At 37.2% G+C, this 235,147-nt stretch overlaps 3 protein-coding genes and 1 long non-coding RNA gene across 18 annotated transcripts in view; 3 read left to right on the forward strand and 1 right to left on the reverse strand.

The window, feature by feature from the left end:
- Positions 1–47,736, forward strand: part of LOC110835654 (uncharacterized) — a 49,150-nt gene extending 1,414 nt beyond the window's left edge. For 2 of the 8 annotated variants that reach the window (XM_022076104.2, XM_022076105.2), the window contains exons 2-5: positions 1,251–1,934; positions 2,900–2,995; positions 3,948–4,065; positions 42,629–44,952. In XM_022076104.2, the coding sequence (XP_021931796.1) occupies positions 1,269–1,934; positions 2,900–2,995; positions 3,948–4,065; positions 42,629–43,086 (1,338 nt within the window). In that variant the 5' untranslated portion in view covers positions 1,251–1,268 and the 3' untranslated portion in view covers positions 43,087–44,952. The other 6 variants (XM_022076106.2, XM_022076113.2, XM_022076108.2 and 3 more) reach the window with 6 other exon arrangements.
- Positions 27,449–35,772, forward strand: LOC147872213 (uncharacterized). The gene is made up of 2 exons (XM_087358597.1): positions 27,449–27,586; positions 30,831–35,772. Exons 1-2 carry the CDS (start codon positions 27,562–27,564, stop codon positions 31,112–31,114), a joined length of 309 nt encoding a protein of 102 aa, XP_087214723.1. The 5' UTR covers positions 27,449–27,561; the 3' UTR covers positions 31,115–35,772.
- A 14,243-nt stretch (positions 47,737–61,979) lies between the features above and the next one.
- On the forward strand, positions 61,980–232,114 carry LOC110833771 (ankyrin repeat and SOCS box protein 16). Of its 8 annotated transcripts, XM_087358592.1 has the most exons (7): positions 61,980–62,139; positions 64,550–64,673; positions 225,488–225,757; positions 228,556–228,877; positions 229,971–230,214; positions 230,383–230,621; positions 231,494–232,114. In XM_087358592.1, exons 2-7 carry the CDS (start codon positions 64,597–64,599, stop codon positions 231,806–231,808), a joined length of 1,467 nt encoding a protein of 488 aa, XP_087214718.1. In that variant the 5' UTR covers positions 61,980–62,139; positions 64,550–64,596; the 3' UTR covers positions 231,809–232,114. The 8 variants fall into 8 exon arrangements, with proteins under 8 accessions (XP_087214718.1, XP_087214713.1, XP_087214715.1 ...); XM_022072245.2 differs by lacking the exons at positions 61,980–62,139; positions 64,550–64,673 and adding an exon at positions 214,562–214,719; XM_087358594.1 differs by lacking the exons at positions 61,980–62,139; positions 64,550–64,673 and adding an exon at positions 215,562–215,884.
- LOC147872214 (uncharacterized) lies at positions 212,138–213,655 on the reverse strand. Its single transcript, XR_015537832.1, has 2 exons — positions 213,238–213,655; positions 212,138–212,830 (listed from the first exon to the last, which is right to left on the reverse strand). It is a non-coding gene; the product is annotated as an uncharacterized LOC147872214 (long non-coding RNA).
- Positions 232,115–235,147: the final 3,033 nt, after the last annotated feature.

Below are 235,147 nucleotides of genomic sequence, written 5' to 3' on the forward strand. Positions count from 1 at the left end.
CTGTCTGCCCGTCTGCTTGTAAAAGGTGTAGTACTGATGAACAGGTTTCATGAAGTGTTATGTCTGAGAATTATACTAAATGTTGACATTCTAATTTTGGTTAAAATAGAGCAGCAGTAATGGGCACTTACATGATCTAAAAATGTTTTTGAGTGCAGAATTGACTAGGGAATCCTCCATGATGATGTCATATAGTCAGATAGGTGCCATTGTCCATAGACAGCTCTGATGTCATTGGCATTATTCACAAATGTAGAAGGTCAGGTTGATGCAAATAATTGAATATGCTTGAAGTATGTTTATTAGCAAATAATGTACCAAATGAATGAAATGGATCACTGTGCATACAAATTCCACACATTTAATGTAGAACTACATAGAATAACTGTCCTGGAGCTGATGTTGGTTCTGTGAGTAGTAGTGTAGATGTACTTCTTCTTCTTCTTCTTCATCATAACTACCACGACCATGACAATGATTGTGATGATGAAGTACATTCAGGATGAATGCTTGGGATATTCCTGTTTTCCTTGAATGTGAGCTTCTCAAAGATTCTCGTTTCTCAGCAATAATTATGGCATCTTCAGTGGCTGGCATTTGTGCACTGTGTATTATCTGCATTATACACATGCAGGAGGTGTAAGACTTATGTTTCCTAAAGATGCTCTAGTTGTCTAAACACATTAGTGACTGGATGTCACCAAGGATAACGTTGTGTATATTACCATGGTACATTTATATCTTGGATGTCACAGACACCCAGATTTAGGAGGATGTTGCCGTATTTATTCCGTGTGTATTACATGAACCTTTGGTCACAGCTATGCTGTATTGTACTCTGTGTGTCTAAATATTACTGGGTAGTACATGTTGCTGTGTTTGATGGTGACATGTATTTTTGAAACTAAACATCACATGACATTTATTGTTAAATTTATGCCACACGTTTGTGTACAAGGAGAGCTTGTGTGCAAATTTTTGTTCATCCTGTCTTATTATGTAATGAATCGATTTATTGTAAGATTTGAGGTTTTCACAGCGATGAGTATGACGATTTCTGTCTTCTGGGTTGTTGCGCTTTGTAGTCTGGTTGATGTTTACCAATGTTTCGGAGGTCATACTGCCTCTGTCATCAGGGTGATTCATCATCGCAACAACCCAGAAGACAGAAATCTTCAATTGATTTATTGTTTGAAGAACCTATTGCTCTGAATGTTATCAGGGAAGATGATTGTGTGTGTTTGTTTCAGGTATAACTGAAAAGAAAGATGCTAGCGTCATCACAGCAATTTTGTGTCAAGTGGAACAGTTACAGCTCAAATCTACAAAATGTGTTTCCACGTCTTTTAACCAGTGAACATTTTGTGGACATAACACTGGCTTGTGAGGGTCAGATGATTAAGTGTCATAAAGTTGTATTATCAGCATGCAGCACATATTTCGAGAATCTCCTCATTCATAACCCGTGTCAGCATCCCATTATCTTTATGAAAGACATGAAACATCGGGAAGTTCAGGCTCTTGTGGATTTCATGTACAAGGGGGAAGTGAATGTAAGTCAGGAGGAGTTGAACTCTTTGCTCAGAGCTGCAGAAGCATTACAGATTCGTGGATTGTGTGGTTCAGACCATTCAAATGTAGGAAATCAGCAGAACTCACCAAGGCAGCAGGTGGGTGAGAACAGGCTGCCAGCTGTTTCATTACCTCATGATACTGTATTATCAGGCAGAGAATCCCCGCCCTTCAAACGAAGAAGAACCGTGGCAGAAGAACAGGAGCAGACATCTAAAGTTGCACCATCCCAAAACAACAGAGCTTCCATAGGTTCTTCTTCTTCCTTGATGGAAGTTAATAATTTGCCAGTCGCTGCGACACCGTCCAGCCATAACACTTTTTTGGAGACTGACTCTTATTCTGACCATGTAGAGAATAAGGTAAGTACTTCATTAGTTTTCTTCTACCGAAAGGTGTGAAAATGTTGCACAGAACTCCATAATTATTGTAGTCTTTGGTTTTGATTTTGTTTGACCTGTTTATTCATATGGAAAAGTTCTATGTTCCTTCTGCTCTTGATCATTTAAAAATTTTGTGGGATACATTCAGTCTTTTGCACCATAATACCTGGGAATATCTTTCAGATAGTTGTAAGAAGATAAAAATTATTATGTTTATATACTTTTCTTATCTTAACCTTTCTCTTCTCTTTGACATGCTTAATATTACTGTAGGCCTGGGCGTCATATGCTAATGACTGGTGTACTCAGAATGTTTTTTTTTATTCCAAGCAAGAATAATATATCATTATGAATATCTGTTTTCATGCATTGATTGCAAGACTATCTTGAAGCATTCAGCAGATGTTTTTAGCCCTGTGTTACAATCATCTCTGTCTTGAAGTAAATTATATTTATGAGAACATATTAGAACACCTTAATTTTCACACCCTAAGCAGTAGGAGGCACCACTTAAATGTGCTCTTTTTTGTTACAAATTCTATGCTTCCTTACTTGAAACTGTTGACATTCACACTGATTGGATAGGAGGCTGGGTGGATGCAGAGGCTAGAGGAAAAGTCCTCTGCCCCTATTGGGAATCGAATCCCGGTCATCCAGTCCGTAGTCAGTCACTATACTGACAGAGCAACCTGGGTCAATGAATGAATATTAACAATTTTAACAACAACCATGAAAATAATGTCACATATTATAATACCCAAGAATTTTATGTTATTTTAATGTGTTGAATGTGTTTGGTAATTCATAATGTGAAGCTTTCGCAGCGGCTGCCATTAATAAATTCTACTCTGGCCATCAGCAGTGTCAGATGATTAAAACTGCATAGTTTCACTATTTGCATTCAAAATATGCAATCTATGATTTTGTCTATTTTTTTATTGCAGAAGGTAATAAAACAAGAACTGGATATGGAAAATTGTTACATTGAAGGGGAAGTAGAGGCAGATGGCCCAGATGAGGACTACGGCTTCGAACATCAGGTGAGTGTTCCAGTAAGAAATTTATTTATTCCATTTTGTGGTTAATCAGAATCTGGATTCGGAGAGTGGAAATGAGTGTCAGTAAATATGAATATTTACAGCGTGTATTGTCCATCCACGAATAATTAAACATAAATAATTTAGACTGATTTTTGAAAGTATGTACACATTATAATCCATAATATATTTTAAGTTTATCCTCCAGCTGACACTGCAATTGAGCACTTCCAAAGTACAAGTCATATGCATCCTGCTTGATCAAAATAATTGAAACCTCCTTCTGACATTATGATCAAGGAGAAAAGTAGCACCAAACATGTCAGAAAATATATATTTTCTTTGATTTTACTTACTGCTTACAAGAGGGAGTTGTCCCTGTTCAACATCATACTGAGGAAATGAGCTCTGTCTTTCATTAGTGGAGGTGTGGGCAAAGTACAAAGTAGCATGATAACAGAACAGAAAATTTTGTCAGGCTAGTATATATTCCAGTTCTAAAATAGTGTGCTAAATTATTCATTCAGCCCTATTATGCAATGTAGTATGTTTCTATGTAGCCAAAACCCTGTGTTTTTGATTAGGTTTTATGTTCCCCCATCTACCACTAGTTTTACGAAGACTGCAACCAACTAGCGAGACCTCAGCTCATCTTGGCGTTGTTGGGTACCATACCATGAAGGTGTAACGTTTCTTAATTTCATTATAAATGGGAATGGGAAATAATTGGGGAAAGAACCACTGGTGCCTTTTGGTTATGTTCGCTGAGTTCCAGTTCCATTGTTATTTTGGTGGTGGGTGAAAGTGTCCCAATATCTCTGCCGAGAATCACCGTCTGGTCGTTTTACTGACTGAAATAACAGTACTCATAATGAGCATTTAGATTTTATTGTTAGAAGGAGTAGTACTAAGTAGCATGGTGCAGTAATTAATTTAATTCTGTCTCACATTTCAGGATGATTCTGACAGCAATAATCGTGAAGATGTTCTTCCTGCACCATCATTGGATCAACCTGGGCCCTCTGGATTGATGTCAGGTCAGGGAATTGCAGCCTTGGACAAAGCTACTTCAGGTAATGTGCATTCTTTGTTTATGTTTTGTGAAAGGGTAATTTCCATCAGTTACTGTGAGGAGCGTGAGAGAGTAAAGTTTTTGTTATGCACATGGTAAAAATACAAACTGTGTGTTTCTTAGAGAAGTAGGATGAGAGAGAGTGGATTTATCTATGTCAGGGTAGGGACCAGTTGCTCACTTAAACTTCAGGGCATTGGCGTACAAGCCAATGTTTTTTATCGTGAGTTTGTAAGATGTAGATTGGAAAACTTGTCTTCTATAAATATTTAGAACGAATGATCATGTGTGGTGCATGTTGTCTGACAATATGACATGTCAAATTAGGAACCTCTCTCCTTTGTTTATGTGGAGTTATTTTTAATGTATTATATTATTTACCATTTTTACAACTTATGTGGGGGTGAGAAAATAAATAAGATTGAGGAGAGATAAGCCACATGATCGCACCAGATTTTGTCAACAGCAGTGATGATGATGATGATACTAGTGATGACCATTACAATGATGTGATAAACTGACAAAGTGTTTTGATTGAAAAGAGCATCCTGTTATGTAATGTTCTGTGAGGGGTTCAGTATTATTTTGTTTTGACTCTCTGTTAAGACATTTTATAAAGGGGGATTTCGTTGCTGGGTTTTCGCAGTAATCTCTAGTTTGAGTACAGTGTTTGCCTCTCAGTTAGCTCTCACTTGCAAGTGACAACATGTTTATTTCAGTGAGCTTAGTGCAGTTCATCTTTCACAGAATTGTAGTGAATATATTTAACATTTTACTAGCGACAATGTCTCCAGTGTTATTTACATTTCTAATTCATCTGTAAAATTGTTCTGCAAATTTAATTTTACTTAGTAGAAGAATTTCTGGAGGTCCCAGGGATTGCATTATGCCCACAGTCATTTGGGAATATGTGGTCTAACTGATTTGATGTATTTATTTAGAGTTCACATTTCTTTCACCAATTTAGTCTTGGAAAGTGTCTTGTGTAAAATACGATTACAGATCACATACTACTTGTAGTTTTATTCTGATGACAGACAGTCACAGAGATGTGTTTTTTATATGAGCAGATTGGTGTGAAAGGATTATGTTGGGGCAAAAATGGAATCTTTCAAGGAATGAACTGATTTTGTACAGATATTGAGATAGCTGTAGGTGAATTAAATTGGGAAGTTTTCATAAAAGTTATCTCATATTCAGAATTTTGCATTTCATCTCTTGGCAATACATGATCAATTATAAATATAGTTGGTTGTTCTCAGTTTCATGAAAGTTATGTTCTGGTGCTTTGCAGAAAATTTTATGGGTGGATTTAATGAACCATTGTCTACATGGAGGTTGTTATATCATTTTTGTTGATTACTTTCAAACTAGACAAGCAGTCATCAGTATTTTTAAATACAGTTTATCATTTAACTGGTCCATTAGTATGGGTTATATGTTGAATACTGTTCAGTTTTGAGCATATTAGGGTTTGTGTAGATGGCTTTCTTCAGGGTTGTACTGCCATATAGTCTGGTAGAAGTTCACCAACATTTCAGAGGTCCTTGCTGCCTGTATCATCAGGATGATGAGTAAGCTGTATGCACGTGGAATCACTTGTGATATAGGAACCGGTCAGTCATGGCAGAACCATAACTGGACCAGTGGGAAGTTGGGTCAAGATTGGACGAGGGCCAGTAGAATGGGGGGGGGGGGGGGGGGAAGGGGTGCATGCCACAGCCTAGTCAGAAGGAGGGGGGAATGTCATGCAAGAGTGCAAGAGAATGAGGTTAAAGGAGGCGGCCCTTATGAGGGCCCCTCGGGGACCAGTAGGTGGATCGCCAGACATAAGGAAGTGCATTTAGATGTAATGAGGAGAGCAAGGAAGAAAATATACAGAGAGAAAATGTACATGACATAAGAAGTTGAAGAGAGGAATAAGAGGAATTTTTGTGTTTCTGAAAATTTGATTGTTATTTTGTTTTGAAATTGTAATAGCTGTTACATGATAAGGAATGTTAAAAACAAAGATTTTTATCAACTTCTATTATATATCACTGAGAAATCTCCAGTTGCATACGTCATTCCGAGGAACCGATTTTGCACTCGCGACTCACGTTCAGTGCATCAGACACATGCAGATGTTTAGTTACTGGTAACAGTGATATGCTTCTGTCCCTTGAAAGTGCCATACTTTCTTAGAGTTCAAATTCATTATAGCTATGTATGTTTTTCTTCTACATTTATTGGCTCTAACAATATTTTTTGTTCCTTTAAAATGCTTCTACTATCTGAATACCTATAGCTCCTCAATGTAACTGGTCCTGTGGCTTGCTGGAAAAACTGGAGAGTTTCATGACAATTTTTCCAATCTTCTTGACACAACATCCAGTCACACATCTTGATCTTATAATGCACTAAATATCATCGAAGGCCATCATACCAGAACTAACTTTACAAAGAACATGATAATGCACAAACTGGACAAATTTTAGCAACAGCTGTCGTGCTGCTGACACAGTAAGGTTACTACAACAATATAACATAACCTCTGATGTGCTCATAATGTTGACGGCAGAGCAAGTTTGCCAGTCTCATTGCTTGTTGAATATCTGTCTTGTGCCATACAATGTTCAAGACTGTTCTTGTTCTTTAAAAAGTTTTCTGTAAGTTTTTTGATTAGATCTCATGATTGACATTATTTTCTTGTAAAAGAATAACTTTGACTGTCTTACAAGTTTAGTTGATCAGAGTGACGTTAAAAGTTTTCAAGAATATGGCTGCATACAGAATGCTGCCTCACAAACATTTGTTTTTTTATGGATAACAGGAGTGTGTGTGTTTATAATCCATACACGTGCATGCAATTTTGTTTGATGATTGTAGGTGCACTCATTTTGTTTTCAGTGAAGCAGGTAGGTTGCCTTTTCTTTACGTAGAGATAATGTAGTTTGTGTTTGTTAGCGAGAGGAGTCGGCTCCCAGATCGTGACTTCTGTACCAAAAGGTTGTAAATATTCTCATACCAGTTCCTCTCCTTGCAGCCAGCATGAATAACTCATAATTAAAATATCATGCACATTGATTATTAGTTAGCATTGTCAGACTGGAGTATGAGGTTGTTGGGAATAAAATTCTTATTAAGCTGTAGGTTACCAACCTAATGGATGTCATCCAAAATGTGGATTCTTTCATGTACCTGAGTGAGATGGTCGGAAGCTAGAATGTTGCAAAACCACATCTGGCAGCATGGGCCACAATCATCATCATAAAAGATGGTGGTTGCGTCTGACAATAAAGTGATTTGTTGAATGAACGATTAGTATGTGACTGCAGTAAAAAATTTGAGGCTCAGTAAAAGACAGCATCACAGGTCTTATTGTATATCATATTCAGCTGTATTTCTTTCTTACTGCAAATATATTACAGTAAATGAAATTTATTATAATTTATTTGTTTGCTGTATTGGCACCCGCTTGTACTTCTAGGTGATATCCATTAAACTATTACACATATTCAATTTTTAATGTTTCTTACTTCATAAAGTAGTAGTTTTCCATTTATATCTGATTACAATTCATGTGTGATGAAAAGATAGGAGTTGGAACTTCACTTGCTGGAAAACTTCCCGGAAATGAATTGTAATTTACCCGATTGTGTATGCCACTCTTTAATACAAAAATAGCCCAATATTTTCAAAACAGTTTTAGGCCTTATAGTATGTGAAGGAGATTGATTACCGTGCTGTGTGGTTTTTATGATTATTTGTAGAGGCTGAAAATTGATATTTCTTCATTTCTGTTTTCCGTCTCGTGCTGAACTCTAGAGGGAAAAACAGTTGCCGAAGTCTGTAAGAGCATCATAGCAAGTGTATTGTTTAGAGAGCTGATAAAAGGTGGTTCATGTTTGCTTTCTGTCTTATTAAACATTTGAGATTCAAGATATCAGTAATAGATCATTTTTAGTGAGCGATGGTTTTATAGGTTGGAAGGAACTTAATATTACAATTTTTTTTTATTTTACAGAAGTGCTGTAATTTTGTGACAGAAATACTAAAATTGCTAAGGTAAATGGACACATTTCCTGTTGAGGAGTATGTAATTGTTTTCATTGTATTTTGTCGTAGTGGAAGGTAGATTCTATGACCTTATTCTTTCTGGTTCTCGACAGTTTATTATCTGTTTGCTGTAGTATACAGTATTACTTAATGTTGGCAAGCAGTGAAGAATTATGAGTTATTTTATGCAATGCTAATAGCAAGTTTTCCTTCATCTTCCCTTTCCTCTCAATTGCCTAGCTGAATAGCCACCCTAATCCAGATTGATTGTGTGTTTACCTGCTTTTTAAAAGCGTATGTTTGGAAAGTCAAATAATATGGATAAAGTCTTCTTCCATGTCTCACCTAATTACTCCTATGAAATTTACCACTGTTGCAAAAGATTGACTCACTGAACTGAGGGAAAAAGTTTACTGGAAGTCATGACTGGTGTGCAGATTCCCCGCGCTGGCAACGTGGAAATTACCCTTTCTTGTGTAATGTGTGTTGTTTTTGAGTGGGGTGTGTCTTGCCAGGGTGGCTACCAAACAGGAAACTCCACTAGTATCCTTACTATGATGTTATATGTAATGTAATTTTCATGGAATTGGCATTCTGTTTAAAAATGATGGAACACTGAACATAGAATCCATTATTGTTAGCCCTCAAGCTGTTGTGTTGTAAATTCTAGCAATACTGAAATTGAGCTACTTCATGCATTCAGATTGAATTTTATAGCTGTGCTCAGAATCTACTAACTTAAATGTTCGCGGTATTTTGATACCAAACCCAGTTTTATATGTACATCGTCAGTAATGTCGCGTGTCATCATAGTAAAGAGGTTTGGTTGGCTGGTGCTGAAGATGATATATTAAGAGGAAATGAAGAGAACAGAGACCCCAGCTGAAGCCCATTATCATGTAAGTTACTTGCATGCACATTGTGTGTGATTTAAATTAGGTGAAGTGTGTGTAATTGCTCTGACTCAATTTCCCATCAGTTCTAGTCTCTTTTTTTTCCCCAATATGTTTAAACAAGCATCTCTAGATGGAGTAGTACTAGACATAAGTTTTTGAATGAAATTGATATGGTTTTCAGTATGTTGTAATGTTGTTCCTTTTTCTGTATGTAATTTGGGCCAAACCCATGAGACCATACTCTGCCTGTCTGTTCACAAAAGATTGGAAATCTGTATATAGAACTTATTGTTTTGTGTATGTTGCACTTGTTGAGGAAGAGCTCTGTACAAGATACGCAAGGTACATACTGAAAACTTCTTTCTGTCCCCTATATTTTCATGCAGTGAAGTGTAACTGCAATTTGTCATAGTGGTAATGAAGTCAGAGGCAGTTGTAGAAACATATGAATAACTGTTTGGACAAATTTTTTTAAAAGAACATTTTTAAAATTCGAATGAAATAAATTTTCATATGTTCGGACATTCATTGCTCTGGCATGTGTACCAAAATGTACGGGAGTAACCAAGATATCGTGATAGCATCTGATCTTATGCTGTTATGTGGAAAAAAGTGAGCAGTTCTGCATTCAAAGTGTTGGTATAAGTACTGTAGTACAAGTAACTCTTTTACATGCGCGCGTGTATGTGTAATGATAAGGATAATTTCTGTTGTTAATGAAATTAATTGTCCCGCGCCATAGCCGCGCGGTCTGAGGCACCATGCTTCGGACCGGCGATACGGAATGCACGCTGGTTCGAGTCTCAGGAGAGAAGAAATTTTCTCATGAGCTTTCGACTAGTGTATGGGACCGGTGCCAAACCCAGCATCGTGAGGAAATTGGGAAGCTACAATGAGTAAGGAAAGCTAGCAATGGCTGGGGGTTCGTCGTGCTGACCACACGTCACCCTATATCTGGTTTGATGATCGTTCATCTCTGCTTAGGCATGTGAACGTGAGGCCAGCAGTCAAACTAGTCTTCTTTGGCTCTCTGGAGGTGTTATGCCACGGATTGAATTTGGAATGAATGCCTTTAGTTAATTTATCATTCAAGACTTCACACTTGCATATTACGTTGTTGTTGTTATTATTATTATCCCATCTCTTCACCACTATATAGGGTATGTACTTCCATGTACCCGAGACAGACCTTGTCCCTAAGGCACATAGGGCAGCAGCTATTTCCGGGATCCATATTGTTTTTAACAAGTGCCACGTGTATTATAAAATAAGCCACTCTTGATTTTCTTGTGAGTCTTGGGCTTGTTGGCTGTGCGTGTCCATGGTTGGCCTGCGTTGAGTCGCCTCGTTGCCGTAACCAACCTCAGCCCTTGGAGTACCTAGGCGACCTGTACTCCAGATCTTTGTCTTTCCATTCTTCGGTAGTAGCTGCACGGTTGTCCACACTTTGAACTAAGGGATTATTTATCGAGGTTTACTCCTCTAGATCCGCCGTGTTCTGTTATATAACAGGGTCACCTCTCGTCGGATGTGGCTCTTCACCACGCACAGACGGTCTTGAGCAAGGAGAGGCTCTTGGATGCCTAGCATCTGTAATGCGCTTCACTTACTCCTGGGTGGGTGAGGGCCAGTGTCCAGCATAGTCAGACTATGGTGGTGAAAGGTACTACCTCTCCCCATTATTATTATTATTATTATCATCATTATCCCATCTCTTCACCACTTTATGGGATATGTACTTCCATGTACCCGAGACAGACCTTGTCCCTAAGGTACATAGGGCAGCAGCTATTTTCGGGATACATATTGATTTTAGCAAGTGCCACGTGTATTATATAATTTTATTTTATGAAAGCGTCTTTCGGATGATGTATTATTATTATTATTATTATTATTATTATTTTATATTCTCTGTATTGTTACCTTCTATATTTATTATTGTGTTCTTGTGCTGTATCTGTAATTGGCCTTCTGGCTGTTGATACAGCACATTAACAATAAAGAGTTGCATTATTATTATTATGTTATTCTCATTCTTCTTGGAATCGCCTGTGTTGACAGGTGCACAGACATTTTAATGTCAAGTGCAGGTGCGTCTAGTCAGTGTCGTTCATAAAATGGCGTGTTATATGGCAGGAGTCCATAAATACAGATTTCTGGATCTTGTCAAATGAGCCATTTCAAGGTCCTTTGTTTGCTTTGTAACGCTATCTGGGATGACAAGTGTGGCTGAGAGAATGATGGGCCTTATAGTCACTCACTTCAGTTTTCATAATTGTTTAAGTTCTTCAGTCAGTTCTGTATACTCCCTTATTTTTTGTGAGTATACAGCGTGTAAATTGCGGTTGAGTGGTATTGAGATGCCAAAGATTGTGGCCTCTCTTATCTTTCAGGACAATGTCTGGGTGGTCTGCCGTGATTGTTTGTCCGTTAACCTCGCGGCCCCAGTATAGTTTATGGCTCCTGTTTCTGAAGACTTGTTTGGGCTCGCATTTGTAGTGCAGAAGATTTTGAGCCTCAAGATTTGCGATTTTTGTAAGTTCCATACGTATGTTCTTTGCTACATTATTATGCTTAGTTGTATACTCTCTGCTAGCCATGGCATTACATCCACGAAGAATATGCTCGATAGTGTCACCGGGATTGCCACACTTTCTGCCATCTGTCATCTATATTAGGTTCTTTTATTATGTGTTTCACATAGGGATGACCTGTCCTGGATAGCTAACATAAATCCAGTTGTCTCAGCTAAGAGAGAACCTTGCAGAAGATGGGTGTCTTCTGGGTTGTTGTGTCATAGTCTGGTGGAAGTTTACTGACGTTTCAGAGGTCATTGCTGGCACCTCTGAAACGTCGGTAAACGTTTAGCAGACTACATGGCGCAACAACCCAGAAGACAGCCGTCTCGAGACTCACCACCGTGAAAACCTCGTATCCTACAACCATGGAGAAGCCATAGGTTTGAAGCATGTTTATCGGCAGTGTTTAAGCTAAGCTGGTGTACGTGTGCTCCGTGGAGTTCATTTCCATGTTTCAGTTTGGGACTTAATTGAGCCTATGATAAAGCTGTTATTGAGGTGAAGTACTGAATCAATGTCAGCTTTGCATGTGGCTTCAAACATAGGGTGCTGTTGGGATTTCATATAGAAGTAGTGACTTAGGTTTTTTCCTGTTAGTGACATAATCAGGACCAGACTACACAGCGCAACAACCCAGAAGACAGAAATCTTCATAATCAGGACTCACTTAGAACACCTAGGCCTCATTCAGTTTGAGGAAGATTGATATGTTGAATAGCTAGTTTTGAATGGGGAATTTGATATTTAGTCATTTGTCCCCTTATGAGTCTATCAAGCCTTTCTGAGCCTGTCTGAGGCCATTTTATGGCCCCTGTTGAGTAAGTTAAAATGGATATGGCAAATGTATTGATGGCTTTAATTTTATATTTGGTCTTCAGGAGAGATTTAAGTATAACATTCAGACATTCTTTGAGCTTGTAGTTTCTACTTGAATTTAACATGCGGCTTAATGGGTTTAGACAGATGCAAAACCATATCACGCTTTGTGAATCTCATTGGAAGATACCCCTTCATACTAATGGGCCTCGACTTTGGTGTTTGAGTCGTATGCCTTATTTGCAGAACGGTCATCCACTGTGTAATTAAGGAGAGCAATGCTCTTAGTGTCACCATTATAAATCCTCGAGATGTCAGGAAGGTAGGGGTGTGGAACAGAGTCAAATGCCTTTTTGTAGTCTATATGCCATTTTAAGATTCCTTTGGTTTTTGATACCTAGTTTTACACAGATCTCATCTATGATGACTTGTTCTTTACATCCTTTTGAGTTACAATAGCACCCCTTATGCCCTGATGCAGTAGGTGGATCTAGATCTTCTCGGTTAAGATTAATTTTAATATCTTATGTTAGGGAGGCACGTGGTTGGTCTAAACTTTGAGGTATCAGGGGTTTTGGGGTCTTTGGGTAGGACAAACGTTATGCCTCGTGTGAGGAATTTTGTCGTGGTTGATGGTTTTTCAAGAGGCGTATTGAAGGATCTGGCCAAGGAGGCATTTATTTTTTGAGCCAGAAGTTACAGATCTTTTCCAGGCCACAAGCTTTCCAGTTGCGTATCTTTCTCGTTGCATTGGTGCAATGAGAATGCTAGTCATACTTGGTATTTCGGTTGACTTCTGTTGTTCGTTTCGTGTCCATACCGACTCCTCATGATGATCTTTGGGTTCAACCAATATTCTGTGGTGACTTCTATTGGAGGTGCATCTTCATTAGTTTTTTATCTGGAGTCCTGTAGAAATTTATCTGGTCCCAATAAGATTCTGCATTTTGGTTCTTGCAATGCTGTGCATTTCTCGTACCTTCGTATTATTTTAGAGTACACGTCTAATTTTTGTGTGTGCCTGTCTATAATTTTGGTCTGTCTATTGTCTTCCAGTTGGTTATCTGTACTGGGTATGTTATATGTTCAACTTTTCTTATCAGTTTAATTGAGCATTTAGTATTGGATATTTTATCTTGTGTAAGCTAACCAATTTTTCTACGTAGGTCATTGATAATTTTTTTCAAGTCTCATCTTCCACGGCGGTTTGTTAGTTTTTGATTTTTTTTCCAGCTACATTTTGAGGAAAGTTTTAAGGTGTGTACTTCTGATGCAATTACTGCTGCACAACAGACCATTAGGTGGAGAGACTCGATATCATTGCAGGTATCAATATGACTTGGTATATTGTTATTGTTCACCATTTTACAGGTATTTACTTCTATGCACCTGAGACAAACCTTTCCCCTGATGTACATAGTGCAGCAGTAATTCAAAAAGTGATTCATGCTCGTTATAACATTGTATGACGGAGAAGATCTATATTGTTGGTTGTAGAAGAGACATTAAATTGGTGCCATGCATTGCCTAGCGTGAGTTCACGCTAATGTGTGTGGACAGCGTTGTGTCACCTGAGAATATACTTGGTTGACTTCGAAAGAGTGATAGAATTATTTAAATAAATAAGGTAATAGAAATTTTTCTTACAAGATATGCCATATATTGTGCACATTTTGTTTCGTATATACCTTAGACACATTGTACAGGTTCAGCTTTCATGGATGATCTGTTTGCAATGTTGGAAGTTTATTGAGCATTTTGGAGAAATTTCAGTTGTCATTTTCAGGGTGAATGTATATTGGTTGGACACTTTTAGAAGCTTTATATAGGGCAAGCAGAATGCTATGAATTCTGATTGGCAGAGCAAAAGAGTGAGCTGCTTTCAAGTTGGTGATAAGCACATGATTGAGGAGAAGAGGCGATGAAAAGTTTTTTTAATGGGCACGTGGCGATAGTTTTTTATGTATATTTTATGTATATACTGAAACTAGCTTTGTCTGTGGATTTCTGTGTGCTTAAAATGTTCTATCTATTAATTAATAAGGTGTAGTGTCTGTCAACATTATATTGATAACTTCATTAATCATTGCTTCAGTTTAAAGTTGGCATTGAACCAAAATTAGACCCTGTGCACACGAGCGGTTTTCCTGCCGCATTGATGGAACGCACTGTTTCAGTACGAAGCGACCGCACGTGCGGTAGTTTTACCGCTGCGGGTTTTTTTGCCGCGACAGGATTCATTTTCGATGCGGTGCGGTGGCCGCACAGCGGCCGACGGTGGTACCTGCGTGCGCGCACGAGCGTCGAAGCAGCCGCACGGCGACCAATGAATAGGAGGAAAGGCCACTGTACAGTTCGACCATATCGGAGTACATTGACAAAAACTAAAGAGAAATTGTGGATAGAAGTCTGTGAAGTATCTGAATAATTTCTTTGGATACATGCGCAGGTCCTCAAATAACTTGTGAAATTAGACTTTCAACAATCTTTGACTTAACAAGTGGAGGGAACCAAAAATTATTCCTACGCTTTGCCCTTACTCTTAGCAAAAAGCGCATACAGGACAGTCTCAACAAAATCCATGCCTCGACTTATCAGCCTAGAGCACACGCCAACTGTCTCCACAAAACCCAGCTCCCAACTGAAGAGAAAACGAAGACAATGCGTTTATTTCACCGTCCGTGCGCACAGACAACAAGAATTTGCGGTTGCGGTAGTTTTACCGCTGCGGCAGGTAAACCGCTCGTGCGCATTAGCCGCTAAAGTAGTTGCGAAGACGCTGACAAACACAGTTGTTTTAATGAACTTCAGAACCTTTGACAGCTTCTACTGGAAACTGTTGTGGCATTCTGTACATTTGTATCAAGTTATCTTTGGTGTGCATAGGTTAGTTTTCATTAGGTTTGATTTGTTAGACTTAAAATGTATCGAAGTAATAGAGGGAACTTCAAATAGCTGAGGTAACTGAGTTACTGGTAGTGGCTTGTAATTTGGGATAATTAGGGGCTTTTTAAGTAAGTTGTAAAAATGGTACACTTAGGGGAGTTTAGGTTTGGTGTTGGTTGTGTTGCATTGTGCTAGGAGTTCTTGTCTTAAGTTGGGTTGTCGATGAATTTACCATCTACTACATGTACCAGTCTCTTTCATTCATTGAGTAAACAACTCCAGGTAACTTTGATTCATTGTCACTGTGGAGTCAGGTATATGGTTTTAAATTTTTGGTTGCTAAGACCACATTTATTTATGTAGACTCAGGTGTGTACTTCCACACTCCAACTTTTTTATTGACAGCAGTCCTTTACCATATGCAGAGGATGTTAGGCTTTCAGGATTGACACTCACTTGGCATGGGAACCACACGTAAACCAACTGTGGACTGTCAGTGATCATCCAACATTTTATATGTTTTTGTTGGTGTCTCCTGGGGAACAGGCAGATTGGCAGTGCTATCTGTCTATGTCTGCTTTTTATGCCTGTGGATTCAAGCACATTTTATCTGTAATTAATCATATCCACATCTGCGTAGCATGTCTCTGTACAGGGGTCTTCAGAACAAGCACAATTGAAAGTTTTTATGCAGAATCAGGGAGACCTGCACTTGCAAACACATTTTTCTTTGTAATTATGTAGCAGACCTGAGCATTCTCAACACTTTTCGTACAGAGAAGTACACCAGCCCTGTCTCCAGGGAGGTTTGCACTTAATTCCAAGGCTGGCCGTCCTGCAGGCGTTGGATACAAGGAGGTCTTGCGTAACTCCATATTATCTCCAGCCAGCTTCCATTCCAAAGCCTCCACTATATCGCCTTGGGCCATAGTTTAACCCACTGTGACACTCGCATATGTTCTTCCAGATACATGTAGCCTTTGTACGGAGATGTGCACAAACTGTCAACATCGCACAGTTGTTTTCACAGATGGGTCTGTAAATTTCTGTGTTTATTTTAAATGGAAAGGCTTTTAAATTTAAAGTGACCTCATTCAGTTCAGCTTTCACTACTGAACTCTTTGTGTTGTGTAAAGCTCCTGAGGCTGTGGGTTGTAACCTCCCACATGGAAGTTTGACCTTTAGACATGATGTTATCTTCCTGCTTTAATTAATTTTTATTTTGATGGTGAATTATATATTATTATATTAATTGTCTTCCTTGTGATTTTCTTAAACCATACAAGCTATTTAGGTTTGTAGATATTGTCTTGATCATTGGTGCAGTTCTTACTGACACATGGTCACATTTATTGTGTTGATGATGAATTCAGGACAAAACACAAGTGTAAGAAATTTAAATATGATGAAAGACTCCCAGGCTACAAGCTGCGTCAGGTGGCTAAAAGGTGAATAATCCATATCTTCTGCCAATGTTTCGAGAACAGTCTCTGTTCTCGTCCTTAAGGCTGCTAGGTAACCAGTCCGTTCCTTTGTTGCTCACTAGCTAATGGGAACTGGTGGAGGACGGCAGGTAGTGATGATGTTGCTAGTAGCCTGTCCGTTGCTTTATTTCGCGCTGGCAAATGAGAACTGGCAGTTGAGGTCACGTGCTCGCACTGGCTGGCTTGGCCTTCTGGGCAGACAGCAGTTTTGTCACAGGATACCAAGCCCGGCTCAGAGTGCCACCAAGGCAACATAACATACAAGTGTAATAACACTTCATCATTGCACATTATATGGTATATATTTTACAGCATATTTGCTTATTAGGAAATTTATAGAAGAATACACAATGCTGGACCCCATATCCAGCATCCTACAATCTTAGAAGGACCTAAAGCATATATATTTTGTCCCAGTGATTTTTATGGGACATTTTGCAATGTTTCCCATGTTTAAAACTGGCGCTTTGCAGTTTCAATCATCAACATGTGCAAGTGGTTTCTTACTGCTACTGGAGGGCAGCTTGCATGTTTAGTCAGTGCTTAGGAAATTCTGCAGGATTTGCCAGTTCATTTTTCAGTAGTTACTGGTTTTATATTCAAAAATGTCTAAAAGGACAACACTGAGTTCTGAGGATTACAGGAATCTGAAAAGGAAGCAGGTGTCACTTAGTATAAAACAGAAAACCAAGTTATTGATGAAGATCCAAAATGCAGAAAATCCTAAAATCTGAAAAGCTTTAATAGGATTTAAGGTTTTCACGGTGGTAATTATGAAGATGGGTGTCTTTTGGGTGGTAGAGCCATGGTAAACTTCTACCATACACCACTACAACCCAGAAGACAGCCATCTTTGAAAAGCTTTAGTTTCCAGGCTTTCTGGATAAGGGGTTGTGTACTGTACATACGTTTCAGCATCAGTTCTTAAATGTGACCACCAGCTGTTTTCATGAATACTTAAAAAAATCCAGACAGCTATTTTTATCCAGTTCTGTTCCAATGTTTGGTCTTATTTCTCATGGTTACTCTAATTATTCAATAGCTGATATTTACCATTCCTACATTATACAGTATAGGAGACAGGATAGCTCAGTATAGTGACCAGCTATGGTCCAGACTGGGGTTCGATCCTTGACGGGGGAAGAGGATTTTTCTTCTAACCTCTGCATCCATACCGGCTCTGGGGCCCACCCAGCCTCCTATCCAGTGGGTACCAGGGTCCTTCCCCAGGGGTAAAGTGCGGCCGGGGCATGATACTGACCACTCACCCCCATCTAGTGCCGAGGTCAAGAAAAAGTGGGAGCTATACTTCCGCTCCCCCAAGCGCCTGCATAGGCGTGTAATGGGACAGCATTATTCAATATATAGCAAGATTCATGTTTTTTGACCAGAGAAGAAACAATGAAGATTTAGTGCTCATCATTGAATCTTTAGAAGAGAAACTGTATCAATTTTGAAATAACTGTTTTTTTATGTCCACTGTACAATCTTTCATACCTTGAAATTGTATCCAGCAGGATGGAATATAGCATATGCAAGTTTTTTATTTATAGGTACGGTCATGGTAAGTCTTTTGCCTCTGTAGGACTCATAGAAGTTGTTCCTTTTCCCTTTACTAAACTGTCGTTTGTTTTCTAAATATTGTGTCTGAAATTCAGAATGAAGCAGTACCCTTAGGAACCCAAGTAACGGTGCTGGAGTGGAACCTGAAGATACATTTTCTTTTCAACTTATGTAACTAGGTCTGCATTGTAGAATACATTTCAGATTACCCTTTAAATTGTTTAGGTTGGTTATGTTCATTCAGAAAAGAGGAAGACAAGCTTACATACTTCTGGATTGGTCACTCTTGCTTGAAACATCGGCATTTGTTGCGTGATGAAAGAATAAGAAATCAAAACTTTCTCATTGTCTTGTAATTGTTTTGTAAATTAAAATCTTGCTGTTATAATTACAGAGTGAAAATTAATAAACTCAATGAGGAAAGAAATTCCCATTTGCTAGTTTGTTTCGTGGATGTCTATGACTTTGGTTGCCACTCTGGAAAATTCTGTATTGCTGCCATAATATGTAATACAATTAATTTTAATGCAGGGGCAAGATGCCAAGTAGCAACAGACTTGTCGGTGACAGTGGTGGGTGAGACTAAAAGAAAACATGGATGGCCAAGGAAGAAGGATGTACCGACAGTTTGGTCAACTCAGCCAGTGTCTCAGAGTTCTGCAGTGACTGTTATTGAGGAATACGTTCCTACTTCCTTGACCTCACAGCAGGCCTCCATTCTTAATGCTGCTTCTCTGAATTTCAACCACCCTCAGTCTTCTGCACAATACAGTTTAATGGGAATGCCTCCATTTGGCTTATTTAGTGCTTGCCCTAATGTTTGTGTGAAGAGACGGCTCGTAACACCTGAACAAAAACAGAGGCAGCTGGAACTGGCGTGGGCCAGGAAAAAGAGGTTCTGAGAAAGGCTGGAGGAGAAGGCAGTATTACAGCAGAGATCTGTGGAAGAACTAAAAGGAAGGAGGATGGATCACAGTAATTAGACACTGTGTATACTATGTCTGAATATAGAACTTTATATAAGAAGAAACTGACTTTATTTGTGACATACTAGTTCTACAGATTTTGGAAAAATCAATTATGATCAATATCACCAAATTCTGTACAACTTTGTATGCAAAAAGTGAAGTCCCTTTACAGTTAGCATATGTGTTTTGAGTGTTCTGTGAATTAGCTACACTTATTTCTCGATAACAGTGTGTTGCATAGAAACAGCTGCTATGTAATTTTTCCCCAAGTTTGGACTGTTGTAACTCTGAAAATATTAGTTGCATGGACATGGTCTTCTAAAATTGTAGATCTATAAAAGTAACTGTGGGACCTTATTGCTCTTGGGAGCCAATTTGATGGTGTTTTCAAGTCAAAACTTACCACTAAATTTTGTGGTTTTTATAAACTAACCAAAAATTGAGATAGAGTTTTTAGGTCAAGGTGGATTTACTTGGACTACAACAATTGGTTCTTCCCTGGATATATGTTAGACACTCCATTAATCACCATCCTGGTTAATTTGGTAAAACTGTTTTCTTCTGTGCCATATGCTGTTCTTAGCTGTGGTTCTGCACTCTACACTTCTCCCTTGTCGTTTCAACACTTGTTGCCTACTCCTTCAGGGGGATGATCCGATCAGCAACCTGTCCTTTACAGAAAGAACTTTGGTCTGCTCAGAGCTGCAGTGCTATCTTTTATACCACTCACAACTGTTTCAGTGTGACATATACCATTCTGTATTCCACCAGAACAAAGGAGATTGTGCTTCAGTGACTGAAACACTGTAAGCACACCTCTCCCCCCTTCATGCTGCGTCATTTCAGTTAGCTATGTGAAACTAGGGTGGGAGCTGGGATATCATGTTCACTTGGGATTGGACTAATCTGGTTCTGGATAAGGACTGGCACTGAGCTCTTGTGAAGACTGGACTGAGCCTTTGGATTTCATAAAAGTTTGTGAATTTCCTGACTAGTTGAATAACTGTCAGTTTCTCAAGGGGGACTCTGCTCTGTGGAGTCAGTGTGAACTGGAAATTTTAACTTTTAGAGGTCCGGCATTGTCTTTTAAGACATATCACTGATATCCATAGTTGACCCATCATAGACTTTAAGACGTGGCGAACAAAGCATCGTGTAACATGGCTGTGTGATTGTCATATTGTCAATGTTCTCTAGGAGGATGACTACGTAACCTACGTAAACGTTCTTGTCAAAAGAGCCCCTATCCGTTCTTTTATAAATATTTTTACAGCTTACATTTCCAAGTGGTAAATAGTATTTTTGGCTATACTCTGCGACTATCAAATAAACATTGAGCACAATGCTGTAAAGTGTTTTAATAACTTGATCTGAAAGGGCACATCTGAAGTACTGATTTCATGTTTCATGTTATTTATTGGCATGCTAATGTGTTGCTCTGATTTAGTGGCTTATTTCACCATACCTTTTTCATTAGTGTGTGTGGTCTACAGTTATGGTCAGATGTCTGTTGTGTATTTGCATTAGTTTTATCATTTACTTAAAATTTATTATCAATAAATAAATAGCAGGGCACGTGAAATGTCACTGTTTGAGTGAATGTATTATGAGGACTTACCTATAACAAGAGTTAGGAGAGAAGCTTGTAGATGAGGAGCCAACTATTTGGAAAATGTTTTTTTCTTATTCAGAAGATGAATTACCATAATAGTTTATGGATGACAGCATGTGGGGAGCAGTCGTAGTTCTAGAAAGGTACAAGGTTTTATAAGACCCACTGTTGGGTTGGCTCATAATGCAATACCTGATATCAGGGATCATCATTTTCATCAATATCATGATCATCATTCCACTGAATACTCCAAACTCTTCCTAGCACAGTTTCTTGTCACTATATTATTGGAGGAATCAAATCTGTACTGCCATCAATTTTACGTCCTGAAAGCAACTAGCAGCCTGCAAGTGCAGTACATCGCAAGTAAAGAGATTCTCAAAAGAGGGCACTAGAAGAGCTGGTGATGCATGAGGAACAGTACTAGACATATGTCTCGTGTAAAGGAATTATTCATGGCATATTTGTTCTTATTTCAATATTATGCTGATATTGCAACATCCCTCTGCCCCTCCACACCATCTACAGTGAAAAGTGGAAATAGGATTGTCTGCGGAAGCTGAGAAGTGTATGTACATAAATTCACTATGCTTCAAGGTGTACTGCTATTATTGACCTCTTGCAACAGGAAAATTGCTTATTGTGATACTTTTTGGAATAACAGGAGGAATGTCCCAGCATTTTGGTTCTAGGGCCCTGGGAAGAACATATTGGATATTGTAAATAAAGATATTAGAAATATCACAACAGTGTGCTGTAAAGACAAAAGAGACAGGTACAGCTGTACCTGAGGGGAATTCTTGGCACAAATAATGCTTTGAAGCCTCAGAACTGCAAACTACAACACACACGAGCTATGTTGATACAAGTGACAGGATGGGCAAGAGGTCTGGCGTATGTCATAGAACTTCAAGTGAACAAAAATCTTTTATTTAATTGTCATAAATTATTTTATAATACAGAAGCAGTATGAAGTGAAATGACCCACTTGTAATTTAAGAAACAATTTCTTTGTTACTTTTTCCTCGTAGGAGAAGTGCAAAGGGATTACAACAAGGCAGAAGAAAGATGAAGCCCAGAATCATCTCAGTTGTCTTGTCTGGAGTTAAAGTGTGCAAAACATTAAGCAATGAGAGTATATACTGTTGTGAGGCCCCTGATGCTGGACTGTGTATTTCCATGTGCTGCAAACTGTACTAAGCGAAACTTACCCTCGTTTGGTACACTGTGTTATGGGGGAGAAAGTTTGGTTGAACCTCTTCATGTAGGTATAGCAGAAACAAAGAATTCTACAGTTGTTTAGTTCTTTGTTTGAGGGAAAAGAAATGTTTATATGATGCGTTCATATTTTAAAATAAATACGTTAATAATATTACAACATTTTTCAAAATATGAATGTGATGGTAGAAGAAAATGTAAGTACTTGTGATATTCCTTCCAGTTAGAAGTAATCTTGTGGAGTGACATTGAGGAATGGTTCCAAGTGGTAAAGTAAATTCTTCTGAACAATGTGTAATGTATTTCATTACCATATGTGAGTTTTTAAGGAAGATTCATTGTTTTTTTAAAAAAAAATTGCACAGTGTAGCGTAACAGTGGAATTTAAATTGGGCTAGTAGGGGATATGGGGATCTAAAAGCATGGTACTTCAAAGGTTAAAGTATTTTAAGTGCATTAATCTTAACAAACTCCATAGAGCAGAATTTTTCTAACTGATTCTTAAAGAAAGTTGTATATGTAATTACTGCTAGGCATTTGTTGCTTTATGCTTACATTTTGCAGAACATTTACTGACTATAACATTTGAAATTTCACTGTACGTGCCAGTGAAGTTGCAAATATGAACCTATTAATGACACCCTGTCTGTATCTGTCCACATGCAAGAACTCGAGATCTCCTAAAATTATTTTCATTATATTTTACATTGGGGAGATTTGCATTTTGGTTAAAATGGGACAACAATAATGAACACTTTACATGACAGCCTGCATTGTAGAATGAAACACATTTGGTGCCGAATTTGATTTTCCCATGGCATATATTTTCTGAGGTAATTAAACAAAAGTGAATTTAAGCCTTGTCATATCATAACTCATATTTTAGATTGGCAGTCCCATCTTTTTTTTTTGCCATTTGTAAGAGAGTGTTTGCAGTTAGCATTCACATATTGAAAATCTAGAGGTATCAAGAGAGTGAATGACCCAGAATGGGTGTGCTGTGTGCATATTTCCTGACTCATTTAAAAGTAAATTGGTTGCCTTTTTTCAAGTTGTTGCTCTGATAAGTTCTTGTCATGCAAGTAGATTAATTCATTCTGGTAAGCTCTTCCTGCTTATCAGTATTGCTGTAGAATGGTTAGCTGAATGACAGAAGAATGGCAAGTTCTTCCCAGTCCTTGTTTAGGATTACAGGGATGGTTTCTTCATCAGTGGGTGTATGAATGTACTATCATGGTGAACCTAACTCTTCTGTCTTTCTGCATTCCTTGTTGTGCACCCCCTGAAGCTGTGGAGAGTGGGCTGCCACTTGATGTGCATTCGGCACTGAACTACGCCTACTTGTCGATGCGGCCACCTCACAAGCAGTACTCACCCAAAGCTCTCAACCAAGCTGTGGAAGATTTCCAAACTGGGAAATTCAACTCGATAAGAGCTTGTGCTCGGCACCACGGTGTTCCAATGACGACACTGCATTACAGAGTTAAACTTAAGCTAAGACATAGTGAGGTAAGATAGACTTTGTGCCTTTTGCTTTTTGTTGGCTTCAGAATCCTCATTAAGTTACTTTTACGTTAACCCTATCAATAGCAAGTCTTGTGACCATTTAGAACTCTAATGGACTGTTCGTAGGATTTCTTCTTAATACCCCATTAATGGGCAGCTGTTTTCCCATCAGCTGACTGAATTACTGACAGCAATATTACAAACATAATTAACATTGTGATGGAACTTGGTGTTAGTGGAATGCCATTAGAGATCACCTTTCCTCAGTACTTCCTCAACTCCCATTCAGTCATTCCAGCATGACTACTATGAAAATTTGTGAGTTGGGAACAGCACTAAGGATTTTAAGATTTTGAAGTTTTGTGGAATGTTGTGGATCTGGAAAAGAAAACTTTTCTTAAAGAAATGAAAAACAAAAATATGGCAAGCATGTAAAATACTTTGACTTTATGTTGATGACTGTTGAAGCACTGTAGCTTCACGTGTGAAATTTATGAGATGATGTCATATCTGATACTAATATTAAATCATTTGCAATCGTATCAGTCGTGTACTTTCAATATTTGTTAATTGAATATGCTACCTACCTCAGATTGTTGTTTCACACCATCATGAAAACCTCTAGTCTTATTATCTTCCTACATCTTGTAATTATGCTATGTCATGACAGCCAAGCATATGGAAGAGTATTTTGTGTGTATTGCCTCTTAAGGAGGACAGTTTTTGCTGCAGTGAATTACTGAAATGTTGCATGTAATCTTGACGTCTTTCATTATGGGCTGTTTTTTGTTGTGTGATTATAGTGTTGTCTGTAGTGGAAAAAAAGTTCCTCTGTAATTTTATTGCTGATGTATCTATCCTGCTTAAACTTTGGATGTCCAAGTGAAGTTCCTTCATTTGACGTGGAGGCTGGTCATATGCCTAAAAAACCCATTAAAATGATATTACGTTCTTAAAATTTTGCATCTTTGCTCGCATAAATAATCATAATTGTAATGTAAAGAAGAGCCGCATGGACAAATGCTAAAAAATTGTTAATCACTGGAATTTGCCAACTGTTTGCTTACACATGATTTCTGGTTTCGGACTTTTCTCTCGATTTTTGTTGCACATAATGCCTATGTTAAGTACACATATGTGCAGACTGAATTCTTATTGCTTCATGCAGATATTTAATATACGGTGGAGTCCCACTTGTCTGACCTTCAGTTATCTGACTTTCCGTTTTATATGACGAGCCATTTCGGAATGCTCCATTCTATCAACAGCAAACTCAGCATGTAGCAGATTGAATCACACTATTACACCATGCACCTTCTGCAGTTTATGTACTGAGTTGCTTTAGCGTGCTTTTGTTACTGGCTTCAATTAAAATTGTGTTTTAGTTTGTTGACAGAACTAACTAATTTCCCATAAAGTTGTGTTTTTTTTATTAACATATCAAGTGAAAGGAGAAAGAATGAAGAAAATGTGAATAATAATGACTTACAAGAATGCATCAGTCAAGATGAACAACTGATTGGTAATGACAAAGTAGATTTTATGAATCATGCTGGCAGCGATGATTTAGAAGATGATAATGAAGGACCAGAGAAAGCTGGTAGAATGGGTGATAGTGAGGGATTGAATTCTATCGAGACCAGAATTGCTTATGCTGAACAACAAAAGGAGTTAACCACTATAGACAGACTATTGTTCAGATAGTGGTGTGTTATTGCCTCAGAGAAAAGGAAGGGGGCTCAGAATCAAATTCCCTGTACTAATTTCTTTGAACAATAAAACTTTCTCATTTACCTATTGACATTATGTTGAATACTACTTTTGTTTGTAAGATTATTTATTTGTCACCATATTGTATTTTCACCATCATTTAATAATACGAGGCTGGTCTACAAAGTAAGTTTCCCTGGGGCCGTTTACAGAAACAAAACACAATTTCATGGAAATATTTATTGCAACAGATACAGCAAGTGTCCAGCTATTTTTCAACATATTCGCCACCGGAATTGAGACATTTGTCACACCGTGGGACCAACTTTTGAATACCTGTGTCGTAGAAGTCTGCCGCCTGGGATTGGAACCACTGTGTGACAACCATCTCCGCCTCTCTGTCATTCTCAAAACGCTGACGCTGACCGGACAGGAATTTCTTGAGGTGTAGGGAAAGATGGAAATCACTGGGAGCGAGGTCCGGGCTGTAGGGTGAATGATTAAACACCTCCCAGCTGAACTCCTGCAGGAGACTTGCTGTCCGTCGAGCCGTGTGCGGCCTAGCATTATCGTGCAGGAAGACAATACCGGCACTAAGCATCCCGCGCCGCTTGTTCTGAATGGCCCGTCGCTGAAAATTGTCTGCACCAGCGACGCACCATCTGCTTGCTCATAACGTTAGACCCATAGATCCGGCACAGCTGACGATGAATTTCGATCGGCGCTATGCTCTGTGCATTCAAAAACTTTATCACTGACCGCACTTTACAGTCGGCGGGAGCTGGAATAGGAACCTCCATCTTCAACAGCTGCAACGATGCTTAGTGCCGGTATTGTCTTCCTGCACGATAACGCTAGGCCGCACACGGCTCGACGGACAGCAAGTCTCCTGCAGGAGTTCAGCTGGGAGGTGTTTAATCATCCACCCTACAGCCCGGACCTCGCTCCCAGTGATTTCCATCTTTTCCTACACCTCAAGAAATTCCTGTCCGGTCAGCGTCAGCGTTTTGAGAATGACAGAGAGGCGGAGATGGTTGTCACACAGTGGTTCCAATCCCAGGCGGCAGACTTCTACGACACAGGTATTCAAAAGTTGGTCCCACGGTGTGACAAATGTCTCAATTCCGGTGGCGAATATGTTGAAAAATAGCTGGACACTTGCTGTATCTGTTGCAATAAATATTTCCATGAAATTGTGTTTTGTTTCTGTAAACGGCCCCAGGGAAACTTACTTTTGGGACGCGCCTCGTATTTTTAAATTGAGTTGATATTTACCATTTGCCTTTTTCATTAGTCTTCCATATTAATCCAACATGTTCAGTTATCCAACTGTCCTCCGGTCCAGTTTAGGTGGGATAATTGGTACACTGCTGTATGTTACCTCGAGTGTTCAGTAAATCCAGAATGCAGGTTTTGTGGCTGGTGAGTAACTCACATAATAGTCCATATGTCTGTCTGTTGCAGAGCCCAGTGGGTGTAGCTACAGGATGAGAAAATGGTAGCCATTCATCCAGAACACCAGCTTCTCAGGAAATTCTTGACATATTCAGGAATAATAATATGATAACTTTATTTAAGTGTATTTCAGTCATGGAAAGGGATCCTATCCAAAATAGTATGAAATAAGTTTTAAAATGTAAGGACATTTCAGTACAAGATTCCTTGTCTTTGCATTTAGAATGATTTCTATGGTAGTGGCCTATTGTGGAGTGGCAATCTAAATATATATTTGATGTTGGATATAATCTGATGTCTATTTTCAATAGAATTCGTTCATGTAATAATATGAAGTAAAAGAGTAGGTGTTCTTTGCCTTTATATTTAAGTTTATCGTAGCTTGAATTTAAATATAGTTTCTTTTATTCATTTCTTTCTAGTGTGTGTGTGTGAGAACACACACACACACACACACAGGGTAAGCACAAAATAATTTTACACTTTCAAAATGATACAGAAAATGAATGCATCATATTTCAAACTTCACACCCACACTAGTCAGTAGAAAAACTCAGTTTTGTTTCAGATAACCCCAGTTATTGTTGTATTTGTTGTTGTGCACCTCCACTAGATGCTACTGATTTTTAAAATGGCTGCCCAGTAATGGAAACATTGGAGTGTTCTGCAGTTAATGAAGAAAGAGTGTGTAACAGCTGTGCAACATGCATTTTGAGCAAAATTTCACATGGAATCACCCAGCCGAGTATTCATAGTATGTTGAAGAATGCATCCAGTTATTCTGATATTTGGTAATTCATTGTCATGATCTGCCTTTCCAGTGTATAATTTGAACAATACTGAAAGAATTATAATCTGAAAATACTTTTTAGCCCCAGCCATTTTTTGCAATATCAGCTGTGCTTTCATTTAAATGGAATAATTTGTTCATCTGCACAAATTTTCAGATCAGTTGGAATAGATTTTGAATTCTTATGAAGTTAATTCAGAAATGGTCTGCTGTTGTTGTGGCATTCATGTGTCTGTCAATATGTTGCAGTCCATATATGGCAATATAAAGCAAAGAGCCTAATGAACTGCTCAGTTTTACTGATCTGTCTGAATCGGTTTACATCAAACTTAAATTTTATTATTCAGGAATGTTTGTAATCATTATTTGTGCACCATTTTTATGAAGTAATCCGTTGGTGGTTCAGGATGTTAACATACTTTGTGGCAGCTCCCTGTTCAATGGATCAGTAGGTGTGGTTCTTCATCGATGAACTAGATTCCACTTAAGATTAGCTCTAGCTCCCTTAGCAACAGTTTGCACTTGTGGGTTATCTTCATTGGTTGTATCTTTGCCCCTGTCCTGAACATTATCTTGTTCACCTGAGAAGATAAATCTGCCTGATGACCCTTTCTTAACCTCAGTATTGGCCACAGTCTAGATGCCACTGTCTTTAGCATCACTTGAGTGTGATTATTCTGGAATGATGATGTTTTGTCTGGGCTTCTGGGCGTTTTCCTGTTCATCATTACTGTTAGAGGCCAGTTCATAATCTTCAGATTTAGAGAATGATGTGTTATTTACGGGGAAGCCAAGGCCCTACGAAAGGGCTGTAGTGCCACAGAGTAGTAGTAGTAGCAGCGTCATTTACGTTTACATTTGTAGATTTCTTCTTCTTTTTACATAAATATTCTGACAACCCACATTTTGAGAGGCGGAACAAACACAAATTAATACAGTGCTCTGTTAGTATTGATAACATGTCAACCATGCATATTATATAGTACACCAGCGTGACATGAAAGTTATGTACTTTGTTTTTTGATTTTACATAATACTGAATGAAAGAAAACAGTGCAGACTCATTAAGAATCACACTTTTGCAGCATGCATGGTACTTATTATACTTCTGATGCTACCTACAGATGCTCAGTTGCAAAAAGACTGTAACAGAGCTTGCTGTCTGAACATATAACTGGTAAACGTGCCAATCTTCCACACTACCTTCTGGATGGAGCAGTGGTAGAAAGAGAACCTGACCCTCATGTTGTAACACCAATGACAATGGTGTAGAATAGAAGTAAAGTGTTTGTGGGATGTAAATATTGGTTGTTATCACAAAGTTACAGTGGGATGTAGAGGGTTAAGTACTTACTAGCCTTTCAGTTGGTATATCCATCATCATTGTGCTCTTTGACATCATCATCAGCTTCCAAGATTTAACTTTTACACTTGTTCCAATTTCAGAACTTAACAGTCCATCAGATTCTTATTGGTTTATACAAGTATAGGCTTTCGTAAGATTTGAGGTTTTCACAGCGGTGAGTATGAAGATTTCTGTCTACTGGGTTGTTGCGCTGTGTAGCCTACGTTTCAGAGGCAGTATGACCTCTGAAACGTTGGTTGACATCGACCAGACTACACAGCGCAACAACCCAGAAGACAGAAATCTTCATAGGCTTTCTTGTTTCTATATTTTGGAATGTGGTGATCAACCAGATTCCAGTGGTATTGTAACAGTTTAATAAACAATTATAATAACAATTTTGGATTTAAGAATCCTGTCTAGGTACATTTGATAGGATCCTTAACATAACTGAAGTATGTGGATTTAGTTTGCAACAAACATTTTGTCACAATTTTCCATAGACTTTATTTAATTTCCTTGGGCCTCTTTTTTAGACAGTCCTATGTGTGTGCTCGTGCGTGCGTGTGTGTATATATATCTTTTTGGTATTGTATTTGTGAATTGAATCTGAATTGTATTTTTTATATTTGTAAATCAGAGCAATGTGATGTTGGTTATGTATAGCAGAACTTGACATCTCTACTCATAATGTGCCGTAAATTGTGTTTAGTGTTTGAATTGTAACGATATGGTTAATTGAAGAAATACAGACATACAGTAATGAAGTTAATTAGGAGTTTATGTTTACATAGCTATATGGGTATGGATGGCATCCTTCTGTAATGTTGCACCATGTAGTCTGTTGGCTCTTGTGGCTGCAGCCTTTCAGACAAAATTGCAACAGCAAGTTGATCCATCATGCTCTCTGCCCTCTTCAGAAAGTCAGACTGCCTAGTGAGGTTTGATCTTCAGTGCCCTTCTAATCCTTTGTTGAAACCACCTTCAGTCGTATAAGCAGAATGCTAACATGACGTTGAAATAGTAAGGCACCTTTCCAAGGAAAATCACCAGTTTCCTTCAGCCTGTTAATTATGTTCATAGCATCCTCTGTTAAGTATGGGAAAGTTTACATTGGACAGACTGGCTGCTTCATTGAAACCAGGTTGATGGATCTCCATCACCATTTGATGCTGTACCATTTAAATAAGTCAGCAAAGCTTGTGATTATTACTGTGGTCTGTTGCATACAATTTTTCTGGGATAATACTGTATAGACGCAATCAGTCTTTACCTCTTGAATGGTTTGATCAGATATCTAGTATTTTATTGTCATGGTTCTTAATACAGTACTATTATATTGTGTGTGCCCTCTTTTGTTTGTTCTTGGTCAGTAATTATACACCAAGAGTTGTTGGAGACTGTAATTTGTATATGTTACAGTTCAGTGGTTTCCAATCTTTTCAAGATCACAGGCTGGCAAAATCTGTTTGAAAAGGTTGACAGACCAGGAAATTAAATTTCGTATTCATTGGGATTGATGGTTATAAATTGTGAACAAAAGTCAGTTACTGGCAAAGTGTGTTGTATAAATATAATTGTATTTAATGTTTAAAATGCATTTATGAGTTTATTTTTAATGAACTTGAGATTTATGCTGAATCAATACATTTCCAATTTATTTCGCGTTCATGCACAACTCACCGAGTATGGAAGGATATGAAGAACTCCAGTGAACAAACTGCAATACAGCCATAGGTTTTATATGTGGCATACTGCATGTTGTTAATGTAGGTGATGAGGATACAGGTGAGTGGGCTGGAAATACCTTACTCGTCCATTTTCCAGTAACCACAAGTTATTGACCTCTCTGTCAGATTAATTTCTCTCATACATCGCTGACAATTGCATCATGTTGCAGGTATGGGACTGTCAGCACTGGTGCACTCAAATGTCTTCGATCAGTTCGGAATTCGAACGACACGTTCGTATTCAAGGTCAAGCCTCTTGCAGGCTCTTATGGATGTGAAAAAAGGAGAGAGTATCTACAGCTCTGCTAAGGTACACGGAATCCCTCGCAAGACTCTCCGGAACTGGATGGTACGGTGGAATATTAAAAGCTCATACCCAATGCCAAAACAACTAAAAGTTTGCCCAACCAATCAGAAAGGGGCAAAGAGAACAAAGCCACTAGTGATGCTGTGAAATTTTACTTTGGTACAGTGAAATGAAGATGCTGAAAATTTATGAACAAGCTGCAGTGAAGGTAATGGCTGCCTGATGCACGTGTGAAAGTTCAGTGTCCTGCCTCTTGTGTTGTCCAACTTAAATTTTTGTTTGTATTTTCCTTCAGTTGTGTCATATTCAGAACTTGCGATGAAGGCAGTTCGTGTCTGCTGCATGCTTTGTGTGTGTGTGTGGATTGGTGCTAACTGTTCCAGTGATTGTATTGTAAGTAATATAAGTATACATTTTAAATTCTCCAATTACATTTAATCTTATTAAACTTTTTAAATTTATTTTTGCTTGACATAAATATTAATTTTTTCAGCAATATGTACACAAATTTTGTCATAAACTAAATATAAATCTGTAGTAGATTTTGCATTACACTTCCCCTTTAGAACCAGCATCATGTTTTCCTTTAGTTTCCAACACAGCCTGTTTTACCAGAAATGTATAAGTTTTCATCATCCATAGCACTTCCACTTGATTTTCATTGTACCTTTTTAACATTTTGTTATTTTTCTTATCATATTTGTCTCGGGAACATTGCCCAAAGACAATTTATTCTTCACTCTTAGAAATAATCTCACTAAATTCTGTTTCTCGTCACTCAGTTCACTCATATCACATAGAGTAACAGCACATTTGCTTGTGACCAGCATATTTTCTAGAAACAAAAATTTACTACCACAAAAAATAAGACCCATTTTTCAACAATGACGTGCTCCGGTGACAGATCTTTGACTGAGGAGTGTTTTCCAAGAACCCAAAAAATAAACTTATTGCATGCATGCAGGCTGCTACCTGCCTAATGCAGATAATACTCCACAGTTGTACATCTGCAAAGCATGTAGTCAAAAACAGTTATTTAAATGTGCAATTTGTTTGGTAGAACCAAGTTGAAAAAGTCAGACCAAATGGCAGGAGCTCGTTGATATTGCCATCAGAATTTTGTGCCTCCAGTAGACTTCATAACTAGGCAGAGATAAATAATCTACCTCATGCTATTATGAAGATGACTGTGTGGTGGGATAGGATGCCTATTCTGTGGCTCAGTTGTTTTGCATTATATGAATTCTTATCCATTTTTGTGGCACAGAAAATAGTTTGCACGATCATTTCTGTGTACCCGCTCAGAAATTAGTTGTGGGCTTGCTCCGATATTCTGTTTTAACTCGTTTGTGGAAATAAGGAATTACACATTCAGAAATTTTGTTCATTAGGAACTGTGTACAAATTGGGGAAACGTAGGTAGGAAATGAGAATGTAATACTGTAAATGTAGTATGACCCAAAATAAAGTATTCCAAGATTGTTTTGTCAGGGGTGTGTTTTTACATTTACATTTTTGCATGGCAGCAGATGCAGCTGCACAGAGCCATATATTCTTCTGTCAAGATCACATGATTTGGCTGTGTTGTGTGCTCATTGTCTTAAACATCAGTTCTGAGAGTCTCTGTGTGAAGGATGATTTACGTGGGACTGGATGCTGAAATGGATGTGGTGTAGTTTCAGAATAAATTGCTGAGCTGTTTGAGCTTCAAGGTTATTATTCATAACATTTAAATACATTTTATATTTCAGAATAGATTTATTACTTTCTTATAAATTGTTGTTTCGTAAGACTACAAAAACTTGTTTTTATTAACTTTGTCACATACGAAATATTTATTTTCATTGCTATTTATCTTTATGAGAAGATGATAAGGAGGCACCCCAACATAAATAAAATGAACATAGCACTATTCAGAGAAATACAATACTTTCATAATTCTCATACATTTACTTAAAAATTGGGATTGAAAACTTGAGAAGTGTATCAGTCCTCTTAGCAGCATGAAAACCATCTCCTCAGTCTTATCAATTTTACCATATGCAACCATATTTTCATATCTTTCAATGCAGGTAGTACAGTGTTATTAAATTATCAGCACTGAAAGTGTGTACTAACATCAGCTTTAAACAATGTCAGATAATTGAAAATTCATTCATTAGATTGATTGTACACATTGACAGTTGCTGGTATGTACAAATTGCCATTGTGAAGGGCAGTAATTTAATTTTAGCAACTGGTATTATAGATACATAGCTCTGAAAAAGTCTTTTATACCTCCATTGAGTTTCAGTTGGCTCAGCAAAAATATTGTTTCTTTGATGTCAGTTGCCATATTTTATCTCCATTTATACAAAGTTTGTTGTATTTTTGTTCTCTGTCATATAAGTCATATCTTCAAGGGTGTTCACATTTGTTATATAAAAATAGTTTGTGTAATGCATCTTGTGTTGAATGGAGCTAATACTCTAATATTGCCATCATGAAAGCCACCTTTTTGCCATATTAGAATCATTGATGACAAGAATTTAAGAATTAGGCATCATGGTGTCCTTCAGTAGTGTAACTTTCATTCTAAAAAAAAGTAAAGCGTTCCCTCTACATGCCATGTAGGTTCTTGGGGGGGGGGGGGGGGAGTTGGTACAGCTCCTATTCATTCTTAACCTCAGCACTAGATAGGGTTGTGGTCAGCATCACACCTGAGCTGCACTTTACCCCCAAGAAAGGACCCTGGTACCCAGGAGACTGGGTGAGCTCCAGAGCTGGTCTGCATGCAGAGGCTAGAGGAATAATCCTCTGCCCCTGTCGGTTATAGAACCCTACACCAGCTCCTACTTCTGTTTTAAGAAAACTGAAAATTTACCATTTTTTGAATGGATGCCCACACAATAAATACACAGCATGTGTTCTTTTTGTCACACTTAGTTTGTATAATTTGCCACAACTCTTTTATGTCATGCAATTGCCTTGTTTGATTAATTGTAGAATCATTGAATTGTGGTGACTTTACAGAAGCATAAAATAATTGTAAAACTCGGTTACTCATTGAATAGTGTGAATGAATAATAATCAGATATATTTACTGAGTAGCGTGGCTTTTAGAGGTTCAATATTTTTCTATCATAGTAAGGTGATCACTTCTTAAGAAACTGGTCACTGAAATCACTCAGGCGAAGGTGTGGACATCACACCTTGATGGTGTGACCAAAAATTCTCTTTGCCCATCTTTGTTTAGAGCCTCTCGATTGTTGCAACTTCCGCGAGACATCGTCTTGACCATTCGGGAATCAGCATTACAGGTGTTCAGGCGTTTTTCTACAGGTGGTAGTCTTGCACCCCAGGGCCCCTGGGCAGCCACTGTGTGTCATACATGTGAACTTGCAGTTCCTTTCATACTGAGCAGCTTTCCTACTGCAATGACAGTCGTTTGGAGGGTGAAACTAATCTGTCTTACAATTATTGAAAACCTAGTCAGGTGGGCAAAGAATTCAACACTTCGTGAATTCTGCTTCACAGTCGTAGGAAGAGCCAACATTGATGGGTCGAAAAGTTACGTCGCTATGAACGTTTAGCCACCACAAGCTAATTATCTCTGTGGACACTTTTGACACCTCTTGCTGGAAACTCTGCAAGCCAAGAGCATCAATAGGCCTTCATGTACTGGACATGCAGATAAAGCTCTGCATGATGAAGGAACACTGTAAAGCCTATCCGAGCAAATGGAAAAGGGTGAAAGTAATGGTATTTCACTTGTGACGTGTGGGCTCTGTGATCCATGCGCCTCCCTCTCGTCCTACATCTTGGATGGTTCCTTTCATTGCCATGCTAGAGACAATCGGCATGATCTTTCCCTGCCAGTTCAGCCAAACCCATTCCCCTAGCAGTGGTTTTGCTATGATGCACAGAGGGCAATGGGAATCTTGTTAATTCATTCACGTGTATCGCCAATTAGATGACTATGTATTTGGCTGGTTAAAATTGACCCATAACTGAAATCTGCTAAATTAAGTGTCCTGTATCCGTGTTATGGAGAAACCATTTTTGATATGATGTGATCAGTCATGTGAGACTACAGTTGTGTCAGTGAAGAGCCTTTGACTTTGATTACAGAAATGCATAAAATTTAATTGTGTTTCATGTTTACATTCAAATTAGTTACATTAATTTTGTAATGTCTTGTGTTTTGGCTCTTTTAACTCATATTATCATGTCTAGTATCTCATGTTGTGGAAGAATTGTCAGTATGTTTCAATACATTTGAAATACACCAAAGATACCTGTATGTTACATCTCTTGAACATGAATATGAATTCTTGTTCTATGGTTTTGAAGCTGGAGTTCAATGTACAACTACAGCTTTTAGTGATGAACTGCATCAAATATTGGAAATTAGTCATTATTTGAGCCATCTTTACCCCGAAAGTGGCAACTGCAATGTTTTCTGAAACATTGGATAATTTTCAACATTTTATGTGGCTCATCCCTGAAAGCTGAATTTGTGTGTGTATATATAATATATGAACTATTTGCAATAGAAATCCATGTTTTAAGCATCTGCCAGACTGGATTAGGGCACTACTAATAGAACCTGCTTTATCAGCTCAAGTTAATACACGCCCATAACCCACTACTACAGACTTGTGTATCGTAGGCTGAAGATTGACGGTGATAGTGTTAAATATTTTGTGATGCAGTGATAATTTTTTCACTAATACTTATATGTTAGCCATAAGTAAAGCTGTGTAACTGTGATAAAAATATGATGTAATGTACTGTTGTTATCAATAAAAATTGGAGCATATTGATTGTGTTGTTTTATGTGCTGCTGCAGCCTGTTATATCATTATAATGAAAAGTTACATTAAAATGTCACTGAGGTGTGGGGACTTCAGTGGAGAACTTGTTGCTATTTCTTGCATTATTAATTTTGTTTTTAGCTTACCATGATGCAATAGCTGTCTGATATTGTATTAATACAGGGCGATTCTAAAAGGACTTTACAACTTTGAAAGTGTATAGAAATTTATTCAGAAGGCCTACAGAATCGGTTGAGGTGTCATTTTGTAGCAAAACAAATCAAGTTTTACCTCAAACAGTCATTTTGGTTCGATGTGATTGCCATTGGTGATACGGCAGACGTCCCACCTGAAATCAATTTCTTGCCAAACACGATCCAGCATATCCGGTGTCACTTATTCAACTGCGGTGGTGATTCGAACTTTGAGCTCAGTGAGATTGGCAGTTAAGGGTGGAACAAATACACGATCTTTAATGAAACCCCATAAGAAAAAATCGAGGTGTCAAATCTGGAGAACGAGATCTAAACAAAATTCTTGTGCCAAGAGTAAATTGTAGGTCTACTGGGAGGATCCTTGCCATATTGAGTGCGAAAATTCCGTTGAACCATTGTCACAGTTTGCAGCAATGAATTGCTGGTGGAGAGAGGATGGCCTTGAAAATAGAGCGTGTATAGTGATGCAGTGATCAAGCATCTGCGTTGTTCGTTGGTGCTCCCATGCTGGACACATTTTCTGTTTTGCTCAGAATGCTGAAATGTGGTTGCAGGTTTACAGATGCATTGGAGTGGGGCTATGCCTTTTCAAAGGAACTGCAATGAAGTGGACAGAGTTCGGTGTTCACAATGTGGCAGTTGGGTTTTTATTTCTCCTTCCCCTGTTGCTCAGAAGCAAAGTTTGGAAGACAGGAGAAATAACAAGTTTATTTTCCAGAAAGCTTTTTTTCTTATTCTGTAAGCTATTAGAAACTGAAGACATTAAAATAAGAGAGTTGAGGGCAGAAGTATTCTTTGTGCTACATGTGTAAGATACAGTGAAATGAGGGAAGGGAACTTTCAAGAAGTTTAGTTCATGAGCTGGATAATTAAAGAATGATGTGAAGTGGTCTGACATTGAAACTGCTGCAGAATTTGTGAAGATTAATATAGGAGAGTCTCCAATTAATACTGATCGGTTACTTGACGAAGTATGTTGGGAAGGGAGATTCATCGCCCAACAAGCTGGCAATTGGGAGAAAGACTATCGGCGTGAAGAGAAGTGTGTCAGAGTGTTTAAACATTTCAATCAACAGAATATTCCTTTCCAGTCTTTTGAAAGTTGCTGAGTTTACCGCTAACACTAGGACCTCTAGAACGTCTTTCACTAGTGAACTTGTTAGAAATGGAATGGATGAGAGCACAGTTTGAGCCTTATTCTACTTCAAACTGAACTTTGGTTTTACACCCTAAGAAATTTTGTGACAAAATAAATGTCAACAAAAGCAGGGGCATGTCATGCATGGAAGCAAGGGAAGCGTTGATTTCATAGTTTCGTTAATCTTCATAAGAGTTCGTCACAACCGAAGTATCTATAGGAAGCAATTCTGACTGTTGTCTGCACTCCTTGGCATGTAGTGCGGAAGCAAAAGAATGTGTTCTTTCAATGGTGTTGTAAAAATTAACTGTTTATGTGTGATTTCAGTTCTTGTTGGGTGTTGTAACATTAAGTTTTATTAAAACATTGTACATGCATATTTATATGGTGCAGGATTATATTTATGATCATATTTTGAAGAATGTTAAACTCCAGAAAGTAAATGATCTACGTGCAAGGGAAGCATTTCCAATCTTGTGGTACAAGTGGCAGGGGATCGTTTACTGACTTGAAAACTGCAAGTGATTATAATTTTTCAGGACAGTTTGATATTTGGTGTAGCTTGTAATTTTCCATTTATATTAATTTCATGTAGTGCAACGGTGATATATACATTCGTACACACAAACCACCTAACACACTGAAAAATTATATACTCATCATCCCAAAACATGTAGATTATGCCATACAAAGGTGTGTGTATGTGTGTGTGAGAGATAATTAATTCACAATCTGAGTAACATCTATTTTTTGTAATATCAGTCAAGGGTAGGGTTACCATATATTTTTGTGTTACAAATCGGGACACTCTCTTTCTCACATGAGAAGGAAGATCCGACATAGTGCAATACATGTTCAAGTCTCATGTCAGTCCATCCTCTTTCTTATGTGTAAAAGTGACTGTGTGTATGTTTGTGTGTATCCACATAAGTTAGTCATAATACCTTTAGTGTATGAAAGGTGTGGAATGCTCTACATAACAAGGACATTGCTTACAGCACACATGTTCTTATGTGATTCAACACCATTAGCATTTGCCACCAAGTCTTACTGGTGTACTGGTATTTCTCTGCTGAGTTAGTATTTACATAGCTCAAATCTAAAAGTTTTATATTATTTACATAATCCATATCCTGTCCATGTTGTATTTTAATACTAAATACTACCCAGACAGGATGTATTTAAAATTTTATGGTCATTGCTGTTTAGGCTACGTGAAATAAGCAGGTATTGTGAACAGTTTATATATTTGCTCTTGCAGTGTTCTCCAACTGGCCACCCAGGGTGCGACCATATCGTCAGTATACAAATGACAGCCTGTGGGCTGCACTGATGGCAGTCAAGTGTGGTGGTAGTGTGTATCGTGCATCCAAGGAACATGGCATCCCCCGCAAGACTCTGCGCAACTGGATGACGCGCTGGAATATAAAGAGCAAGTATGCAGCTCCAATCAGGAAAGGAGATTAATGTCAGAGAGTGCCTTGCTGACACTGACGCTGAACTGTTTGGAGATGAAAGAGTGATAACTTTGTGTTTACAAAGGATGTGAGAAACCATTGCAGTATTTCCTGTGGTTGTCTGGAGACTGTTAGGCCACCTTCAATGAGGATGGATGGAATTAATGTTGGCCTCATTTCATATATAGTAGTTCTTTTCTTGTATTATAACACACACCTGGTGTCAGTGATAGATTACATGATGATTGTGAATGAAGAAGTGGATTCATTCAGTTAATTCTCGATCTCCCACGTCTTCAGGATAGAGGTGATTCTACCTTCAAGTTTGAGGTAAGAGGGTTCCTGGTTGGTGGTTTGTTCCAGTTGCAAGACTGCACAGCATCAAAACTCAGAAGACCACTATCTTCTGTTTACAATATCATTGCTGACTACAGTTTGAATGCAGAACCTTAGCATTCCGGTATTCTGAGAGTAAGCTAGAGAAATAAACAATGAAAGAAAACGATAAATGTGTTCATTTTATTTATTATTACTTTCTGTCTTTATATTCTGTTTCCTTGGTTTTACCTTTCCTGTACATCATCCCCTACCACTTGTCCTAGCTTTTCTCTTCCTTCCTTGATATTCTTTTTCTTCATCTGTGATAGTACTTGGACTCGTGTGGCTGGAAGGCTCACGTGTATTTTTGAAAAATGTTCCAGAATGTAACACAAAATAAAATGTGTTTATTATTGTTGCTGCTCAATAACTTTTTCATGATCTGATCATGTTTTCATATTTCATGGAAATATACAATTTGTTGGTGATTCAGAGAGCTGAAAAACTTTCATTGGCTGGAAACCAAGTTGATCTGGTGGTTTTATCCAGTAACTGTTACAAGACTTGGAAATTTGATAATAGTTCATTATTAAACGATTTATTTTAATCTAATTAGCTATTGACTGCGTTATCAGCATAAATAAGAGTGCTGTAGATATAGTAGCAAGTTACCTAAGTGTTTTAAAATAGTACCATGACCAAAGTGAGAGAGAATGTTTAGTGTGAAATCTGTCAGTTTAAAACAATGTTACAATCTTTGTCAAGTTACATGATCTGAAGTCTACCTGGCACATGACAAGGTTGTTATTAATAACGTTTCATTTACAGTTTGTGTGCTAGTGTCTGACTACAGTTTGATCTTAGAACTCTGTTTACCTTAAGCTTTTAATTGAATATACTCATATGTATGGTATTTCATGAACATCAGTTAAATATTTGAGGTCGTAGAACAGCGAAGATGTCACTGTTGGTCTTCAGGATTGTAATGTGTTGTGGACTTAAGGTAGATATCAACGTTTTTGAAGGGTCGTACTGCCTCCATCTTCAGGGCTATAGGTCCACATGTCATAATAACCCAGAAGACCAACATCAGTGTCAATTTAAGATATAGAATAAATTACGAAAAAGCTCTGAAAGTTATGATGTTTATTGAACTGGATGAAGCTTCTTCTGAAGATTGTATTGTCAACTGTTGGAGGAATTTAATTGATGGCTGTGAATAGTCACAGTTTAGTTGCTCCCTTAGGATAGGCATTTTAAATCTTCCTAAGTGTAAGACATGTAATGAGTCTACATGTTCAGTTGTATTAGATTTTTCCAAATTGTGTGTTCATTGAGCAGATCAGCATTAGTAGAATATTATTTGTGGAGTCATTGTATTCATTTTATAGTTATGTGTATTAGAATTTGTATAACAAATTTTCAAGTATAAAGTTTTGTTATGAAGAAAATGTAAGTCCTTTGATGAGGAAAAGTGAATGCATCCTGTCACAACCAATCCAGATGTGCCTTCCCAGTTTGGTTTTAGGTTAAATTCAGTTTTTTTCATTGTCAATGCTGTTTTAAGGTATGTTAATAGGAGTGATGTCTGTTTGAGGTAGATGTAAGTACAATAATTCTTGAATGTAAGCTGTCATACCGTAGCGCCGGACTTTTTAAATACTTTTTGGCTATATGAGCTGAGTACTGTTGCAAACTGTTTTAAAATTGTGATTGTTATCTACATTCTGACAGGAGACATGTAGCTGAAACAACTGTTTATTTTGTGCCAAATAGACATGATATTTTGGACAGATAATTTTACAAAATACAGGTCATTACCTTTTGCAGCCTCTAGGTTGGAAATTAGTGCTATGATGTATGTGAATGTTAAATTTTCTAAATGTGAATCTGAATTCTGTAATGTGAAGTGTACCTCTGGTTTTGTATGAAATTTGTGAACTGTGTGCATCACTTTAGACTGGAATAAAATATATCTTGTCTTGAATTCTTGTATTGCATGTTATGCTGTGTATGGTATCCATATTTTTCTTTCAACCTTCCCTTTTCTTGTGGTGTAATGGGTAGGGTGCATCATGTCAAACCTCTTATGCTTTGATCTTCACATAATGCACAAACAAGGCTCTATAAATCAAGTCACTTTATAAACATTGCATCTGATGTCAGGGAAGTGATATCAAGTATCAGAAGGCCATGTCATGTTGGTATAAGTATTGCAGAAAAACTATACTGCTAAGTTGTAGATTATGTAGAAATTTATTTCAAATGTCATGTTGTTTTATTTGTCAGCAATGAAATATAACCATTGCAGTTGAGTTGACTTTAAACCCCATTAATAAATCATGTAATTTGTTTTTATTCTACTTATATTAATCTTCTCTTTCTTATAATTCATGTTTTGTGTGCCGTGATATTATTCTAGCAAGTGTTTTAAAATTTTGGTTTGTGGTACTGAAGATGCAGTATAAGAGCTGCTTGATTTGATGCAGTCACATCAGTTCAAAAAGTGTGATTTGTAAACATGCTGTTTGTGTAACATGGTTTACCTAGTGAAGTACAGCCACAAGAAATGATCATTTATATCTTGTGTTTGTTATTTTGCAGCAGCCAGAATTGGTTAATGCTTTGTTCATTTGAGCAACATTGGTGTACTGAAGCTTACATAATACCACAGCTGAAATAAGTTTCAGATTGAGAGTTCATTGGAAAGTAAAATTTGAATTGATATGTTCAAGACCACAAGCGGATGAAACAAGGCATGGATAAACTCATGTGACACGAGCTTGCACTTGGAATAAATATGTTACTTTTTTATGTATCAACAACTTACGAATTTTCTTAAATAATCTTAATAATACTCACTGGTCAGCTATTATATTTTTATCTTGTTGCTTCAGTTAATCAAGAACAGACTGAAATACTGAGGTTGATATGACTTCTCTTGTTTTATCTAGCTGTTCTTCTAGACTTGAGTGTTCATTTATCTTTGTGTCTTGGCTGTCACATCAGTGTTAATCCTTGTAATTTTAAAGTAACTCCAAGGTATGGGGTCTTCTTTGAGCAGCAAGAACATTCTATTTGATTTCTGTATTTGCATTTTAAAATGTCCAAGTTTACCCTGTTCCAGGATTTGCCTGTGGGTAGCTGTATCATTTTAAATGCATCACACAACAAATTTAGTAAATTATTATAGATTGTTTTAATTCTAATTTTTCTGATTTGGAAAAATTAACTTACATACTCTTTTGAGATGCTTAAATAAGTCAGTAGACTTATTTTAAAATTGCTACATTTCATCCTGTTTTTTCTGTATGGTATGCTAACATAAGTATGGCTGTTGAACACAAATTTAAAAGAATACGAAGTCACATGTTTACTCATCGCTATACAAGTCATGCTTGATCCTTGCAGAAACTGTGTAAGGTATCACATGTGACAGGTGATAATACCTTAATGTGAGCTGTGACTTGCAATCCCATATACTTCCTTCTTCACTGCCCACAACTTTTCAGTCATCTCTGCACTTTATATGGCACTTAAAATTATTCATTACACCCCTAATTCTCAAAGCCTTATGTAGTTACCTTGATTAGTACAAATACAGTTCACACATAAAGGACTATGAAAATTATGTTAACATAGAGATTAGATTTTGTTTTAAGTGTTAAAATTTGAAATATATTTCATCTATGTAGAATTATAATTTTGTAGTAACATGTACTTATCATTTCTTGCAGTTCTGGAAATCTCAGACTCAATGGGAGTGTCCCTGCCTGCTGCTTACTGTAAGTCCAATAGGTTCACTGAACTTGAGGAGGTTCTCATCTCTTCAGTTCCTGATAAGTGTGAAGAATTACAACCAGTGTACTCAAAATTGGTCAAGAAAGGTAGACCGTTTCAGGGATCACGTAACCGACCTCAAAGGACAGAGGAATTGTTGCAGTCGGCAGCTGAGCAGGTAGTGGCTGGTGCTTCACTTCGTCATGTTGGAAATGCTTACAACATTCCCCGAACCACATTGCACTATTACATGGTGCGAAATGGTATAACATCTGAGCGGGCTTTGAAACGTCGGATATTGAGACTGGAGAGGGAGATGACTTCTCAAGTTGCGTCTCAGTTTAGGTTAGGTTTAAATATGGGCATTCCTATTGCAGGTAAAAACAGTTACAGCTCTGTCAGTGAAGAGAAGTAATTCCACAAGATCAGAACATGCTTCTGGATGTAATCAGGGCAAGGAAAATGAAGAATAGTAAGATGATGGTTGTAACAGAAACTTTAATTTTACAAGCTAATATACATTCATTCGACAGGAATTCCTGTGTCCACATCTCACCCGCTTCTAGTGCCATAGTTAAGAATGCGTGGAGCTATACCTTATCTCTCTCAGTTTGTTTCAATGAAAGCACAAAGGTATGGCGTTTTATACATAGAATTGCATGTAAATTGAGGGGCTGAGTAAAAAGAAAGTACAAATTACACTCCTTAAAATTGTAGGAAATGTATTTGAATCTAGAGTTTAGAACAAAAGTGCAGAATGCATCTGACTTAAGCAAAGTGATATTTATTGTTTGTAACAGTTTTTTTTAGTACTTCTATGTTAACAGGTGACCCAAATATGGCATGAATGGTACTTCCATTCTTTTGAATTCATTATGTTTTATTCCTTGCATAATTCTTATATTTTCTGTATGCACAAATATTGTGGATGATACTTTATGTGGATTATAGTGCCTTGCATGAGCAATGGCTGGTATACTTCAGAAAAGAATTAATGTGAACTATGGCTGACTGTTTTTGTAGTTTTGGTAATGGTGTTCTCTGTTTGCATCTTCCTATGTCAATCCAAATTTCACTTTCTAGCCACTGTAGTGACAAGGCTACAACCTGGTTAACCAGGGTTAAATCCTTGGCAGGAGCAAGAGATTCTTCTCTCTGCTGAAGCATCCAGACTGATTCTATGGCCCACCCAGCCTCCTATCCAATGCAGGGGCTCTTTCCCTGGAAGTAAGGAGATGCAGCAAGAAGCTGACCACTCACCTCTATAGTATGAAGGTCGAAAATGAGAGGAGTTATACCTCCACTCCCCCTATTTCTTCATGGCATGATGCTTAATAAATGCCAGGGAGAATTTTACCTTTTACTTTCACCTGCTGTTGATTGTTTAGTCTTTTTTTGTGTTGTGTGTATGCACTTATTATTCATAGAAAATCTTGTGAAGTAAATTGGAAGATGAAGTAGAGATTTCAATGTATAAGAGTAAATAATGTATCTATTCTGTACTAAAATTGATGGACACAGGATGTGTTCATTGTATGTTGTTCAATAGGAAACTTTAATAACATGCATTGGTTACATAATTAATTTGCTATGTTCAGTTCCTGGACAGCTATGGAGAATATCCATTGCAAACAAGACTAGTTGTGGCTTTTGTGGTATTTAATTAGTTGTGTTTGTGTTATGGTTTTAACAATGTAAATATTTTATAAATGAAGAAAATGTATGTGTACACTTATATATCACCAGCCTTAACTGTGTCATGAAGGCATTTTAAGACAGTTGTCAGTGTATACAAATTACCAATTTGTTCTTTTCATTGTTATGTGAAAGTTGATGATTTGGGACTAACAAATATGTGTAAATGTATAAAGTACTTTGGCATTGTCCTGGGGGTCCACACTGTAATCAGATGTTTGTCATTTTTTGTGGCACATGATGGATTCTTAGTGGACTGCATTCTGGTGGTGTGTTACTTTCTGTAAGCACTATTAGAGGAGCAGAAATAATTGTTTAATCTATGTAGAAGACAGATTCTGAAATATACTGTGATGTGTTCTGTATTATTTAAAGTAATGCCTTAACCCTATTGTTAAAGTTATTTTGTAATGAGTAGAATACATCTACTGGATTGCAAAATAAAAAACATTCCACAATAATTTCTAGAAAGTATTTATAAGGGAAAGAAAATTTTCCTTGCAGTTTGTTTAACATGTCTTTACATATGTGATCTGCCTGTAGCAAACTCAGTGTATGAAATAAATGATATTCAGTCTGTTCTAAATTTGTTTTATATATATTTCCACCCTTATGTAGTGGTTAGCATCATTGCTGGGAAAGTGACTATTTTGGCTTGGAATTTGCTGATCAGTGCCTTAAAAGTAGACTATGACTACTTTGGCACACCCTTCAGGCTTCCCTAATCCTAATTTTTCTTTTGACACCACATAACCATTATATTTTAAAAGTGTCATTAAATGCAGATTAAACCAACCAACTGGTGTAAGATATTTTGGTGTGACTAAGCCTCTTCTACTCATGTGTAGTCTGCCATAAATTAATACTTCTAGCTTTCTGTTGACTTCCATCCTTGCAACAAGATAAGTGCGTGTGAAAATTATTTTCAAAAACTTGGTAGAACCCACAGATTCAACACCATTAATACCAAAGTCTGTCATTGGATGTGATTCTGAAGATGTGACCAGATGTCTTGCAAGCGGTTCCCTGGCCACACTGGATTAAATACAGTCAGGTAAAGATTTGAGGTGCAGCACATTCCCCTGTTCACCACTGCCCCCATGCTGACAGCTTGCAAGATATTTGGTGACATCTATAAGTAGGTTACATCCAACTTCCATCCTCAGCCTGTGTCCCTAACATCTACATTTATATTTAGACTATTTGCTTTGTTGTCTGTAGGAAATGTTTTGAAGTATTGTGATATTTATCTTCTCCTCCATCAAGTTAGACCATCAGCATAAACAAATACTTCACTTAGGCCTATGAAATGAAAATGAATTAGATAAATTATTACATATACAAGCTCTCTTAGACACATCTGGCATAGATAGTCCAGGTAATCTAAGGGATATATTGAATATTTTGAATTCATTTAAAATATTGCACAGTGTTTCTGTCCTAACTAAATTAAAAGTTCTTTATAAATTCTATAAAACTTGCACTTGTAAAATTTATCGTGTGCTTGAAGAGCCCCAAGTCATGTAGGATTTGAGGTTTTCACAGTGGTGAGTCTGAAGACTGCTATCCTCTGGGTTATTGAATCATGTAGTCTGGTAGATTGAAATCATGATAGACTCAGCAGAATTCATTTAATTTACTTTGAAAATAAAATTAATCTGAATAGCATTTTGGCAGGATTGCTTTATATGCAAAGAGAATGCTATAAGAAATATTAACTGACTTACAAGTATGCATGTAATTAATTATCCATTTTACAGAAGGTACCATTTAAAATGCAACCCAGCAACAATCACATATTGTGGTAGAAAAAATGAAAGCAGAAGCAGGTCCATCCCCAAGTATTAGATTCTCCCAATCTCCCCCAAGATACTTTGTGGTCATGCTAGATGTGCCAAAGCTGTGGAGGTGCAAACATGGTGTAAGGACACACTTTATTGTATTAGAAACAAGATAGTGTATTTTCTATATACATAGATTGATGTGCATCTATTTGTTTTCATATTTACAGGATCAGTTCCATGCATAATGACTCCTAATCCACAAATGTTGTTTTTGAAGCTCTGTTGCATGATATTTTAACGAAAGTGTGTAATGCAAACTGAATATTTCATAATTTTTAATTGAAAGACATTTATCAATCTGAGTACTGTGATTCTATTTCAGATATGAATGCTGCAATGGCTCTACAAAATGTTGTGTGTGTACTGTCACCCTCTGACAAGGGTAAGGTGCCCATATCTTCATGGAAAGATGGCAACGCTGCTCCCACCAGAATCCGCAGGTCAGAAGCAGAATTGACAAAAGCAGCAGAATGTGTCCAGAAGGGCATGACTTTCCAAAATGTGTCTGACATCTTCAACATACCAATATCAACAATCCGGTTCTACATGGCAAGGCGAGGTATTCTTCCCCAGCGACGTCGAGGTCGTACTGCGAGCACACAGCAGAAAAATTCAGGCTATAATCAGTTCTTGATGATGCATTACAAGCTGGAAGACATCAATAAGAAACAGTCCACACAGTGAACTGGTCAGTACAGTTCAAATACCCCAAATGATGCAAGCTAACATAACTTCTTAAGACGGTTGCTCCTTAGACATTTGTTTACTAGAAAAAGGTAGTTTCACAGAGATCCTTTATTAACAATTAACATGCCCCATATAAGGTTTAAAATCATTTCATCATTAGAGACCGTTTTACAGTTGAGATGGAAATTATTTGTTTAGGACTCTTGTAATGGGATAGTATTTTAAAGCACAAAAATGACTTGTAAGTGAGGGAAATCATAACTTTCATAGTGAAGTAAAGCTTATGTTACAGTTTTTACACTTGAAGGTAGGAGACATATTAAGAGCTACACCTTGCCCCTTACATCCTGTCAGAGACTGGAAATTTGTATCTTCTTTGAACTGTTATTATACACTTATTCAAATTATACTTTGAGAATTTTGTTGTGTTAAAAATCGTCATAGGGGAGAATCTAAGTTAGATGAACCAATTTCATAAAGAACAGAGCCACACACAGTCCTAAGACTCAGGGTAACAAGCAACCTTCCACTAATAGCCTAGAGGTGAATCAAGTGCCATTAATTATTCTGTATTATGTGACAGGTCAACCAAAGAATGAACCTCACTGATCACACAACAAGCCTTTTTTAAGTTACTTTTAACCAAAGAATGAGTCCTGGAGTAGCAAGGTACATACTTACCTCTTGTATTATTTTCTCTCGGCCATATTCTTGTATTATGACATGACTGATTATTATCTATAGTATTCATATTAATTGTATTATTAATATAATGGTAATTTGTAGTTTGAGTAGTAATAAAATTGTGGAGCTTTGTATTGCCTGCTATGTGATACTTATCAGTAGACATTCATTTGAGCAGAAACTGCATTCAACCCTTTCACTGCATTTTAGGGCAGCCATTCCCAGGTTTTTTATACCATGGAACAGTTATAAAATCATTTAGAGCAATTAATTGCATTAATATTTTTAACACTCTTGTCAGGCAGGACAACATGCATTCTGAGTTATCTGTCTTGACTTATTCTTTCCAGATTTTGTGATTATTGAAAGATGGAATTGACAGATTGAGTGGTTTTACAGAATTGGTGACTTCCAGCACATCAGACAGTTCAGATTTAAATTTAAACTAAAAGTAACCTAACTTAACACAACCTAATTCTTTGTAGTACCATTTCTTCTGCACCAGATGTAATGGTTAAACCATCATAACTTCATTCCAGGGCAGTCCATATGGGATTTGTTTAATTTGGGGGACAGACGGCTGAAGTTCCACTATAACAATAAAAAACGAAAACATTTATATGTGAATTCTTTGGAACAGGAAAACTGGCTGCAGTGATGGAATTGCTATATCTTGTTCTTTGTTCAGCATTTTGGTATCTTCACTAAGAAAGTCAAATACTGAAGTTTAGGACTGTGAAATCTGTTTTAAAACACTGGATTATGGAAAATTATGGACTTATAACATATTAAGACAAGAATGTTGTCATGAAATGAGGCGTCATCCATTTTCTATAGAAAGAAGGCTGTGGGAATAATGTGAGGTGGTGGGGAGGAGCTGTGGGAAGGTAAAGGTAGATGGGGAGACCTGATTGTTGTATGACCCACTTAAAGTGGGAACTTCAGAGAAACATTAAGATGATTTTGATATATATTTGGCATACTAGTTTTCTGTGCTGTTGTTTTGTCTCATGCTAAAAATTGAAGCATACAAACTTTCGTACACCACTAAAGTTTAAATTTTATTTTTTGCATAAATGTTATGAAATGATCACTCAGTTGGTTAGGTTGTATCTATTCATCACCATGTTTCATCTCTAAAATTAATGAACAGATTTCAATTAAATTTGGTATTGGAGATCAACACTGAATTCACAGTTACATAAACCACCTGCCTTTTTACACTAATAAAATTCTCTCAGGTTGTCAGTCTTGTCATATGATTAAAACTTTCCAATGTATCAGGGACCATGTCTGTCCCCATCATCATCTGACATCAGACACCCTGATGATGGGGACAGAATGGTCCCTGGAATGTTGGCCATTTAATCATTTGACACAGTTGATAGCCCAAGAGGATTTTATTAATTCAGTTTGCCGTGAAAGTTTCTACATTGTTTACTTGATCTACAAACAGATGCAGTTTGATCCTCACAGAACCATCCTCTGTGTTGATGCTTGTATATTTGGTTGACGCAGAACTACATCTTGAGTCACTGCAACATTATAGTTAAGACTGCATTGTCAAGCAGTCTGGTTTTAGCCTATCAGTTCAGGATATCCACTACTTTACATGAAGTTAAAATCAAACATAATTTTTTAAAATGGTTTGACATACAACAAATTGGTACATAACATAAAATAGAAAACATATCTCATTAAGGTCATTAAGATGCACAACTTTTTTTTTTTTAATTTTTGTGTATATTTCGTTAAACATAAGGAAAAATAATTTATTGTGCAACACTATGCACTTTAGTGTATCTGTAATATGACATAGGTGTAACACTAGGTTTGTGACTACATTAAATGAACATGAAAACCAGTAACTCAAGATGCAGAATCATGAAGAATGGATTTTGAAAATGTGTGTCTTGGAACTCATATTTAAAGGAAACTTATAGCGATTTTTCACTCTCTAAGGGGAAAGTATTCTGCCGAATGAAGGTGTCATATCCCATACCTGGAGTGGAAAAGGTTAAATTTACAAATAGTTCTTGAAAATTATGTCAAAATTGAATAGTATTATCAGTATCTAATTAATTGCTGTTTTAGTGTTTATTTGATTTAATAGTTATTTATAAGTAACAAAAGTGTGATTAAAGCATAGTTATTGTTCAATAAAATGTAATGTAGACCATTGTGGTCCAATAATTGGGAATTGCTGCTCTTGAGAGATTTGTGTTATAAGTGTGATGTGTTGTGAATCATTACTATTGACAATTTTGTCATCATTCTAAAACACATTTTGTGCACCTTTATGCACATTATTTAATATAAGTAGTGAAATTAACCATCTGTCATGTGCTAAACTGTTCTTTATTAGAATTGCTTCCTTGTTAGTATATTTACATCCATCTGATGTTGATTTTGTAGTAACCAAAACTTGCTGTGAAACTAATAAACAGAGTGTGTTAGATGGTTAATTTCCTTATAAAAATGAAATCAAGTAATGACATAGTATTAATCAGTTTGAGATTGAGGTTATGTTGTATAAACTGTGCTGGAACATGCTTGGTATATTCAGGAATTTGAAGAAATTACTCTATCTATAGGTAGCTTAACCCAGTAAGAAAGTACTCCAGTAATGCTAATTTTAGTCAGATACTGAAATATAGCAATCTGTGTTTGATTGGTTTTTATCAGCAGAATGTGGAATTCTGTGGGACAGGCATCCAGTGTTTGGTGACCCAATGTGATACATGTTGTATTACTTATGGTGACTGTATGACTAGGCCATATAGATGTTCACTAATCAGGCTTGGGCAGGTTCTGTTGAATCTCCCTTGCAATAACCAAATTCAGCAAGCTATCAGCAGTGTGGCTAGACAGTCCTTTTCAGGTAATGTTTCCTGTTGTGCTAACAGAGTTTTAATGACTCCTTTGCTGTTACAGATTTTTAATTTTGATAAACATAATTCAAATTCCAGTTTGACTTAGCAACTGTTGTGATCTCCATAAACCTCGCAGAAAGTGCTTGTTTTTATGCAAAGGAATAAATGATTTTAAATGTTAAACCACTAAATGAAGTGATAAAAGATCAATCAATGAAACATTTGAGATGTATATGGGACTGAAAATGGAAGGACACTCTTGAAAATATTGCAAGCAAGACAGCAACGAAAACTTAATAGGATCCTGATAAACCTGGGAACGGGATATTCAGAACATTCTGATAAGAAAGAATTAGGATGGATCAAGTCTAAAATCCAAGCCTACTGTCAGAAAAAGTGAAGAGCTCTGTATAGAACCTTTACACTGTTGAGGGTTGACTATGTAAGGAAAACAGTGGCATTGAAGTTCCTTCTTTCCATGCAGAATTACATATTAATTATGTACAAACAATAGTCAAAATGTCCACTTATCTTTTATGCTTTACATCTGCTAAATATGCTGTTGCATCAAAAAATATATGGGAAAAACATTTAATCTTAGGAAAGTTATGCAGAAGCTGTCATAGACTACAGGGACCCAAAATAAGGGGGACTGATTGGTAGCCCTTATAAAACATGTCACTAGGAGTAGTCAGACCACTAGCATCCAAAGTAGTAGAATAGCACTTCTGTACAAATTGCATGATCATAGGGTAAATATACAAAGGTACTAACCAACACAGAGGTGCAGTATGTATTTGGTGTTTGTGTTGCTTTGATGTCCATTGCTCCTGCTGGTAAATACATTTCCTGTGTATAATCATAGACTGTTTGCATTGTTACCTGCGCACAAATGAGTGGTTATTGCAGGAATGAAAGAATCCATTCCTACTGTAGAAATTTGTTTCAGGAAATGAATTTCCACATGAACATGTGACAACTGAATAATAGTTGTGCCACTTAAATGATGCTTCTGTTACTTACATACTGTATATGCCTTACTAGGAGGTGGTAAGCATCTTGGATTTATATTTACACAGTTGGGTTCTGAGCCCATCATATAGATAATAACCTAATCTTGTAAGGTTATTTGATGGAATATATTTACATTTATCATTTTTATATTGACATTTAAAAATCTAGGCTTCATTGTTTGACAATGAACATTTTGCAGGATAATGTAAAACAAATTTAATTTCAGTCATTGCTGTAATATCCCAAAATTTGGTGTTCTGTCATGGTCTAGTTCAGTACACAGCTTAAACGTAGCCAAGGAATCCTGGGACCTGATTCCCAAAATTTATCAACCCCAGTCTGGAAAAAGTGTTTTGGTGTGTGTGTGTGATAGAGACATGATTTAATGTAAATAAATCAATCAAATTCAATGTCAGATCTATTTTTCTTTCACACTACAGGTATCTTTTTGATCTGACTGAAAATCTTGTGTTGTTCAAACATTGATAGGAGTGACATAAACCACATGGCTATTAATGTTTCATTTATGATAATCATATAAGTAGAATATCATTTGGGTTGTAAAAGCAGCTAATTGATGTCAGAATTGAGGTTTTCATGGCAGTGAAAATGTTGATATTTGTCTTCTGGTTGTGGTGCCATGCTGACTTGTAGGTGGATACCAGAGTTTTGGTGGAACGTGATGCTTCCATCCTCAGCTTTGAAGATGGAGGAAATGTGTTGATCTGAAATGTTGATATCTATCTATAATTAATAATACTTATATTAATAGAGCTATTTCTTGCACTTTAAATTAGATCTTTGATCTACAATTTCATCAGATTCCATAATCCAGTCTCCACCAGGACATCTTTCATTCTTATTGCAAGAATTGGCATAGCCCCTTCTCCCCTCTTTCTTCATATTAGGGTGAAAAATTTATTTTGATGGAAGTGTTTTCTTTCAGTATAGATTCGTAGATTCATCAAACATAGAATTTTTCTGTATTATTTTTGCTTTGAATTTTTATGCATGTTTTTCTGGTGATAAAATATACTATATTAGAAGTGAAAGTAACTCTATGCGGAGATAATAAAGTAGCTGTAAATTCTAGCACTCTAAGAAAAATGTATTTAATGATTTTAATTTTACTGTGTGACTTGTTATTCTAATATATAAACAAGCAACTTGTATAATAGTTTATAAGCCTATATAAAACATAATGCATTGAAGGTCTGATTTTTGTCAATTCTACATTTTATTTTTTGTTTCATTTATTATGTTCTGCATGGTAGGTATTGTGTATTCAGGTTTTTAAAAACATTGTATGTTTCCATTTTTTATGTAAACTTTTACTTTCTTATAGGAAGTAGTGAATGAATGAATGAATTAATTAACTAGTGAGCAATGAGAAATTATAAAAGTCACCATTCACTTGTTCATTTTTATTTATTATATGCTGTTATTAATTTCCTCTTATTGATCATGGCTTCTACTTCTGTAAATCACATTTTCATGCTTTTCTTAAAATGTTAATTTATTTTGACATAGTGTGACATGTTTTGACCCTTCACTTTCTTCGAATATTATACATCTAGCCATACTGACTTCCTTATTAATGCCTTTAAATTTTTTAAATTCAATTTCTTCCATTTATCCATTTCAGTATTTATAATTGTTATTATTTTCATATTGGGTTTCTCCAGTATTTATTTGTTGAAGTGTAATGAACTTACATTAGGTATACTGTACAACTCATTTATTTATGTATGAACTTTGCATTACCAGAACACTCACTAGTGAACCTTAAATCATAAGATAATAGTAGCTATTCAACTTTTCTTTTAGGCTTTTGTGGTAACATTATATTAAACAAATTTGCTATCTGTCTATATGGTTACACCATTTTACAAATTGATAACATGGTATAACCGTAAAGATAGTAAAAATATGTATTCAGTAGCCATTCATTCTTGCAGTAAATATAGAAAATGTCTTATTGCTTTATATATTATTTTTATATCTGTAAACTGACTTCATGATGCAGAATTCTTTTTAAGAAGCTAATAGTTGTGCAGCTAGTCAAGAAATTCCACGCCTGTTATGCAACCCAAAAGTTCATTACAGTGTTTGCAAGAGCATGCCACCAGTCCTTGGTCTGAACCACATGAATCCAATCTACACCTGTTTTCTGAGTGGTCTCTTTTCTTCATGTTATCCATCCAAAACTTTGTACATATTTCTCATCTCCCACCATTTGCTGTATGCCTCACCCATCTTATTTTCCTTTATTTGATTATACTAATAATATGTAGTGAAGAGTACAAATTAAGATTATCTCCAGCTTCCCACCACATTCCTCTTAGGTCCAGATATTTTACTCAGCACCCTGTCTTCAAATACCCTCAATCTCTGCTCCTCACTTTATGTCAGAGATCAAGTTTCACAACTTTTAGTATTTAATGCTATAGAAGTTCACCAGGGACTTATTAAAACTCTTGTATGTAGAAAATGAATATAGTAAATTTAGGCATAATGAAATAATAAAACACGCAGCCAGTCACAGAACTCGTAGGAAATTATGGAGCTGACTGGAAAAGATTTCTTTGAATGCCCCATTTCAAATTTCTCCATTGCCAGCTGGATAGACTAGGATCTTTAGGAAAACCATACAAACACTGGCATGAGACTGTAACAGGCCACTGTGCCTGTAATGGAAGGCAGATTATGATGGTGACAATGTGACAATTTACTGTTTATGTACACACATTGTATCCATTTTTGCCAAATAATTTTATATTTGGGCTTCCAGGGAAAAATTAAATCACGCAAAATCTTTATAGGTTGATGGTAATGATTCAGGTATAGGCAAAAGACATTATTTGAAGGGTCCCTCACATTATAGGTACCCCAAAGGCAGGGTGTTTTTTTTTTCCTTAGCCTGTTACCAGGCTATAGATATAATAACTGAGTGCCCTTATTAGTAGAATTATATTGCTTTTGTAACTATGTGTCCTTATTTTAAAAATGGGCGAAAAAAGGTGGGGAAGATTAAGACAGGCATTGATTTTGTCAGTAACAAAGGAGGTTGTTTGATTAATTGCTGTACTGACTTATTGATTGATAGATCCAGTTTTGATTGCTCATTTCATGTAATGTTGAATGAAATAAGAAATCCTCAGTCGGGATAGTATCTTTGCTGGCCATGATTCCAAAACATGAGCCACATGTGTGACCTCTTTGTCAGTTTAGTAGGCAATGTAGAAATTCATAGTTTGTGTGCAAGTGCCAAACTGGAAGAAATAAGACAAAAGTAAACTCTTCAAAACTATCCTTCACATAACCTTATTTTCATATTTATTACAGTAATTTTGTACACACCTGTTCTTGTTACTAAAAATTATATATTTTCTGCTTTAAATGGCAACTGATTAATCTAAACATTATATACAAGGAAACATAATACTTCACATTACGAAATAGTTTCCATGTTTAACACACAGGTTATGTGCAGTCAGCTGGTCAAGCGTTGCACTAGCATATCACTAAACTATTAACCCTGATCTAAAGTCTGGCCAGCAGCCCTGTAATACAAGGTTTTGTATCTCGTGTTCCAATATGGTAGAGATTAAGGGTGGTTCCTTTCCTGGAAATTTATTGTCATCGCTCTGTAAAGCAAATTAATATAAATATAGTCACTGTTGATATGTGTGTGTGAAAGAAAAACTGATACCAATATTAACATATTTTAAATTAGTGTAAATATTAACAATAGTTTTTCTTGTTTTCTCAGTCTGTAAATCAGAGGTAAGCAATAGCAAGCTAAGGTTATAAGGGTTGGAATTTGGCAAAGATGACTTAAATGTTGAAAGTTAAATAAAGAGGAACTCACACATGTAGACATAAAATGAAGCTAATTGAACATCTAGCTTAAGCCTTTTCTATTTTATGTGTTACATATTTATCATAAAATTTTTGTAATAAATGCATATCAAATTTAAATATTTGCCACAGGTATAAATAAATTTCAAAACTATTATATATTGAAGTACTTTGAGTTTGTCTATGAAATAACTTTCATATTTTGAAAAGAACAAAAGTCAAGTCAGGTGAAGATTTTACCCCCTTTCAAAATAGCAGAAGTGGCCTATGGCATTTGGTAAATATGAGTCTTATTTATGTACTGCTATTGCAAGCCATTATTAACTATGTTTCTACATTCTGCAAATGTTAAACTCAAAATGTTTAATGTAAACTATTTATGTGACTGATGAAATTGGATGATGGCTTTATTCTGACAGACTTAATCCAGTATTCTTTTAAAATGTTTATTGAATAAAGAAAAATTATAGAGAACACAAAGTAAAAGAATAGTAGAGACATGACTGTGAACATCCTCTCAATTTTTGAGACAAAAGAAGTCATGAAAATAGAATGATCTCAAGAGTTTGTTGCTTTACAGTATTGTATAATATAGTTAAATGCTCCATGCTACTTGTAACATACTAGAATATAGCATGTAAAGGGCATTACCTTGACTGGTCTGAAAATGTTAGCAGTGTTATAAATGTCCTCACATGCTCCATGCAGTTCCAAATTTATATCTTGGATTAATGTGACATTTTCACTGCTTTAGCCTTCACAAAAAATGTTTTAATATACCTCACATGGAGTACTTGCTCATCTCTGCTGTGGGTAACTCCAGTATTATAAAAGTAAAATTAAGTAGATGTAGTGTGGTAACAAGATGCTTAAGTAGGACAGAGGACCTCTGTTGGAAGACTGATGAAGTAAGTTGTGAGGTGATAAAGATTGTTAAAAACATGTTCTTCAGTCAAAAAATAATATTGTATTTATCCAAACACCATGCATACTTTTCCTTCTTTTCTGCATTAGGCATCATGTCCAGTTCCAATTCTGTGCAAACCTACACAGTCAGATATTTTCTGGTCTTTTAATTTGTGGGTGTACAGATATAATTGTAATTTAAATAGCATTTTTAAAATGCTAATTCCAAAACTATTAATCTCTTAGACATTTTCATGCGCTGTAACACAGAAATATGGACATACATCTGGGCACCCGAATATCTTTAACAGGCAATTCCAGTGATGAAGTTCCTCTGGGTTATGACACCATGTACACTCACTCACAAACAGATCTCAACACTTCAGACAAACATACTTTCTCCATCTTCAGCCCTGAATGTGGAGACATTATGTTTTTTCTGAAATGTTTGTATCTACCTGCGAGTCTATATGGTGTCACGGCCCAGAACATCATCATCTTCGCTGCTGTGAGAACCTCAAATTTTGTAGGTGATTTCAGTGTTTGACCAGTTCAGGCCAGTGCACACTATACTGTGGCTGCTGTGATTGGCACCTTGCATATTTTTATTCTAAGACATACTAAACATTTTCAGTTTACATTCTACGGGTAGATCTGTACTTTTGGCTCATGCAGTGAAACTGTGAACTGGAAGAAAATAATCATATGAGCTATCAATCCTTTCATATATTAGCCTTTATAACAATACGTCCTGGCCATGTGTTGCACTAGCATTCCACTAAACTGTTAACTGTAGTTAAAGTCTGGCTGGTATCCCCTTGGTATGTGGGCTAGTGAAACAGTGTACTCAAGCTATAGTCACTGAGTATCATTTAACATTAATGCCTGTTCTAGAGATAGTATTGTGAACATACATAATTTTTTGTGTACCATCACAACCGGGAAGGATCAGCTTTGTATTTGTGCCTAATTTTTTCTTTTTGCCTCTCTAAATAGCAGTGATAAATGAATATGAACAGCCAGTCAGTTTATTTATGATATGACACACTGAAGACACCTAGATCTTCTGTTGGATTATATGTTACATTGAAAGTTTTAAGAGTCTTTTTATTAGTGTCACAGAACAGTTTGACTCAGCAGACATAGCCTAAAAACTTTGATCCTCGACAGTTGCCATATAAATGTTGTACTTGTATACTCTGTTTCTTCAAAATGTTGATAGCTAAGTAAGACTATACATGGCATCAAACTGTAGGAGACCATCATCCTCACTACTGTGGGAACCTCAAATCTGGCTGTCCTCATACTTACCCATACCTGCAATATGCAAGTACTAATATTGTCCTAAAAAATGTTTGTAAGTTGTGGACCAGACATACAGTTCAAATTACTAGATGTTCATGGTGTCTGGAGTAAAAGGTAAATATTTGTTGACATCTATCTGATACCTCATAATGGTCATGTTTCAATACATCTTGTCTTCCAGACAGAAATTGTATAACATAGTATTGATATCTTACACATTTATATTGGTAGTATGCTAATAGTCTTGTAGGGAATATGATAATCACAACATACAGCATTTTACTTTAATTAGTTTTAATTTTTGTCATTAAAGGATTGCAAATGAATTTTTCCTGTATAAAAACAATGTTTGCTCTGTGGGGGAGAAAATATGATTTAAAAGAGCATCTTTAAAATTGCTGTTTTTCTTCAGTTCTTTTAAGAAAAAAAAAATGCTTATGAAGAAATAAATGCAGTTTATCTTCCAAAACATTGTAACCAGAATAAAAATGTTGTTGATATTTCATAATATGAAAATGGCTCTCATTTTGACCTTGAAAGTGTACTAGTAATATTCATTTGGTTATTAGAAGCTGAATACTTATATCCAGGGCCAAAAAGTTCCAGTGCAGAGACAAGTCATCTCTAAATATAAGAAGCAGGAAGAAGGATAAAACTGAGCATCAGATATCCAAATCATATAGAACAATATAGATGTCATAATGTAATTTTTTAATGATCTTATGCCTGTGTTTAATGAATACAGGTTGTCCCAAAAAATTGTACATAGCGGCATCTTTGGTGGCCACATGTTAATCAGTTGCTCACCGCCGTCAACTGTGCCACGAAGCTAACGGTGGTTATGTTGAAGACCTACACTAGATTTGCTAATTAACTAAGTGTCAGTGCTGACATATGTAATGGTTTAGTTTATTAGAATGTCTTTATTTAATTCTTGGAATGTGTGTATAATCTTTTTGGGACATTTTGTATATGACAAGTCCCAATATCTAAACTATACTGAGGCTGCAGAAAGAGGTCCTATGGGCATTACAGCACTTGAGGCTTCTCCAAGTCTGCCTAGTATTGTATTACCTCTCAGCCACCACTAGCTTATGTCACCCAGCACTTATTCCTTGCAAAGGTTATCACTACCAGCATTCCTGCAAATTAAATGGGTAGACAGCTGGAGGGTATAAGCGTAACAACTGAAGGTAGATGTGGAGTGGTATCAATCCACAGGGCTTATTTCTGCCACCTCAGAAGAATGATGCTGTTTTTCTTTGTAGAGACTGCTAGGATGCTACTTGGTTAAACTGAAGTAGCATATTCTCTATTGTCACATAAATTCTTATTTGGAACCAAATATTGCTCACTTAGTATAGTGACTAGTCTGTGGGCTGGGCAACTGGGGTTCTGCTCTCAGGAGTGGCAGACATGTTCAGACCAACTCTGGAGCCCACCCAGCATCCTACCTAGTGAGGACTGGGGCACTTTCCTTGGGGAGTAAAGTTGTTGCGACGTGAAGCTGACCACTTATTTCCTTCTAGTGTTCAGGTTAAGAATGTATACCACTACACTTACACAAATCTTCATAGCATGTTGCTTAATTAAGGTGGAGAGACAATTTTACTTTACAAAATTATAGTGTATATATGACACAAATTGAGGCTAAGAGATGAAATTCAAGGCATTTAAGGATATTGATTTAGCGCAATCAGTATTGCAGATATCTGCAATCATTCCCCTTTGTTTATATATTTGGTTATTTTACAACACTATGCCACTTGCTGATGCTGCTTGTTTTCTTGTGGTCTCAGTTGCAAATTTCAGCCCAAAGACTAGCTATCCTGACAGATTTTCATCATGGCCTTCATGCAGATGCTTGGATAACAGTTTAAAACAGGCCATGACCACTTCCTTTCACATCCTTCTCACTTCATAATTCATAGTCAATATAGAGTTATCTCATTTAACATTTCATGCCCTCAGCAACTATTAAATTAACTGAATAACCAAACAGTAAAATGTTAACTAGAGTTTAGAAACAAATAAGGAGTGATTAAGGTTATGAAGTGGAATGATGAATTCTATAGGAAGTAATCAGCCATAGTGATTTACACACTTGTGTAGATGTTGCTTATGTAAAGAACACCATGTGCAGTGTTCACCATAAACAGGCCAGCAGTGTTATGTAGTGCTGTGCTTGTTTTAAATGTGATAGTGCCATGTGTAACTAGAATAATCTATTGTAGTTTATTTTATTAAATATGTATACACCACAATAAAAACCAAAATAGACAGTTTAAAAAGGAACAAATCAGGTAAAATCAGTACTGACAATTTTTGTTACATGACAGATATACGGGAGAGTATTCCTTACAATTATGCAAAATGTAGTTTTGTACCAGTTGGACAGTCGAGGTGCATAAAACATATGAAATAGTTATAATCTTATTTTTTTCTAATCTGTCAATTTCTTTCTAGCATCATTTTCCTTTCTCCCCATTCCTTAGATGTAAGAAGAAATATAATGTCACATTCTGTCCAGAATCAACTTTATGGTACATAGTCATTCTTAGATAATTTGTGTTTTGCTGCTTAAGAAATTTCCGGTACTTGTGGGTTATTGGGACACGTCGATTCAAAAATAGGTTAGGTTAGGTTAATGTGTGTGGATAAATGACATATACTTGATGTCATTTATCCACACACATTAACCTAACCTAACCTATTTTTAAATTGATGTGTCCCGATAACCCACAAGTACCAAATTTCTTTTGTTGTTGAATCTGAAAGTTTGTTGCCGTAATCACAAAATGTTATTCTACAAAACTGTATAAAGAATGAAGACGTGAGTAAAATATACTTTAACTTTATCATTATCGAAGCACCTGAAATAAAACCCACAGAGCTCATAATGTCAGCATCATCTACCACGTACGCATTTCACTTCTCCCCCATACGTACATTTCCTATCCATATCTCTCTCTTTGATTGTATCACTCTGATAATATTTGGTGAAGAGTGCAAATCGTAATGTTCTCCAATACACCATTTGATCCAATTTCTTGTTACTTCCTCCCTTTTAAGACCAAATATTCTCAGCACCCATTATAGACTGTCGCTGGTACTGCCATCTTCATATCATACAGATCTCCTGTGTTTCTCCAAACTACTTTCTGGTAATACTATGTGAGCTTATGGATGGTCATTTGTTTCAGCATGCCATAATTTTTTCTACCCACTGATAGACCTTATATATTCGATTTACCTATAGCACATCAAAGAGTTGTTCCCAACCTTCCCACAAGACTGATAACATTTCTCCTTCTCATTTCTACAGTAGGACCACATGGCCTAATTTAAATCAGTTTCAGCATCACCTCTGACAGCAAAATATGCTGAATTTGTCAGAACACTGCCACAAAGAAACTGATGTCTCCAGTTCCCTTGCTCCACATGAGTTATATCATGATTCATGTCACATTCTGAAGTATGCATGGCCTTCCATCCACAACCAAACTTGGGTGTTGTTGCCAAACACATTCACTAGTATATATCTGATTATACAATCAACACCACAGGATAACATATGACTATGCATAAGCCATCACAGCTCTCAGATATTTACAGACAAAGGTGCCACTTTATCTAGTCAGGTCAGCAGTGGTTGTTCTAACTTTACTCCTACCACCCTCCCATATTTTAGAGACCATGTCAGAAATATCCTGCTGAAGATACTTCACAAGGCCATGGAGTTATTTCTCTGACTTGGTGGACATTTTCACAACCAAAGCAAACTTTTCTAATGCACTATATGTAGCCTTTCCCAAATTGTGTAAATGCCTGAAAAATTCGTTGATTGATATCATACAGAGGGTATGAGGATACTTCTGCCATTCTATTCATTCTATTCTTGCATTTCACAGTCTATTACACACAAACATCTCAAAGACATTTTATGGGCAAACATGTTGACCAGATACACTTCCAGTGATTTGTTATTGCATACAAGTTAGTTGTGAAAATGTTTACAATAATACATGCACACTGATTTTTCTTCATTATTAAATCACTATAAAATCCTATGTGAAGCATCTGTTGCCTAATAGTTCTGCCAGTGTCTGATCCACTGCCATGGACAGGCTGAGACCAAGCAGTTCACATATTGGAAAACTGTCAATCATGTGCCTTTATTCATATTCTTAATATCTTCCTTGAAACCGAAAACACTAGAGAAATACTAGTAACCTTCAGCACTCAACTCAACTTACCGCTTTAAACATTAAACGATATATCGAAAGAATCGTTATAATTCAATTCGTGGAAAATCCGTGGTTACTCGTAGTGGGAAGAAGTAAGGTGTTGTTGATGCACTAGACCATCACTAACCAGTTTACGAATGAATGAACACGAGCACGGATAACCGGATTTTTATTATGTTCGATATTGGAGTATTCAGTGCTACAATTTAAAAGTGTAACAGTCGTTCTATAGAAAGGAATAGAATTTATTAGGATATTTTAATTTTACGTTAACTGTCAATAAGTATTTTCATTTTTTAATTCGGAGTGTAACCTACGTGTGATACAGGAAGAAGGAAGTTCATTATAATTGGTAATCAAACGTATCCAAGTACCATATGCCTTCTTCTCACAGTTATTGTATTATTTTTCTTACAGGGGGATTTGTGTTCTTAGTATTATTAACTTAATTACAACATTTAGACGGCATGTAAACTTAGGAAAGCACTGATCTTAAGAGCCCAAAACATGCCATATACGTTTCCTTATCACCATAAAATCTTATAGTTTGGGCAGTGCATTATAGAAATACTCACACTTGTAACCAATTCCAACAGTTTGTAATTAATAACAGATTGTTGGTTTCATAGGCCAAACTTGCGCTTACAAATAAAGTTCTCATTTGAAATCATCAGAGTTCTGTGTAACTACTTTTTCAACCTGAGGTCCATATTTTGTAACACATCTTATAAAGACATCTTCAACAGTTGTTTGTACATGCTGGAATGAAATTCAGCATTGTTAAAGTGCTGTTTTAATGATTTATTAGCTTTGGTTCCAACATTCACTTTGCCAATTTTTTATGATTTCTTTAAATCTTTAGTGTAGTTTTCCTTTCCTTTTAAAAGGGTTATGCTCTCTTATTGTTGCTTGTAATCTGTAATCATATTCTTATGTTAGCTAGAGCTGATAAATTCTTTGCATCATTCACCAAGTTTTGTGTTCATGTCACTGCAATTATCTTATTATTTAACAGGATATGTACAGGCTTTACCATTTAAAATGCAATCTGACAACAATAATATGTAACAAAAAATAAATCACTCTCCCCTAGCATACCCCATGACTCTCATGCCAAGGTTACCCTAGTTGCTAGGTCACTGCTTGAACCAGACGCACAAAATGTTATGGTCGTACAAATTTCAAGCATTGCATCAGCTGCAACAGTAGGGTGCAATGAAATAATTCATGTATAGAAGTTATAGTTGTGTTTTAAGTGGAACACTCCATTCAGTTAAATTGTTAATGATGTAGAATAGAAGAGTTTATCATAAATGAAATGTAAACATTTTCTATGTATGAAAAATAGTTCTGTGAACTTAGAGATTCAATAGACTTAGCTGGAATAAGGTTAGACTGAATTATCTTACTTCTGGAGAGAGTAATTGGATTCATAGAATAGAATAGAATTTATTTACATTCCATAGAACCTTCATAGGCCTAAGCCAAGAATGTAGAACAGGTCATAGCACAAATACATGTTTCTAGTACAAATATAAATACATTGTTATAACAGCTATTGACAGATTTTTGGAACTACAGTATTACAGCAAAATAATTATGATGCATCATCATAATTACTTATATGTATTTATAAATTCTTCTACTGAGTTGAAGGAGTGAGATAAGAGATACTCTTTTAACGCTGGCATAAACATTTTTATATTGTTTAAACTTTTTATAGTAGGTGGAAGATTATTGAATAACTTAATTCCAGTATAGTAAACTCCTTTTTGATATTTACTAAGGTTAGAAATCGGCACATGAAGGTTGTATTTGTACCTTGTTCTTATATTGTGGATAATTGTATTTGTTTGAAATTTGTTGAGCAAGAATTCATTGGGTAGTGGAAGAATATTAAACTTCTAAAATAATTTCCTACAAGAGTCACTCCTTTTAGTGCTTACCATTATTCTAATGATCCTCTTTTGAATGTACAATACTTTTTTGCTGTCCGTTGAATTTTCCCAGAAAATTATTCAATATGACATTATGGAATGGAAGTAAGCAAAATAAACTAATTTTAAAGTTTCTGTTTTCGTGAGTGCTGCAACTGTCCTAGCAAAACATGCCAAGCTTAGTTTAGGGATAATGTATTCAATATGTGTTTTCCAGTTTAATTTGTTGTCAATTTGTGGATAGAACTAAATGTATTATATCAGTTCAAAGGTGTAGTTCAGATTAAGTGTAGATTATTTATAACAGTAATGTCTTATCAATAAAGAATTTTATAAATGGTTTCTACAGAATGATACTTCTGTTGTCTCTGGCAGTTTGGCAAGATTTAGCTAACAGAACAGCTGAAGAAGTTGACTGAAGGTTCATTGTGCTCAAGAGTATTTCTGTTCATCTCAGTATAACAAGTCATTTAAAATTACTTTTTTATTTGTATATCATCTTCCTAAAATGTTTTTCACCTCCTGTGAATCATTGATCTGTATGTGTGTACTAAACTGTACAGTAATTTTAGATTCAATTCTAAAGGGTTTTGATGACGGTAGTTTACACTTAAACTTATTTGTTGTCAGGACTTTTTCCATCGTCTGTTTTTAAAATTAACGACGTTTCGGAGGCTGGATCTGTCTCCGTGTTCAGGTGAGAGGTACCTACTCTGTTGGGTCCCTTAGAAAGAGCTAGTCTCTGTCACAGACGATGGAAAAAGTCCTGACAACAAATAATTTTAAGAGTAATTTTAGAGTCAGTTATTTTTGGTATAATTTTAGGAATCACTCTCCTGGAACAGAATTGCAGAGACAGGTGATGGCTAATCATGAAGATCTTCTTTCACAAGCAACATGGGTTGAAAAATTTGATGTACTACTTGCAGTTATGCAGACAGATGTCCAGGTAATAAATTAATTTAGAAAACATATTCAATGAGTGGTCCTACTTTCTCCATCGTATCAGTTCTATTAGAGAAATGTCAGTCAATCTTGTGTATTGTCAACAAAGCACAAGAGTAGATGTGGATTCAGCAGTAGTTGCTTGTGGTTGTAGGGAGGAAAGAGGGTTCTACACCTGCTGTTGATTTGTTCCTTACCTAAGAATATTATGTAGTATGCAGTATTTACCATTTATTAATAAATTAAAAGTCATTATAAATAAATTAATTACAGATGGCAGTATGTATTAACTTATGTACTATACCTGCATAAGCTACAGCAGATGTAGTAAGTGTTGCGTTTTAATAAGTCTGCTAGTAACAAAATCCTCCTTCACGTCTGTGAAAGATCTCTTGTCTGTTTTTGTTCCTTGCCGATAATAGATACTACATAATATTAATTTTTTGCAGCATTTGCATGGAAAGTATCACAGTAAGATTCATGTATGTGTATTGAACTATAACACATGCAGTAAATAGAATGTGTTTTAAGTTGCAAGGGTAAATGTTATTTTCCACTTTCCTAGAAAAATTAGAGCAAAAGAAAATGATCTCTATAATGTTGTTAATGTGATGGTATGTACATTGAAGTATCAGGCTGTGAAGGAATGATGTTCATGATAATTGCAACATAGTTTGGCTTAGGTTAGGTTTGTATTAGGTTGTGTGAGATAGTTGGGTCAAAGTTTGGAAATTGAAAATTTAGAAATTAAACAATTTCAAAAATTTAAAAAAATATTGGTCAACATTAAGGATTTTAAAAAATAAATTCCAAAATGGGCATTGTCTGTAACAATTAAAAATATTAGAAAATCTTCAAAATTAAAAATCGAATATATCAAGAAATATTGTAGAATTTTAAAAGTTTCGAAAATTTGCTAAAGGAGCTCATGAAGTTAACATTTTCAACATTAAAATACAGACATCCTACACATCTCGTAAAGAAGAGTTAGGTTCCGTTGGGTTGGGGTAGGTTGTGTTAGGATAAAACACCAACCAACCAACCAACCAACGAAAAAGCCTACTAAGGGCGGAGTCCTGCGCAATCGTAAGACATCGTCCCTTCCTAGGTAACACCATTCCTGCGTACGAAACGCATTGCTGGAAATGGTGAACAGAGCCTTAAAATTGAAACGGGAATTTTGCTTTCGCTAATGGGGTTCCGTCGTGGCGGGAGCCTCGACCATTAAAATTAGGGTCTGTTGCTGCTGCGGATGGGAGGTTATCCTGTCAGGCAACTTGTCCAAGGCATTTGGTTGGTTGGTTCTCTGGGGTTTGAACCCAGAGTGGAAGGGGCCGCTTCGGCTGAAGGCCTCCGCGGCTTGGGTGGGATAAAGCACAGGTCCATGACTAAATACTATCGGATTCTCACTATCAGCCATCCCATTGATTGCACGAATTTAAGAACTAATGTACGGGACGTAATCGGATGCCCTTGCTTTGATTCGGCGTTATTTCCGGTAAAGAGCGTCAGTGTGTAAACTCTGCATGTCCATGAGTAGCTACGTAAACTTTTCGATACATGTATTACCAACGCGCCATCTCTTGATTCGTAATAGAAGTGTCTTACTACCAACGCCATCTGTACGTCGAATTGCATTCATACTAACCACTGAACGTTATTTATGGCATTTCTCAGTTCAAAGCCTCTCACATAGGTTACTACATCGACAAAAGCACCTAACAGCATACACTTACATAGTATTTGAGCCAGTCGTAACAGCTTCTTTTACATGTGAAGATTTCGATGCGCGAGTCATTACGTACGGAAGTGCTACGACTTTCGATGACCACATAAAATATCTGTATATTTGGCGACAAAATTTCTTCGAATTTTGTTGTCTCGTGATGCATATCGACACATCGCTCAGGAATTATTGACAAACGTGTGTGTGCCTTATTACGTTATGATAAGGTGATAGTCCACTCTTTTGCAAGTCTTCCTCCTCGCGAATTTGTTGTGATCCTGTGGATTTATTACAAGAGTAATGATATAATCGGGTATGAAGTTCATAAGCTTACTCGTGGCATGACGTCCAACCAAAATTTCAATGATATCCGACCATCCATTTTAAAATAATGATGAAATACCTCCGCAGGACGCCATTTTTTGTGATTGGAGAATACGGCGTTTTGGTTGAGTTGGGTTAGGTTAGGTTAGTGGGGCATCTGCGCAGAAAGTGTTGCGCAGTGACGTCGCTTCTTAGACCAGCTATGGGCCCCGTGTATGTGTTATCGACTGCGGAAAATTAAAACAACCAAATATTTGAATAACCTCATAATAGAGATTATGTAGTCCGCCAGTACCTTTCATAGGTTATTTGTTATAAGGATTTTACACGGGGTTACCTATTGACCTCTTAAGGGAACTTATTGTGATTATTATTTGCGTACAATTAAAATAATCTTTTATCTGAATCCTTCACATTTTAAAATTAATGTATTGCCAACATCACATGTAATTTTACTTGTAGGGACGTAAGTATTTTGCACTGGTTTCCTGTTGACGTCGTGAGCGACCCTGTAACTTTAGACGCAGACATTTTGGTAGGTATGCAGACTTCTGTTGTCGACACAGGAAAAAATCATCAATTTATTTATATGCTTTTATTACACACTTCATCCAGAAATTACAGCCATCACTTTACTCGTCATGGAAAATATAAATATATGCATATTATTTAGGTTTACACGCTCAAAGCTGCCGTGTTTCAAGGATTGCTTGATTTTTGAGATTTATGTGTCGCTGATGGAAACATACGACTCCATGTTGATTACGTCACTGAAAACGTCCTACTACACTCAAAATAACTGTTGGATGCACACGGTAGTGTCCGATGTAATGCATCATATTAGCGTTTCCGAAGATCTGTGTTCTTTTAGCACTTCAAGTGTCTTTAATACGGTCCTGCTAAATCGTATAGTTCGAAACGAATATCAGTAGCAACTTTCACTCATGAACTGAAAACCGCTCTGCTCCGTGAGAAAATCAATACTGGCAGACGATGACGTGCGGCCCCTCGACATTGATATGCTGGCATTCAAGACGTGATGCGCGCGGCTATATAGGTGTCGTTGCAATCGAGGTTCGGAAACTATGGTTCTGTGCTCAATCCGTTAGGTTGCGCAGTGTTTGTGTTCTGCATGTCCTTGGGTATCTACGTAGAAGATTGTTCGATATCTGAAGTTGTGTCTCCTCGCCGTCTCGTTGTTCTGGATCGGGATGTCGTTTTACGTACGTCGTGTTCCACGCTTGCCAACTGTCGTAAATCTGACAAATTTCGAATTTCAGGTAGGGCATTAAATTGTTGAAGGGACCTAAAATTAACCAGTTAAGTGTATTTTGGGCATGCGAATTTAGATGTGATTTATTCTATGCGCCAAACATCACGTGCGAGTGTGCCGCGCTCTTGCTTTGCAGAACTCGCTCTCTGACTTATCACCTTAAATATTGTTTTGGTGTAATTATGTAAATTTGTGCGTCTCGTTTGGTATATCTGCACATGGGGACACTAGCAAGTAATTATGGTCAAACGTGTGTTTGCATAAATAAAGTACTCTTCAAGTGGTCGTGGCCGATTTAACGGTGATCCACCTCGCGACTTTGGTGTCTCTGTGACGCTTCACTATAATATTTATGACATAATGGAATATGAATTTTATTAAATTAGACGTGGCATGACGTCCATTCAAAGTTTCAGGAATTTCTGACCATCCCTTCAGTATTCGTGAAAATGATGCGCAGGATTCCGATTTCTGCTGACTCAGCATACCCCGTCCTGGTGTTTTTAGGTTAGGTTAGGTTGGTGGGTATATGCGCAGAAGGAGCTTCACAGTGGCGTCACGGAAGTTGTCTCAGAGTGTTCACCGTGTGATCGTGGTTATTTTTTGCGTAAATTTAGAATACTATTTTATCTGAATTCTTGAAACTTCGAAATGAATGTAGTGCTATCTTCACATGTAATTGTACTTGTTATAGGGCCATAAGTAATTTGCACTGGTTACTTGTTGACGTCGTGAGCGACCCTGTCACTTTAGACGCAGACATGTTGGTTGGTATGCAGACTTCTGTTCTCGACACAGAAAAAAATCATTAATTTATTTATATGCTTTTATTACACACTTCATCCAGAAATTACAGCCATCGCTTTACTCGTTTTGAAAATATAAACATATGCATATTATTTAGGTTTATATGCTCATAGCTGCCGTGTTTCAAGGAAGGCTTCATTTTTAGATTTATGTGTCACTAATGGAAACATACGAATCCATGTTGATTACGTCACTGGAAACGTCCTATTACACTCAAAATCACTTTTGGATGCACACGGTAGTTTCCTATGTAATGCATCATATTAGCGTTTCCGAAGATCTGTGTTCTTTGAGCACCTCCAGTGTCTTTAATAAATGACGTACTATCATTCACGTATGTTTATTCCGGTTCTTTCGTTACATGATACTTATTTATAGTGAGTTAGATTGGGTCATCGTTAAGCATGAATCCGCTACGTATTTGCGTCAACATCTACACTGCATCAATTTTGCAAGAAACAATTCTTGTGGAAATATTATGTAGTTTTAGACGTGTTATGATGCATATAAGCACTATTTGTGTTATATGGGGATTGTGTGAGCGCGTAATATCGTTACTGGTAAGTGGTCGTGGCCGACTTAGCGCATCCTCCACCTCACGACTTTGATGCCTTCGTGCGAATTCATAAAAAGCGATAGCACATAATAGAGTATGAATGTCACTTACTTACCTGTGGCATGACGTCCATACAAAATTTCAATAATTTCTGAGCATCCATTCGCTTTTTCGAAAATTCTTGCGCAGGAAGCCATTTTGCACTGATCGAGATTTCCCCGTTTCGGTTGGTTTGGGTTAGGTTAGGTTAGGTTAGTGGGGCACCTGCGCAGACGTTGTTGCGCAGTGCAGTCAAATGACGTGTGCATGTGAGGGCACCTTGAGCTCGTTATGGTCAGTTGTAAATTATTAAACACCCAAAATTTCGATTCCGTCACTTTAAAAAGAATATTATATTTTGGGCTTCACTTTCATATCTAATTTAAACTTTTTACAAGGTTATTATTTTGGACACATACATTCAGTAATTGCGAGTACACCAATCACTTATCACTTAATTATGATGTTACTGAATATTTCATTGTGGAAGTATATATGTTGTCACACGAAGTATAATTTATTAAAATATTTATTTAATTTTATATTACACTACATATAATTACTACAGTGACTGCATTCATCGTTATAAAGAATGAATGTTCACAAATTACATAGGTCCATCTTCTGCAAGTAAGCGATTTCTGTATATAATTTACGTGTTACTAAGTCGTACAAACGTCTTTACTGAGCACACATGGCATGCAAATATCTTTTCACTGAAATCGTATGTCTCAATGTGACGAACCGCACATATTCTTGCATGTTATGTTGGATTGGTGTTTCACTTGTTTGTATTCTCACACGTCACGGAGAAGACATCCTTACACTGAGATTCACTGTAGGTAGCACCCGTTAATATCTGATTGGACGGTGGCAATTAATCTTGTTAATGGTCCCGAAGAACTGTATTTCTAGAGCACAAAGTTACGTTGATACTGACCGAACGAAATCAAATAATTTTAATCGTAGTTTAATGGGGACTATTCAATCTGGACCAGCCGACTGTTCCAAGACAGAACCAATACTGACTGACTTATGATTGGTCCTCGATGCCATTCGAAAGTATTGATTTCTTTCCATTGAGGTCATCACAGATGGCACGTCTTATCTTTGGTTCCGTATTTTTCCGGTAGACTGCCTCTTTGTGTTTGTACGTCGTGTCCTCAGGTAAATGTGAGGTAATATTTTCGATATATTTTGTTTACATTTGACATAGGACACCAGTATATTACCACAAGTTTGACGTGCTCCCCGAATTCCGCGAACACCAAGCATTGCAAATAATGTGCAAGTGATTTATGTTCAATTTTTTTTGTTATGCGAATTATATTAATAAATGACGTTCTAACATTCACGTATGTTTATTCAGACTGTTTAGTTACATGATACTTATTTATGGTGAGTTAGATTGGGTCATCGTTACGCATGAACCTGCTACGTATTTGCGTCAACATTTACACTGTATCAATTTTGCAAGAAACAATTCTTGTGGAAACATTATGTAGTTTTAGACGTGTTATGATGTATTACACGCATATAAGCACTATTTGTGTTATATGGGGATTGTGTGAGCGCGTAATATCGTTATTGGTAAGTGGTCGTGGCCGACTTTGCGCATCCTCCACCTCACGACTTTGATGCCTCCGTGCGAATTTATAAAAAGCGATAGCACATAATAGAGTATGAATATCACTAACTTACCTGTGGCATGACGTCCATACAAAATTTCAATAATTTCTGAGCATCCATTCGCTTTTTCGAAAATTCTTGCGCAGGAAGCCATTTTGCACTGATCGAGATTTCCCCGTTTCGGTTGGTTTGGGTTAGGTTAGGTTAGGTTAGTGGGGCACCTGCGCAGACGTTGTTGCGCAGTGCAGTCAAATGACGTGCGCATGTGAGGGCACCTTGAGCTCGTTATGGTCAGTTGTAAATTATTAAACACCCAAAATTTCGATTCCGTCACTTTAAAAAGAATATTATATTTTGGGCTTCACTTTCATATCTAATTTAAACTTTTTACAAGGTTATTATTTTGGACACATACATTCAGTAATTGCGAGTACACCAATCACTTATCACTTAATTATGATGTTACTGAATATTTCATTGTGGAAGTATATATGTTGTCACACGAAGTATAATTTATTAAAATATTTATTTAATTTTATATTACACTACATATAATTACTACAGTGACTGCATTCATCGTTATAAAGAATGAATGTTCACAAATTACATAGGTCCATCTTCTGCAAGTAAGCGATTTCTGTATATAATTTACGTGTTACTAAGTCGTACAAACGTCTTTACTGAGCACACATGGCATGCAAATATCTTTTCACTTAAGTCGTATGTCTCAATGTGACGAACCGCACATATTCTTGCATGTTATGTTGGATTGGTGTTTCACTTGTTTGTATTCTCACACGTCACGGAGAAGACATCCTTACACTGAGATTCACTGTAGGTAGCACCCGTTAATATCTGATTGGACGGTGGCAATTAATCTTGTTAATGGTCCCGAAGAACTGTATTTCTAGAGCACAAAGTTACGTTGGTACTGACCGAACGAAATCAAATAATTTCAATCGTAGTTTAATGGGGACTATTCAATCTGGACCAGCCGACTGTTCCAAGACAGAACCAATACTGACTGACTTATGATTGGTCCTCGATGCCATTCGAAAGTATTGATTTCTTTCCATTGAGGTCATCACAGATGGCACGTCTTAGCTTTGGTTCCGTATTTTTCCGGTAGACTGCCTCTTTGTGTTTGTACGTCGTGTCCTCAGGTAAATGTGAGGTAATATTTTCGATATATTTTGTTTACATTTGACATAGGACACCAGTATATTACCACAAGTTTGACGTGCTCCCCGAATTCCGCGATCACCAAGCATTGCAAATAATGTGCAAGTGATTTATGTTCAATTTTTTTTGTTATGCGAATTATATTAATAAATGACGTTCTAACATTCACGTATGTTTATTCAGACTGTTTAGTTACATGATACTTATTTATGGTGAGTTAGATTGGGTCATCGTTACGCATGAACCTGCTACGTATTTGCGTCAACATTTACACTGTATCAATTTTGCAAGAAACAATTCTTGTGGAAACATTATGTAGTTTTAGACGTGTTATGATGTATTACACGCATATAAGCACTATTTGTGTTATATGGGGATTGTGTGAGCGCGTAATATCGTTATTGGTAAGTGGTCGTGGCCGACTTTGCGCATCCTCCACCTCACGACTTTGATGCCTCCGTGCGAATTTATAAAAAGCGATAGCACATAATAGAGTATGAATATCACTAACTTACCTGTGGCATGACGTCCATACAAAATTTCAATAATTTCTGAGCATCCATTCGCTTTTTCGAAAATTCTTGCGCAGGAAGCCATTTTGCACTGATCGAGATTTCCCCGTTTCGGTTGGTTTGGGTTAGGTTAGGTTAGGTTAGTGGGGCACCTGCGCAGACGTTGTTGCGCAGTGCAGTCAAATGACGTGCGCATGTGAGGGCACCTTGAGCTCGTTATGGTCAGTTGTAAATTATTAAACACCCAAAATTTCGATTCCGTCACTTTAAAAAGAATATTATATTTTGGGCTTCACTTTCATATCTAATTTAAACTTTTTACAAGGTTATTATTTTGGACACATACATTCAGTAATTGCGAGTACACCAATCACTTATCACTTAATTATGATGTTACTGAATATTTCATTGTGGAAGTATATATGTTGTCACACGAAGTATAATTTATTAAAATATTTATTTAATTTTATATTACACTACATATAATTACTACAGTGACTGCATTCATCGTTATAAAGAATGAATGTTCACAAATTACATAGGTCCATCTTCTGCAAGTAAGCGATTTCTGTATATAATTTACGTGTTACTAAGTCGTACAAACGTCTTTACTGAGCACACATGGCATGCAAATATCTTTTCACTGAAGTCGTATGTCTCAATGTGACGAACCGCACATATTCTTGCATGTTATGTTGGATTGGTGTTTCACTTGTTTGTATTCTCACACGTCACGGAGAAGACATCCTTACACAGAGATTCACTGTAGGTAGCACCCGTTAATATCTGATTGGACGGTGGCAATTAATCTTGTTAATGGTCCCGAAGAACTGTATTTCTAGAGCACAAAGTTACGTTGATACTGACCGAACGAAATCAAATAATTTTAATCGTAGTTTAATGGGGACTATTCAATCTGGACCAGCCGACTGTTCCAAGACAGAACCAATACTGACTGACTTATGATTGGTCCTCGATGCCATTCGAAAGTATTGATTTCTTTCCATTGAGGTCATCACAGATGGCACGTCTTATCTTTGGTTCCGTATTTTTCCGGTAGACTGCCTCTTTGTGTTTGTACGTCGTGTCCTCAGGTAAATGTGAGGTAATATTTTCGATATATTTTGTTTACATTTGACATAGGACACCAGTATATTACCACAAGTTTGACGTGCTCCCCGAATTCCGCGAACACCAAGCATTGCAAATAATGTGCAAGTGATTTATGTTCAATTTTTTTTGTTATGCGAATTATATTAATAAATGACGTTCTAACATTCACGTATGTTTATTCAGACTGTTTAGTTACATGATACTTATTTATGGTGAGTTAGATTGGGTCATCGTTACGCATGAACCTGCTACGTATTTGCGTCAACATTTACACTGTATCAATTTTGCAAGAAACAATTCTTGTGGAAACATTATGTAGTTTTAGACGTGTTATGATGTATTACACGCATATAAGCACTATTTGTGTTATATGGGGATTGTGTGAGCGCGTAATATCGTTATTGGTAAGTGGTCGTGGCCGACTTTGCGCATCCTCCACCTCACGACTTTGATGCCTCCGTGCGAATTTATAAAAAGCGATAGCACATAATAGAGTATGAATATCACTAACTTACCTGTGGCATGACGTCCATACAAAATTTCAATAATTTCTGAGCATCCATTCGCTTTTTCGAAAATTCTTGCGCAGGAAGCCATTTTGCACTGATCGAGATTTCCCCGTTTCGGTTGGTTTGGGTTAGGTTAGGTTAGGTTAGTGGGGCACCTGCGCAGACGTTGTTGCGCAGTGCAGTCAAATGACGTGCGCATGTGAGGGCACCTTGAGCTCGTTATGGTCAGTTGTAAATTATTAAACACCCAAAATTTCGATTCCGTCACTTTAAAAAGAATATTATATTTTGGGCTTCACTTTCATATCTAATTTAAACTTTTTACAAGGTTATTATTTTGGACACATACATTCAGTAATTGCGAGTACACCAATCACTTATCACTTAATTATGATGTTACTGAATATTTCATTGTGGAAGTATATATGTTGTCACACGAAGTATAATTTATTAAAATATTTATTTAATTTTATATTACACTACATATAATTACTACAGTGACTGCATTCATCGTTATAAAGAATGAATGTTCACAAATTACATAGGTCCATCTTCTGCAAGTAAGCGATTTCTGTATATAATTTACGTGTTACTAAGTCGTACAAACGTCTTTACTGAGCACACATGGCATGCAAATATCTTTTCACTGAAGTCGTATGTCTCAATGTGACGAACCGCACATATTCTTGCATGTTATGTTGGATTGGTGTTTCACTTGTTTGTATTCTCACACGTCACGGAGAAGACATCCTTACACTGAGATTCACTGTAGGTAGCACCCGTTAATATCTGATTGGACGGTGGCAATTAATCTTGTTGGTGGCAATTAATCTTGTTAATGGTCCCGAAGAACTGTATTTCTAGAGCACAAAGTTACGTTGGTACTGACCGAACGAAATCAAATAATTTCAATCGTAGTTTAATGGGGACTATTCAATCTGGACCAGCCGACTGTTCCAAGACAGAACCAATACTGACTGACTTATGATTGGTCCTCGATGCCATTCGAAAGTATTGATTTCTTTCCATTGAGGTCATCACAGATGGCACGTCTTAGCTTTGGTTCCGTATTTTTCCGGTAGACTGCCTCTTTGTGTTTGTACGTCGTGTCCTCAGGTAAATGTGAGGTAATATTTTCGATATATTTTGTTTACATTTGACATAGGACACCAGTATATTACCACAAGTTTGACGTGCTCCCCGAATTCCGCGAACACCAAGCATTGCAAATAATGTGCAAGTGATTTATGTTCAATTTTTTTTGTTATGCGAATTATATTAATAAATGACGTTCTAACATTCACGTATGTTTATTCAGACTGTTTAGTTACATGATACTTATTTATGGTGAGTTAGATTGGGTCATCGTTACGCATGAACCTGCTACGTATTTGCGTCAACATTTACACTGTTATCAATTTTGCAAGAAACAATTCTTGTGGAAACATTATGTAGTTTTAGACGTGTTATGATGTATTACACGCATATAAGCACTATTTGTGTTATATGGGGATTGTGTGAGCGCGTAATATCGTTATTGGTAAGTGGTCGTGGCCGACTTTGCGCATCCTCCACCTCACGAATTTTATGCCTCCGTGCGAATTTATAAAAAGCGATAGCACATAATAGAGTATGAATATCACTAACTTACCTGTGGCATGACGTCCATACAAAATTTCAATAATTTCTGAGCATCCATTCGCTTTTTCGAAAATTCTTGCGCAGGAAGCCATTTTGCACTGATCGAGATTTCCCCGTTTCGGTTGGTTTGGGTTAGGTTAGGTTAGGTTAGTGGGGCACCTGCGCAGACGTTGTTGCGCAGTGCAGTCAAATGACGTGCGCATGTGAGGGCACCTTGAGCTCGTTATGGTCAGTTGTAAATTATTAAACACCCAAAATTTCGATTCCGTCACTTTAAAAAGAATATTATATTTTGGGCTTCACTTTCATATCTAATTTAAACTTTTTACAAGGTTATTATTTTGGACACATACATTCAGTAATTGCGAGTACACCAATCACTTATCACTTAATTATGATGTTACTGAATATTTCATTGTGGAAGTATATATGTTGTCACACGAAGTATAATTTATTAAAATATTTATTTAATTTTATATTACACTACATATAATTACTACAGTGACTGCATTCATCGTTATAAAGAATGAATGTTCACAAATTACATAGGTCCATCTTCTGCAAGTAAGCGATTTCTGTATATAATTTACGTGTTACTAAGTCGTACAAACGTCTTTACTGAGCACACATGGCATGCAAATATCTTTTCACTGAAGTCGTATGTCTCAATGTGAGGAACCGCACATATTCTTGCATGTTATGTTGGATTGGTGTTTCACTTGTTTGTATTCTCACACGTCACGGAGAAGACATCCTTACACTGAGATTCACTGTAGGTAGCACCCGTTAATATCTGATTGGACGGTGGCAATTAATCTTGTTAATGGTCCCGAAGAACTGTATTTCTAGAGCACAAAGTTACGTTGGTACTGACCGAACGAAATCAAATAATTTCAATCGTAGTTTAATGGGGACTATTCAATCTGGACCAGCCGACTGTTCCAAGACAGAACCAATACTGACTGACTTATGATTGGTCCTCGATGCCATTCGAAAGTATTGATTTCTTTCCATTGAGGTCATCACAGATGGCACGTCTTTTCTTTGGTTCCGTATTTTTCCGGTAGACTGCCTCTTTGTGTTTGTACGTCGTGTCCTCAGGTAAATGAGAGGTAATATTTTCGATATATTTTGTTTACATTTGACATAGGACACCAGTATATTACCACAAGTTTGACGTGCTCCCCGAATTCCGCGATCACCAAGCATTGCAAATAATGTGCAAGTGATTTATGTTCAATTTTTTTTGTTATGCGAATTATATTAATAAATGACGTTCTAACATTCACGTATGTTTATTCAGACTGTTTAGTTACATGATACTTATTTATGGTGAGTTAGATTGGGTCATCGTTACGCATGAACCTGCTACGTATTTGCGTCAACATTTACACTGTATCAATTTTGCAAGAAACAATTCTTGTGGAAACATTATGTAGTTTTAGACGTGTTATGATGTATTACACGCATATAAGCACTATTTGTGTTATATGGGGATTGTGTGAGCGCGTAATATCGTTATTGGTAAGTGGTCGTGGCCGACTTTGCGCATCCTCCACCTCACGACTTTGATGCCTCCGTGCGAATTTATAAAAAGCGATAGCACATAATAGAGTATGAATATCACTAACTTACCTGTGGCATGACGTCCATACAAAATTTCAATAATTTCTGAGCATCCATTCGCTTTTACGAAAATTCTTGCGCAGGAAGCCATTTTGCACTGATCGAGATTTCCCCGTTTCGGTTGGTTTGGGTTAGGTTAGGTTAGGTTAGTGGGGCACCTGCGCAGACGTTGTTGCGCAGTGCAGTCAAATGACGTGCGCATGTGAGGGCACCTTGAGCTCGTTATGGTCAGTTGTAAATTATTAAACACCCAAAATTTCGATTCCGTCACTTTAAAAAGAATATTATATTTTGGGCTTCACTTTCATATCTAATTTAAACTTTTTACAAGGTTATTATTTTGGACACATACATTCAGTAATTGCGAGTACACCAATCACTTATCACTTAATTATGATGTTACTGAATATTTCATTGTGGAAGTATATATGTTGTCACACGAAGTATAATTTATTAAAATATTTATTTAATTTTATATTACACTACATATAATTACTACAGTGACTGCATTCATCGTTATAAAGAATGAATGTTCACAAATTACATAGGTCCATCTTCTGCAAGTAAGCGATTTCTGTATATAATTTACGTGTTACTAAGTCGTACAAACGTCTTTACTGAGCACACATGGCATGCAAATATCTTTTCACTTAAGTCGTATGTCTCAATGTGACGAACCGCACATATTCTTGCATGTTATGTTGGATTGGTGTTTCACTTGTTTGTATTCTCACACGTCACGGAGAAGACATCCTTACACTGAGATTCACTGTAGGTAGCACCCGTTAATATCTGATTGGACGGTGGCAATTAATCTTGTTAATGGTCCCGAAGAACTGTATTTCTAGAGCACAAAGTTACGTTGGTACTGACCGAACGAAATCAAATAATTTCAATCGTAGTTTAATGGGGACTATTCAATCTGGACCAGCCGACTGTTCCAAGACAGAACCAATACTGACTGACTTATGATTGGTCCTCGATGCCATTCGAAAGTATTGATTTCTTTCCATTGAGGTCATCACAGATGGCACGTCTTATCTTTGGTTCCGTATTTTTCCGGTAGACTGCCTCTTTGTGTTTGTACGTCGTGTCCTCAGGTAAATGAGAGGTAATATTTTGGATATATTTTGTTTACATTTGACATAGGACACCAGTATATTACCACAAGTTTGACGTGCTCCCCGAATTCCGCGAACACCAAGCATTGCAAATAATGTGCAAGTGATTTATGTTCATTTTTTTTTGTTATGCGAATTATATTAATAAATGACGTTCTAACATTCACGTATGTTTATTCAGACTGTTTAGTTACATGATACTTATTTATGGTGAGTTAGATTGGGTCATCGTTACGCATGAACCTGCTACGTATTTGCGTCAACATTTACACTGTATCAATTTTGCAAGAAACAATTCTTGTGGAAACATTATGTAGTTTTAGACGTGTTATGATGTACTACACGCATATAAGCACTATTTGTGTTATATGGGGATTGTGTGAGCGCGTAATATCGTTATTGGTAAGTGGTCGTGGCCGACTTTGCGCATCCTCCACCTCACGACTTTGATGCCTCCGTGCGAATTTATAAAAAGCGATAGCACATAATAGAGTATGAATATCACTAACTTACCTGTGGCATGACGTCCATACAAAATTTCAATAATTTCTGAGCATCCATTCGCTTTTTCGAAAATTCGTGCGCAGGAAGCCATTTTGCACTGATCGAGATTTCCCCGTTTCGGTTGGTTTGGGTTAGGTTAGGTTAGGTTAGTGGGGCACCTGCGCAGACGTTGTTGCGCAGTGCAGTCAAATGACGTGCGCATGTGAGGGCACCTTGAGCTCGTTATGGTCAGTTGTAAATTATTAAACACCCAAAATTTCGATTCCGTCACTTTAAAAAGAATATTATATTTTGGGCTTCACTTTCATATCTAATTTAAACTTTTTACAAGGTTATTATTTTGGACACATACATTCAGTAATTGCGAGTACACCAATCACTTATCACTTAATTATGATGTTACTGAATATTTCATTGTGGAAGTATATATGTTGTCACACGAAGTATAATTTATTAAAATATTTATTTAATTTTATATTACACTACATATAATTACTACAGTGACTGCATTCATCGTTATAAAGAATGAATGTTCACAAATTACATAGGTCCATCTTCTGCAAGTAAGCGATTTCTGTATATAATTTACGTGTTACTAAGTCGTACAAACGTCTTTACTGAGCACACATGGCATGCAAATATCTTTTCACTGAAGTCGTATGTCTCAATGTGAGGAACCGCACATATTCTTGCATGTTATGTTGGATTGGTGTTTCACTTGTTTGTATTCTCACACGTCACGGAGAAGACATCCTTACACTGAGATTCACTGTAGGTAGCACCCGTTAATATCTGATTGGACGGTGGCAATTAATCTTGTTAATGGTCCCGAAGAACTGTATTTCTAGAGCACAAAGTTACGTTGGTACTGACCGAACGAAATCAAATAATTTCAATCGTAGTTTAATGGGGACTATTCAATCTGGACCAGCCGACTGTTCCAAGACAGAACCAATACTGACTGACTTATGATTGGTCCTCGATGCCATTCGAAAGTATTGATTTCTTTCCATTGAGGTCATCACAGATGGCACGTCTTATCTTTGGTTCCGTATTTTTCCGGTAGACTGCCTCTTTGTGTTTGTACGTCGTGTCCTCAGGTAAATGTGAGGTAATATTTTCGATATATTTTGTTTACATTTGACATAGGACACCAGTATATTACCACAAGTTTGACGTGCTCCCCGAATTCCGCGAACACCAAGCATTGCAAATAATGTGCAAGTGATTTATGTTCAATTTTTTTTGTTATGCGAATTATGTTAATAAATGACGTTCTAACATTCACGTATGTTTATTCAGACTGTTTAGTTACATGATACTTATTTATGGTGAGTTAGATTGGGTCATCGTTACGCATGAACCTGCTACGTATTTGCGTCAACATTTACACTGTATCAATTTTGCAAGAAACAATTCTTGTGGAAACATTATGTAGTTTTAGACGTGTTATGATGTATTACACGCATATAAGCACTATTTGTGTTATATGGGGATTGTGTGAGCGCGTAATATCGTTATTGGTAAGTGGTCGTGGCCGACTTTGCGCATCCTCCACCTCACGACTTTGATGCCTCCGTGCGAATTTATAAAAAGCGATAGCACATAATAGAGTATGAATATCACTAACTTACCTGTGGCATGACGTCCATACAAAATTTCAATAATTTCTGAGCATCCATTCGCTTTTTCGAAAATTCTTGCGCAGGAAGCCATTTTGCACTGATCGAGATTTCCCCGTTTCGGTTGGTTTGGGTTAGGTTAGGTTAGGTTAGTGGGGCACCTGCGCAGACGTTGTTGCGCAGTGCAGTCAAATGACGTGCGCATGTGAGGGCACCTTGAGCTCGTTATGGTCAGTTGTAAATTATTAAACACCCAAAATTTCGATTCCGTCACTTTAAAAAGAATATTATATTTTGGGCTTCACTTTCATATCTAATTTAAACTTTTTACAAGGTTATTATTTTTGACACATACATTCAGTAATTGCGAGTACACCAATCACTTATCACTTAATTATGATGTTACTGAATATTTCATTGTGGAAGTATATATGTTGTCACACGAAGTATAATTTATTAAAATATTTATTTAATTTTATATTACACTACATATAATTACTACAGTGACTGCATTCATCGTTATAAAGAATGAATGTTCACAAATTACATAGGTCCATCTTCTGCAAGTAAGCGATTTCTGTATATAATTTACGTGTTACTAAGTCGTACAAACGTCTTTACTGAGCACACATGGCATGCAAATATCTTTTCACTGAAGTCGTATGTCTCAATGTGAGGAACCGCACATATTCTTGCATGTTATGTTGGATAGGTGTTTCACTTGTTTGTATTCTCACACGTCACGGAGAAGACATCCTTACACTGAGATTCACTGTAGGTAGCACCCGTTAATATCTGATTGGACGGTGGCAATTAATCTTGTTAATGGTCCCGAAGAACTGTATTTCTAGAGCACAAAGTTACGTTGATACTGACCGAACGAAATCAAATAATTTCAATCGTAGTTTAATGGGGACTATTCAATCTGGACCAGCCGACTGTTCCAAGACAGAACCAATACTGACTGACTTATGATTGGTCCTCGATGCCATTCGAAAGTATTGATTTCTTTCCATTGAGGTCATCACAGATGGCACGTCTTATCTTTGGTTCCGTATTTTTCCGGTAGACTGCCTCTTTGTGTTTGTACGTCGTGTCCTCAGGTAAATGTGAGGTAATATTTTCGATATATTTTGTTTACATTTGACATAGGACACCAGTATATTACCACAAGTTTGACGTGCTCCCCGAATTCCGCGAACACCAAGCATTGCAAATAATGTGCAAGTGATTTATGTTCAATTTTTTTTGTTATGCGAATTATATTAATAAATGACGTTCTAACATTCACGTATGTTTATTCAGACTGTTTAGTTACATGATACTTATTTATGGTGAGTTAGATTGGGTCATCGTTACGCATGAACCTGCTACGTATTTGCGTCAACATTTACACTGTATCAATTTTGCAAGAAACAATTCTTGTGGAAACATTATGTAGTTTTAGACGTGTTATGATGTATTACACGCATATAAGCACTATTTGTGTTATATGGGGATTGTGTGAGCGCGTAATATCGTTATTGGTAAGTGGTCGTGGCCGACTTTGCGCATCCTCCACCTCACGACTTTGATGCCTCCGTGCGAATTTATAAAAAGCGATAGCACATAATAGAGTATGAATATCACTAACTTACCTGTGGCATGACGTCCATACAAAATTTCAATAATTTCTGAGCATCCATTCGCTTTTTCGAAAATTCTTGCGCAGGAAGCCATTTTGCACTGATCGAGATTTCCCCGTTTCGGTTGGTTTGGGTTAGGTTAGGTTAGGTTAGTGGGGCACCTGCGCAGACGTTGTTGCGCAGTGCAGTCAAATGACGTGCGCATGTGAGGGCACCTTGAGCTCGTTATGGTCAGTTGTAAATTATTAAACACCCAAAATTTCGATTCCGTCACTTTAAAAAGAATATTATATTTTGGGCTTCACTTTCATATCTAATTTAAACTTTTTACAAGGTTATTATTTTGGACACATACATTCAGTAATTGCGAGTACACCAATCACTTATCACTTAATTATGATGTTACTGAATATTTCATTGTGGAAGTATATATGTTGTCACACGAAGTATAATTTATTAAAATATTTATTTAATTTTATATTACACTACATATAATTACTACAGTGACTGCATTCATCGTTATAAAGAATGAATGTTCACAAATTACATAGGTCCATCTTCTGCAAGTAAGCGATTTCTGTATATAATTTACGTGTTACTAAGTCGTACAAACGTCTTTACTGAGCACACATGGCATGCAAATATCTTTTCACTGAAGTCGTATGTCTCAATGTGACGAACCGCACATATTCTTGCATGTTATGTTGGATTGGTGTTTCACTTGTTTGTATTCTCACACGTCACGGAGAAGACATCCTTACACTGAGATTCACTGTAGGTAGCACCCGTTAATATCTGATTGGACGGTGGCAATTAATCTTGTTAATGGTCCCGAAGAACTGTATTTCTAGAGCACAAAGTTACGTTGGTACTGACCGAACGAAATCAAATAATTTCAATCGTAGTTTAATGGGGACTATTCAAAATGGACCAGCCGACTGTTCCAAGACAGAACCAATACTGACTGACTTATGATTGGTCCTCGATGCCATTCGAAAGTATTGATTTCTTTCCATTGAGGTCATCACAGATGGCACGTCTTATCTTTGGTTCCGTATTTTTCCGGTAGACTGCCTCTTTGTGTTTGTACGTCGTGTCCTCAGGTAAATGTGAGGTAATATTTTCGATATATTTTGTTTACATTTGACATAGGACACCAGTATATTACCACAAGTTTGACGTGCTCCCCGAATTCCGCGAACACCAAGCATTGCAAATAATGTGCAAGTGATTTATGTTCAATTTTTTTTGTTATGCGAATTATATTAATAAATGACGTTCTAACATTCACGTATGTTTATTCAGACTGTTTAGTTACATGATACTTATTTATGGTGAGTTAGATTGGGTCATCGTTACGCATGAACCTGCTACGTATTTGCGTCAACATTTACACTGTATCAATTTTGCAAGAAACAATTCTTGTGGAAACATTATGTAGTTTTAGACGTGTTATGATGTATTACACGCATATAAGCACTATTTGTGTTATATGGGGATTGTGTGAGCGCGTAATATCGTTATTGGTAAGTGGTCGTGGCCGACTTTGCGCATCCTCCACCTCACGACTTTGATGCCTCCGTGCGAATTTATAAAAAGCGATAGCACATAATAGAGTATGAATATCACTAACTTACCTGTGGCATGACGTCCATACAAAATTTCAATAATTTCTGAGCATCCATTCGCTTTTTCGAAAATTCTTGCGCAGGAAGCCATTTTGCACTGATCGAGATTTCCCCGTTTCGGTTGGTTTGGGTTAGGTTAGGTTAGGTTAGTGGGGCACCTGCGCAGACGTTGTTGCGCAGTGCAGTCAAATGACGTGCGCATGTGAGGGCACCTTGAGCTCGTTATGGTCAGTTGTAAATTATTAAACACCCAAAATTTCGATTCCGTCACTTTAAAAAGAATATTATATTTTGGGCTTCACTTTCATATCTAATTTAAACTTTTTACAAGGTTATTATTTTGGACACATACATTCAGTAATTGCGAGTACACCAATCACTTATCACTTAATTATGATGTTACTGAATATTTCATTGTGGAAGTATATATGTTGTCACACGAAGTATAATTTATTAAAATATTTATTTAATTTTATATTACACTACATATAATTACTACAGTGACTGCATTCATCGTTATAAAGAATGAATGTTCACAAATTACATAGGTCCATCTTCTGCAAGTAAGCGATTTCTGTATATAATTTACGTGTTACTAAGTCGTACAAACGTCTTTACTGAGCACACATGGCATGCAAATATCTTTTCACTGAAGTCGTATGTCTCAATGTGAGGAACCGCACATATTCTTGCATGTTATGTTGGATTGGTGTTTCACTTGTTTGTATTCTCACACGTCACGGAGAAGACATCCTTACACTGAGATTCACTGTAGGTAGCACCCGTTAATATCTGATTGGACGGTGGCAATTAATCTTGTTAATGGTCCCGAAGAACTGTATTTCTAGAGCACAAAGTTACGTTGGTACTGACCGAACGAAATCAAATAATTTCAATCGTAGTTTAATGGGGACTATTCAATCTGGACCAGCCGACTGTTCCAAGACAGAACCAATACTGACTGACTTATGATTGGTCCTCGATGCCATTCGAAAGTATTGATTTCTTTCCATTGAGGTCATCACAGATGGCACGTCTTATCTTTGGTTCCGTATTTTTCCGGTAGACTGCCTCTTTGTGTTTGTACGTCGTGTCCTCAGGTAAATGTGAGGTAATATTTTCGATATATTTTGTTTACATTTGACATAGGACACCAGTATATTACCACAAGTTTGACGTGCTCCCCGAATTCCGCGAACACCAAGCATTGCAAATAATGTGCAAGTGATTTATGTTCAATTTTTTTTGTTATGCGAATTATGTTAATAAATGACGTTCTAACATTCACGTATGTTTATTCAGACTGTTTAGTTACATGATACTTATTTATGGTGAGTTAGATTGGGTCATCGTTACGCATGAACCTGCTACGTATTTGCGTCAACATTTACACTGTATCAATTTTGCAAGAAACAATTCTTGTGGAAACATTATGTAGTTTTAGACGTGTTATGATGTATTACACGCATATAAGCACTATTTGTGTTATATGGGGATTGTGTGAGTGCGTAATATCGTTATTGGTAAGTGGTCGTGGCCGACTTTGCGCATCCTCCACCTCACGACTTTGATGCCTCCGTGCGAATTTATAAAAAGCGATAGCACATAATAGAGTATGAATATCACTAACTTACCTGTGGCATGACGTCCATACAAAATTTCAATAATTTCTGAGCATCCATTCGCTTTTTCGAAAATTCTTGCGCAGGAAGCCATTTTGCACTGATCGAGATTTCCCCGTTTCGGTTGGTTTGGGTTAGGTTAGGTTAGGTTAGTGGGGCACCTGCGCAGACGTTGTTGCGCAGTGCAGTCAAATGACGTGCGCATGTGAGGGCACCTTGAGCTCGTTATGGTCAGTTGTAAATTATTAAACACCCAAAATTTCGATTCCGTCACTTTAAAAAGAATATTATATTTTGGGCTTCACTTTCATATCTAATTTAAACTTTTTACAAGGTTATTATTTTGGACACATACATTCAGTAATTGCGAGTACACCAATCACTTATCACTTAATTATGATGTTACTGAATATTTCATTGTGGAAGTATATATGTTGTCACACGAAGTATAATTTATTAAAATATTTATTTAATTTTATATTACACTACATATAATTACTACAGTGACTGCATTCATCGTTATAAAGAATGAATGTTCACAAATTACATAGGTCCATCTTCTGCAAGTAAGCGATTTCTGTATATAATTTACGTGTTACTAAGTCGTACAAACGTCTTTACTGAGCACACATGGCATGCAAATATCTTTTCACTGAAGTCGTATGTCTCAATGTGAGGAACCGCACATATTCTTGCATGTTATGTTGGATTGGTGTTTCACTTGTTTGTATTCTAACACGTCACGGAGAAGACATCCTTACACTGAGATTCACTGTAGGTAGCACCCGTTAATATCTGATTGGACGGTGGCAATTAATCTTGTTAATGGTCCCGAAGAACTGTATTTCTAGAGCACAAAGTTACGTTGGTACTGACCGAACGAAATCAAATAATTTCAATCGTAGTTTAATGGGGACTATTCAATCTGGACCAGCCGACTGTTCCAAGACAGAACCAATACTGACTGACTTATGATTGGTCCTCGATGCCATTCGAAAGTATTGATTTCTTTCCATTGAGGTCATCACAGATGGCACGTCTTATCTTTGGTTCCGTATTTTTCCGGTAGACTGCCTCTTTGTGTTTGTACGTCGTGTCCTCAGGTAAATGTGAGGTAATATTTTCGATATATTTTGTTTACATTTGACATAGGACACCAGTATATTACCACAAGTTTGACGTGCTCCCCGAATTCCGCGAACACCAAGCATTGCAAATAATGTGCAAGTGATTTATGTTCAATTTTTTTTGTTATGCGAATTATGTTAATAAATGACGTTCTAACATTCACGTATGTTTATTCAGACTGTTTAGTTACATGATACTTATTTATGGTGAGTTAGATTGGGTCATCGTTACGCATGAACCTGCTACGTATTTGCGTCAACATTTACACTGTATCAATTTTGCAAGAAACAATTCTTGTGGAAACATTATGTAGTTTTAGACGTGTTATGATGTATTACACGCATATAAGCACTATTTGTGTTATATGGGGATTGTGTGAGCGCGTAATATCGTTATTGGTAAGTGGTCGTGGCCGACTTTGCGCATCCTCCACCTCACGACTTTGATGCCTCCGTGCGAATTTATAAAAAGCGATAGCACATAATAGAGTATGAATATCACTAACTTACCTGTGGCATGACGTCCATACAAAATTTCAATAATTTCTGAGCATCCATTCGCTTTTTCGAAAATTCTTGCGCAGGAAGCCATTTTGCACTGATCGAGATTTCCCCGTTTCGGTTGGTTTGGGTTAGGTTAGGTTAGGTTAGTGGGGCACCTGCGCAGACGTTGTTGCGCAGTGCAGTCAAATGACGTGCGCATGTGAGGGCACCTTGAGCTCGTTATGGTCAGTTGTAAATTATTAAACACCCAAAATTTCGATTCCGTCACTTTAAAAAGAATATTATATTTTGGGCTTCACTTTCATATCTAATTTAAACTTTTTACAAGGTTATTATTTTGGACACATACATTCAGTAATTGCGAGTACACCAATCACTTATCACTTAATTATGATGTTACTGAATATTTCATTGTGGAAGTATATATGTTGTCACACGAAGTATAATTTATTAAAATATTTATTTAATTTTATATTACACTACATATAATTACTACAGTGACTGCATTCATCGTTATAAAGAATGAATGTTCACAAATTACATAGGTCCATCTTCTGCAAGTAAGCGATTTCTGTATATAATTTACGTGTTACTAAGTCGTACAAACGTCTTTACTGAGCACACATGGCATGCAAATATCTTTTCACTGAAGTCGTATGTCTCAATGTGACGAACCGCACATATTCTTGCATGTTATGTTGGATTGGTGTTTCACTTGTTTGTATTCTCACACGTCACGGAGAAGACATCCTTACACTGAGATTCACTGTAGGTAGCACCCGTTAATATCTGATTGGACGGTGGCAATTAATCTTGTTAATGGTCCCGAAGAACTGTATTTCTAGAGCACAAAGTTACGTTGGTACTGACCGAACGAAATCAAATAATTTCAATCGTAGTTTAATGGGGACTGTTCAAAATGGACCAGCCGACTGTTCCAAGACAGAACCAATACTGACTGACTTATGATTGGTCCTCGATGCCATTCGAAAGTATTGATTTCTTTCCATTGAGGTCATCACAGATGGCACGTCTTATCTTTGGTTCCGTATTTTTCCGGTAGACTGCCTCTTTGTGTTTGTACGTCGTGTCCTCAGGTAAATGTGAGGTAATATTTTCGATATATTTTGTTTACATTTGACATAGGACACCAGTATATTACCACAAGTTTGACGTGCTCCCCGAATTCCGCGAACACCAAGCATTGCAAATAATGTGCAAGTGATTTATGTTCAATTTTTTTTGTTATGCGAATTATATTAATAAATGACGTTCTAACATTCACGTATGTTTATTCAGACTGTTTAGTTACATGATACTTATTTATGGTGAGTTAGATTGGGTCATCGTTACGCATGAACCTGCTACGTATTTGCGTCAACATTTACACTGTATCAATTTTGCAAGAAACAATTCTTGTGGAAACATTATGTAGTTTTAGACGTGTTATGATGTATTACACGCATATAAGCACTATTTGTGTTATATGGGGATTGTGTGAGCGCGTAATATCGTTATTGGTAAGTGGTCGTGGCCGACTTTGCGCATCCTCCACCTCACGACTTTGATGCCTCCGTGCGAATTTATAAAAAGCGATAGCACATAATAGAGTATGAATATCACTAACTTACCTGTGGCATGACGTCCATACAAAATTTCAATAATTTCTGAGCATCCATTCGCTTTTTCGAAAATTCTTGCGCAGGAAGCCATTTTGCACTGATCGAGATTTCCCCGTTTCGGTTGGTTTGGGTTAGGTTAGGTTAGGTTAGTGGGGCACCTGCGCAGACGTTGTTGCGCAGTGCAGTCAAATGACGTGCGCATGTGAGGGCACCTTGAGCTCGTTATGGTCAGTTGTAAATTATTAAACACCCAAAATTTCGATTCCGTCACTTTAAAAAGAATATTATATTTTGGGCTTCACTTTCATATCTAATTTAAACTTTTTACAAGGTTATTATTTTGGACACATACATTCAGTAATTGCGAGTACACCAATCACTTATCACTTAATTATGATGTTACTGAATATTTCATTGTGGAAGTATATATGTTGTCACACGAAGTATAATTTATTAAAATATTTATTTAATTTTATATTACACTACATATAATTACTACAGTGACTGCATTCATCGTTATAGAGAATGAATGTTCACAAATTACATAGGTCCATCTTCTGCAAGTAAGCGATTTCTGTATATAATTTACGTGTTACTAAGTCGTACAAACGTCTTTACTGAGCACACATGGCATGCAAATATCTTTTCACTGAAGTCGTATGTCTCAATGTGACGAACCGCACATATATTCTTGCATGTTATGTTGGATTGGTGTTTCACTTGTTTGTATTCTCACACGTCACGGAGAAGACATCCTTACACTGAGATTCACTGTAGGTAGCACCCGTTAATATCTGATTGGACGGTGGCAATTAATCTTGTTAATGGTCCCGAAGAACTGTATTTCTAGAGCACAAAGTTACGTTGATACTGACCGAACGAAATCAAATAATTTCAATCGTAGTTTAATGGGGACTATTCAATCTGGACCAGCCGACTGTTCCAAGACAGAACCAATACTGACTGACTTATGATTGGTCCTCGATGCCATTCGAAAGTATTGATTTCTTTCCATTGAGGTCATCACAGATGGCACGTCTTATCTTTGGTTCCGTATTTTTCCGGTAGACTGCCTCTTTGTGTTTGTACGTCGTGTCCTCAGGTAAATGTGAGGTAATATTTTCGATATATTTTGTTTACATTTGACATAGGACACCAGTATATTACCACAAGTTTGACGTGCTCCCCGAATTCCGCGAACACCAAGCATTGCAAATAATGTGCAAGTGATTTATGTTCAATTTTTTTTGTTATGCGAATTATATTAATAAATGACGTTCTAACATTCACGTATGTTTATTCAGACTGTTTAGTTACATGATACTTATTTATGGTGAGTTAGATTGGGTCATCGTTACGCATGAACCTGCTACGTATTTGCGTCAACATTTACACTGTATCAATTTTGCAAGAAACAATTCTTGTGGAAACATTATGTAGTTTTAGACGTGTTATGATGTATTACACGCATATAAGCACTATTTGTGTTATATGGGGATTGTGTGAGCGCGTAATATCGTTATTGGTAAGTGGTCGTGGCCGACTTTGCGCATCCTCCACCTCACGACTTTGATGCCTCCGTGCGAATTTATAAAAAGCGATAGCACATAATAGAGTATGAATATCACTAACTTACCTGTGGCATGACGTCCATACAAAATTTCAATAATTTCTGAGCATCCATTCGCTTTTTCGAAAATTCTTGCGCAGGAAGCCATTTTGCACTGATCGAGATTTCCCCGTTTCGGTTGGTTTGGGTTAGGTTAGGTTAGGTTAGTGGGGCACCTGCGCAGACGTTGTTGCGCAGTGCAGTCAAATGACGTGCGCATGTGAGGGCACCTTGAGCTCGTTATGGTCAGTTGTAAATTATTAAACACCCAAAATTTCGATTCCGTCACTTTAAAAAGAATATTATATTTTGGGCTTCACTTTCATATCTAATTTAAACTTTTTACAAGGTTATTATTTTGGACACATACATTCAGTAATTGCGAGTACACCAATCACTTATCACTTAATTATGATGTTACTGAATATTTCATTGTGGAAGTATATATGTTGTCACACGAAGTATAATTTATTAAAATATTTATTTAATTTTATATTACACTACATATAATTACTACAGTGACTGCATTCATCGTTATAGAGAATGAATGTTCACAAATTACATAGGTCCATCTTCTGCAAGTAAGCGATTTCTGTATATAATTTACGTGTTACTAAGTCGTACAAACGTCTTTACTGAGCACACATGGCATGCAAATATCTTTTCACTGAAGTCGTATGTCTCAATGTGACGAACCGCACATATTCTTGCATGTTATGTTGGATTGGTGTTTCACTTGTTTGTATTCTCACACGTCACGGAGAAGACATCCTTACACTGAGATTCACTGTAGGTAGCACCCGTTAATATCTGATTGGACGGTGGCAATTAATCTTGTTAATGGTCCCGAAGAACTGTATTTCTAGAGCACAAAGTTACGTTGATACTGACCGAACGAAATCAAATAATTTCAATCGTAGTTTAATGGGGACTATTCAATCTGGACCAGCCGACTGTTCCAAGACAGAACCAATACTGACTGACTTATGATTGGTCCTCGATGCCATTCGAAAGTATTGATTTCTTTCCATTGAGGTCATCACAGATGGCACGTCTTATCTTTGGTTCCGTATTTTTCCGGTAGACTGCCTCTTTGTGTTTGTACGTCGTGTCCTCAGGTAAATGTGAGGTAATATTTTCGATATATTTTGTTTACATTTGACATAGGACACCAGTATATTACCACAAGTTTGACGTGCTCCCCGAATTCCGCGAACACCAAGCATTGCAAATAATGTGCAAGTGATTTATGTTCAATTTTTTTTGTTATGCGAATTATATTAATAAATGACGTTCTAACATTCACGTATGTTTATTCAGACTGTTTAGTTACATGATACTTATTTATGGTGAGTTAGATTGGGTCATCGTTACGCATGAACCTGCTACGTATTTGCGTCAACATTTACACTGTATCAATTTTGCAAGAAACAATTCTTGTGGAAACATTATGTAGTTTTAGACGTGTTATGATGTATTACACGCATATAAGCACTATTTGTGTTATATGGGGATTGTGTGAGCGCGTAATATCGTTATTGGTAAGTGGTCGTGGCCGACTTTGCGCATCCTCCACCTCACGACTTTGATGCCTCCGTGCGAATTTATAAAAAGCGATAGCACATAATAGAGTATGAATATCACTAACTTACCTGTGGCATGACGTCCATACAAAATTTCAATAATTTCTGAGCATCCATTCGCTTTTTCGAAAATTCTTGCGCAGGAAGCCATTTTGCACTGATCGAGATTTCCCCGTTTCGGTTGGTTTGGGTTAGGTTAGGTTAGGTTAGTGGGGCACCTGCGCAGACGTTGTTGCGCAGTGCAGTCAAATGACGTGCGCATGTGAGGGCACCTTGAGCTCGTTATGGTCAGTTGTAAATTATTAAACACCCAAAATTTCGATTCCGTCACTTTAAAAAGAATATTATATTTTGGGCTTCACTTTCATATCTAATTTAAACTTTTTACAAGGTTATTATTTTGGACACATACATTCAGTAATTGCGAGTACACCAATCACTTATCACTTAATTATGATGTTACTGAATATTTCATTGTGGAAGTATATATGTTGTCACACGAAGTATAATTTATTAAAATATTTATTTAATTTTATATTACACTACATATAATTACTACAGTGACTGCATTCATCGTTATAAAGAATGAATGTTCACAAATTACATAGGTCCATCTTCTGCAAGTAAGCGATTTCTGTATATAATTTACGTGTTACTAAGTCGTACAAACGTCTTTACTGAGCACACATGGCATGCAAATATCTTTTCACTGAAGTCGTATGTCTCAATGTGACGAACCGCACATATTCTTGCATGTTATGTTGGATTGGTGTTTCACTTGTTTGTATTCTCACACGTCACGGAGAAGACATCCTTACACTGAGATTCACTGTAGGTAGCACCCGTTAATATCTGATTGGACGGTGGCAATTAATCTTGTTAATGGTCCCGAAGAACTGTATTTCTAGAGCACAAAGTTACGTTGATACTGACCGAACGAAATCAAATAATTTCAATCGTAGTTTAATGGGGACTATTCAATCTGGACCAGCCGACTGTTCCAAGACAGAACCAATACTGACTGACTTATGATTGGTCCTCGATGCCATTCGAAAGTATTGATTTCTTTCCATTGAGGTCATCACAGATGGCACGTCTTATCTTTGGTTCCGTATTTTTCCGGTAGACTGCCTCTTTGTGTTTGTACGTCGTGTCCTCAGGTAAATGTGAGGTAATATTTTCGATATATTTTGTTTACATTTGACATAGGACACCAGTATATTACCACAAGTTTGACGTGCTCCCCGAATTCCGCGAACACCAAGCATTGCAAATAATGTGCAAGTGATTTATGTTCAATTTTTTTTGTTATGCGAATTATATTAATAAATGACGTTCTAACATTCACGTATGTTTATTCAGACTGTTTAGTTACATGATACTTATTTATGGTGAGTTAGATTGGGTCATCGTTACGCATGAACCTGCTACGTATTTGCGTCAACATTTACACTGTATCAATTTTGCAAGAAACAATTCTTGTGGAAACATTATGTAGTTTTAGACGTGTTATGATGTATTACACGCATATAAGCACTATTTGTGTTATATGGGGATTGTGTGAGCGCGTAATATCGTTATTGGTAAGTGGTCGTGGCCGACTTTGCGCATCCTCCACCTCACGACTTTGATGCCTCCGTGCGAATTTATAAAAAGCGATAGCACATAATAGAGTATGAATATCACTAACTTACCTGTGGCATGACGTCCATACAAAATTTCAATAATTTCTGAGCATCCATTCGCTTTTTCGAAAATTCTTGCGCAGGAAGCCATTTTGCACTGATCGAGATTTCCCCGTTTCGGTTGGTTTGGGTTAGGTTAGGTTAGGTTAGTGGGGCACCTGCGCAGACGTTGTTGCGCAGTGCAGTCAAATGACGTGCGCATGTGAGGGCACCTTGAGCTCGTTATGGTCAGTTGTAAATTATTAAACACCCAAAATTTCGATTCCGTCACTTTAAAAAGAATATTATATTTTGGGCTTCACTTTCATATCTAATTTAAACTTTTTACAAGGTTATTATTTTGGACACATACATTCAGTAATTGCGAGTACACCAATCACTTATCACTTAATTATGATGTTACTGAATATTTCATTGTGGAAGTATATATGTTGTCACACGAAGTATAATTTATTAAAATATTTATTTAATTTTATATTACACTACATATAATTACTACAGTGACTGCATTCATCGTTATAAAGAATGAATGTTCACAAATTACATAGGTCCATCTTCTGCAAGTAAGCGATTTCTGTATATAATTTACGTGTTACTAAGTCGTACAAACGTCTTTACTGAGCACACATGGCATGCAAATATCTTTTCACTGAAGTCGTATGTCTCAATGTGACGAACCGCACATATTCTTGCATGTTATGTTGGATTGGTGTTTCACTTGTTTGTATTCTCACACGTCACGGAGAAGACATCCTTACACTGAGATTCACTGTAGGTAGCACCCGTTAATATCTGATTGGACGGTGGCAATTAATCTTGTTAATGGTCCCGAAGAACTGTATTTCTAGAGCACAAAGTTACGTTGGTACTGACCGAACGAAATCAAATAATTTCAATCGTAGTTTAATGGGGACTATTCAATCTGGACCAGCCGACTGTTCCAAGACAGAACCAATACTGATTGACTTATGATTGGTCCTCGATGCCATTCGAAAGTATTGATTTATTTCCATTGAGGTCATCACAGATGGCACGTCTTATCTTTGGTTCCGTATTTTTCCGGTAGACTGCCTCTTTGTGTTTGTACGTCGTGTCCTCAGGTAAATGTGAGGTAATATTTTCGATATATTTTGTTTACATTTGACATAGGACACCAGTATATTACCACAAGTTTGACGTGCTCCCCGAATTCCGCGAACACCAAGCATTGCAAATAATGTGCAAGTGATTTATGTTCAATTTTTTTTTATGCGAATTATATTAATAAATGACGTTCTAACATTCACGTATGTTTATTCAGACTGTTTAGTTACATGATACTTATTTATGGTGAGTTAGATTGGGTCATCGTTACGCATGAACCTGCTACGTATTTGCGTCAACATTTACACTGTATCAATTTTGCAAGAAACAATTCTTGTGGAAACATTATGTAGTTTTAGACGTGTTATGATGTATTACACGCATATAAGCACTATTTGTGTTATATGGGGATTGTGTGAGCGCGTAATATCGTTATTGGTAAGTGGTCGTGGCCGACTTTGCGAATCCTCCACCTCACGACTTTGATGCCTCCGTGCGAATTTATAAAAAGCGATTGCACATAATAGAGTATGAATATCACTAACTTACCTGTGGCATGACGTCCATACAAAATTTCAATAATTTCTGAGCATCCATTCGCTTTTTCGAAAATTCTTGCGCAGGAAGCCATTTTGCACTGATCGAGATTTCCCCGTTTCGGTTGGTTTGGGTTAGGTTAGGTTAGGTTAGTGGGGCACCTGCGCAGACGTTGTTGCGCAGTGCAGTCAAATGACGTGCGCATGTGAGGGCACCTTGAGCTCGTTATGGTCAGTTGTAAATTATTAAACACCCAAAATTTCGATTCCGTCACTTTAAAAAGAATATTATATTTTGGGCTTCACTTTCATATCTAATTTAAACTTTTTACAAGGTTATTATTTTGGACACATACATTCAGTAATTGCGAGTACACCAATCACTTATCACTTAATTATGATGTTACTGAATATTTCATTGTGGAAGTATATATGTTGTCACACGAAGTATAATTTATTAAAATATTTATTTAATTTTATATTACACTACATATAATTACTACAGTGACTGCATTCATCGTTATAAAGAATGAATGTTCACAAATTACATAGGTCCATCTTCTGCAAGTAAGCGATTTCTGTATATAATTTACGTGTTACTAAGTCGTACAAACGTCTTTACTGAGCACACATGGCATGCAAATATCTTTTCACTGAAGTCGTATGTCTCAATGTGACGAACCGCACATATTCTTGCATGTTATGTTGGATTGGTGTTTCACTTGTTTGTATTCTCACACGTCACGGAGAAGACATCCTTACACTGAGATTCACTGTAGGTAGCACCCGTTAATATCTGATTGGACGGTGGCAATTAATCTTGTTAATGGTCCCGAAGAACTGTATTTCTAGAGCACAAAGTTACGTTGATACTGACCGAACGAAATCAAATAATTTCAATCGCAGTTTAATGGGGACTATTCAATCTGGACCAGCCGACTGTTCCAAGACAGAACCAATACTGACTGACTTATGATTGGTCCTCGATGCCATTCGAAAGTATTGATTTCTTTCCATTGAGGTCATCACAGATGGCACGTCTTATCTTTGGTTCCGTATTTTTCCTGTAGACTGCCTCTTTGTGTTTGTACGTCGTGTCCTCAGGTAAATGTGAGGTAATATTTTCGATATATTTTGTTTACATTTGACATAGGACACCAGTATATTACCACAAGTTTGACGTGCTCCCCGAATTCCGCGAACACCAAGCATTGCAAATAATGTGCAAGTGATTTATGTTCAATTTTTTTTGTTATGCGAATTATATTAATAAATGACGTTCTAACATTCACGTACGTTTATTCAGACTGTTTAGTTACATGATACTTATTTATGGTGAGTTAGATTGGGTCATCGTTACGCATGAACCTGCTACGTATTTGCGTCAACATTTACACTGTATCAATTTTGCAAGAAACAATTCTTGTGGAAACATTATGTAGTTTTAGACGTGTTATGTTGTATTACACGCATATAAGCACTATTTGTGTTATATGGGGATTGTGTGAGCGCGTAATATCGTTATTGGTAAGTGGTCGTGGCCGACTTTGCGCATCCTCCACCTCACGACTTTGATGCCTCCGTGCGAATTTATAAAAAGCTATAGCACATAATAGAGTATGAATATCACTAACTTACCTGTGGCATGACGTCCATACAAAATTTCAATAATTTCTGAGCATCCATTCGGTTTTTCGAAATTTCTTGCGCAGGAAGCCATTTTGCACTGATCGAGATTTCCCCGTTTCGGTTGGTTTGGGTTAGGTTAGGTTAGGTTAGTGGGGCACCTGCGCAGACGTTGTTGCGCAGTGCAGTCAAATGACGTGAGCATGTGAGGGCACCTTGAGCTCGTTATGGTCAGTTGTAAATTATTAAACACCCAAAATTTCGATTCCGTCACTTTAAAAAGAATATTATATTTTGGGCTTCACTTTCATATCTAATTTAAACTTTTTACAAGGTTATTATTTTGGACACATACATTCAGTAATTGCGAGTACACCAATCACTTATCACTTAATTATGATGTTACTGAATATTTCATTGTGGAAGTATATATGTTGTCACACGAAGTATAATTTATTAAAATATTTATTTAATTTTATATTACACTACATATAATTACTACAGTGACTGCATTCATCGTTATAAAGAATGAATGTTCACAAATTACATAGGTCCATCTTCTGCAAGTAAGCGATTTCTGTATATAATTTACGTGTTACTAAGTCGTACAAACGTCTTTACTGAGCACACATGGCATGCAAATATCTTTTCACTGAAGTCGTATGTCTCAATGTGACGAACCGCACATATTCTTGCATGTTATGTTGGATTGGTGTTTCACTTGTTTGTATTCTCACACGTCACGGAGAAGACATCCTTACACTGAGATTCACTGTAGGTAGCACCCGTTAATATCTGATTGGACGGTGGCAATTAATCTTGTTAATGGTCCCGAAGAACTGTATTTCTAGAGCACAAAGTTACGTTGATACTGACCGAACGAAATCAAATAATTTCAATCGTAGTTTAATGGGGACTATTCAATCTGGACCAGCCGACTGTTCCAAGACAGAACCAATACTGACTGACTTATGATTGGTCCTCGATGCCATTCGAAAGTATTGATTTCTTTCCATTGAGGTCATCACAGATGGCACGTCTTATCTTTGGTTCCGTATTTTTCCGGTAGACTGCCTCTTTGTGTTTGTACGTCGTGTCCTCAGGTAAATGTGAGGTAATATTTTCGATATATTTTGTTTACATTTGACATAGGACACCAGTATATTACCACAAGTTTGACGTGCTCCCCGAATTCCGCGAACACCAAGCATTGCAAATAATGTGCAAGTGATTTATGTTCAATTTTTTTTGTTATGCGAATTATATTAATAAATGACGTTCAAACATTCACGTATGTTTATTCAGACTGTTTAGTTACATGATACTTATTTATGGTGAGTTAGATTGGGTCATCGTTACGCATGAACCTGCTACGTATTTGCGTCAACATTTACACTGTATCAATTTTGCAAGAAACAATTCTTGTGGAAACATTATGTAGTTTTAGACGTGTTATGATGTATTACACGCATATAAGCACTATTTGTGTTATATGGGGATTGTGTGAGCGCGTAATATCGTTATTGGTAAGTGGTCGTGGCCGACTTTGCGCATCCTCCACCTCACGACTTTGATGCCTCCGTGCGAATTTATAAAAAGCGATAGCACATAATAGAGTATGAATATCACTAACTTACCTGTGGCATGACGTCCATACAAAATTTCAATAATTTCTGAGCATCCATTCGCTTTTTCGAAAATTCTTGCGCAGGAAGCCATTTTGCACTGATCGAGATTTCCCCGTTTCGGTTGGTTTGGGTTAGGTTAGGTTAGGTTAGTGGGGCACCTGCGCAGACGTTGTTGCGCAGTGCAGTCAAATGACGTGCGCGTGTGAGGGCACCTTGAGCTCGTTATGGTCAGTTGTAAATTATTAAACACCCAAAATTTCGATTCCGTCACTTTAAAAAGAATATTATATTTTGGGCTTCACTTTCATATCTAATTTAAACTTTTTACAAGGTTATTATTTTGGACACATACATTCAGTAATTGCGAGTACACCAATCACTTATCACTTAATTATGATGTTACTGAATATTTCATTGTGGAAGTATATATGTTGTCACACGAAGTATAATTTATTAAAATATTTATTTAATTTTATATTACACTACATATAATTACTACAGTGACTGCATTCATCGTTATAAAGAATGAATGTTCACAAATTACATAGGTCCATCTTCTGCAAGTAAGCGATTTCTGTATATAATTTACGTGTTACTAAGTCGTGCAAACGTCTTTACTGAGCACACATGGCATGCAAATATCTTTTCACTGAAGTCGTATGTCTCAATGTGAGGAACCGCACATATTCTTGCATGTTATGTTGGATTGGTGTTTCACTTGTTTGTATTCTCACACGTCACGGAGAAGACATCCTTACACTGAGATTCACTGTAGGTAGCACCCGTTAATATCTGATTGGACGGTGGCAATTAATCTTGTTAATGGTCCCGAAGAACTGTATTTCTAGAGCACAAAGTTACGTTGATACTGACCGAACGAAATCAAATAATTTCAATCGTAGTTTAATGGGGACTATTCAATCTGGACCAGCCGACTGTTCCAAGACAGAACCAATACTGACTGACTTATGATTGGTCCTCGATGCCATTCGAAAGTATTGATTTCTTTCCATTGAGGTCATCACAGATGGCACGTCTTATCTTTGGTTCCGTATTTTTCCGGTAGACTGCCTCTTTGTGTTTGTACGTCGTGTCCTCAGGTAAATGTGAGGTAATATTTTCGATATATTTTGTTTACATTTGACATAGGACACCAGTATATTACCACAAGTTTGACGTGCTCCCCGAATTCCGCGAACACCAAGCATTGCAAATAATGTGCAAGTGATTTATGTTCAATTTTTTTTGTTATGCGAATTATATTAATAAATGACGTTCTAACATTCACGTATGTTTATTCAGACTGTTTAGTTACATGATACTTATTTATGGTGAGTTAGATTGGGTCATCGTTACGCATGAACCTGCTACGTATTTGCGTCAACATTTACACCGTATCAATTTTGCAAGAAACAATTCTTGTGGAAACATTATGTAGTTTTAGACGTGTTATGATGTATTACACGCATATAAGCACTATTTGTGTTATATGGGGATTGTGTGATCGCGTAATATCGTTATTGGTAAGTGGTCGTGGCCGACTTTGCGCATCCTCCACCTCACGACTTTGATGCCTCCGTGCGAATTTATAAAAAGCGATAGCACATAATAGAGTATGAATATCACTAACTTACCTGTGGCATGACGTCCATACAAAATTTCAATAATTTCTGAGCATCCATTCGCTTTTTCGAAAATTCTTGCGCAGGAAGCCATTTTGCACTGATCGAGATTTCCCCGTTTCGGTTGGTTTGGGTTAGGTTAGGTTAGGTTAGTGGGGCACCTGCGCAGACGTTGTTGCGCAGTGCAGTCAAATGACGTGCGCATGTGAGGGCACCTTGAGCTCGTTATGGTCAGTTGTAAATTATTAAACACCCAAAATTTCGATTCCGTCACTTTAAAAAGAATATTATATTTTGGGCTTCACTTTCATATCTAATTTAAACTTTTTACAAGGTTATTATTTTGGACACATACATTCAGTAATTGCGAGTACACCAATCACTTATCACTTAATTATGATGTTACTGAATATTTCATTGTGGAAGTATATATGTTGTCACACGAAGTATAATTTATTGAAATATTTATTTAATTTTATATTACACTACATATAATTACTACAGTGACTGCATTCATCGTTATAAAGAATGAATGTTCACAAATTACATAGGTCCATCTTCTGCAAGTAAGCGATTTCTGTATATAATTTACGTGTTACTAAGTCGTACAAACGTCTTTACTGAGCACACATGGCATGCAAATATCTTTTCACTGAAGTCGTATGTCTCAATGTGACGAACCGCACATATTCTTGCATGTTATGTTGGATTGGTGTTTTACTTGTTTGTATTCTCACACGTCACGGAGAAGACATCCTTACACTGAGATTCACTGTAGGTAGCACCCGTTAATATCTGATTGGACGGTGGCAATTAATCTTGTTAATGGTCCCGAAGAACTGTATTTCTAGAGCACAAAGTTACGTTGATACTGACCGAACGAAATCAAATAATTTCAATCGTAGTTTAATGGGGACTATTCAATCTGGACCAGCCGACTGTTCCAAGACAGAACCAATACTGACTGACTTATGATTGGTCCTCGATGCCATTCGAAAGTATTGATTTCTTTCCATTGAGGTCATCACAGATGGCACGTCTTATCTTTGGTTCCGTATTTTTCCGGTAGACTGCCTCTTTGTGTTTGTACGTCGTGTCCTCAGGTAAATGTGAGGTAATATTTTCGATATATTTTGTTTACATTTGACATAGGACACCAGTATATTACCACAAGTTTGACGTGCTCCCCGAATTCCGCGAACACCAAGCATTGCAAATAATGTGCAAGTGATTTATGTTCAATTTTTTTTGTTATGCGAATTATATTAATAAATGACGTTCTAACATTCACGTATGTTTATTCAGACTGTTTAGTTACATGATACTTATTTATGGTGAGTTAGATTGGGTCATCGTTACGCATGAACCTGCTACGTATTTGCGTCAACATTTACACTGTATCAATTTTGCAAGAAACAATTCTTGTGGAAACATTATGTAGTTTTAGACGTGTTATGATGTATTACACGCATATAAGCACTATTTGTGTTATATGGGGATTGTGTGAGCGCGTAATATCGTTATTGGTAAGTGGTCGTGGCCGACTTTGCGCATCCTCCACCTCACGACTTTGATGCCTCCGTGCGAATTTATAAAAAGCGATAGCACATAATAGTGTATGAATATCACTAACTTACCTGTGGCATGACGTCCATACAAAATTTCAATAATTTCTGAGCATCCATTCGCTTTTTCGAAAATTCTTGCGCAGGAAGCCATTTTGCACTGATCGAGATTTCCCCGTTTCGGTTGGTTTGGGTTAGGTTAGGTTAGGTTAGTGGGGCACCTGCGCAGACGTTGTTGCGCAGTGCAGTCAAATGACGTGCGCATGTGAGGGCACCTTGAGCTCGTTATGGTCAGTTGTAAATTATTAAACACCCAAAATTTCGATTCCGTCACTTTAAAAAGAATATTATATTTTGGGCTTCACTTTCATATCTAATTTAAACTTTTTACAAGGTTATTATTTTGGACACATACATTCAGTAATTGTGAGTACACCAATCACTTATCACTTAATTATGATGTTACTGAATATTTCATTGTGGAAGTATATATGTTGTCACACGAAGTATAATTTATTAAAATATTTATTTAATTTTATATTACACTACATATAATTACTACAGTGACTGCATTCATCGTTATAAAGAATGAATGTTCACAAATTACATAGGTCCATCTTCTGCGAGTAAGCGATTTCTGTATATAATTTACGTGTTACTAAGTCGTACAAACGTCTTTACTGAGCACACATGGCATGCAAATATCTTTTCACTGAAGTCGTATGTCTCAATGTGACGAACCGCACATATTCTTGCATGTTATGTTGGATTGGTGTTTCACTTGTTTGTATTCTCACACGTCACGGAGAAGACATCCTTACACTGAGATTCACTGTAGGTAGCACCCGTTAATATCTGATTGGACGGTGGCAATTAATCTTGTTAATGGTCCCGAAGAACTGTATTTCTAGAGCACAAAGTTACGTTGATACTGACCGAACGAAATCAAATAATTTCAATCGTAGTTTAATGGGGACTATTCAATCTGGACCAGCCGACTGTTCCAAGACAGAACCAATACTGACTGACTTATGATTGGTCCTCGATGCCATTCGAAAGTATTGATTTCTTTCCATTGAGGTCATCACAGATGGCACGTCTTATCTTTGGTTCCGTATTTTTCCGGTAGACTGCCTCTTTGTGTTTGTACGTCGTGTCCTCAGGTAAATGTGAGGTAATATTTTCGTTATATTTTGTTTACATTTGACATAGGACACCAGTATATTACCACAAGTTTGACGTGCTCCCCGAATTCCGCGAACACCAAGCATTGCAAATAATGTGCAAGTGATTTATGTTCAATTTTTTTTGTTATGCTAATTATATTAATAAATGACGTTCTAACATTCACGTATGTTTATTCAGACTGTTTAGTTACATGATACTTATTTATGGTGAGTTAGATTGGGTCATCGGTACGCATGAACCTGCTACGTATTTGCGTCAACATTTACACTGTATCAATTTTGCAAGAAACAATTCTTGTGGAAACATTATGTAGTTTTGGATGTGTTATGATGTATTACACGCATATAAGCACTATTTGTGTTATATGGGGATTGTGTGAGCGCGTAATATCGTTATTGGTAAGTGGTCGTGGCCGACTTTGCGCATCCTCCACCTCACGACTTTGATGCCTCCGTGCGAATTTATAAAAAGCGATAGCACATAATAGAGTATGAATATCACTAACTTACCTGTGGCATGACGTCCATACAAAATTTCAATAATTTCTGAGCATCCATTCGCTTTTTCGAAAATTCTTGCGCAGGAAGCCATTTTGCACTGATCGAGATTTCCCCGTTTCGGTTGGTTTGGGTTAGGTTAGGTTAGGTTAGTGGGGCACCTGCGCAGACGTTGTTGCGCAGTGCAGTCAAATGACGTGCGCGTGTGAGGGCACCTTGAGCTCGTTATGGTCAGTTGTAAATTATTAAACACCCAAAATTTCGATTCCGTCACTTTAAAAAGAATATTATATTTTGGGCTTCACTGTCATATCTAATTTAAACTTTTTACAAGGTTATTATTTTGGATACATACATTCAGTAATTGCGAGTACACCAATCACTTATCACTTAATTATGATGTTACTGAATATTTCATTGTGGAAGTATATATGTTGTCACACGAAGTATAATTTATTAAAATATTTATTTAATTTTATATTACACTACATATAATTACTACAGTGACTGCATTCATCGTTATAAAGAATGAATGTTCACAAATTACATAGGTCCATCTTCTGCAAGTAAGCGATTTCTGTATATAATTTACGTGTTACTAAGTCGTACAAACGTCTTTACTGAGCACACATGGCATGCAAATATCTTTTCACTGAAGTCGTATGTCTCAATGTGAGGAACCGCACATATTCTTGCATGTTATGTTGGATTGGTGTTTCACTTGTTTGTATTCTCACACGTCACGGAGAAGACATCCTTACACTGAGATTCACTGTAGGTAGCACCCGTTAATATCTGATTGGACGGTGGCAATTAATCTTGTTAATGGTCCCGAAGAACTGTATTTCTAGAGCACAAAGTTACGTTGATACTGACCGAACGAAATCAAATAATTTCAATCGTAGTTTAATGGGGACTATTCAATCTGGACCAGCCGACTGTTCCAAGACAGAACCAATACTGACTGACTTATGATTGGTCCTCGATGCCATTCGAAATTATTGATTTCTTTCCATTGAGGTCATCACAGATGGCACGTCTTATCTTTGGTTCCGTATTTTTCCGGTAGACTGCCTCTTTGTGTTTGTACGTCGTGTCCTCAGGTAAATGTGAGGTAATATTTTCGATATATTTTGTTTACATTTGACATAGGACACCAGTATATTACCACAAGTTTGACGTGCTCCCCGAATTCCGCGAACACCAAGCATTGCAAATAATGTGCAAGTGATTTATGTTCAATTTTTTTTGTTATGCGAATTATATTAATAAATGACGTTCTAACATTCACGTATGTTTATTCAGACTGTTTAGTTACATGATACTTATTTATGGTGAGTTAGATTGGGTCATCGTTACGCATGAACCTGCTACGTATTTGCGTCAACATTTACACTGTATCAATTTTGCAAGAAACAATTCTTGTGGAAACATTATGTAGTTTTAGACGTGTTATGATGTATTACACGCATATAAGCACTATTTGTGTTATATGGGGATTGTGTGAGCGCGTAATATCGTTATTGGTAAGTGGTCGTGGCCGACTTTGCGCATCCTCCACCTCACGACTTTGATGCCTCCGTGCGAATTTATAAAAAGCGATAGCACATAATAGAGTATGAATATCACTAACTTACCTGTGGCATGACGTCCATACAAAATTTCAATAATTTCTGAGCATCCATTCGCTTTTTCGAAAATTCTTGCGCAGGAAGCCATTTTGCACTGATCGAGATTTCCCCGTTTCGGTTGGTTTGGGTTAGGTTAGGTTAGGTTAGTGGGGCACCTCCGCAGACGTTGTTGCGCAGTGCAGTCAAATGACGTGCGCGTGTGAGGGCACCTTGAGCTCGTTATGGTCAGTTGTAAATTATTAAACACCCAAAATTTCGATTCCGTCACTTTAAAAAGAATATTATATTTTGGGCTTCACTTTCATATCTAATTTAAACTTTTTACAAGGTTATTATTTTGGACACATACATTCAGTAATTGCGAGTACACCAATCACTTATCACTTAATTATGATGTTACTGAATATTTCATTGTGGAAGTATATATGTTGTCACACGAAGTATAATTTATTAAAATATTTATTTAATTTTATATTACACTACATATAATTACTACAGTGACTGCATTCATCGTTATAAAGAATGAATGTTCACAAATTACATAGGTCCATCTTCTGCAAGTAAGCGATTTCTGTATATAATTTACGTGTTACTAAGTCGTACAAACGTCTTTACTGAGCACACATGGCATGCAAATATCTTTTCACTGAAGTCGTATGTCTCAATGTGACGAACCGCACATATTCTTGCATGTTATGTTGGATTGGTGTTTCACTTGTTTGTATTCTCACACGTCACGGAGAAGACATCCTTACACTGAGATTCACTGTAGGTAGCACCCGTTAATATCTGATTGGACGGTGGCAATTAATCTTGTTAATGGTCCCGAAGACCTGTATTTCTAGAGCACAAAGTTACGTTGATACTGACCGAACGAAATCAAATAATTTCAATCGTAGTTTAATGGGGACTATTCAATCTGGACCAGCCGACTGTTCCAAGACAGAACCAATACTGACTGACTTATGATTGGTCCTCGATGCCATTCGAAAGTATTGATTTCTTTCCATTGAGGTCATCACAGATGGCACGTCTTATCTTTGGTTCCGTATTTTTCCGGTAGACTGCCTCTTTGTGTTTGTACGTCGTGTCCTCAGGTAAATGTGAGGTAATATTTTCGATATATTTTGTTTACATTTGACATAGGACACCAGTATATTACCACAAGTTTGACGTGCTCCCCGAATTCCGCAAACACCAAGTATTGCAAATAATGTGCAAGTGATTTATGTTCAATTTTTTTTGTTATGCGAATTATATTAATAAATGACGTTCTAACATTCACGTATGTTTATTCAGACTGTTTAGTTACATGATACTTATTTATGGTGAGTTAGATTGGGTCATCGTTACGCATGAACCTGCTACGTATTTGCGTCAACATTTACACTGTATCAATTTTGCAAGAAACAATTCTTGTGGAAACATTATGTAGTTTTAGACGTGTTATGATGTATTACACGCATATAAGCACTATTTGTGTTATATGGGGATTGTGTGAGCGCGTTATATCGTTATTGGTAAGTGGTCGTGGCCGACTTTGCGCATCCTCCACCTCACGACTTTGATGCCTCCGTGCGAATTTATATAAAGCGATAGCACATAATAGAGTATGAATATCACTAACTTACCTGTGGCATGACGTCCATACAAAATTTCAATAATTTCTGAGCATCCATTCGCTTTTTCGAAAATTCTTGCGCAGGAAGCCATTTTGCACTGATCGAGATTACCCCGTTTCGGTTGGTTTGGGTTAGGTTAGGTTAGGTTAGTGGGGCACCTGCGCAGACGTTGTTGCGCAGTGCAGTCAAATGACGTGCGCATGTGAGGGCACCTTGAGTTCGTTATGGTCAGTTGTAAATTATTAAACACCCAAAATTTCGATTCCGTCACTTTAAAAAGAATATTATATTTTGGGCTTCACTTTCATATCTAATTTAAACGTTTTACAAGGTTATTATTTTGGACACATACATTCAGTAATTGCGAGTACACCAATCACTTATCACTTAATTATGATGTTACTGAATATTTCATTGTGGAAGTATATATGTTGTCACACGAAGTATAATTTATTAAAGTATTTATTTAATTTTATATTACACTACATATAATTACTACAGTGACTGCATTCATCGTTATAAAGAATGAATGTTCACAAATTACATAGGTCCATCTTCTGCAAGTAAGCGATTTCTGTATATAATTTACGTGTTACTAAGTCGTACAAACGTCTTTACTGAGCACACATGGCATGCAAATATCTTTTCACTGAAGTCGTATGTCTCAATGTGACGAACCGCACATATTCTTGCATGTTATGTTGGATTGGTGTTTCACTTGTTTGTATTCTCACACGTCACGGAGAAGACATCCTTACACTGAGATTCACTGTAGGTAGCACCCGTTAATATCTGATTGGACGGTGGCAATTAATCTTGTTAATGGTCCCGAAGACCTGTATTTCTAGAGCACAAAGTTACGTTGATACTGACCGAACGAAATCAAATAATTTCAATCGTAGTTTAATGGGGACTATTCAATCTGGACCAGCCGACTGTTCCAAGACAGAACCAATACTGACTGACTTATGATTGGTCCTCGATGCCATTCGAAAGTATTGATTTCTTTCCATTGAGGTCATCACAGATGGCACGTCTTATCTTTGGTTCCGTATTTTTCCGGTAGACTGCCTCTTTGTGTTTGTACGTCGTGTCCTCAGGTAAATGTGAGGTAATATTTTCGATATATTTTGTTTACATTTGACATAGGACACCAGTATATTACCACAAGTTTGACGTGCTCCCCGAATTCCGCAAACACCAAGCATTGCAAATAATGTGCAAGTGATTTATGTTCAATTTTTTTTGTTATGCGAATTATATTAATAAATGACGTTCTAACATTCACGTATGTTTATTCAGACTGTTTAGTTACATGATACTTATTTATGGTGAGTTAGATTGGGTCATCGTTACGCATGAACCTGCTACGTATTTGCGTCAACATTTACACTGTATCAATTTTGCAAGAAACAATTCTTGTGGAAACATTATGTAGTTTTAGACGTGTTATGATGTATTACACGCATATAAGCACTATTTGTGTTATATGGGGATTGTGTGAGCGCGTAATATCGTTATTGGTAAGTGGTCGTGGCCGACTTTGCGCATCCTCCACCTCACGACTTTGATGCCTCCGTGCGAATTTATAAAAAGCGATAGCACATAATAGAGTATGAATATCACTAACTTACCTGTGGCATGACGTCCATACAAAATTTCAATAATTTCTGAGCATCTATTCGCTTTTTCGAAAATTCTTGCGCAGGAAGCCATTTTGCACTGATCGAGATTTCCCCGTTTCGGTTGGTTTGGGTTAGGTTAGGTTAGGTTAGTGGGGCACCTGCGCAGACGTTGTTGCGCAGTGCAGTCAAATGACGTGCGCATGTGAGGGCACCTTGAGCTCGTTATGGTCAGTTGTAAATTATTAAACACCCAAAATTTCGATTCCGTCACTTTAAAAAGAATATTATATTTTGGGCTTCACTTTCATATCTAATTTAAACTTTTTACAAGGTTATTATTTTGGACACATACATTCAGTAATTGCGAGTACACCAATCACTTATCACTTAATTATGATGTTACTGAATATTTCATTGTGGAAGTATATATGTTGTCACACGAAGTATAATTTATTAAAATATTTATTTAATTTTATATTACACTACATATAATTACTACAGTGACTGCATTCATCGTTATAAAGAATGAATGTTCACAAATTACATAGGTCCATCTTCTGCAAGTAAGCGATTTCTGTATATAATTTACGTGTTACTAAGTCGTACAAACGTCTTTACTGAGCACACATGGCATGCAAATATCTTTTCACTGAAGTCGTATGTCTCAATGTGACGAACCGCACATATTCTTGCATGTTATGTTGGATTGGTGTTTCACTTGTTTGTATTCTCACACGTCACGGAGAAGACATCCTTACACTGAGATTCACTGTAGGTAGCACCCGTTAATATCTGATTGGACGGTGGCAATTAATCTTGTTAATGGTCCCGAAGAACTGTATTTCTAGAGCACAAAGTTACGTTGATACTGACCGAACGAAATCAAATAATTTCAATCGTAGTTTAATGGGGACTATTCAATCTGGACCAGCCGACTGTTCCAAGACAGAACCAATACTGACTGACTTATGATTGGTCCTCGATGCCATTCGAAAGTATTGATTTCTTTCCATTGAGGTCATCACAGATGGCACGTCTTATCTTTGGTTCCATATTTTTCCGGTAGACTGCCTCTTTGTGTTTGTACGTCGTGTCCTCAGGTAAATGTGAGGTAATATTTTCGATATATTTTGTTTACATTTGACATAGGACACCAGTATATTACCACAAGTTTGACGTGCTCCCCGAATTCCGCTAACACCAAGCATTGCAAATAATGTGCAAGTGATTTATGTTCAATTTTTTTTGTTATGCGAATTATATTAATAAATGACGTTCTAACATTCACGTATGTTTATTCAGACTGTTTAGTTACATGATACTTATTTATGGTGAGTTAGATTGGGTCATCGTTACGCATGAACCTGCTACGTATTTGCGTCAACATTTACACTGTATCAATTTTGCAAGAAACAATTCTTGTGGAAACATTATGTAGTTTTAGACGTGTTATGATGTATTACACGCATATAAGCACTATTTGTGTTATATGGGGATTGTGTGAGCGCGTAATATCGTTATTGGTAAGTGGTCGTGGCCGACTTTGCGCATCCTCCACCTCACGACTTTGATGCCTCCGTGCGAATTTATAAAAAGCGATAGCACATAATAGAGTATGAATTACACTAACTTACCTGTGGCATGACGTCCATACAAAATTTCAATAATTTCTGAGCATCCATTCGCTTTTTCGAAAATTCGTGCACAGGAAGCCATTTTGCACTGATCGAGATTTCCCCGTTTCGGTTGGTTTGGGTTAGGTTAGGTTAGGTTAGTGGGGCACCTGCGCAGACGTTGTTGCGCAGTGCAGTCAAATGACGTGCGCATGTGAGGGCACCTTGAGCTCGTTATGGTCTGTTGTAAATTATTAAACACCCAAAAATCCGATTCCGTCACTTTAAAAAGATTATTATATTTTGGGCTTCACTTTCATACCTAATTTAAACTTTTTACAAGGTTATTATTTTGGACACATACATTCAGTAATTGGAAGTACGCCAATCACTTATCACTTAATTATGATGTTACTGAATATTTCATTGTGGAAGTATATATGTTGTCACACGAAGTATAATTTATTAAAATATTTATTTAATTTTATATTACACTACATATAATTACTACAGTGACTGCATTCATCGTTATAAAGAATGAATGTTCACAAATTACATAGGTCCAGCTTCTGCAAGTAAGCGATTTCTATATATAATTTATGTGTTACTAAGTCGTACAAACGTCTTTACTGAGCACACATGGCATGCAAATATCCTTTCACTGAAGTCGTATGTCTCAATGTGACGAACCGCACATATTCTTGCATGTTATGTTGGATTGGTGTTTCACTTGTTTGTATTCTCACACGTCACGGAGAAGACATCCTTACACTGAGATTCACTGTAGGTAGCACCCGTTAATATCTGATTGAACGGTGGCAATTAATCTTGTTAATGGTCCCGAAGAACTGTATTTCCTGAGCACAAAGTTACGTTGATACTAACCGAACGAAATCAAATAATTCCAACCGTAGTTTAATGGGGACTATTCAATCTGGACCAGCCGACTGTTCCAAGACAGAATCAATACTGACTGACTTTTGATTGTTCCTCGATGCCATTCGAAAATATTGATTTCTTTCCATTGAGGTCATCACAGATGGCACGTCTTATCTTTGGTTCCGTATTTTTCCGGTAGACTGCCTCTTTGTGTTTGTACGTCGTGTCCTCAGGTAAATGTGAGGCAATATTTTCGATATATTTTGTTTACATTTGACTTAGGACACCAATATATTACCACAAGTTTGACGTGCGCCCCGAATTTCGCGAACACCAAGCATTGCAAATAATGTGCCAGTGATTTATGTTCAGTTTTTTTTGTTAGGCGAATTATATTAATAAATGACGTTCTATCATTCACGTTGGTTTATTCAGATTGTTTCGTTACATGATACTTATTTATAGTTTGTTAGATTGGGTCATCGTTACGCATGAACCTGCTACGTATTTGCGTCAACATTTACGCTGCATCAATTTTGCAAGAAACAATTCTTGTGGAAAAACTATGTAGTTTTAGACGTGTTATGATGTATTACACGCATATAAGCACTATTTGTGTTATATGGGGATTGTGTGAGAGCGTAATATCGTTATTGGTAAGTGGTCGTGGCCGACTTTGCGCATCTTCCACCTCACGACTTTGATGCCTCCGTGCGAATTTATAAAAAGCGATAGCACATAATAGAGTATGAATATCACTAACTTACCTGTGGCATGACGTCCATACAAAATTTCAATAATTTCTGAGCATCCATTCGCTTTTTCGAAAATTCGTGCGCAGGAAGCCATTTTGCACTGATCGAGATTTCCCCGTTTCGGTTGGTTTGGGTTAGGTTAGGTTAGGTTAGTGGGGCACCTGCGCAGACGTTGTTGCGCAGTGCAGTCAAATGACGTGCGCATGTGAGGGCACCTTGAGCTCGTTATGGTCAGTTGTAAATTATTAAACACCCAAAAATCCGATTTCGTCACTTTAAAAAGAATATTATATTTTGGGCTTCACTTTCATACCTAATTTAAACTTTTTACAAGGTTATTATTTTGGACACATACATTCAGTAATTGCAAGTACGCCAATCACTTATTACTTAATTATGATGTTACTGAATATTTCATTGTGGAAGTATATATGTTGTCACACGAAGTAGAATTTATTAAAATATTTATTTAATTTTATATTACACTACATATAATTACTACAGTGACTGCATTCATTGTTATAAAAAATGAATGTTCACAAATTACATAGGTCCAGCTTCTGCAAGTAAGCGATTTCTATATATAATTTACGTGTTACTAAGTCGTACAAACGTCTTTACTGAGCACACATGGCATGCAAATATCATTTCACTGAAGTCGTATGTCTCAATGTGACGAACCGCACATATTCTTGCATGTTATGTTGGATTGGTGTTTCACTTGTTTGTATTCTCACACTTCACGGAGAAGACATCCTTACACTGAGATTCACTGTAGGTAGCACCCGTTAATATCTGATTGAACGGTGGCAATTAATCTTGTTAATGGTCCTGGAGAACTGTATTTCTAGGGCACAAAGTTACGTTGATACTGACCGAACAAAATCAAATAATTCCAGCCGTAGTTTAATGGGGACTATTCAATCTGGACCAGCCGACTGTTCCAAGACAGAACCAATACTGACTGACTTCTGATTGGTCCTCGATGTCATTCGAAAGTATTGATTTCTTTCCATTGAGGTCATCACAGATGGCACGTCTTATCTTTGGTTCCGTATTTTTCCGGTAGACTGCCTCTTTGTGTTTGTACGTCGTGTCCTCAGGTAAATGGAGGCAATATTTTCGATATATTTTGTTTACATTTGAAATAGGACACCAATATATTACCACAAGTTTGACGTGCTCCCCGAATTCCGCGAACACCAAGCATTGCAAATAATGTGCCAGTGATTTATGTTCAATTTTTTTTTATTAGGCGAATTATATTAATAAATGACGTTCTATCATTCACGTATGTTTATTGAGACTGTTTCGTTACATGATACTTATTTATAGTGAGTTATATTGGGTCATCGTTACGCATGAACCTGCTACGTATTTGCGTCAACATTTACACTGCATCAATTTTGCAAGAAACAATTCTTGTGGAAAAATTATGTAGTTTTAGACGTGTTATGATGTATTACACGCATATAAGCACTATTTGTGTTATATGGGGATTGTGTGAGCGCGTAATATCGTTATTGGTAAGTGGTCGTGGCCGACTTTGCGCATCCTCCACCTCACGACTTTGATGCCTCCGTGCGAATTTATAAAAAGCGATAGCACATAATAGAGTATGAATATCACTAACTTACCTGTGGCATGACATCTATACAAAATTTCAATAATTTCTGAGCATCCATTCCCTTTTTCGAAAATTCGTGCGCAGGAAGCCATTTTGCACTGATCGAGATTTCCCCGTTTCGGTTGGTTTGGGTTAGGTTAGGTTAGGTTAGTGGGGCACCTGCGCAGACGTTGTTGCGCAGTGCAGTCAAATGACGTGCGCATGTGAGGGCACCTTGAGCTCGTTATGGTCAGTTGTAAATTATTAAACACCCAAAAATCCGATTCCGTCACTTTAAAAAGAATATTATATTTTGGGCTTCACTTTCATACCTAATTTAAACTTTTTACAAGGTTATTATTTTGGACACATACATTCAGTAATTGCAAGTACGCCAATCACTTATCACTTAATTATGATGTTACTGAATATTTCATTGTGGAAGTATATATGTTGTCACACGAAGTAGAATTTATTAAAATATTTATTTAATTTTATATTACACTACATATAATTACTACAGTGACTGCATTCATCGTTATAAAGAATGAATGTTCACAAATTACATAGGTCCATCTTCTGCAAGTAAGCGATTTCTGTATATAATGTACGTGTTACTAACTCGTACAGACGTCTTTACTGAGCACACATGGCATGCAAATATCCTTTCACTGAAGTCGTATGTCTCAATGTGACGAACCGCACATATTCTTGCATGTTATGTTGGATTGGTGTTTCACTTGTTTGTATTTTCACACGTCACGGAGAAGACATCCTTACACTGAGATTCACTGTAGGTAGCACCCGTTAATATCTGATTGAACGGTGGCAATTAATCTTTTTAATGGTCCCGAAGAACTGTATTTCCTGAGCACAAAGTTACGTTGATACTAACGAAACGAAATCAAATAATTCCAACCGTAGTTTAATGGGGACTATTCAATCTGGACCAGCCGACTGTTCCAAGACAGAACCAATACTGACTGACTTATGATTGGTCCCAGATGCCATTCGAAAGTATTGATTTCTTTCCATTGAGGTCATCACCGATGGCACGTCTTATCTTTGGTTCCGTATTTTTCCGGTAGACTGCCTCTTTGTGTTTGTACGTCGTGTCCTCAGGCAAATGTGAGGCAATATTTTCGATATATTTTGTTTACATTTGACATAGGACACCAATATATTACCACAAGTTTGACGTGCTCTCCGAATTTCGCGAACACCAAGCATTGCAAATAATGTGCCAGTGATTTATGTTCAATTTTTTTTTGTTAGGCGAATTATATTAATAAATGACGTTCTATCATTCACGTATGTTTATTCAGACTGTTTCGTTACATGATACTTATCTATAGTGAGTTATATTGGGTCATCGTTACGCATGAACCTGCTACGTATTTGCGTCAACATTTACACTGCATCAATTTTGCAAGAAAGAATTCTTGTAGAAACATTATGTAGTTTTAGACGTGTTATGATGTATTACACGCATATAAGCACTATTTTTGTTAAATGTTGATTGTTGTGAGCGCGTAATATCGTTATTGGTAAGTGGTCGTGGCCGACTTTGCGCATCCTCCACCTCACGACTTTGATGCCTCCGTGCGAATTTATAAAAAGCGATAGCACATAATAGAGTATGAATATCACTAACTTACCTATGGCATGACGTCCATACAAAATTTCAATAATTTCTGAGCATCCATTCGCTTTTTCGAAAATTCGTGCGCAGGAAGCCATTTTGCACTGATCGAGATTTCCCCGTTTCGGTTGGTTTGGGTTAGGTTAGGTTAGGTTAGTGGGGCACCTGCGCAGACGTTGTTGCGCAGTGCAGTCAAATGACGTGCGCATGTGAGGGCACCTTGAGCTCGTTATGGTCAGTTGTAAATTATTAAACACCCAAAAATCCGATTCCGTCACTTTAAAAAGAATATTATATTTTGGGCTTCACTTTCATACCTAATTTAAACTTTTTACAAGGTTATTATTTTGGACACATACATTCAGTAATTGCAAGTACGCCAATCACTTATCACTTAATTATGTGTTACTGAATATTTCATTGTGGAAGTATATATGTTGTCACACGAAGTAGAATTTATTAAAATATTTATTTAATTTTATATTACACTACATATAATTACTACAGTGACCCCATTCATCGTTATAACGACTGAATGTTCACAAATTACATAGGTCCAGCTTCTGCAAGTAAGCGATTTCTATATATAATTTACGTGTTACTAAGTCGTACAAACGTCTTTACTGAGCACACATGGCATGCAAATATCTTTCACTGAAGTCGTATGTCTCAATGTGACGAACCGCACATATTCTTGCATGTTATGTTGGATTGGTGTTTCATTTGTTTGTATTCTCACACGTCACGGAGAAGACATCCTTACACTGAGATTCACTGTAGGTAGCACCCGTTAATATCTGATTGAACGGTGGCAATTAATCTTGTTAATGGTCCCGGAGAACTGTATTTCTAGGGTACAAAGTTACGTTGATACTGACCGAACGAAATCAAATAATTCCAACCGTAGTTTAATGGGGACTATTCAATCTGGACCAGCCGACTGTTCCAAGACAGAACCAATACTGACTGACTTCTGATTGGTCCTCGATGCCATTCGAAAGTATTGATTTCTCTCCATTGAGGTCATCACAGATGGCACGTCTTATCTTTGGTTCCGTATTTTTCCGGTAGACTGCCTCTATGTGTTTGTACGTCGTGTCCTCAGGTAAATGTGAGGCAATATTTTTGATATATTTTGTTTACATTTGACATAGGACACCAATATATTACCACAAGTTTGACGTGCTCTCCGAATTCCGCGAACACCAAGCATTGCAAATAATGTGCCAGTGATTTATGTTCAATTTTTTTTGTTAGGCGAATTATATTAATAAATGACGTTCTATCATTCACGTATATTTATTCAGACTGTTTCGTTACATGATACTTATTTATAGTGAGTTATATTGGGTCATCGTTACGCATGAACCTGCTACGTATTTGCGTCAACATTTACACTGCATCAATTTTGCAAGAAACAATTCTTATGGAAATATGTAGTTATAGACGTGTTATGATGTATTACACGCATATAAGCACTATTTGTGTTATATGGGGATTGTGTGAGCGTGTAATATCGTTATTGGTAAGTGGTTGTGGCCGACTTTGCGCATCCTCCACCTCACGACTTTGATGCCTCCGTGCGAATTTATAAAAATCGATAGCACATAATAGAGTATGAATATCACTAACTTTCCTGTGGCATGACGTCCATACAAAATTTCAATAATTTCTGAGCATCCATTCGCTTTTTCGAAAATTCGTGTGCAGGAAGCCATTTTGCACTGATCGAGATTTCCCCGTTTCGGTTGGTTTGGGTTAGGTTAGGTTAGTGGGGCACCTGCGCAGACGTTGTTGCGCAGTGCAGTCAAATGACGTGCGCATGTGAGGGCACCTTGAGCTCGTTATGGTCAGTTGTAAATTATTAAACACCCAAAAATCCGATTCCGTCACTTTAAAAAGAATATTATATTTTGGGCTTCACTTTCATACCTAATTTAAACTTTTTACAAGGTTATTATTTTGGACACATACATTCAGTAATTGCAAGTACGCCAATCACTTATCACTTAATTATGATGTTACTGAATATTTCATTGTGGAAGTATATATGTTGTCACACGAAGTAGAATTTATTAAAATATTTATTTAATTTTATATTACACTACATATAATTACTACAGTGACTGCATTCATCGTTATAAAGAATGAATGTTCACAAATTACATAGGTCCATCTTCTGCAAGTAAGCGATTTCTGTATATAATTTACGTGTTACTAACTCGTACAGACGTCTTTACTGTGCACACATGGCATGCAAATATCCTTTCACTGAAGTCGTATGTCTCAATGTGACGAACCGCACATATTCTTGCATGTTATGTTGGATTGGTGTTTCACTTGTTTGTATTCTCACAGGTCACGGAGAAGACATCCTTACACTGAGATTCACTGTAGGTAGCACCCGTTAATATCTGATTGAACGGTGGCAATTAATCTTTTTAATGGTCCCGAAGAACTGTAATTCCTGAGCACAAAGTTACGTTGATACTAACCGAACGAAATCAAATAATTCCAACCGTAGTTTAATGGGGACTATTCAATCTGGACCAGCCGACTGTTCCAAGACAGAACCAATACTGACTGACTTATGATTGGTCCCAGATGCCATTCGAAAGTATTGATTTCTTTCCATTGAAGTCATTACAGATGGCACGTCTTATCTTTGGTTCCGTATTTTTCCGGTAGACTGCCTTTGTGTTTGTACGTCGTGTCCTCAGGTAAATGTGAGGCAATATTTTCGATATATTTTGTTTACATTTGACATAGGACACCAATATATTACCACAAGTTTGACGTGCGCCCCGAATTTCGCGAACACCAAGCATTGCAAATAATGTGCCAGTGATTTATGTTCAGTTTTTTTTGTTAGGCGAATTATATTAATAAATGACGTTCTATCATTCACGTTGGTTTATTCATATTGTTTCGTTACATGATACTTATTAATAGTGAGTTAGATTGGGTCATCGTTACACATGAACCTGCTACGTATTTGCGTCAACATTTACGCTGCATCAATTTTGCAAGATACAATTCTTGTGGAAATACTATGTAGTTTTAGACGTGTTATGATGTATTACATGCATATAAGCACTATTTGTGTTATATGGGGATTGTGTGAGCGCGTAATATCGTTATTGGTAAGTGGTCGTGGCCGACTTTGCGCATCCTCCACCTCACGACTTTGATGCCTCCGTGCGAATTTATAAAAAGCGATAGCACATAATAGAGTATGAATATCACTAACTTACCTGTGGCATGACGTCCATACAAAATTTCAATAATTTCTGAGCATCCATTCGCTTTTTCGAAAATTCGTGCGCAGGAATCCATTTTGCACTGATCGAGATTTCCCCGTTTCGGTTGGTTTGGGTTAGGTTAGGTTAGGTTAGTGGGGCACCTGCGCAGACGTTGTTGCGCAGTGCAGTCAAATGACGTGCGCATGTGAGGGCACCTTGAGCTCGTTATGGTCAGTTGTAAATTATTAAACACCCAAAAATCCGATTCCGTCACTTTAAAAAGAATATTATATTTTGGGCTTCACTTTCATACCTAATTTAAACTTTTTACAAGGTTATTATTTTGGACACATACATTCAGTAATTGCAAGTACGCCAATCACTTATCACTTAATTATGATGTTACTGAATATTTCATTGTGGAAGTATATATGTTGTCACACGAAGTAGAATGTATTAAAATATTTATTTAATTTTATATTACACTACATATAATTACTACAGTGACTGCAGTCATCGTTATAAAGAATGAATGTTCACAAATTGCATAGGTCCATCTTCTGCAAGTAAGCGATTTCTGTATATAATTTACGTGTTACTAACTCGTACAGACGTCTTTACTGTGCACACATGGCATGCAAATATCCTTTCACTGAAGTCGTATGTCTCAATGTGGCGAACCGCACATATTCTTGCATGTTATGTTGGATTGGTTTTTCACTTGTTTATATTTTCACACGTCACGGAGAAGACATCCTTACACTGAGATTCACTGTAGGTAGCACCCGTTAATATCTGATTGAACGGTGGCAATTAATCTTTTTAATGGTCCCGAAGAACTGTATTTCCTGAGCACAAAGTTACGTTGATACTAACGAAACGAAATCAAATAATTCCAACCGTAGTTTAATGGGGACTATTCAATCTGGACCAGCCGACTGTTCCAAGACAGAACCAATACTGACTGACTTATGATTGGTCCCAGATGCCATTCGAAAGTATTGATTTCTTTCCATTGAGGTCATCACAGATGGCACGTCTTATCTTTGGTTCCGTATTTTTCCGGTAGAATGCCTCTTTGTGTTTGTACGTCGTGTCCTCAGGTAAATGTGAGGCAATATTTTCGATATATTTTGTTTACATTTGACATAGGACACCAATATATTACCACAAGTTTGGCGTGCGCCCCGAATTTCGCGAACACCAAGCATTGCAAATAATGTGCCAGTGATTTATGTTCAGTTTTTTTTGTTAGGCGAATTATATTAATAAATGACGTTCTATCATTCACGTTGGTTTATTCAGATTGTTTCGTTACATGATACTTATTTATAGTGAGTTAGATTGGGTCATCGTTACGCATGAACCTGCTACGTATTTGCGTCAACATTTACGCTGCATCAATTTTGCAAGAAACAATTCTTGTGGAAAAACTATGTAGTTTTAGACGTGTTATGATGTATTACACGCATATAAGCACTATTTGTATTATATGGGGATTGTGTGAGCGCGTAATATCGTTATTGGTAAGTGGTCGTGGCCGACTTTGCGCATCTTCCACCTCACGACTTTGATGCCTCCGTGCGAATTTATAAAAAGCGATAGCACATAATAGAGTATGAATATCACTAACGTACCTGTGGCATGACGTCCATACAAAATTTCAATAATTTCTGAGCATCCATTCGCTTTTTCGAAAATTCGTGCGCAGGATGCCATTTTGCACTGATCGAGATTTCCCCGTTTCGGTTGGTTTGGGTTAGGTTAGGTTAGGTTAGTGGGGCACCTGCGCAGACGTTGTTGCGCAGTGCAGTCAAATGACGTGCGCATGTGAGGGCACCTTGAGCTCGTTATGGTCAGTTGTAAATTATTAAACACCCAAAAATCCGATTCCGTCACTTTAAAAAGAATATTATATTTTGGGCTTCACTTTCATACCTAATTTAAACTTTTTACAAGGTTATTATTTTGGACACATACATTCAGTAATTGCAAGTACGCCAATCACTTATCACTTAATTATGATGTTACTGAATATTTCATTGTGGAAGTATATATGTTGTCACACGAAGTAGAATTTATTAAAATATTTATTTAATTTTATATTACACTACATATAATTACTACAGTGACTGCATTCATCGTTATATAGAATGAATGTTCACAAATTACATAGGTCCATCTTCTGCAAGTAAGCGATTTCTGTATATAATTTACGTGTTACTAACTCGTACAGACGTCTTTACTGTGCACACATGGCATGCAAATATCCTTTCACTGAAGTCGTATGTCTCAATGTGACGAACCGCACATATTCTTGCATGTTATGTTGGATTGGTGTTTCACTTGTTTGTATTTTCACACGTCACGGAGAAGACATCCTTACACTGAGATTCACTGTAGGTAGCACCCGTTAATATCTGATTGAACGGTGGCAATTAATCTTTTTAATGGTCCCGAAGAACTGTATTTCCTGAGCACAAAGTTACGTTGATACTAACCAAACGAAATCAAATAATTCCAACCGTAGTTTAATGGGGACTATTCAATCTGGACCAGCCGACTGTTCCAAGACAGAACCAATACTGACTGACTTATGATTGGTCCCAGATGCCATTCGAAAGTATTGATTTCTTTCCATTGAGGTCATCACAGATGGCACGTCTTATCTTTGGTTCCGTATTTTTCCGGTAGACTGCCTCTTTGTGTTTGTACGTCGTGTCCTCAGGTAAATGTGAGGCAATATTTTCGATATATTTTGTTTACATTTGACATAGGACACCAATATATTACCACAAGTTTGACGTGCGCCCCGAATTTCGCGAACACCAAGCATTGCAAATAATGTGCCAGTGATTTATGTTCAGTTTTTTTTGTTAGGCGAATTATATTAATAAATGACGTTCTATCATTCACGTTGGTTTATTCAGATTGTTTCGTTACATGATACTTATTTATAGTGAGTTATATTGGGTCATCGTTACGCATGAACCTGCTACGTATTTGCGTCAACATTTACGCTGCATCAATTTTGCAAGAAACAATTCTTGTGGAAAAACTATGTAGTTTTAGACGTGTTATGATGTATTACACGCATATAAGCACTATTTGTATTATATGGGGATTGTGTGAGCGCGTAATATCGTTATTGGTAAGTGGTCGTGGCCGACTTTGCGCATCCTCCACCTCACGACTTTGATGCCTCCGTGCGAATTTATAAAAAGCGATAGCACATAATAGAGTATGAATATCACTAACGTACCTGTGGCATGACGTCCATACAAAATTTCAATAATTTCTGAGCATCCATTCGCTTTTTCGAAAATTCGTGCGCAGGATGCCATTTTGCACTGATCGAGATTTCCCTGTTTCGGTTGGTTTGGGTTAGGTTAGGTTAGGTTAGTGGGGCACCTGCGCAGACGTTGTTGCGCATTGCAGTCAAATGACGTGCGCATGTGAGGGCACCTTGAGCTCGTTATGGTCAGTTGTAAATTATTAAACACCCAAAAATCCGATTCCGTCACTTTAAAAAGAATATTATATTTTGGGCTTCACTTTCATACCTAATTTAAACTTTTTACAAGGTTATTATTTTGGACACATACATTCAGTAATTGCAAGTACGCCAATCACTTATTACTTAATTATGATGTTACTGAATATTTCATTGTGGAAGTATATATGTTGTCACACGAAGTAGAATTTATTAAAATATTTATTTAATTTTATATTACACTACATATAATTACTACAGTGACTGCATTCATCGTTATAAAGAATGAATGTTCACAAATTACATAGGTCCAGCTTCTGCAAGTAAGCGATTTCTATATATAATTTACGTGTTACTAAGTCGTACAAACGTCTTTACTGAGCACACATGGCATGCAAATATCATTTCACTGAAGTCGTATGTCTCAATGTGACGAACCGCACGTATTCTTGCATGTTATGTTGGATTGGTGTTTCACTTGTTTGTATTCTCACACTTCACGGAGAAGACATACTTACACTGAGATTCACTGTAGGTAGCACCCGTTAATATCTGATTGAACGGTGGCAATTAATCTTGTTAATGGTCCTGGAGAACTGTATTTCTAGGGCACAAAGTTACGTTGATACTGACCGAACGAAATCAAATTATTCCAACCGTAGTTTAATGGGGACTATTCAATCTGGACCAGCCGACTGTTCCAAGACAGAACCAATACTGACTGAATTCTGATTGTTCCTCGATGCCATTCGAAAGTATTGATTTCTTTCCATTGAGGTAATCACAGATGGCACGTCTTATATTTGGTTCCGTATTTTTCCGGTAGACTGCCTCTTTGTGTTTGTAAGTCGTGTCCTCAGGTAAATGGAGGCAATATTTTCGATATATTTTGTTTACATTTGACATAAGACACCAATATATTACCACAAGTTTGACGTGCTCCCTGATTTCTGCAAACACCAAGCATTGCAAATAATGTGCCAGTGATTTATGTTCAATTTTTTTTGTTAGGCGAATTATATTAATAAATGACGTTCTATCATTCACGTATGTTTATTGAGACTGTTTCGTTACATGATACTTATTTATAGTGAGTTATATTGGGTCATCGTTACGCATGAACCTGCTACGTATTTGCGTCAACATTTACAGTGCATCAATTTTGCAAGAAAGAATTCTTGTAGAAACATTATGTAGTTTTAGACGTGTTATGATGTATTACACGCATATAAGCACTATTTGTGTTATATGGTGATTGTTGTGAGCGCGTAATATCGTTATTGGTAAGTGGTCGTGGCCGACTTTGCGCATCCTCCACCTCACGACTTTGATGCCTCCGTGCGAATTTATAAAAAACGATAGCACATAATAGAGTATGAATATCACTAACTTACCTGTGGCATGACGTCCATACAAAATTTCAATAATTTCTGAGCATCCATTCGCTTTTTCGAAAATTCGTGCGCAGGAAGCCATTTTGCACTGATCGAGATTTCCCCGTTTCGGTTGGTTTGGGTTAGGTTAGGTTAGGTTAGTGGGGCACCTGCGCAGACGTTGTTGCGCAGTGCAGTCAAATGACGTGCGCATGTGAGGGCACCTTGAGCTCGTTATGGTCAGTTGTAAATTATTAAACACCCAAAAATCCGATTCCGTCACTTTAAAAAGAATATTATATTTTGGGCTTCACTTTCATACCTAATTTAAACTTTTTACAAGGTTATTATTTTGGACACATACATTCAGTAATTGCAAGTACGCCAATCACTTATCACTTAATTATGATGTTACTGAATATTTCATTGTGGAAGTATATATGTTGTCACACGAAGTAGAATTTATTAAAATATTTATTTAATTTTATATTACACTACATATAATTACTACAGTGACTGCATTCATCGTTATAAAGAATGAATGTTCACAAATTACATAGGTCCATCTTCTGCAAGTAAGCGATTTCTGTATATAATGTACGTGTTACTAACTCGTACAGACGTCTTTACTGAGCACACATGGCATGCAAATATCCTTTCACTGAAGTCGTATGTCTCAATGTGACGAACCGCACATATTCTTGCATGTTATGTTGGATTGGTGTTTCACTTGTTTGTATTTTCACACGTCACGGAGAAGACATCCTTACACTGAGATTCACTGTAGGTAGCACCCGTTAATATCTGATTGAACGGTGGCAATTAATCTTTTTAATGGTCCCGAAGAACTGTATTTCCTGAGCACAAAGTTACGTTGATACTAACCAAACGAAATCAAATAATTCCAACCGTAGTTTAATGGGGACTATTCAATCTGGACCAGCCGACTGTTCCAAGACAGAACCAATACTGACTGACTTATGATTGGTCCCAGATGCCATTCGAAAGTATTGATTTCTTTCCATTGAGGTCATCACAGATGGCACGTCTTATCTTTGGTTCCGTATTTTTCCGGTAGACTGCCTCTTTGTGTTTGTACGTCGTGTCCTCAGGTAAATGTGAGGCAATATTTTCGATATATTTTGTTTACATTTGACATAGGACACCAATATATTACCACAAGTTTGACGTGCGCCCCGAATTTCGCGAACACCAAGCATTGCAAATAATGTGCCAGTGATTTATGTTCAGTTTTTTTTGTTAGGCGAATTATATTAATAAATGACGTTCTATCATTCACGTTGGTTTATTCAGATTGTTTCGTTACATGATACTTATTTATAGTGAGTTAGATTGGGTCATCGTTACGCATGAACCTGCTACGTATTTGCGTCAACATTTACGCTGCATCAATTTTGCAAGAAACAATTCTTGTGGAAAAACTATGTAGTTTTAGACGTGTTATGATGTATTACACGCATATAAGCACTATTTGTATTATATGGGGATTGTGTGAGCGCGTAATATCGTTATTGGTAAGTGGTCGTGGCCGACTTTGCGCATCCTCCACCTCACGACTTTGATGCCTCCGTGCGAATTTATAAAAAGCGATAGCACATAATAGAGTATGAATATCACTAACGTACCTGTGGCATGACGTCCATACAAAATTTCAATAATTTCTGAGCATCCATTCGCTTTTTCGAAAATTCGTGTGCAGGATGCCATTTTGCACTGATCGAGATTCCCCGTTTCGGTTGGTTTGGGTTAGGTTAGGTTAGGTTAGTGGGGCACCTGCGCAGACGTTGTTGCGCATTGCAGTCAAATGACGTGCGCATGTGAGGGCACCTTGAGCTCGTTATGGTCAGTTGTAAATTATTAAACACCCAAAAATCCGATTCCGTCACTTTAAAAAGAATATTATATTTTGGGCTTCACTTTCATACCTAATTTAAACTTTTTACAAGGTTATTATTTTGGACACATACATTCAGTAATTGCAAGTACGCCAATCACTTATTACTTAATTATGATGTTACTGAATATTTCATTGTGGAAGTATATATGTTGTCACACGAAGTAGAATTTATTAAAATATTTATTTAATTTTATATTACACTACATATAATTACTACAGTGACTGCATTCATCGTTATAAAGAATGAATGTTCACAAATTACATAGGTCCAGCTTCTGCAAGTAAGCGATTTCTATATATAATTTACGTGTTACTAAGTCGTACAAACGTCTTTACTGAGCACACATGGCATGCAAATATCATTTCACTGAAGTCGTATGTCTCAATGTGACGAACCGCACCTATTCTTGCATGTTATGTTGGATTGGTGTTTCACTTGTTTGTATTCTCACACTTCACGGAGAAGACATCCTTACACTGAGATTCACTGTAGGTAGCACCCGTTAATATCTGATTGAACGGTGGCAATTAATCTTGTTAATGGTCCTGGAGAACTGTATTTCTAGGGCACAAAGTTACGTTGATACTGACCGAACGAAATCAAATAATTCCAACCGTAGTTTAATGGGGACTATTCAATCTGGACCAGCCGACTGTTCCAAGACAGAACCAATACTGACTGAATTCTGATTGTTCCTCGATGCCATTCGAAAGTATTGATTTCTTTCCATTGAGGTCATCACAGATGGCACGTCTTATATTTGGTTCCGTATTTTTCCGGTAGACTGCCTCTTTGTGTTTGTACGTCGTGTCCTCAGGTAAATGGAGGCAATATTTTCGATATATTTTGTTTACATTTGACATAAGACACCAATATATTACCACAAGTTTGACGTGCTCCCTGATTTCTGCGAACACCAAGCATTGCAAATAATGTGCCAGTGATTTATGTTCAATTTTTTTTGTTAGGCGAATTATATTAATAAATGACGTTCTATCATTCACGTATGTTTATTGAGACTGTTTCGTTACATGATACTTATTTATAGTGAGTTATATTGGGTCATCGTTACGCATGAACCTGCTACGTATTTGCGTCAACATTTACACTGTATCAATTTTGCAAGAAAGAATTCTTGTAGAAACATTATGTAGTTTTAGACGTGTTATGATGTATTACACGCATATAAGCACTATTTGTGTTATATGGTGATTGTTGTGAGCGCGTAATATCGTTATTGGTAAGTGGTCGTGGCCGACTTTGCGCATCCTCCACCTCACGACTTTGATGCCTCCGTGCGAATTTATAAAAAACGATAGCACATAATAGAGTATGAATATCACTAACTTACCTGTGGCATGACGTCCATACAAAATTTCAATAATATCTGAGCATCCATTCGCTTTTTCGAAAATTCGTGCGCAGGAAGCCATTTTGCACTGATTGAGATTTCCCCGTTTCGGTTGGTTTGGGTTAGGTTAGGTTAGGTTAGTGGGGCACCTGCGCAGACGTTGTTGCGCAGTGCAGTCAAATGACGTGCGCATGTGAGGGCACCTTGAGCTCGTTATGGTCAGTTGTAAATTATTAAACACCCAAAAATCCGATTCCGTCACTTTAAAAAGAATATTATATTTTGGGCTTCACTTTCATACCTAATTTAAACTTTTTACAATGTTATTATTCTGGACACATACATTCAGTAATTGCAAGTACGCCAATCACTTATCACTTAAATATGATGTTACTGAATATTTCATTGTGGAAGTATGTATGTTGTCACACGAAGTAGAATTTATTAAAATATTTATTTAATTTTATATTACACTACATATAATTACTACAGTGACTGCATTCATCGTTATAAAGAATGAATGTTCACAAATTACATATGTCCATCTTCTGCAAGTAAGCGATTTCTGTATATAATTTACGTGTTACTATGTCGTACAAACGTCTTTACTGAGCACACATGGCATGCAAATATCTTTTCACTGAAGTCGTATGTCTCAATGTGACGAACCGCACATATTCTTGCATGTTATGTTGGATTGGTGTTTCACTTGTTTGTATTCTCACACGTCACGGAGAAGACATCCTTACACTGAGATTCACTGTAGGTAGCACCCGTTAATATCTGATTGAACGGTGGCAATTAATCTTGTTAATGGTCCCGGTGAACTGTATTTCTAGGGCACAAAGTTACGTTGATACTGACCGAACGAAATCAAATAATTCCAACCGTAGTTTAATGGCGACTGTTCGTTATGGACCAGCCGACTGTTCCAAGACAGAACCAATACTGACTGACTTCTGATTCGTCCTCGATGCCATTCGAAAGTATTGATTTCTTTCCATTGAGGTCTTCACAGATGGCACGTCTTATCTTTGGTTCCGTATATTTCCGGTAGACTGCCTCTTTGTGTTTGTACGTCGTGTCCTCAGGTAAATGGAGGCAATATTTTCGATATATTTTGTTTACATTTGACATAGGACACCAATATATTACCACAAGTTTGACGTGCGCCCCGAATTTCGCGAACACCAAGCATTGCAAATAATGTGCCAGTGATTTATGTTCAGTTTTTTTTGTTAGGCGAATTATATTAATAAATGACGTTCTATCATTCACGTTGGTTTATTCAGATTGTTTCGTTACATGATACTTATTTATAGTGAGTTAGATTGGGTCATCGTTACGCATGAACCTGCTACGTATTTGCGTCAACATTTACGCTGCATCAATTTTGCAAGAAACAATTCTTGTGGAAAAACTATGTAGTTTTAGACGTGTTATGATGTATTACACGCATATAAGCACTATTTGTATTATATGGGGATTGTGTGAGCGCGTAATATCGTTATTGGTAAGTGGTCGTGGCCGACTTTGCGCATCCTCCACCTCACGACTTTGATGCCTCCGTGCGAATTTATAAAAAGCGATAGCACATAATAGAGTATGAATATCACTAACGTACCTGTGGCATGACGTCCATACAAAATTTCAATAATTTCTGAGCATCCATTCGCTTTTTCGAAAATTCGTGTGCAGGATGCCATTTTGCACTGATCGAGATTCCCCGTTTCGGTTGGTTTGGGTTAGGTTAGGTTAGGTTAGTGGGGCACCTGCGCAGACGTTGTTGCGCATTGCAGTCAAATGACGTGCGCATGTGAGGGCACCTTGAGCTCGTTATGGTCAGTTGTAAATTATTAAACACCCAAAAATCCGATTCCGTCACTTTAAAAAGAATATTATATTTTGGGCTTCACTTTCATACCTAATTTAAACTTTTTACAAGGTTATTATTTTGGACACATACATTCAGTAATTGCAAGTACGCCAATCACTTATTACTTAATTATGATGTTACTGAATATTTCATTGTGGAAGTATATATGTTGTCACACGAAGTAGAATTTATTAAAATATTTATTTAATTTTATATTACACTACATATAATTACTACAGTGACTGCATTCATCGTTATAAAGAATGAATGTTCACAAATTACATAGGTCCAGCTTCTGCAAGTAAGCGATTTCTATATATAATTTACGTGTTACTAAGTCGTACAAACGTCTTTACTGAGCACACATGGCATGCAAATATCATTTCACTGAAGTCGTATGTCTCAATGTGACGAACCGCACCTATTCTTGCATGTTATGTTGGATTGGTGTTTCACTTGTTTGTATTCTCACACTTCACGGAGAAGACATCCTTACACTGAGATTCACTGTAGGTAGCACCCGTTAATATCTGATTGAACGGTGGCAATTAATCTTGTTAATGGTCCTGGAGAACTGTATTTCTAGGGCACAAAGTTACGTTGATACTGACCGAACGAAATCAAATAATTCCAACCGTAGTTTAATGGGGACTATTCAATCTGGACCAGCCGACTGTTCCAAGACAGAACCAATACTGACTGAATTCTGATTGTTCCTCGATGCCATTCGAAAGTATTGATTTCTTTCCATTGAGGTCATCACAGATGGCACGTCTTATATTTGGTTCCGTATTTTTCCGGTAGACTGCCTCTTTGTGTTTGTACGTCGTGTCCTCAGGTAAATGGAGGCAATATTTTCGATATATTTTGTTTACATTTGACATAAGACACCAATATATTACCACAAGTTTGACGTGCTCCCTGATTTCTGCGAACACCAAGCATTGCAAATAATGTGCCAGTGATTTATGTTCAATTTTTTTTGTTAGGCGAATTATATTAATAAATGACGTTCTATCATTCACGTATGTTTATTGAGACTGTTTCGTTACATGATACTTATTTATAGTGAGTTATATTGGGTCATCGTTACGCATGAACCTGCTACGTATTTGCGTCAACATTTACACTGTATCAATTTTGCAAGAAAGAATTCTTGTAGAAACATTATGTAGTTTTAGACGTGTTATGATGTATTACACGCATATAAGCACTATTTGTGTTATATGGTGATTGTTGTGAGCGCGTAATATCGTTATTGGTAAGTGGTCGTGGCCGACTTTGCGCATCCTCCACCTCACGACTTTGATGCCTCCGTGCGAATTTATAAAAAACGATAGCACATAATAGAGTATGAATATCACTAACTTACCTGTGGCATGACGTCCATACAAAATTTCAATAATATCTGAGCATCCATTCGCTTTTTCGAAAATTCGTGCGCAGGAAGCCATTTTGCACTGATTGAGATTTCCCCGTTTCGGTTGGTTTGGGTTAGGTTAGGTTAGGTTAGTGGGGCACCTGCGCAGACGTTGTTGCGCAGTGCAGTCAAATGACGTGCGCATGTGAGGGCACCTTGAGCTCGTTATGGTCAGTTGTAAATTATTAAACACCCAAAAATCCGATTCCGTCACTTTAAAAAGAATATTATATTTTGGGCTTCACTTTCATACCTAATTTAAACTTTTTACAATGTTATTATTCTGGACACATACATTCAGTAATTGCAAGTACGCCAATCACTTATCACTTAAATATGATGTTACTGAATATTTCATTGTGGAAGTATGTATGTTGTCACACGAAGTAGAATTTATTAAAATATTTATTTAATTTTATATTACACTACATATAATTACTACAGTGACTGCATTCATCGTTATAAAGAATGAATGTTCACAAATTACATATGTCCATCTTCTGCAAGTAAGCGATTTCTGTATATAATTTACGTGTTACTATGTCGTACAAACGTCTTTACTGAGCACACATGGCATGCAAATATCTTTTCACTGAAGTCGTATGTCTCAATGTGACGAACCGCACATATTCTTGCATGTTATGTTGGATTGGTGTTTCACTTGTTTGTATTCTCACACGTCACGGAGAAGACATCCTTACACTGAGATTCACTGTAGGTAGCACCCGTTAATATCTGATTGAACGGTGGCAATTAATCTTGTTAATGGTCCCGGTGAACTGTATTTCTAGGGCACAAAGTTACGTTGATACTGACCGAACGAAATCAAATAATTCCAACCGTAGTTTAATGGCGACTGTTCGTTATGGACCAGCCGACTGTTCCAAGACAGAACCAATACTGACTGACTTCTGATTCGTCCTCGATGCCATTCGAAAGTATTGATTTCTTTCCATTGAGGTCTTCACAGATGGCACGTCTTATCTTTGGTTCCGTATATTTCCGGTAGACTGCCTCTTTGTGTTTGTACGTCGTGTCCTCAGGTAAATGGAGGCAATATTTTCGATATATTTTGTTTACATTTGACATAGGACACCAATATATTACCACAAGTTTGACGTGCTCCCCGAATTCCGCGAACACCAAGCATTGCAAATAATGTGCCAGTGATTTATGTTCAATTTTTTTTTGTTAGGCGAATTATATCAATAAATGACGTTCTATCATTCACGTATATTTATTCAGACTGTTTCGTTACATGATACTTATTTATAGTGAGTTATATTGGGTCATCGTTACGCATGAACCTGCTACGTATTTGCGTCAACATTTACACTCCATCAATTTTGCAAGAAACAATTCTTGTGGAAACATTATTTATTATTATTATTATTTTTTTATTATTTATTTGACTGCAAATGGGTTTTTACCCGGTGGCAGTGGTCCTACAATAAGACACAACAAAACATAAGACAACAAAAACAATAAGAAACAACAGAACAATGAGACAGAACAAAACAATAAGACACAAAAAACATAAGACAACAAAAATAATAACAACAGAACAATGAAACAGAACAAAACAATAACACAAAAAACATAAGACAACACAAACAATAACAATAAGAAACAACAGAACAATGAGACACAACAAAAGAGTAAGACAAAAAGACAAGACACAACAAAATAATGAGACACAAAAAACATAAGGCACAACAAGAACAATAAGACACAACAAAGCAATGAGACACAACAATACAGTAAGACAAAAAGACATGACGCAACAAATACAATGAGACACACAAAACATAAGGCACAACAAGAACAATAAGACACAACAAAACAACACACCACACTCAAAATAAAACAACTCATAATATTACAAAACCGTATAACCTAAAGTACATAACTTAAAAATTAATACCAACTAGACATAAGACAGTAACAGTAATGAATCACACGTTTCATCAGGACCTTCTCTTCACTTCACTACACTTATGAAGCCTTCCCATCCTCACCCCAATTTACCCCGCTTCACTGCACCCACCCATCTATTCCCTTTACTTCACCTCATTTATCACTTTCCTAACCTTCTTCCTAAACGTACTTGGTTTACAGGAGAGAGTCCCTAAAACCTCTAGCTGGTTCCAGAGTTGGATGGTCCTATTTACAAAGGAATATTTTCCGATATCTGTTCTTTGTTTTCTGCTCCTAACTTTCCGAATATGATCGACTCTGCTCAGGTAGTATGGCCTTTGCAATCTGTCACCTATAGCTTTCCATGCCCGATCTCCCGTGTACGCCTTGAAGAGAGCACATATTCGTGCTATCTTTCTACGCTGTGCCAGGGTTTCCCAGTTCGAATCGCTCCTGTGATATGCAAATTTACATGCTTTCCTTTGCACCCGTTCTAACGCATTTATCTGCCCCTCCCTGTAAGGATCCCAGCACGCCGCCCCATATTCCAGAATCGGACGCACTAGTGATGTGTAGGCTAGACTCTTAGTGTTACTATTCCCCTTTTTGAGAACACGCATTGTAAAATGAAGTGCCTTCCAGGCTTTTTTCACCGTATAATTTACTTGATCAGCCCAGCTTAAATCGCTGCTTAAGATAGTTTATGTAGTTTTAGACGTGTTATGATGTATTACACGCATATAAGCACTATTTGTGTTATATGGGGATTGTGTGAGCGCGTAATATCGTTATTGGTAAGTGGTCGTGGCCAACTTTGCGCAACCTCCACCTCACGACTTTGATGCCTCCGTGCGAATTTATAAAAAGCGATAGCACATAATAGAGTATGAATATCACTAACTTACCTGTGGCATGACGTCCATACAAAATTTCAATAATTTCTGAGCATCCATTCGCTTTTTCGAAAATTCGTGCGCAGGAAGCCATTTTGCACTGATCGAGATTTCCCCGTTTTGGTTGGTTTGGGTTAGGTTAGGTTAGGTTAGTGGGGCACCTGCGCAGACGTTGTTGCGCAGTGCAGTCAAATGACGTGCGCATGTGAGGGCACCTTGAGCTCGTTATGGTCAGTTGTAAATTATTAAACACCCAAAAATCCGATTCCGTCACTTTAAAAAGAATATTACATTTTGGGCTTCACTTTCATAACTAATTTAAACTTTTTACAAGGTTATTATATTGGACACATACATTCAGTAATTGCAAGTACGCCAATCACTTATTACTTAATTATGATGTTACTGAATATTTCATTGTGGAAGTATATATGTTGTCACACGAAGTATAATTTATTAAAATATTTATTTAATTTTATATTACACTACATATAATTACTACAGTGACTGCATTCATCGTTATAAAGAATGAATGTTCACGAATTACATAGGTCCAGCTTCTGCAAGTAAGCGATTTCTATATATATAATATACGTGTTACTAAGTCGTACAAACGTTTTTACTGAGCACACATGGCATGCAAATATCCTTTCACTGAAGTCGTATGTCTCAATGTGACGAACCTCACATATTCTTGCATGTTATGTTGGATTGGTGTTTCACTTGTTTGTATTCTCACACGTCACGGAGAAGATATCCTTACACTGAGATTCACTGTAGGTAGCACCCGTTAATATCTGATTGAACGTTGGCAATTAATCTTGTTAATGGTCCCGAAGAACTGTATTTCCTTAGCACAAAGTTACGTTGATACTAACCGAACGAAATCAAATAATTTCAACCGTAGTTTAATGGGGACTATTCAATCTGGACCAGCCGACTGTTCCAAGACAGAACCAATACTGACTGACTTCTGATTGTTCCTCGATGCCATTCGAAAGTATTGATTTCTTTCCATTGAGGTCATCACAGATGGCACGTCTTATCTTTGGTTCCGTATTTTTCCGGTAGACTGCCTCTTTATGTTTGTACGTCGTGTCCTCAGGTAAATGGAGGCAATATTTTCGATATATTTTGTTTACATTTGACATAGGACACCAATATATTACCACAAGTTTGACGTGCTCCCCGAATTCCGCGAACACCAAGCATTGCAAATAATGTGCCAGTGATTTATGTTCAATTTTTTTTGTTAGGCGAATTATATTAATAAATGACGTTCTATCATTCACGTATGTTTATTGAGACTGTTTCGTTACATGATACTTATTTATAGTGAGTTATATTGGGTCATCGTTACGCATGAACCTGCTACGTATTTGCGCCAACATTTACACTGCATCAATTTTGCAAGAAACAATTCTTGTGGAAAAATTATGTAGTTTTAGACGTGTTATGATGTATTACACGCATATAAGCACTATTTGTGTTATATGGTGATTGTTGTGAGCGCGTAATATCGTTATTGGTAAGTGGTCGTGGCCGACTTTGCGCATCCTCCACCTCACGACTTTGATGCCTCCGTGCGAATTTATAAAAAGCGATAGCACATAATAGAGTATGAATATCACTAACTTACCTGTGGCATGACGTCCATACAAAATTTCAATAATTTCTGAGCATCCATTCGCTTTTTCGAAAATTCGTGCGCAGGAAGCCATTTTGCACTGATCGAGATTTCCCCGTTTCGGTTGGTTTGGGTTAGGTTAGGTTAGGTTAGTGGGGCACCTGCGCAGACGTTGTTGCGCAGTGCAGTCAAATGACGTGCGCATGTGAGGGCACCTTGAGCTCGTTATGGTCAGTTGTAAATTATTAAACACCCAAAAATCCGATTCCGTCACTTTAAAAAGAATATTATATTTTGGGCTTCACTTTCATACCTAATTTAAACTTTTTACAAGGTTATTATTTTGGACACATACATTCAGTAATTGCAAGTACGCCAATCACTTTTCACTTAATTATGATGTTACTGAATATTTCATTGTGGAAGTATATATGTTGTCACACGAAGTATAATTTATTAAAATATTTATTTAATTTTATATTACACTACATATAATTACTACAGTGACTGCATTCATCGTTATAAAGAATGAATGTTCACAAATTACATAGGTCCAGCTTCTGCAAGTAAGCGATTTCTATATATAATTTACGTGTTACTAAATCGTACAAACGTCTTTACTGAGCACACATGGCATGCAAATATCCTTTCACTGAAGTCGTATGTCTCAATGTGACGAACCGCACATATTCTTGCATGTTATGTTGGATTGGTATTTCACTTGTTTGTATTCTCACACGTCACGGAGAAGACATCCTTACACTGAGATTCACTGTAGGTAGCACCCGTTAATATCTGATTGAACGGTGGCAATTAATCTTGTTAATGGTCCCGGTGAACTGTATTTCTAGGGCACAAAGTTACGTTGATACTGACCGAACGAAATCAAATAATTCCAACCGTAGTTTAATGGCGACTGTTCGTTATGGACCAGCCGACTGTTCCAAGACAGAACCAATACTGACTGACTTCTGATTCGTCCTCGATGCCATTCGAAAGTATTGATTTCTTTCCATTGAGGTCTTCACAGATGGCACGTCTTATCTTTGGTTCCGTATATTTCCGGTAGACTGCCTCTTTGTGTTTGTACGTCGTGTCCTCAGGTAAATGGAGGCAATATTTTCGATATATTTTGTTTACATTTGAAATAGGACACCAATATATTACCACAAGTTTGACGTGCTCCCCGAATTCCGCGAACACCAAGCATTGCAAATAATGTGCCAGTGATTTATGTTCAATTTTTTTTGTTAGGCGAATTATATCAATAAATGACGTTCTATCATTCACGTATATTTATTCAGACTGTTTCGTTACATGATACTTATTTATAGTGAGTTATATTGGGTCATCGTTACGCATGAACCTGCTACGTATTTGCGTCAACATTTACACTCCATCAATTTTGCAAGAAACAATTCTTTTGGAAACATTATGTAGTTTTAGACGTGTTATGATGTATTACACGCATATAAGCACTATTTGTGTTATATGGGGATTGTGTGAGCGCGTAATATCGTTATTGGTAAGTGGTCGTGGCCGACTTTGCGCATCCTCCACCTCACGACTTTGATGCCTCCGTGCGAATTTATAAAAAGCGATAGCACATAATAGAGTATGAATATCACTGACTTACCTGTGGCATGACGTCCATACAAAATTTCAATAATTTCTGAGCATCCATTCGCTTTTTCGAAAATTCGTGCGCAGGAAGCCATTTTGCACTGATCGAGATTTCCCCGTTTCGGTTGGTTTGGGTTAGGTTAGGTTAGGTTAGTGGGGCACCTGCGCAGACGTTGTTGCGCAGTGCAGTCAAATGACGTGCGCATGTGAGGGCACCTTGAGCTCGTTATGGTCAGTTGTAAATTATTAAACACCCAAAAATCCGATTCCGTCACTTTAAAAAGAATATTATATTTTGGGCTTCACTTTCATACCTAATTTAAACTTTTTACAAGGTTATTATTTTGGACACATACATTCAGTAATTGCAAGTACGCCAATCACTTATCACTTAATTATGATGTTACTGAATATTTCATTGTGGAAGTATATATGTTGTCACACGAAGTATAATTTATTAAAATATTTATTTAATTTTATATTACACTACATATAATTACTACAGTGACTGCATTCATCGTTATAAAGAATGAATGTTCACAAATTACATAGGTCCAGCTTCTGCAAGTAAGCGATTTCTATATATAATTTACGTGTTACTAAGTCGTACAAACGTCTTTACTGAGCACACATGGCATGCAAATATCCTTTCACTGAAGTCGTATGTCTCAATGTGACGAACCGCACATATTCTTGCATGTTATGTTGGATTGGTGTTTCACTTGTTTGTATTCTCACACGTCACGGAGAAGATATCCTTACACTGAGATTCACTGTAGGTAGCACCCGTTAATATCTGATTGAACGGTGGCAATTAATCTTGTTAATGGTCCCGAAGAACTGTATTTCCTGAGCACAAAGTTACGTTGATACTAACCGAACGAAATCAAATAATTTCAACCGTAGTTTAATGGGGACTATTCAATCTGGACCAGCCGACTGTTCCAAGACAGAACCAATACTGACTGACTTCTGATTGTTCCTCGATGCCATTCGAAAGTATTGATTTCTTTCCATTGAGGTCATCACATATGGCACGTCTTATCTTTGGTTCCGAATTTTTCCGGTAGACTCCCTCTTTATGTTTGTACGTCGTGTCCTCAGGTAAATGGAGGCAATATTTTCGATATATTTTGTTTACATTTGACATAGGACACCAATATATTACCACAAGTTTGACGTGCTCCCCGAATTCCGCGAACACCAAGCATTGCAAATAATGTGCCAGTGATTTATGTTCAATTTTTTTTGTTAGGCGAATTATATTAATAAATGACGTTCTATCATTTACGTATGTTTATTGAGACTGTTTCGTTACATGATACTTATTTATAGTGAGTTATATTGGGTCATCGTTACGCATGAACCTGCTACGTATTTGCGTCAACATTTAAACTGCATCAATTTTGCAAGAAACAATTCTTGTGGAAACATTATGTAGTTTTAGACGTGTTATGATGTATTACACGCATATAAGCACTATTTGTGTTATATGGGGATTGTGTGAGCGCGTAATATCGTTATTGGTAAGTGGTTGTGGCCGACTTTGCGCATCCTCCACCTCACGACTTTGATGCCTCCGTGCGAATTTATAAAAAGCGATAGCACATAATAGAGTATGAATATCACTGACTTACCTGTGGCATGACGTCCATACAAAATTTCAATAATTTCTGAACATCCATTCGCTTTTTCGAAAATTCGTGCGCAGGAAGCCATTTTGCACTGATCGAGATTTCCACGTTTCGGTTGGTTTGGGTTAGGTTAGGTTAGGTTAGTGGGGCACCTGCGCAGACGTTGTTGCGCAGTGCAGTCAAATGACGTGCGCATGTGAGGGCACCTTGATCTCGTTATGGTCAGTTGTAAATTATTAAACACCCAAAAATCCGATTCCGTCACTTTAAAAAGAATATTATATTTTGGGCTTCACTTTCATACCTAATTTAAACTTTTTACAAGGTTATTATTTTGGACACATACATTCAGTAATTGCAAGTACGCCAATCACTTATCACTTAATTATGATGTTACTGAATATTTCATTGTGGAAGTATATATGTTGTCACACGAAGTATAATTTATTAAAATATTTATTTAATTTTATATTACACTACATATAATTACTACAGTGACTGCATTCATCGTTATAAAGAATGAATGTTCACAAATTACATAGGTCCAGCTTCTGCAAGTAAGCGATTTCTATATATAATTTACGTGTTACTAAGTCGTACAAACGTCTTTACTGAGCACACATGGCATGCAAATATCCTTTCACTGAAGTCGTATGTCTCAATGTGGCGAACCGCACATATTCTTGCATGTTAGGTTGGATTGGTGTTTCACTTGTTTGTATTCTCACACGTCACGGAGAAGATATCCTTACACTGAGATTCACTGTAGGTAGCACCCGTTAATATCTGATTGAACGGTGGCAATTAATCTTGTTAATGGTCCCGAAGAACTGTATTTCCTGAGCACAAAGTTACGTTGATACTAACCGAACGAAATCAAATAATTTCAACCGTAGTTTAATGGGGACTATTCAATCTGGACCAGCCGACTGTTCCAAGACAGAACCAATACTGACTGACTTCTGATTGTTCCTCGATGCCATTCGAAAGTATTGATTTCTTTCCATTGAGGTCATCACAGATGGCACGTCTTATCTTTGGTTCCGTGTTTTTCCGGTAGACTCCCTCTTTATGTTTGTACGTCGTGTCCTCAGGTAAATGGAGGCAATATTTTCGATATATTTTGTTTACATTTGACATAGGACACCAATATATTACCACAAGTTTGACGTGCTCCCCGAATTCCGCGAACACCAAGCATTGCAAATAATGTGCCAGTGATTTATGTTCAATTTTTTTTGTTAGGCGAATTATATTAATAAATGACGTTCTATCATTTACGTATGTTTATTGAGACTGTTTCGTTACATGATACTTATTTATAGTGAGTTATATTGGGTCATCGTTACGCATGAACCTGCTACGTATTTGCGTCAACATTTAAACTGCATCAATTTTGCAAGAAACAATTCTTGTGGAAACATTATGTAGTTTTAGACGTGTTATGATGTATTACACGCATATAAGCACTATTTGTGTTATATGGGGATTGTGTGAGCGCGTAATATCGTTATTGGTAAGTGGTTGTGGCCGACTTTGCGCATCCTCCACCTCACGACTTTGATGCCTCCGTGCGAATTTATAAAAAGCGATAGCACATAATAGAGTATGAATATCACTGACTTACCTGTGGCATGACGTCCATACAAAATTTCAATAATTTCTGAGCATCCATTCGCTTTTTCGAAAATTCGTGCGCAGGAAGCCATTTTGCACTGATCGAGATTTCCCCGTTTCGGTTGGTTTGGGTTAGGTTAGGTTAGGTTAGTGGGGCACCTGCGCAGACGTTGTTGCGCAGTGCAGTCAAATGACGTGCGCATGTGAGGGCACCTTGAGCTCGTTATGGTCAGTTGTAAATTATTAAACACCCAAAAATCCGATTCCGTCACTTTAAAAAGAATATTATATTTTGGGCTTCACTTTCATACCTAATTTAAACTTTTTACAAGGTTATTATTTTGGACACATACATTCAGTAATTGCAAGTACGCCAATCACTTTTCACTTAATTATGATGTTACTGAATATTTCATTGTGGAAGTATATATGTTGTCACACGAAGTATAATTTATTAAAATATTTATTTAATTTTATATTACACTACATATAATTACTACAGTGACTGCATTCATCGTTATAAAGAATGAATGTTCACAAATTACATAGGTCCAGCTTCTGCAAGTAAGCGATTTCTATATATAATTTACGTGTTACTAAATCGTACAAACGTCTTTACTGAGCACACATGGCATGCAAATATCCTTTCACTGAAGTCGTATGTCTCAATGTGACGAACCGCACATATTCTTGCATGTTATGTTGGATTGGTATTTCACTTGTTTGTATTCTCACACGTCACGGAGAAGACATCCTTACACTGAGATTCACTGTAGGTAGCACCCGTTAATATCTGATTGAACGGTGGCAATTAATCTTGTTAATGGTCCCGGTGAACTGTATTTCTAGGGCACAAAGTTACGTTGATACTGACCGAACGAAATCAAATAATTCCAACCGTAGTTTAATGGCGACTGTTCGTTATCGACCAGCCGACTGTTCCAAGACAGAACCAATACTGACTGACTTCTGATTCGTCCTCGATGCCATTCGAAAGTATTGATTTCTTTCCATTGAGGTCTTCACAGATGGCACGTCTTATCTTTGGTTCCGTATATTTCCGGTAGACTGCCTCTTTGTGTTTGTACGTCGTGTCCTCAGGTAAATGGAGGCAATATTTTCGATATATTTTGTTTACATTTGAAATAGGACACCAATATATTACCACAAGTTTGACGTGCTCCCCGAATTCCGCGAACACCAAGCATTGCAAATAATGTGCCAGTGATTTATGTTCAATTTTTTTTGTTAGGCGAATTATATCAATAAATGACGTTCTATCATTCACGTATATTTATTCAGACTGTTTCGTTACATGATACTTATTTATAGTGAGTTATATTGGGTCATCGTTACGCATGAACCTGCTACGTATTTGCGTCAACATTTACACTCCATCAATTTTGCAAGAAACAATTCTTTTGGAAACATTATGTAGTTTTAGACGTGTTATGATGTATTACACGCATATAAGCACTATTTGTGTTATATGGGGATTGTGTGAGCGCGTAATATCGTTATTGGTAAGTGGTCGTGGCCGACTTTGCGCATCCTCCACCTCACGACTTTGATGCCTCCGTGCGAATTTATAAAAAGCGATAGCACATAATAGAGTATGAATATCACTGACTTACCTGTGGCATGACGTCCATACAAAATTTCAATAATTTCTGAGCATCCATTCGCTTTTTCGAAAATTCGTGCGCAGGAAGCCATTTTGCACTGATCGAGATTTCCCCGTTTCGGTTGGTTTGGGTTAGGTTAGGTTAGGTTAGTGGGGCACCTGCGCAGACGTTGTTGCGCAGTGCAGTCAAATGACGTGCGCATGTGAGGGCACCTTGAGCTCGTTATGGTCAGTTGTAAATTATTAAACACCCAAAAATCCGATTCCGTCACTTTAAAAAGAATATTATATTTTGGGCTTCACTTTCATACCTAATTTAAACTTTTTACAAGGTTATTATTTTGGACACATACATTCAGTAATTGCAAGTACGCCAATCACTTATCACTTAATTATGATGTTACTGAATATTTCATTGTGGAAGTATATATGTTGTCACACGAAGTATAATTTATTAAAATATTTATTTAATTTTATATTACACTACATATAATTACTACAGTGACTGCATTCATCGTTATAAAGAATGAATGTTCACAAATTACATAGGTCCAGCTTCTGCAAGTAAGCGATTTCTATATATAATTTACGTGTTACTAAGTCGTACAAACGTCTTTACTGAGCACACATGGCATGCAAATATCCTTTCACTGAAGTCGTATGTCTCAATGTGACGAACCGCACATATTCTTGCATGTTATGTTGGATTGGTGTTTCACTTGTTTGTATTCTCACACGTCACGGAGAAGATATCCTTACACTGAGATTCACTGTAGGTAGCACCCGTTAATATCTGATTGAACGGTGGCAATTAATCTTGTTAATGGTCCCGAAGAACTGTATTTCCTGAGCACAAAGTTACGTTGATACTAACCGAACGAAATCAAATAATTTCAACCGTAGTTTAATGGGGACTATTCAATCTGGACCAGCCGACTGTTCCAAGACAGAACCAATACTGACTGACTTCTGATTGTTCCTCGATGCCATTCGAAAGTATTGATTTCTTTCCATTGAGGTCATCACATATGGCACGTCTTATCTTTGGTTCCGAATTTTTCCGGTAGACTCCCTCTTTATGTTTGTACGTCGTGTCCTCAGGTAAATGGAGGCAATATTTTCGATATATTTTGTTTACATTTGACATAGGACACCAATATATTACCACAAGTTTGACGTGCTCCCCGAATTCCGCGAACACCAAGCATTGCAAATAATGTGCCAGTGATTTATGTTCAATTTTTTTTGTTAGGCGAATTATATTAATAAATGACGTTCTATCATTTACGTATGTTTATTGAGACTGTTTCGTTACATGATACTTATTTATAGTGAGTTATATTGGGTCATCGTTACGCATGAACCTGCTACGTATTTGCGTCAACATTTAAACTGCATCAATTTTGCAAGAAACAATTCTTGTGGAAACATTATGTAGTTTTAGACGTGTTATGATGTATTACACGCATATAAGCACTATTTGTGTTATATGGGGATTGTGTGAGCGCGTAATATCGTTATTGGTAAGTGGTTGTGGCCGACTTTGCGCATCCTCCACCTCACGACTTTGATGCCTCCGTGCGAATTTATAAAAAGCGATAGCACATAATAGAGTATGAATATCACTGACTTACCTGTGGCATGACGTCCATACAAAATTTCAATAATTTCTGAACATCCATTCGCTTTTTCGAAAATTCGTGCGCAGGAAGCCATTTTGCACTGATCGAGATTTCCACGTTTCGGTTGGTTTGGGTTAGGTTAGGTTAGGTTAGTGGGGCACCTGCGCAGACGTTGTTGCGCAGTGCAGTCAAATGACGTGCGCATGTGAGGGCACCTTGATCTCGTTATGGTCAGTTGTAAATTATTAAACACCCAAAAATCCGATTCCGTCACTTTAAAAAGAATATTATATTTTGGGCTTCACTTTCATACCTAATTTAAACTTTTTACAAGGTTATTATTTTGGACACATACATTCAGTAATTGCAAGTACGCCAATCACTTATCACTTAATTATGATGTTACTGAATATTTCATTGTGGAAGTATATATGTTGTCACACGAAGTATAATTTATTAAAATATTTATTTAATTTTATATTACACTACATATAATTACTACAGTGACTGCATTCATCGTTATAAAGAATGAATGTTCACAAATTACATAGGTCCAGCTTCTGCAAGTAAGCGATTTCTATATATAATTTACGTGTTACTAAGTCGTACAAACGTCTTTACTGAGCACACATGGCATGCAAATATCCTTTCACTGAAGTCGTATGTCTCAATGTGGCGAACCGCACATATTCTTGCATGTTAGGTTGGATTGGTGTTTCACTTGTTTGTATTCTCACACGTCACGGAGAAGATATCCTTACACTGAGATTCACTGTAGGTAGCACCCGTTAATATCTGATTGAACGGTGGCAATTAATCTTGTTAATGGTCCCGAAGAACTGTATTTCCTGAGCACAAAGTTACGTTGATACTAACCGAACGAAATCAAATAATTTCAACCGTAGTTTAATGGGGACTATTCAATCTGGACCAGCCGACTGTTCCAAGACAGAACCAATACTGACTGACTTCTGATTGTTCCTCGATGCCATTCGAAAGTATTGATTTCTTTCCATTGAGGTCATCACAGATGGCACGTCTTATCTTTGGTTCCGTGTTTTTCCGGTAGACTCCCTCTTTATGTTTGTACGTCGTGTCCTCAGGTAAATGGAGGCAATATTTTCGATATATTTTGTTTACATTTGACATAGGACACCAATATATTACCACAAGTTTGACGTGCTCCCCGAATTCCGCGAACACCAAGCATTGCAAATAATGTGCCAGTGATTTATGTTCAATTTTTTTTGTTAGGCGAATTATATTAATAAATGACGTTCTATCATTTACGTATGTTTATTGAGACTGTTTCGTTACATGATACTTATTTATAGTGAGTTATATTGGGTCATCGTTACGCATGAACCTGCTACGTATTTGCGTCAACATTTAAACTGCATCAATTTTGCAAGAAACAATTCTTGTGGAAACATTATGTAGTTTTAGACGTGTTATGATGTATTACACGCATATAAGCACTATTTGTGTTATATGGGGATTGTGTGAGCGCGTAATATCGTTATTGGTAAGTGGTTGTGGCCGACTTTGCGCATCCTCCACCTCACGACTTTGATGCCTCCGTGCGAATTTATAAAAAGCGATAGCACATAATAGAGTATGAATATCACTGACTTACCTGTGGCATGACGTCCATACAAAATTTCAATAATTTCTGAGCATCCATTCGCTTTTTCGAAAATTCGTGCGCAGGAAGCCATTTTGCACTGATCGAGATTTCCCCGTTTCGGTTGGTTTGGGTTAGGTTAGGTTAGGTTAGTGGGGCACCTGCGCAGACGTTGTTGCGCAGTGCAGTCAAATGACGTGCGCATGTGAGGGCACCTTGAGCTCGTTATGGTCAGTTGTAAATTATTAAACACCCAAAAATCCGATTCCGTCACTTTAAAAAGAATATTATATTTTGGGCTTCACTTTCATACCTAATTTAAACTTTTTACAAGGTTATTATTTTGGACACATACATTCAGTAATTGCAAGTACGCCAATCACTTATCACTTAATTATGATGTTACTGAATATTTCATTGTGGAAGTATATATGTTGTCACACGAAGTATAATTTATTAAAATATTTATTTAATTTTATATTACACTACATATAATTACTACAGTGACTGCATTCATCGTTATAAAGAATGAATGTTCACAAATTACATAGGTCCAGCTTCTGCAAGTAAGCGATTTCTATATATAATTTACGTGTTACTAAGTCGTACAAACGTCTTTACTGAGCACACATGGCATGCAAATATCCTTTCACTGAAGTCGTATGTCTCAATGTGGCGAACCGCACATATTCTTGCATGTTAGGTTGGATTGGTGTTTCACTTGTTTGTATTCTCACACGTCACGGAGAAGATATCCTTACACTGAGATTCACTGTAGGTAGCACCCGTTAATATCTGATTGAACGGTGGCAATTAATCTTGTTAATGGTCCCGAAGAACTGTATTTCCTGAGCACAAAGTTACGTTGATACTAACCGAACGAAATCAAATAATTTCAACCGTAGTTTAATGGGGACTATTCAATCTGGACCAGCCGACTGTTCCAAGACAGAACCAATACTGACTGACTTCTGATTGTTCCTCGATGCCATTCGAAAGTATTGATTTCTTTCCATTGAGGTCATCACAGATGGCACGTCTTATCTTTGGTTCCGTATTTTTCCGGTAGACTCCCTCTTTATGTTTGTACGTCGTGTCCTCAGGTAAATGGAGGCAATATTTTCGATATATTTTGTTTACATTTGACATAGGACACCAATATATTACCACAAGTTTGACGTGCTCCCCGAATTCCGCGAACACCAAGCATTGCAAATAATGTGCCAGTGATTTATGTTCAATTTTTTTTGTTAGGCGAATTATATTAATAAATGACGTTCTATCATTTACGTATGTTTATTGAGACTGTTTCGTTACATGATACTTATTTATAGTGAGTTATATTGGGTCATCGTTACGCATGAACCTGCTACGTATTTGCGTCAACATTTAAACTGCATCAATTTTGCAAGAAACAATTCTTGTGGAAACATTATGTAGTTTTAGACGTGTTATGATGTATTACACGCATATAAGCACTATTTGTGTTATATGGGGATTGTGTGAGCGCGTAATATCGTTATTGGTAAGTGGTTGTGGCCGACTTTGCGCATCCTCCACCTCACGACTTTGATGCCTCCGTGCGAATTTATAAAAAGCGATAGCACATAATAGAGTATGAATATCACTAACTTACCTGTGGCATGACGTCCATACAAAATTTCAATAATTTCTGAGCATCCATTCGCTTTTTCGAAAATTCGTGCGCAGGAAGCCATTTTGCACTGATCGAGATTTCCCCGTTTCGGTTGGTTTGGGTTAGGTTAGGTTAGGTTAGTGGGGCACCTGCGCAGACGTTGTTGCGCAGTGCAGTCAAATGACGTGCGCATGTGAGGGCACCTTGAGCTCGTTATGGTCAGTTGTAAATTATTAAACACCCAAAAATCCGATTCCGTCACTTTAAAAAGAATATTATATTTTGGGCTTCACTTTCATACCTAATTTAAACTTTTTACAAGGTTATTATTTTGGACACATACATTCAGTAATTGCAAGTACGCCAATCACTTATCACTTAATTATGATGTTACTGAATATTTCATTGTGGAAGTATATATGTTGTCACACGAAGTATAATTTATTAAAATATTTATTTAATTTTATATTACACTACATATAATTACTACAGTGACTGCATTCATCGTTATAAAGAATGAATGTTCACAAATTACATAGGTCCAGCTTCTGCAAGTAAGCGATTTCTATATATAATTTACGTGTTACTAAGTCGTACAAACGTCTTTACTGAGCACACATGGCATGCAAATATCCTTTCACTGAAGTCGTATGTCTCAATGTGGCGAACCGCACATATTCTTGCATGTTAGGTTGGATTGGTGTTTCACTTGTTTGTATTCTCACACGTCACGGAGAAGATATCCTTACACTGAGATTCACTGTAGGTAGCACCCGTTAATATCTGATTGAACGGTGGCAATTAATCTTGTTAATGGTCCCGAAGAACTGTATTTCCTGAGCACAAAGTTACGTTGATACTAACCGAACGAAATCAAATAATTTCAACCGTAGTTTAATGGGGACTATTCAATCTGGACCAGCCGACTGTTCCAAGACAGAACCAATACTGACTGACTTCTGATTGTTCCTCGATGCCATTCGAAAGTATTGATTTCTTTCCATTGAGGTCATCACAGATGGCACGTCTTATCTTTGGTTCCGTATTTTTCCGGTAGACTCCCTCTTTATGTTTGTACGTCGTGTCCTCAGGTAAATGGAGGCAATATTTTCGATATATTTTGTTTACATTTGACATAGGACACCAATATATTACCACAAGTTTGACGTGCTCCCCGAATTCCGCGAACACCAAGCATTGCAAATAATGTGCCAGTGATTTATGTTCAATTTTTTTTGTTAGGCGAATTATATTAATAAATGACGTTCTATCATTTACGTATGTTTATTGAGACTGTTTCGTTACATGATACTTATTTATAGTGAGTTATATTGGGTCATCGTTACGCATGAACCTGCTACGTATTTGCGTCAACATTTAAACTGCATCAATTTTGCAAGAAACAATTCTTGTGGAAACATTATGTAGTTTTAGACGTGTTATGATGTATTACACGCATATAAGCACTATTTGTGTTATATGGGGATTGTGTGAGCGCGTAATATCGTTATTGGTAAGTGGTTGTGGCCGACTTTGCGCATCCTCCACCTCACGACTTTGATGCCTCCGTGCGAATTTATAAAAAGCGATAGCACATAATAGAGTATGAATATCACTGACTTACCTGTGGCATGACGTCCATACAAAATTTCAATAATTTCTGAGCATCCATTCGCTTTTTCGAAAATTCGTGAGCAGGAAGCCATTTTGCACTGATCGAGATTTCCACGTTTCGGTTGGTTTGGGTTAGGTTAGGTTAGGTTAGTGGGGCACCTGCGCAGACGATGTTGCGCAGTGCAGTCAAATGACGTGCGCATGTGAGGGCACCTTGAGCTCGTTATGGTCAGTTGTAAATTATTAAACACCCAAAAATCCGATTCCGTCACTTTAAAAAGAATGTTATATTTTGGGCTTCACTTTCATACCTAATTTAAACTTTTTACAAGGTTATTATTTTGGACACATACATTCAGTAATTGCAAGTACGCCAATCACTTATTACTTAATTATGATGTTACTGAATATTTCATTGTGGAAGTATATATGTTGTCACACGAAGTATAATTTATTAAAATATTTATTTAATTTTATATTACACTACATATAATTACTACAGTGACTGCATTCATCGTTATAAAGAATGAATGTTCACAAATTACATAGGTCCAGCTTCTGCAAGTAAGCGATTTCTATATATAATTTACGTGTTACTAAGTCGTACAAACGTCTTTACTGAGCACACATGGCATGCAAATATCCTTTCACTGAAGTCGTATGTCTCAATGTGGCGAACCGCACATATTCTTGCATGTTAGGTTGGATTGGTGTTTCACTTGTTTGTATTCTCACACGTCACGGAGAAGATATCCTTACACTGAGATTCACTGTAGGTAGCACCCGTTAATATCTGATTGAACGGTGGCAATTAATCTTGTTAATGGTCCCGAAGAACTGTATTTCCTGAGCACAAAGTTACGTTGATACTAACCGAACGAAATCAAATAATTTCAACCGTAGTTTAATGGGGACTATTCAATCTGGACCAGCCGACTGTTCCAAGACAGAACCAATACTGACTGACTTCTGATTGTTCCTCGATGCCATTCGAAAGTATTGATTTCTTTCCATTGAGGTCATCACAGATGGCACGTCTTATCTTTGGTTCCGTATTTTTCCGGTAGACTCCCTCTTTATGTTTGTACGTCGTGTCCTCAGGTAAATGGAGGCAATATTTTCGATATATTTTGTTTACATTTGACATAGGACACCAATATATTACCACAAGTTTGACGTGCTCCCCGAATTCCGCGAACACCAAGCATTGCAAATAATGTGCCAGTGATTTATGTTCAATTTTTTTTGTTAGGCGAATTATATTAATAAATGACGTTCTATCATTTACGTATGTTTATTGAGACTGTTTCGTTACATGATACTTATTTATAGTGAGTTATATTGGGTCATCGTTACGCATGAACCTGCTACGTATTTGCGTCAACATTTAAACTGCATCAATTTTGCAAGAAACAATTCTTGTGGAAACATTATGTAGTTTTAGACGTGTTATGATGTATTACACGCATATAAGCACTATTTGTGTTATATGGGGATTGTGTGAGCGCGTAATATCGTTATTGGTAAGTGGTTGTGGCCGACTTTGCGCATCCTCCACCTCACGACTTTGATGCCTCCGTGCGAATTTATAAAAAGCGATAGCACATAATAGAGTATGAATATCACTAACTTACCTGTGGCATGACGTCCATACAAAATTTCAATAATTTCTGAGCATCCATTCGCTTTTTCGAAAATTCGTGCGCAGGAAGCCATTTTGCACTGATCGAGATTTCCACGTTTCGGTTGGTTTGGGTTAGGTTAGGTTAGGTTAGTGGGGCACCTGCGCAGACGATGTTGCGCAGTGCAGTCAAATGACGTGCGCATGTGAGGGCACCTTGAGCTCGTTATGGTCAGTTGTAAATTATTAAACACCCAAAAATCCGATTCCGTCACTTTAAAAAGAATATTATATTTTGGGCTTCACTTTCATACCTAATTTAAACTTTTTACAAGGTTATTATTTTGGACACATACATTCAGTAATTGCAAGTACGCCAATCACTTATTACTTAATTATGATGTTACTGAATATTTCATTGTGGAAGTATATATGTTGTCACACGAAGTATAATTTATTAAAATATTTATTTAATTTTATATTACACTACATATAATTACTACAGTGACTGCATTCATCGTTATAAAGAATGAATGTTCACAAATTACATAGGTCCAGCTTCTGCAAGTAAGCGATTTCTATATATAATTTACGTGTTACTAAATCGTACAAACGTCTTTACTGAGCACACATGGCATGCAAATATCCTTTCACTGAAGTCGTATGTCTCAATGTGACGAACCGCACATATTCTTGTATGTTATGTTGGATTGGTATTTCACTTGTTTGTATTCTCACACGTCACGGAGAAGACATCCTTACACTGAGATTCACTGTAGGTAGCACCCGTTAATATCTGATTGAACGGTGGCAATTAATCTTGTTAATGGTCCCGGTGAACTGTATTTCTAGGGCACAAAGTTACGTTGATACTGACCGAACGAAATCAAATAATTCCAACCGTAGTTTAATGGCGACTGTTTGTTATGGACCAGCCGACTGTTCCAAGACAGAACCAATACTGACTGACTTCTGATTGTTCCTCGATGCCATTCGAAAGTATTGATTTCTTTCCATTGAGGTCTTCACAGATGGCACGTCTTATCTTTGGTTCCGTATATTTCCGGTAGACTGCCTCTTTGTGTTTGTACGTCGTTACCTCAGGTAAATGGAGGCAATATTTTCGATATATTTTGTTTACATTTGAAATAGGACACCAATATATTACCACAAGTTTGACGTGCTCCCCGAATTCCGCGAACACCAAGCATTGCAAATAATGTGCCAGTGATTTATGTTCAATTTTTTTTTGTTAGGCGAATTATATCAATAAATGACGTTCTATCATTCACGTATATTTATTCAGACTGTTTCGTTACATGATACTTATTTATAGTGAGTTATATTGGGTCATCGTTACGCATGAACCTGCTACGTATTTGCGTCAACATTTACACTTCATCAATTTTGCAAGAAACAATTCTTGTGGAAACATTATGTAGTTTTAGACGTGTTATGATGTATTACACGCATATAAGCACTATTTGTGTTATATGGGGATTGTGTGAGCGCGTAATATCGTTATTGGTAAGTGGTCGTGGCCGACTTTGCGCATCCTCCACCTCACGACTTTGATGCCTCCGTGCGAATTTATAAAAAGCGATAGCACATAATAGAGTATGAATATCACTGACTTACCTGTGGCATGACGTCCATACAAAATTTCAATAATTTCTGAACATCCATTCGCTTTTTCGAAAATTCGTGCGCAGGAAGCCATTTTGCACTGATCGAGATTTCCCCGTTTCGGTTGGTTTGGGTTAGGTTAGGTTAGTGGGGCACCTGCGCAGACGTTGTTGCGCAGTGCAGTCAAATGACGTGCGCATGTGAGGGCACCTTGAGCTCATTATGGTCAGTTGTAAATTATTAAACACCCAAAAATCCGATTCCGTCACTTTAAAAAGAATATTATATTTTGGGCTTCACTTTCATACCTAATTTAAACTTTTTACAAGGTTATTATTTTGGACACATACATTCAGTAATTGCAAGTACGCCAATCACTTATCACTTAATTATGATGTTACTGAATATTTCATTGTGGAAGTATATATGTTGTCACACGAAGTATAATTTATTAAAATATTTATTTAATTTTATATTACACTACATATAATTACTACAGTGACTGCATTCATCGTTATAAAGAATGAATGTTCACAAATTACATAGGTCCAGCTTCTGCAAGTAAGCGATTTCTATATATAATTTACGTGTTACTAAGTCGTACAAACGTCTTTACTGAGCACACATGGCATGCAAATATCCTTTCACTGAAGTCGTATGTGTCAATGTGACGAACCGCACATATTCTTGCATGTTATGTTGGATTGGTGTTTCACTTGTTTGTATTCTCACACGTCACGGAGAAGATATCCTTACACTGAGATTCACTGTAGGTAGCACCCGTTAATATCTGATTGAACGGTGGCAATTAATCTTGTTAATGGTCCCGAAGAACTGTATTTCCTGAGCACAAAGTTACGTTGATACTAACCGAACGAAATCAAATAATTTCAACCGTAGTTTAATGGGGACTATTCAATCTGGACCAGCCGACTGTTCCAAGACAGAACCAATACTGACTGACTTCTGATTGTTCCTCGATGCCATTCGAAAGTATTGATTTCTTTCCATTGAGGTCATCACAGATGGCACGTCTTATCTTTGGTTCCGTATTTTTCCGGTAGACTCCCTCTTTATGTTTGTACGTCGTGTCCTCAGGTAAATGGAGGCAATATTTTCGATATATTTTCTTTACATTTGACATAGGACACCAATATATTACCACAAGTTTGACGTGCTCCCCGAATTCCGCGAACACCAAGCATTGCAAATAATGTGCCAGTGATTTATGTTCAATTTTTTTTGTTAGGCGAATTATATTAATAAATGACGTTCTATCATTTACGTATGTTTATTGAGACTGTTTCGTTACATGATACTTATTTATAGTGAGTTATATTGGGTCATCGTTACGCATGAACCTGCTACGTATTTGCGTCAACATTTAAACTGCATCAATTTTGCAAGAAACAATTCTTGTGGAAACATTATGTAGTTTTAGACGTGTTATGATGTATTACACGCATATAAGCACTATTTGTGTTATATGGGGATTGTGTGAGCGCGTAATATCGTTATTGGTAAGTGGTCGTGGCCGACTTTGCGCATCCTCCACCTCACGACTTTGTTGCCTCCGTGCGAATTTATAAAAAGCGATAGCACATAATAGAGTATGAATATCACTAACTTACCTGTGGCATGACGTCCATACAAAATTTCAATAATTTCTGAGCATCCATTCGCTTTTTCGAAAATTCGTGCGCAGGAAGCCATTTTGCACTGATCGAGATTTCCACGTTTCGGTTGGTTTGGGTTAGGTTAGGTTAGGTTAGTGGGGCACCTGCGCAGACGTTGTTGCGCAGTGCAGTCAAATGACGTGCGCATGTGAGGGCACCTTGAGCTCGTTATGGTCAGTTGTAAATTATTAAACACCCAAAAATCCGATTCCGTCACTTTAAAAAGAATATTATATTTTGGGCTTCACTTTCATACCTAATTTAAACTTTTTACAAGGTTATTATTTTGGACACATACATTCAGTAATTGCAAGTACGCCAATCACTTATTACTTAATTATGATGTTACTGAATATTTCATTGTGGAAGTATATATGTTGTCACACGAAGTATAATTTATTAAAATATTTATTTAATTTTATATTACACTACATATAATTACTACAGTGACTGCATTCATCGTTATAAAGAATGAATGTTCACAAATTACATAGGTCCAGCTTCTGCAAGTAAGCGATTTCTATATATAATTTACGTGTTACTAAGTCGTACAAACGTCTTTACTGAGCACACATGGCATGCAAATATCCTTTCACTGAAGTCGTATGTCTCAATGTGACGAACCGCACATATTCTTGCATGTTATGTTGGATTGGTATTTCACTTGTTTGTATTCTCACACGTCACGGAGAAGACATCCTTACACTGAGATTCACTGTAGGTAGCACCCGTTAATATCTGATTGAACGGTGGCAATTAATCTTGTTAATGGTCCCGGTGAACTGTATTTCTAGGGCACAAAGTTACGTTGATACTGACCGAACGAAATCAAATAATTCCAACCGTAGTTTAATGGCGACTGTTCGTTATGGACCAGCCGACTGTTCCAAGACAGAACCAATACTGACTGACTTCTGATTGGTCCTCGATGTCATTCGAAAGTATTGATTTCTTTCCATTGAGGTCATCACAGATGGCACGTCTTATCTTTGGTTCCGATATTTCCGGTAGACTGCCTCTTTGTGTTTGTACGTCGTGTCCTCAGGTAAATGGAGGCAATATTTTCGATATATTTTGTTTACATTTGACATAGGACACCAATATATTACCACAAGTTTGACGTGCTCCCCGAATTCCGCGAACACCAAGCATTGCAAATAATGTGCCAGTGATTTATGTTCAATTTTTTTTGTTAGGCGAATTATATTAATAAATGACGTTCTATCATTCACGTATATTTATTCAGACTGTTTCGTTACATGATACTTATTTATAGTGAGTTATATTGGGTCATCGTTACGCATGAACCTGCTACGTATTTGCGTCAACATTTACACTCCATCAATTTTGCAAGAAACAATTCTTGTGGAAACATTATGTAGTTTTAGACGTGTTATGATGTATTACACGCATATAAGCACTATTTGTGTTATATGGGGATTGTGTGAGCGCGTAATATCGTTATTGGTAAGTGGTCGTGGCCGACTTTGCGCATCCTCCACCTCACGACTTTGATGCCTCCGTGCGAATTTATAAAAAGCGATAGCACATAATAGAGTATGAATATCACTGACTTACCTGTGGCATGACGTCCATACAAAATTTCAATAATTTCTGAACATCCATTCGCTTTTTCGAAAATTCGTGCGCAGGAAGCCATTTTGCACTGATCGAGATTTCCCCGTTTCGGTTGGTTTGGGTTAGGTTAGGTTAGTGGGGCACCTGCGCAGACGTTGTTGCGCAGTGCAGTCAAATGACGTGCGCATGTGAGGGCACCTTGAGCTCATTATGGTCAGTTGTAAATTATTAAACACCCAAAAATCCGATTCCGTCACTTTAAAAAGAATATTATATTTTGGGCTTCACTTTCATACCTAATTTAAACTTTTTACAAGGTTATTATTTTGGACACATACATTCAGTAATTGCAAGTACGCCAATCACTTATCACTTAATTATGATGTTACTGAATATTTCATTGTGGAAGTATATATGTTGTCACACGAAGTAAAATTTATTAAAATATTTATTTAATTTTATATTACACTACATATAATTACTACAGTGACTGCATTCATCGTTATAAAGAATGAATGTTCACAAATTACATAGGTCCAGCTTCTGCAAGTAAGCGATTTCTATATATAATTTACGTGTTACTAAGTCGTACAAACGTCTTTACTGAGCACACATGGCATGCAAATATCCTTTCACTGAAGTCGTATGTGTCAATGTGACGAACCGCACATATTCTTGCATGTTATGTTGGATTGGTGTTTCACTTGTTTGTATTCTCACACGTCACGGAGAAGATATCCTTACACTGAGATTCACTGTAGGTAGCACCCGTTAATATCTGATTGAACGGTGGCAATTAATCTTGTTAATGGTCCCGAAGAACTGTATTTCCTGAGCACAAAGTTACGTTGATACTAACCGAACGAAATCAAATAATTTCAACCGTAGTTTAATGGGGACTATTCAATCTGGACCAGCCGACTGTTCCAAGACAGAACCAATACTGACTGACTTCTGATTGTTCCTCGATGCCATTCGAAAGTATTGATTTCTTTCCATTGAGGTCATCACAGATGGCACGTCTTATCTTTGGTTCCGTATTTTTCCGGTAGACTCCCTCTTTATGTTTGTACGTCGTGTCCTCAGGTAAATGGAGGCAATATTTTCGATATATTTTGTTTACATTTGACATAGGACACCAATATATTACCACAAGTTTGACGTGCTCCCCGAATTCCGCGAACACCAAGCATTGCAAATAATGTGCCAGTGATTTATGTTCAATTTTTTTTGTTAGGCGAATTATATTAATAAATGACGTTCTATCATTTACGTATGTTTATTGAGACTGTTTCGTTACATGATACTTATTTATAGTGAGTTATATTGGGTCATCGTTACGCATGAACCTGCTACGTATTTGCGTCAACATTTAAACTGCATCAATTTTGCAAGAAACAATTCTTGTGGAAACATTATGTAGTTTTAGACGTGTTATGATGTATTACACGCATATAAGCACTATTTGTGTTATATGGGGATTGTGTGAGCGCGTAATATCGTTATTGGTAAGTGGTCGTGGCCGACTTTGCGCATCCTCCACCTCACGACTTTGATGCCTCCGTGCGAATTTATAAAAAGCGATAGCACATAATAGAGTATGAATATCACTAACTTACCTGTGGCATGACGTCCATACAAAATTTCAATAATTTCTGAGCATCCATTCGCTTTTTCGAAAATTCGTGCGCAGGAAGCCATTTTGCACTGATCGAGATTTCCACGTTTCGGTTGGTTTGGGTTAGGTTAGGTTAGGTTAGTGGGGCACCTGCGCAGACGTTGTTGCGCAGTGCAGTCAAATGACGTGCGCATGTGAGGGCACTTTGAGCTCGTTATGGTCAGTTGTAAATTATTAAACACCCAAAAATCCGATTCCGTCACTTTAAAAAGAATATTATATTTTGGGCTTCACTTTCATACCTAATTTAAACTTTTTACAAGGTTATTATTTTGGACACATACATTCAGTAATTGCAAGTACGCCAATCACTTATTACTTAATTATGATGTTACTGAATATTTCATTGTGGAAGTATATATGTTGTCACACGAAGTATAATTTATTAAAGTATTTATTTAATTTTATATTACACTACATATAATTACTACAGTGACTGCATTCATCGTTATAAAGAATGAATGTTCACAAATTACATAGGTCCAGCTTCTGCAAGTAAGCGATTTCTATATATAATTTACGTGTTACTAAGTCGTACAAACGTCTTTACTGAGCACACATGGCATGCAAATATCCTTTCACTGAAGTCGTATGTCTCAATGTGACGAACCGCACATATTCTTGCATGTTATGTTGGATTGGTATTTCACTTGTTTGTATTCTCACACGTCACGGAGAAGACATCCTTACACTGAGATTCACTGTAGGTAGCACCCGTTAATATCTGATTGAACGGTGGCAATTAATCTTGTTAATGGTCCCGGTGAACTGTATTTCTAGGGCACAAAGTTACGTTGATACTGACCGAACGAAATCAAATAATTCCAACCGTAGTTTAATGGCGACTGTTCGTTATGGACCAGCCGACTGTTCCAAGACAGAACCAATACTGACTGACTTCTGATTGGTCCTCGATGTCATTCGAAAGTATTGATTTCTTTCCATTGAGGTCATCACAGATGGCACGTCTTATCTTTGGTTCCGATATTTCCGGTAGACTGCCTCTTTGTGTTTGTACGTCGTGTCCTCAGGTAAATGGAGGCAATATTTTCGATATATTTTGTTTACATTTGACATAGGACACCAATATATTACCACAAGTTTGACGTGCTCCCCGAATTCCGCGAACACCAAGCATTGCAAATAATGTGCCAGTGATTTATGTTCAATTTTTTTTGTTAGGCGAATTATATTAATAAATGACGTTCTATCATTCACGTATATTTATTCAGACTGTTTCGTTACATGATACTTATTTATAGTGAGTTATATTGGGTCATCGTTACGCATGAACCTGCTACGTATTTGCGTCAACATTTACACTCCATCAATTTTGCAAGAAACAATTCTTGTGGAAACATTATGTAGTTTTAGACGTGTTATGATGTATTACACGCATATAAGCACTATTTGTGTTATATGGGGATTGTGTGAGCGCGTAATATCGTTATTGGTAAGTGGTCGTGGCCGACTTTGCGCATCCTCCACCTCACGACTTTGATGCCTCCGTGCGAATTTATAAAAAGCGATAGCACATAATAGAGTATGAATATCACTGACTTACCTGTGGCATGACGTCCATACAAAATTTCAATAATTTCTGAACATCCATTCGCTTTTTCGAAAATTCGTGCGCAGGAAGCCATTTTGCACTGATCGAGATTTCCCCGTTTCGGTTGGTTTGGGTTAGGTTAGGTTAGTGGGGCACCTGCGCAGACGTTGTTGCGCAGTGCAGTCAAATGACGTGCGCATGTGAGGGCACCTTGAGCTCATTATGGTCAGTTGTAAATTATTAAACACCCAAAAATCCGATTCCGTCACTTTAAAAAGAATATTATATTTTGGGCTTCACTTTCATACCTAATTTAAACTTTTTACAAGGTTATTATTTTGGACACATACATTCAGTAATTGCAAGTACGCCCCTTCTCGAAGGTATCACCACCTTGTCGAAGGCAATCTGCCGGGTGAGGAGGCTTGCGTGCTCAAATGACCCTTAGGGCTATGCCGGCCTGAGCTTCGGCTCATGGTAGGGTCACCCAAGCCGGACAGGTCTAAGGAGATGCGCTAGACTAAGAGTGATACCCTGGTCCTCCAGGTTGGGGGTTGGGTGTAGGGCTAACAACCTTTCACCTTTAAAAAAAATATGTGTTACGAAAAAATCAACCAAGCCTCGGATCAGGACGGACTCTTTGGCACGACCACGGCAATTGAAAAAGGACATGAGATTTGGTACCTGGAACATTAGGAGCCTCTATAGGGCTGGGGCACTGAAATCAGTGTGTAGGGAATTAGGGAATTATAAGTTAGACTTAGTGGCAGTGCAGGAAGTGCGATGGGAGGGGGAGGGCACGATCCCAGTGGACAATTTTACATTTTTCTATGGAAAGGGGAATGACAATCATCAGCTAGGGACGGGTTTTTTTGTTCATAGCAGAATTAGGGCAGCAGTTAAGAGAGTAGAATTTGTTAGTGACAGGTTGTCTTACGTAATTTTGGAAGGACGTTGGTGCGACATCATTGTCCTTAATGTTCATGCCCCAACTGAAGACAAAAGCGATGATATCAAGGATAGCTTTTATGAAGAATTGGAATCAGTATTTGATACATTTGGCAAGTATCACATGAAAATTCTGCTAGGAGATTTCAATGCAAAAATTGGGAGGGAGGATGTCTTCAAACCCACAATAGGCAGCGAGAGTCTCCATGCACTTAGTAATGATAATGGCGTCAGAGCAGTGACCTTCGCTACGTCAAAAGATTTAATTGTAAAAAGTACAAAATTTCCACACCGTGATGTTCATAAATACACTTGGACTTCCCCAGATGGCAGAACACACAATCAAATAGATCATGTTTTAGTAGATAAGAGAAGGCAGACAAATGTAATTGATGTGAGATCATTCAGAGGAGCAGATTGCGACACTGATCATTATCTGGTGGTAGCAAAAGTGAGGGAGCGGCTTTCAGTAAGTAGACGAACTAAACAAAATTTTGACACAGAAAGATTTGATTTGAAAAAATTAAGTGAGGGAGAGGCAAAGGAACAATATCAAGTTGAAATTTCGAATAGGTTTCAAATTTTAGAGACAAATGAGGATAATGAAAGTGTGGACATCAACAGGGAGTGGGAAAATGTCAGAAACTGCATCAAAATTTCAGCAAAAGAGAAACTAGGATACTACAGGAGAAAGCAAAATAAACCGTGGTTTGATGAAGAATGTTCAAAATTAATAGATCGAAGGAAGCAAACAAAATTTCAATGGTTGCAGAACCCAAACAAAACAAATGCGGATAATCTATGTAACGTGAGACGTGAGGCTAGTAGAACCTTTAGGACTAAGAAAAGGGAATACCTGAAGGGCAAAATTGCTGAACTTGAGACAAATAATAAGGAAAAAAACATCAGAGACCTGTACAGAGGCATTAATAACTTTAAGAAAGGATATCAACCCCAGACTAATTTGGTAAAGGATGATAGTGGCAATTTGCTTGCAGATCCAATAAAAATTGTGAATAGGTGGAAAAATTTCTTTAGCGAGCTCTTAAATGTTCATAATACTGGTGATATTAGACAGATTAAAATGCATACAGCTGAACTGTTGGTGCCAGAACCTAGCTTAGATGAAGTGGAACTAGCCATTGGGAAGTTGAAAAGTTATAAATCTCCAGGAATTGATCAGATTCCGGCCGAATTAATTAAAGCAGGTGGCAAAGGGTTGCATATGAGGATCCATAAGCTTATTCAGTTAATTTGGGATAAGGAAGAGATGCCACATCAATGGAAGGAATCCATAATTATTCCTATTTATAAGAAGGGGGACAAGACTGAGTGTGGTAATTACCGAGGAATATCGCTGCTATCAACCTCATACAAAATTCTATCCAACATTCTTTTGGCAAGATTAACCCCATATGCGAATGAAACTATTGGGGATCATCAGTGTGGGTTCAGACGAAACAGATCAACGATTGATCAGATCTTTTGCATTCGTCAGATACTAGAGAAAAAATGGGAGTTCGGTGGGACTGTACATCAGTTATTTATAGATTTCAAAAAAGCCTATGACTCTGTGAAGAGAGAAGTGCTATATAATATTCTTATTGAATTTGGTATACCAAAGAAGCTAGTGGGTCTAATAAAAATGTGCTTAAATGAAACCTGCAGCAAAATTCGAGTAGGTAAATATGTATCTGAGACATTCCTCATCAAGAACGGTCTAAAACAAGGAGATGCTTTGTCTCCCTTGCTCTTTAACTTTGCGCTAGAATACGCCATCAGGAAGGTCCAAGGTAGGCAGGAGGGTTTGCAATTGAACGGGACACATCAGCTATTGGCATATGCTGATGATGTTAATTTATTGGGGGACGATATAAATACAATAAAGAGGAACGCAGAAGTTTTACTAGAGGCTGGTAGACAAGTGGGGCTGGAAGTAAATTCAGAAAAAACTAAGTACATGTTAGTATCTCGTCATCAGAAGACAGGCGGGCAAAATTATCTTAGGGTAGCTAATAAATCCTTTGAAAGGGTTACAAAGTTCAAATATTTGGGAACAACAATAACAAATCAAAATGATACTTGTGAGGAAGTTAGGAGGAGACTAAATTCCGGAAATGCTTGCTACTTCTCAGTCCAAAATATTTTGTCTTCCCGTCTGATTTCTAAGAACCTGAAAATTAAAGTATACAAAACAATAATCTTGCCTGTTGTTTTGTATGGGTGCGAAACATGGTCTCTCACTCAGAGGGAGGAACACAGATTGCAGGTGTTTGAGAATCGGGTGTTGAGGAGGATATTTGGGCCTAAGAGGGAAGACGATGGGGCGTGGAGAAAACTGCACAATGACGAGCTTAAAAATCTGTACTGCTCCCCCAGTATTGTGAGGGTGATTAAGTCGAGAAGAGTGAGATGGGCGGGACATGTAGCGCGCATGGATGGGACAAGAGGTGTGCACCGGGTACTGGTTGGGAAACCTGAAGGGAAGAGACCGCTGGGGAGACCTAGACGTAGATGGGAGGATAATCTCAGGCGGGATCTATGGGAGATAGGAGTTGAAGGAAACTGGATTTTGTTGGCCCAGGACAGGGTCCGGTGGAGGGCTTTGGTTAATTCGGTGATGAACCTTCGGGTTCGGTAAGCCATCTAGTTAGTTAGTTAGTTAATTGCAAGTACGCCAATCACTTATCACTTAATTATGATGTTACTGAATATTTCATTGTGGAAGTATATATGTTGTCACACGAAGTAAAATTTATTAAAATATTTATTTAATTTTATATTACACTACATATAATTACTACAGTGACTGCATTCATCGTTATAAAGAATGAATGTTCACAAATTACATAGGTCCAGCTTCTGCAAGTAAGCGATTTCTATATATAATTTACGTGTTACTAAGTCGTACAAACGTCTTTACTGAGCACACATGGCATGCAAATATCCTTTCACTGAAGTCGTATGTGTCAATGTGACGAACCGCACATATTCTTGCATGTTATGTTGGATTGGTGTTTCACTTGTTTGTATTCTCACACGTCACGGAGAAGATATCCTTACACTGAGATTCACTGTAGGTAGCACCCGTTAATATCTGATTGAACGGTGGCAATTAATCTTGTTAATGGTCCCGAAGAACTGTATTTCCTGAGCACAAAGTTACGTTGATACTAACCGAACGAAATCAAATAATTTCAACCGTAGTTTAATGGGGACTATTCAATCTGGACCAGCCGACTGTTCCAAGACAGAACCAATACTGACTGACTTCTGATTGTTCCTCGATGCCATTCGAAAGTATTGATTTCTTTCCATTGAGGTCATCACAGATGGCACGTCTTATCTTTGGTTCCGTATTTTTCCGGTAGACTCCCTCTTTATGTTTGTACGTCGTGTCCTCAGGTAAATGGAGGCAATATTTTCGATATATTTTCTTTACATTTGACATAGGACACCAATATATTACCACAAGTTTGACGTGCTCCCCGAATTCCGCGAACACCAAGCATTGCAAATAATGTGCCAGTGATTTATGTTCAATTTTTTTTGTTAGGCGAATTATATTAATAAATGACGTTCTATCATTTACGTATGTTTATTGAGACTGTTTCGTTACATGATACTTATTTATAGTGAGTTATATTGGGTCATCGTTACGCATGAACCTGCTACGTATTTGCGTCAACATTTAAACTGCATCAATTTTGCAAGAAACAATTCTTGTGGAAACATTATGTAGTTTTAGACGTGTTATGATGTATTACACGCATATAAGCACTATTTGTGTTATATGGGGATTGTGTGAGCGCGTAATATCGTTATTGGTAAGTGGTCGTGGCCGACTTTGCGCATCCTCCACCTCACGACTTTGATGCCTCCGTGCGAATTTATAAAAAGCGATAGCACATAATAGAGTATGAATATCACTAACTTACCTGTGGCATGACGTCCATACAAAATTTCAATAATTTCTGAGCATCCATTCGCTTTTTCGAAAATTCGTGCGCAGGAAGCCATTTTGCACTGATCGAGATTTCCACGTTTCGGTTGGTTTGGGTTAGGTTAGGTTAGGTTAGTGGGGCACCTGCGCAGACGTTGTTGCGCAGTGCAGTCAAATGACGTGCGCATGTGAGGGCACCTTGAGCTCGTTATGGTCAGTTGTAAATTATTAAACACCCAAAAATCCGATTCCGTCACTTTAAAAAGAATATTATATTTTGGGCTTCACTTTCATACCTAATTTAAACTTTTTACAAGGTTATTATTTTGGACACATACATTCAGTAATTGCAAGTACGCCAATCACTTATTACTTAATTATGATGTTACTGAATATTTCATTGTGGAAGTATATATGTTGTCACACGAAGTATAATTTATTAAAGTATTTATTTAATTTTATATTACACTACATATAATTACTACAGTGACTGCATTCATCGTTATAAAGAATGAATGTTCACAAATTACATAGGTCCAGCTTCTGCAAGTAAGCGATTTCTATATATAATTTACGTGTTACTAAGTCGTACAAACGTCTTTACTGAGCACACATGGCATGCAAATATCCTTTCACTGAAGTCGTATGTCTCAATGTGACGAACCGCACATATTCTTGCATGTTATGTTGGATTGGTATTTCACTTGTTTGTATTCTCACACGTCACGGAGAAGACATCCTTACACTGAGATTCACTGTAGGTAGCACCCGTTAATATCTGATTGAACGGTGGCAATTAATCTTGTTAATGGTCCCGGTGAACTGTATTTCTAGGGCACAAAGTTACGTTGATACTGACCGAACGAAATCAAATAATTCCAACCGTAGTTTAATGGCGACTGTTCGTTATGGACCAGCCGACTGTTCCAAGACAGAACCAATACTGACTGACTTCTGATTGGTCCTCGATGTCATTCGAAAATATTGATTTCTTTCCATTGAGGTCATCACAGATGGCACGTCTTATCTTTGGTTCCGATATTTCCGGTAGACTGCCTCTTTGTGTTTGTACGTCGTGTCCTCAGGTAAATGGAGGCAATATTTTCGATATATTTTGTTTACATTTGACATAGGACACCAATATATTACCACAAGTTTGACGTGCTCCCCGAATTCCGCGAACACCAAGCATTGCAAATAATGTGCCAGTGATTTATGTTCAATTTTTTTTGTTAGGCGAATTATATTAATAAATGACGTTCTATCATTCACGTATATTTATTCAGACTGTTTCGTTACATGATACTTATTTATAGTGAGTTATATTGGGTCATCGTTACGCATGAACCTGCTACGTATTTGCGTCAACATTTACACTCCATCAATTTTGCAAGAAACAATTCTTGTGGAAACATTATGTAGTTTTAGACGTGTTATGATGTATTACACGCATATAAGCACTATTTGTGTTATATGGGGATTGTGTGAGCGCGTAATATCGTTATTGGTAAGTGGTCGTGGCCGACTTTGCGCATCCTCCACCTCACGACTTTGATGCCTCCGTGCGAATTTATAAAAAGCGATAGCACATAATAGAGTATGAATATCACTGACTTACCTGTGGCATGACGTCCATACAAAATTTCAATAATTTCTGAGCATCCATTCGCTTTTTCGAAAATTCTTGCGCAGGAAGCCATTTTGCACTGATCGAGATTTCCCCGTTTCGGTTGGTTTGGGTTAGGTTAGGTTAGGTTAGTGGGGCACCTGCGCAGACGTTGTTGCGCAGTGCAGTCAAATGACGTGCGCATGTTAGGGCACCTTGAGCTCGTTATGGTCAGTTGTATATTATTAAACACCCAAAAATCCGATTCCGTCACTTTAAAAAGAATATTATATTTTGGGCTTCACTTTCATACCTAATTTAAACTTTTTACAAGGTTATTATTTTGGACACATACATTCAGTAATTGGAAGTACGCCAATCACTTATCACTTAATTATGATGTTACTGAATATTTCATTGTGGAAGTATATATGTTGTCACACGAAGTATAATTTATTAAAATATTTATTTAATTTTATATTACACTACATATAATTACTACAGTGACTGCATTCATCGTTATAAAGAATGAATGTTCACAAATTACATAGGTCCAGCTTCTGCAAGTAAGCGATTTCTATATATAATTTACGTGTTACTAAGTCGTACAAACGTCTTTACTGAGCACACATGGCATGCAAATATCCTTTCACTGAAGTCGTATTTCTCAATGTGACGAACCGCACATATTCCTGCATGTTATGTTGGATTGGTGTTTCACTTGTTTGTATTCTCACACGTCACGGAGAAGACATCCTTACACTGAGATTCACTGTAGGTAGCACCCGTTAATATCTGATTGAACGGTGGCAATTAATCTTGTTAATGGTCCCGGTGAACTGTATTTCTAGGGCACAAAGTTACGTTGATACTGACCGAACGAAATCAAATAATTCCAACCGTAGTTTAATGGCGACTGTTCGTTATGGACCAGCCGACTGTTCCAAGACAGAACCAATACTGACTGACTTCTGATTCGTCCTCGATGCCATTCGAAAGTATTGATTTCTTTCCATTGAGGTCTTCACAGATGGCACGTCTTATCTTTGGTTCCGTATATTTCCGGTAGACTGCCTCTTTGTGTTTGTACGTCGTGTCCTCAGGTAAATGGAGGCAATATTTTCGATATATTTTGTTTACATTTGAAATAGGACACCAATATATTACCACAAGTTTGACGTGCTCCCCGAATTCCGCGAACACCAAGCATTGCAAATAATGTGCCAGTGATTTATGTTCAATTTTTTTTGTTAGGCGAATTATATCAATAAATGACGTTCTATCATTCACGTATATTTATTCAGACTGTTTCGTTACATGATACTTATTTATAGTGAGTTATATTGGGTCATCGTTACGCATGAACCTGCTACGTATTTGCGTCAACATTTACACTCCATCAATTTTGCAAGAAACAATTCTTTTGGAAACATTATGTAGTTTTAGACGTGTTATGATGTATTACACGCATATAAGCACTATTTGTGTTATATGGGGATTGTGTGAGCGCGTAATATCGTTATTGGTAAGTGGTCGTGGCCGACTTTGCGCATCCTCCACCTCACGACTTTGATGCCTCCGTGCGAATTTATAAAAAGCGATAGCACATAATAGAGTATGAATATCACTGACTTACCTGTGGCATGACGTCCATACAAAATTTCAATAATTTCTGAGCATCCATTCGCTTTTTCGAAAATTCGTGCGCAGGAAGCCATTTTGCACTGATCGAGATTTCCCCGTTTCGGTTGGTTTGGGTTAGGTTAGGTTAGGTTAGTGGGGCACCTGCGCAGACGTTGTTGCGCAGTGCAGTCAAATGACGTGCGCATGTGAGGGCACCTTGAGCTCGTTATGGTCAGTTGTAAATTATTAAACACCTAAAAATCCGATTCCGTCACTTTAAAAATAATATTATATTTTGGGCTTCACTTTCATACCTAATTTAAACTTTTTACAAGGTTATTATTTTGGACACATACATTCAGTAATTGCAAGTACGCCAATCACTTATTACTTAATTATGATGTTACTGAATATTTCATTGTGGAAGTATATATGTTGTCACACGAAGTATAATTTATTAAAATATTTATTTAATTTTATATTACACTACATATAATTACTACAGTGACTGCATTCATCGTTATAAAGAATGAATGTTCACAAATTACATAGGTCCATCTTCTGCAAGTAAGCGATTTCTGTATATAATTTACGTGTTACTAAGTCGTACAAACGTCTTTACTGAGCACACATGGCATGCAAATATCTTTTCACTGAAGTCGTATGTCTCAATGTGACGAACCGCACATATTCTTGCATGTTATGTTGGATTGGTGTTTCACTTGTTTGTATTCTCACACGTCACGGAGAAGACATCCTTACACTGAGATTCACTGTAGGTAGCACCCGTTAATATCTGATTGGACGGTGGCAATTAATCTTGTTAATGGTCCCGAAGAACTGTATTTCTAGAGCACAAAGTTACGTTGATACTGACCGAACGAAATCAAATAATTTTAATCGTAGTTTAATGGGGACTATTCAATCTGGACCAGCCGACTGTTCCAAGACAGAACCAATACTGACTGACTTATGATTGGTCCTCGATGCCATTCGAAAGTATTGATTTCTTTCCATTGAGGTCATCACAGATGGCACGTCTTATCTTTGGTTCCGTATTTTTCCGGTAGACTGCCTCTTTGTGTTTGTACGTCGTGTCCTCAGGTAAATGTGAGGTAATATTTTCGATATATTTTGTTTACATTTGACATAGGACACCAGTATATTACCACAAGTTTGACGTGCTCCCCGAATTCCGCGAACACCAAGCATTGCAAATAATGTGCAAGTGATTTATGTTCAATTTTTTTTGTTATGCGAATTATATTAATAAATGACGTTCTAACATTCACGTATGTTTATTCAGACTGTTTAGTTACATGATACTTATTTATGGTGAGTTAGATTGGGTCATCGTTACGCATGAACCTGCTACGTATTTGCGTCAACATTTACACTGTATCAATTTTGCAAGAAACAATTCTTGTGGAAACATTATGTAGTTTTAGACGTGTTATGATGTATTACACGCATATAAGCACTATTTGTGTTATATGGGGATTGTGTGAGCGCGTAATATCGTTATTGGTAAGTGGTCGTGGCCGACTTTGCGCATCCTCCACCTCACGACTTTGATGCCTCCGTGCGAATTTATAAAAAGCGATAGCACATAATAGAGTATGAATATCACTGACTTACCTGTGGCATGACGTCCATACAAAATTTCAATAATTTCTGAGCATCCATTCGCTTTTTCGAAAATTCGTGCGCAGGAAGCCATTTTGCACTGATCGAGATTTCCCCGTTTCGGTTGGTTTGGGTTAGGTTAGGTTAGGTTAGTGGGGCACCTGCGCAGACGTTGTTGCGCAGTGCAGTCAAATGACGTGCGCATGTGAGGGCACCTTGAGCTCGTTATGGTCAGTTGTAAATTATTAAACACCCAAAAATCCGATTCCGTCACTTTAAAAAGAATATTATATTTTGGGCTTCACTTTCATACCTAATTTAAACTTTTTACAAGGTTATTATTTTGGACACATACATTTAGTAATTGCAAGTACGCCAATCACTTATCACTTAATTATGATGTTACTGAATATTTCATTGTGGAAGTATATATGTTGTCACACGAAGTATAATTTATTAAAATATTTATTTAATTTTATATTACACTACATATAATTACTACAGTGACTGCATTCATCGTTATAAAGAATGAATGTTCACAAATTACATAGGTCCAGCTTCTGCAAGTAAGCGATTTCTATATATAATTTACGTGTTACTAAGTCGTACAAACGTCTTTACTGAGCACACATGGCATGCAAATATCCTTTCACTGAAGTCGTATTTCTCAATGTGACGAACCGCACATATTCCTGCATGTTATGTTGGATTGGTGTTTCACTTGTTTGTATTCTCACACGTCACGGAGAAGATATCCTTACACTGAGATTCACTGTAGGTAGCACCCGTTAATATCTGATTGAACGGTGGCAATTAATCTTGTTAATGGTCCCGAAGAACTGTATTTCCTGAGCACAAAGTTACGTTGATACTAACCGAACGAAATCAAATAATTTCAACCGTAGTTTAATGGGGACTATTCAATCTGGACCAGCCGACTGTTCCAAGACAGAACCAATACTGACTGACTTCTGATTGTTCCTCGATGCCATTCGAAAGTATTGATTTCTTTCCATTGAGGTCATCACAGATGGCACGTCTTATCTTTGGTTCCGTATATTTCCGGTAGACTGCCTCTTTGTGTTTGTACGTCGTGTCCTCAGGTAAATGGAGGCAATATTTTCGATATATTTTGTTTACATTTGACATAGGACACCAATATATTACCACAAGTTTGACGTGCTCCCCGAATTCCGCGAACACCAAGCATTGCAAATAATGTGCCAGTGATTTATATTCAATTTTTTTTTGTTAGGCGAATTATATCAATAAATGACGTTCTATCATTCACGTATATTTATTCAGACTGTTTCGTTACATGATACTTATTTATAGTGAGTTATATTGGGTCATCGTTACGCATGAACCTGCTACGTATTTGCGTCAACATTTACACTCCATCAATTTTGCAAGAAACAATTCTTGTGGAAACATTATGTAGTTTTAGACGTGTTATGATGTATTACACGCATATAAGCACTATTTGTGTTATATGGGGATTGTGTGAGTGCGTAATATCGTTATTGGTAAGTGGTCGTGGCCGACTTTGCGCATCCTCCACCTCACGACTTTGATGCCTCCGTGCGAATTTATAAAAAGCGATAGCACATAATAGAGTATGAATATCACTAACTTACCTGTGGCATGACGTCCATACAAAATTTCAATAATTTCTGAGCATCCATTCGCTTTTTCGAAAATTCGTGCGCAGGAAGCCATTTTGCACTGATCGAGATTTCCCCGTTTCGGTTGGTTTGGGTTAGGTTAGGTTAGGTTAGTGGGGCACCTGCGCAGACGTTGTTGCGCAGTGCAGTCAAATGACGTGCGCATGTGAGGGCACCTTGAGCTCGTTATGGTCAGTTGTAAATTATTAAACACCCAAAAATCCGAATCCGTCACTTTAAAAAGAATATTATATTTTAGGCTTCACTTTCATACCTAATTTAAACTTTTTACAAGGTTATTATTTTGGACACATAGATTCAGTAATTGGAAGTACGCCAATCACTTATCACTTAATTATGATGTTACTGAATATTTCATTGTGGAAGTATATATGTTGTCACACGAAGTATAATTTATTAAAATATTTATTTAATTTTATATTACACTACATATAATTACTACAGTGACTGCATTCATCGTTATAAAGAATGAATGTTCACAAATTACATAGGTCCAGCTTCTGCAAGTAAGCGATTTCTATATATAATTTATGTGTTACTAAGTCGTACAAACGTCTTTACTGAGCACACATGGCATGCAAATATCCTTTCACTGAAGTCGTATGTCTCAATGTGACGAACCGCACATATTCTTGCATGTTATGTTGGATTGGTGTTTCACTTGTTTGTATTCTCACACGTCACGGAGAAGACATCCTTACACTGAGATTCACTGTAGGTAGCACCCGTTAATATCTGATTGAACGGTGGCAATTAATCTTGTTAATGGTCCCGGTGAACTGTATTTCTAGGGCACAAAGTTACGTTGATACTGACCGAACGAAATCAAATAATTCCAACCGTAGTTTAATGGCGACTGTTCCTTATGGACCAGCCGACTGTTCCAAGACAGAACCAATACTGACTGACTTCTGATTGGTCCTCGATGTCATTCGAAAGTATTGATTTCTTTCCATTGAGGTCATCACAGATGGCACGTCTTATCTTTGGTTCCGTATATTTCCGGTAGACTGCCTCTTTGTGTTTGTACGTCGTGTCCTCAGGTAAATGGAGGCAATATTTTCGATATATTTTGTTTACATTTGACATAGGACACCAATATATTACAAGTTTGACGTGCGCCCCGTATTCCGCGAACACCAAGCATTGCAAATAATGTGCCAGTGATTTATGTTCAATTTTTTTTGTTAGGCGAATTATATTAATAAATGACGTTCTATCATTCACGTATGTTTATTGAGACTGTTTCGTTACATGATACTTATTTATTTTGAGTTATATTGGGTCATCGTTACGCATGAACCTGCTACGTATTTGCGTCAACATTTACACTGCATCAATTTTGCAAGAAACATTTCTTGTGGAAAAATTATGTAGTTTTAGACGTGTTATGATGTATTACACGCATATAAGCACTATTTGTGTTATATGGGGATTGTGTGAGTGCGTAATATCGTTATTGGTAAGTGGTCGTGGCCGACTTTGCGCATCCTCCACCTCACGACTTTGATGCCTCCGTGCGAATTTATAAAAAGCGATAGCACATAATAGAGTATGAATATCACTAACTTACCTGTGGCATGACGTCCATACAAAATTTCAATAATTTCTGAGCATCCATTCGCTTTTTCGAAAATTCGTGCGCAGGAAGCCATTTTGCACTGATCGAGATTTCCCCGTTTCGGTTGGTTTGGGTTAGGTTAGGTTAGGTTAGTGGGGCACCTGCGCAGACGTTGTTGCGCAGTGCAGTCAAATGACGTGCGCATGTGAGGGCACCTTGAGCTCGTTATGGTCAGTTGTAAATTATTAAACACCCAAAAATCCGAATCCGTCACTTTAAAAAGAATATTATATTTTGGGCTTCACTTTCATACCTAATTTAAACTTTTTACAAGGTTATTATTTTGGACACATACATTCAGTAATTGCAAGTACACCAATCACTTATCACTTAATTATGTGTTACTGAATATTTCATTGTGGAAGTATATATGTTGTCACACGAAGTAGAATTTATTAAAATATTTATTTAATTTTATATTACACTACATATAATTACTACAGTGACTGCATTCATCGTTATAAAGAATGAATGTTCACAAATTACATAGGTCCAGCTTCTGCAAGTAAGCGATTTCTATATATAATTTACGTGTTACTAAGTCGTACAGACGTCTTTACTGAGCACACATGGCATGCAAATATCCTTCACTGAAGTCGTATGTCTCAATGTGACGAACCGCACATATTCTTGCATGTTATGTTGGATTGGTGTTTCACTTGTTTGTATTCTCACACGCCACGGAGAAGACATCCTTACACTGAGATTCACGGTAGGTAGCACCCGTTAATATCTGATTGAACGGTGGCAATTAATCTTGCTAATGGTCCCGGAGAACTGTATTTCTAGGGTACAAAGTTACGTTGATACTGACCGAACGAAATCAAATAATTCCAACCGTAGTTTAATGGGGACTATTCAATCTGGACCAGCCGACTGTTCCAAGACAGAACCAATACTGACTGACTTCTGATTGGTCCTCGATGCCATTCGAAAGTATTGATTTCTTTCCATTGAGGTCATCACAGATGGCACGTCTTATCTTTGGTTCCGTATTTTTCCGGTAGTCTGCCTCTTTGTGTTTGTACGTCGTGTCCTCAGGTAAATGTGAGGCAATATTTTCGATATATTTTGTTTACATTTGACATAGGACACCAATATATTACCACAAGTTTGACGTGCTCCCCGAATTCCGCGAACACCAAGCATTGCAAATAATGTGCCAGTGATTTATGTTCAATTTTTTTTGTTAGGCGAATTATATTAATAAATGACGTTCTATCATTCACGTATGTTTATTGAGACTGTTTCGTTACATGATACTTATTTATAGTGAGTTATATTGGGTCATCGTTACGCATGAACCTGCTACGTATTTGCGTCAACATTTACACTGCATCAATTTTGCAAGAAACAATTCTTGTGGAAAAAGTATGTAGTTTTAGACGTGTTATGATGTATTACACGCATATAAGCACTATTTGTGTTATATGGGGATTGTGTGAGCGCGTAATATCGTTATTGGTAAGTGGTCGTGGCCGACTTTGCGCATCCTCCACCTCACGACTTTGATGCCTCCGTGCGAATTTATAAAAAGCGATAGCACATAATAGAGTATGAATATCACTAACTTACCTGTGGCATGACGTCCATACAAAATTTCAATAATTTCTGAGCATCCATTCGCTTTTTCTAAAATTCGTGTGCAGGAAGCCATTTTCCACTGATCGAGATTTCCCCGTTTCGGTTGGTTTGGGTTAGGTTAGGTTAGTGGGGCACCTGCGCAGACGTTGTTGCGCAGTGCAGTCAAATGACGTGCGCATGTGAGGGCACCTTGAGCTCGTTATGGTCAGTTGTAAATTATTAAACACCCAAAAATCCGATTCCGTCACTTTAAAAAGAATATTATATTTTGGGCTTCACTTTCATACCTAATTTAAACTTTTTACAAGGTTATTATTTTCGACACATACATTCAGTAATTGCAAGTACGCCAATCACTTATCACTTAATTATGATGTTACTGAATATTTCATTGTGGAAGTATATATGTTGTCACACGAAGTATAATTTATTAAAATATTTATTTAATTTTATATTACACTACATATAATTACTACAGTGACTGCATTCATCGTTATAAAGAATGAATGTTCACAAATTACATAGGTCCATCTTCTGCAAGTAAGCGATTTCTGTATATAATTTACGTGTTACTAACTCGTACAGACGTCTTTACTGTGCACACATGGCATGCAAATATCCTTTCACTGAAGTCGTATGTCTCAATGTGACGAACCGCACATATTCTTGCATGTTATGTTGGATTGGTGTTTCACTTGTTTGTATTCTCACACGTCACGGAGAAGACATCCTTACACTGAGATTCACTGTAGGTAGCACCCGTTAATATCTGATTGAACGGTGGCAATTAATCTTTTTAATGGTCCCGAAGAACTGTATTTCCTGAGCACAAAGTTACGTTGATACTAACCAAACGAAATCAAATAATTCCAACCGTAGTTTAATGGGGACTATTCAATCTGGACCAGCCGACTGTTACAAGACAGAACCAATACTGACTGACTTATGATTGGTCCCAGATGCCATTCGAAAGTATTGATTTCTTTCCATTGAGGTCATCACAGATGGCACGTCTTATCTTTGGTTCCGTATTTTTCCGGTAGACTGCCTCTTTGTGTTTGTACGTCGTGTCCTCAGGTAAATGTGAGGCAATATTTTCGATATATTTTGTTTACATTTGACATAGGACACCAATATATTACCACAAGTTTGACGTGCGCCCCGAATTTCGAGAACACCAAGCATTGCAAATAATGTGCCAGTGATTTATGTTCAGTTTTTTTTGTTAGGCGAATTATATTAATAAATGACGTTCTATCATTCACGTTGGTTTATTCAGATTGTTTCGTTACATGGTACTTATTTATAGTGAGTTAGATTGGGTCATCGTTACGCATGAACCAGCTACGTATTTGCGTCAACATTTACGCTGCATCAATTTTGCAAGAAACAATTCTTGTGGAAAAACTATGTAGTTTTAGACGTGTTATGATGTATTACACGCATATAAGCACTATTTGTGTTATATGGGGATTGTGTGAGCGCGTAATATCGTTATTGGTAAGTGGTCGTGGCCGACTTTGCGCATCCTCCACCTCACGACTTTGATGCCTCCGTGCGAATTTATAAAAAGCGATAGCACATAATAGAGTATGAATATCACTAACTTACCTGTGGCATGACGTCCATACAAAATTTCAATAATTTCTGAGCATCCATTCGCTTTTTCTCAAATTCGTGTGCAGGAAGCCATTTTCCACTGATCGAGATTTCCCCGTTTCGGTTGTTTTGGGTTAGGTTAGGTTAGTGGGGCACCTGCGCAGACGTTGTTGCGCAGTGCAGTCAAATGACGTGCGCATGTGAGGGCACCTTGAGCTCGTTATGGTCAGTTGTAAATTATTAAACACCCAAAAATCCGAATCCGTCACTTTAAAAAGAATATTATATTTTGGGCTTCACTTTCATACCTAATTTAAACTTTTTACAAGGTTATTATTTTGGACACATACATTCAGTAATTGCAAGTACACCAATCACTTATCACTTAATTATGTGTTACTGAATATTTCATTGTGGAAGTATATATGTTGTCACACGAAGTAGAATTTATTAAAATATTTATTTAATTTTACATTACACTACATATAATTACTACAGTGACTGCATTCATCGTTATAAAGAATGAATGTTCACAAATTACATAGGTCCAGCTTCTGCAAGTAAGCGATTTCTATATATAATTTACGTGTTACTAAGTCGTACAGACGTCTTTACTGAGCACACATGGCATGCAAATATCCTTCACTGAAGTCGTATGTCTCAATGTGACGAACCGCACATATTCTTGCATGTTATGTTGGATTGGTGTTTCACTTGTTTGTATTCTCACACGTCACGGAGAAGACATCCTTACACTGAGATTCACGGTAGGTAGCACCCGTTAATATCTGATTGAACGGTGGCAATTAATCTTGTTAATGGTCCCGGAGAACTGTATTTCTAGGGTACAAAGTTACGTTGATACTGACCGAACGAAATCAAATAATTCCAACCGTAGTTTAATGGGGACTTTTCAATCTGGACCAGCCGACTGTTCCAAGACAGAACCAATACTGACTGACTTCTGATTGGTCCTCGATGCCATTCGAAAGTATTGATTTCTTTCCATTGAGGTCATCACAGATGGCACGTCTTATCTTTGGTTCCGTATTTTTCCGGTAGACTGCCTCTTTGTGTTTGTACGTCGTGTCCTCAGGTAAATGTGAGGCAATATTTTCGATATATTTTGTTTACATTTGACATAGGACACCAATATATTACCACAAGTTTGACGTGCGCCCCGAATTTCGCGAACACCAAGCATTGCAAATAATGTGCCAGTGATTTATGTTCAGTTTTTTTTGTTAGGCGAATTATATTAATAAATGACGTTCTATCATTCACGTTGGTTTATTCAGATTGTTTGGTTACATGGTACTTATTTATAGTGAGTTAGATTGGGTCATCGTTACGCATGAACCTGCTACGTATTTGCGTCAACATTTACACTGCATCAATTTTGCAAGAAACAATTCTTGTGGAAAAACTATGTAGTTTTAGACGTGTTATGATGTATTACACGCATATAAGCACTATTTGTGTTATATGGGGATTGTGTGAGTGCGTAATATCGTTATTGGTAAGTGGTCGTGGCCGACTTTGCGCATCCTCCACCTCACGACTTTGATGCCTCCGTGCGAATTTATAAAAAGCGATAGCACATAATAGAGTATGAATATCACTAACGTACCTGTGGCATGACGTCCATACAAAATTTCAATAATTTCTGAGCATCCATTCGCTTTTCTAAAATTCGTGTGCAGGAAGCCATTTTGCATTGATCGAGATTTCCCCGTTTCCGTTGGTTTGGTTTGGGTTAGGTTAGGTTAGTGGGGCACCTGCGCAGACGTTGTTGCGCAGTGCAGTCAAATGACGTGCGCATGTGAGGGCACCTTGAGCTCGTTATTGTCAGTTGTAAATTATTAAACACCCAAAAATTCGATTCCGTCACTTTAAAAAGAATATTATATTTTGGGCTTCACTTTCATACCTAATTTAAACTTTTTACAAGGTTATTATTTTGGACACATACATTCAGTAATTGCAAGTACGCCAATCACTTATCACTTAAATATGATGTTACTGAATACTTTATTGTGGAAGTATATATGTTGTCACACGAAGTAGAATTTATTAAAATATTTATTTAACTTTATATTACACTACATATAATTACTACAGTGACCCCATTCATCGTTATAAAGAATGAATGTTCACAAATTACATAGGTCCATCTCCTGCAAGTAAGCGATTTCTGTATATAATTTACGTGTTACTAACTCGTACAGACGTCTTTACTGTGCACACATGGCATGCAAATATCCTTTCACTGAAGTTGTATGTCTCAATGTGACGAACCGCACATATTCTTGCATGTTATGTTGGATTGGTGTTTCACTTGTTTGTATTCTCACACGTCACGGAGAAGACATCCTTACACTGAGATTCACTGTAGGTAGCACCCGTTAATATCTGATTGAACGGTGGCAATTAATCTTTTTAATGGTCCCGAAGAACTGTATTTCCTGAGCACAAAGTTACGTTGATACTAACCAAACGAAATCAAATAATTCCAACCGTAGTTTAATGGGGACTATTCAATCTGGACCAGCCGACTGTTCCAAGACAGAACCAATACTGACTGACTTATGATTGGTCCCAGATGCCATTCGAAAGTATTGATTTCTTTCCATTGAGGTCATCACAGATGGCACGTCTTATCTTTGGTTCCGTATTTTTCCGGTAGACTGCCTCTTTGTGTTTGTACGTCGTGTCCTCAGGTAAATGTGAGGCAATATTTCTCGATATATTTTGTTTACATTTGACATAGGACACCAATATATTACCACAAGTTTGACGTGCTCCCCGAATTCCGCGAACACCAAGCATTGCAAATAATGTGCCAGTGATTTATGTTCAATTTTTTTTGTTAGGCGAATTATATTAATAAATGACGTTCTATCATTCACGTATGTTTATTGAGACTGTTTCGTTACATGATACTTATTTATAGTGAGTTATATTGGGTCATCGTTACGCATGAACCTGCTACGTATTTGCGTCAACATTTACACTGCATCAATTTTGCAAGAAACAATTCTTGTGGAAAAATTATGTAGTTTTAGACGTGTTATGATGTATTACACGCATATAAGCACTATTTGTGTTATATGGGGATTGTGTGAGCGCGTAATATCGTTATTGGTAAGTGGTCGTGGCCGACTTTGCGCATCCTCCACCTCACGACTTTGATGCCTCCGTGCAAATTTATAAAAAGCGATAGCACATAATAGAGTATGAATATCACTAACTTACCTGTGGCATGACGTCCATACAAAATTTCAATAATTTCTGAGGATCCATTCGCTTTTTCGAAAATTCGTGCGCAGGAAGCCATTTTGCACTGATCGAGATTTCCCCGTTTCGGTTGGTTTGGGTTAGGTTAGCTTAGGTTAGTGGGGCACCTGCGCAGACGTTGTTGCGCAGTGCAGTCAAATGACGTGCGCATGTGAGGGCACCTTGAGCTCGTTATGGTCAGTTGTAAATTATTAAACACCCAAAAATCCGATTCCGTCACTTTAAAAAGAATATTATATTTTGGGCTTCACTTTCATACCTAATTTAAACTTTTTACAAGGTTATTATTTTGGACACATACATTCAGTAATTGGAAGTACGCCAATCACTTATCACTTAATTATGATGTTACTGAATATTTCATTGTGGAAGTATATATGTTGTCACACGAAGTAGAATTTATTAAAATATTTATTTAATTTTATATTACACTACATATAATTACTACAGTGACTGCATTCATCGTTATAAAGAATGAATGTTCACAAATTACATAGGTCCATCTTCTGCAAGTAAGCGATTTCTGTATATAATTTACTTGTTACTAACTCGTACAGACGTCTTTACTGTGCACACATGGCATGCAAATATCCTTTCACTGAAGTCGTATGTCTCAATGTGACGAACCGCACATATTCTTGCATGTTATGTTGGATTGGTGTTTCACTTGTTTGTATTCTCACACGTTACGGAGAAGACATCCTTACACTGAGATTCACTGTAGGTAGCACCCGTTAATATCTGATTGAACGGTGGCAATTAATCTTTTTAATGGTCCCGAAGAACTGTATTTCCTGAGCACAAAGTTACGTTGATACTAACCAAACGAAATCAAATAATTCCAACCGTAGTTTAATGGGGACTATTCAATCTGGACCAGCCGACTGTTCCAAGACAGAACCAATACTGACTGACTTATGATTGGTCCCAGATGCCATTCGAAAGTATTGATTTCTTTCCATTGAGGTCATCACAGATGGCACGTCTTATCTTTGGTTCCGTATTTTTCCGGTAGACTGCCTCTTTGTGTTTGTACGTCGTGTCCTCAGGTAAATGTGAGGCAATATTTCTCGATATATTTTGTTTACATTTGACATAGGACACCAATATATTACCACAAGTTTGACGTGCTCCCCGAATTCCGCGAACCCCAAGCATTGCAAATAATGTGCCAGTGATTTATGTTCAATTTTTTTTGTTAGGCGAATTATATTAATAAATGACGTTCTATCATTCACGTATGTTTATTGAGACTGTTTCGTTACATGATACTTATTTATAGTGAGTTATATTGGGTCATCGTTACGCATGAACCTGCTACGTATTTGCGTCAACATTTACACTGCATCAATTTTGCAAGAAACAATTCTTGTGGAAAAATTATGTAGTTTTAGACGTGTTATGATGTATTACACGCATATAAGCACTATTTGTGTTATATGGAGATTGTATGAGCGCGTAATATCGTTATTGGTAAGTGGTCGTGGCCGACTTTGCGCATCCTCCACCTCACGTCTTTGATGCCTCCGTGCGAATTTATAAAAAGCGATAGCACATAATAGAGTATGAATATCACTAACTTACCTGTGGCATGACGTCCATACAAAATTTCAATAATTTCTGAGCATCCATTCGCTTTTTCGAAAATTCGTGCGCAGGAAGCCATTTTGCACTGATCGAGATTTCCCCGTTTCGGTTGGTTTGGGTTAGGTTAGGTTAGGTTAGTGGGGCACCTGCGCAGACGTTGTTGCGCAGTGCAGTCAAATGACGTGCGCATGTGAGGGCACCTTGAGCTCGTTATGGTCAGTTGTAAATTATTAAACACCCAAAAATCCGATTCCGTCACTTTAAAAAGAATATTATATTTTGGGCTTCACTTTCATACCTAATTTAAACTTTTTACAAGGTTATTATTTTGGACACATACATTCAGTAATTGGAAGTACGCCAATCACTTATCACTTAATTATGATGTTACTGAATATTTCATTGTGGAAGTATATATGTTGTCACACGAAGTATAATTTATTAAAATATTTATTTAATTTTATATTACACTACATATAATTACTACAGTGACTGCATTCATCGTTATAAAGAATGAATGTTCACAAATTACATAGGTCCAGCTTCTGCAAGTAAGCGATTTCTATATATAATTTATGTGTTACTAAGTCGTACAAACGTCTTTACTGAGCACACATGGCATGCAAATATCCTTTCACTGAAGTCGTATGTCTCAATGTGACGAACCGCACATATTCTTGCATGTTATGTTGGATTGGTGTTTCACTTGTTTGTATTCTCACACGTCACGGAGAAGACATCCTTACACTGAGATTCACAGTAGGTAGCACCCGTTAATATCTGATTGAACGGTGGCAATTAATCTTGTTAATGGTCCCGGTGAACTGTATTTCTAGGGCACAAAGTTACGTTGATACTGACCGAACGAAATCAAATAATTCCAACCGTAGTTTAATGGTGACTGTTCGTTATGGACCAGCCGACTGTTCCAAGACAGAACCAATACTGACTGACTTCTGATTGGTCCTCGATGTCATTCGAAAGTATTGATTTCTTTCCATTGAGGTCATCACAGATGGCATGTCTTATCTTTGGTTCCGTATATTTCCGGTAGACTGCCTCTTTGTGTTTGTACGTCGTGTCCTCAGGTAAATGTGAGGCAATATTTCTCGATATATTTTGTTTACATTTGACATAGGACACCAATATATTACCACAAGTTTGACGTGCTCCCCGAATTCCGCGAACACCAAGCATTGCAAATAATGTGCCAGTGATTTATGTTCAATTTTTTTTGTTAGGCGAATTATATTAATAAATGACGTTCTATCATTCACGTATGTTTATTGAGACTGTTTCGTTACATGATACTTATTTATAGTGAGTTATATTGGGTCATCGTTACGCATGAACCTGCTACGTATTTGCGTCAACATTTACACTGCATCAATTTTGCAAGAAACAATTCTTGTAGAAAAATTATGTAGTTTTAGACGTGTTATGATGTATTACACGCATATAAGCACTATTTGTGTTATATGGGGATTGTGTGAGCGCGTAATATCGTTATTGGTAAGTGGTCGTGGCCGACTTTGCGCATCCTCCACCTCACGACTTTGATGCCTCCGTGCAAATTTATAAAAAGCGATAGCACATAATAGAGTATGAATATCACTAACTTACCTGTGGCATGACGTCCATACAAAATTTCAATAATTTCTGAGGATCCATTCGCTTTTTCGAAAATTCGTGCGCAGGAAGCCATTTTGCACTGATCGAGATTTCCCCGTTTCGGTTGGTTTGGGTTAGGTTAGGTTAGGTTAGTGGGGCACCTGCGCAGACGTTGTTGCGCAGTGCAGTCAAATGACGTGCGCATGTGAGGGCACCTTGAGCTCGTTATGGTCAGTTGTAAATTATTAAACACCCAAAAATCCGATTCCGTCACTTTAAAAAGAATATTATATTTTGGGCTTCACTTTCATACCTAATTTAAACTTTTTACAAGGTTATTATTTTGGACACATACATTCAGTAATTGGAAGTACGCCAATCACTTATCACTTAATTATGATGTTACTGAATATTTCATTGTGGAAGTATATATGTTGTCACACGAAGTAGAATTTATTAAAATATTTATTTAATTTTATATTACACTACATATAATTACTACAGTGACTGCATTCATCGTTATAAAGAATGAATGTTCACAAATTACATAGGTCCATCTTCTGCAAGTAAGCGATTTCTGTATATAATTTACGTGTTACTAACTCGTACAGACGTCTTTACTGTGCACACATGGCATGCAAATATCCTTTCACTGAAGTCGTATGTCTCAATGTGACGAACCGCACATATTCTTGCATGTTATGTTGGATTGGTGTTTCACTTGTTTGTATTCTCACACGTTACGGAGAAGACATCCTTACACTGAGATTCACTGTAGGTAGCACCCGTTAATATCTGATTGAACGGTGGCAATTAATCTTTTTAATGGTCCCGAAGAACTGTATTTCCTGAGCACAAAGTTACGTTGATACTAACCGAACGAAATCAAATAATTCCAACCGTAGTTTAATGGGGACTATTCAATCTGGACCAGCCGACTGTTCCAAGACAGAACCAATACTGACTGACTTATGATTGGTCCCAGATGCCATTCGAAAGTATTGATTTCTTTCCATTGAGGTCATCACAGATGGCACGTCTTATCTTTGGTTCCGTATTTTTCCGGTAGACTGCCTCTTTGTGTTTGTACGTCGTGTCCTCAGGTAAATGTGAGGCAATATTTCTCGATATATTTTGTTTACATTTGACATAGGACACCAATATATTACCACAAGTTTGACGTGCTCCCCGAATTCCGCGAACACCAAGCATTGCAAATAATGTGCCAGTGATTTATGTTCAATTTTTTTTGTTAGGCGAATTATATTAATAAATGACGTTCTATCATTCACGTATGTTTATTGAGACTGTTTCGTTACATGATACTTATTTATAGTGAGTTATATTGGGTCATCGTTACGCATGAACCTGCTACGTATTTGCGTCAACATTTACACTGCATCAATTTTGCAAGAAACAATTCTTGTGGAAAAATTATGTAGTTTTAGACGTGTTATGATGTATTACACGCATATAAGCACTATTTGTGTTATATGGAGATTGTGTGAGCGCGTAATATCGTTATTGGTAAGTGGTCGTGGCCGACTTTGCGCATCCTCCACCTCACGACTTTGATGCCTCCGTGCGAATTTATAAAAAGCGATAGCACATAATAGAGTATGAATATCACTAACTTACCTGTGGCATGACGTCCATACAAAATTTCAATAATTTCTGAGCATCCATTCGCTTTTTCGAAAATTCGTGCGCAGGAAGCCATTTTGCACTGATCGAGATTTCCCCGTTTCGGTTGGTTTGGGTTAGGTTAGGTTAGGTTAGTGGGGCACCTGCGCAGACGTTGTTGCGCAGTGCAGTCAAATGACGTGCGCATGTGAGGGCACCTTGAGCTCGTTATGGTCAGTTGTAAATTATTAAACACCCAAAAATCCGATTCCGTCACTTTAAAAAGAATATTATATTTTGGGCTTCACTTTCATACCTAATTTAAACTTTTTACAAGGTTATTATTTTGGACACATACATTCAGTAATTGCAAGTACGCCAATCACTTATCACTTAATTATGATGTTACTGAATATTTCATTGTGGAAGTATATATGTTGTCACACGAAGTAGAATTTATTAAAATATTTATTTAATTTTATATTACACTACATATAATTACTACAGTGACTGCATTCATCGTTATAAAGAATGAATGTTCACAAATTACATAGGTCCATCTTCTGCAAGTAAGCGATTTCTATATATAATTTATGTGTTACTAAGTCGTACAAACGTCTTTACTGAGCACACATGGCATGCAAATATCCTTTCACTGAAGTCGTATGTCTCAATGTGACGAACCGCACATATTCTTGCATGTTATGTTGGATTGGTGTTTCACTTGTTTGTATTCTCACACGTCACGGAGAAGACATCCTTACACTGAGATTCACAGTAGGTAGCACCCGTTAATATCTGATTGAACGGTGGCAATTAATCTTGTTAATGGTCCCGGTGAACTGTATTTCTAGGGCACAAAGTTACGTTGATACTGACCGAACGAAATCAAATAATTCCAACCGTAGTTTAATGGTGACTGTTCGTTATGGACCAGCCGACTGTTCCAAGACAGAACCAATACTGACTGACTTCTGATTGGTCCTCGATGTCATTCGAAAGTATTGATTTCTTTCCATTGAGGTCATCACAGATGGCATGTCTTATCTTTGGTTCCGTATATTTCCGGTAGACTGCCTCTTTGTGTTTGTACGTCGTTTCCTCAGGTAAATGGAGGCAATATTTTCGATATGTTTTGTTTATATTTGACATAGGACACCAATATATTACCAAAAGTTTGACGTGCTCCCCGAATTCCGCGAACACCAAGCATTGCAAATAATGTGCCAGTGATTTATGTTCAATTTTTTTTGTTAGGCGAATTATATTAATAAATGACGTTCTATCATTCACGTATGTTTATTGAGACTGTTTCGTTACATGATACTTATTTATAGTGAGTTATATTGGGTCATCGTTACGCATGAACCTGCTACGTATTTGCGTCAACATTTACACTTCATCAATTTTGCAAGAAACAATTATTGTGGAAAAATTATGTAGTTTTAGACGTGTTATGATGTATTACACGCATATAAGCACTATTTGTGTTATATGGGGATTGTGTGAGCGCGTAATATCGTTATTGGTAAGTGGTCGTGGCCGACTTTGCGCATCCTCCACCTCACGACTTTGATGCCTCCGTGCGAATTTATAAAAAGCGATAGCACATAATAGAGTATGAATATCACTAACTTACCTGTGGCATGACGTCCATACAAAATTTCAATAATTTCTGAGCATCCATTCGCTTTTTCGAAAAATCGTGCGCAGGAAGCCATTTTGCACTGATCGAGATTTCCCCGTTTCGGTTGGTTTGGGTTAGGTTAGGTTAGGTTAGTGGGGCACCTGCGCAGACGTTGTTGCGCAGTGCAGTCAAATGACGTGCTCATGTGAGGGCACCTTGAGCTCGTTATGGTCAGTTGTAAATTATTAAACACCCAAAAATCCGATTCCGTCACTTTAAAAAGAATATTATATTTTGGGCTTCACTTTCATACCTAATTTAAACTTTTTACAAGGTTATTATTTTGGACACATACATTCAGTAATTGGAAGTACGCCAATCACTTATCACTTAATTATGATGTTACTGAATATTTCATTGTGGAAGTATATATGTTGTCACACGAAGTAGAATTTATTAAAATATTTATTTAATTTTATATTACACTACATATAATTACTACAGTGACTGCATTCATCGTTATAAAGAATGAATGTTCACAAATTACATAGGTCCAGCTTCTGCAAGTAAGCGATTTCTATATATAATTTATGTGTTACTAAGTCGTACAAACGTCTTTACTGAGCACACATGGCATGCAAATATCCTTTCACTGAAGTCGTATGTCTCAATGTGACGAACCGCACATATTCTTGCATGTTATGTTGGATTGGTGTTTCACTTGTTTGTATTCTCACACGTCACGGAGAAGACATCCTTACACTGAGATTCACAGTAGGTAGCACCCGTTAATATCTGATTGAACGGTGGCAATTAATCTTGTTAATGGTCCCGGTGAACTGTATTTCTAGGGCACAAAGTTACGTTGATACTGACCGAACGAAATCAAATAATTCCAACCGTAGTTTAATGGTGACTGTTCGTTATGGACCAGCCGACTGTTCCAAGACAGAACCAATACTGACTGACTTCTGATTGGTCCTCGATGTCATTCGAAAGTATTGATTTCTTTCCATTGAGGTCATCACAGATGGCATGTCTTATCTTTGGTTCCGTATATTTCCGGTAGACTGCCTCTTTGTGTTTGTACGTCGTTTCCTCAGGTAAATGGAGGCAATATTTTCGATATATTTTGTTTATATTTGACATAGGACACCAATATATTACCAAAAGTTTGACGTGCTCCCCGAATTCCGCGAACACCAAGCATTGCAAATAATGTGCCAGTGATTTATGTTCAATTTTTTTTGTTAGGCGAATTATATTAATAAATGACGTTCTATCATTCACGTATGTTTATTGAGACTGTTTCGTTACATGATACTTATTTATAGTGAGTTATATTGGGTCATCGTTACGCATGAACCTGCTACGTATTTGCGTCAACATTTACACTTCATCAATTTTGCAAGAAACAATTATTGTGGAAAAATTATGTAGTTTTAGACGTGTTATGATGTATTACACGCATATAAGCACTATTTGTGTTATATGGGGATTGTGTGAGCGCGTAATATCGTTATTGGTAAGTGGTCGTGGCCGACTTTGCGCATCCTCCACCTCACGACTTTGATGCCTCCGTGCGAATTTATAAAAAGCGATAGCACATAATAGAGTATGAATATCACTAACTTACCTGTGGCATGACGTCCATACAAAATTTCAATAATTTCTGAGCATCCATTCGCTTTTTCGAAAATTCGTGCGCAGGAAGCCATTTTGCACTGATCGAGATTTCCCCGTTTCGGTTGGTTTGGGTTAGGTTAGGTTAGGTTAGTGGGGCACCTGCGCAGACGTTGTTGCGCAGTGCAGTCAAATGACGTGCGCATGTGAGGGCACCTTGAGCCCGTTATGGTCAGTTGTAAATTATTAAACACCCAAAAATCCGCTTCCGTCACTTTAAAAAGAATATTATATTTTGGGCTTCACTTTCATACCTAATTTAAACTTTTTACAAGGTTATTATTTTGGACACATACATTCAGTAATTGGAAGTACGCCAATCACTTATCACTTAATTATGATGTTACTGAATATTTCATTGTGGAAGTATATATGTTGTCACACGAAGTATAATTTATTAAAATATTTATTTAATTTTATATTACACTACATATAATTACTACAGTGACTGCATTCATCGTTATAAAGAATGAATGTTCACAAATTACATAGGTCCAGCTTCTGCAAGTAAGCGATTTCTATATATAATTTACGTGTTACTAAGTCGTACAAACGTCTTTACTGAGCACACATGGCATGCAAATATCCTTTCACTGAAGTCGTATGTCTCAATGTGACGAACCGCACGTATTCTTGCATGTTATGTTGGATTAGTGTTTCACTTGTTTGTATTCTCACACTTCACGGAGAAGACATCCTTACACTGAGATTCACTGTAGGTAGCACCCGTTAATATCTGATTGAACGGTGGCAATTAATCTTGTTAATGGTCCTGGAGAACTGTATTTCTAGGGCACACAGTTACGTTGATACTGACCGAACGAAATCAAATAATTCCAACCGTAGTTTAATGGGGACTATTCAATCTGGACCAGCCGACTGTTCGAAGACAGAACCAATACTGACTGACTTCTGATTGTTCCTCGATGCCATTCGAAAGTATTGATTTCTTTCCATTGAGGTCATCACAGATGGCACGTCTTATATTTGGTTCCGTATTTTTCCGGTAGACTGCCTCTTTGTGTTTGTACGTCGTGTCCTCAGGTAAATGGAGGCAATATTTTCGATATATTTTGTTTACATTTGACATAGGACACCAATATATTACCACAAGTTTGACGTGCTCCCTGAATTCCGCGAACACCAAGCATTGCAAATAATTTGCCAGTGATTTATGTTCAATTTTTTTTGTTAGGCGAATTATATTAATAAATGACGTTCTATCATTCACGTATGTTTATTGAGACTGTTTCGTTACATGATACTTATTTATAGTGAGTTATATTGGGTCATCGTTACGCATGAACCTGCTACGTATTTGCGTCAACATTTACACTGCATCAATTTTGCAAGAAACAATTCTTGTAGAAACATTATGTTGTTTTAGACGTGTTATGATGTATTACAGGCATATAAGCACTATTTGTGTTATATGTCGATTGTTATGAGCGCGTAATATCGTTATTGGTAAGTGGTCGTGGCCGACTTTGCGCATCCTCCACCTGACGACTTTGATGCCTCCGTGCGAATTTATAAAAAGCGATAGCACATAATAGAGTATGAATATCACTAACTTACCTGTGGCATGACGTCCATACAAAATTTCAATAATTTCTGAGCATCCATTCGCTTTTTCGAAAATTCGTGCGCAGGAAGCCATTTTGCACTGATCGAGATTTCACCGTTTCGGTTGGTTTGGGTTAGGTTAGGTTAGGTTAGTGGGGCACCTGCGCAGACGTTGTTGCGCAGTGCAGTCAAATGACGTACGCATGTGAGGGCACCTTGAGCTCGTTATGGTCAGTTGTAAATTATTAAACACCCAAAAATCCGTTTCCGTCACTTTAAAAAGAATATTATATTTTCGGCTTCACTTTCATACCTAATTTAAACTTTTTACAAGGTTATTATTTTGGACACATACATTCAGTAATTGCAAGTACGCCAATCACTTATCACTTAATTATGATGTTACTGAATATTTCATTGTGGAAGTATATATGTTGTCACACGAAGTAGAATTTATTAAAATATTTATTTAATTTTATATTACACTACAAATAATTACTACAGTGACTGCATTCATCGTTATAAAGAATGAATGTTCACAAATTACATAGGTCCAGCTTCTGCAAGTAAGCGATTTCTATATATAATTTACGTGTTACTAAGTCGTACAAACGTCTTTACTGAGCACACATGGCATGCAAATATCTTTTCACTTAAGTCGTATGTCTCAATGTGACGAACCGCACATATTCTTGCATGTTATGTTGGATTGGTGTTTCATTTGTTTGTATTCTCACACGTCACGGAGAAGACATCCTTACACTGAGATACACTGCAGGTAGCACCCGTTAATATCTGATTGAACGGTGGCAATTAATCTTGTTAATGGTCCCGGAGAACTGTATTTCTAGGATACAAAGTTACGTTGATACTGACCGAACGAAATCAAAGAATTCCAACCGTAGTTTAATGGGGACTATTCAATCTGGACCAGCCGACTGTTCCAAGACAGAACCAATACTGACTGACTTCTGATTGGTCTTCGATGCCATTCGAAAGTATTGATTTCTCTCCATTGAGGTCATCACAGATGGCACGTCTTATCTTTGGTTCCGTATTTTTCCGGTAGACTGCCTCTTTGTGTTTGTACGTCGTGTCCTCAGGTAAATGTGAGGCAATATTTTCGATATATTTTGTTTACATTTGACATAGGACACCAATATATTACCACAAGTTTGACGTGCTCTCCGAATTCCGCGAACACCAAGCATTGCAAATAATGTGCCAGTGATTTATGTTCAATTTTTTTTTTGTTATGCGAATTATATTAATAAATGACGTTCTATCATTCACGTATATTTATTCAGACTGTTTCGTTACATGATACTTATTTATAGTGAGTTATATTGGGTCATCGTTACTCATGAACCTGCTACGTATTTGCGTCAACATTTACACTGCATCAATTTTGCAAGAAACAATTCTTGTGGAAACATTATGTAGTTATAGACGTGTTATGATCTATTACACGCATATAAGCACTATTTGTGTTATATGGGGATTGTGTGAGCGTGTAATATCGTTATTGGTAAGTGGTCGTGGCCGATTTTGCGCATCCTCCACCTCACGACTTTGATGCCTCCGTGCGAATTTATAAAAAACGATAGCACATAATAGAGTATGAATATCACTAACTTACCTGTGGCATGACGTCCATACAAAATTTCAATAATTTCTGAGCATCCATTCGCTTTTTCGAAAATTCGTGTGCAGGAAGCCATTTTGCACTGATCGAGATTTCCCCGTTTCGGTTGGTTTGGGTTATATTAGGTTAGTGGGGCACCTGCGCAGACGTTGTTGCGCAGTGCAGTCAAATGACGTGCGCATGTGAGGGCACCTTGAGCTCGTTATGGTTAGTTGTAAATTATTAAACACCCAAAAATCCGATTCCGTCACTTTAAAAGGAATATTATATTTTGGGCTTCACTTTCATACCTAATTTAAACTTTTTACAAGGTTATTATTTTGGACACATACATTCAGTAATTGCAAGTACGCCAATCACTTATCACTTAATTATGATGTTACTGAATATTTCATTGTGGAAGTATATATGTTGTCACACGAAGTAGAATTTATTAAAATATTTATTTAATTTTATATTACACTACATATAATTACTACAGTGACTGCATTCATCGTTATAAAGAATGAATGTTCACAAATTACATAGGTCCATCTTCTGCAAGTAAGCGATTTCTGTATATAATTTACGTGTTACTAACTCGTACAGACGTCTTTACTGTCCACACATGGCATGCAAATATCCTTTCACTGAAGTCGTATGTCTCAATTTGACGAACCGCACATATTCTTGCATGCTATGTTGGATTGGTGTTTCACTTGTTTGTATTCTCACACGTCACGGAGAAGACATCCTTACACTGAGATTCACTGTAGGTAGCACCCGTTAATATCTGATTGAACGGTGGCAATTAATCTTGTTAATGGTCCTGGAGAACTGTATTTCTAGGGCACACAGTTACGTTGATACTGACCGAACGAAATCAAATAATTCCAACCGTAGTTTAATGGGGACTATTCAATCTGGACCAGCCGACTGTTCGAAGACAGAACCAATACTGACTGACTTCTGATTGTTCCTCGATGCCATTCGAAAGTATTGATTTCTTTCCATTGAGGTCATCACAGATGGCACGTCTTATATTTGGTTCCGTATTTTTCCGGTAGACTGCCTCTTTGTGTTTGTACGTCGTGTCCTCAGGTAAATGGAGGCAATATTTTCGATATATTTTGTTTACATTTGACATAGGACACCAATATATTACCACAAGTTTGAAGTGCTCCCTGAATTCCGCGAACACCAAGCATTGCAAATAATTTGCCAGTGATTTATGTTCAATTTTTTTTGTTAGGCGAATTATATTAATAAATGACGTTCTATCATTCACGTATGTTTATTGAGACTGTTTCGTTACATGATACTTATTTATAGTGAGTTAGATTGGGTCATCGTTACGCATGAACCTGCTACGTATTTGCTTCAACATTTACGCTGCATCAATTTTGCAAGAAACAATTCTTGTTGAAATACTATGTAGTTTTAGACGTGTTATGATGTATTACACGCATATAAGCACTATTTGTGTTATATGGGGATTGTGTGAGCGCGTAATATCGTTATTGGTAAGTGGTCGTGGCCGACTTTGCGCATCCTCCACCTCACGACTTTGATGCCTCCGTGCGAATTTATAAAAAGCGATAGCACATAATAGAGTATGAATATCACTAACTTACCTGTGGCATGACGTCCATACAAAATTTCAATAATTTCTGAGCATCCATTCGCTTTTTCGAAAATTCTTGCGCAGGAAGCCATTTTGCACTGATCGAGATTTCCCCGTTTCCGTTGGTTTGGGTTAGATAGGTTAGGTTAGTGGGGTACCTGCGCAGACGTTGTTGCGCAGTGCAGTCATATGACGTGCACATGTGAGGGCATCTTGAGCTCGTTATGGTCAGTTGTAAATTATTAAACACCCAAAAATTCGATTCCGTCACTTTAAAAAGAATATTATATTTTGGGCTTTTTTACAAGGTTATTATTTTGGACACATACATTCAGTAATTGGAAGTACATCAATCACTTATCACTTAAATATGATGTTACTGAATATTTCATTGTGGAAGTATATATGTTGTCACACGAAGTATAATTTATTAAAATATTTATTTAATTTTATATTACACTACATATAATTACTACAGTGACCCCATTCATCGTTATAAAGAATGAATGTTCACAAATTACATAGGTCCATCTTCTACAAGTAAGCGATTTCTGTATATAATTTACGTGTTACTAAGTCGTACAAACGTCTTTACTGAGCACACATGGCATGCAAATATCCTTTCACTGAAGTCGTATGTCTCAATGTGACGAACCGCACATATTCTTGCATGTTATGTTGGATTGGTGTTTCACTTGTTTGTATTCTCACACGTCACGGAGAAGACATCCTTACACTGAGATTCACTGTAGGTAGCACCCATTAATATCTGATTGAACGGTGGCAATTAATCTTGTTAATGGTCCCGAAGAACTGTATTTCCTGAGCTCAAAGTTACGTTGATACTAACCGAACGAAATCAAATAATTCCAACCGTAGTTTAATGGGGACTATTCAATCTGGACCAGCCGACTGTTCCAAGACAGAACCAATACTGACTGACTTATGATTGGTCCTCGATGCCATTCGAAAGTATTGATTTCTTTCCATTGAGTTCATCACAGATGGCACGTCTTATCTTTGGTTCCGTATTTTTCCGGTAGACTGCCTCTTTGTGTTTGTACGTCGTGTCCTCAGGTAAATGTGAGGTAATATTTTCGATATATTTTGTTTACATTTGACATAGGGCACCAATATATTATCACAAGTTTGACGTGCGCCCTGAATTCCGCGAACACCAAGCATTGCAAATAATGTGCCAGTGATTTATGTTCATTTTTTTTTATGCGAATTATATTAATAAATGACGTTCTATCATCACGTATGTTTATTCAGACTGTTTCGTTACATGATACTTATTTATAGTGAGTTATATTGGGTCATCGTTACGCATGAACCTGCTACGTATTTGCGCCAACATTTACACTGCATCAATTTTGCAAGAAACAATTCTTGTGGAAACATTATGTAGTTTTAGACGTGTTATGATGTATTACACGCATATAAGCACTATTTGTGTTATATGGGGATTGTGTGAGCGCGTAATATCGTTATTGGTAAGTGGTCGTGGCCGACTTTGCGCATCCTCCACCTCACGACTTTGATGCTTCCGTGCGAATTTATAAAAAGCGATAGCACATAATAGAGTATGAATATCACTAACTTACCTGTGGCATGACGTCCATACAAAATTTCAATAATTTCTGAGCATCCATTCGCTTTTTCGAAAATTCGTGCGCAGGAAGCCATTTTGCACTGATCGAGATTTCCCCGTTTCCGTTTCCGTTGGTTTGGGTTAGGTTAGGTTAGGTTAGTGCGGCACCTGCGCAGACGGTGTTGCGCAGTGCAGTCATATGACGTGCGCATGTGAGGGCACCTTGAGCTCGTTATGGTGAGTTGTAAATTATTAAACACCCAAAAAATTCGATTCCGTCACTTTAAAAAGAATATTATATTTTGGGCTTCACTTTCATACCTAATTTAAACTTTTTACAAGGTTATTATTTTGGACACATACATTCAGTAATTGCAAGTACGCCAATCACTTATCACTTAAATATGATGTTACTGAATATTTCATTGTGGAAGTATATATGTTGTCACACGAAGTAGAATTTATTAAAATATTTATTTAATTTTATATTACACTACATATAATTAGTACAGTGACCCCATTTATCGTTATAAAGAATGAATGTTCACAAATTACATAGGTCCATCTTCTGCAAGTAAGCGATTTCTGTATATAATTTACGTGATACTAAGTCGTACAAACGTCTTTACTGAGCACACATGGCATGCAAATATCCTTTCACTGAAGTCGTATGTCTGAATGTGACGAACCGCACATTTTCTTGCATCTTATGTTGGATTGGTGTTTCACTTGTTTGTATTCTTACACGTTACGGAGAAGACATCCTTACACTGAGATTCACTGTAGGTAGCACCCGTTAATATCTGATTGAACGGTGGCAATTAATCTTGTTAATGGTCCCGGTGAACTGTATTTCTAGGGCACAAAGTTACGTTGATACTAACCGAACGAAATCAAATAATTCCAACCATAGTTTAATGTTGACTATTCAATCTGGACCAGCCGACTGTTCCAAGACAGAACCAATACTGACTCACTTATGATTGGTCCTCGATGCCATTCGAAAGTATTGATTTCTTTCGATTAAGGTCATCACAGATGGCACGTCTTATCTTTGGTTCCGTATTTTTCCGGTAGACTGCCTCTTTGTGTTTGTACGTCGTGTCCTCAGGTAAATGTGAGGCAATATTTTCGATATATTTTGTTTACATTTGACATAGGACACCAATATATTACCACAAGTGTGACGTGCGCTCCGAATTCCGCGAAGACCAAGCATTGCAAATAATGTGACAGTGATTTATGTTCAGTTTTTTTTGTTATGCGAATTATATTAATAAATGACGTTCTATCATTCACGTATGTTTATTCAGATTGTTTCGTTACATGATACTTATTTATAGTGAGTTAGATTATGTCATCGTTACGCATGAAGCTGCTACGTATTTGCGTCAACATTTACGCTACATCAATTTTGCAAGAAACAATTCTTGTGGAAACATTATGTAGTTTTAGACGTGTTATGATGTATTACACGCATATAAGCACTATTTGTGTTATATGGGGATTGTGTGAGCGCGTAATATCGTTATTGGTAAGTGGTCGTGGCCGACTTTGCGCATCCTCCACCTCACGACTTTGATGCCTCCGTGCGAATTTATAAAAAGCGATAGCACATAATAGAGTATGAATATCACTAACTTAACTGTGGCATGACGTCCATACAAAATTTCAATAATTTCTGAGCATCCATTCGCTTTTACCAAAATTCGTGCGCAGGAATCCATTTTGCACTGATCGAGATTTCCCCGTTTCGGTTGGTTTGGGTTAGGTTAGGTTAGGTTAGTGGGGAACCTGCGCAGACGGTGTTGCGCAGTGCAGTCATATGACGTGCGCATGTGAGGGCACCTTGAGCTCGTTATGGTGAGTTGTAAATTATTAAACACCCAAAAATTCAATTCCGTCATTTTAAAAAGAATATTATATTTTGGGCTTCACTTTCATACCTAATTTAAACTTTTTACAAGGTTATTATTTTGGACACATGCATTCAGTAATTGCAAGTACGCCAATCACTTATCACTTAAATATGATGTTACTGAATATTTCATTGTGGAAGTATATATGTTGTCACACGAAGTAGAATTTATTAAAATATTTATTTAATTTTATATTACACTACATATAATTAGTACAGTGACCCCATTCATCGTTATAAAGAATTAATGTTCACAAATTACATAGGTCCATCTTCTGCAAGTAAGCGATTTCTGTATATAATTTACGTGTTACTAAGTCGTATAAACGTCTTTACTGAGCACACATGGCATGCAAATATCCTTTCACTTAACTCGTATGTCTCAATGTAACGAACCGCACATATTCTTGCATGTTATGTTGGATTGGTGTTTCACTTGTTTATATTCTCACACGTCACGGAGAAGACATCCTTACACTGAGATTCACTGTAGGTAGCACCCGTTAATATCTGATTGAACGGTGGTAATTAATCTTTTTAATGGTCCCGAAGAACTGTATTTCTAGAGCACAAATTTACGTTGATACTGACCGAACGAAATCAAATAATTCCAACCGTAGTTTAATGAGGACTATTCAATCTGGACCAGCCGACTGTTCCAAGACAGAACCAATACTGACTGACTTATGATTGGTCCTCGATGCCAATCGAAAGTATTGATTTCTTTCCATTGAGGTCATCACAGATGGCACGTCTTATCTTTGGTTCCGTATTTTTCCGGTAGACTGCCTCTTTGTGTTTGTATGTCGTGTCCTCAGGTAAATGTGAGGCAATATTTTCGATATATTTTGTTTACATTTGACATAGGACACCAATATATTACCACAAGTTTGACGAGCGCCCCGAATTCCGCGAACTCCAAGCATTGCAAATAATGTGCCAGTGATTTATGTGCATTTTTTTTATGCGAATTATATTAATAAATGACGTTCTATCATTCACGTATGTTTATTCAGATTGTTTCGTTACATGATACTTATTTATAGTGAGTTAGATTGGGTCATCGTTACGCATGAACCTGCTACGTATTTGCGTCAACATTTACGCTACATCAATTTTGCAAGAAACAATTCTTGTGGAAACATTATGTAGTTTTAGACGTGTTATGATGTATTACACGCATATAAGCACTATTTGTGTTATATGGGGATTGTGTGAGCGCGTAATATCGTTATTGGTAAGTGGTCCTATCCGACTTTGCGCATCCTCCACCTCACGACTTTGATGCCTCCGTGCGAGTTTATAAAAAGCGATAGCACATAATAGAGTATGAATATCACTAACTTACCTGTGGCATGACGTCCATACAAAATTTCAATAATTTCGGAGCATCCATTCGCTTTTTCCAAAATTCGTGCGCAGGAATCCATTTTGCACTGATCGAGATTTCCCCGTTTCCGATGGTTTGGGTTAGGTTAGGTTAGGCTAGTGGGGCACCTGCGCAGACGGTGTTGCGCAGTGCAGTCATAAGACGTGCGCATGTGAGGGCACCTTGAGCTCGTTATGGTGAGTTGTAAATTATTAAACACCCAAAAATTCGATTCCGTCACTTTAAAAAGAATATTATATTTTGGGCTTCACTTTCATACCTAATTAAAACTTTTTACAAGGTTATTATTTTGGACACATACATTCAGTAATTACAAGTACGCCAATCACTTATCACTTAAATATGAAGTTACTGAATATTTCATTGTGGAAGTATATATGTTGTCACACGAAGTAGAATTTATTAAAATATTTATTTAATTTTATATTACACTACATATAATTACTACAGTGACCCCATTCATCGTTATAAAAATGAATGTTCACAAATTACATAGGTCCATCTTCTGCAAGTAAGCGATTTCTGTATATAATTTACGTGTTACTGAGTCGTACAAACGTCTTTAGTGAGCACACATGGCATGCAAATATCCTTTCACTGAAGTCGTATGTCTCAATGTGACGAACCGCACATATTCTTGCATGTTATGTTGGATTGGTGTTTCACTTGTTTGTATTCTCACACGTCACGGAGAAGACATCCTTATCCTTACACTGAGATTTACTGTAGGTAGCACCCGTTTATATCTGATTGAACGGTGGCAATTAATCTTGTTAATGGTCCCGAAGAACTGTATTTCTAGAGCACAAAGTTACGTTGATACTGACCGAACGAAATCAAATAATTCCAACCGTAGTTTAATGGGGACTATTCAACCTGGACCAGCGACTGTTCCAAGACAGAACCAATACTGACTGACTTATGATTGGTCCTCGATGCCATTCGAAAGTATTGATTTCTTTCCATTGAGGTCATCACAGATGGCACGTCTTATTTTTGGTTCCGTATTTTTCCGGTAGACTGCCTCTTTGTGTTTGTACGTCGTGTCCTCAGGTAAATGTGAGGCAATATTTTCGATATGTTTTGTTTACATTTGACATAGGACACCAATATATTACCACAAGTGTGACGTGCGCTCCGAATTCCGCGAAGACCAAGCATTGCAAATAATGTGACAGTGATTTATGTTCAGTTTTTTTTTGTTATGCGAATTATATTAATAAATGACGTTCTATCATTCACGTATGTTTATTCAGATTGTTTCGTTACATGATACTTATTTATAGTGAGTTAGATTATGTCATCGTTACGCATGAAGCTGCTACGTATTTGCGTCAACATTTACGCTACATCAATTTTGCAAGAAACAATTCTTGTGGAAACATTATGTAGTTTTAGACGTGTTATGATGTATTACACGCATATAAGCACTATTTGTGTTATATGGGGATTGTGTGAGCGCGTAATATCGTTATTGGTAAGTGGTCGTGGCCGACTTTGCGCATCCTCCACCTCACGACTTTGATGCCTCCGTGCGAATTTATAAAAAGCGATAGCACATAATAGAGTATGAATATCACTAACTTACCTGTGGCATGACGTCCATACAAAATTTCAATAATTTCTGAGAATCCATTCGCTTTTTCCAAATTTCGTGCGCAGGAAGCCATTTTGCACTGATCGAGATTTCCCCGTTTTGGTTGGTTTGAGTTAGGTTAGGTTAGGTTAGTGGGGCACCTGCGCAGACGGTGTTGCGCAGTGCAGTCATATTTCTTGCGCATGTGAGGGCACCTAGAGCTCGTTATGGTCAGTTGTAAATTTTTAAACACCCAAAAATTCGATTCCGTCACTTTAAAAAGAATATTATATTCTGGGCTTCACTTTCATACCTAATTTAAACTTTTTACAAGGTTATTATTTTGGACACATACATTGAGTATTTGCAAGTACGCCAATCACTTATCACTTAAATATGATGTTACTGAATATTTCATTGTGGAAGTATACATGTTGTCACACGAAGTAGAATTTATTAAAATATTTATTTAATTTTATATTACACTACATATAATTACTACAGTGACCCCATTCTTCGTTATAAAGAATGAATGTTCACAAATTACATAGGTCCAGCTTCTGCAAGTAAGCGATTTCTGTATATAATTTACGTGTTACTAAGTCGTACAAACGTCTTTACTGAACACACATGGCATGCAAATATCCTTTCACTGAAGTCGTGTGTCTCAATGTGACGAACCGCACATATTCTTGCATGTTATGTTGGATTGGTGTTTCACTTGTTTTTAATTCTCACACGTCACGGGGAAGACATCTTTACACTGAGATTCACTGTAGGTAGCACCCGTTAATACCTGATTGAACGGTGGCAATTAATATTGTTAATGGTCCCGAATAACTGTATTTCTAGAGCACAAAGTTACGTTGATACTGAATGAACGAAATCAAATAATTCCAACCGTAGGTTGATGTCGACTATTCAATCAGGACCAGCCGACTGTTCCAAGACAGAACCAATACTGACTGACTTATGATTGGTCCTCGATGCCATTCGAAAGTATTGATTTCTTTCCATTGAGGTCTTCACAGGTGGCACGTCTTATCTTTTGTTCCGTATTTTTCCGGTAGACTGCCTCTTTGTGTTTGTACGTCGTGTCCTCAGGTAAATGGAGGCAATATTTTCGATATATTTTGTTTACATTTGACATATGACACCAATATATTACCACAATTTTGACGTGCGCCCCGAATTCCGCGAACACCAAGCATTGCAAATAATGTGCCACTGATTTATATTCAGTTTTTTTTGTGAGGCAAGTTATATTTATATATGACGTACTATCATTCTCGTATGTTTATTCCGATTGCTTCGTTACATGATACTTATTTATAGTGAGTTAGATTGGGTCATCGCTACGCATGAACCTGCTACGTATTTGCGTCAACATCTACACTACATCAATTTTGCAAGAAACAATTCTTGTGGAAACATTATGTAGTTTTAGACTTGTTATGATGTATTACACGCATATAAGCAATATTTGTGTTATATGGGGATTGTGTGAGCGCGTAATATCGTTATTGGTAAGTGGTCGTGGCCGACTTTGCGCATCCTCCACCTCACGACTTTGATGCCTTCTTGCGACTTTATAAAAAGCGATAAGACATAATATAGTATTAATATCACTAACGTACCTGTGGCATAGGTCCAGCTTATGCAGATAAGCGATATCTGTATATAATTTATGTGTTACTAAGTCGTACAAACGTCTTTACTGAGCCCACATGGCATGGAAATGTCCTTTCACTGAAGTCGTATGTCTCAATTTGACGAACCGCACATATTCTTGCATGTTATGTTGGATTGGTGTTTCACTTGTTTGTATTCTCACACGTCACGGAGAAGACATCCTTACACTGAGATTCACTGTAGGTAGCACCATTTAATATCTGATTGAAAGGTGACAATTAATCTTGTTAATGGTCTCGAAGAACTGTATTTCCAGAGCACAAAGTTACGTTGATACTGACCGAACGATATCAAATAATTCCAACCGTATTTTAATGGCGACTATACAATCTGGACCATCCGACTGTTCTAAGATAGAACCAATGCAGACTGACTTTTTTTTTTCCAGGATGCCATTCGAAAGTATTGATTTCTTTCCATTGTGGTCTTCACAGATGGCACATCTTTTCTTTGGTTCCGTATTTTTCCGTTAGAGTGCGTCTGTGTGTTTGTACGTCGTATCCTCGAGTAAATGTGAGGCAATATTTTCAATATGTTTTGTTGACATTTGACATAGGACACCAATATGTTTCCGCAAGTTTGACGTGCGCCCCGAATTCAGCGCCCACCAAGCATTGCAAATAATGTACCAGAGATTTATGTTCAGTTTTTTGACGTAAATACGTCTATATTTTAGGGTCAGTGTCATTCGGCATAAAGTGGAACGAAAAAGTGAAAGGAAAAAGTGTAAGTGCATTATGTTACCTTGGAAACGTCAGTTGTTTACTCGGCATAATTGGTACCTAGGAAACGTCATATACTGAAGTAGTCCTAGTTAGTTATTATTACAAATATGATAGCGATAATAATTTATTTTGGTGTGCCGCATCACCATCGAAATGGTAATGATGGTGGTCACAATGACGATAATAACAGTGCATTTTACAGTTGCTTTCAACTTATTTATTTATTTTTATTTTGCGACCTTGCAATTGTTTCAGATTATCTCTTTGTTGTTCCGGAAAATGCTATTTCTGTTTAATTCGACCTTTTCACAGATTATCAATGGCAGCTTCAAATTATAAGGTTTTAATTATTAACGAATTGTAAAGGAGGTGGAGGAAAAAATCGTGGCCTACTTCAAAACAGATTACTAAACAGCTAAATCGCAAGTAGCCGTTGTTAGTTTTGTCGGTGGTTAGGCCGAAATTTGAAACTAAGTTCTCCAGAACACAATTCATAATTACCGACTAGGCTTCTGCGACGTTTCGTGCAGTTGCAGTGATTTGGTTCGACCCTGTGACTGACTATCTGTGCTCAAACGTGGCACACTGACAGGGGAATTAAGTTAGAATTCATTGGTTTTTCTTATTTAGTTTCAATTATAATTTATGTATAATGCTGTCAGTACCTAATACTATGTGTCGTCGAAAGATAGGGCACTGAATGAACAATGAATGAAAAAGTATATGAAAGGAGGCGGTCGTGGACTATTTTAAGCTACTGTGACGCAGTTTGTCTGGAGGGATAAGCATCAGTCAAGAATAACCGAGATAATAATCCGACATTCCGAAGCGAGACTGATAACCACTCGGACACGACTTCCGGTTTTATTGTTGGATTATAAACCTACATTAGCCAAAAACACCAAATACAGATTTGTGGGAATGTAAGTCTGCAAAATGGGGAAATAGGTTTTACGAGATACATATGTCCACAACTCATCCAATCTGTGAGCACTTTACTAGACAATACAAACCTTTTATATAAACTTTAAAGTAAAATGATGGTGCTACTTGGCTGGAAACTTTGAATAGAAAATGTTACTTCAGTACGATCGGTAAGCATGTTATTTTAAATATGTACTTGAGTATTTGGTTTGCTGTCCGCATAAATGCCACCTTGTGTGCATTTGACTATGCTACTAGCCGTATCTACAGTGAAGACTGCCGTCAGCTCACTTCTCGTTACGTCATTGCAACTACTCGTGTTTCTAACTGTATATAAAAGTTTGGAAGCTGAGTTACTTACCCTTCACTCCGAAGTGGATATTGTAAAGTGAAAGACATTTATATATCGCTCCTGATTATAATTTTGCCTATTTTTATAAAGGCAGTGAAATACTATCTTTTGTTTCCCCCAGAGTCAGTTCACGATATGTTATAAATATTAAAATCAGATTCCGAAGCCATTCCTTTTCATAAAACCTCAATTTAAAATTAATACGTCTTTAATTAAACTCGTTTACGAATCTAATTGAAATCATTGAAGCAAATGGTTTTCTATACAACAGACATTATTATACACACCAACACAACTACCACCGTCTTTGCAGAGGATAATTTATATGGAATTTTCCATAAGGCTCAAAATCACTTGCCACGGTAAAAGGGAAGCATAGGATGGTGGGATTTGTGGTGTAGTAGTGGTACACACAAAAGCTTTTCCTGTGCACAAGATATACGCTCCGAAAAGTCCATTGAGTAAAAGGCAATTATGGGCCCTATTGTTGTACGTCGGTTATTGTATAACACAACACGGGGACGGGCTGTTGGATCACCGTGGCGCGAGGTACTCTGATGTCGAACAGAAGGTAGGGCAGCTGCGCGAAGCGGACGTAACGTGCGAGCTCTCGCAGACGACTCGCAGCTGGCTTCTAGCTGTTTGTGTTTCGCTAGGTGTTCGACGATGTGGTGGCCTTTGATTTTGTTAGACGTGATACGTGTTGTAGTGATTATCGTTTGTGAAAGTTGAATTTTGTGTGATTGGAATATTCATTTTATCATTATTCTAAACCAGAAGCCAAATGCGGATAATCGAAGGTCAGTGACAACTTTGCATCGATACCTAAGTGATCTGTAATGCACTGCCCTTCATAGTCACTATTATTCATTAATAGACACATTTTACTGTTTCGTTCTATGCAGTTATCCTTCATTATACGTATTTTTGATTAACATTAGACCATACGATATTTTCAGTTATCAGTAAATTGCCAGTCTGATATTAACGGTATACAAAATGCATCACGTTAACAATTACGTTTAGATTTTATTCTTTAAAACTTGCATTTTTCTACGAAAACTTCATCACTTCAAGAATAACGCCTGCTCCATTAGCAACAAAATAAAAAAATAGTTGCTCACAGCGATAGTTACTTTCAAATACTGATGACAAAGAAAAAACATGTTCTCTGATATCAGGGAAATATTTTTTTTCATAATTTACTGCATTTGGTTCTTAGGCCCCTGACATTTTGATAAAATATATCAAAATCACAGTTGTCAAGAGCCGCCTCCAGGCACAGGAGCCACACTGGCCGTAGGCAGAGCATCTGACTCCGATGACCTGACAGGCGCGCTCGAGGAGTAAACCTGCTCAGAAGTAAGTCTGCCGTAAAAAAGGAGCAATAAGGCACCCGTTTGGCCACACGCCAGTATTATTAATTAATGGAAACTCGTCTTCGTTGACAGAAACATGAAAGGAAGAATAACTGCTAAATTTTGTTTTAAGCCTGGTGCACACCAAATTCTTAATGCGTAATTGCTCCTTTAATGAAGTCTCAATATCTGAAGTCGTGACCTCAGGACTAAACCTTGAAACGAACAGGGCCTTAGACCTCTCTTTCTTAGAGATTACAGGCAGAGTTTCGGACCCCAATTAAGGGCTGTCTACGCTGTTTTGTTGTGTTGACCACCGGGGTACCTGGGTTGGGCTTCCTTTTACGGTTCACCGTAATAAAGCCCTCGGTGTCTACCTGCGTTGGGGTCTCCGTAGATTGTAAACCCGTGAGTGCGACGTCCTTGTAGGATTTAACGCCCACGTCAGCAGCACAGGCCAAATATTCGTTGTCCTTGCGCAGCTGCTGCACATCCTCAGAAAGTTTGAGGACCAACTGGACCAAGGTTTCCACAAGATTGCTAGCTCCATTGAGCCTCACCATCTCCAACTTTTCAGCGAGAGAGTCGTAACCCCCAAAGTCTGGCAGGATCGGTTCCTTTACAGGAGACACTACCTTCTTTGCAATCTCCGAGGCAGAGGCAGAACGCAAGATCCTAGGCGGTGTGTTTATACCACTAACGCCTCGAAGTGCCTTTACACACTTTCTGAACTTGTAGGTGGAAACACCATCAGAAAAGAGGAATTAATATTCCACCTCACTCATTTTCAAGCAATTGATATGAAAACGCGAAGCACACGGCCCACAACATCTAATATGCTTTTGCTTTCCGTAGAAAGCCTTCTTGCACACCTCGCAAGTATCCTTGCTAGCCGTCATTGCGGCGGAAGGCAGCAGGTAGTAGATTTCTGTACAACTGCACCACGTTGTAAACACACAGCACGGAGCACTAGCAAGACACGTCCGCTCACTACGAAGGCTGTCCTAAAGCAATAATAATAACAATAAAATAAGGGTGTCCTAACAATTATTTATTTTAATCCGTCTTATCACAATATTTAAAATTTCTTATAATTAAGATAATAAAATATCATTGATGTTCCATATCGATTGATGGATTTACATCTTGGAACATTTTACACAACATGTTTCAGTTTTTATAAAACCATCATCAGGTGTAAAATATCTACGAACTTAAAACTCAACCTGATGATGGTTTTATAAAAACTGAAACATGTTGTGTAAAATGTTCCAAGATGTAAATCGATCAATCGATATGGAACATCAATGATATTTTATTATCTTAATTATAAGAAATGTTAAATATTGTGATAAGACGGATTAAAATAAATAATTGTTATAATATTCACAATATGACGCAATTACACTATCTTAAGGGTGTCCTAGTTGACTTGCGTTCGAACCATTTGACCGCCAAAGACGAAGCTGACACAACGCGTGGATTGTATTTCTGTTTCAAATGAAATGTGCATGCACACTTCGGTACTGATTTGTGTACCTGTTCGCGATAGTTGATGGCTTTTACCGATTCAAAATAAACTCCGAACTACTGAGTCATTAAGATATTTGGTGGGGGATAGACCCATCGCAAAATGTTTGCCTTCTCAGAACGCTGTTACAAGACGGTATGTACTATTGCTCCGTAATGTAACTTGTATTTGTCTAATTCAATGTTTCTCAACTTTTCTGATGCCTCAAACCGCTTTACCTCTCAACCTTTCTGGTACCGCGGACCCCTCCCACACTGATACGTCATGATCACCGTTTCAGGAAATCGGGCACGGAGTTATTGTTTGAGAAACCAAGCTGCATTTGACAGCTGTAGTGGCTCCATACCAGGGGGTTGCTAATCTTTTTCGTTGAGGGCAATTATGTGGATATGCTATTACACACTTACACAAAACTGCCCCTAGTTTAAAAGCATTGCTTTGTACGATTAAGGTGCCATCGATTTTCCTTAGCTTTTAAACATACCTCAGACACAAGAAACCGCATTGACAACTCCTGTTTATGTAAATGTTCTGGCGGGCACCTGGATGACCGCGGACGTACGGTCGGCGATCGTCTTCACAAACCTTTACAACCACGATGGGAAACAATTAAGCTCACTGCTCCTTCTAATCTGCGGGACCGCTCCACCTGCTACAGCCTAACTGGTTTATGTGTGGAGAACTCTCTGCATGAAGCTGATGCAATTACTCACATTTACCACTCATGTGGGTTAAATGTCTCTATCAAGATTGTTTAATTAGTGCAAAAAGAATCAACGAATTGGACCGTCTCATCGTCGGGCGTGCAAGTAACAGCATAACTGGAAAGGGCGGGGCCATGAACATTTATCCAGGTCCGAGATGACCGTTCACATAGATTTAATGGACTCTTGAAATTTCCAGGCTTTCTGCCCCATGAATTTTGTTTGACAGGGCTGACCAAAGCAGTATTTGTAGCGAAAAATAACACAGATGAAAAGAGAACGGGATGTTGGTTGGAATAATAGAGTTCGAGATCTTATCAGAGAACATTTTAAGATACAGTTATCGTACAGTAAGTGAACAGCGCCATTTTTATTAAGATATTGTAATTGCGTCATATTGTGAATATTATAACAATTATTTATTTTAATCCGTCTTATCACAATATTTAACATTTCTTATAATTAAGATAATAAAATATCATTGATGTTCCATATCGATTGATCCAAAATGTAAATGTAAATCGATCAATCGATATGGAACATCAATGATATTTTATTATCTTAATTATAAGAAATTTTAAATATTGTGATCAGACGGATTAAAATAAATAATTGCCATTTTTATTATAACTGTGGATAGTGAAATCCTGGTGCTAGGCGGAAGCGATCTTCTGTATAAGAAAACTCAGTTTAATAAATGACTGCGTAATAATCAGCAGTCTCTAGGCATAGCTTTTTCCAGTAAAATATAGCCCACCTGTTATTATTTAACTTATACGCAAATGACAATATGTAAATCTGGTTTTGGACTTATTTTCTTGGAATCTCATCGCATTTGTTGTTTTTTTCTTCTGCTTTCATCCATCTGTCCACTTATCCCATTGCAGACTGTGTAATGTTTTGTGTCTGCTCTGCACAGAGAAATCACGTTTTCTTTGAAGCGCGTACTTTATCAAAGTAACAGGCCTATTTATTTCAATTCATACCTTGCAAATGATTAACACTATTTGTTGAAATACCACCCTGAAACTAGTTCAGACGGATGGATTAATCACATCACCTCAGAGCCGACTAGGCAGGTTCGTCCCGTATCTGCCTTCACTCATTAATCATGCGTAATTATGCTTTCATCAACATTTCTATGGCCGGTAATTAGCTTTATTTTACCACAGCTGGAAGAATCGTTGTTTTACATCTAGCGTTTTTTAAAAACTTTTCCATAAGTTGATATAATTGCGTCATATTGTGAATTAAAATTTAATTATTCGTGTTTTTTCCGTCTAATCACAATTGTATATAAATAAAATTTATAAATAAAATTTATACATAAGATATTGAAATATCATTTACATATTTGGTACATCTTTTTACTACATGTTTCGGTGACATTGAACCATCTTCAGTTGTAAAGTTAAAAGTTAAAAATTATAATCTTATAAACTAAAACTTAATTACTGTTGTGTAATTTCTGATGATGTTTACTTCCAAATTCATTGGAGTGAGGGTATATTTTGAAGTGATAGTGGTTCAACATTGGCCTGTAACGTAAATAATTTAAAATATTTTTTTAAATATTACTGAACTTGAAAGAACGAGTATAGAAGACAAAATGTAATAAGGTAAAAATAAATAAATAAATAATGGAAGGTAAAATGTAAAAATGAACATACCGAGGAAGAGCGTGGATATGTCTTGAAGGTATTCAGAAGTACTAACGTATCAGAGGAGAACTGGATCAATACTGATCCCTTATAGAGAGAGTAGGTGAAAGGTGGTTGTTGGGATTGGGGTCAAGCGTCTGAAGGACATTGAAGATGGGGTTATTAAGGTATATGTTATTATCGTTTAGGGAAATGTTTTGTTTAAATGTTTGTTGTATATAATATTTTTCTATTGTATCTCTATGTCTTTTATTTTGTACTATTTTTAGTTTTATTTGTAGTTCTGGATCTACTCCGAGTGCTGTCTGACTGCTGGATATACACGAATCAGATATTCTGAAACCAGGGTAATCACTGGTGCAGCTGAGAGGAGCTTGTAATGGAGATATCTCAGGAAGGCGTTGGCCAGGGGACTGAGGAGGGCGACACGGCCCAAGCTGCAGGTTGCGACAGTAAAGACGAAATGCTGACTCAGCCACCGGTACAGGAGACGTCACCAACCTCACCGTCCTCAGAAAGAAAATTTGAGTATTCGTCGGAACGAATGTTACTGACTCAAGCTAGACGTAAAGTATTCAAGAACTTCCGTAGAAAGCACAACATAATTCATGCGGTTCCCTCTTCAGCTACTGCATTCGAGGAAACGGACGCTCCCACTGACTTAGCAACAGAAACTGGTACATTCACTGTAGTTGCCACTGACTCGACTTCCTTGGCATCTCGCACTATCCATGGCACGTATACAACCACTTATCCTTCTTCTTCTAAAGCAAAGGACCCTTCAATCGTCAAAACAATCACTGATATTTCTACTGCCATAGCAAAGAAGGATCTTATCATTACCACAGCAGCTACTGACATTCCTACTGCCGCAGCAAAGAAGGATCTTATCATTACCACAGCAGCTACTGACATTCCTACTGCCACAGCAAAGAAGGATCTTATCATTACCACAGCAGCTACTGACATTCCTACTGCCGCAGCAAAGAAGGATCTTATCATTACCACAGCAGCTACTGACATTCCTACTGCCACAGCAAAGAAGGATCTTATCATTACCACAGCAGCTACTGACATTCCTACTGCCGCAGCAAAGAAGGATCTTATCATTACCACAGCAGCTACTGACATTCCTACTGCCGCAGCAAAGAAGGATCTTATCATTACCACAGCAGCTACTGACATTCCTACTGCCGCAGCAAAGAAGGATCTTATCATTACCACAGCAGCTACTGACATTCCTACTGCCGCAGCAAAGAAGGATCTTATCATTACCACAGCAGCTACTGACATTCCTACTGCCGCAGCAAAGAAGGATCTTATCATTACCACAGCAGCTACTGACATTCCTACTGCCACAGCAAAGAAGGATCTTATCATTACCACAACAGCTACTGACATTCCTACTGCCGCAGCAAATAAGGATCTTATCATTACCACAGCAGCTACTGACATTTCTACTGCCACAGCAAAGAAGGATCTTATCATTACCACAGCAGCTACTGACATTCCTACTGCCGCAGCAAAGAAGGATCTTATCATTACCACAGCAGCTACTGACATTTCTACTGCCGCAACAAAGAAGGATCTTATCATTACCACAGCAGCTACTGACATTCATACTGCCGCAGCAAAGAAGGATCTTATCATTACCACAGCAGCTACTGACATTCATACTGCCGCAGCAAAGAAGGATCTTATCATTACCACAGCAGCTACTGACATTCCTACTGCCGCAGCAAAGAAGGATCCATTCATTGTCACATGTGCTGATACGTCTATTGCCACAGCAGAGATTGAACCTTTCATAACAGCTACTGGTATTTTTACTGCCAGAACAGAGACCGATCCTTTAATTGCCACAACTACCGACATTCATACCGCCAGGACAATTGCCTCGACTTCCGCAGATGCTCGTGCTACTGCTGGCATTGAAACTTTCATTGCACCAAATCCTACCGATCACCTCAGTGCCACAACGGCCACGGGACCTTCCACTGGAACAACCGCTGGGTTTTCAAACGCCTCAACTCAGACCACCGCTGCAGTTATCACGAAAAATGACACGTCCACAGACGACTCCTCCACCTCCGAGGACACTGACACTTCCTATTCCACCGACACTTCTACGGACGCCGACACTTCTACATACACTGGTCATGTACGTAAATACAAACACAGTTTATTAAGAAAGTTCATTGAGGCAAGGAAAAAGCCCCCTCAACATAAGCCAATTCCTGCCTCAGAAGATGAACTATTTGAATTCTTGGAATCTGATGACTGACAGAGATCAGTTTGAAACTTAAATACGAGGCTCGTCCACAAAGTAAGTTTCCCTGGGGCCGTTTACAGAAACAAAACACAATTTCATGGAAATATTTATTGCAACAGATACAGCAAGTGTCCAGCTATTTTTCAACATATTCGCCACCGGAATTGAGACATTTGTCATACCGTAGGACCAACTTTTGAATACCTGTGTCGTAGAAGTCTGCCGCCTGGGATTGGAACCACTGTGTGACAACCATCTCCGCCTCTCTGTCATTCTCAAAACGCTGACGCTGACCGGACAGGAATTTCTTGAGGTGTAGGAAAAGATGGAAATCACTGGGAGCGAGGTCCGGGCTGTAGGGTGAATGATTAACACCTCCCAGCTGAACTCCTGCAGGAGACTTGCTGTCCGTCGAGCCGTGTGCAGCCTAGCGTTATCACTGACCGCACTTCACAGTCGGCGGGAGCTGGAATAAGAACCTCCATCTTCAACAGCTGCAACGATGCTAATGTGAGAACGCGGGAAGTACCGTTAGTGCATGCGCCATGCTACGTCATTGCTATATCACGTACGCACAGTCGCTTCGCGCAATATAAGGTTTGCTAGCTGTGGGACGAGTGGGAAACCTACTTTATGGACGCGCCTCGTATCATCTTCACGTATTCTTTGATCCCGCGGAACAGGGCTAGGTTACCTGCAAGAAGTTCCCATACTCCCATCCCACCCATTCAGAAATTAGATCACGTTAATTCATTTACCAAAGAAGCTGCAAATTAAGCTGGATAAATTTACGCGATCCATTTTTTTTCGTCGCCTGTGACAAGTCAGCGAATGTGAATGAGGGAAACGCACCGAAATTAAGAGTGGCTGACTTCAAAATACTTTACCACATGAAACTTAAAGAAAGAAAGAAAGAAAGAAAAAACATTTTATAAATTAATATAAGAACAGAGCCATTAGATATTACAATATACGCGTATAGTTTTTAGTATTAAGCTAAGAATTCTGAGTGCTGAAAAACAGGATTTTAGCTATCCTAACAGACTTCTATTAGTTCTGTAATAATTCTTTAAAACATTAAATATATTTTAGTTTTTATTATTTCAAAGAAAACTGACAGTTGAATACATGTTCATAACAAAATGTAAAGAGTGAAATAACTAGATATAAGTCAAGCAGAATGAATAACAAACTTGTAAGGGTTTATGTTGCTGTGTTACCTGAAACAAATTTTGTCAAATTGGCTTTTATTGTATAAAAATGTCACAAAATATTCTGTAATAATTTTTAATAAACTGTCTATTGCAAATAAAAAAAATAAAAAATAAATAAATAAAATTAAAAATAGTACAAAATATTATATACAACAAACATTTAAACAAAACATTTCCCTAAACGATAATAACATATACCTTAATAACCCCATCTTCAATGTCCTTCAGACCCTTGACCCCAACCCCAACAACCGCCTTTCACCTACTCTCTCTATAAGGGATCAGTATTGATCCAGTTCTCCTCGGATACGTTAGTACTTCTGAATACCTTCAAGACATATCCACGCTCTTCCTCGGTATGTTCATTTTTACATTTTACCTTCCATTATTTATTTATTTATTTTTACCTTATTGCATTTTGTCTTCTATACTCGTTCTTTCAAGTTCAGTAATATTTAAAAAAATATTTTAAATTATTTACGTTACAGGCCAATATTGAAACACTATCACTTCAAAATATACCCTCACTCCAATGAATTTTGAAGTAAACATCATCAGAAGTTACACAACAACAGTAATTAAGTTTTAGTTTATGATATTATAATTTTTAACTTTTAACTTTACACCTGAAGATGGTTCAATGTAACTGAAACATGTAGTACAAAGATGTACCAAATATGTAAATGATATTTTAATATCTTATGTATAAATTTTATTTATATACAATTGTGATTAGACGGAAAAAACACGAATAATTAAAAACTTTTCCAGTTGGCTTTCAGCGACTAACTGGTACGTGCTAAACATTACTTCATCTTGTATTCCTTTGGCTATTTTCAGTGCTGAGAAGTTGGGACGCGAGGTTAATCACATACACCGTTCTTATCTACACAACAAAACCTTCATTTAGAAATAACATTTGTTTTTTCCATCGAAAGGCATATTTTTAAGATACAAAAACCTACAGTTTGGAGATAGAAAATATATTCTTACACACCACAGAAAAACTACATTTAATGGGCACTTTCGTATACAGGACAGCAAACTACTGAACACAGGCACTGCTTACACCTGACAAGGACCTCTGAAACGTTGTTAAATTTCTACCAGACTACACGGCGCTACAACCCACAAGACAGTTATCTTAGTTTCTTTTGTAATTTGCTTTATATTTTATTATTGTCTACTTACGTCTCTTCTCGTCCCATGAATATTGATCGTACTGCATCTTTAAATTTACAGCTTTAATTGAACCTTTCCGTGTGTATTTTTAGATCTACAGACGGAAATTATTTATTAATTTATATATTATAATCTGAGACGTTGTTTGGACTTCAGTTTGTTCACTTACCCCTAAGAAAAACAAAGGTTTAACAGGCCACTCATGATTTGATTATGTCCACGGAATGGTGTGTATTACCTGCACATTTGTGTTTATTGCTACGTGGCGTAATAGAAACAATCTTCTTTGGCATCCCATAACAAGGATACGTTTTGTGTTAAGCACTTGTGCACAAAGTACTGTTGTAAAATTTTAAATAAGCAATCATCTAGGGTCTAGGAACGGATTAATCCATTTTACATTAATAACTATGGGGAAAATTGTTTCGGTTTACCTTCAGGAACGAATTAAGTTCGTGAACAGAGGTTTGACTGTACTGCTTTTTTTGAATCCTTCAAATTTCGAAATTAATGTAGTTAAAACTTTACATGTAATTGTACTTGTTATAGGGACATAAGTAATTTGCACAGGTTACCTGTTGACGTCGTGATCGACCCTGTCACTTTAGAGGCAGACATGTTCCACGCTTGCAAACTGTCGTAAATAATTTCTGACGAATTTAGAATCTCAGAGAGGGCATTAAATTGCTGAAGGGACCTAAACTCATTCAGTTATGTTTATTTTGAGAATGTGAATTTAGATGTGATTTATTCTATGCGCGAAACATCACTTGCGATTGTGCCGCGCTCTTGCTTTGAAGATCTCACTCTCTGTCTTATCACCTTAAATATTGTTTTGGTTTAATTCTGTAAATTTGGGCGTCTCGTTGGGTATTTCCGCACACGTAGACACTACTATGTAAATATGGACAAACGTGTGTATGCATAAATAAAGCACACTTGAAGTGGTCGTGGTCGATTTCACGGTTATCCGCCTCGCGAATTTGGTGTCTCCGTGCGGCTTTACTACAATATTTATGACATAATGGAGTATGAATTCTATTAACTTACACGTGGCATGACGTCCATTCAAAATGTCAGGAATTTCTGACCATCCTTTCAATATTTGTGAAAATGATGCGCAGGATTCCGATTTCTGCTGACTCAGCATACCCCGTCCTGGATGTTTTAGGTTATGTTAGGTTAGTGGGTATATGCGCAGAAGGAGTTGCGCAGTGGCATCACGGAAGGTGTCCCGTTCTGGTCTCCGTGCGATCGTGATTATTTTTTGCGTAAATTTAAATTACTCTTTTATCTGAATCCTTCAAACTTCGAAATTAATGTAGTTAGAACTTCACATGTAATTGTACTTGTTATAGGGACATAAGTAATTTGCACGTCGTGAGAGACCCTGTCACTTTAGACGCAGACATGTTGGTTGGTATGTAGACTTCTGTTGTCGACACAGAAAAAAAGATAGGAAGTGTCGGACACTGCCGCAGTTATTTTCGTGAAAACGTCAATCGTGTATAGTATATTGAAATTAAACAAAATTTTTGTTTTTAATCGTTTAATTCATTTGCAACTTACATTTATTGAATACAGGGTAGTGGTATGACAAGTAGGATACATATGGCTTTGAAATTATTTGAATACCTCTTGCAAATGTCAAATCTATACAAGTTTTCCCCTTGCGTGGTTGGTTTGTCCAAATCATTCACTAGTTCAAGTTTAAAGAATTTCTGAAGGTATGCACGTAAGAGTTCTAAATTTTCGTCACTAGTGTTGAAATCGCCCATCAATACGAGCGGTATGTCACTATTATATTCTAGTTCGAATGACTCTGCGTATTCACTGTATTGTATCAATTGGCTTATGATGAGCAGCTTGATGACATTATAAGAGAGTCCAGGGTGTATATAGATGCTTGCCAAAATTTTCACTTTCATCTAATAAACAAAACAAAAATTCAAAATTTCATCTATCGAACTATACCTTTCTATTACATATGAAGAAAAAAATCATAAATGTTCTTTTATATTATTTTTTCTTAACGAAAATATTAGTTAATAATTAATAGTTTAACTTAGGGATATTGTAAATATAATCATTTTTATAAATGATTATTTCTTAATTGGTACACATCCATACTTGACCCAGGCTCGTCAGATGCCGCCTGAGTAGTCCGAGCGCGCTTACGTTGCCTATATTCGCGGCAGTACTGCGCGTTGGTTTTGGGTCCGGGCCCGGCGTTTTCGGTGTCATTCTCTTTCGAATTTTGTACTCTTCGCATTCGTGCCCGATTTTTGTAATTCTGGTTGTACTTTGCCCTCATATATCGCGACATTTTAAGAAAATCGGGAAATTTTCAAACTTTTTCAAATTCACAGCCTCGTATCTTTTTGAGTTTTTGAGATACACATTTGGAGACCAGGATGAGTTGTAACATATACACTCCTCTTCAAAACAACACTTGGTTCACTCGGATCGGATAATTAGTCTCTGAGATATGATCCCGTTTATGGACACGTGTCGAATCCGGAAAGTCGAAAATCGTGGGTTCAATTTGCGCGTGCGCAGTTCGCGATGTCCGGCCGCCACGAATGTCGGAGCGGTACTGGCACAAACTTTTATCCTTCCCCTTTAAAACGAGACTAAGATGGCGGAGCTATGTCTATTTTTAGCCGAGTTATTGAAGTTTGAAATTACTTCGACAGAAACTGTCGCTCATTTGGGCGCGATTGCCTCCCCACACCCGGCATTGATTTTAAAGACGTTTTCACGTCAAAAATATGCTTTTATTTTACACTTCATTCAGAAATGACAACCATCACATTCCTCGTCATGGAGAATATAAATATATGCACATTATTTATGTTTACACGCTCATAGCTTCCGTGTTTCAAGGAAGGCTTGATTGATGAGATTTACGTGTAACTAACGGAAACCTAACACTCCATGTTGTTTACGTCACTGGAAACGTCCTACTTCACTCAAAAACACTGTTGGATGCACACGATAGTTTCCGACGTAACGCAGCATATTAATGTTTCCGAAGATCTCTGTTCTTTGAGCACCTCAAGTGTCTTTAATACGGTCCTGCGAAATCGTGTAGTTCGAAACGAATATCAGTAGCAACCTTTCACTCACGTACTGAAAACCGGTCACCTCCGTGAGAAAATCAATACTGGCAGACGATGACGTGCAGACCCTCGACATTGATATGCTGGGATTCAAGAAGTGATGCGCGCGGTTATATAGAGGTCGTTGCAATCGAGCTTCGGAAGCTATGGTTCTGTGCTGGATCCGGTAGGTTGCGTCAGTGTTTGAGTTCTGCATATCCTTGGGTATCTACGTAGAAGATTGTTCGATATATGAAGTTGTATCTGCTCGCCATCTCGTTGTTCTGGATAGGAATGTCGTTTTACGTACTTCGTGTTCCACACTTGCCAACTGTCGTAAATAATTTCTGAAAAAATTCGAATTTAGAATCTCAGAGAGGGCATTAAATTGCTGAAGGGACCTAAACTCATTCAGTTATGTTTATTTTAAGAATGTGTATTTAGATGTGACTTATTATATGCGCCAAACTTCACGTGCGAGTGTGCCGCGCTCTTGCTTTGAAGATCTCACTCTCTGTCTTATCACCTTAAATATTGTTTTGGTTTAATTCTGTAAATTTGTGCGTCTCGTTGGGTATTTCCGCACATGTACACACTACTAAGTAAATATGGGCAAACGTGTGTATGCATAAATAAATCACATTTGAAGTGGTCGTGGCCGATTTCACGGTGCTCCAACTCGCGACTTTGTTGTCTCCGTGCGGCTTTACTACAATATTTATGGCATAATGGAGTATAAATTTTATTAACTTACACTTGGCATGACGTACATTCAAAATGTCAGGAATTTCTGACCATCCTTTCAATATTCGTGAAAATGATGCGCAGGACGTCGATTTCTGCTGACTCAGCATACCCCGTCCTGGATGTTTTAGGTTATATAAGGTTAGTGTGTATATGCGCAGAAGGAGTTGCGCAGTGGCATCACGGAAGGTGTCCCGTTCTGGTCTCCGTGCGATCGTGATTATTTTTTGCGTAAATTTAAAATACTCCTTTATCTGAATCCTTCAAACTTTGAAATTAATGTAGTTAGAACTTCACATGTAATTGTACTTGTTATAGGGACATAAGTAATTTGTCATTGGTTACCTAAGAAACTAACTGTTTACTCGGCATTGTTGTGTTATATTACTGCCGTCAACAATCCGCTTTCGTTATTCGGAAAGAGCTGAGCTGTGAATCGCTTGTAGAAGAAGTGTGTCGTAGACTAGATAATTTTGACATTACATTCAGCTACCTTTCTTTCATTGTATTTATTTATTAAATATAATTTAGATACAGAGACGTATTTACGTCAGATTCTCCGGAACCCTGGTTCCACTGTCAATTTTTTCTAAGGTCCTTTTTTAATACATTTCTTCCATCCATCCACATCTCCAAATTGGTCTCATCTTTCAAGTGTGTCAGCCAAAATATATCTAGATGGCTGTCTTCTGAGCTGCTGCACTATGTTGTCCGGTAGAAGTTTGCCATTATTTTAGATATATTTGCTGCCTTCATCACGGTGCCCTAATGATGAGGCAGGAAGCACCTCTGAAATGCTGATAAACTTCTATAAGACTTTACAGTGTAACCCATACATCTTTATATTTGCTCCCATGAGAACTTGAAATGTTACAATGTGTATCTATGTTTGTGTATCCCCATGTGTGCTATGTATTCCACCGATTTCATCCTTTATATCAGACGTTGTCTTTTATGAATAATTTTTCTTTAAATTAACAGGTTAAGAGTTATTTCGACAGATCTTTGTTGATTGGCCAAATGCCACTCTTCCTGAAACCACTTTGAGGATTTTCAAGTGTTGCTGCTTTCTGATGTTGTGCTAATTTTTATTGCGTCTCCTGGCTTTACACAAGTACCAATGTACGCGATACAAATAGACACGCGAAAGCACGTGATTGCATGAAAAATTTCGAAACCTTGGGATATCGTTCAGCTGGTTTGTGCCACTACACGCAGTACAAACGCTTGCGCAGTAACTTGTTTGCGCATTACGGCAGGTGTCGTGCCCTTTGTTACAGCTGTTTATGGACGACGTTCCCCTAGGCCAGATGAAATGTGGCTACAAAACAATGGCGCTCTACCTCTTTTCGACCCGTGTTGAGATTTCTGAACCGTGTTAAAATAAAAATTTTCATTCAAAATAAGGCAGTGAATTACCATCCAAAATTCGTCCGGCATTTCGTTCTGCATAATATTTTCGTCCAGTAGGTTGTGAAGATTTGAAGTGGTTGTAAGTCCAGTGGTGGTGTTTTCGGATAATTGTGGTCAACTAAAATATTCTGTGACAGGAAATTTACTGATCTACTGAATTACAATCAACTGTTCAAAGACCAATATATAAATCTAACTCAGGTTTCATGGTCTGTTATGTGAAGTAAATTCAGAAGTATAATCAGTTTTGTGTCCAAAATTATACTTAAAATCGCTTCCAGTTTATGTTAAATTTAGCTAGTATTAATACCTAGAAGTCATAATTATGCAAGTTTTCTGTTGAGTGATTACTAGAACTTATCTGCTCAGACAAGATGTCATAATTTTTTTGACGTAAATACGTCTATATTTTAGGGTCAGTGTCATTCGGCAAAAAGTGGAACGAAAAAGTTAAAGGAAAAAGTTGTCAGTGGAATCACGGTTCCGGAGAATTTGACGTAAATACGTCTATACGGAAAGGAAGTTTATATATTGGCTTTATTCTAAATATTTCCTTTATACATGCTTTACAATTGAGATAAGTTTGATTAAGACATTGCTTATTTAACTTGAATTAGTTACGCTTAAGATGGGTCTGTGGTAGCTGAATGTAATGTAAAGTAATGTAATGTAATGTAACCTTATCTTACCTTACATTACATTCAGTTACCACAGACCCATTTTAAGCGTAACTAATTCAAGTTAAATAAGCAATGTCTTAATCAAACTTATCTCAATTGTAAAGCATGTATAAAGGAAATATTTAGAATAAAGCCAATATATAAACTTCCTTTGCGTATAGACGTATTTACGTCAAATTCTCCGGAACCGTGGATCCACCATCACTTTTTTTTTACTGTGATTCACAAAAGAAATTCAAATTTTTAAAATGCAGGGATTTATGGGAGGCTTAGTGGAGTTTAAGTGTAAATAGCCTTCTTTAATTACATTGCTGCAGTGACATTTTTTGTGATGACACAAAGGCCATGAGCCAGCCAACGTTACAGAGCCAGACAGTAGCATGATGTGAGCTATATTTAAATTCTGTGTGGGAGCAGTTCTCTTCCCACGAGGCCTCTGGGAAAACTCCACCAGCAATCACGTGCTTGTGTTTGTAAACTGTGCCAACAATACAACGCACTCTTCAGCATACCAAAGCATATTTTAGACATTTCTAGAAAAAACTTAATGTAATTGCATCTCAGGTATGAACTCCATATCACCTTCTTTGCAGTGATATTGCCATTTAAAGAGGACAATCAGTATGATTCCACTTTGATGTTACAAGCCTTAGGATGTTACATCCAGTTGTATTATGCAAATTTTGGGAAATGTATTTTTACTTGTATTCATGTCACGTTTTCATGTCATTAGAATGTCTAATTTTCAAAATAGATGAGAATTTACATTGAAAATTGTAACTCTAGTATTAAAACCTAACGATTCAACACCACTAACAAGAGCCAACTACAGGACTCTGCCCTAAACCATTTTGATTCAACCCGCTTTACCATAACCAATTTCTTTAGAAATACACAATTTTATTGTTTAGCTTTGACTTCTTTTGTTCCTGCCAAGTCTGACTATGCAGTCATAAAGCTACAAATTGTCCTGGAAAGTTTAGTTGAGCAGCAAGAATCACAGTATTAATATAATACATTCATGCATTTATTACGTCAGTAACAATTTGGTTTCTGTTGGGTAGAGGATGGATAATTTCCATACCTGAATCCATCTTGGAACACAATGGCCATGTTTCTGCTTGTTTGTGCATCACCTGTGATGATGATAAGCCAATTGACCATGTTATGGTTAAGCTCATCAATAGACTTTTATTTATTCTATTCCTATTTAGTACATTTTTAGAAATGAAAAATATGTCTCCATGTTTTACCTCCCATGTTACTAATAATGATTTGCTTTATCTAAAGGTCCACACAGAGCAGGTATCTCTTCCTTTTAATATGAATATGGAAACAGGGGGTCTTTGAAATATCACACGTGTCCAAGGAAATACTGCAGTGATCTGAATTAAATGTTATTATTGACTTCCCATATCAAATTTTATCCAAGATCAGCCAAGTTATTTTAGAGTTCTAGCATGCAGCCTGAAAGAGAGGTGTTTAAGAAATGTTAATTTTACACATTACAGGAGCAGATATTTTTAATTTCCACCTTTTTTCATTGGCTCTAGGACTGACCCAGTCTCCTGTCAAATAAATACTAAGAGTTGCTTCCTGGAGTTAAATCAGTCATTGCATGTAGGTGGCCACATAACTCAGTCCCTGATGAGGTCTAGAGTACTGGAATTTTCACTCCCATTTGGCCATACACAATCATGGTATGATACTTAAGTACACAGACAACTTTAACTTTGTTTATACAAATGTCTAAAAATGCTAGAGGCACTGTATGATTCTGGTCGCCTAGTTGAGTAAGTGAGGACATGAACCTAGTACGTTTTGTATGGCTGGCAGGAAATACTGACGGCGTTGTTGAACCCAGTGCATACCTGACAGAGAGAAACTGCAGCTTTAAGAGGGAGAGGGATCTATGCCATGGGTGGGGAGGCATGCATTGTGAGCTTGCATCACCTATAAATATAATGTTTAGTGCGCAGCAGTCAGTCAGTAAAGCGTGGCAGTTGTGGATACAGTGGTCAAGTGTTCTTTGCTGTTCTAGCTACACAGTAAGTCTATTATGATTTATGCAGGGACATCCATTGAGGAAAGGCCATAGTTAATTCTGTCATGAATAATATCATTTTAACTTATCCCATAGTCCTGATATTTATTGTTATTGTTACCTAATTTATTTTAAAACACCTTGCTTCATCTACAAAGCTTGAAATTAATTTTATACTCTTAATTTTGAGTTACCATATTTTGTTGTATTTCTGATTATGACTTGTGTAGGTCTGTAAATGGAATATAAATAGATTACACATAGTTGTGTGACAGATTTTTTACAACTTTTTACTGTTGCTGATCCTGTGATTTCAAGAATAAGGATCAAATAATTTTCACTTTCAGAGGTTAATCATTGCCCACGTATTTTTAAAGTAATAATAATTTATAGCGTTTCATTCACTGATTTGTAATTCAGCAGCTTCTCTGTAGTCCTAGTTTTAATTAAACATATGCATCTCTCAGTGAAGACTATGATGTATTTTATGGGGCTGGATCCTGAGGTCATGTACTTGGACCTGTGCAGATGCTGAGACAGTAACTTAGTAAAGTCATGATCACTTCCTGACACAACCTTTCCAACTCTTATCTTGACATTTCTCATTCAGCACTATATAACCCATGCAGTTGATAGTACACTCTTTAATAAACCATTTCATAACAGTGGTGAAGGAAATTATTTGTTGTTAGTAGTCCTAGCCTATGGGTATTTTACTGAAAATGGCCTCAGTTGTTTGAAATTAGTTACATGTTAAGGAAATGAGGCTTTATAATTTATGTATAAACCTTTTGAAAACAAAATACTGCCACCAGATGTAAGGTATAAAACTTCAGTGACAGTAGAAGTCTTCATTGTTAGTTCATTACACCCAAAAAAGTACCAAGTTCGACTGGACACAGAATAAGAAGGATTTGAGGTTTTCACAGTGGTGAGTCTGAAGATGACTGTCTTCTAGGTTTTTGTGCCAAGTAATCTGGTAGAAATTTACTGAGGTTTCAGAGGTCCTTGCTGCCTCCATCATCAGGGTGATGACTACATGGCACAACAGCCCAGAAGATGGCCATCTTCTGGACACAGGTGTTAAATGGTTATGGCTTTACATATCTTTTATTGAAACAACAAGGGACACAGTTCTTAGCAGAATACTGCTATAATTTCAACTGTTTATATCTTATATGAAATATATTACTATATAATTATCTCCTATAAAATGTGGAAATGAGGTGATAATGATGAATGTTAAACACAACCAATTTTGGTGGAGGTGTTGTGGTTTATTTTAAGTTACTAGTCCAGCAGTGGATGGACAGGGACTGTGACATATTTTTACCCAAGAAATGCATACAAAATTTTAGTTTGAAATCCTGAAGGTAAGAAACTGCTCATAAGATGTAAACATAGATAGTATTAGACTGGATGTCAAGGAACGAGGGTAATTGGGGGAGGGGCATTAGCAGGATATATCTGGCTCATGGTAGGGACCCATGGCAGGCTCTTGTGAACACAGTACTGAACTTTAAGGTTACATCAACTATCTGTGTGACTACCAGGTTCTCAATAAGAACTCTGCTTCGTGGAGTCTAGATAGATATTCCAGCATTTGCATTGAGAAAATTATTTAAAAACAATCAAGATAACCAATTTAATAGGCACGATTCGACCTAGAGTACATGTCTGATTCATTAAGGCTTCCAGGTCCTAGGTATCTCTGTCTGTAACAGTGTAAAGGTTATTTTATACTGCAGCAACTGTGTTAAGATTCGTTTGCATATTCAATTCGATTCTTTATTATTAGTGTGCTGTATCAACAGCCTGATGGCCAATTACAGATACAGCACAGAAATAAACTCACAAACACAATAAAAGCATAAAAGGTAAAACAAGGAGTATATAAAATACATTGATACATAGGAAGTAACTACACAAGAAAATTGCTACTAAATATATTAGGATATTTGTAAAAATAATTTGAATCAATTAAGTAAATTATACTATTATAGAATGTGAAGAAGTGTGACAATTTTCGTCTCGAATATGTCCAAATCCCTACAGACAACATTAGCAGCTGATGCGCATCTAGCAGAAGGACTGTTTTTGATCAAAGGGCTAACACTGAACATAGAAAAATCTCTCAGATTCCGAGCAGGGACGCGGAGAACGACAGCTTCCAGAAGGGAAGGACAGCATTTAAAGCCGCGGTAAACCTGTGCAAGGAACAGTGCATCACTAGAATGCCTTCTCTTACGCAGGGTCTGGAGTTTTAAAAACTCTAACGCATCAGCATAGCTGTAATGGTCTTGGGGGAGGAAACGATAGTAGCAAAGGGATGCTAACTTCTGCTGGATACGTTCCAGTTTCTTGGCATCAGTAGTCTCAATAGAATTCCAAGCGACCGAGGCGTACTCAAGCTTGGATCTAACTAAGGTTACATATAACATATACAGGCAATCGAGAGAAGAGAACGAAAAGGTTAATGTGCGAACAAGACCCAATATTCACATATTTTATAATGTTGAATCAACAGTTCAGATTAAACACTCTTATAAGTGATAAATATGTTGATGTATTTTAAGACGCTGCCCTAACACTCACCTTCGAGGACTGAGGAAAAGCATAAAGATCTTCAAGCAGGATAGTCAATCCCAAGGTGGGATTTGCCAGTCAGAGACCTCCTGATTGACCCACTCTCTCTCAGCAAATAGATTTGTTAACTTATTATTTAGCTTTGTACAGAGCTGTATTTGAAATAAAACCAAGATAATGTACAATATGAGCAAAAGGTATGATCAGGCTTTTGGAGTTCACATTTTTAAATGTCGTCTTTGTCCTTTATTGGCCTTGTGTTTCATTTCCATTGCATTCTTCATTGCTTCTGATTTTAATTTACTGTAGATATATTTTATTTTTGACAAATCTAATGAACAGTGTGAGTACTGAACTGCATAGAATTATAAATTCTGTTAACAAAGCTAATATAACAGTACAGATGTCTACTGCACGGAGACATAAATTGTGTTTTCTTGTATATCTGTAATATAAATAATTTTGGAAAATACATTTAATCACATTTATAGATCTTAATGAGATGTGTCTTTCATTAATTCACCAATTTTCTCTGGGAATGATGCGGACAGGTTCATCCAGCTCAGAATAGGGATTGTTGGCAAGATCTTATAAACACAGTAACAATCTTTTAGGTTCCATAAAAGACTGCGAATTTCTTGGCTAATTGAGTGAATATAATTTTCTCAACAATATGTCTGTTTCATGGAATTAGTCACTTTGTTTATTCTAATCAAGCCGCTGAACACAATGCGGAGATCTGTCATTTCACAACACAACCTTTCAGTGCCTGATCTTGGAAGTTTTCCAGCATCAGCTGGCACCCCAACATACGCTGTCACTTGGCCACACAGCAACAGTTATTGCGCATCCAACAGCTGGTGTCTCCTCCTTCTTCCAAGAAGTAAACTAGTGGAGGCCAAATTGATGCCACAGCATGTGGTCTTTAACCACGCACTTTGCTTCATTGATGTCAAATGTTGAGACTATAACCATTTGCATTTTCTTTTGTATATATCAGTAACAACACTAACCATCAGGACAGTTATTCAGACAAGAATAAGGACATCAACTGTTTTTGCTTGTGAGGAGAACCCAATTCAAATTGAATGAAATACAAAGATTAATACAAGCATCCACTTTACTTGAAAGCAAAACTTGTTTGAAAGTTGTCATCCATCAGTATAAAATATTTCACTTCAGTAGTTCATTACTTCACAATACCATTTTCACTATGTGCCTTCTCATATTTTTCTCCTGTTTCTGTACAATCTCTCATCGTATGGTCATTTCACTTAGATCATCTTGGCTTCCCTTGCATTCTGCCATTGTTCATTTCAACTCTTTTCTTGGTTTGCTTTCCCATTTTCATAGGTTTCACATACATACTCATTGTCGATCATTCCTCGATATTACTCTCGTTCATCACTTCATGAATTCCACCTAACCTCAGTGTTTTCCCTTTATATATCTCCTAATTTTTGTCCCACAGATTACTTTTGTTGCTGTTTGTGTCCACCCTTTCCTTCCATATGTCAATTCTACTGCACTGCAACATCCTCCGCACAGTGTTTTTTTCACCAGGTGTTTCTTTAGTCAATCATAAACGTGTCCTACAAAAATTAATTTATGCTTATATCAATCAAAAATCTCCCTGATCAGCCTGAATCTACAGTGTTCTAAATTGTTTTGAAATTTCAAAGAGATGTTTATTAGTGAGTGTGTGAGTGATTGTATACTCATGTTTTTGAGTGAAATGTGTGAGTATGGGTGACAAGTAAGTTCTGAGTGTGTTATACTACGGTAAAGCTATTAACACTATACGAATACTTTATTTTGAAAATTTAACAGGAAAAAACAAAATGTCTCTCATGTAAGAATGAGATACACATCTTCAAAAAATTTTGCTATTGTAATCTATCCTGAGATGATTTAGTTAAGGTCACACATTCAGAAAAAAATATATATCAAAGGTTCATTTTAATATCAACCTCCTGGGTCTGTATCTTCCAACTTATCTCTCTGTGTAAGAGTTCTCAATCAAAAATTTTGTCTCTGTGTTTGCCCTACATGCTATGTGACTTGTGCACAAGTTGCCATATGTTTTATTTACTCTTGCACTGTCATGAAAAGTACAATTTGTAAATCTCCATACAAAACTAAGAGGTCTGATTGACAAAATGTGTCATATTTTTTTGCAATATTCTGTCATCTATGACATGAATATAATATATTGATGTTACAAATGACAGAATATAGCCTACAGGTAGAGAGAATTTCTTTTTCTGATTTTGCTTTTGCTAGGTTTGCCTTAAACTCACATGCAACATAAAATTTGTTAATTGAATAAAAATTTACTTGGATATTATCCATCGTCTAGTAATAAAACGTAAAAAACGTAAAAACGACGTTTTGGAGATGAGACTCTATCTCCGTCTGAAGACGGAGATAGAGACTCTTCACCATCGTCAAGAAGTTTTAGATTTGATATAAAATGTGTTACTGTTTATGTTATCTCTAGAATGGATACTTTTGTGAAGGTCATTGACTACAAAATGGAAGACAAAAAGAAAATGAGTGTGAATCAGTCGAAAGTATAAAGCTTATTTCAACATTCAGTTTACATTATGCTTTTAGATGCTTTTGTTTCTGGAGACGTTGAGCAAGTTCAGCTAAGTAGTAACATTTTTCTTACACATGGTTAGACTTATGGCTGGCAAAGTGAAATTCATGTTCAAGATATTTGCTGAGTTTTTTATGCAAAGATCTGGATAGTGCCTTTAAATATGTCATGACTAATTTAAAACCCTTTCCATCTTATCATTCAGAATCATATGTGCATCTCATATTCAATACTACAACACCTCTACATCTGTGATACAGTATCATACATAACTGATGAATCAATCAACCTCAGTGGGGGTCATGTTCATTGCGGATAGATGTCATGTCTTGTTTATTTCTTGGCGAGATGAATTGAAAGTGATGAAATGAGAAACAGTTACACAGTTATAGCTTTTTTTTTAAGGTACTGTTCCAATATTCAGCTGATGGAACTGAGAAAAATGAGAGAAACCTCATATTATGTCTGGTGACATGCTATGTATGCAATATTAGATCTTTTTCATAAATCACAAAACCAAAGCAAAATTTAACTCTTATGAACTTGTCCAAACCTTCATTATTTTTTTATTTTATTGCTGTCTGTTGTTCACTTAATTATGTTTGCTAAAATACGAAAGATTTACTTTTATTGAAGTACTTAAAAAGTATTGTTCCTGCCCCACATCATAACACAGATACGGATTATTCTCTTAGCTCAATTGTAATCTAAGGTACTACAGAGAAGATAATTCTTATGCAGTAAATTTACAAATGTAAATCCATTTCTGACTTCCAGACTTATTTGCAGCTGTGACTGTATTCACCATGAACTTGTCATTTCGAATGGCCATGACATTACTTACATGTTACTTTCTTCTCAGTCTGTCAATGACTTACACTGATCTCTGTTGGTAATTGACAGGCATCTATTTCTGACAGTACAACGGTATTGTCTGTTGAATGCCTGTCTTCCTGCTGTGGGTTTAGTCCACCAGTAGTCCCAGTCTCTCCCCTTTGCAGCTGTTTGGTTGACCTTGGTGCTATAAATACAAGCCCTTCAACTCAGCAGTGGTAGGACAGAAATAGAATCAGTACACATGTAGTGGTAGAATTGACAGGTGTAGAGTTGAATGATCCACGTGTATTAAAAACTAAAATAGTAACATAAACTGGTCTTGCCAATGGTCTTTGTCTCTCTGTGATAAAGAAAGGGCATGTCCAGGTTTTGGGAATGAGAGATGTCCATTTTTAGTTTCAGCTGAAATAAAGGCAGGAAGTGTTTCTAACTTTTTGTACAGAACTAGGCTCTTATGTTAAACCTTAAACACTCTTTTTCATTTTGATTATTATAAAGTCTTTTATTCATGGAAAATCAGTAGCCATTTGTAAAATAAAAAATCATGTTTTTTATTGTCCCCAAGATTAAAAGTGCCTTTAAGAATGCCATTTTTACAGCTGTAGTACATAAATGGTTCCATAAAATTTCTTTGTGTTAGGAATTTAACCCAATGGATAGAAAGAGAAAATAAACAGTAGTTATTAAATGATTCTGTTTTCATGATAAAAATTGCATTCTTTAGTATACATTTAATTGGGAGGAGGTGGTGGTGCATCATAGATGTAACCATTATAAGGTGTATAACACTGCAATACAGCTCAGTAAAACAAGATACTTGAACGGAATATGGCTAATGCAGGAAATATGACCAAGTAACTCCTATACACATTAGATCACACAATCATCAACCATGTTGTGTTTAGTAAGACATTTGCCAACTGTGTGGCACTGTATGTTGTCAGGCGCCATTTAAGTGTCAAGAAAACAAAGTAAATAATGTCAGTCTGCATGTTTCAGAGCATGAATAATGTGACAGTAATCTTCAAAAGAGTATATGTATTAATTTGCTTAGAGCTAAACCAAAAGTGAAAATTCTGTACTTTTATATAGAACAAGCTTGGGCAGCGTATTCCATACTGGAATAGGATTTGATGTCATGGACAAGCCTGAATGGATTTACATTATTGATGAGAAAGAATGCAGTTTAAATTTCTTATTTTTGTAACAAAAATTTATCAGTTCACTTCATAAAAAAACAAAAATCATCTTTTGTTGCTTTCAGGTTCAAAATGTGAAGTAAATAATAATAATGATACTTTAAAACGTCATATGTCTTAATTCCTTGCATTTATATTTGAATTAATATGTATTTTTAGAAATAAAATATTGTTTGGCCATATTACCTGCACTTTGCAGGTGATATGGCCATAGGGATGACATGACAAAGGTCATAATATTTTTTAATGCAGCTAGATGAGCCCTATAGTGGGTGTTCATATCATGTTTGTTTTGAAACACTCAATATTATAATAATTAATCTTCAAGTACCTTATTTGAATGTAAGAAGGATAAAGTAAACAAGCAATTTTGGATATTGATTATTGAGAACTTGTTGAATTTACAGGTCAATTGCTGTTGTACTGTTAGAAGCATAAGATCTGAGATGCCTAGGTATGTGGCTAGGGCAGGAGAGATAAAGAATCCGTACAGAATTCTGTTAGGAAAACTTGGGAAGCATACTCATAGATGGGATGTAAGAATGGAAAGTGGATGAAACTAGCTCAGGATCATGCCAATAGTATTAGACATTTACTCGGACAAGAGCTATGGCCTTGAGCTGTGCAGTGTATTTGCAGCTCAAACAGTGGGTGGGGTGTAAGCGGAGCTCAGTTACAAGCGAGCCATGGCCGAGTTCATTTTGTGTGTTGAGTTTCATTTCAACAACATTGGCTCATTTATAATTAGGCCTGTCATTTTCACTGTTGTTGTTTCTCATAGCTCTTGTCTGAGCAAACAAGTAATAAGATTTGATATTAATGATGTTGAATCTTCCAGTTCTTTTACCATAGTTAGCATCATTGTAGTATTTTACATACATATAAGGTTTTATGCACAGAACTGAAATGCCAACCGAATGCATTACCAACCCACTGCAACGGGAACTTGCAGACAGCATTATCCGCATGGTCCCACTTGATGAGATCCGCATCCTGCTAGCATGTGGGGCTAAGGTTAATGAACCTGTCACCCAGGGGTTGCGCCCCCTGCACTACGCTGTTTGGCAGCGTTACTTGGAGGCTGCTCAGTTGCTGCTGGTGAGAGGAAGTGACGTTAATGCCAGGGATGAATGTGGTTACTCAGCCCTGCACCTTTCAGCAGAACATGGGTGAGTCCAAAGTGAATTTGTATCAAAGTCAATATTTCATAAGAACTAGAGTGTTTCTTTGACAAAAGAAATAAATGAAAGAGTCTCCAGCTCCATGGAGTTTGCTTTGGACTTGATCTATGTGAACAACAGATTATGTCTGAGAGAAAGTTGCTAAGGAGAATACATGCAGTCCTAATTTAGTTCTCCTAATTGGTTTGAAAATAACCAAATTTAATTTAAATTAATTTGAATAAAGCCTCATCAATTGATTAGCCTTGTAAAGATGGAGTCACAATCCAGAGCCTTAGAGACTGTCTGTTCCTCATGAGGATAAACATGTACCTTTATCATGCGCATATTTCTGTAAATGGTTTCATTTAACACTTTGAACTTTAAAATAATTTAGAAACTTCCAGGTGAAAATGATAAAGGTAAGATCATCCTTGGTTTTAAGCACCATGCTACTTTAAAACTCAACACTAGATGGACATGTCATCTTCATGTTACATTAACATTTCACCAGTGAAGAGGAGCCTGTGTGAACTCCAGAGTCATTTTGTGCATGATGAAGAAGAGAAAAATTTAAATATCTTTGAAGATTTCCGTCTTCTGGGTTGTTGCGCTGTGTAGTCTGGTCGATGTTAACCAACGTTTCAGAGGTCATACTGCCTCCATCATCAGGACGATAAGTATGAAGATTTCCGTCTTCTGGGTTGTTGCGCTGTGTAGTCTGGTCGATGTTTACCATGAGTATGACCTCTGAAACGTTGGTTAACATCGACCAGACTACACAGCGCAACAACCCAGAAGACGGAAATCTTCATACTCACCGCTGTGAGAACCTCAAGTCTTACTTAAATATCTTTGCCAGAAACTAAACTTCAGTCTCCAGTATGTCACTTTACTGACTAAATCATCATGGCTTCTAACACACATAATTACAAACTAAATTCATTCTCGTGTGTATGTTCAAGTTCCCAAGGACTATGGTATTCATAGTTGTTTTGATACTATATGTTGTTTTTACATTTGAGTAAAATGTGAAATTGTAGATAATTTTGCAAACAGAAACCAAATGTATTATAATAGATGTTAATCAGAATGCATTTATTTTAGTAAACAATTCTCGAGCAGAATAATGTTTGGTTTTTTGGGAGCCCGCGTTGTTACGGAAAGAGGTTATACTGAATAATGAAGGCTGTTCAACCACGAACATTATAAAATAAAAGCGCAGATCTCGACTTACTGACGCCCATCTTGACGATTGTTTGTAAGCAGCAACATCATCCTACACTACCAAATTTGAAAAACTGGCCGATGAAATGCAGTGCCAAACATCACACTAACTTCCCACTTGAGTAATAATAACTGTACTTATAAAACTACATATTTTTGATTGCATGGTGTCTTGTAACATTAAACGTGTTGCTTTGTGTATTATTTGGTGTCCATATCTTATTTGTCCTGAGAAAAGAAAATTTGGCTTTGTTAATTGGTTGGTGCCCGCCTCGATCTCATAAACTCTTAAATGTGCCCGTAGGCACAAAAAGGTTGAGGACCACTGCTGTAAGTTGTTGGATTCTGTTCCAAGTTGAACATAATTGAAATATTTAGAATGGTCATGGTATATGTAATACAATATCTTTTATGCTACTTTGAGTCAAAGTCTGGCAAACATGCTGATTCAATTCATGTTTGTAACTCATTATTTTTTAAAGTGGTTGGAAACAGCAGCAATAAATGAAAACAATATTCATTATGAAATTAACAGAAGACTAAATTTGGGGAATTCTTTTTGCTTTTAAGTTCAGAAAGTTCCATTTTTCCATGTTCTGTCTAAAATCTTTAGGATTAAAACACTGTTGCAGGATGATAGAAAAAATTACATAATAAGTAACTACATAATCTGTTCTTTTTGTGTTGTACTGTTTGGGTCATTAAATCAAGACTGACATGAGTTGACATGTAGCATGCATTGTGGAAATGAGTAATGCATAGGAATTTTGTCAGGAATCCTGAAGGATGATATTAAAGTTGATAATAAATAAACAGTGAAGGTGTATTCTGACCCCTGCATCCATAGGATTTGGTATGTTAAATTAAAATGATTGTTTTTCTCCCGCTTTTTTCCCTTAAATAATACCCATGATTTAGAAAATCTTCAGGTTAAAAAGTAATGGAATTTATTGTCCAGCTGAGTAACTATCAACTGCTCAAGATCTTGTATGATAATAGTCCAAAAATATATAAACTTATGTTTAAGGCTGATTTTGTTGAGGACGTTAATAAATAAGCTTGTTTTCAGAACTGGTAATAATATTTGGTATATTTGCGGTGCCATGATTATCTCGCACTTATCTTGTGGAGATGCCTTGAAATACATGTTATATTCATACCCATCTCATCTTTGTACAGAATGATTGCCTTTCTGTACATATCTGTCAATTTTCATGTTTGTTTTCTGTCTATACATATCTGTTGATCTGTTCATCCTAGTAACATGGTTGAAAAGCAGCTACTGTGAAGCTCATTATTTAAATTAACACCCACATTCTCCTGTTCATCTCTCTTTGGTCCAGATAAATAATTAGCATACTGCAGTTACTAAGGATTTCACAGCATTGTGATCGATTGTGTGGAAGCACTATGTAACTCCAAAATGTTGGTAAAAGAACAGAATACTATATGGCATAACATTCAGATCACATTCTAGAAATTAGCACTTTTCTCTTAGACATCCTCATTATGTTCTAGATGATATATCACAGACAGGGATATTTGCTTTCCATTTTTACATGTGAAAGAACTTTCCACAGGTACACAGAGTTGGTGACATTGCTGCTTCATCAAGGAGCACAAGTGGATTATCGTGAAGATACTGATGATCCATTTCCTCGCACCACCATCTGTGATGAACCCTTGCGGCTGGCAATTCGGAATCATCATGCAGATGTGGCCCGAATGCTGCTGGAGCATGGGGCAGACCCAAACAAGCGCTATTTCTTTGGTTCTGAGATCAACCTCGTGTCCCCACTTGATCTTGAATTTTTGCGTCTTTTACTGACATTTGGTGCCCATCCAGATACTCGAGACAGGGCAGGTCTGACACCCCTCATGAAGGCAGCAAGACTCCCACAGGTAAGTCTACACAACAGTTTAAACAACTTCACTGACTAACCCTTTTTGAACTAGATTTTGGTATTGACAGGTGGCTCTTATTCAGATTTTGAAGCTACTACATAATTAATTTGTTCAGCAACAAATGCCCATTCAGATGTTTTGTTATAATTTTTCAGCATTTATTTTGAAATTTTAAAATTGATTTTGTTGGCATTTTGAAAACAGAAACTCATATTTTGTTCATACATATATTTATTCTTCAAGTCTATACACAAACTATATTAATATTGATGTTAAAAATTAAAATTGATATAAATATTTCGCGCTATTCATCGTTTCCTCGATGTTACAATTTGCGCTATATATTACAACATGTTTCGATGTCTCAGCATCATCATCAGGTTTTATTTTTAAAACTATTCAATATTTTTTAATGCACGCTTTTCAGTATTTGTAGATTGTAGGTTGTAGTTGTGGATGTTCCTTTTTTCTTCTGATTCTTTTGCATATTATGTGGCGTATTATGTTATTTGTTCATTATTTCTGTGAAATTATCAACAATATAATTAACATTATTAATATTATTTATATGTAAATGAGTTTGGATATTGTTATAAAATTCACTATAAACATAGAAACACAATAACATACTAGGAGTTTGATGTGTCGTGTGTCCTCGGCTGGTCAGGTCTGATCAGGTGAATGTCAGTTCATAGACTGGTTTGGTGTACTGATGTGGGTCGTATATATAGGTAGAAATGGTGTTAGGGGGTTGGGTCAATAACCTGGATTGTGTTAAATATAGGATTATTTAAATATTTATTTTGTGTTCCTGAGTTGGTCAGATTATTAATAGGTTTTGTGGCATCCATCATATTAACAAGTCGAGCCCATATAAGTTGGTCGACATTAATTATATTGACAATGTCAGGGTCAAAAGAGTTTAAAATAAATCTTCATTATAACTTCCTGTTTCAGTTCAGTAATTATCCTCTCATTTGATTTGTTTCTAAATAATCCCATTTATTGATAATGCATCTTTAAATAATCTGCAGACAAACTAAACTAGTCAGATGGAAGAATTTCAAGTTACCAAAAACTTTATTTTCAGGGAATGGATTCTGTGCTGCTGCTACTGTCTTTTGGTGCAGATGTGAATGCAATGACAGATTCCCGTCATGACTATCGAACTGTGCTGCACTATGCTGTTTTATCAGGCAACTTGGAGATTGTTAATCTCCTTATAAAGCAAGGTGCCAGGGTGAACTACCCACCTGACTACCAGAAGCCAACACCACTTGATCTTGCCATACTCAAGGGTGACATAGACCTTGTGAAACTGCTGCTTGCAGCAGGTAAGGGCCTCAGACTTTAGAATAGAATTTGCAGTCATCCATATTTTGTGTGTGTGTCAGTCTCTCCCCCTTACTAAATTCTGAGCCATTTTACCAGTTTTCATAAAACTTGGTATGACATTATGAGTAAACCCATGTTCCATACAGTTAAGAACATTTATTTTGCAGGAGCAAATGTCAACTCTAGCTCCCCAATAATTGGATCGCCATTGCACGTGGTGTGTGCCGACAACATCCCTAATCGGCTTGAACTGTTGCATTTGTTGCTGTGTGCGGGAGCTGATCCAAATATGGTCATTGAGAGTGATGAGGGTACCCCACTGCGGCCTGTGCTTGCAGAGTATATAGCATCTAATGAAGAGCCATGTCCTGCCATTGTTCACTTGTTGCTGCGTTTTGGTGCAAAAGTAAGCAGTATTTGATTTTTCATTTGTCATTCTTATTGGAAGTAGACTTTGGAGTATCACATTTGCCAGGTGGGCAACTGCCACTTGAACAGAAAGTACTGAATTATCACAAACGTAATTCTTGTGCAGTAACATATGCTTGAATTCTTTCGCAAATGCTAAAGAATTAGATATATAGAACAATATTTTTGCATGTTCTTTTCTATGTTTATTATGGGGAAAATATAAGTTACAACTGGTGTCCATTGGATAGGAGGTGGTTGGACCTTAGAACTGGTCTGGATTTAGAATCAAAGAAATTAACTCCTGACCCTTCTGGAAATTGAACCCAGGCTGTCCATTCCATAGTTTGTCACTTTACTGACTAAGCTATCCATCTGGCTCAATGTCACAGTAGCATACAGCTAAATGATTAATCTCCAGAGTTAAAGTCTGACCAACAGCCTTATAGTACAGGGATTAAGTCCCTTATTCCTGTGTGATAAAGATAAATCAGTCTTTCAATCACCTTAATTTAACCTTTGTTTCCATGATTACCCAATTTTACCATATATAAATCACCATAATCATGCTGGTCACAGTGGCCATGCAGTCTGAGGTGTGAGCCTTGTTTGCTTAGACACTGGGACCGTGGGTTCGAATCCCACTCAAGGCATGGATGTTTGTCTGTGTCTTTCTGTGTTGTGCTGTCCTGTGTACAGGTAGAGGCCTTGTGACTGGCTGATGACTCGTCCAAGGAGTCCTACCAAATGTCTAAATAGATCAAGTAACTTCCCACAAGGGAGGAGGCCAAGGCCCGCCAAAGAGGCTGTAGAGCCACAGGATGGATGGAGTTGATACATTTTAATTCACCTCTTGTCTTTATTCTGTAGGTTGTGATGAAGACACAGTTCCGGGATCCGCACGGGATACTCAATTCACTGCAGAATTTGTCCAAGTATCCCTCACTCTTTATAACACTGGTAGAGGCAGCTGAAAGCTTTGATTTGTGCATGATTAGACGCTCTTCATTCTTGAATGAGGAACAAAAGGAGTTGTTAACAGAATCTTCTACACAGCCTCTGTCACTTCGTCATCAGGCGAGGCTGTTCCTACACAGATATCTTGGAAAGAAGTTGCCACATATGGTAGAACAACTACCTCTCCCAATCATCCTTCATCGATACCTCATGTACGAGTTTAGCTGAAATATTGTAAGATACAGCCTTTGACTGATCACAAGAATAAGAAACTTGAAACTTGCACATTACTGGAAAACTTCAATATCAATTATAATTTTTTACTAGAATGTAGAGAGCACAAAGTATTTTTATACCTTTATATCTTAAGCACCAACTGGTGCATGATATTTGGAATGATGATCATAATACATAAATTAATAGACTTAGAAACTTGATATTTTTTTGGTTTCATATATTATTCTTATACCCCTTCAAAACAAAAGTATTATTTAAACTTTGTACCTTCAAATAAAATTGGTTCACATTATTGAATCAGGAGTCTTAATCTTAAGTCCATTCCAGAATTAGTTCCTTTTGTTGTCACATATTATCTCAGTTTGCTGTTTCCATTTCTGTCTCTATTCTGTTTTGCACCCAGCCAGTTATTCCAACGCATCCCACACATTTATTCTCAAATCCATTCACTTTCTTTAATGTGATGCACTTCTTCCTTGCACCGCAGATTGATTCCAACTACGGCCTCCTCAACCACAACTGTCCATACATTCCTCTTCAGCACCTTGTCTTCAAGTTAACCTTTGTTGCTTGTGTGTGGACCAGCTGGTTGTGCGCCATACTGCGAAACCTTTAACCCCAGAGCCACAGTCCAGCCACCAGCCCCGTAGTATGAGGGTTTAAATCCTCTCAACATGTTTCCATGTGACCGCTTCAGCAGGTTGTGGTGTTGGTTTTGGGAGGGTCTGCAGAAAATGTGGCCAATTAAACATGTCTGTTCTGTTATGCTGTACTGTGTGCCAATTTGGTGAAAATTATAGTTAACACTTGTGTATTCTAACTAAAACAGCTGATAATCGTAAGAAAACTGTACTGCGAGTAAAACAACATCTTGAGTTACCTACAAAACTAGAACGGAAAATGGGCTTTAGAATTAGCTCAAGATTATGGGGCAGGGACAGAGTGTTTGCGTCCATGAAACCACGCTACTGGACGGACGTTCTCAGAACTTCTATCGATGAAGACAGCATAATAGCACTAGAAAATATAACGGTATGTATGTAATGCTGTATACGGCGTGTTTCGGGCATGGTGTTCCGTGTAGAAAAAAGTAAATCGATTCGTGAAATTGTGTGAATGCACCGAGTAAAATGGTTTGGATTTTCCGTGTTTTTATATTTTCTGTGTCCTCTTCATTAGCCGGATAATTGGGGAAGTTACTGCATGGAGTGATGACTAATGATAAGTTTAATGTTAGCGACCTTGAAGCTTCGAGAGCCCAGTCACTCTAAAATGGCATGCGCCGTAATTTTAAAATATAAATATGACAGTCCTGCCATATAACTGATAACAGAGCGTCCATACTCGACACCGACCCGTTAAGTAACAAAGTAATAACACGTTTTCTCAGGCTTGGTTTTACCCTTGCCTTCACGATATTTAACTGTTAGCTTTGGCTGTTGTTCAGGTTATGTAAACCCCCACGAGGCGGCGTTTGTCGCATTTTCCGGCAGCATTTGTTCATCAGCTCAGAATATTGACACTTCAGAATAACGGTGGCGTAAGTCTACGGACGTTACGTGGAACCACCCACTTGCATATCCAAAATGAGGCACGTATCACCTCGGATCATATGCATTTCCTTCGTTTCTCGTAGATAAGCAACCCCTACGTGTTCGAGACAAGTGATCAAGACAGACAAGTACCATGGTGACCAAGAAATTTTCAACCGGGAATCTGTCAGCAAGTGTATAAACTTATAGAAGATGTATCTCAAGATAGAGACCTTTCCGAACCAGTGTGGATTTCCATATTTTACTTCTCTGTGGTCATGCGTAATATCCTTAAGATTATGAAAGGCAATACTGGATCATTTGCATACATGAGGTGTCATAAATAGATGTCTAACGAAAAGAATGGATTCTATGGTCGGAAACAAATAAAAACTTTACGTATATGTGGGTCCGATTTTGCTTTCGTAAAGACGTGGAGGACCCGGAAGTTACCTGAACCACTGTGTTTGAATTGCCATTTTGATAATGCATGAACGTGACAGATGGACTGCAGATAACTGAAGAAAGTCTGACTGGTATTCTAAGGCTGGATGTTTCTGCATTATAAATAGTCCTGAGGCGTAGCCTATATGCACAAAGATTATGGAATTTCGAAGGCTTGCAACTTCTGGAAGACCAAGAAATTTAGACTGATGGAAAGTCAAAGATTTGCATTTCTGATTCACAACAAGAAGACGAGATTTCTCAGAACTCGGTAAGGAAAAATGTATTAAATCATACGGTACAAAAGTATTACTTGTAAGCTGCAGTAAGCTTATTTTTAAGTGACTAAGCTTAGTATCTATACCATTGTTTTTAAGGAAATTTACTTGCAGGAAACTGAAGTAGCATTGTTACAATTTTCACAGAATTAATTAATTACTTCTTTTTGTGGTGTCGATGAATTATGTGATTACATTCAAATGGAATCAGTTGTTGCTCATCTGACCTCCAGTTCCCTTCTCTAGTTTTCCCTGTATTAGTGTCGCCATAATCGAACCCATCTTGAAGATACATCGCCACATTTCTTTCTCTTAAAATATTATGCATATAAACTACAGCATGCCAATAAAATTGTGGTAACTTTTTGTGGATATAATTAATAGCGTTTAAAATAACTCGGAAGGGAGAAGCCAAAATGCCAAATGAATTTCCAGTAATTCGGTGGGCTCTGCTTAATATACTGCATCTTCTTTGATTAAATTAATTCAAGTATAAGACTTCGTTGTAATGTCCGTAGGTGGAAATACATGTAGGCGCTTGAGGGGAGAGGCGGTATAGCTCCTACTCATTCTTAACCTCGGCACTAGATGGGGGTGAGTGGTTAGCGTCACGCCCCGGCCGCGCTTTACTCCAGGGACAGGAGCCTCCGGTAACCATTGGATAGGAGGCTGGGTGGGCCTCAGAGGCAAGAGGAAAACTCCTCTGCCCCCGTCGGGGATCGAACCCTGGTCGTTCAGCCCGTAGTCAGTCACTACACCGGCTGGAACTACTACTTTTAAGAGAAAGAAAGAATCCGGAACATTTATGTTCTCTGCTTTACCAATGTTACTGTTGGAACCACTCTCTAAGGAGTAAATGTTTGTCACACAAAGGCTGAACGTAGAAAGTTCGTGACGTGAAATCAAAATGTCGGAGGGTCGTTCATCTCCTCTTACATTACACATTACTTATGTTTTGTTCGAAAAATCCTAAATCGATACCCCTAACCCACAGTCTATCATTAATTTATATAAATTATACATTACTCAAAAATTTCAACTGAGTATTAATATTGTCCCCATTTATTATCTACGTT

This window comes from Zootermopsis nevadensis, unplaced genomic scaffold (assembly GCF_977971745.1).
Source record: "Zootermopsis nevadensis isolate Lab colony 2312 unplaced genomic scaffold, Znev_1.0 Znev_ptg000030l, whole genome shotgun sequence".
NCBI classification, from domain to species: domain Eukaryota; kingdom Metazoa; phylum Arthropoda; class Insecta; order Blattodea; family Termopsidae; genus Zootermopsis; species Zootermopsis nevadensis.

Coding starts and splice junctions, on each gene's coding strand:
- LOC147872213 (XM_087358597.1), top strand. CDS start 27,562: ATGCATCCAGTTATTCTGATATTTG. Junction 27,587..30,830: donor TCCAGTTATTCTGATATTTG/GTAATTCATTGT, acceptor ATCATGTTGCAG/GTATGGGACTGTCAGCACTG.
- LOC110833771 (XM_087358587.1), top strand. CDS start 205,094: ATGGAGATATCTCAGGAAGGCGTTGGCCAGGGGACTGAGGAGGGCGAC.